At 47.8% G+C, this 288,358-nt stretch overlaps 1 protein-coding gene across 3 annotated transcripts; it reads left to right on the plus strand.

The window, feature by feature from the left end:
* Nucleotides 1-27,236: 27,236 nt before the first annotated feature.
* Nucleotides 27,237-201,274, plus strand: LOC138283023 (E3 ubiquitin-protein ligase TRIM11-like). 3 transcript variants are annotated; one of them, XM_069221139.1, is made up of 6 exons: nucleotides 27,237-27,685; nucleotides 36,804-36,899; nucleotides 77,467-77,697; nucleotides 83,360-83,382; nucleotides 86,515-86,621; nucleotides 200,215-201,274. In XM_069221139.1, exons 1-6 carry the CDS (start codon nucleotides 27,275-27,277, stop codon nucleotides 200,349-200,351), a joined length of 1,005 nt encoding a protein of 334 aa, XP_069077240.1. In that variant the 5' UTR covers nucleotides 27,237-27,274; the 3' UTR covers nucleotides 200,352-201,274. The 3 variants fall into 3 exon arrangements, with proteins under 3 accessions (XP_069077240.1, XP_069077239.1, XP_069077242.1); XM_069221138.1 differs by lacking the exon at nucleotides 200,215-201,274 and adding an exon at nucleotides 130,770-134,260; XM_069221141.1 differs by lacking the exon at nucleotides 200,215-201,274 and adding an exon at nucleotides 163,101-163,611 and having other exon boundaries at nucleotides 27,238-27,685.
* The last annotated feature ends 87,084 nt before the right edge of the window (nucleotides 201,275-288,358 follow it).

Here is a 288,358-nt window from a genome sequence, read left to right on the forward strand (position 1 = left end):
GCCATTTTCTCTCTCTCATCTTGCTGACCTCGTCACGTTGCCATCTTCCATGATGCCAATTGATGTTCGACGCCATTTTTACTGAGACTTTGATGCTTTCTCTAATCGGGAGAAAGAGACCTTAATTGATTCTCACCTTAGAGACTTTAATTTGAATCGTCCTTAGCTTAATGTAAAGTTGTCCTTTGTCTTGCCGCCGTGAGGCAATTGCCCCGTCCCATTACCCTATGCCCCGTCCCATGCTGATTGAATTCGGAACCTGTGAGACGAAGTCTTCCTTGAATGCTGTTTGGATTTGGTAATTATGAAAGATAAATTGTATAATTGCATTGTGTTTCCTTTTTAGGTACCAACTGCTGATTTTTGGATGAGTGCCCTAGTTAGAAGTTTTTCTAAATTTATGTTACTAAATTGTTTGCATGAAGACCCACATGCAGATGCTAATTCGTGGTTAGTCGAGGATTCATTTGTTGCACGATGCAATTTGGGACCTTGTTATGCTGACTAAAGTATTCGTTCTTAGCTTCTTGCAAATTATTGCATTAGTTATATGTATCGCTATTGTAGAATGTATCATTATTCGAATGTTGCCTAGATTGAATTTGTTCCACCGCTATTTGCAGCTATTGATGTTCTATCACATATATATCCAATGGTGTTGAGATTTTACATTATGCTAGCTTTGTTAATATAGGGAAATAAATTGATTAACTTTGCATAAATCTGGTGTGATTATTCATCGCCGAAATGTATTCTGGGATAATTGCCAAGTGTTATGTCAGAGATGGGGTTGTTTATGTTCATTATTGATTATTGATTAGGTTAAATCGATTACTCTCGGATGAAGAGGTTCCACTTGGTCAAAAGATTCATCGGCCCTTAGAGCGTCCAGGTATATGTAAATTATTAGGGCGGGGCGCTCTATCACCTATCACAAACTGATGCACATGTACGCATGCCTCTCACTAACTGATGCACATGTAGAGAACTAGAGGGGGTAAACGCCGGAGAAGGCGTGGTGTACGCATGCCTCTCACTAACTGATGCACATGTAGAGAACTAGAGGGGGTAAACGCCGGAGAAGGCGTGGTGTACGCATGCCTCTCACTAACTGATGCACATGTACAGAACTAGAGGGGGTAAACGCCGGAGAAGGCGTGGTGTACGCATGCCTCTCACTAACTGATGCACATGTACAGAACTAGAGGGGGTAAACGCCGGAGAAGGCGTGGTGTACGCATGCCTCTCACTAACTGATGCACATGTACAGAACTAGAGGGGGTAAACGCCGGAGAAGGCGTGGTGTACGCATGCCTCTCACTAACTGATGCACATGTACAGAACTAGAGGGGGTAAACGCCGGAGAAGGCGTGGTGTACGCATGCCTCTCACTAACTGATGCACATGTACAGAACTAGAGGGGGTAAACGCCGGAGAAGGCGTGGTGTACGCATGCCTCTCACTAACTGATGCACATGTACAGAACTAGAGGGGGTAAACGCCGGAGAAGGCGTGGTGTACGCATGCCTCTCACTAACTGATGCCCATGTACAGAACTAGAGGGGGTAAACGCCGGAGAAGGCGTGGTGTACGCATGCCTCTCACTAACTGATGCACATGTACAGAACTAGAGGGGGTAAACGCCGGAGAAGGCGTGGTGTACGCATGCCTCTCACTAACTGATGCACATGTACAGAACTAGAGGGGGTAAACGCCGGAGAAGGCGTGGTGTACGCATGCCTCTCACTAACTGATGCACATGTACAGAACTAGAGGGGGTAAACGCCGGAGAAGGCGTGGTGTACGCATGCCTCTCACTAACTGATGCACATGTACAGAACTAGAGGGGGTAAACGCCGGAGAAGGCGTGGTGTACGCATGCCTCTCACTAACTGATGCACATGTACAGAACTAGAGGGGGTAAACGCCGGAGAAGGCGTGGTGTACGCATGCCTTTCACTAACTGATGCAAATGCATGCGTCAGGAGGCAGTCCAGACGAGTTGTGAATGGGTTTCCTTTAATAGTAAATACGTCCCAGGACTGGCAGCTAGGCACTAGAAAGTAGCAGCGTTTTACGACTCCTCACTCTGCCATTGCCAGATGATTACTTTCAACCTGGACATCCCGTGATGTGACATAAGTTCGTTTGCCAAGATATAGACTTGTTCCTTTGTAAATCACGCTAATAAATTTGTGCTTTCAGCCGTCCACACGGGCAGGGCAGGAACCAACCGAGGCCTCGCCTCTTTCAAAGAAACTCCCTCCCCTGACGTGAAAGAGCCGTGGTCATACAGGGGTGACCCATGAGTGGCTTACGGACACAGTTTATGTTCTTTCTGCTGCAGCATTGCACAAAGGGCAATCACATTTTCATTATTTTAATTCGTCTCTGAGCACATGCACCTCCCGTACCATGCTAAACACGCTTGTGGAGGTAAACCAAGGTCAGCATTACACATACCTAGTGAGAGAGGAGAATGATAAGGTCTTGCAGGGCCATTAGCTCGTCCCTTTTAGTAAGTAACATCAATAAAAATAACCTGTGTTTGTTGTTCTGCAGAGTAGGAAGAGTATGTCAGCCTGAAAATGGCCTGCTGCAAAACAAAGAAGCAGAGATTTCAATCAACTGGTGCTTAAACTGTATGGATTCCAAGGTCACTGGTGCCCTCTTGTGGCTGAGAAGAAAATACTTCTGCGATGTCGAATTACATGCTTTCTGTGCATTTTCAGTACAAGGTGGAATGTTTTCCATGAAACCCATTTGAGTAGAAGAAAGGAAAACTTTTCTAGCTTTCGAAAGGCACTTCAGAGCATGCAAAAGAACGTTGTAAACTCCTAACTGGATTTTTCATGCCACATAAATAGAAAAGAAACAAGCATTTGGAATGCAATAGTCGGGTGTTTGCTCGAGTTAGAGCTCAGAGCACCACTGATCGGCTAAGGGTCGGAATGTGCTGCTCCCCCCGTCCAGCCCTTCTCCCTGTGATTCTGCTGGGCCTCGTAAATGGTGACATGCTGCGAATGGGCAGCGGGAGAGACCAGCTGTTTCATGTTTCTCGGGTTAATTTGTGAGACGCATATCCAGCCGAAGGTTTGTTTTTGAAATCCGGGACATGTTTTAGCTCATAAAAGCAGGAAGACACGTCCTGGATGCCAAACAAAACCAAACATTGATCTACAATGGGTTCCACGTTCACTGTAGTTAGAGCTATTAGTGTTTTCCTGCCACACAAACTGAAAATAAAAAATAAAACAGTTGACATAAGTGGCCCGTTCAAAGCAACGCCGTGTGAGCGCAGAGACAGACAAAAGGAACAAGCATTTGAAATACAAGAACAGAAAATGTGTGAGAGAGAGTAAGGAATGGAGTAAACAAAGTCACACATGACTGCAAATGAAAATAAGTAATTGATTAGAACCCTGTAAACAGAAACAGCCTGGAGCCACCGAAACATCCAGCGCTCTGGTCAAATGCTATTAGCCTTTGAAAAAAGTAATCCCTAAACACATGCTACATAGGCACAAGTGGAAGGGTACAAGTACTAGGGCCATGCTCCAGGGGAGTGTGCAACTGTGGAAAAGGTGGGACAAAGAGCAAGGATTGACCACTAGCAAGCAAGGAGTTTTTAAGGGCACTGAAACAAACCAGTGAAAAAGCAGAGACCCCACAAAGAAGTATAGAAGTATAAACTAAAGTATATACAAGAGGTCTCGAATGCTCGACCTAATGAAACAAACCAGTGAAAAAGCAGAGACCCCACAAAGAAGTATAGAAGTATATACAAGAGGCCTCGAATGCTCGACCTAAAAAGGAGTCTGGAGAGAGGTTCATGACCCCTGTATTTAACTGCTTATAAAGCTATGGTGCCCACACAATGTTTACCTGGGGCCGAATTTCTGTGCCTCAGCTCCGATTTGAAATAAGACAAGTGTGAAGGTAAACGCGTTGTGACCGACTAGAGGACTTGAAGGGGATCTTCAGGCTTGGAATTTCCTAGCCTGCAAATCTGCTTTGCACTTCTGGGATAAACTTTGGGCTGCGGCGGAACAAGTTCCAGTGCTCTGTGCCAGAGAAGTAGTATCCAGCGAGTTGAGATGGGCGGCGAGGGTTAGAAATAGCTGTAAAACTGTAAATTGGGAAATGTAAAGATCCGGGGCCGCCTCATCTTTCGAGGGGGATCAGACAGAAGCCTGGAAAGGGGGGATCAAGGTTTACTGGTTGGTGCTGTTTTCTATGAAACCTGCAGCTAGTTGTAGGATGGAGTCCTGGGATAATCTCTGGTGTATTCCTATATATCTGCGTTGCCTGATCCCCACTTGCAGCTACTGACACTTTGTGTCACCTCAAACCTTCGGTTCTTAAAGTATGAGAAATGTTGTACCTTCTAGACGTGGATAACACCTGCACTTGTGGTTTATGGTCCAACAATCTCAATGTTCGTACATTAGAGACTGTGTGCATCTTCGTAGTATTAGATGACAGATTTTTAACCCACTTAAAAAAAAAAAGAAAATACAAAAATTACCATTGTAATGAGGCACTCTCCCTTATTTTAGACAGAGCTCTTAGACGCAAAGTGTTCTGGTGATATCTTTAAGAACAGTCTTGGTGTAGAAGGTTCGTGGTATTGGTGCCTGTGTGTAGGTCCAGTAATCTCCATGCTGGATTGTATCTGCTTCTGTGCAATGTTAGAAGTGGTTCTAACCTTTTAGCCTAGGTTGGAAGATACATGGGAAGAAGGGTTCCCACACTTTCTTCGTGGTGTTCTTGAGCTGTGGTGTATAAAGGATTGAGTTTTAAAACAATGATTTGTACACGTTGGGTTTTCTGGATTTAAACATTGTATATGTTGTGTTTATTGTGTTATGAACAAGTGTGTGAATAATAAACTTGTTTGGCTGCCCACGTGGTGCCTTGGCGCACTCGAGTTGATGGAGGGTCCTCTGCAGTCCGTGGCACCAGTTCTAGGATCCCAAGCTCACCAGTCGCCAGGTTGGCAGCATGTCTGTGTGCCAGTCAGTGGTTTAGTTGCAGATACATGGCCTACACAGGGCATCCACTGGTCAGCGGAGCCTTGTGATCGCCTACTGAACCGGGCACATGCAGGCTGGCGCTGAGTGCGGATGGGGAGGTGGTGCGAGAGGTGTTAGAAAGCGTGTGACGAGAATGGAGGAAGAGCCTCCTGAAACCGAGGATGCGTTCACACAAGACATTATACTGCTACTCTTCACCTCCTACTTGAAAACTAAGTTGCTGGACAAAATAATCCCTGCGGAATCTGTGGTCTAGTCTGGGAAGATGCAGCTATAGCGCTCAAGGGAAAGAGTTCTGATTGTGCAGGACAGAACTGGACAAAGTGCAGGAGAAGATGCAGGTTTTGAAAAACTAGAATAAATGTCTTCCTCAAAAATTAATGTTCCTGAAGCAAGGTGGAAGCTTGAATCAAAGTTGGAAGTGTTGGAAAGTGTGAGGAGGGAATACAACCTCATAGTTTGGAGTGCCCAACAAGATACTGAATGAAGCTTTCCGGGGTATAAACGGGTTGTTTTGAGGACCCCATTTGGCAGAATGAATGTTGATGCTTCATTGATGGCCAGGAGAGTATACAGACATCCTGTGAAACACAAGCAGTGCTCCCAGTGGAACAGTGATGGTGGTGCGCATGTGGGATCAGATGATATGCTTGGCTTTTCCCACCATGACCACTCCTTTTGGATGGCCAGAGTGGTATTCTTTAAAGATACGGGAGCAAGCATCTCGCTATATGAACTGTTGATGGCCAAAAAGACAATGATGCGGAGAGGTCTTACAACAGCTGCAGGCTTTCCTAACATGTCTGAGTGGAACACCAGGGAAACACTCAGCTAGGGCTTTCTTGGAGGGGCTGCACTTTGATCATATGAAATGTACTAGGCATTGAGTTATTGGTCCCTTTGAAGAGACTGAGTTCCTAAGGCAAGGGTGGGGATTGCATTCAGGGAGGTATTGGGAGGGGGAAGTGTTATTGGGTGTGGGAAGGAGTTTAAAGGACTTGGGCAGGCTCGTCCCAGGGTGCGTGATTTCTGCTACTGCGTTTCCCTTTATTACCCCCAGGCCATCAGTGAAGCAATGGATTTGTGAGATGTGATGACAGTGATATGTTTATTCTGATTGCTGTAAAAAAACAAAATATATATATATATCAAAGAGTGGCGCTGGCCACTTTCGCCCCATAGTTAGGGTGACCAGAGATGCAGATTTTTAGGATTTTTGTTCCTTAACACCTTTGCGCCCATTTGCTGAACGGTTACAAAGCTGCGCAGACCTGCTGCCCCGGTTTCATTTTGGAAGGACTGAAAGTTTTGTGACATTTGGTCAAGGGGGTGCAAAGAAAAAAGGGGGGGGAGGGGCAAAATGGGTTCCAAATCATTTTCCATAGACGTTTGAATTTCGATCGCCCAACAACTGTCAGCTGCATTTTTCTAACATTTGGCAGTATAGCTTAGTAGGTGGTGTAGATTATGTGTTTGGGCAGCGCAAGCAAAGAAATTAAGTAAATCTTCAGTAATACGTTTTTTTTAGCTATATCTGTGGCTGCGGTGCTACTGCGGTACACCACAATGACATGGGGTGATCTGATTGGCTAATGTTGACTTCTCAAAATCCTCCCGGCAGACATGTTGTACTGAGGTTGATGTAGTTGGCATATGTGCAGTAAAAGTGTTTTGAAATGTATTATTGTGTCTTAAAATGTACAGAGTACTGCGGTACGGCATCGTGGGGCTCTAGGGAATACCGCTTTACCGCAAATTATTGTAAAAAAAAAAACCATTTAATATATATTAATGCTCCCGTTATAATAAAATGCACTTTTAAGAGCCAACCTAAGTAACTATTCGGTGTTTAGAGATGTAGTAGAAACTGGCACATGTTAATGCAGATGGTATCACCAGTTGTAGTAAAATAGAGACCATCGGCACAACACAGGAAACTATCTGAAAACCTAACATTGAGGTGATACATGGAGGACATGTGGTGACCATTTTGTTGATGTATCTGTGGGTTTTTTCATACTTTGCAACACTGCTTATAGAGTACATCCATTGTGTCCTTTGGCAAATATTTGAATAGGCAAAATTGGTGTCAGGAAATAATTCCCTTAAAACGTAAAAGCTGCTTTCATGTCAATTTCAGTTTTTGCACCCATCAGGTGGCCTATCGTTGCCTCCCCAATGAATAATCATAAGATGGGGATGCTCAGTGACGCAGTAATGAAATTAGAGGTAGGATGTTATTCCGTGGTGAACCTCTTTTCCCCACCCAGGTGATTTCAAGGTTTGGTGCACCTAAATTATGCTCTATTCCTCTTCCTTTGGTGTACTCTCTTGTCCAAAATAATTAACTGTGTCCAACTAACCACACACCCAGTATTTTCTTTTAGCACAACCAAATGCCTTCAAGAGGTAGGTACTCACTGTAGTAAAGGGAATGCTCTAGAGCAGTGCTTCCCAACCTTTTTATCGCCGCGGACCGGTAAATGTTTGATAATTTTTCCGTGGCCCGCTTAATAATTTAACCCGCCATCCCAGCCACAGCAGTCTGCTGACCTAGGTTACTCATCTGACGCCGGGCGGCCCGGTGCCGATTGATCCGCGGACCGGCACCGGTCCGCGGCCCGGGGGTTGGGGAACACTGCTCTAGAGAATACACTACAACACTGCTCAATGATCTTGTTGTTAACATTTTAGTTATAAAAGAAGAATGCTGAATGGTTCAATATGACATTGGGCTGGTAACATAGCCCAAACAGTAGAAGTGAAGCCCATTAATTTATAAAAAGACTATACTGCTAGCTTAACATACAAAGTGCATTCAGCTATTACAGTACAAATAACGGTCATATAACCATATTACCCAACAGAGTATAGTGTTACAAATGAACAACTTAAGGATCTTATTTGTAATACATTATACTTTTGAAAGAAGTATCCTGATTGGGTTATATTACCAGCTCAATATCATACTGAACCAAACCTTACAAGCCCACCCACCCCTAAAAAGGGATGCAGTGGGTGGTTTCTTGAACATTACCCTACAACTTAAACTGTATTCACACAACAAAAGTATCCAAAAATATGTTTTGTTACAAATAACATTTGGCTGTAACAAAAATAGTGATTGCATAATATTGTCTTGTATTATTACTCGTTTTATTGGAAAGGAAGAAATGAGGCAGTTTAGCTAACTTTGTAGAGACAGAGAAAAGTAGGAAAGTGTACGAGGTACTGCTGTACTTTTGCAAAACTATATAGAAAGTACTGTTGTACCAACTGAAATGTGAACAAAAAATAGAGATGACAAAAGACACTATACCACTCACCACTCCACAATATGCTATCCATGGCACACAACTCCACTATGACATGCCACTTCACTCTGACACTTTACTCCAGTGTATAAAATCCACGATACACCACTTCACTGAACTCCACTGTACAACATTCTACTCCACTTATAGGCACCTTCACTATGCCACTCTACTCCAGTCTACAACATGCCACTCCATGCCACTCTATGACACTCCACTCTGACACTTTACTCCATTAACCTCTATGACATGCCACTCCATGCCACTCTATGACACTCCACCCTGACACTTTACTCCAGTGTATGAAACTCCACGACACACCACTCCACTGAACTCCACTGTACAACATTATATTCCACTTATAGGCACCTTCACTATGCCACTCTACTCCAGTCTAAAGCATGCCACTCCATGCCACTCCACTCTGACACTTTACTCCATTAAACTCTACAACATGCCACTCCTCTCTAGGACATGTCATTCCACTATATGACTCTCCACCCCTCACAACTCTGCAAAATGCTAGTCCACTGTATGGCACACCAATCCACTCTACAAGACACCACTCCAGTCTACGACATGCCACTCCCCTCTTCATCCCTCCACTCCACTGTAAAACACTACGACATGCCACCATCACAAGCTACTACTCTACTATACAACACTGCACTAAATTACCCTATAACTGAATTAACTATAGTTAGGTGACAAAAGAACCCAAAAATATGTTTTGTTACAAATACTATTTGGCTGTTACACTAATACCTATTACATAATATTTACCTGTATTATTATGGATACTGTTTTAACGTAGAGGAAGAAATTAAGCAGTTTAGCAAACTCTCGAGAGGTATGGAAAAGTAGTTTTATTGTTGTATATATTTTTTTCAAGTTTGTGGAGTTCTGCCACTGTACGCACACCACTCCATGACACACTAGTCCACTCTGACACTTTACTCCAGTCTACAACACTTCACTACACCACTCCACTATATGGCATGCCACTCCACAATACACCACTCCACTGTACACATTCTACTACACTATATGCTCCTTCACTGTGCGCCACTCTACTCCAGTCTACAACATGCAACTCCATTCCACTTTGCAACACGCCACTCCATAAGACTTTACTCCACTCTACTGCACGCCATTCCACTAAACGACATTCCACTCCGTGACACCACCACTCTAACATTCCACTTCACTGTACGATCCTCACCGCCACTCCATGATCTGCTACTCCAGTCTTCGAGATGGCACACCATTCAAGGCTGGTCCAATGTAAGACACTGTACACACGCCGCTCTTACACACCACTTCTCTTTACTCTAACACTGCATTCTACGCCACTCTACTGTACAACATTCTACTGTACTCTAACACTGCACTCTACTGTACAACATTCTACTGTGCCCCTCCACTTCACTGTACAGCACTCAATAATACACCACTCCACTGTAGACATTCTACTACACTATATGCTCCTTCACTGTGCACCACTCTCCTCCAGTCTACAACATGCAACTCTATTCCACTTTGCAACACGCCACTCCATGAGACTTTACTCCACTCCACTGCATGCCATTCCACTAAACGACATGCCACTCCGTGACACCACCAATCTAACACTCCGCTTCACTGTACGACCCTCACCGCCACTCCATGAGACACGCCATTCCACCGAACGACATGACACTCCATGACACCACCACTCTAATACTCCCCTTCACTGTACGACCCTCGCCGCTACTCCATGATCTGCCACTCCAGTCTACGAGATGCCACGCCACTCAATGCTGGTCCAATGTAAGACACTGTACACATGCCGCTCTTACACACCACCTCTCTCTACTCTAACACTGCACTCTACACCACTCCACTGTACAACATTCTACTGTGCCCCTCCACTCCACTGTACAGCACTCAATAATACACCACTCCACTGTACAGCACTTAATAATACACCACTCCACTGTACAACATTCTGCTGTGCCCCTCCACTCCACTGTGCAGCACTCAATAGTACACCACTCCACTGTACAACATTCTACTGTGCCCCTACACTCCACTGTACAGCATTCTACTGTGCCCCTCCACTCCACTGTACAGCACTCAATAATACACCACTCCACTGTACAGCACTTAATAATACACCACTCCACTGCACAACATTCTGCTGTGCCCCTCCACTCCACTGTGCAGCACTCAATAGTACACCACTCCACTGTACAACATTCTACTGTGCCCCTCCACTCCACTGTACAGCACTCAATAATACACCACTCCACTGTACAACATTCTGCTGTGCCCCTCCACTCCCCTGTACAGCACTTAATAATACACCACTCCACTGTACAACATTCTACTGTGCCCCTCCACTCCACTGTACAGCACTCAATAATACACCACTCCACTGTACAACATTCTGCTGTGCCCCTCCACTCCACTGTACAGCACTTAATAATACACCACTCCACTGTACAACATTCTACTGTGCCCCTCCACTCCACTGTACAGCACTCAATAATACACCACTCCACTGTACAACATTCTACTGTGCCCCATTCCACTGTATGGCATTTCACCCGATAGCACATAGCTCTCTGGCTTTTTTTGGGGGGGAAGAAACTACAGGTCAACGTGAAGAACAAAAAACGGACACAGAAAAGCACCCAACAGGGTGTTAACAGATTATTATTTTTTCTGCACAAGTGTTTTGAGGAGCACAATGGTGAGCAAGAACCATCTCACAAACGTTTACATCCCTCTACCTGGCCACAATGACTGTACGATTTTTTTTTTTTTTCTGGCAGTACAGACAGTACTTTGCTGTGCCCGCATATCGCTCAACGATATTCCATTTGTGGCAAAGAAGGTTCACAGGAACCCAGAGTCAGCTGGTGGAATGGTGGGTGGAGCAGAGGTGGGAGCTGCAATGGTGGTTGCCTCTGAACTCCTGAAGTTCAGGCAGCAGGTGCTGGGCTGGCAGAAGCATCTGATGTTTGTTGGCCAATTTCTTGTAAATCCAGGATGTGCCTTCTCCCGGCATGCGCCTAAGGGGTGGCATGCATGGCACAAAGGTGCTTACGCACTCCTGTAGTCCCAAAAGAATAATGTTGGCCAGTCCCATGAGGCAACAAGTAACCTGGTGGGCATTTGCTTTCTTCTCCACAGGTGGAAGAGAGAAGAAATGTGAGGCTCCTTTAATTTGCGCCAACACTAACTCCTGCTCCTCCAGAGCGATTTCGTCTTCCCCCTCCACAGGATCTGCTGCAGCTGGAGTAGGTTTAGGTCTTTCTGACATCTCTGCAGCAACTCCAGTGGAAGACCAGTGCAAGATCCAGCAGGGCTGGACCAGTTCCCAGTAGCTCTGCACCAGAAGATAACCCAGAGAACAAAACAGGCTTCTTATTGCCTTGCAAGACCTTCTTCCAGCCTATTAGAATCAATGTTACACTCGCGGAGTACCTTGGTCCTTCTGAGTGAGTACCGCAGTACCGGCAAAATGTAATTAAAAAAAAAATACACACTAAGTATATATACTGTAGCTATGTGACCTAAACCCTTGTCAGAACTAATATTTTTGAAAGTTAAAAAAACCTACCTTATAATAATTAACACTATTATTGCAAGCACTTCATATCACATGCTGGGCTACATTACTGTAGCCCAAATGAAGCACAAACCCCAAAATAGGCAAAAATGTTTTGAACAAATTAGACTACTGTAAAAAAAACTTTACCATAAAAACCCAACAATTCCCCCCCCCAAAAAAAATAAAAATAAACAAAGGTTAAATTATAGTTCTAGTTCAGGATTACTACATTTGGACAACAATACTTTAAACTACACAAACATTAGAACTATCAGTAATAGTTAATAACTTCAGCTACTATCATAACACTTTATCACACATCGTATTGTACCCTTCACATGAACATAGCGCTTAGTAACATCAAGGAGCATTCCAATAGCTGACCTGCCATAAATAGGTGTATTATTAGAGCATTAGAAAGCCATTTAGAGAGCATAAATAAAACAGTAACCACAACCGTGACATGAAACCATTCCTACTCTTCCTACATGCAGACATGCTGAGTTACAGCTATTTCACTGTTTCTGTGATGGTAATAGGTGCTGAGTATTTATAAAGAGTGCAAAACATTCAGCAGTAAATTCTTATGGGGTTGAAGATTCCAGAGTTGTGTTTTTTGTTTTCTAAAATATTGTATGACCCGAAATTGCTAGCACAAGCCGAGAATATTCTTTCGGCATTGCTTTAAAAATAAACAAAAAATGTGATCCTCAATATACAGAGTAAATAGACAGTACAACAAATCACACAAATCACACAAATATCGCAATAATGTCCACATGCACCAAGATGCTCTCAGTCTGCGTCAATGATGCGAATTCCAGCTCAAGCAGTAAATGGTCCCACCGTACTAGTGCAGGAAGGTAAGTCTGATTACATTCAACCTTTCAGACCAGATCAGCATTTTGTCCGCAGACACTTATGGAAGAGGTTTTGCAGTTTGTGTTGCTGAGAATGTATTTTGTTTTATATGTTCACCTTCAACTGTGGGGAAAACCTAAGGTGAAACGCTGAGTCATTACAGACATAACATTTTTAGTTGACTCAGCAACTTAAGGGCACTTGGGCCCTCATTGCAACCCTGGTGGTCGGTGTTAAAGCGGCAGTAATACCGCCAACAGGCCGGTGGTAAAAAAAAATAGAATCACAACCTCGACGGAAACTGCCAACACAGACAGTCACTTTAACACTCCGACCGCCACGGCAGTAGCAACAAACACCGTGGCGGTAACTGCCAACAGACAGGCACAAGTCAATGTACCGCCTACCCCATTACAACCCGCCCATCCGCCAGCTTTTATGGGGCGGTACCAACACCATCAAAAGCACAGCGAAAACAATACACAGAAGGGAAACCACTCACCTCTCGACACTCAACGAAGAACCAGGTCGCCATGGAGCCCGAGCTGCACGTCCTGCCCATGCTGGTGTATCTTCTCATCTACCAGGAGTATGAACGGCGGCGGCGACGACCACGGTGAGTACTGTATCTAGCACACAGGGAAGTGGGGGGAAAAAGAGAGTGACACACACACGCAACACCCCCATCCCCAACCTCACCCACAAAACCATACATACAAACACATGCATCAACATTACATTTACACCCCGTAACCCTCTGGAAGAATGCAATGACAAAAGGAATTGAGTCAAATTAGTGATATATTAGAAATAGTCAGATATACGTAATAACTTAGAAAACAGTATTTACAAAAATAAACAATATGTCCATAAGGCGATACATTGTCCACTCAAGATGTCCGTGGGCCACTGGGCCAAAACTCATAGGCCAAGCCCACTCTTGACTTCTGCCCCAATACGGAGAGAACACTGCAGTGCCATCAGGTCGAAAACACACAGGCACCCCAGGGGGAAGGGAAGTGGGGGGGGGGTACCTCAGCCAGAAGATGGGACAACGCCACTGCTCCTCGAGGGGGCTCCATGCCAACATCGATGTCCTGGGGAGTGCAAGGCCACAGTCTCTCAAGTCTCTCAATTGGGTGGGTTGCCCACTGCTTGGTCCTGGGGAGTGCAAAGCCACAGTCTCTCAAGTGGATGCCTTTTTCCACTGGTTCTGGAGGGGGCTTTGTACCCAGTGTGCTTCATCCTGGCAAGGATAGGGTGACTGGATGCATATCTCCACTGGTTCTGGAGGGGGCTTTGTGCCCAGTGTGCTTCATCCTGGCAAGGAGGGCTGAGTGGATGCATTTCTCCACTGGTTCTGGAGGGGGCTTTGTGCCCAGTGTGCTTCATCCTGGCAAGGAGGGGCTGAGTGGATGCATTTCTTCACTGGTTCTGGAGGGGGCTTTGTGCCCAGTGTTCTTCATCCTGCCAAGGATAGGGAGAATGGGTGCCTTTTTCCACTGGCTCTGGGGGTGCTTTGTACCCAGTGTGCTTCATCCTGGCAAGGATAGGGTGACTGGATGCATATCTCCACTGGTTCTGGAGGGGGCTTTGTGCCCAGTGTGCTTCATCCTGGCAAGGAGGGCTGAGTGGATGCATTTCTCCACTGGTTCTGGAGGGGGATTTGTGCCCAGTGTGCTTCGTCCTGGCAAGGAGGGGCTGAGTGGATGCATTTCTCCACTGGTTCTGAAGGGGGCTTTGTGCCCACTGTGCTTCATCCTGCCAAGGATAGGGTGAGTGGATGCCTTTTTCCACTGCTTCTGGAGGGGGATTTGTGCCCAGTATGCTTCATCCTGCCAAGGATAGGGTGAGTGGATGCATATCTCCACTGGTTCTGGAGGGAGCTTTGTGCCCAGTGATGCAACACTTGGGGTGTGTCAGTTCACAGTCCCTCACCTGGGTGTCTGAGGCACGAGATTTGCATGGAACAGGATGCATGATAGTGCATGGAGGCAGGGCTAGAGTCCATCCGGTGGCTACGGCTGCAAACTGGTGGTAGTGCCGGTGGGGATGCTGCCAGTGGTGGAGGGAGGTGCCAGCCCCTCTCCTGCAGCCTCGGATGGCTGCCCGCTGGGGCTGCTGCTGCTGGTAGTGGTGCTACTGTCAGCAGTGCAGGTGGCAGTGCTTGCGGCGGTGCCTGCGGCGGTGTTAGCAGCGGTGCAGGTGCCGGTGCTGTCATTGGTGGGGGAGGCTCCAGCCCTTCTCCTGCAGCCTCGGATGGCTGCCCAGTGGGGATGCTGCTGCTAACAGTAGTGGTGCTAGCGGCGGTGCAGGTGGTTGTGCTAGCGGCGGTGCTAGCGGCGGTGCTTGCGGCGGTGCTTGCGGCAGTGCTTGCGGTGGGGCTGCTGCCGGTGCTGCCCGCGATGCTGGCCACGGTGCAGGTGGCGGTGCTGACGGTTGTGCTGGTAACCACCAGGCCTTCACCTGCAGCCCGGGATGGCTGAAGTGCCTTGCCTGGTGTTTTGTGCCCCTCCCTCACCTTGGCAGATGGTGGTGTCACCTTGGGTCTGGCACCTGGAGTCTTTGAGGTGGCCTTGCTGGGTGGTTGTGGCTCCTTCCCCTTGCTGGATGCTGTCCCCGTCTTCACCTTGCCAGGTGGCGGAATGCTTTGGCCTTGGCAGGGGTTGGTGGCACACTGGCTGAGCTGACGGGTGCCCCCTTTGAGCCTCTGACAGCTGCAGGAACCACAGCGGACGTGGACTTGGTGGCTGAGGTGCTGGGCTGGGTTTTGGCCACCCTGGCCCGAGGGAAGGACGGGGGGAGGGGTAGGGAAGAGGTCAATGTTTGCGAGTAAAAGCAGGGACACTGGGGCGGGAAGAGGGAGAAGGTTTGGGATTGGCGGAAGAGGGAGTGGTTGTAGGAGGTGTCTGTCTGCTGAGTTTGGGTGCAGGTGCATGGGCTCGATGCTGTTGTGAGGTGGATGGCTGGTGAGTGCCTGCCTTTGTGTAATTTGGGAGGGGGGTGACAGACACAGTGGGAGAGGACACAGGGGATGTGTGCATGGATGTGGGGGTGGTGACTGCTAGTGAGGGCTTCTGCTCCTCCGCCAGATGATGCTAGTGCACACAAGGACAAGGTGACAAAACAAAAAGGGGGGGTGACAGAGGATTCACTTGGTCAATGCCAGCAACAACACTACAGTTGGCGTACACAACTCACAGGGAACAGCCCTATGGATTATTCCATGCACTACCAGTTAGAATGCTAGTCACCAGCACATGGGGTACAGTGCATAACGCCATCAGCTGCACACCTGAAACAAACAGGGCCCTGACCAGTAGTAGATGCCCACTAACACTATTGGGGTTGGAGTGCTTCAGAGTCTGCCCAACAAGGGACCTACCCTGCCATGTTGGCCCTAGCTTAGGGGCATCCACAGTCCACATCCCCACCCAGGTCAACCCTTAATGTGCGCAAAATAATGAATCTGAATTTGTACTCACCCCCTTGGGGCTGCTGTGATGCCCTCATGCGCCCTTCCAATTCCGGATAGGCCACCGCCAGGATGCGGAACATCAGGGTGGTCAGGGTACGACGGGCACCCCTTCCTCATTGGGAGGCCAGCCCCAGCTGGCCCTTTGCCCTCTTTCTTGCCCAGCGGCACAGGTCCTCCCACCGTTTGTGGCAGTGGGTGCTCCGCCTGTCAAAGACTCCCAGGGTCCGCACATCTTTGGCGATGGCACGCCAAATACCCTTTTTCTGATGGGCGCTGACCTACAGGAAAAAAGACAGCAGAAAAGGGAATTAGTTAACCGTCCGGACCGTCACACTGATGGCCCAACAGATCCCTCCCATCCGCAGCACATACATTGACCACCATACATGCAGCACTCTGCCCAGGACGCCTCAGCCCCCCCCCTACATGTGGCTTACACACACAGCACTCCATACATTTATGGCCCACTCATCATGCACACAGTGTACTCACCTGTTTGTCTGGAGGATCGTAGAGTAACGTATACTGGGGTAGGACCCCATTCACCAGTCTCTCCAACTCCTCCGCAGTGAAGGCTGGGGCCCTTTCCCCAGACACATGAGCCATTGTCGCTTCCAGACACAGCTCACAGCAGCACTTGCAGTGTAGGTCCTCTCCTGTTGAAGGTCAGGTAGCAAGTAAGTGAATAGATAGAAGATGGCAGTCTTGTCCATGGCGGTGCGTACCGTCACCGCCGGCGTACATCGCTATTGGCTCCTGGAACCCATAGGGCCCAATGATAACCAATGCGAAGTTGCAAGGCGGTCGTCGACCGCCTACTGCAACGGCGCACAACGCCAGCGGAATTACCTCATTTCCACTTGTCCCTCCTCACAGGTCAGACAGCCGCCATTTCAGGTGGGCACAGGCCATGGCACCTAACTGCGTCACAGCAGACAGTGGCACAGCAACTGACTCTCGGATTCACATACTGGTTCTGTAAAGGAAAAGATACATCATTATTTCAATTGATGTATGAATATGATCCTCTGCTTACCGTTTTCCTCCATAGGCTTCAACTACTGAGGATGAATACGAGATGGAGACATCCTCCTGTGTACAGACCGCTGATGGACCTTGCGACAATGGAGGAGAGACACATTATCCTAACATACAGACTTGATCGTGCCACAATCCAAGAACTGTGTGTCCAATTGGAGCCAGACCTGATGTCAGCTATTTGCCAGCCCACAGGTATCCCCCTTCTAGTGCAGGTCCTGTCTGTGCTCCATTTCCTGGCAAGTGGTTCCTTCCAAACAACAGTGGCCATGGCATCAGGGATGCCTCAGCCAATGTTCTCCAACGTGTTGACCAGAGTGTTGTCAGCCCTGCTGAAACACATGCACAGCTACATTGTATTCCCACAGGGGAGGATTTGGCCAAAGTGAAAGCTGACTTTTATGCCCTGGGACATATCCCCAACATCATTGGTGCCATTGATGGTACACATGTAGCATTTGTCGTCCCCCCCCCCGGAGAAATGAACAAGTGTTCAGGAATAGAAAAAGCTATCACTCTATGAATGTGCAGATGGTGTGTTTGGCGGACCAGTACATCTCCCACGTGAATGGCAAGTATCCTGGCTCTGTGCATGATGCATTTATCTTGATGAATAGCAGCATCCCATATGTGATGGGCCAACTCCAGATGCAGCAGGTGTGGCTAATAGGTGAGCCCAAGGTCCCCACCCAGTATAAGTTGGTGTCTGGGTATGGGGTTATCCCTAAGGGTGTCTAACAGTTGTCCCTCGATGTTTTGAGGTGACTCTGGTTACCCCAACCTCTCATGGCTACTGACCCCAGTGAGGAATGCCAGGACAAGGGCAGAGGAATGTTACAATGAGGCACATGGGTGAACAAGGAGAATAATTGAAAGAAGCTTTGGCCTCCTGAAGGCCAGGTTCGGGTGCCTCCATCTGACAGGTGGATCCATGTACTACTCACCCAAGAAGGTGTGCCAGATCATCGTTGCATGTTGCATGTTGCACAACCTGGCCTTGAGACGCCAGGTGCCTTTTCTGCAGGAGGGTGAGCCTGGAGATGGTCTTGTGGCAGCGGTGGAGCCTGTGGACAGTGAGGAAGAGGAGGCAGAGGAAGAAGATGTGGACCAAAGAAGTAATGTTATACAGCAGTACTTCCAGTGACACACAGGTAAGACACTGTAACTTCACTCAACTTTTCAGTTTTCTGTTGGACATTGTACATGGCAACCTGATTTTCCAATGTCTATGGTCACTTACTGTACCCTTTGGCATCTCTATTTTCAGATCTCTGTGGCCCACTCTGGCTCCTGGTATGTTTACTGCTGCCCACTAAAGGTCATTCCAATGTAAATATAACTGTACGTATGACTTGTAATGTTTACATAATGTTGTACTAATACAAATTTGAATCGTTTGACAGACTCCAGATTTGTATTTGTTCCAAGGGTGTTTATTTAAGTGCTCATAAGTAGAGGGGGATGTGCAATGGGCTGGATTGATGGTGGAGGAATGTCCAGTTAGAGTCCAGTCTCTTGATATCTCAGGTGCATTGTCCAATGGGGCATAGGAAGGGGAGTAATGGCAGTTCAAGGTGGACAGGGTGACAGAGTGGGACACAAGGGTGACAATCGGGAGAGTCTTATTTCCTGGCGGGGGTCTTGCCAATGTTCTCTGGCTTCTGCCTGGATCGCAGGGATCGTTTGCGGGGTGGTTCCCCATCTGCAGGGGGTGGGGTGCTGGTGGCCTGTTGTTCCTGTGGCAGGACCTCCTGTCCACTAGCGCAGGAGGAGGTGGAGGTGGAGGGTTGTTCTTCGGTGTGGCTAGTGTCAGGGGCCTGTTGGTGTACCACTGCCTCCCTCATGGTGTTGGCCATGTCAGCCAGCATCCCTGCAATGGTGACCAGGATGGTGTAGGTGTGTTTGAGGTCCTCCTTGGGTCCCCAGGTACTGTCCCTCCTGCAGCCGCTGGGTCTCCTGCAACTTGGCCAGTATCTGGGCCATCGTCTTTGGGAATGGTGGTATGCTCCCAGGATGTTGGTGAGTGCCTCCTGGAGAGTCGGTTCCCGGGGCCTGTCCTCCCCCTGTCACACAGCAGTCCTACCAGCTTCCCTGTTGTCCTGTGCCTCTGTCCCCTGAGCCGGGTGCCCACTGCCACTGACCCCAGGTCCCTGATTGTCCTGGATTTGTAGTGGTGGACACACTGCTGATTGACGTGTCCTGGGGACAGTGGTATGGGCCTGCTGGGTGGGTGCTGTGGTGGTGTTTCCTGAGGGGGGAGGCTCTGTAGTGGGCTGGGACTGTGGCAGGGTAACCGACTGTCCAGAGGTCCCTGATGGGCCAGGTTGGTCATCGTGATCCAGGCGTGCAGAGCTGCTGTCATCACTGTGGGCCTCTTCGGGGGGGACTGGATGTTGCTGGCAACTCCTCTCCAGTGATGTTGAGTAAGGGTCCTGTGGGGATGCAAGTGCAGTGTTATTGTATCTGCGTGTGCCATGTTTTGCATGGGTGTGTTTCCCTGTATGGTTGTGATTGTCCTGTCAGCTTTGCCTTGTGTGCGTGGTGTTTTGTGGGCTAGGTGATTCTCTCTAATGGGCATGCTGTGGTGATGGGTGTCCATGCAGGTCTGTGATGGGGATTCATGGATTGTTGTGGCATGCAGGGCTTGGTATTGGGATGGGTAGGTTGTGATAGTGGGGTATGTGTGAGGTGGTGGGATGATGGGGGTCACCGCAAAATTCTTCAGTTTCTCATAGTCAAATTATTCTTTAGTGTAGATCTATTATTGTGTGAGGAATGAGTTTTCTGAACATAACAAAAGGTGATTGACCAGTACTGGGGTGAGGCGTAAACCTGTAGTCTTCAACCTTACATTTGATCATCTCCTCTCAATCACAACGCATCTGATTTGCCAACTGCATAGTTTCTTTCAATGTTCTGTTGAAACGTTCCACCATCCCATTCGTTTCTGGATGGTATAAAGCACATTTTTTGTGTACAATCCCCTTTTCTCTCAAAAACTCACAGATTAACTTGGATGTGAATTGAACTCCATTATCAGACAATATGTATCTTGGATTGTCCTCTCTACCAAACATTTCCGTCAAAGATTTTACTACTCTCAAAGAAGACACCTCAGAAGTGATCATAACTTCTGGCCACCTAGATAACTCATCCATGAGGACTACCACATATTTTGAGTGTGTGCCACGATTTATCGGGCCCAAAATGTCAATCGAAACCGCTTCCCACACTTCTTCTGGAACTTCTTTTACCATGATGTGTTGCGTTCTAACTTTTAACGTCTTGTCCGCCACTTTGCATTCCACGCAATCCTGCACTTTCCTTTCAACTGCTATATCCATACTGGGCCACCAATACACCCCTCTCAACCTTTCCTTAGTTTTGCAAATGCCATGATGCCCACTATGAGCAAGATCTATTATGCGCTCACGCAATTTGCTTGGAGGAATCAACCTACTCCCCCTTATAACCTCTTCATTTTTAATAGAAAGTTCATGCCAGATTTTTTTATATTGCTCACCAAAATTCTCAGCATGACCTGGAGACACCCCAGCAGACAGCAAGTCCTTGATTCGTGACAAATCTACATCATTATTCAATTCTTGTTTCCACTCTTCCTCAGTAATACAACCACTCGTGATAACACAAACTTTCACTTCCTCATCCGCCCACCAAGAATCATCATCTTCACACTCATCCAATCCTTCTTTCTTCAACCTGGATAAGCAATCTGCAGTCCTGTTCTCACATCCTGGTACATACTTCATGTAAAAAGTCTTGTAGGCCTACTATCCACTTACATATGTGACCTGAGACATTGTCTAAACCTTTCTCTGCACCAGGAGCTCTGAAGAAATCTCCCGTGGGTCAACAGAATCTTCCCCCTGCAACCGCAGGCACCAAAAGACTGCATCACTGGTCCTCTGGGTCCCCTCTCAGCACGACGAGCGTGGTCCCTGGAACTCAGAAACTCTGTCCAAGTAACTCCCACAGTCCAGTGACTCTTCAGTCCAAGTTTGGTGGAGGTAAGTCCTTGCCTCCCCACGCTAGACTGCATTGCTGGGTACAGCGTGATTTGCAGCTGCTCCGGCTCCTGTGCACTTTTCCACGATTTCCTTCGTGCACAGCCAAGCCTGGGTCCCTGACACTCCTTCCTGCAGTGCACAACCTTCTGAGTTGTCCTCTGGCGTTATGGGACTCCCTTTTGTGACTTCGGGTGGACTTCGGTTCACTTTTCTTCTAAGTGCCTGTTCAGGTACGTCTGCGGGTGCTGCCTGCTTCTGTGAGGGCTCCCTACGTTGCTGGGCGCCCCCTCTGTCTCCTCCTTCAGGTGGGACATCCTGGTCCCTCCTGGGCCACAGCAGCACGCAAAACCCTCTACTGCGACCCTTGCAGTTAGCAAGGATTGTTTGTGGTCTTTCTGCGTGGGAACACCTCTGCAAGGTTCATCGCGACGTGGGACATCTGTCTTCCAAAGGAGAAGTCCCTAGCTCTCTTCTTTCTTGCAGACCTCCAAGCTTCTTCCATCTGGTGGCAGCTTCCTTGCACCCTCAGCTGGCATTTCCCAGGCTCCTGCCCACTCTCGACACTGTCGCGATTATTGGACTTGGTCCCCTTGTCTTACAGGTACTCAGGTCCGGTAATCCACTGTTGTTGCATTGCTGGTGTTTGTTCTTCCTGCAGAATCCCCCAATCAAGACTTCTGTGCTCTCTGGGGGTAGTAGGTGCACTTTACACCTACCTTTCAGGGTCTTGGGGTGGGCTATTTTTCTAACCCTCACTGTTTTCATACAGTCCCAGCGACCCTCTACAAGCTCAAATAGGTTTGGGGTCCATTCGTGGTTCGCATTCCACTTTTGGAGTATATGGTTTGTGTTGCCCCTATACCTATGTGCTCCTATTGCAATCTACTGTAACTTTACACTGCTTGCATTACTTTTCTTGCTATTACTTACCTAATTTTGGTTTGTGTGTATAACTGATGCTCATACTGAGGGTACTCACTGACATACTTTTGGCATATTGTCATAAAAATAAAGTACCTTTATTTTTAGTACTTCTGTGTATTGTGTTTTCTTATGATATTGTGCATATGACACCAGTGGTATAGTAGGAGCTTTACATGTCTCCTAGTTCAGCCTAAGCTGCTTTGCCATAGCTACCTTCTATCAGCCTAAGCTGCTAGAAACATCTCTTCTACACTAATAAGGGATAACTGGACCTGGCACAAGGTACAAGTACCTCTGGTACCCACCACAAGCCAGGCCAGCCTCCTATACCACCCATCCATGGGAGGAGAGGATGCTTTGAAGAACGTGGAAAGAGGAGGAAGATGAGTATAGGGAAAAGGGAGGACACCCTAATATGAAACTGAACTGGCTGCAAAAGAGTATATTCTTTGTACATAAATGAAAACATGCAACCAGGAATACACTAATGAGAGGAAGTGAGTGTGAAATAGTTTGAATACGTTTGAGATTTTAGGTGGCCCTGCTCAAACTCTTACAGGAGAAGATCTGGTGATTCCTGGAGTTTAGTTTGTATATGGACGGAACCCTCATTTTAAGTTGCCAGCAAATTAGGCAGGGACTTGTTATCGTGTAGATAAAATGGATACACTGATAGGGGATCATCTAGTAGATCTAGACCGGGGTGTTGCGATCCCTGGCTTCATCAGCGGGGTGGGGTTGTTACTGGGCTGATGATACATCAGGGCATCGGGTCACACACCCAGTAGGAATCCATGCTGACAGAGAACACCAGCATTGTGTGTCTGTAACTGTTACTACGGTGAGTTGTGAAAGGATGCGACGGGTAATAGTAAACAAAAACACTTTTATCACTGAAAGAAGTGGCAGGAACCTGTATCAAACTGCAAACCAATGTCACTTAACCAGCTTCCTAGGAAATTGTACAGGGAAATATTGTTCCCTCATTGTTCCTGGTTTAAAACCTCCCAAAATCCATGCTGAAGATCAGTAAACTGGACCTTGTTTTTGGATTATTTGCTGATGGCCCTTTAAGAAATGCTGGGAATAATGAGCTGCTGTCCACATTTGTTGAAGATTGTCCTGTAAAATGCAGCAACTGGCCCAGCTTTTAAAAGACACATATTAGTGGGAGATCCTCCAACCCCTCCACCCCCAAACTTCCCTAGACAGACTCGAGCGCGCTCACTTCTCTCTACCACATTGGTTTTGGATGAGATTTAAGGGGGGTGTTCAATTTTCTGTCCGCTCCTACCCCCCGATGTGTGGCGCTCGGCAGGGCTGCTCCCTCTGTGGCCCAGACACTGCCTGTCTCTCAGCCGTCCCTCTTTGCTGCTGCTTGTCGACTGCTGCTGTCCCGCCAGGTCTGAATGTGCCTCAAAAAGAAGCCTAAAACTAGTGCAAGGCTTTTACAAGAAGCCCACAATGAGCCCGCCGTCAAAAATCATCAACAGGAAGCACATGAACATTAAAAAACATGTATTTTCACGAGTAAATACAACCTTTACGTAACCTGCTCTAACACAATACTCATTATTCTTTGAGGACAGCCAAATACTCCGAGACTGCAGCACAGAGGCCCGTATTTATACTTTTTTTAGCGCCGCATTTGCGCCGCTTTTTGACGGCTAACGGCGCAAACCTACAAAATACAATGGTATTTTGCAAGTTTGCGCCGTTTTTGCGTCAAAAAACGACGCAAATGCGGCGCTAAAAAAAGTATAAATACGGGCCTAATGTCTGTGCGCCATATCCCGAAGCTGCTGAAACCGAAGTCTTGATTCCTACTTTGCTTATTTTAATATTAAAATAGAATAAATATTTTTAATCCAAACTGATCGTACTGTTTTTGATCTGTAAACAACCATAGTTCATGCACTTACCTTTTGACATACTTTTGCACATGTGTGTATACACTTACTTTCTAATCCTTCACTCACTTTCCTGCACTTCCATTACAAGATGGCCCCCACCCTACCCTCGCCTGGAGTCCCTTATACCACCATGTCCAGCTAAATAAAGAGCTCCTTCACACTATTTATCCAACAGCTGGTCAATAGTACATCATCACTACTATTTAGTCTGCAGCTGGATAAACAGTGAAACTTCAGATATTTAGGGGGCCACTGGGTAAATAGCAGAGATTATGCACTATTTTGCTGGCAGCTGTGTAAATAGAAGAGATTATGTACTATTTTTCTGGCCGCTGTGTAAATAGCAGAGATTATGTACTATTTTGCTGACTGCTGTGTAAACAGCAGAGATTATGTACTATTTTGCTGACTACTTTGAAAATAACAGAGATTATGTACTATTTTGCTGGGTAAATAGCAGAGATTATGTACTAATTTGCTGACTGCTGTGTAAATAACAGAGATTATGTACTGTTTTGCTGACTGCTGTATACATAGCAGATATGATGTACTATTTTGCTGACTGCTGTGTAAATAGTAGCGATTCTGTACTATTTTGCTGGTTGCTGTGAAAATACCAGAGATTATGTACTATTTTGCTGGCCGCTGTGTAAATAGCAGAGATTATGTACTATTTTGCTGACTGCTGAGTAAATAGTAGAGATTATGTACTATTTTGCTGGTCGCTGTGAAAATAGCAGAGATTATGTACTATTTTGCTGGCCACTGTGTAAATAGCAGAGATTATGTACTAGTTTGCTGACTGCTTTGTAAATAGCAGAGATTATGTACTATTTTGCTGACTGCTGTGTAAATAGTAGAGATTATGTAGTATTTTGCTGGTCGCTGTGTAAATAGCACAGATAATGTACTATTTTGCTGACTGCTGTGTAAATAGTAGAGATTATGTACTATTTTGCTGGTCGCTGTGTAGATAGCAGAGATTATGTACTATTTTGCTGGCTGCAGTGTAAATAGCAGAGATTATGTACTATTTTGCTGGCTGCAGTGTAAACAGCAGAGAGTATGAACTATTTTGCTGGCTGCTGCGTAAACAGCAGAGATTATATATTATTTGGCTGATGCTGGATAAATAGACACTTAAAGCTGAAGACACAACCTTTTAAAAGAACACTACACTACATTATGATGTAATAAAGACCACTGAAGCTCTCAGAGCCCAGTGGCCCCTCCACTGATGGTAACTTTGTCTTTGACCTGTACAGCTCAATGGTACAGTCCGGCCAGGTGTGTGCTGTACAAAGACCACACACATACATATAGATCTAGGCTGAGCTTTGATTTAGTAATTTTATTTCTTTCCCTTCAAGTTGGTATGTGACGTGCCTGGGCACCCTAGGCGGCTGCCTTCTTTGCTTTATGGCTGCACCTGTGACCCATGACAGTAATTGTTCTGCGCATGAGCGGTGGTTGTGCTGTTGCTGTCTGTGCTGTGCCCACCCCGTGTGAGTGAGGGAAGCTTGCACGGCTGTTGTCCATACTCCCCCGCACCTGCCAGGGGTCCATGCCATGGGTGACACCTCCAAGCAGACAAAAGGTGATGGCACGAATGCTTGTAATGTGTCTAACCACCAGCAATCGCTCGGGTCGCACCCAACCCACCCTTCTTTTGTGCACTGTGCCACTGGAACCAAGCTGTACCCGACTGAAGACCCCGTCGGTGCGGGACCGGCCCTGGTCACTTGTGTTCTGGTTCAGGGAGGACCTGGCCTGGCAGCTCGGGCTGGACTCTTCCTACCTGAACAGGCTCATGGCTGATGTGCACACGGCTGCAGCCAAACTGAGGAGGCATCAGAGCAAAGGAGCATGGATTGGGTTAGACAAAGTGCACTCACTCCTCCCATCACCCTCTGCGTGTCTGACACCTCCAAGCAGTCCTGGCCTGTTAGCTAAGAGCTCTTACTGGCCATGAGGTTTGAGAGAATACTCAATCTATAAAGACAAACTACAAGTCCCAGAATGCACTGTGCGCTAAAATAGAGCCGCAGAGCAGCCATAGGCGCGCCTGTCTGTGCATTAAAGGCACCTTCAGTGCTGCTGGACCTGTTTAGGGTCAGTTAATGGAACTTTGTGAAACTTTCAATTCTGAAAAAGATGAAGCGTTTTCTATTCCTCGTCCTTTTCGTTTCTCCACCTCTGTTGCCTTTTCTCCTCTGACATTCTTTCCTCCTCTCTCTGCCTTTATGTCCGTGTTTCCCTCTCTTCCCTGTGATTCGTTCACACCCGGGTATTCCTCCCTCCCCCGCCCCTTTCTCTTGTGGTATCAGACTGAAAGTCTTGGGGTCGCTTGTAATTCCCTGTATTTCTCTCACCCTCCGCCTCACTCTTCTCCCCAGAAATAAACCCCCGGGACGCAGTCGGGGGTTATTTACCGCCTCTGGGGCCGGGGCTGCTACAGTCAGAGCTGAACTTGCACATTAGCGCTGCGATGTCTCGTCCGGGGTAGTAAGCGCTAAATGCACGCATTTAAAATACAATTAGAAAGACCTTCTTCAGTGGCCCAGATTGGAACGCGACGGGGGTTTGAACCAGGAAGTCCCAGTACACACGAGAGGAGGGGGGACACTCCCACTTTATACACACAAACACTTCCACTTTATACCCACAGACACCCCCACTTTATATACACAGACACCCCCACTTTACACATACACTCCCACTTTACACATACAGACACCCACTTTACACATACAGACACCCCCACTTTATATACACAGACACTCCCACTTTATACACACAGACACTCCCACTTTATACACACAGACACCCCCACTTCATACACACTGACACCCCAACTTCATACAGACAGACACTCCCTCTTTATACAGACTGACACCCCCACTTTACACAAACAGAGAGCTACGAAGTCCCAGCACACACAGGAAGAGACACACAGACACTCCCACTTTACACACAGACACCCCAACTTCATACAGACAGATACTCCCACTTTACACACACAGACCCGCCCACTTTACAAACAGAGAAACGAAACTTACCTCCCCTCCCTGCATTTCCGCGATCATGGCCGCAGCTCAGCTCACGGGTCTCAGAGATGAGGCCACTTGTTCCATCTGTTTGGAATATTTCACGGACCCGGTGTCCACGGACTGTGGACACGTCTTCTGCCGCTCCTGCATCACTCAGAGCTGGGAGGGGAGAGATGGAAACTCCCCCTGTCCGCAGTGCAGAGAGATATCTCCTGGGAGAAGCCTCCGACCCAACAGGCAACTGGGAAACATGGTGGAAATGGTAAAACAGCTTCACCTGCCCCCCGTGAAGCCCCCGGAGGGGAATCTGTGCGAGAAACACGAGGAGAAACTCCGGCTGTTCTGTGAAGAGGATCAGACGCTCATCTGTGTTGTGTGTGACAGATCCAAGGAGCACAGGTCTCACTCAGTGAGTCCCATCGAGGAGGCTGCCCAGGAGTACAAGGTATGTGTGTAGGTGTGATGGGATCACAAGTAAAGTCACTCCTTGAGAATTATAGGGAAGGCTACCCAGGAGTACAAGGTATGTGTGTAGGTGTGATGGGATCACAAGTGAACTCACTCCTTGAGAATTATAGGGAAGGCTGCCCAAGAGTACAAGGTATGTGTGTGGGTGTGATGGGATCACAAGTGAAGTCAGTCCTTGAGAATTATAGGGAAGGCTGCCCAAGAGTACAAGGTATGTGTGTGGGTGTGATGGGATCACAAGTGAAGTCAGTCCTTGAGAATTATAGGGAAGGCTGCCCAGGAGTACAAGGTATGTGTGTAGGTGTGATGGGATCACAAGTGAACTCACTCCTTGAGAATTATAGGGAAGGCTGCAGAGGAGTACAAGGTATGTCTGAGGGAGTGATGGGATCGCAAGTGAAGTCACTCCTTGAGAAATATAGAGAAACGGGTCCAGTTCTAGAGGTTAAGCCAGGTGGGCCTGTCCCACCCAACGAAGTGCCCCGTCCCACCCAACGAAGTGCCGTGTCCACCCAAGGCCACTTAGATCTGGAAATCCAGCGCTTGTTGTTTTATCCTTAATGGTCACCGAGCACTGATTGCGTACTTAGGACTACATTGAGAAAGCTGCCCAAGGGTAGGGGTGGGCGGTAAACTCCGCTCGGCTCGCGGAGTTTGCAGAGTTTTTCCCACTCCGCTTAGAGCGCGGAGTTCCAAAAAACTCCATGTAGTGGTGTGGAGTGGAGTTTTTTTCCTCGTTTGCACTCGCTAACGTTAAGTTGGTAAGCGAGGAAAATCTTACTCCAGACCACCTCCCAGTGAGATTTCTCAACTTGGGCGGTCGCGGATGGTCGCTACCTCACGCATTGAGAAACCTTCCGTTCACGTTGAAGAAGCTGCTTCTCAAGTTAAAAATCTACTTGAGCGGCAGAAAAGAAGCAGCACCCTCATGCGCTGCACGTGGTGCCGTTCGTGCTGATTTTTCAGCGCAGGACAAACACCCAGCGCTATAAATCAGCACCAATGGCAGGGCCTAATGCACTCCGCTGCTTGCGCAACTCCACGGAGCACGGCTGAGTTTTTTTTATCACTTTGCGGAGTTCCACCCAGGCCTATCCAAGGGCAGAAAGGTATGTCACAGCCCTGGGATCACAACCCCACATTGAGCCAACAAGAAGGGGCTGCAGATGTACGAGGTGTGTCTGTATCAATCCAGGCAGAAGTTAGTGCTTAGTAAAGGCTTCATGGAGAATTCTGCCCAGGAGCACAGAGGTGGTCTGGAGGAATTCAGAGATCACTCATTGCACTGCAAGGTCTCCATAGAGAATTCTGCACAAGAGCACAAGGTGTGAAGCCTATAGAAAGGCGGTATGTCTGTCACAGCCCTGTGGTCACATGTCCCAGACCTTGAGCCCCACAGAAGATGCTGCATAAGTGTACATAGTATGTCTGTGCGTGTTCAGGGATCTCCAGCACCGTGGGCTTTGCAGTGAAAGAGATCCAGTGTACACATAATATGTTCTGGGATCTTGGACAGTTCTGTGGGCTTTATACGGAGAGAGGGCCAGGAGTACAACTTGTGTCTGTGTCTGTCCCGGGATCACAGATCTCATACCGTGAGCCCCATGTGCAGCAGAGCACAAGGTATGGCAGGTGCCGTCCAGGGATCACTGGTCACAAACTGAGAGTGCCAGTGCTACAGAAGTGGCTGCCGAGGAGCACAGGGTGTGTGGGTCGCAGCCTTCGAATCCCACTTTGTACTCCAGAGAGGAGGCCGCCATGGTGCATCTGTCACAGCCCTGGGATTACAGGTCGCACACTTGAGACCCTAGTCTAGGGAGTAGGGAAGCAGGGATTATTCATGACATTCTTGAGGAGCCACAGAGAATGCTGCCAGGAATGACTGAGTATGGGCCTCACCAGAGTTTGGCAGGTGAAGGGATCCACCAGAAAGCAGCGGTTGTCTTGTCGGCCTAACCCGCAGCTCACCCGCTCGGTTTAGGGTCAGGAGAAGTGCCTTGTTTCCAACAGCAGAGCCTCCCTGGGCTCCGTCAGCAGAAACCCTTTCTACGGCCCATCTGCCGCTGGGCCCTCGGTCACTATACCAGAGATAGAAGTGGCTCTTAGAGTCCAGTTTACCTAACTGGGTTCACCAGGAAGCGTCTGGCGGTCTCACACAGCAAACCAAAGAAATTAACCCCCCGAAATGGTAGAAAACTCTGTTACTTTTCCTTTTTGTTTTTCTATAACAAAATTTGTAGTTTGTTTTTGGAAAAAAAACTTTACTGAGCTGACTCATTAAACACAGCGCCTGCTCAGCAAAGCTGGCAGTCTTCAGCGGCGCCGCAGTGGCTCAGATGTAACCACAGAGATCTGCCTGCGGAGATCTGCCAGTCTTCAGCGGCGCCGCAGCGGCTCAGATGTAACCACAGTGATCTACCTGCAGAGATCTGGCAGTCTTCATCGGCGCCGCAGCGGCTCAGATGTAACCACAGTGATCTGCCTGCGGAGATCTGGCAGTCTTCATCGGCACCGCAGCGGCTCAGATGTAACCACAGTGATCTGCCTGCAGAGATCTGGCAGTCTTCAGCGGCACCGCAGCGGTTCAGATGTAACCGCAGCGGCTCAGATGTAACCGCAGTGATCTGCCTGGAAGAGATCTGCCAGTCTTCAGCAGCGCCGCAGCGGCTCAGATGTAACCACATTGATCTGCCTGCGGAGATCTGCCAGTCTTCATCGGCAACGCAGCGGCTCAGATGTAACCACAGTGATCTGCCTGCGGAGATCTGCCAGTCTTCAGCGGTGCTGCAGCAGCTCAGATGTAACCAAAGTGATCTGCCTGCCTGCGGAGATCTGGCAGTCTTCATCGGCGCCGCAGCGGCTCAGATGTAACCACAGTGATCTGCCTGCAGGGATCTGGCAGTCTTCAGCTGCACCGCAGCGGCTCAGATGTAACCGCAGCGGCTCAGATGTAACCGCAGTGATCTGCCTGGAAGAGATCTGCCAGTCTTCAGCAGCGCCGCAGCGGCTCAGATGTAACCACAGTGATCTGCCAGTCTTCAGCGGCGCCGCAGCGGCTCAGATGTAACCACAGTGATCTGCATGCAGAGATCTGCCAGTCTTCAGCGGCGCCGCAGCGGCTCAGATGTGACCACAGTGATCTGCCTGCCTGCGGAGATCTGGCAGTCTTCATCGGCGCCGCAGTGGCTCAGATGTAACCACAGTGATCTGCCTGCAGAGATCTGCCAGTCTTGAGCAGCGCCACAGCGGCTCAGATGTGACCACAGTGATCTGCCTGCGGAGATCTGGCAGTCTTCATCGGTGCCGCAGCGGCTCAGATGTAACCACAGTGATCTGCCTGCGGAGATCTGCCAGTCTTCAGCGGCACCGCAGCGGCTCAGATGTAACGACAGTGATCTGCCTGCGGAGATCTGGCAGTCTTCATCGGCGACGCAGCGGCTCAGATGTAACCACAGTGATCTGCCTGCGGAGATCTGTCAGTCAGTCTTCGATCAAGTGAAGGGAGGATATCTGGTCTCCGACCTGGTGCGCTGAGCTCTGTCTCCACGCTCAACTGCCCACATACTACATATGAGGTATGTTTCGCTGCTGTCTCTACAGCACTGCACGTGTTATCTAATGCAGCGGTTCCCACCCTTTTGACTTCTGTGAACCCCCACTTCATCATTACTGGAACCCAGGGACCCCCACTGAATCATTATTGGAATCCGGGGACCTCCCACTAAGTCATTACTGAAATCTGGGGACCTAATCTGTTAAAACTATTACATTTTCTAAGCAGTCGCGGACCCCCTGAGGGGGCTTTGCGGACCCCAGGTTGGGAACCACTGATCTAATGTCAACAGTAGATGCAGGTGAATAAAACGCAGGGTGCTGATTTAGATCTTGGCAGAGAACTTTACTTTACTCCTGCCATGCCGAGGGACCAGCGCCTGTCAAATTTAGGGTTATCTGCAGCCTTGCGGACAACTCTAAGTATTGGCAGGATCCGCTGTTACGCTCGTTCTTGTTGGCTCCTGCCAATATTGTAAATGTTTGACGGACGGCTCCATCAAACATGACAGCCACCTGTCAAACGTCTGCAACATTTTACTTTATCCAATAACAAACTCCCACAGCGGGCTATCATTTTTGGAAAGTAAAACTAATAATCCTTCTGCCCCCTGTGAGTTGCCTCCCATGTTGTGGGGGTAATTATTTTCCCTGTCCCTCTGGTGGTGATAAACAGAAAAACAAAAAAAGAACATTACACCATCAACTCTGAGTCAGGCAGAGGGTGTTATACGTGAACCTCCGATGGCCCGTGCTCCACGACGCCAGCAACTGAGCCGGAGCCGTGCTGCCACTGAAATACTTGAGGCCTGGCTGACTATAGATCTGGCAGGTCCATTACCATTACTATGGAGTACCCTCTCTGCTGAACTCTAAATAGGCCCCTGTGTGGTCAGTGTGGTTTACGGAGGGGTAGCTGAGATAAAACAAGAAATAGAATGTAAGGAACACATCTGGAGACGCACTTAAGACTCCAGTACAAAGTTGTGCTCTTCAAATACGAATCCCCCATTAGAGAGGCGTGGCGTCAATATTTTTTTAAATGATCAATGGTTAACTTCTGTTTCTGTCTGGTATAATTTTATCTTCTAAATATTTTGTGTAGCCAGCATTTATTTCACAAAAAGCTGAACCGTCAGAGAAAAGATTGCTGTGGAATTTGGTCTTATTACCCCTTCTCCTGCACTCCCACCAGCACCTGCCACTTATGGACTGGCTTTAATGTGATTAACTTTGATAATTTGTGTTATTGGATCCTGACCGCTGGTAATCTGTTGGGCCTGATTCCAGTGAGCTTCCTCCCACTTATGAAAAATATCTTGATTAATCCTCCAGCAGACATCCTGAACTCTGCTGTGTCTGCTGTCAGCACATCAGTTCTCTTTAAGGTTGGTGCAGACCTTCTTGTCCTGCAGAAACCACCTGAGGATCCCTCCATTACTCAAGTACAGACCCAACTCCCTCGTCTTCCTTCTCCTGAAAGATACTCCTGTGGATCCCTCCAATTCTCTCAGGTACAGCCCCAACTCCCTTGTCCTCCTTCTCCTGAAGAAGACTCCTATATGTCCTTCCAATACTCAAAGTACTGTCTCACCTCCCTCAATATCCCTCTCTAGTGGATCCCTCCAATACTCTCTAGTGTGTCCCACCTCCTTCACCCCCCCTCCTAAGGAAACGTCCTCTGGATCCCTCCAATAATTCCAGGTACCGCTCGTCTCCCTTGTTCCGTCTGCAGCTAAGTGTGAGAGAATGCCCTTTTTACAGGATCACCCCCACGTTTTGCTGGAGTAAGTGCTGGTTTTATGACTCTGAAGTGCTCTGAGCTCTGCTGACCAGGCCCCAGTGCCTGTTATCTGACCCCTAAAGTATATGTTTAATTGTCTAACACTTGATTGGTACACTTATATATAAGTTCCTGGTTCTCTGTGTATCCAGGGCCGGAAAGTTAAATGTCACTATTGGACATCAGCACTGATTGTGCAACCACTAAAGTGACAAAGTGAAAACATGACTCTAGTCCTGCCACTGCAGCCTAGGATGCCAGCTTTTAAACTGCTAAGTTGTCTTGGCAAAATATCCCTTCTGCAAAGCCTAAACCTTCCTTTTTATGGGACACTAAAGAATTTCAATTCAAGTGTGTTATTATGCACTGCATTTACCACAATGCATCTGGATGAATTGTGTGATAGCATAAGAGGCAGTGTGCTCCCTCCCAGTTTTTGTGATTGGGTCCTCTCAGTACATGTCTACTCATAACCCGTTCTTCTTCTTCTACTCACCGCTCATCACCACCTCTGAGTAGATGCCTACTCATCACCCTGCTCTGCTCCCTCTACTCGCCTCTCATTGTTGCCCTCAGTAGACGCCTACTTGAAGAAATTGGTTTGTTAACTGACTGGGGTGTGAGCCCTGGAGAAGGAGCTTCCACAATCTTTGTCAGGTGGAGGCATAAGCCAACCCTAAATTAGCCTGTGTTCAACCCTCGGGTAGCTGTGCATCCAGCAGTCATGCATAATGTAGTGGCAAGTTGTAAAGTATTTGTGCAACACTTCAAACAGTAGTAAAGTGAAAAAAACACCTACAACCAAAATGTTCCCACACCACGTTAGAGAAATAGAACTTTCCTAAATACATAAAACAAGAAAAAAATGGCAAACATCCAATAAGTAGAACAGGAGATATTCAAGTTTAAAGATTTAAGTGAAAATAGCTCCAAAAAGCACAAAGCTCCACTTGTGGAGATCTGGTTGCGCCGGACCAGGACAAAGTCACAGGTTCACCCCGTCAGCGAACAGAGGTGGGTACAGGGACCCACTCAGACCCATTGAACAGAGTACCTTAAAACCTTCTTTCCGGAGCATTGCGAGGATCTGCGTGGAAGATGCTTCACACAGCCAAAGTGATACGTTGGTTCCAAGATGCGGCAAGGCTGCGATGCGAGGGCCTGCCTCGTGGTCGAGGATCTCATCAAACGGGCTTGAGATGCAAAGTCCAGAGTACAGGATGAAGTGCATAGTCGGGTATGTATGTGATGTATCGGTTCCGAAGAGCTGTGAGGCTGCGATGCCAAATCTGGCGTCAAGGCTGCTGTTGATGAGGGATGAGAGGGCCTGTGCCGAGGATGTGTTGCACAGTGGTGGTTCTTATGAGGCTGAGGTGGCGCTGCAGGTCTTTACAATGGGTCCAATCCATGCAGCAGCGGTGATGCGTCGTTTCTGCTCGCGTTTGCACCTCGCTGCCGAGGATATGCTTTGGTTCTGCTGCGTCCACTGAGGCAGGCAGAGCACCTTAAACCCACTTCCAAGGGTACCAGACTGCACTTGGCAGGGTAGACTCACAGATGGCAGGGTCTAGGTTCAGGTGCAAGGTTGTTGGAAGCCTGTTGTGTGCCTGAAGCTTCACACCAGGAGGTCAGGCAACTAGCTCTTGAAGTCACTCTGGGGTTCCGGATTTAAGAGATGCAGGTCCAATCATTCACACCCAGACAAGAGGGCAGTAGGCAGCCAATCAGCAGAGCAGGGTGGCAGTCCGTCAGAGCAGCAGCCCAGCAGAATAGCAGTCCTTTCAACAGCAAAGCAGTCCTTCTTCCTGGCAGAGTATCCACAGACCAGAAGGGAAATGAAGTGGTGGTGTCTAAAGTCCAGTGTTCATACCCAGTTGTGCCTCTGAAGTGGGCGAAGCTTCTAGAGATAGGCATTTGACGTGCACAGATTCCCTGACCTTCTCTGCCCTAGCTCCAGACTAACGTCAGGGGAAATCCAACCCTTTATGTGGAGACAGGAAACATCCTTTTCAAGTGGGGCTGAGTCCAGCTCCTCTCTCCCATCCTGCCGATGATGACCCATCCAGACACACACCTAAGCTCCCTACAGTGTGTGGCTGTCTAGGAGAAATATACAAGGCCCAGCTGTCACTCACACCCAGTCATGCGACCAAGAGATACGCTGTAGGCACAAAATGACTAAGGCAGAAAGATGGCAACTTTCTGAAAGTGGCATTTTCAAAATTGTAATTTTAAATACAACTTTACCCAAAGTTAGGATTTTTCAATATGATTTGAAAGACACCAAACATGATTTGAATACCTGTTCCCATTTGGAAATTATACTTATAAAATGTAATAAGGGGACTCCAAAGTTATCCTATTGGAGAGAAAGGCCTTGCAGTAGTGAAAAACGACTTTAGGAGTTTTTACCACCAGTACATGCAAAACTTAAAAGTAAGGGTTGGGCCTAGAAAAAGATTTATTTTCCCATGTCGAAATAGCAGTTTATAACTCCATATAAAGACAGACCTGAGGCATGTTTAAAGTACAACTTAAGTGGGTGGCACAATCATTGCTGCAGGCCCACTAGTAGCATTTAGTTTACAGGCCCTGGGAATAGGTAGTTCCACTCTACTAGGACCTTACAAGCACAGGAAGTGTGGTAATTGGGTATTTTGTTATGTTTTAAGGAGAGAGAGCACAAGCACTTTAGCACAGGTTAGCAGTGGTAAAGTGTGCAGGGTCTTAAAACCAGCAATGCAAAGTTAGCAGACTGGAGCGTTGAAGGCAAAAAGTTAGGGGGAAAACCACACCAAGGATGCCAGGTCTAAAACCTACTTTTCACTATACTCCTCTTCCTCTGCGCACCTCTCATTTGCTCCTCTTTGCATATGCCTGCTGAAGGCCCTAATCCTCTTCTTCTACTCACCTCTCATCGGCCCCTCTCATAAAGTTTGCAAAAATGTGGACAGCTAAAGGCACCTCCCAGCACCCACTGGCTGATTCCTGTAAACCTTCTATTTAAATAGGCAACAGTGTTGTCTACCTCCTTGGATCAGCCGCCCCCAAATCCAAACTTCTAAATTCATACTCAAACAGAGAGGCAACAACAACCAAAATATAACAGTCTTTGGGCCTGATTCTAACTTTGGAGGACGGTGTTAAACCGTCCCAAAAGTGGCGGATATACCACCTACCGTATTACAAGTTCCATAGGATATAATGGACTCGTAATACGGTAGGTGGTATATCCGCCACTTTTGGGACGGTTTAACACCGTCCTCCAAAGTTAGAATCAGGCCCTTTATGTCCAAATAACCAAGGAAGTCCAGCCCTCTCTTATAAATGAATTCTTTGTTCTTTTTCCAGTAAAAAGCATAAGACTCAGCAAGGTAGTCAACACGTTTCGCTGTTAAATAACGATCTTCACCAGGGCTGCAATTATCAATTTTTTTTTTTACATACTATTAAAAACATAGGATGTATACAATATACACTAAAAGCAGGTGCAAACCCATTGAGGCAAAATGTATAAAAACAAATCACATCAAATACACAAAAGGAACAGACTGTACAAAAGCTAAACTATAAAGAGCAAATCTATTATATTGGGTGAAAAATTGTTTCATAATAAAAACAGACTTAAAATCTGTATATGTGGGGCGTGGTGCTTACATCTCGGGTAGGTGTGGCTGATCACTATGTAGTGTTTATTATCAAGTGATTAACTTCACTTTAGAGATCTACATTTGTCACTTGTGCGTTTTCCTCTCTGCAGGTGAAGCTCCAGGACTGGCTGTGTCCTCTGAGGAAAGAGATGGGATACATTCTGGAGTCTAAACTCAGGGAAGAGGAACAGTGCACCACCATGAGGGTGAGTGGCAGCCGTGAGTCCTGTGCAGTTACAGATCTATCATTGTGTATGTGCAGATCTGTGTATGTGACTGTCTAGGTTAGAGATGCAGAGACGCCAATGGTCCACCCTTGAGCCTGGGTGGTGCCTCCACCAGGTAAATGTACTGGTTGGAGAGCCAGGGTGTGGGGAGTTTGGGGCCCAGAGCACTCCAAGGGTCTTCCTGAAAGAAGCAAAACAAGAATTACTCTCCCAACCTTTACGCAGTAATCACATAGTTATGTGGCCTGTGTCAGAGTAGATATGCATTGACCATAGGCATCTGGTTGTGTGCCCGTGCAGACATTTGTCTACTTATTTGTGTGCATGTGTCTTTTGGTGTGTTTTTGTGTGCAGTGGCGGCTGCCACTCAACGGGGTGGCTGGGGTGGGGGGGGAAGCACGGGGAAGAAAAAAAACGCTTACCTGTAGGGGAGATGCGTTCGTCTCACCTCCGTCCTTGTCCTCTTCCTTGGTGCACCCAGGATCCCAGCCAATCACGACATTGCTGTCACCAGCATGACAGCAATGTCGTGATTGGTCTGAGTGGCCTGCTTCACCCCTCAGACTGGGAATGGGAGCCTGGGCATGTTCTCCACTCGGCTGTACAATACAGCCGGGTAGAGACCATGCAAAGTGTGCATGTTAGTTTGGTCGGCCCAACACGGCCGGCCAAACAGACATATGCACTTTATACAGCACATACCCCTGCTCCGGCCCCCTCCCTCCAACCCCGCCCCACCCCTTCTCCCAGGAAAAATAAAATGATAATAACTTAGTGTTATTATAATTTTATTTTTCCTTTCCCGAAAATCTAGTGGGGTGATGCTCCTTCACCTTAGCGGAGGAGCCGCCCCTGTTTGTGTGCATGGTAACAATAATTTGTGGGAGTGCCTGCATCTGTGTATGTGTTTTTTTGCGTGTGTGTGTATCTCTTTGAGCGAGTGCACTTACCTGTGTCTTTTTGTACATGTCTGCCTATAGATTTGGGTGTGGAAGATATTGTGAGTATGTGTGTCACAGGCTCAATTTGTGCATCTGTGTGAGTGTGTGTGCCACTGGGTTTGTGTATGAATATGTCTGGTATTATCTCTCAGTAAGTTTGGACATTCATATATGCAATTGAGTATGAATGTATGTATGCATTTGTCTGTGTGTCGTTGCACTGTTGTTTTGCTGTCATAATCTGAATTCCAAAATGTTTACTAGAGCATTTTTTGATTCTTGAATCTTGAATACATTATCGACGATGTGTGCTTACTATCTGCTTGCCATTAGCCACAGAATATTGTCTTTTTTTACATGCCAGTGGAGGAGTGGTGTACTGAGCATGATAAGGGGAATGTCTTATTGTAGTCAGTATTGTGGTGTTGGCCTTTTGTAGTTGAGATTTGTGCTTGTTGCCCTTTGTAGGGTTTGCGATTATGTCCTAAAGCGTTGTGAAGGTGCTAGGTCAGTTTTAGGAGTTTCTAATTGATGTCAATTTTATCTCCTTGGGTAAGAGATGTACTTCTTAAATCATTTCTGATCTGGATTCTGGAGAAAGGTTGGACCAGCTGAGGTCCTGCATCAGTGATTAGTTCATGTTCTTGATGGGTTTAGAAGAACTGAGGTGCAACATCAGTGATTGTTTCTTCCCTTTGATGGGTCTTTTTCAAAGCAGCTGAGATCCAGTGTCAGTGACTTCCTGTTCTTGATGTGTCTCTATTAATGCTTGGATCAGCTGAGATCCTCAGTCAGTGACTTCCTGTTCTTGATGTGTCTCTAATAACGCTTGGATCAGCTGAGATGCACAATCAGTGACTTCCTGTTCTTGATGTGTCCCTATTAATGCTCGGATGAGCTGAGAACCAGCGTCAGTGATTATTTCATGAGTTGGGCTATAGCACATCATGGAAAGCCCTTGAAACGGTAATTAGGGAGAAAGTGAAATGCTATCTGGCCCATAAAAATTGATTAAAAGACACAGACGTTAGCAATCTTAAATCAAACAAATTCAAAATCTACTATGGAGAACTCACTGCTACGCGCGTTAGAGATCTCTAGAGAATGTCTCCTACAATTGACATTAGACTCAGCTAGATTAACATGGATAGCATCTCTACTGAGAGTATACTAGATGGGGGCCAAATTGGGTAAAGTGTTGTACTGGTTGACACATAGAGAGATCATCTCTAGACTAGTCTCCTGTATCCAAGGCATTTCCAGAATATTGAGAACAGACACCCTTGAGATATTCACAGACTACTGTCTCGCCTTGTATCACTCCAGGTCCATTCCCAAAATAGAGAATCTGTCCTGCCTTATAGGTGACCTTCCCCTTCAAAGTCTAGTCAATGATTTTTGGAACAAACTTGAATCTTCACTCAATGAAGATGAGTTTGCCGGTGCCTTGGCTGGAATACAAACCGGTAAGACGTATGTTGAAACAGATTCCGGGTGGAGTTCTTTCTGCAGATTGCATCAAATACGTCAACACACCTGCTGTACGTTGAAAGAGGCCGGGTTGAACATTTCTTTGCCTAGAGATCTCCAATCTGCTACAGTAACAGTTCTAGTTAAACTGGGCAAAGCGCCCGACATCTGCCTATTGTATTGGCCAATCTCATTAATTAAGTTAGAAGCCAAGGTTCTTGCCAAAGCATTAGCCAACAGTTTGATGGGGGTAGTTGGCTCTTTGATATGAAGAGACCAAAATGGCTTCATGCCAAACAGGGGCACTAGTCATTGCATGTGAAGAGTTCAAACTGCACTCACACGAATGCAGGACTTGTCTGGCCCCTGTGCACTAATGCTCATTGATTTTGCAAAGACCTTTGATTCTCTGCCCTGACCCCTATGCAGCATGTTCTTACTCGATTGAACTTTGGGCCGTACTTTCTCTCTAACATGAAGTTATTACATGATCATTCAGAGTCAAGAGTTAGAATCAAAGGCGTTTTGTCTTCTGCATGTGATATCCACAGGGGAACAAGACAGGGATGACCCCTCTTTTCCTTTTTTATTCTTCTTTGCCTTCAAAACTTTAGCAACCTGGAATGGGGTGATCTGCTAGTAGAATAAATGGCAGGGGAATTATGAAGACTACATTTCTCTGTATGCGGATCGCCTACTCCTTTTTTGGGATATCCGGGGTGGATGAGTCAGAGACTCGTACAAATGCTGCATTTATACAGGCAGGGATCGTGACTGCCTGAACTGGGATAAATCCACCATGGTCCCACTGCAGGGGAACCTAGCTACGTACCAGTGGGTGTGACGTGTGCATCGCTACTGCATCAGAATTTAAATATCTTGGGATACATTTGGCTCCTGATCCTGCGTGCTGCTAGAATTAAACCTCATCCCCCTGAGGGCTCAAATCAGAAGTGACAACCATTATGTGAGCAAACTGCTCCTCAATACAGTATACTTGGGAGGATTGCACTTTATAAAATGATCCTGCTTCCTAAAGGCCTGAGTACATATTTTAGAACTATCCCTGTGAAATGCCCAAACACATTCATAGCAATTTTCGATCCAGTGACATCGGCTTCATTTGGGCAAACGTTTGGGTTAAGGGACTGCCCACATTTTTACATTGAATCCACCCTTCTGAAGTATTAGGGAATGCAAAGTTTGCTGTAGAGCCCCAAGGGCCCTTTGCTTCTCCTCCTCCACATTATAGTGGTTCTTAAATGATGGCGAGAAAGCTCGTCGATGGGCTAAATGGGAGGGTAAACTTGCATTGCAGACACCCTTCTGGCAGAGAACATCTGAGGCATGATAAATTGTTAGAAGACCTTAGAGAATGGGACAATATCGGCGTCTCTCAATCAGGCAACCTATGGAAAGATACTTACATGATATCGTTCCCCACCTACAATCTGAATTTACACTAGCTAACGCGCATTTATTAAAGTACCTTCAATGCCGTCACACTCTTGATGTCAGCTTCCCTAGGGGTTGATAATACCAAAGCAGAGCCCATTGGCGGCACAGCTGCTCATGGGGACGATCGATAGGGTGGTAGTTCAAAGGTGTATTGTTCCCTCATCTTTGGGAGACAGATATAGGGAGATAGGACAAGGCAGATTGGATGAACACTCTAAGGGTGATAGCCATTTTCCTGAAACTTCAACTTATACAAATATGTTAATTATATAGAATGTCCTCCAATGCTGAACATCTATGGAAGGTGGGTGTAGTCTCCTTGGCCTGTACAAGATGCCATAATGAACTAGCTGACTTAATGCACATGACATGCTCCTAAGCAAAAATGAAACCCTTCGGGTAAGAGTCAATAGAACATTATCTGAGGTACTTCAAAGGCCGGTCGACTCTTCTTTCAAGGTGCGTTTAGCAGGAAGTTTGGAGAAGGAGGGTGGTTCGAGAGGAGACAGTACATTAGTGGAGCTTTGCCTACTTTTAGCTAATAGGTCCCACTGAACATCGGAGAACGCAGATGGCACCACCATTAGATGCGCAGCTGAGGTCGGTAGATTGAGGAAGATCCCTTTTATATGGCTTGAGAATGCCCCACCAGCCAAATGTGGGAGTCACATTTGGAACTACTTTTCCACCTGGTTACCATGGAAACTAGAGCGTGGGTATCTCCCAACACCAAGTGGCCACAAAGTATCTACACATTATATTTGTTTCGATTGGAAGATATTCACACATTGTGTAATTGCCTGAATGACATACTTTATGGTTAATGTTTTTCTTTTAGTTATTCCTCAGTTAATGTCTTTAATTTGTTTATAATTATCACAAATCCTCAAAAGGCTTCATAAAAAGAACATGGTGAGACAAGAATACATGTGAAAGGAAGTTGTGAGAGAGGATGGTAAGATGTTGGTCCTGAAGAGAGTCGGGTGTGTGGATGTGAGGTGAGTACAAGAAAGTGACTGGAGAAGGGAGAGAGCAGGGTGTAAATATGGAGGGAGATGGGGCATGTATATAAAAGTGTGAGAGAGGAGGGTATGAGAGACAGAAAAGTGAAGGATGAGGAAGAGGAAGGTGGGAGAAGTGTGTGATTAATGAGAAGAAGTAGATGATCTACAGGCTGTCTGAATAAAGATGATAAGGTTTGGACAGATTAGTGAGATTATAGAAGAAATGTTGTGGGGGCGATGGGGTTGGTGGGAATCTGGGGATGCGGGATATTCCAGTTTGAGGAAACTGTTATGTAACCCACGTTCTGACCATGTGGTGAGCTGTTCACTCATGTTTAAACTTTGTAACTAATCATGTTCTCTGTGAAAGGTGGGATGTCAATGTAGGGGAATGTTTGGCATGTCTGAGATATTTCAATAAAATGATTTTATAAAAAAGAAGAGAATGGAGAAAGGATGTGGAGAGGAGGGGATTGAGCAGGTTTTGCAGAAGGTATACTAAATGAATGCCACCCTGGGAGGATTTCACATCACCAGGGTCAGCAAAGAATGTGTCTTCATTGCTTGGGGGACGCAGGAGTGGTGGAGAAAATGGTACTTTTTAGAGGGCGGTAAAAATCCTTGCACTGGTCCTTGGAGGTGGAGAGGAAGATGGAAGTAGGAGATAGGAGGGTGCAATGGGTGGGACAGCGAGGAAAAAGGAAATGTGACACAGAAAAGGTGTAAGAGATAGGATGGGAGAGGAGAGAGTGGGACAGAGGCAAGTATGAGTAAAGAACGTGTGAGTGACAGTTAAGAGAAGAGTGTGACAACAAAAAAGAATAATAAACATGAGAAAAGACTGAGAAAAGAGAGAAATGGAAGCAGAAGAGCTAAACACAAGAGAAAAAAAGAGGAAACAAAAATTCTCCTCTTGATTTTTCTGCTCTGAATTGCTCTGGAGCTGCATGTGACAAGTCGCACCTGCAACACATGTACTTGCTCGAAAGCCCCCTTCACTCGTTCGCTAATGGCCCCTCCCATGACCCTCCCTGACTGTCTAGGAACGACCAATCCAGCCCGTCCACAGGAGGCCCTGCCCTAGACACCCGTGCTGCCACAGCTCTCTTGGGTTCCACGTGTCTTTTTCACTAACACCAATCACTTTAAGATTACTCACAGGTGATTAATCCAGATTGATTAATCTTGGGGTGATATTTTTTATTTGTTTTTGCATCGAATTCTGACCATTTATCCCCATTTGTTTCAAACCATTCTGGTAGGGATCCCCTCTTTACCCCCTTGCTGTGGTCCAGCTCACTCATTACACTTACTTATACCACATGCAATGGGAGCTGATATGGCAACATCTGCTAGGGCTGATTTTAGTTCCCAGTAGAGGCTTCTCGACTGTACCTTTTATGTAAGGGAGGGAAGCTTGTAATGCTGCTGTACCGGTTATGTAAAGGAGGGAAGCTTGTAATGCTGCTGTACCTGTTATGTAAGGATGGGAAGCTTGTAATGCTGCTGAAATAAACTTGTAATGCTGCTGTACCTTTTGTGTAAGGGAGGGAAGCTCCTTATGCGTGAGGAAAGGAAGCTTGTAATGCTGCTGTACCTGCTATGTAGGGGAGGGAAGCTTGTAATGCTGCTGTACCGGTTATGTAAAGGAGGGAAGCTTGTAATGCTGCTGTACCTGTTATGTAAGGATGGGAAGCTTGTAATGCTGCTGAAATAAACTTGTAATGCTGCTGTACCTTTTGTGTAAGGGAGGGAAGCTCCTTATGCGTGAGGAAAGGAAGCTTGTAATGCTGCTGTACCTGCTATGTAGGGGAGGGAAGCTTGTAATGCTGCTGAACCTTATGTGTGAGGAAAGGAAGCTTGTAATGCTGCTGTACCTGTTATGTAAGGGAGGGAAGCTTGTATTGCTGCTGTACCTATTGTGTAAGGGAGGGAAGCTTGTAATACTGCTGTGCCTTACGTGTGAGGAAAGGAAGCTTGTAATGCTGCTTTACCTGTTATGTAAGGGAGGGAAGCTTGTAATGCTGCTGTACCTGTTGTGTGAAGGAGGCAGGCTTCTCATACTGTTGTGCCTGTTTCTGCGAGGGAGGTAATCTTGTAATGCTGCTTTCCAAGCAGTATCCACTGTTGAGGGAGGAAAGACTCTAATGCTGCTTTGGGTGAACTGACACAATATTGTGGTAAACAAATATTGTTAACAAAAATACTGTGTCAAAAACTTTATTTAACACAATATCATGTCCTTATACATGAAATAGAAATGACAAGACAATATAATTCAAAAACAGGTAGGAATGTTTTTTTTTTTAAATATACATAGAAACTTCAAAGTAATATACTTTAAATATTAAAATATATACATTTAATATAATGTAAAATAAATGTAAACAATGTTTTTGCTAATTATTTCATACTACCTATATGTATAAACACACACACACTCGTTTTTATTTATTTTTCAAATAAAATTATTTTAAAATGTTTAGTTCAAATTTAATTTAAAAACAAAAAAGTTGCCTAAAGTAAATATTTACACAAACATATACAACATAATGTTATTTAAAAGTTAAAATCAAATAAAAAATTAAATAACATTTTTAAAGATATATATGTTTTATATATATATATATATATATATATATATATATATACTCACACATAAATGTGTACATACACACACACACACACACAGATCATTAGGAGAGACGAGAATCTGTGCCTCTTCGAAGGACTCCTTTCCCTATCAACAAAAACTGCAGGCCTCACCCTGCACCCCCTGCCATCTCCTACCAGAAGCTGCAGTCAGTCATTTTCCTCCCAATGTATCAAGAAGGGCCCTGAAACTTCTAAAGAAGGCCGGTTTCCTCATTATAGTGCCTGGTGCTTCACCTGCCGTCTAGGAGATGGCGACAATACACATATGAGGTCTACAGAAAGCAACCTCCATCTTGTACTGTGGTCCAGGCCGTGGCCTTCCATAATGGATCCCTCAGGCCTGTATCACTTGTGCAAGGCACACTATCCATCCTAGCACACAAGCACATCACATGCACAACACCGGGGATGTCATCGTTGAGGATTCGTAGTTCATCGTGTGCAGCAGAAATGTAGATGAATGGTCATGTAAGCGCCTATTCATGTCTCACAGGTAAAAAGCCCAGTCACTATAATTCATCATCCGTGGTACGCGGGTACTACATGCTCCATGCATGAAACCAGCAGCACCAACAGTACTCCGTCACTATGAAGATGTGCAATGTAGAACAAGTCCCAGAATCGATCTTTGTCACAGACCAGGCCTAGGTCACCACATGCACACGGGATCAGTGTGGGGCTTTGACCAAAAATAAAAAACAGGATCGCGGGTATATGTAGGTCTGGCACGCAGGGCAGGGGCACGACTGTACATCACGCGGGTGGCATTCCCATCCCAACGATGAATCACCTAAACTGTCTATAACGAGATCAAAATTTAAAGAGGTGCACACTTGAAATGTGGATTTCCAACAGATATTACATTTATTGTGCTACGCACCGAGTGGCAATGGGCGAGGACACACACAGTTCAGTCACTGTACACAGGTGTGAACCTCATCAACCCCAACCACCAAAGTACAGACACAGATCACACCATGACCTTCAAACCAGACCTCTTGAAAAAAGAACTAAAGGTTTTAAACATGACACTGTTGCAAACGTACTTAAGAGAACAACCCACATGAAAAGGAGCATCAGGAAAGGACAACACTGAAGGAGCACAGAGAGAAACGCACAGAGATACAGGCGCACAAAGGATATTCTACTATTACTCCTACTGGTCACACAAACATGACACAAAAGAAAAATATATCTTAACAAGAAGTGATGAGCAATAGCAGCATCTTTGTCCTCGAGGGACCAACCACAACAGTGATGATGCCCCAAGAGCATCAGTAACCGGCCATACTTGTCTGTGTGGCCCTGGAAGCACCTGAACAGTAATAGCAGCCAGTGCTGCCTGTGGGGGTAGCAGCAGTGCTGCCGTGGAGGTAGCAGCCAGTGCTGTCTGTGGAGGTAGCAGCCAGTGCTGTCTGTGGAGGTAGCAGCCAGTGCTGTCTGTGGGGGTAGCATCCAGTGCTGCCTCTGGGGGTAGCATCCAGTATTACCTGTATGGGGGTAGCAGCCAGTGCTACCTGATTGGGGGTAGCAGCCAGTGCTACCTGATTGGGGGTAGCAGCCAGTGCTACCTGATTGGGGGTAGCAGCCAGTGCTACCTGATTGGGGGTAGCAGCCAGTGCTACCTGATTGGGGGTAGCAGCCAGTGCTGCCTGTGGGGGTAGCAGCCAGTGCTGGCTGTGGGGGTAGCATCCAGGGCTGCCTGTGGGGGGGTAGCAGCCAGTGCTGCCTGTAGGGGGGTAGCATCCAGTGCTGCCTGTGGGGGTAGCATCCAGTGCAGCCAGTAGGATTGTCATGATCTGCTCCCCTAGAGGCAGCCGTAACCAGGAATTACAGTGAGTGCTTCTCTGGGATGAGCGGGTTGTAGTCCTAAATATCAATTACAAAAATATCTATGTACCGGACATTGATGTCAAAATATTTACTACTAAATTACTGAATTTCTAAACTTAATATAAAAATGACCAAAACATTATATGTAATGTAAAAAAGAAAGTGTAATAATATCTGCTACCAAAATATCTTCCACTGAAGTTTCAAAGAATTGTAAAGTAACATTAAAATTGACAAATAAAATCTACTGAAAAAGTATAGTGTTTCAAAGTAATGCTAATGTAATAAATTAATATAACATATATTTTGTTATTTGATAATTATTAAAGGCCATTGAAATGTTAAATATTTCAAAAATATAGATTATAAAATGCTTTTTCTCCACACATCTGTTTTTTAAACCTATTTTATTAATTTTCGATGGTATAACATGTTGCATCGGGTTAAATCTTACAAAGCTTTAATGTCGCATATCCGCAGCCTGTTACAATGTTTGTATATATTGTGTTACCTTACAAGGGATCGAGACTTTACATTATACATAAAATATCATGTTGTCAGAAAACAAAGTGTGTTAATTTAAAACATTTGCCTATTTAACTCAAAAAATGTAAAAAAACAAAAACCACTGGAGATGCCGTACAGTCATACGTATACCATAGTATTTTAGAAGGGTGCATACATCTTCGGCTGGGCCCTACATCCATCTGCACTGATGAGTTACATTCCAGTGACGGCCTATAAAAAATCCTTATTCTAAAACAGTGGCTCTTTGGTATACTATATGTACATTATTGCCCATCATCGTCGGCGGAGAGAAGAATCCGACCTTTACTGTCCATAGAAGGACAATCTTGCAATATTGCTTCCCAAGCCTGAGCACAGTCGTGTTTCCTCAATCCCCGCTTTATTTCCCCTTTCAGTGCCGGACACTTACAATCCACCTATTGAATCAACTCTTTTCTCCAACCACATAGACCAGGTCCATCTGAAGCTTTCCAGCTCATAGATAGCTGGCGACAAGTTAATATTAATGCCAGATCTGTGAATCTAGATCTAACAGCATTTGATTTAGCCGTAGGTATAAGCCCTAGAAGACAGATCTCCAGGGTTTTAGTAATGTTCCTCTGTGGATATGTTAACAGACTGCACAATTGTTTCCCAATAGGTTAGCATCAGGCACCTCACACCATATGGTAAAAAGTTGCTCCCATTTGGGAACATAGGAATAATCTTTTGCTAGTGGGATACAACCTTTGCATGCAGTAATGCTGAAGTAATTTAAATCTGGAGTTCCTGGTAACTCAGGGGAGGGGTGGATTTTAAGATATTGCCCCAATTCCCATCACTAGGTGGTGTCCCCTTGTCCATGGCCACAGTTACCACAGATCAATCAGCTCACCCTTGGATTGTGCGAGATGCACCTAATATAAAACTCAATTGCTCTCTGCTTCCCATTGGTTGTGCATATATAATTCAAACGTCAATGCTCTGGGGCAATTAATATGCCTTTCTACCACCAGGTCTGCATTGTAGCCACTAGTGCCCCATATAAAAGAAAAGGCTGCAGTGAGATCTCATATTCACTTACTATGTCCCAAAACTCAGCTATTCACCCGTTCTCAAACAACTGCACCAGTGTCCAATCCTTTCTCCTTTCAAATATATAGTCCCCTCCAGCTGCAAGATTAATGAAGATGTTAACGGCGGCTCTCACTCATACAGTATTTACATATGCGTTGTCTAGCGGGCTCTATCCCATACTTACTGCTGCTTTCTGACCAGAAGCCCCTCCCGGTGAAACTACACCCCTCAAGGTGGAATAAGAAATAGACCCAGCAGAGTGCCCCAAGGGGGTACATACAGCTCTCCAGTTTCAGAAGCACCCCAACAAATACCCCCCCATCGTGCCACCCATCGCAGTTGTGCCGCAAAATAGTACAATTCTAGATCAGGTGATGCCATCCTCTCCTTCATCTGCCAGAAGTGTAAGTTTGGCCAGTGCAGTTCTCTGCCTCTATGATTACATTTAGGAGTAATACATCCATTTACCCAATCACAGCTCCGGGTATCTGTTGTGGTAAAGCGCAGAGAAGTACGGCAACGTAGAGGTAGCACCATCTTTCAGGGGCTATTCTACCCATTACAGAGAGGGGACGTGTACGCCAGAATCGTATAGATTGTCACAGGGAGGACAGGGCTGCTTTAACATTTCCGTTCAACAGTTCGATATATCGCAATGCAATAAAAATACATCAATCTTGTGCCAGTTCACCCTTATAGCAGACAATTTGTCGAAGTGCTCCGAGGCCTCAAAGGTGTTCACATGTGATCAAAGGTGTTCACATGTGATCACTTGCCACATAGTATTGCAACATTTCGTCCGCGTAAACTGAGATATACAATGGTGAATTATTAACCAAGCGGTCTTGGTAACTGTTTCCCTATCGTATCACTAGGGCTAGTTGTTTGTCTGAAATGACCCTCTCAGCCTTTATACGGGCTGTGTGTCCATTTCAGGAAGCTGCTTCCCAACCCCATGGCCGCCTTAACTGTGAAGAGAAATTCCCATTGCAGAGAATTAAAGATTTTTCTCTATCTATGGAGAGTGATAATGCCTTAGGTTAGTCTATCCAAGGAGAATGTAATACCTGCACTGGCCGCCTTATATATGGTACCTTGCTTCATGTGCGGACAAACCCCGAGTGATCAGGGTGGATCAGTTCCCTTAGCTTACAGAGTGATCTGGTTACTTAAGGTTTTCTGAGTACCTTCTAATCCACATGAAGTATTGAGAGTGGTCTATAGCAGGTCACCTGTTCCTCTTAAGCAGCGTCACACAATGCCGGCCGGAGTTAGCCGGTATTTTAGACTCATTATACAGCTCTGTCAGTATGGAAGCCAATTCATCGAGACACGCTGCGTAAACTTCAATGGAGAGGCCATCGGACCCCGGCAGCTTTCATCTGGCCCGGGATTTAATAGCACCCGCACTTCCTGAACCAATGCGCCCCAAGCAAGAAGGCTGCTTCCTCGCTGGTCAGTCTGTGTCACAGCCAGAAGGACAAAGGGACTGATTTAGACTTTCCGCTGAAATCTAAATCCCACTATTTCCTATGGGGTTTATATGTTGGCGGATGGGGTGTCCGTCACTGTTGTGATGGAGTAACCTGTCCGCCGAAAACTAAATGAGACCAATAGCCGTGCAATGTTTGACCATCAGGAGCATCCACGCAGCACATAGCTGTGTACAACAGGCCCTGAGAGGTGCAGGTATTTCTCTCGGTGACCAGCTGCCCTCACACTGTTGTGTCCTTGACACTGAGGAGCCTTCTCATGGGATTAGCTGTCCTTCCAGGCAATCTCCCAGCTTTATCTCTTTCTCAATTCTCCTTGGTGATGTAGCTATGGTAGTCCTATCCTTTTACCGGGCCTATCATTTCTAATAACTTTCCTCTCTCTTCACCCAACTTGTGTCTGGCATCCTGGTAACTCACAACCATTCTCTCTAACTTATAAAAGATGTTGTCTTGGTTAAAAGTCTTACGCCAGGTGTGTGAAAGTTTTTTGCAGTTACAAAGGTTTGATAAAAAGATCGCAAAAAGGCCCTTTGCTACATATGAAACCCAGATTGCCATTCGGGAACACACTGCTGAATCACAATTGGTATTTGCCACTACATATCGAATCGGTATTTGCATAGGGGGCGTGTTTTGGTGTTCCCTTCTGTCAGCATACAACCCCGCGTGGATCCTCCGAAGCGTCTCACCTCCAGGGACTGCGCACAGAATATTCTGGATCTGAAGCGGTGTAGTCCCTTGCCAGGGCTTTGGTGCTCCCCATTGGATCTGTTTCACAACTGGGGTGTCAAACAGATGCAATCACTTAAATAAAGTAATCCCGTCACAGATGTCAGACACTGATGTACATTTTAAAGCTCTGCTCAGAATTAGTCCAAGTACTGAAGTTAGCTCTAAGCAAGTACATGAAGTGCAACAAGATTCAATACAAAAAAGAGCATAGATTCGCTTTCATAGGATGGGGAAAGAATCTCATCTTAAGCAGGAGAAATCATTCTCTTTTATAGCAAATCAAAGACTTCATACACTTACTACATGAGTGGGTGATCTCATGGGCTCATCCAATAGGGATTAAGACACAAGAGATGCATCTCTTACTATCAAGGTCACACTCACAGATACTGTGCGAAGCCTCATTGTTCAGAGAAAGACACATTTTACCGCAGTCCCTGTCTGGGACAGATGTGTCCTTGGAAAAGTGCGTTCTCCTCTCATCTCTATCACAGCTTACGGTCGAAGCGTATGATTGTTTATCATGCACACAACAAACACCACATCTGATCACATGATCTCTAAACACGTCGGCGGCAGGATGGCGTCTATTTGCTAAATTAGCCCTAAGCAGTGAAATAAAGGATTTCCCAGTTTTGTGATGACTCTTGTAATCCTCAGTCCACGGCATCGTCACAGATCAGTAGTCATCAGTCACGGAGTTTTAGCTGTTACCGCCTCCAACTCTGCGTCCCTTTATAGAACCCGTCTTGTAGATTCTCCAAGTCCGCATTGGTTTGTTTTCTCTTCCTTGATCCATGTCTCCTGCAGTTTACTTTATCATTTGATGAAATTCAGCCTCAAAGTTCGGGACATACAGACGTGACACTCTTGTTGGTGTAAAAGGTCATTTATTAGAACAGGTTTTAAACATCATTACTCGAAACTTAAATATATTTCCTTTAACAGACTTTACCTTAAACAATTCCTTTCCTTTTATTTCTTCCTTAAAATATCTCCCTTCAATTTCCCTACCGGTATCTACTCCCCTATTCTTCCCATGCCTTCCCTGCCTGTAGCCTACCCCTCCCCGTTCTGATCCTTCAAATCCTTGTTTTTCCCCCTGGAAGGGTGGACAAGCCCGCACCTGGCTCTCCACCCTCCCCCATCTCCTGCCATCCTTTCGAATTCACCTGTCCTAAATGACTATTAAACCGCCCCTACCTACCCTTTCCTGCCTACCTCCGATCTCCTCCTTCTGTCTTCCTAAGCTGGGTGGGTGGGTGGTCCTGACTAAACCTTCCTACCTAGCGTCGGCGCGGTAAAGAGGCCGACCCCTACCTTCCCTCCCCCTTAAATAGCCTACCTAACAAACCCACCCCCACCTAGCTCTCTGCCAATGAGGCGCCTTGCGCGCCACTTCCCGTCCCGAAACTGCCCGCGGAGAGAGACTAGACTGCGTCTCCTCCTCTCCGCGGGCCCCTCCATCGGGACATACAGACGTGACACTCTTGTTGGTGTAAAAGGTCATTTATTAGAACAGGTTTTAAACATCATTACTCGAAACTTAAATATATTTCCTTTAACAGACTTTAACTTAAACAATTCCTTTCCTTTTATTTCTTCCTTAAAATATCTCCCTTCAATTTCCCTACCGGTATCTACTCCCCTATTCTTCCCATGCCTTCCCTGCCTGTAGCCTACCCCTCCCCGTTCTGATCCTTCAAATCCTTGTTTTTCCCCCTGGAAGGGTGGACAAGCCCGCACCTGGCTCTCCACCCTCCCCCATCTCCTGCCAACCAGGGAAACCCGTGAGGCGTTTCGCTGCCCCACCCTCTCTTATTCCTTGGTACACAAATTTATACCCCATGCGCTTTCTAGCATCAATCTCAATTCTGTAATATAATACACATTGCCCAGTTGCGATAGATGTACCCCATCATCCCGAAACAATTCTCTTTCTTGTTCTCTTATGTCCCCGTGTCTCAGCACTTTGACCCCTTGGGCCCAACAAAAAACCCTCATAGCTCTGTTCAATTTCTTCCGAGCCCGCTCTATGGCTCCGTGATTGATAGCCCCTCTCCAAACCCTTCTTGGCACAAATATCGTCCAGATCAAACATGTTCCACACAGTTTGTGTTTTAAAAGTTCCAGATCCCTCTGCATCATTTGAATCAACGTGAGTCCCGATAACTTCACCAGATCATTCTCCCCCAAATGTATCAATAATAAATCTGGACACCCCCAATGCGGCAAGTTACTCGGGATAAATGGGAGCAGGCTCCCCCACCTCATATCACTCTTGCCCCACCAGCGCACTTCATGGTTCCTGCTGGGCAGTCCCAATGATCTGCCGTACACTTGCTTCTCTGCGAATTTTGCCGCCCAATGTACAAACGAATGGCCGACCAACCATGTCGTCATCTTTCCCTTCTCTGGCCCAGCCACGCAACCTATAAAGAAAAAACATTGTAACAAAACTGCCTAGATATGCAAGAAAACCCCCCCTTCGCTCCCCTATTTGTCTTCTTCTGTCCATACCGTATTCATTCACGGCCTAACATATCTTTCACAGCACCTCGACTTCCATCTCCCTATGGCCCTGATCTTAGCCCAGTCCCAACCCAAATGTGCCGCCTCTGTTGCCGCGCCAATCCTAAAAGAGTGTGTGCCGTAATCACCTGCGCGCCGCCCTAACCTGCCAAGTGTCATTCTCATCACTTGTAACAGTTGGTAACTCGTTAGTTTCTTTCCTGACGCATGTATAAAAACACCTGTTTCACCTGCCCTTGGCCATCTGTCTTTGAAACTGACCCATTCCTCAAACGGGCAAGCTAAACCCACACCCCCTTTTTTCAACCATATCCATTTGCCTTTTCCCAATTGGTCAGTTTTTGACCGTCTTAACCATATCCCCAACCTATCTCTATGCACATGTACCTCTTTTCTCCTTACTCCGATTTCTTTTCCCACTCCCAACAACTCTGATACTCTAAAGGCGCCAAAAAACATCCACAACATACATAACCTAAACAAACTCACCTCATATTCATCCCTACAACAAACTGGTAACACTTGTAACATCTCTACCAGCATTTCGAAAGTAATGGGCTCCCTTGCTGGCTTGTCCCCCCTCGCTCTAACTTTGCTCCATCCCCTCAGCATTTTGCCCAATAAGTCATTACGCGCTGGATCATAGCCGAAAAACAGTTTGCCATAAAACGACACGCCAGCCAACTTCCCCCCAATGGTAGCTGGAGATAAACCCTCCCCGATCAAAAACCGCACAAAACGTCTAGTTCTGGCTTCCAGCATTGGCAAACTTTGTGCCCAGAAGTTGCCCCAAAAATGTTCAAAAGATAGAAATTCCAACCATGCCATCCTGTAATAACGCCGCGTAGATACCGCTAATGACATCTCCACCAGCCCCGTGATCATCATGCCCCCCATTCCCAGATGTCTGCCGGGACCACAGTCTTGTTCCGATCCGCTCCAGGAGCCAATTCGCGGAAACGCCGCCACTGTGAACGAGATAGTGAGTCTGCAATCTCGTTGTAAATCCCCGGTATGTGCGCAGCTTTAAAAATAACATTCAATGACAGGCATAAAAGCATGAACTGGCGCAACAAGCGCAACACTCTGAGGTCTCTTGCTCTCTGTCTATTGAACAATTCCACCACGGCCATATTGTCTATCTGAAAAATCACTGTCCTGTTTGCCAATTCTTGACCCCACACTGCCAGTGCAACTAGAAGGGGAAAAAACTCCAAGAACGCAATGCTTCTCCCTTGTTGCATCCAAATTGCAGGCCATTTCTCCGCGCACCACCTCCCATCCCAATACAAACCAAAACCTGACGCTCCTGCTGCGTCTGAAAAAATTTGTATTTGCCATACCGTGTCTGACTCTCCAAAGGACATAGGCACTCCATTAAAATGCCTCAGAAAGATCTCCCACACTCTAATGTCCTCACGTAGCGACAATGATACCCGTATCCTGTGGTGCGGAAGCACTGCACCTGACATGGAGAGTCCCAGACGCCTACAAAAAGTTCTGCCTCCCCTAACAACCCTACACGCAAAGTTAAGATAACCTAACAGCCTCTGAGCCGTCCTCAAATCCATCTTATGCAAACTGCGCACTTCCTCAAGGCAATCTAGCATTTCCCTCACTTTTGCCGCTGGCAACCTAGCGACCAAATTTTGTGTATCCAATTCGATGCCCAAAAAGGTTAGCATCTGCACTGGGCCTTCTGTTTTTTCTGGGGCCAAAGGCACACCTGCCTGCTGTGTCAAGTTTTGGAAAGCGCCCAGGGCCCGTCCACATACCCCAGATGCCACCGGCCCTACGAATAAAAAGTCGTCTAGATAATGTGTCACCCACCTATGGCCGCTCGCTCTTATGAATACCCATTGTAAAAAGGTGCTGAACATCTCAAACAGGGCACATGATATCGAGCAGCCCATGGGCAGCACCCTGTCCACGTATATTTTGCCATCCAGCTGCATGCCCAACAGGTCGAAATCTGCCGGGTGAATAGGGAGCAGTCTAAAAGCTGATTGAATGTCACATTTTGCTAATTCCGCCCTCCTGCCACATTTTAAAACCAACTTTATCGCATCGTCAACTGATGCATAGATTACTTTGGAGTCCTCCTGCGCAATAAAGTCGTTGATCGACGTCCCTTCCGGCCAAGACAAATGATGAATCAACCGGAATTCTCCTTGTGCTTTCTTGGGTACCACTCCCAAAGGAGAAATCATAAGAGTGTCACTTGGCCACTCAGAGAATGGGCCTGCTATTCTGCCTAACGCTACCTCTTTTGCCAATTTATCATGCACTATCTGCGGGCGATCTTTGGCTGACCGCAAATTGTCAGCCCATCTACGTTGTCGCGGGCCTTGGTAACCTACTCTAAAACCTTCTCTAAAACCCCACTCGAGTAAACGCGCCTTATCCCTGTCTGGGTATCTATGCAACCATGGTAACAAGAAATCCAGTCTAACTGGTGTAGGTCCCTTTTGGCGCAGGAGTGCCATGCCCCCCTCTCCCTCTAGCAGCCCTCCACTGTTCAGCTGGGCTGGACAATGAAAAACATTGGGTGACTGTATGACGGCCCCCGCACTTGGAGCAGTCATGCTTGAATCTGCATTGTGCCCTGGAACAGAAACCTTTGTTAAAGTTCCAACAGGCCCCTGCCGTTGCTCCTGTAGTCTTATTAGTATTGCCCGCCCCTCCCTGGGCGGGGCGAGCTTGAAAGGGTTTATACGTCACTGGCAGGCCACTCGCCGTGTGAGTAGACGCCGCTGTCTGTGCGGATGCCATCCATTGCATCCACAATTCGGGGTCCACGTCACCCCACGGTTTTTCCGGATTAATACTCACCCGGGCCCTGAATTCCTCATCATAACTGAGCCATGCGAAACCCCCAAAATGCATCTGTGCTTTTCTAATTATATCCATGTATTTAAATAGTGCAATGGCCCTGTCCGGGGATTTCTCGCAGTATATACTGGCGAATATCAAAAAGGCCGATGTCCAGTTATCCATTGTTATCGGCACCCGGGGTCTACGCGCTAACTCCCATTCCTCTTCCTTAGACCCTTCCTTTGCCTGTATGTCCCTGTGCAACAATTTAAAAACGTCCACGTATTCGTGTTTCCATATCTTGTTTTTTGTTTTTTCTGCTACGTGCGAACCTAGGGGCATGGCTAAACCCATGTAAGGTAGTCTCTTTCTGAGGCCTCTCCCTTCTTTTTCTTCTCCTGTCTTTTCTCCCGTATCCTCCTTCCCCGTTGTAGCCGTAGCACCCGTGGCTGTGCCTTCTCTGTCCTTGTTCTCGCCCGACTTCTGAGTGTCGCTATCAACTGCCTTCTCTAAAACTGACCCTTCACCTACCCCAATGGACCTTTTAGTGTTAGCCTCATTCAGTAAACCACTCCCTTCGCCCCACACTGACCACCAGTTCTTACCTCCAGTGGCGTCTGCCAGATTCCTTGGGATCCTTTTTAGGCCTCTGCCTCGCGGTGCAGCTTGTCTGCCGCCCACGGAGCTTTCCAGCGGAGCTGCCACCTGTAAAACAGACAACGAAGAGGTTGCGCCGCACTTGCGCCCTCGCCCGCCCCCTCTGGTAACCTTGTTCACCTCCCAATCACGTATTTCGCCATCCTCCCATTCCTCCCCCCCCTCCTCATAATCCAGTTCAAGTTCATCCTCTCCTTCCCACCGGCCTTTGTGCTGGCCGAAATCTCTAGTGTTGGCCGATGTACTCGTACTTGCTTCCCCCCCCGCATGGCGCGTGCCATCAGGACGGTGTCCGAGGTCCCTCGGTGTGGAGAAGGCCGCTACAGACCCCTCCAGAGCTTCGTGCCAACGCGTTTGGGCCGTATTGCCCCCAGTTGGCGTAAACCGTCTCCTGCCAACCTCTGTCGCTGGCATTGATGCGCTTCTACCCCCATGACCGTCTGCGTCACCGGGTTTCACCGCGCCCGCTGACCCTTCGGCCGCTCGAGCCTCTTGACTCTGCTCTCCCCTTGCCTGAGGCACCCATACCCATGTACCCCCGCCTTGCCCCGATTGTTGTGGCCCAACCTGTCCCTTGGCCTCCCTGGGTTTAAGCGCTGTTTCGTTGCGGGCCTGTGCCTCGTCCCTGTCCTTGCAGATCTGTGCCCACCTGGCCTCCATTTCCGCCACTGCCTTCCGCTGTTCCCTTATTCTGGCCTCTAAATCCAATGTCTCTGCCGGGTCTCGGGACACCTGCGTGTGCGGGCTCCTGTCCCACTCGGTCCCAGCTCCCTGCGCTGCCTTGACTTTCCCCCCTTTTGCCTGGCGGGGCGCTGCCTTGGACCTACCCGGCCCGCCCCTATGCCTTCCGGCATACTTTCCTCTTTTCTTGACAGGCGCCCCGAAAAATCCAGAGCCAAAAGCGCCCCCCCCGTGGTATGACAGATCTAAAGGGGCAACATCACCACTGGGCCCCGCCATGGGTTGCTCTGTCTCCTTGCCATGACTGCCGTCTGCTGTCTCCTCCGCCTCGGGGGCCCCCATGCCTACCGGGTCCGCGCCTGCCTGCGCGCTGGCTGTCGCTGCGTCCTGTGTAACCTGGGTGTCCCCCACAAACATCAACGGGCTCTGCGTCCTGGGGGGACCTTGCTGCGTGCTCGTGGCCTGTCCGGGGGCTATCGCTTCGTCATCACCATCCCCTTCAGAGTCCTGTGACTCGCACGCCGCAATTGCGGCCGCTACCCGCCCCGACGCTGCCCTGCTGGGGCGTGTCATCCCCACCCAGGCCTGCTCCAGAACCCCAGGTCTCAACAAATCTGCCCTGCCCGCCTCGCCTAGCACGCGTAGTGCTGCCCTTACCGCCTCCGCGTCGTGGCCGCTGGCCATGCTATAGCCTGTCCTCTTAAGTCTGTGGCTGTAAGTATATATATATATATATATTATAATTTATTTTTATATATATATATATATATATATATATATTTTTTTTTTTGTGTGCCCAAAAATGTCTGGCCCCTACTGGGTGTGCCCTGGGCCGCCCTCTGCCTTCGGGGGGTTGTGCCTCTAAAAATGCCCAAAAGTGCCCGCCGAAACAAACAAGCTGGGCAAATTATTATTATTTTTTTTTTAATATTTTATCTGGGGCCTCCTAAATGGCCCCCCGGGGCCCCGCGCGTCACCGCTGTATACCTGCCCCGCCTATATGCTCCTGTGTCCTATTGCCGCCCCAATAAAACCCCCTGGGGGCCGCCTCCGACAGCGCGCGGCTCCGCGCTATGTAATTATGCCCAAAAGGGGTGGGGCCGCCTTCCCCGATCCCCCGCTGCTTTATTCTTGTGAACGGGGCCGCTCCCCCGCCAAAAACCGCCTGCACCTGCCCCCGTGCTCTGCCTCTGCTACGAGGCAACAAAAGAAAATCAATGGCCCCGCGGAGCGGGGCTCGTGCCTGTGCACGAGGGAAAAACCTCCCTAAAACTGACCTGGTGGCCGGAAAGGCCCGACCAGCAAAAAACCCCTTACCTCCTGACTAAACCTTCCTACCTAGCGTCGGCGCGGTAAAGAGGCCGACACCTACCTTCCCTCCCCCTTAAATAGCCTACCTAACAAACCCACCCCCACCTAGCTCTCTGCCAATGAGGCGCATTGCGCGCCACTTCCCGTCCCGAAACTGCCCGCGGAGAGAGACTAGACTGCGTCTCCTCCTCTCCGCGGGCCCCTCCATTGAGTGAAAGACAAACGCATGCGGCGCAGATTAGAATCAGAAGCAGAGGTGTTAATAGCATCTTAAGCACTCCCCCTCCTACACTACGTAGCCATGCACCTATCTTAGCAAAACCCTTTCCAGTGGAATGAATCAGTGACCCTATTCCTTCCAGGCACCCGTCTCTTCTCGATCATGTAATTCAGAGGTCACATTTGTGATATTAGTAATATAGCGATCAAGCTTGTCGTCTACTTTAGAAATGGATGCACAACATTCACGAGTATGGGTTACGCGGCAGACTCTGCCTTCTTTTCTTAAAGCTTGTCTACAGCAAGCCGATGCTGCAGGATCATGGCTTTCACAGCAAGCAGCTCCTTGTTAGTCACTGTTAAAGCACCGGAAGAGTTGGCATCTAGGGGATCTACTAGCGGAAGGATTCCTAATCCTGACGTCATTCAGAGCTACTCCCATCGAGGGGATCAGCGCTCCAAATATATCACCTAATATCTGTCCAATGCCTCTTTTATTTGCTGTCAGGTGTCTTTCTGGGTCATTTGTATGGTAAGTCTTAGGAAACACTCAGGCCACGTAACAACTACCTCCCTAACTGTGCGGCAGCTGACGTCAGCTGGTTTGTATTTAATACGAACACCGAGTTCAGCAAAGGTTCGATCTACAACTAACGTATTATGATCCCACTCACTCCATCCAGCATCTTCAACAGTCTCATTTCCTTCTTGTCTGTGAACTAAGCAAACATTCCTCTCTTTTCCAAGTCTAAACTCAGTCTCGGATGATCATTCTGCGTTCCTTCTGGCTCCTCCTTCACACTCCCTCTCACCTCCTTCCCCTTCCTTGCCTTTTCTTCTTCACTCCGTATCCTGACATTTAATTCATCGACAGAATGTGCTCTTCCTCGCTATTTCTGCATCGCAGGTTTTCACTAGGAAGGTTAGTGGGGGCAGCATTCGTTAGAGGGGCGAAGAATTTCATCATATACTCACGCTTCTTTAGTATATTATACGGTTTCAGAAACCGACGGGATGTCTAGTTTTCTATTGTCAGCATCAGTATCTTACGGTACATTTTGAAAAGTACATGGGTGACCAGAACAATACAGCTTCATGGAAGTTTGGTTAAAAAACACATTCACAACACAGAGCACGAAAATGCATAAGTTAAAGGTAAGTGATACTATGCCGAGCTGTGGGCAGTTGATACTGGAAGCTAGGAACACACAAAACAATTAGTAACATTCATGATCTTAATATATTCCGACAACATTTCATAGTACACATTATAGCTGAACCTGTTTTTGGAATGTGGACACGGGAAAGCTTGCTCTCATGAGCACTGGGTTAGCATCAGTACTGGTGTAATTATCGCGCATGTGCAATGCATCTCCCTCCAGCTACCACCATTATTATGAAAATGTTGCAGGGATCCTGCACCATCATTCCCTGCATCAGGTAAAGCAGGTACTGCCAAGAAAATAAACCTCCTATCCTCTGCTCTAGCATCACTGCCCTCTCTCCAGCCGCTGCAGTGAAATGTGCAGTGTCGCTGCTTGGTCTTATCCTCTGCTTTCCCATCACTCCCCTCTCTCCAGTCACTACAGTGAAATGTGCTGTGTCACTGCTTGGTCTTATCCTCTGCTCTAGCATCACTACCCTCTCTCCAGTCACTACAGGGAAATCTGCTGTGTCACTGCTTGGTTCCCATCCTCTGCTCTGGCATTACTACCCTCTCTCCAGCTGCTACAGTGAAATGTCCTTTGTCACTGCTTGTTCCCGTCCCCTGATCTAGCATCACTACCCTCTCCCCAGCCGCTACAGTGAAATGTGCTTTGTCACTGCTCGGTCCTATCCTCTGCTCCAGCATCACTGCCCTCTCTCCAGCTGCTACAGTGAAATGTGCTGTGTCACTCCTCAGTCCTATCCTCTGCTCAGCATCTGCACCAGTGACACTCACCTTCAGGAAGCCATACTTGTCCGGACACGCAATGGTACTTGAAATACACGTCAAGCTGGTCCTGCTCAGCAAGGTCTGTGTGGGTGTAAGCTGTGCACAGCTCAGTAGGGGGCTGTGTGAATGGACAATTCACAGCTCAGTGGGTCTATGTGGGTGGGAAGTGCACAGCTCAGTAGAGACTCTGGGTGTGAGCAGTGCACAGCTCAGCAAAGTCTGTGTGGGTTAGCAGTGCACATCTAAGCGAGGTCTATGTCAGTGTGAGCAGTACACGTCAGTGGAGGCTGTGTGAGTGGGCAATGCACAGCTCAGTGGGTCTAAATGGCTCGGCAATGCACATTAAGAGGGTTCTGTGGGTAGACAGTGCGCAGATCAGTAGAGAGTTGTGTTAATGGTCAGCGACAGCTCAGTGGGTCTATGTGGGTGGGCAGTACACAGCTCAGCAGAAGGCTTTGAGTGGGCAGTGCACAGTTCAGAAGAGAGTTATGTGGGTGGGCAGTGCACAGCTTAGTGGGTCTGTCTGGGTGGACAGTGCCCAGCTCAGCAATGTCTGTGTGGTTGTGAGCAGTGTGTAGCTCAGAGGAGGGTTGTGTTGGTCTGAGCAGTGCACATCTCAGTGGGATCTGTGCAGGTTGGCAGTGCACAGCTGAGAAAGTTCTGTGTTGGTGTGAGCAATGCACAGCTCAGTAGAGGGCTGTGTGTGTGTGTGTGTGTGTGTGTGTGTGTGTGTGTGTGTGTGTGTGTGTGTGTGTGTGTGTGTGTGTGTGTGTGTGTGTGTGTGTGTGTGTGTGTGTGTGTGTGTGTGTGTGTGTGTGTGTGTGTGTGTGTGCAGTGCATATATAATTGGGGTTTGCGAGGGTGGGCAGAGCACAGTTCAGCAAGGTCTGTGTGAATAGTCAGAAAGGTTCTGTGTGAAAGGGCAGTGCACTTGACCCTAGTGAACATTACAGCCATACCAATTCCCAATGGGTTTGTTTGGGCCAAAGTATTATTATTCGATATATATGAGCCTACTGAGGTTATTCAAATACCATATGTCTTTAATCTTTTAATGACAGATGTGATCACACCCAGAGTAGTTTCTGATGATTGGGATGTGAAAACTGTTGATGCCATGATATCTGATCTAAAGTATTATACAGTACTTGAAAATGAAGATGTGTACCAGTTTGAAGGAAATTATGGTGATATGTTCTGTTATAATTATTATGGGCATTATTACATTCACAGAGAAAGTACTCCAAAGACTATTTTTAAATATACACAATGGGAACACTGCCCGACTCCACCAGTAGGCAGTTCTAAAACGTATACTGAGAAATTTGCATATTTTTCTGGGCACAATGTCCAGAATGCTGAGTCATAATATTTTAAATTGCCAGAAATAGAAAGTCAACATGTTTTATTGATACAAAATTGATTTACTCTGATTCCTTTGTTTCCCGATTGACTATAGAAGGCTATGAGTACTGGTTGAAGTCAATTGACTTAAAAAGTGTGTGGGGAACCAAAAATTGGCAAATAAGAGGAAGAGAAGCTTTATTTAGAGCATGTATGATTACTGTTCAAATGATATTTTTAAACAAAACAGTACAACAAACAAGCTGTTTACGATTATCAAACATTAAGGAATTGAATGCGCCCAGTACTCGCACCCCTGCTAAATTTTACAAATGGCAAAAGTATATAAATGCAATGGCCTGCAGTCACCAATGGGTGCCATAAGCGTTTTGTTAACTCCTCGGTGGTTGTAGAATGAATAGGCCGGACCCTTGCTATGTGTCCTCAGAGCACTCAGGGTAGAGTGACAACATATAGTGTAGGGAAAATATGCCAGCTATGGATGAAGGTCTCCTCACTGGATGCTGTCAAAGAACATCTAAGGGCCATATGTACCAACACATTTTCCCATAGACACAGAATGGGTAAATCACCCTTGGTACATCTGGCCCTTAGTCTCCTGTCCAATAAAAACAGATTTACAGGATTTCCTATTAGGCACCAGATGACAATGCAGAAAACGCTTCTTATATGCTGCATATAATTAACTATGGAAGCTTTTCCAACAAGAGACAGCTGCCCGGTTAAGGCAAATAGATCAGCAAAATTTACAGAACGCATTAGCCATTGTAGATAATGGGATTAACACATTGTCCGAATGAATATACACCTTAAATAACATTGTATCCTCTGCAATAGATATAGTACAGAGTGATGTATCATTTTGCAACATGGACAAAGTCAGCTAAGATCCATTATGCAGTTAGGTTGGACACTACAAACATTGAAAGAGGGTCGCGTATCCTGGCAACACGTGAGCGCAGGGGAGATTTTTTCCACATTTAATTTAACACGATAACAACAAATCAGGCTAAGAAAGAAGTGTAGGAGGCTGGACTGGCTTGTAGTGAGTACCAAGGGGTACTTGCACCTTGCACCAGGCCCAGTTATCCCTTATTAGTGTATAGGGTGTCTAGCAGCTTAGGCTGATAGATAATGGTAGCTTAGCAGAGCAGCTTAGGCTGAACTAGGAGACGTGTGAAGCTACTACAGTACCACTTAGTGTCATATGCACAATATCATAAGAAAACACAATACACAGTTATACTAAAAATAAAGGTACTTTATTTTTATGACAATATGCCAAAGTATCTTAGAGTGTACCCTCAGTGAGAGGATAGGAAATATACACAAGATATATATACACAATAGCAAAAATATGCAGTATAGTCTTAGAAAACAGTGCAAACAATGTATAGTTACAATAGGATGCAATGGGGAAACATAGGGATAGGGGCAACACAAACCATATACTCCAAAAGTGGAATGTGAACCACGAATGGACCCCAAACCTATGTGACCTTGTAGAGGGTCGCTGGGACTATTAGAAAATAGTGAGAGTTAGAAAAATAACCCTCCCCAAGACCCTGAAAAGTGAGTGCAAAGTGCACCAAAGTTCCCCTAAGGACAAAATAGTCGTGTTAGAGGGAGAATGCAAGGAAAACACAAATCAGCAATGCAACAACGATGGATTCCTGTCTGAAGGTACCTGTGGAACAAGGGGACCAAGTCCAAAAGTCACAAGCAGCTCGGAGATGGGCAGATGCCCAAGAAATGCCAGCGGTTGGTGCAAAGAAGCTCTTTCTAGGCTGAAGAACTGTGAATACTGCAGGAACGACAAGGGCTAGAGACTTCCCCTTTGGAGGATGGATCCCCCACGCCTTGGAGAGTCGTGCAGAAGTGTTTTCCCGCCGGATGGACGCCAACAAGCCTTGCTACACGCAAATCGTGCGTTTGGCGTTTTTGGACGCTGCTGGGGCCCAGGAGGGACCAGAAGGTCGCAAATTGGACCTGCAGAGAGAGGGGACGTCGAGCAAGACAAAGAGCCCTCACTGAAGCAGGTAGCACCCGGAGAAGTGCCAGAAACAGGCACTACGAGGATGCGTGAAACGGTGCTCGCCGAAGTTGCACAAAGGAGTCCCACGTCGCCGGAGACCAACTTAGAAAGTCGTGCAATGCAGGTTAGAGTGCCGTGGACCCAGGCTTGGCTGTGCACACAGGATTTCCGCCGGAAGTGCACAGGGGCCGGAGAAGCTTGCAAAGTCGCGGTTCCCAGCAATGCAGCTCAGCGAGGTGAGGCAAGGACTTACCTCCACCAAACTTGGGCTGAAGAGTCACTGGACTGTGGGGGTCACTTGGACGGTGTCGCTGGATTCGAGGGACCTCGCTCGTCGTGCTGAGAGGAGACCCAAGGGACCGGAGATGCAGCTTTTTGGTGCCTGCGGTTGCAGGGGGAAGATTCCGTCGACCCACGGGAGATTTCTTCGGAGCTTCTGGTGCAGAGAGGAGGCAGGCTACCCCCACAGCATGCACAAGCAGGAAAACAGTCGAGAAGGCGGCAGGATCAGCGTTACAGAGTTGCAGTAGTCGTCTTTGCTACTATGTTGCAGGTTTGCAGGCTTCCAGCGCGGTCAGCGGTCGATTCCTTATCAGAAGGTGAAGAGGGAGATGCAGAGGAACTCGGCTGAGCTCATGCATTCGTTATCTAAAGTTTCCCCAGAGACAGAGACCCTAAATAGCCAGAAAAGAGGGTTTGGCTACCTAGGAGAGAGGAAAGGCTACTAACACCTGAAGGAGCCTATCAGCAGGAGTCTCTGACGTCACCTGGTGGCACTGGCCACTCAGAGCAGTCCAGTGTGCCAGCAGCACCTCTGTTTCCAAGATGGCAGAGGTCTGGAGCACACTGGAGGAGCTCTGGACACCTCCCAGGGGAGGTGCAGGTCAGGGGAGTGGTCACTCCCCTTTCCTTTGTCCAGTTTCGTGCCAGAGCAGGGGCTAAGGGGTCCCTGAACCGGTGTAGACTGGCTTATGCAGAATTGGGCACATCTGTGCCCAACAAAGCATTTCCAGAGGCTGGGGGAGGCTACTCCTCCCCTGCCTTCACACCATTTTCCAAAGGGAGCGGGTGTCACACCCTCTCTCAGAGGAAGTTCTTTGTTCTGCCATCCTGGGCCAGGCCTGGCTGGACCCCAGGAGGGCAGCTGCCTGTCTGAGGGGTTGGCAGCAGCAGCAGCTGCAGTGAAACCCCAGGAAGGGCAGTCTGGCAGTACCAGGGTCTGTGCTACAGACCACTGGGATCATGGAATTGTACCAACAATGCCAGGATGGCATAGAGGGGGCAATTCCATGATCATAGACATGTTACATGGCCATATTCGGAGTTACCATGGTGAAGCTACATATAGGTAGTGACCTATATGTAGTGCACACGTGTAATGGTGTCCCCGCACTCACAAAGTTCAGTGAATTGGCTCTGAACAATGTGGGGGCACCTTGGCTAGTGCCAGGGTGCCCTCACACTAAGTAACTTTGCACCTAACCTTTACCAAGTAAAGGTTAGACATATAGGTGACTTATAAGTTACTTAAGTGCAGTGTAAAATGGCTGTGAAATAACGTGGACGTTATTTCACTCAGGCTGCAGTGGCAGGCCTGTGTAAGAATTGTCAGAGCTCCCTATGGGTGGCAAAAGAATTGCTGCAGCCCATAGGGATCTCCTGGAACCCCAATACCCTGGGTACCTCAGTACCATATACTAGGGAATTATAAGGGTGTTCCAGTAAGCCAATGTAAATTGGTAAAATTGGTCACTAGCCTGTTAGTGACAATTTGAAAGTAACGAGAGAGCATAACCACTGAGGTTCTGGTTAGCAGAGCCTCAGTGAGACAGTTAGGCACCACACAGGGAACATATACATGCACACCTATGAGCACTGGGGCCCTGTGTGACAGGGTCCCAGTGACACATACATATAGGCCACAAACCTATGAGCACTGGGGTCCTGACCAGCAGGATCCCAGTGACACATAACAAACATACTGAAAACATAGTGTTTTCACTATGAGCACTGAGGCCTGGCTATCAGGATCCCAGTGAGACAGTGAAAACAGTGACAAACACCCTGACATACACTCACAAACAGGCCAAAAGTGGGGGTAACAAGGCTAGAAAGAGGCTACCTTCTCACACAACCCCCCCCCAAACGAAGGACAATAAGGCTAACCTTGGCCAGTTGAGACTTTATTGTCTAAGTGGTGATAAGTAGAGAGTAGCTCTGCAATAGACTGGTTACTCCCTTTATCATCCACTATATGGTTACTTCCCTGTGGGGATGTAAACCACCCTGTTTGAAGTTTTTTAGCTAAGCAACAATGTGAAGATGTATTTTCAGAGTTTCTATCAGTAAGTTTTAGTTTAGAGCAGTGGGAATTGTCCACTGAACCTATTTGTAGTGATGGAAATGCCAGACAGGGATGCTGTCTCAGAAAAGCCATAGCTGGGCAAAAACTTTGTCCATCTGGCTGGAAGAGAGAACAGGGATGCTGTTTCTCTTGAGTTGGAGCAGGGCAGGGATGCTGTCCTATGAGCTCCACACTAGGGCAGGGATGCTGTCCTAAGTGTTGTGAGGTAGTGCAGGGTTTCTGCACTAAAGTTTCTCTGGGAGGGCTGGAGGGATACTCCATGTTAACTAAAATGGTGCTGTTTTTCTCACCAATGTTAGTTATCCCACAGAGAGGTACTTCCACCTCAGGGAGTCCAGCTTTGCCAGCTGATGATTCCCTTGGAACAGGTGCCACCCCAGGAGAGGTTTCTCCCACCACAGGAATGGTATCCTGAATGGTAGGGTGGTTAGGGGATACTGTGATACCCTTTTTACCTGTTGATGGAGAGGGATCCTGAGTTTTCAGGCCTTCTCTCCTTTGCTTTTTCATTTCACTTGAAATGAGAGGGAACAATTCCTCAGGGATGCCCAGCATGGCTGCATGGGCATAAAACTCTACATCAGCCCAACCTGAGGCCTCTAGGTCATTACCTAAGAGACAGTCTACAGGTAAGCTAGGTGATACCACCACCTGCTTAGGGCCAGTAACTCCACCCCAACTAAACTGAATTATAGCTAAGGGAAGAAACTTAGTGGAGTTATGGACATCAATAATCTTATACTGTTGTCCAATGATGTGTTGTTCAGGAGGCACTAGGTTTTCAGTCACCAAAGTGAAACTGGCACCTGTGTCCCTGTAGGCCAAGGCCTCAACACCATTTATTGAAACTGTCTGCCTGTACTTATCCATTGTAAGGGGACAAGCAGCCAGTGTGGCAAGGCCAATGCCACTAGGTGTGACAGGAACTGTCTTGGGACTGATTACATCAGTTTTCACTATGGACCCATAAGTGAACCCAACTACACCCTTTGCTTGACTGTTGCCAGCAGTCCCACCACTAGTACCACTACTGCTAGGGGCACTAGAGCTTGATGTATTAGTGGTGGTAGGCTCAGGGGGTTTACCTGGACAGGACTTATCCCCTGGCCTATGGCCTCTGTTTTTACACACAAAGCACCAAGGCTTTTTAATGTGTGCAGGTTGGGAAGAAGAGGAAGAATTTGTTTTATCCCCACCCTCTGAAGAGTGTTTAAGATTTGAAGTGGGATCTTTGGTTTTACCCTTATCCCCATGCTTATCTTGAGATTTTTCACCATCTTTCTTCTTATTGCCATCTTTGTCACCCCCTGTATGAACTTTTCTGTTCACCCTTGTTCTGACCCATTTGTCTGCCTTCTTTCCCAATTCTTGGGGAGAGGTCAGATCAGAGTCTACCAGGTACTGGTGCAACAAATCAGACACACAATTATTAAGTATATGCTCTCTCAGGATTGTGTTATACAGGCTTTCATAATCAGTAACTTTACTGCCATGTAACCACCCCTCCAAGGCCTTCACTGAATGGTCAATGAAATCAACCCAGTCTTGTGAAGACTCCTTTTTGGTCTCTCTGAACTTTATCCTGTACTGTTCAGTGGTTAAGCCATAACCATCCAGGAGTGCATTCTTAAGAACTGTAAAATTATTGGCATCATTTTCTTTCACAGTAAGGAGCCTATCCCTACCTTTTCCACTAAATGATAGCCATAGGATAGCAGCCCACTGCCTTTGAGGGACATCCTGTACAACACAGGCCCTCTCAAGTGCAGCAAACCACTTGTTAATGTCATCCCCCTCCTTATAAGGGGGAACTATCTTGTGCAGATTCCTGGAATCATGCTCTTTTGCAGGATGACTATGGGGAATACTGCTGCTGCCACCATGGGTATCTAAACCCAACTTCTGTCTTTCACTCTCTATTTCTAAAGACTGTCTATCCAAATCCAGCTGTTGCTTCTTGAGCTTCAGTCTGGTTTGTTCCACTCTCAATCTATTGAGCTCCCTTTCTAACAATCTGTCATCAGGGTGGGTGGGAGGGACATTTCTAGATACAGAGGTATGATGGGAATGAACAGAAGGAGACCTGTCCCTTACAAAGGGCACCCTAACAGCTTGGCTACCAGCATAATGTGAGAGCACATCATCAGTATGATGTGATTCAACCTCTGTACCAACTATGCTAGACTGTCTAGTAATGGGCAGGCTGAGAAGTTTCTTTCCTGAACCTTTTCCTGGGGGAGTCCCTGGATCAGATTGAGAACCATTAGCTACTTTTTCTACAGATTGGGCACTTATGGCCTTATCCTGTACTCTAAGCATATTAATTAATAGTTCTAAGGAAGGATTCTTCCCTACACTCAAACCTCTCTCTATGCAGAGACTCCTTGCTCCTTTCCAGCTAAGGTGATCATATGCAAGTTTGGACAGTTCAACTTTTTGGCCTGTGCCAGACATTTTTTAGAGAGAGTTAAAGTGATAGCAAAAGAGAAAAAAGTTTTCAGAACTTTTTGGAAAGACAGAAAAAAACTTTTTTAACTTTTAAGAACTTTTTGAAAGTTTAGAAGTACTTTTCAGCACTTAGAAAAGAGTGAAAAGAGGAAATGCAAAACTTTTTGGCTATGTGTATATACACTGACCTTGTTTTGTATATTTTTCTCTTATGAAAAGTACAATGACAAGAGTGGTAAGTAGTCTCAAAGCACTTATCCCACCGCTGCACAACCAATGTAGGAGGCTGGACTGGCTTGTAGTGAGTACCAAGGGGTACTTGCACCTTGCACCAGGCCCAGTTATCCCTTATTAGTGTATAGGGTGTCTAGCAGCTTAGGCTGATAGATAATGGTAGCTTAGCAGAGCAGCTTAGGCTGAACTAGGAGACGTGTGAAGCTACTACAGTACCACTTAGTGTCATATGCACAATATCATAAGAAAACACAATACACAGTTATACTAAAAATAAAGGTACTTTATTTTTATGACAATATGCCAAAGTATCTTAGAGTGTACCCTCAGTGAGAGGATAGGAAATATACACAAGATATATATACACAATAGCAAAAATATGCAGTATAGTCTTAGAAAACAGTGCAAACAATGTATAGTTACAATAGGATGCAATGGGGAAACATAGGGATAGGGGCAACACAAACCATATACTCCAAAAGTGGAATGTGAACCACGAATGGACCCCAAACCTATGTGACCTTGTAGAGGGTCGCTGGGACTATTAGAAAATAGTGAGAGTTAGAAAAATAACCCTCCCCAAGACCCTGAAAAGTGAGTGCAAAGTGCACCAAAGTTCCCCTAAGGACAAAATAGTCGTGTTAGAGGGAGAATGCAAGGAAAACACAAATCAGCAATGCAACAACGATGGATTCCTGTCTGAAGGTACCTGTGGAACAAGGGGACCAAGTCCAAAAGTCACAAGCAGCTCGGAGATGGGCAGATGCCCAAGAAATGCCAGCGGTTGGTGCAAAGAAGCTCTTTCTAGGCTGAAGAACTGTGAATACTGCAGGAACGACAAGGGCTAGAGACTTCCCCTTTGGAGGATGGATCCCCCACGCCTTGGAGAGTCGTGCAGAAGTGTTTTCCCGCCGGATGGACGCCAACAAGCCTTGCTACACGCAAATCGTGCGTTTGGCGTTTTTGGACGCTGCTGGGGCCCAGGAGGGACCAGAAGGTCGCAAATTGGACCTGCAGAGAGAGGGGACGTCGAGCAAGACAAAGAGCCCTCACTGAAGCAGGTAGCACCCGGAGAAGTGCCAGAAACAGGCACTACGAGGATGCGTGAAACGGTGCTCGCCGAAGTTGCACAAAGGAGTCCCACGTCGCCGGAGACCAACTTAGAAAGTCGTGCAATGCAGGTTAGAGTGCCGTGGACCCAGGCTTGGCTGTGCACACAGGATTTCCGCCGGAAGTGCACAGGGGCCGGAGAAGCTTGCAAAGTCGCGGTTCCCAGCAATGCAGCCCAGCGAGGTGAGGCAAGGACTTACCTCCACCAAACTTGGGCTGAAGAGTCACTGGACTGTGGGGGTCACTTGGACGGTGTCGCTGGATTCGAGGGACCTCGCTCGTCGTGCTGAGAGGAGACCCAAGGGACCGGAGATGCAGCTTTTTGGTGCCTGCGGTTGCAGGGGGAAGATTCCGTCGACCCACGGGAGATTTCTTCGGAGCTTCTGGTGCAGAGAGGAGGCAGGCTACCCCCACAGCATGCACAAGCAGGAAAACAGTCGAGAAGGCGGCAGGATCAGCGTTACAGAGTTGCAGTAGTCGTCTTTGCTACTATGTTGCAGGTTTGCAGGCTTCCAGCGCGGTCAGCGGTCGATTCCTTATCAGAAGGTGAAGAGGGAGATGCAGAGGAACTCGGCTGAGCTCATGCATTCGTTATCTAAAGTTTCCCCAGAGACAGAGACCCTAAATAGCCAGAAAAGAGGGTTTGGCTACCTAGGAGAGAGGAAAGGCTACTAACACCTGAAGGAGCCTATCAGCAGGAGTCTCTGACGTCACCTGGTGGCACTGGCCACTCAGAGCAGTCCAGTGTGCCAGCAGCACCTCTGTTTCCAAGATGGCAGAGGTCTGGAGCACACTGGAGGAGCTCTGGACACCTCCCAGGGGAGGTGCAGGTCAGGGGAGTGGTCACTCCCCTTTCCTTTGTCCAGTTTCGTGCCAGAGCAGGGGCTAAGGGGTCCCTGAACCGGTGTAGACTGGCTTATGCAGAATTGGGCACATCTGTGCCCAACAAAGCATTTCCAGAGGCTGGGGGAGGCTACTCCTCCCCTGCCTTCACACCATTTTCCAAAGGGAGCGGGTGTCACACCCTCTCTCAGAGGAAGTTCTTTGTTCTGCCATCCTGGGCCAGGCCTGGCTGGACCCCAGGAGGGCAGCTGCCTGTCTGAGGGGTTGGCAGCAGCAGCAGCTGCAGTGAAACCCCAGGAAGGGCAGTCTGGCAGTACCAGGGTCTGTGCTACAGACCACTGGGATCATGGAATTGTACCAACAATGCCAGGATGGCATAGAGGGGGCAATTCCATGATCATAGACATGTTACATGGCCATATTCGGAGTTACCATGGTGAAGCTACATATAGGTAGTGACCTATATGTAGTGCACACGTGTAATGGTGTCCCCGCACTCACAAAGTTCAGTGAATTGGCTCTGAACAATGTGGGGGCACCTTGGCTAGTGCCAGGGTGCCCTCACACTAAGTAACTTTGCACCTAACCTTTACCAAGTAAAGGTTAGACATATAGGTGACTTATAAGTTACTTAAGTGCAGTGTAAAATGGCTGTGAAATAACGTGGACGTTATTTCACTCAGGCTGCAGTGGCAGGCCTGTGTAAGAATTGTCAGAGCTCCCTATGGGTGGCAAAAGAATTGCTGCAGCCCATAGGGATCTCCTGGAACCCCAATACCCTGGGTACCTCAGTACCATATACTAGGGAATTATAAGGGTGTTCCAGTAAGCCAATGTAAATTGGTAAAATTGGTCACTAGCCTGTTAGTGACAATTTGAAAGTAACGAGAGAGCATAACCACTGAGGTTCTGGTTAGCAGAGCCTCAGTGAGACAGTTAGGCACCACACAGGGAACATATACATGCACACCTATGAGCACTGGGGCCCTGTGTGACAGGGTCCCAGTGACACATACATATAGGCCACAAACCTATGAGCACTGGGGTCCTGACCAGCAGGATCCCAGTGACACATAACAAACATACTGAAAACATAGTGTTTTCACTATGAGCACTGAGGCCTGGCTATCAGGATCCCAGTGAGACAGTGAAAACAGTGACAAACACCCTGACATACACTCACAAACAGGCCAAAAGTGGGGGTAACAAGGCTAGAAAGAGGCTACCTTCTCACAAGAAGCAACATATGTCATGTTGAATATAGAAAAGTTAAAAAAGTTGCCTTTTGCTGTGGCTGAAATACCATCTGCTGAATGGCTAGTACATGGGGTTATACATCTGCCCATTTCAACACTTCAGTTTACATCCTGTTTGAAACACATTCCAGTGGGCAGGAATGAAATGCTGGGAGATAGTTACATACACGAAGTGTGGGAGCTTTTTTTCTCGTACAAATGTTTCAATGGCATGAAAGAGGTCTTTCTTAGCGGTAGTGAATGCAAGACTTCTGTGAGCCATTCAATGGTTTGTAAACAGCTGTCCTTGCACGGAGCGTGTAATGGCTCTGCAACAAATTTGGCTTGTTATCTGAAGGGAATCCCAGTCCCCTTGATTAGATCTGCGTTCCAGCTGCTCTCCAAAGGCACCTATGTGCTCCTTAACAGTGAGGGCTGTTGTGGAATGCAAGCCGGAATAGCTTACATTGTTTCGGTCTCCTAAATTGTTATATGTTGCGGGAATGTCCTTTTTCCCCCTACACAGTTTCAAGGAGTAGCAGACGTTTGGCCTCATATTGCTACTTCTGATGTGAATTTTGACAAGCTGAGCTGACTAAAGGCTTTATTGTTTCAAAACATGTGGCGCTTACATCTGGACGCAGGACCTATGCGCATCAGGTTGTGAGGTCATCGGCGGAGATTCAGTCCCTTTTAACTACAAAATTTCCGAGACCCTTTGGTGAATTCGTGGGACAAATATTTAATGCGTGTAGTACTACTGGAATCGCCCACTTTTTTAAGGCTGTTGGTTCTGGGGAATTCCGGTTACTTTGGCTATAATAGTTGGCATTTTCCTGTTGCGACTATCTCTGCGCAATGGCTGTCCTGTCACAGCGAGGAGTACTGAAAGCGCTACCGCCAGCACAACTGTGTCGTGAACGCATGATGCAGTATTTCGGAGCACCACTCCTGGAACAACTGGAGTGTGACTGGTCTTTGTCATTCCGACCAGTTTTGGATTGTGTGCAGCCCGTGTTTCGATGCCTCTGGTGCCTCTTTGAATGTGCACTGAAAGTCTTTCTTTCTACGCAGCGCTTACTTTCATTGGATGCTGATCTGTTGATGTTCTCGATGAGGGCCCATTATCAGACATACGCAGTGAGGGTGTGTTTGCTACCGGAAGCCGTTTACAAGTTGCCTTTTATGGATGCCGCAACTCTTAACTCTATGGAGGGCATGACACGGAATGCTGCTGCCTAAGCTGAGGCTTTGGAACACAAGTGCTCTGTGGCTTTCCTTGGATATGATCTGGATATTTTAACACCTGCCGAAGTAGAACGTCTCCTGGCTTCAATTGTCCCAGATGTAATTGGCGATTTCCAAAGTGACACTGACTATTGACTTTGGCTTGTTCAGTTGGCCATTTTCCTGCCTCTGTGTCTCTTAACTTGGCACTATTGACATATAAGTTTTTTTTTTTTTGCGTAAGAGTTATTAGATTTTTTTTTTCTCTTCATAAGCTTTTATACCACCTTTGATCGGCAAGGGGAGGGTGTTGGTTAGCTATTTTAGCCATGTTTTAGACACGTTGTTTTAAGCTAACTAGGCCTGCTGCTGTGCACTTTATCCCTGTTACATTTCATTCAGCATTGCTTTATTTTTCTAGAAATAGAAACATTTGTGGTGCTGTTTTATTTTCTTTATCTTATTGTACTTTTCCCTAGGAAAGCATTACGTTCTTAGGAGGACATTCTCCAAGGCTACAGTCAGATAGGGTTGCCGACAAACATAGTATGCTGTGTTTCCGACATTCACAGAAAACACACACATACATGGGGACTATTTCTTAGAATGTCGGCTGTTTTATTATAAAAACACCCCTTTGTCCCAGACTTGTTAGAGGGAGATTACAGCCAGATGACCACGACTGCATGATGATTGCTGACTGCTTTGCTGCAGCTGCTTGCTTAGACGGCCGGACCCTTGATCCACATGGGGACGGTGTCTCAGTAGACTACAGGCTACTTCCTCCAGGTATGAAGGATGGTGTACCCCCAGGGGGAAAACCCAAAGGACAGATTAGGCTTATTACACTGTGCTCATACATAGTGTAAGTAGGAGAAATATATACATATATCATTCTTAGTGATAGTATGGTAGGACTATTCTTGTGTTTTACTCTGTTAGTCACCTGCTTGCTTCTATTGTGTTTTATCATCTTAGTTTTTGCAATACATGCCTTTTTATCTAAGATTCAGTTAGTTCAATAAATCCTTATTGAACTATATTCTGCCTCTGTTGTCTTTGCCTGTACAAGACCTTTTGGTAACTGAGAGAAAGGGATGGGATCTGATCGACCACGATTCCCCTGAGGAGTCTTTTTGTCATGGGCCCGATTATCACAGTCATCTCGGCCAGAGATGAGGCGCTGCTAGTTAGCCGGAAAACCTGGATTAGGCCTACAGGCGTCAGGTGGTGTGGAATCATACTTAGTATCCACAATCCATGTGATCCTGTCTCCCAAATCCAGTAGCCTCCCAGGTCAATGTCGTATAAAATAGATGTTACATAGGCTGAGAACAGTCCTGTGCTGTTCTTGTACCCCTGTGGGAGTCGGCAGAATTGTCTCTGAGAACCAAAGACGCTAAAACTTGTTAGGTCCCTACTTTCAGGCGCTATGTTTTGGCAGAAAAACCTGTTGGATATATCCAGGGTCGTTTAGTATTTTCTGCGCACTATATTGTTCATAAGTGCTGTGCTGTGTGCATTTTGTATAGCAAATGTTTTTGTGTGACCATTTAAATGTCTATAGTCTAAGACTATTCTATATGAATGGTTGGGTTTAGCAACTGTAAATAATGGATTATTTATGGATTAGTCTGAGGGTTCAGTGACACCCTGGTACTCCAAATGTTTGTGGATTCCCCTCACAGGTGCTTTAGCATCATATTTGATAGGATATTGAGATTGTGGTTGGGATTTTTGTTATTACGTGGTAGGGGGGTTCTTTGTCCCATCCTACATGGTTGCAATATAACGCAGGTATGTGCGCCAATGCCCACTCAATGGCATGCATTTCATCGAGCTTTGTGGGAACAAGGGGCGAGAAAGATTTTTCAATCACATCCTCTCCATAAGGGAGATTGCGGATGAATTCTGGCAGCCAGGAGTTCAGCAAAGCAGCAGTCCAACAGAAAGGCAGTCCATCACAACAGTCCTCCTTCCTGGCAGAGTATCCATAGGTCCAGACGTGTACTGAAGTGGTGGTGTCTGAGGTTCTGTACTTATACACAGTGGTACCTTTGAAGTGGAGGGTTACTCCAAAGACATCCCTTTTAAGGGCACAGAGGTCCTGCCCTTTTTGCCCTGGCTCCAGACTCCCTACAAGGGGGTATGCAGCCTTTTGTAAGTAGACAGGACACATCGTACTCAGATGTAAATGTTACTGTGCCCAGCTCCTTTCTCCCATCTTGCAGAGGTGGCTCACTAAGACACACCCAAGCTCCCATTGTGTGTGGCTGTCTAGGAGGAATACACAAAGCCCAGCTGTCAGCCAGACATGTGATCAGAGATAGGCATCAGGCATCAAATGGCTTAAGTAAGAAAATGCCAGCTTCCTAAAAGTGGCATTTTCAGAGTTGCAATTTAACATCCTACTTTACCATAGGTTGTGATGTTAAATTGTGATTCTAGAGACACCAAACTTGAAAGGTTTATCTTTTCCCAATTGTAAATTGTAATAAGGTTATTCCAGTGTTATCCCATGGGAGAGGTAGGCCTTGCTGTAGTGAAAAATGACTTTGGGAGTTTTTCACTACAAGGACAAGTATAACTTAAGTGTACATATCCTGCCTTTTAAATACATTGCACCGTGCCCTCTGGGTTGTCCAGAGCCTACATCTGGGGTGACTTACATGTTTAAAAAGGGTAGCTTTGGGCCTGGCAAAATGGCTATTTTAGCAGGTCCACGCAGCAGTGTAAAACTGACCACACCGGCTCTGCAGTGGCAGGCCCGAGACATGGTTAAAAAGCTACTTAAGTGTGCTCGCCCTCCCTGCCCTGGGTGTCAAGTGCAAAGGCACTGTACTTGACCCACTTAGCAAAGCCATATTAGGGCTGGCCATGTGCCATCACTGGCAAATGACTTAAAAACCCCATGGTTGAGGCCCTCTAGCCTCTGCCTTCCCCACGGCGCCTGACAGGGTCTGAGAAACAGTAAATCACATTGACCCCTGGCTCTGCCATGTGGAATATCAGAGGTACTGTGGGGCCATTGTTGTTGTACAGCTCACTTTAAGTATTCTGATTCAGTCCCCACGACTTTTGTGCTCTCTGGGGGTAGTAGGTGCACTTTACACCTACCTTTCAGTGTCTTGGGGAGGGCTATTTTTCTAACCCTCACTGTTTTCTTACAGTCCCAGCGACCCTCTACAAGCTCACATAGGTTTGGGGTCCATTCGTGGTTCGCATTCCACTTTTGGAGTATATGGTTTGTGTTGCCACTATACCTATGTGCTCCTATTGCAATCTACTGTAACTTTACATTGCTTACATTACTTCCTTTTGCTATTATCTGCATAATTTTGGTTTGTGTACATATATCTTGTGTATATAACTTATCCTCATACTGAGGGTACTCACTGAGATACTTTTGGCATATTGTCATAAAAATAAAGTACCTTTATTTATAGTATATCTGTGTATTGTGTTTTCTTATGATATTGTGCATATGACACCAGTGGTATAGTAGGAGCTTTACATGTCTCCTAGTTCAGCCTTAGCTGCTTTTCTAGAAACACCTCTTCTACACTAATAAGGGATAACTGGACCTGGCACAGAGTGTAAGTACCCTTGGTACTCACTATAAGCCAGGCCAGCCTCCTACACTGCGGCAGTGTCATTACATATTTCACAAAACCTCTTCCTGACGTTCCTTGGTAAGAGTGAGTAGAGGCTGTTGTTGAACTTACATATCTTCTTGGACAGTCAGTGATTCAGTTAAGTCTTTAACAGCCTTAAGAATAAACTGAGAATGAGTGAGACACATGTCTACAAATGTTGTACAGCATCAGTTATTTGATTGGGTTGAATGATTGCATGAACAAAGGTGATTGGATATCTTTGTGACAGCGCATCAGAAAGTGTGTTCTTGGACCAAGGGATATAAGTAATGAAGAAGATGTACCGAGCAAATCAGTTGTGACTGTTCTCACATTGTCAATTACAGAGGCTCTCTAAGTTTCTATGATGAGTTTGAATCTCAAATGGTCTTGTATTCGGATTTAAGGATGTCTCCATTGTGTGTAGATGAGTTTCATTGCAAGAAGCTTTATAAGTCTGTGTAGTTCCGCTCACACTCTTAATAGGTAAGAAAGGTAGAAGATCGAGTATTTGTAATCCTGAGATTGCAAATCAATTGTCATTAGACTGTCCAATTCTATAAACTTCCTGAAACATATAATTACCACTATATTCAAGCAATTCAAAATCAGATTTCTTGTTTCAATCATCATCTTTCTTGAATATCTTGAGAGGGAAGGAAGGGGTGGGCTCTCTGACACTGGAAGCTTCCCAGAATCTAACCATCATTTATTTGATGCTGACAGAACAAGGTGAGAGCCGAGAAGCAGAAAATTGAGTCTGAGATTGAACAGCTGCGCCGGCTCCTGAGAGATAAAGAGCAAACGCTGTACAGGGAAATGGAGGAGTTGGAGAAGAAAATTACCATGGTAGAAAATGCAAATATCTCCAAACTGTCCAATCAAATCACCTCTCTCAACGCCCTGATAGTAGATCTAGAGAAAAAATGCAAGGAACCAGCCTTGGACCTCCTGACGGTGAGAGACTGCTTCGTAAATACAAGACAATACAGAAGTGCTCCATTCATATTGTGTGTGATGCGTTGAATGTACGTGAGAACATGCATGATCAACATAGAGGGTCAATTTACAGTGACCTGTATTCTGACAACCCAATATAACATACAGACAAGTTAAACTAACTGCAACTTCCTCTTTTCTGACAGCCCAGCGCAATGTACAGGCAATCCAGTACAGAGCAAACTCCTTACATAGTGACACTCTGACACGATATAAAGAATATGATAGGCTGGGTCATGTGGCTTCATTCAGAATATCAGACTCTTCTCTATCATGTGACCTTTTTAAGAATATCACAGACCGGTCTGTGTCATGTGACTCCATTCAGAATATCAGACTCTTCTCTATCATGTGACCTCTTTAAGAATATCACAGACTGGTCTGGGTCATGTGATTCCCAATCAGAATATCAGACTATGCTGTCCTGTCACCTGGTACAGAATATCAGACTTTGCAGTCTCGGGTGACCCTATTCAGAATTTTAAACTCTCTGCTGTGCTATTTCACCCCTTTCAGAATAAAACTGTGCTATAATGTGACCTTGTTCAAAATATCAGACTCTGCACCTTGTTGTGTGGCCAGATTCAAAGTGTCACAGATGGTGTTGTGCTATGAGCCAGTATTCAGAATATCACAGATTGTGCAGTGTCACACGGCCCTTTTTGAATTATTGCAGGCTGGGCTGCATTATTTAACCTATTGTCCTGCATCATGTGATCCCACTCAGCATATCACAGACTGTCATGTGATCCCATTCAGAAATTCACAAGCTGTACTTCATCACATGACCCCGTTCAGAATATCACGGTGCTCTGTCGCGTGACCTCATTCAGGATGTGTTTATAGATAAATTTTTATTGTTACAAATTTCCTACAGATTTAAAAAATAACCATTCTTAAAACAATGTAAAATATAAATATATTTCAGTTCTATTCCTAAACTAAATTATCATAATAATGACACATTTGTACATTCCTAATTATCGATGGAACTTTAACAAATAGAGTGAGCACTGGTTACATTCATTTACTGGATGATACTGAATATAACTACTACAGTGTGTGCAGTTTTGGTCAGTCCCGCTAGCACGTCCCACCTTCTCTTATTTACATTTAACGACAAACCATGAGTGTGCAGATTAAGAAGGAAGTTTCGCGTAGAACGGTCACATTGTGAATTATGGTTGCTTACGTTGGTGCAGCAGTTTCAACAACAGTGTCAGGCTTTTTCACCAGCTTCAGTGCTGTTTATTAAAACTGCTGCAATTAAGCTCCATTGCTTGTGGTCTTAAAGATTTCCTAACCTGAATGAAAAATTTCCTATCTGTCGAAATTGAAAGATTTGTTTCCATTAAGGACACGGAGGCGAGGAGTATGCTTTTCTTCCTTCGCTGTAATCAATAGCAGCCATATTCAAACTTTATGATAAACTACAAATCACAATAACCTTTGGGAATGGAACAGACAAAACATCCAATCAAACATAGGCATTACTCCATGACCAATCAGGCCCCAGCAGAGACCAATAAAGTCCATTGTCCATGTTGTGCCAGCCTCTTTCTTCACTCGAGATCAGCCACCGCACATCTATCATGATTCCTGTTACCCAGTCCAAGTCCCTAGGAAGAAAGAGAAGCATCAATATTCCATCACCAGTTCTGAAGCAGGGGGAAACTGGTTGGAAAATCCCAGGAAAGTTTCAGAAGAGCTAGAAAACAGACTGGAGATCTCCAAAAAGGTGTGATCAACACTACTTCTGAATGTTGCCTCCTGATTTGACCCGGGTGGTCATTGCAAATAGAGGGAATGCCTAACCCTTCGCCTTACTCCAATCCTGTAGGAAGGCGTCTGTCGCTGCCACCAACTGGTCCGGTCTGTAACTGAAGAAGCGGGGTAGTTGGTGGTCCAGCCAGCACACCAAAGGTCTCCAGAGAAAGGTCCCCGGCATACCTGAAGCTTGGCAAAGTTTCCACAGGCTAGAATCCCAAAGATGAAGAGTGTGCCTGATCACTTTGCTTGCCCAGGGAGATATTCTGCCATGACAGAGATTTGATGGTCCAGGCAGTGCTGCCAATAATTTGAGGCTTGGAGCGAGTGCCCCCAGATGGTTGATATGTTGGACCGCTGACACATTTTTCATCTTGAGGAGAACACACAACTGAATCTTGTTCTTCGTCCAACATCGTACCATGAAAGAGCTGGTTAGAAGCTTCATTCAATTTCTGTTCTTGAAGAGTCCCCTGTAGAAAACTCTCTGCATCTGGTGCCCCAACCTGACCGGCTGGCATCCAATTTTATAATGAGGTCTGGGGCCGAACCGAAAATCACTCTCCCATCCCATGCTTCTTTGTGGGACAGCCACCAGCCGATTTCTGCCAGCGCCCTTTCTGGGAGACACACCAGTTGGGAGTAAGTTAGTCCTTTCTTCAAATGAGAAGTCTTTAACCTCTGTAAGGTTCAGTTATGTAGGGGCTCAGGAAGGGTGGCCTAGATGGACGTCGACAGGCAGCCCACCAGGCGAGTGATCTCCCTCAGCGAGGTGTGAGGTTTGGCTAGGGTCTTCCTCAACTTGTGTCGAATCTTCGCTACCTTCTGGGATAGAAGGCTGTGGACAGTCATAGTAGAGTCTATGATGAAGCCCAGGAAAGTTGCTCTCTGGGAAGGAACTAGGAGTGACTTTTTCTCGTTTATCACAAAGCCTACCCCCTCCAGAAGGTTAATGACTGTTTGAAGTTGGAGGGAGAGATGACGTGGACATTGACCCATTATCAGCATGTCATCGAGGTGGATGATAAGGCGTATCCCCTGAGCCCTTAGATGTCTCACGACCGGTTTGAGAACCTTCGTGAAGCACTAGGGGCATAGGAGACAAAGTGAAAAATTTGAACGTTTGTTGGCACCAAACATACTGGGGGAACCTTCAATACAGGGAAAAAATTGGAATCAATGGGTACACGTTTTTGAGGTCCAAGCGGACCAACCAGTCTGAGGGACGTAACATGTCTTTGAGGAAGTGGATCCCCACCATCTTGAAATCGTAGTAGACAAGCCAGTCATTGAATTCTCATTCGTTGATGACTGGGTGTTGTCCTTCATTGCTTTTGTCCACCAGAAAGATGTTGCTGATGAACCTATGGAGATGTGGGACCATCCGGCTAATAGCCCCTTTATCCAGTAGGAAGAGACGTCCTCGTCCATGAGGGCTGCCTCTCGGGAGAAAAACTGAAGGGGACAAGGCCATGGTTCCTGATGAGGGACACCATAGATTTCTATTTGGAAATCTTGGGTCATTTGTAAAACCCAAGCAACTGCTGTAAAGGATCTCTAGGCCTGGAGGAAAAACCCCCGCCTGACCCCACTTTTATAAGAGAGGAAGGATGAGCACTCAGCAGAACTGGAGGAAGCGGAGCTCCCTTTGAATCCTCTGCCCTGGATATGTTGCCCTCTGGTGGGGTAGAAGTTGGTGAATCTGGTCTGGTCCTGAAAGGAGCTTCGTCTGGAGTCTTGCCCGCTGGGAGGGTATTGGGAAAGTGTGTGGCTGACCAAGCGGCCTCCGCCATGACCAGCCCCCTAGAAAACCTGAGGGTTAAAGACTTTCTTTATGGAGGACCTGGCCTAGTCTGGGGAGAGTCTGATAAAGGGTACCCTTGGGTGATAAGCCCCACCTCCATGGTCGCATTGTCCCGGTACTTTGGGTCCATCTTAATCAAAAGGGAGTGGCAGCACTGTGTGAACGACGTGCAATTAGCATTACCTAAGAAGATGATAGCGTGACGTGCCCACCCTGAAAGGGCCTCCGGTGAAATAAGGGCACTTGTGGCCTTGGCGTCTTCATTTGTATCAACGATCTTGGTAAGGGGCAATAGTATTCAAAAGCTTATCCTGACAAGCCCTCCAGGAATAGAATATGGTCTTTTTCGGGTCTTTTATGAATTTTGACAGGGAAGTGGCCATTCTAGAGTCAATGTCGGGAGTCTGGCAACTTTACCCTACAAGCCAGGGCAGTGACATTCGGCCGGAAAGCAGCTGCAGGCTTCTTTCTCCAGGGGCTTCCTAAGGTGAACCACCACATAGCTGGCTACCTTTTCTGCCAGAGCCCACTCAGAGGAGCAAGGGTAGAGGATGTCATCGGGGTCAGGAAATGTCCAAGCCCTGGGCCTCTGGGTTTGCAGAGTAAGGGATGGATGGATGCCAAGGTCTGGAGGACCCTGCTTCATCATCTGAGTCCACAGGGGACTCATCATCTTGAGGGTCTGGGGAAATAGGGCATGGGGATTCCAGGGCTGGTTCAGTAGGACCCGGGATTGGCGGGGGGTAGCCAAGAAAGCTTGCTTAAGGAGAGCAGAAGCATCATAGTCAATGCCATCCTTGCGAGGAAGCTTGGCAGGCACATGGTCTGGATTTGGGGCAGAATGGAAGGTGCCTAAGATCCCAGAGGGTGCAGTGGGCTCCTTCATGGGATTAGAGATATGGGTGCAGGCACGCGCAACTTGATCCACCAGGTGCTGTTCCAAGGAGCCCATGGCCCCAGCAACTGCCTGGTAAATTAAGGCATCTACCGCCTCATAAAATTCATCGTCTCAGGGCAGGAACTCTAAGGGGTCCCCTTTCGACTGCTGATCCCTGGAAACCTCCATGTCTGCTAAAATTAGGTGCAAGTGAGGAAGGAGGCGGCACTGCACTAGTTTTCAAGTGAACACCAGAATATACAGCGAAAGCACTGCAAAGTGCCAATTGGTCCAAAGTCGACTGTATGGGTCTCTGCTGGGATCTGATTAGACTAAGGTCTATGTTTGATCGGATGTTTTGTCTTTTCCATTCCCAAAGGTTCTTGGGATTTGTAGTTTATCATAAAGTTTGAATATGGCTGCCATTGATTACAGCGAAGGAAGAAAAGCATAATCCTCCCCTCTGGTCATGACATAGAATTTCTTCCGTCCATTCATTTCATAATTTGTTCTTCAAATTGAAACAGTTCAGAGGGACGTCCAGTTTTATACATAGAACATAATCTGATGACTGAGACTGTTCCGGTTCAAGTGTGATCAGTTCTCAGAGAGCATTTGCAGCCTCCTGTTTTTCACTAAAACCCCACGGTATATAGACACAAGGGCTTTTTCCTGAGTACTGGTTATACCCAGTTCTAGTGCTGCAGCTTGTATAAGTGGACATTTTCTAACAGAAACAAGAGACCTAAGGATCTTATCCCGTGATTTATCCAAAGTCCTTGTTTATTTACATTTAATCCCATAGAAGTGCGTTAGAAGTATTTTTGGCGTGGTATACATTGGGTATAGACACTAGTTGTTTCTCAAGTGATGCAGGAGTTATAACGGGTCTGGCATCTGATCTCAGGAACTCTAGACTATAATACATGATGCATTCAGAATATATCAGATTGTACTGTCATCTGCCCTCATTCAGAATTCCAAAGTTCTGCTGTCTTGTGGGACCATTTGGGATATCACAAGCTGTGCTGTCATGTGACCCTATTCAGAACTTACTCCCCGGTGTGTAACTGAACTTGAATTTCACAACTTATATTGTACCTAAACGTCTGCCAGAATTTGAAATCTGTTGTGGAAACTGATGTCCTTCTGCCTGTTCTTCTGTTTTGCAGGATGTTAGAAGTGCCCTGGACAGGTAAGGTTGGTTTATTGTTCTCTTCTCAGTGTGTAAGGAGCAGATCTGGCTGCAGTGTGGAAATGTCAGTACTGAGCTCACACAAATCCACTCTGCTGCCCGAGCAGTACTACCTCATACAATTATTATATGTAGACCATCTCGTGGCTACTCTCCTGTCTTCCCAACAGTGTTGAGTCCCCTCTGCCTATCCTGGAACTCAAAGTTTTATGAAAATACCCCCTGAGCCCAGGAAAACACGCTCATGTCCACAAAAATCACTTTTGTCCACAGAAACTACCTCAAGTTTTCCACAATCACAGCATACTCAAGACCTCCTTCACCCTCCACATGATCAGAATGTCTATGAACCCAAGAAAGCCGCTCTACTGCCCACGTTTGGACTGACCCCTGAAAAATACCGTCAGAGGTTTAGGGACAGCACCAGACTTTCCACACAGACCGGGGTAGACTGTTTTGATTTCTCCAATAAGGCACTGAATGGTTGGGTGCGGGGCAACAAAATAAATGATTACAAAGGATTATATGATTTGATTCTGAGAGAGCATATGCTCAGTATTTGTTCTACAGAGCTGCACCAGTACCTGGTTGACAGTAAGCTGACTGATCCTAGAAAGCTTGCTGATGCTAACCGCTATTCTAGCTATACCGGGTCTGATTGAGCCAGACCAAAATGGATTTGTGAGACACCCCCAACGTGGGGACACACGAAACGCATTCTTGACTTAATAAATAAGGCAGATCGGGTTCGTAGGGACATTATGCTTTTAACCCTGGACGTGGAGAAGTCCTTCATCAGAGAGCATTGGCCTTAACTGACAACAACATTAACCCACTTTGGTTTCGGCCCTCTGTTTCTCACATGGATCCATAGCACCTATAGCAAACCGTGGGCGACGGTGTGGGTGAACTGACAATCCTCCCAATCATTTCCCATATGCAGAGGCACCAGACAGGGTTGCCCTTTGTCACCCTTACTATTGGAGCAGTTTACACAGAGTACGATCTAATCCAAATATAACGGGTGTGACATTTGAAGGCAACATGCACACCTTGGCTTTATACGTGGATGATGTTTTAGTCTCCTTAAATAATAATCCCAAGAGGGCCTTTCCGGCTCTTCTGCAGGAGATAGAGGAGTTCGGGAAGACCTCCGGCTTCCGCGTAAATTTTCAGAAATCCCAAGCCCTTCATATTTCGGTCCCTCTTGTTGACCATCAGTATCTGGAAAGGCAGTTTCCAATATGTTGGCATAGACAGAGCATCCCTTATCTAGGGCTCAAGTTTGCTCCGATCATCTCCGACACTACCCCTATTAACTACCGCTTATTGGTACAGCGAGTACAATGCAGCCTGGCCAAATGACAATCACCCCTGATTTCATGGCTGGGCCTCATTGCTGCCCTTAAAATGATGATCCTTCTGCAAATCTTATACCTTTTCCTAACCCTACCGGTCGAGCCTCTCCCGGGAACGCTTTAATCTTTACAGAAAGATTTTTACCATTTCATTTGAGCAGGGAGGCGGCCTCCCTATGCTATCAATCGGCAGCACAAGGAAGTCTGGGAGTGCCTAACCTACTGCACTATTTTCAAGCCACCCAACTCTACTATTTAGTAGAGTGGTCGAGAGACGAGTCCGAAAAGGTGGCTGTTTATTTATAGGGCCCTCGCAGGCACATCCCTGTGGAAGATCCCCTTCCTATCCCACCCGCAACATCCCTGAGATTTATATTCTTCTCCAATCACCCACTCACTTAGGAGAACGTGGGACCGGGTGGCAACAAGGAAAATCTTTACTATATTTCCCTCGCCCTTGACTCCAATTGCTAGCAATCCATCCTTTACCCCTGGTATGAACAGCCTGACCTACAGCAAGTGGTTGCAACCGGAGTGACAAAGGCACTCTCCCCATGTGGCCAGCAACATGTCTGGTGTGTGGCAGGCTGCTAAAACTAGTCAGCCTACACGGATAGTCGGTTAAGGTTTCAGGGGGCACCTCTAAGGTGCCCTCTGGGGTGTATGTTACAATAAAATGTACACTGGCATCAGTGGTCATTTATTGTGCTGAGAAGTTTGATACCAAACTTCACAGTTTTCAGTGTAGCCATAATGGTGCTGTGAAGTTCGTGCATGACAGACTCCAGGACCATATACTCTTATGGCTACCCTGCACTTACAATGCCTAAGGTTTTGCTTAGACACTGTAGGGGCACAGTGCTCATGCACTTGTGCCCTCACCTATGGTATAGTGCACCCTGCCTTAGGGCTGTAAGGCCTGCTAGAGGGGTGACTTATCTATACCTGTAGGCAGTGTGAGGTTCGCATGGCACCCTGAGGGGAGTGCCATGTCGACTTAGTCTTTTTATCCCCACTAGCACACACAAGCTGGCAAGCAGTGTGTCTGTGCTGAGTGAGGGGTCCCCAGGGTGGCATAAGATATGCTGCAGCCCTTAGAGACCTTCCCTGGAATCAGGGCCCTTTGTACCAGGGGTACCAGTTACAAGCGACTTACCTGGATGCCAGGGTGTGCCAATTGTGGAAACAAAAGTACAGGTTAGGGAAAGAACACTGGTGCTGGAGCCTGGTTAGCAGGCCTCAGCACACTTTCAAATCAAAACTTAGCATCAGCAAAGGCAAAAAGTCAGGGGGTAACCATGCCAAGGAGGCATTTCCTTACAGATACCTTTGCGATATCTGGAGCTTTCTGAAAGAGAGGACCAGAGAGAGCGAGGAACACTAAGTGATGTGAGAGAAGAAGAAAGAGTTATACAGATAATCAGATAAATAGACAGGAAGGGAGGTGGAGAGAGAGTGGTCATGTGTGTTAGTTGCTGAGTTTTTCACTGTTTCCCCTGAGATCCTGAAGCTTGTATTATCATGTGCTAATCCCTGCAAGGTTCTGAGCAGAGGGGTGTGCATAGTAGAAGGGATAATGTGTGACACTTGTGGATGCCCCCCAGAGTTGTTGGTGTGTGTGTGTGTGTAGTGAGACACACCAACTGCTGTCCTGCAGGTGCTCCTGTAAATTACAGTATTCTATTTCCAAACACAGGGTGTTTGTGCAGTTCCTTTTCAGATTCTGTAGTCTCCGAGTCGTCTGTAACACTAAAATGATTTGTGTGTCCTTCAGGTGTAAGAAGGTGAAGTTTCAGGGTCCGGAGAGTGAGATGAAGAAAACAAGGGAAGAAGAGGTTATGATAACTCTGAAACCTGAAGAGGACATAAAGAAATATAGAGGTAAATAGAGTTGTGCTGAATGTAATTATATGTTGGTGTCCACACTGAGACCTTCAGCCTCCACCAGCTACAGCTACAGCTTTTACTGTGGAAAGACCTGGTTGACAATTTGTCGAGTGCAGGGTTACACACTGACCCCCTCGGCTGTGCTAACTCCTGAGCCGTGCTGATGGTCCCTCAGCAGTACAGGGAGTTCCTCCTTAACATTGTCCATGATATCCCCTTGGCTGGGCATCTGGGGGTGACCGAGACCTGGGAGAGGCTGGTCAACCACTTCTACTGGTCCCAGATGTCAGAGGAGGTCAAGGAGGTTTGTCGCTCCTGTGTGACCTGCCAAGCCAGTGGCAAGGGAGGAGGCAAACCCAAGGCTCCCCTGATACCACTACCAGCGGTGGGGCAGCTTTAGAGAGGGTGGTGCATTGCTTGAGACCATTTGTAAAAGTGCAATCAGCGGCTTCAGAAGGAAGTGCACGCGCTCGTGAGGTAACCAACCGAGAGTCAGTATCCAGAATGAAGTAAGGGGGGGCCACAAAAGTGAAGGTTAACCAAGATTAAAGTTCTGCATTAGCAGAAAAGTCTTGAGCTGTGTTCAGAAGATAAGAGGATTTGGTTGGGAATAGAGATGATGCTGCAGTTGTATCATTTACTACAGTATACTGTCTAGTGCAGCACTGTGGACAGTGTAGTATAGTGTTCTGTGTAATGCAGTGTGCTCTCCTGTGCAACTGCTGTTTGGTGCAGCGTTTTGTGAAATAGTTCACTGTCTATTCTGTTGTGCTGTCTAGTGCTGTATCCTGCTTAGAACTATGTGCTGTCTTGTGTAGTGTTTTCTCTAGTTGTAGGAAGCTGGCCCCTTGTTTGCAGTACCCACCCCCACTCTTTTTGCCTGATATCTAATGCCAACTTGACTAAGTGTGTGTTGGGATCCTGCTAACCAGGCCCCAGCGCCTGCGTTCTTTCCCTAAAACTGTACCATTGTTCCACAATTGGCACACCCCTGGCCCACAGCTAAGTCCCTTGTAAAAGGTCTCAGTGGTACCAAGGGCTCTGTGAGCAGGGAGGGTCCCTAAGGGCTGCTGCATATATTGTGCCACCCTAAGGGACCCCTCACCAAACACATGTCACTGCCAATGCAACTTGTGTGTGCTGGTGGGAAGAAAAAGGTAAAGTTGACATGGCATCCCCCTCAGGATGCCATGCCCACAAACCACTGCCTGTGGCATAGGTAAGTCACCTCCCTAGCAGGCCTCACAGCCCTAAAGCAGGGTGCACTATCCCACAGTACAGTGTTCTCCCTCCAGGTAGGTGCTGTGTAGTGCAGTGTTGTCCATCCAGGTTGGTGCTCTGTGGTGCAGTGTATTGCACAGTACAGTGTGCTCCTTCCAGGTAGGTGCTGTTAGTGCAGTGTATTGTACAGTACAGTATGCTCCTATCAGGTAGGTGCTGTTAGTGTAGTGTATTGTACAGTACAATGTGCTCCTTCTAGGTAGGTGCTGTTAGTGCAGTGTATTGTACAGTATAGTGTGCTCCTTCCATGTAGGTGCTCTGTACTGCAATGTATCGCTCAGTGTGGTCTTTACAGGTAGGTGCAGTATAGTGCAGTTTATTGTACTTTGTGTTCCTTCAGGTCTGGGGCTGTGTAGTGCAGTCTATTATACAGTACAGTGGGGTCCTCCCAGGTGGGTGCTGTGTAGTGCAACATATTGTACAGTGTTCTCCTTCAAGGTAGGTGCTGTGTAGTGCAGTGTATTGTATAGTATGTTGTGCTCCTACCGGGTAGGTACTGTGTAGTGCAGTGTATTGCTCAGTCTGCTCTTTACAGGTAAGTGCAATATAGTGCAATTATTGTACTATGTGTTCTTTCCAGATAGGTGTTTTATCGTGAAATGTATTGTACAGTACAGTGTGCACCTTCTAGGTAGGTGCTGGTTAGTGCGGTTTATTCTACAGTGTGGTCCTTCCAGGTAGTGCTGTGCAGTGTAGTGTATTGTACAGTACAGTGTGCTCCTTCCAGGTAGGTGTTGGTTAGTGCAGTTTATTCTACAGTGTTGTTCTTCCAGGTAGGTGCTGTGCAGTGTGGTGTATTGTACAGTACAGTGTGCTCCTTCCAAATTGCTGCTGTGTAGTGCAGTGTATTGTACAGTACTGTCTGCTCCTTCCAGGTAGGTGCTGTGTGGTGCAGTGTATTCCACAGTACAGTGTACTCCTTCTATAGTGCAGTGTATTGTACAGTGTGCTCCTTCCAGATTTCTGCTGTGTAGTGCAGTGCGTTGTACAGTACAGTGTTCTTCTTCCTGGTAGGTGCTGTGTCGTACAGTCTATTGTACAGTAGAGTGTGCCCCTTCCAGTTAGGTGCTGTGTAGTGCAGTGTACTGTACTGTGTGCTCTTTACAGATAGGTGAGGTATAGTGCAGTTTATTGAACTATGTGTTCTTTCCAGGTAGGTGCTGTTAGTGCAGTGCATTGTACAGTACGCTGTGCTCCTTCCAGGTAGGTGCTGTATAGTGCACTGTATTCTACAGGACAGTGTGTTCCTACCCAGTAGGTGCTGTGTAGTGCAGTGTATTCTACAGGACAGTGTGTTCCTACCTGGTAGGTGCTGTGTAGTGCAGTGTATTCTACAGTGTGGTCCTTCCATGTAGGTGCTGTATTCTACAGTGTGATGTACAGTACAGTCTGCTCCTTCCAGGTAGGTGCTGTGCAGTATATTGCACAGTACAGTGTGCTGCCTCCAGGTAGGTGCTGTATAGTGTTTTTTAATGTACATGTAGGAAAGTACCATCTTGCCTGGCATGTTACCCCCATTTTTCACTGTATATATGTTGTTTTAGTTGCATGTGTCACTGGGACCCTGCCAGCCAGGGCCCCAGTGCTCATAAGTGTGACCTGTATGTGTTACCTGTGTTATGACTAACTGTCTCACTGAGGCTCTGTTAATCAGAACCTCAGTGGTTATGCTCTCTCATTTCTTTCCAAATTGTCACTAACAGGCTAGTGACCATTTTCACCAATTTACATTGGCATACTGGAACACCCTTATAATTCCCTAGTATATGGTACTGAGGTACCCAGGGTATTGGGGTTCCAGGAGATCCCTATGGGCTGCAGCATTTCTTTTGCCACCCATAGGGAGCTCTGACAATTCTTACACAGGCCTGCCACTGCAGCCTGAGTGAAATAATGCACACATCATTTCACAGCCATTTTCACTGCACTTAAGTAACTTATAAGTCACCTATATGTCTAACCTTTACCTAGTAAAGGCTGGGTGCTAAGTTACTTAGTGTGTGGGCACCCTGGCACTAGCCAAGGTGCCCCCACATTGTTCAGGGCCAATTCCCCGGACTTTGTGAGTGCGGGGACACCATCACACGCGTGCACTACATATAGGTCACTACCTATGTGTAGCTTCACAATGGTAACTCCGAATATGGCCATGTAACATGTCTAAGATCATGGAATTGCCCCCTCTATGCCATCCTGGCATTGTTGGCACAATTCCATGATCCCACGGGTCTCTAGCACAGACCCTGGTACTGCCAAACTGCCTTTTCAGGGGTTTCACTGCAGCTGCTGCTGCTGCCAACCCCTCAGACAGGTTTCTGCCCTCCTGGGGTCCAGCCAGGCTTGGCCCAGGATGTCAGAACAAAGGACTTCCTCTGAGAGAGGGTGTTACACCCTCTCCCTTTGGAAAAAGGTGTTAAGGCAAGGGAGGAGTAGCCTCCCCCAGCCTCTGGAAATGCTTTAATGGGCACAGATGGTGCCCATTTTTGCATAAGCCAGTCTACACCGGTTCAGGGACCCCTCAGCCCTGCTCTGGCGCGAAACTGGACAAAGGAAAGGGGAGTGACCACTCCCCTGACCTGCACCTCCCCTGGGAGGTGCCCAGAGCTCCTCCAGTGTGCTCCAGACCTCTGCCATTTTGGAAACAGAGGTGCTGCTGGCACACTGGACTGCTCTGAGTGGCCAGGGCCAGCAGGTGACGTCAGAGACTCCTTCTGATAGGCTCCTTCAGGTGTTGCTAGCCTATCCTCTCTCCTAAGTAGCCAAACCCTCTTTTCTGGCTATTTAGGGTCTCTGCTCTGGGGAATTCCTTAGATAATGAATGCAAGAGCTCATCAGAGCTCCTCTGCATCTCTCTCTTCACCTTATGCCAAGGAATCGACTGCTGACCGCGCTGGAAGCCTGCAAAACTGCAACAAAGTAGCAAAGACGACTACTGCAACTCTGTAACGCTGATCCTGCCGCCTTCTCGACTGTTTTCCTGGTGGTGCATGCTGTGGGGGTAGTCTGCCTACTCTTTGCACTAGAAGCTCCGAAGAAATCTCCCGTGGGTCGACGGAATCGTCCCCCTGCAACCGCAGGCACCAAAAAGCTGCATCACCGGTCCCTTGGGTCTCCTATCAGCACGACGAGCGAGGTCCCTCGAATCCAGCAACACTGTCCAAGTGACCCTCACAGTCCAGTGACTCTTCAGTCCAAGTTTGGTGGAGGTAAGTCCTTGCCTCCCCACGCCAGACTGCATTGCTGGGAACCGCGACTTTTGCAGCTACTCCGGCCTCTGTGCACTTCCGGCGGAAATCCTTTGTGCACAGCCAAGCCTGGGTCCACGGCACTCTAACCTGCATTGCACGACTTTCTAAGTTGGTCTCCGGCGACGTGGGACTCCTTTGTGCAACTTCGGGTGAGCACCGTTTCACTCTTCTTCGTAGTGCCTGTTCTGGCACTTCTGCGGGTGCTGCCTGCTTCTGAGAGGGCTCCTTGTCTTGCTCGACGCCCCCTCTGTCCCCAGACGCAATTGGCGACATCCTGGTCTATCCTGGGCCACAGCAGCATCCAAAAACGCTAACCGGACGACTTGCAGCTAGCAAGGCTTGTTGGCGTCCTTTCGGCGGGAAAACACTTCTGCACGACTCTCCACGGCGTGGGGGATCCATCCTCCAAAGGGGAAGTCTCTAGCCCTTGTCGTTCCTGCAGAATCCTCAGATTCTTCTGTCCAGTAGAAGCTTCTTTGCACCCACAGCTGGCATTTCCTAGGCATCTGCCCATCTCCGACTTGCTTGTGACTTTTGGACTTGGTCTCCTTGTTTCACGGGTACCCTCGACTTGAAATCCATCGTTGTTGCATTGCTGGTTTGTGTCTTTCCTGCAGAATTCCCTTATCACGACTTCTATGTCCTTGGGGGAACTTTAGTGCACTTTGCACTCACTTTTCAGGGTCTTGGGGTGGGGTATTTTTCTAACCCTTACTATTTTCTAATAGTCCCAGCGACCCTCTACAAGGTCACATAGGTTTGGGGTCCATTCGGGGTTCGCATTCCGCTTTTGGAGTATATGGTTTGTGTTGCCCCTATCCCTATGTTCTTCCATTGCATCCTATTGTAACTATACATTGTTTGCACTGTTTTCTAAGACTATACTGCATATTTTTGGTATTGTGTACAGATATCTTGTGTATATTTGCTATCCTCATACTGAGGGTACTCACTGAGATACTTTTGGCATATTGTCATAAAAATAAAGTACCTTTATTTTTTGAATAACTGTGTATTGTGTTTTCTTATGATACTGTGCATATGGCACTAGTGGTACTGTAGTAGCTTCACACGTCTCCTAGTTCAGCCTAAGCTGCTCTGCTAAGCTACCATTATCTATCAGCCTAAGCTGCTAGACACCCTATACACTAATAAGGGATACCTGGGCCTGGTGCAAGGTGTAAGTACCCCTTGGTACTCACTACAAGCCAGTCCAGCCTCCTACATTGGTTGTGCAGCGGTGGGATAAGTGCTTTGAGACTACTTACCACTCTTGACATTGTACTTTTCATAAGAGAAAAATATACAAAACAAGTTCAGTGTGTGTACACATAGCTAAAAAGTTTTGCATTTCCTCTTTTCACTCTTTTCTAAGTGCTGAAAAGTACATCTAAACTTTCTAAAGTTCTTAAAAAGTTTTAAAAGTTTTTTCTGTCTTTCCAAAAGTTCTGAAAAACCTTTTCTTCACTTTTTCTATCACTTAACTCTTTCTAAAAATGTCTGGTACAGGTCAAACAGTTGATCTGTCCAAAATTGCATATGATCACCTTAGCTGGAAAGGAGCAAGGAGTCTCTGCATAGAAAGAGGTTTGAGTGTAGGGAAGAATCCTTCTTTGGAATTGTTGCTTAACATGCTTAGAGAACAAGATAAGGCCAGAAGGGCCCCATCTGTTGAAAAAGTAGCTAATGGTTCCCAATCTGATCCAGGGACTCCCCTAGAGATAGATTCAGGAAGGAAACTTCCTAGCCTGCCCATTACTAGACAGTCTAGCATAGTTGGTACAGAGGATGGGTCACATCATACAGATGGTGTGCTCTCTCATTACACTGTTAGCCAAGCTGTTAGGGTGGCTTCTGTAAGGGATAGGTCTCCTTCTGTCCATTCTCAGCATACTTCTGTTTCAAGACATGTCCCTCCCAACCACCCTGATGACAGAGTGTTAGAAAGGGAGCTCAATAGATTGAGAGTGGAGGAATCCAGGCTGAAGCTCAAAAAGCAACAGCTGGATTTAGATAGGCAGTCTCTAGAGATAGAAAGAGAAAGACAGAAACTGGGTTTAGAAACCCATGGTGGCAGCAGCAGTATTCCCCATAGTCATCCTGTAAAAGAGCATGATTCCAGGAATCTGCATAAGATAGTTCCCCCTTATAAGGAGGGGGATGACATTAACAAGTGGTTTGCTGCACTTGAGAGGGCTTGTGTTGTTCAAGATGTCCCTCAAAGGCAGTGGGCTGCTATCCTATGGCTATCATTTAGTGGTAAGGGTAGGGATAGACTCCTTACTGTGAAAAAAGTGATGCCAACAATTTCACTATTCTTAAGAATGCACTCCTTGATGGTTATGGCTTAACCACTGAACAATACAGGATAAAGTTCAGAGAGACCAAAAAGGAGTCTTCACAAGACTGGGTTGATTTCATTGACCATTCAGTGAAGGCCTTGGAGGGGTGGTTACATGGCAGTAAAGTGACTGACTATGAAAGCCTGTACAACTTAATCCTGAGAGAGCATATTCTTAATAATTGTGTGTCTGATTTGTTGCACCAGTACCTGGTAGACTCTGATCTGACCTCTCCCCAAGAATTGGGAAAGAAGGCAGACAAATGGGTCAGAACAAGGGTGAACAGAAAAGTTCATACAGGGGGTGACAAAGATGGCAAGAAGAAGGATGGTAAGCCTTCAGACAAAGGTGGGGACAAATCTAAAAATGAGTCTTCATCAGGTCCACAAAAACACTCTGGTGGGGGTGGTGGGCCTAAATCCTCTTCTTATCAAAATAAGGAAAATAAACCATGGTGCTATTTATGTAAGATAAAAGGCCATTGGACAACAGATCCCAGTTGTTCAAAGAAAAGCACCAAGCCTCCTACCACTACAACCCCTACTGCTACACCTAGTGTCCCTACTAATAGCAGTGGTGGTGGGAGCAAACCTACTAATAGCCAATCCAAGGGAGTAGCTGGGCTCACTTTTGGTAACTTAGTTGGGGTTGGTCTGATTAGGGAGACCACAGAGGCTGTGTTATCTCTGAGGGGGCTATTGATTTAGCCACCTTGGTTGCTTGTCCCCTTAACATGGATAAGTACAAGCAACTACCCCTAATAAATGGTGTTGAGGTCCAGGCCTACAGGGACACAGGTGCCAGTGTCACAATGGTGATTGAGAAACTGGTACACCCTGAACAACACCTACTTTGTCACCAGTACCAAGTAACCGATGCTCACAACAACATACTTAGCCACCCCATGGCTGTTGTAAATCTCAACTGGGGGGGGTTTACTGGTCCAAAGAAAGTTGTGGTAGCCTCAGATTTGCCTGTAGACTGTCTACTAGGGAATGATTTGGAGACATCAGCTTGGTCAGATGTGGATTTGGAGGCCCATGCAGCAATGCTGGGCATCCCAGGGCATATTTTTGCTTTAACCAGGGCTCAGGCCAAAAAGCAAAAAGGAAAGGGAAGCTTGGATCCTGGAACAATGGACCAAGTGCTCCCTAAAGCTAGGGCTAGTAGAAGTAAAGCACTTCCTACTATCCCTCCCTCTACAGTGGATTCTTCTTCTGAGGAAGAAGAGTTTCCACCCTGTGCAGAACCTACACCAGAGGAGCTGGAAGCAGACACTGCTGAGCTTTTGGGTGAAGGGGGGCCTGCCAGGGAGGAGCTGAGTGTGGCACAGCAAACCTGTCCCACCTTAGAGGGTGTAAGACAGCAAGCTGTCAAACAAGCAAATGGGGATGTCAGTGACTCTCACAGAGTTTACTGGGAGGACAACCTCTTGTACACTGAAGCAAGGGATCCTAAAACTTGGAGCTGCCAGGAGATTAGTGATTCCTCAGGAGTACAGAAAGTTCCTCCTAACTCTTGCTCATGACATTCCCCTTGCTGGACATTTAGGGCAAATGAAAACTTGGGACAGGCTTGTTCCCTTGATTCATTGGCCTAGGATGTCTGAGGACACAAAAGATTTTTGTAAGTCCTGTGAAACCTGTCAAGCCAGTGGCAAGACAGGTGGCACACCAAAGGCACCCCTTATTCCACTGCCTGTGGTTGGGGTTCCCTTTGAAAGGGTAGGGGTTGACATAGTTGGCCCCCTTGACCCTCCTACTGCTTCAGGCAATAGGTTTATCTTGGTGGTAGTGGACCATGCCACAAGATATCCTGAGGCAATTCCTCTAAGGACCACTACAGCTCCTGCAGTGGCAAAGGCCCTCCTGGGAATCTTTTCCAGGGTGGGCTTCCCAAAAGAGGTAGTTTCAGACAGAGGAAGCAATTTCATGTCTGCTTACTTGAAGGCCATGTGGAAAGAGTGTGGGGTGACATACAAGTTCACCACACCCTATCATCCACAAACAAATGGACTGGTGGAGAGATTTAATAAAACTCTCAAAGGCATGATTATGGGACTCCCAGACAAACTCCGCAGGAGATGGGATATCCTTTTACCATGCCTCCTTTTTGCCTACAGGGAGGTACCCCAGAAAGGAGTGGGCTTTAGCCCCTTTGAACTCCTCTTTGGACACCCTGTTAGGGGTCCACTCACACTTGTCAAGGAGGGTTGGGAACAACCTTTAAAAGCTCCAAATCAAGATATTGTGGATTATGTACTAGGCCTCAGATCAAGGATGGCTGAGTATATGAAAAAGGCCAGTAAAAACCTTCAGGCCAGCCAAGAGCTCCAGAAGCAATGACATGACCAGAAGGCTGTTTTGGTTCATTACCAACCAGGGCAGAAAGTGTGGGTCTTGGAGCCTGTGGCCCCAAGAGCACTCCAAGATAAATGGAGTGGACCCCACACAATTGTTGAGAAGAAGGGTCAAGTCACCTACTTGGTTGACTTAGGCACTGCCAGGAGTCCCCTTAGGGTGCTCCATGTCAACCGCCTGAAACCCTACTATGACAGGGCTGATCTCACCCTGCTCATGGCAACTGATGAGGGACAGGAAGAAGACAGTGATCCTCTACCTGATCTCTTCTCTTCCACAGAACAAGATGCTCTAGTGGAAGGTGTTGTATTGGCAGATTGTCTTACTGCTGAGCAGAAAGACCACTGCATAAATCTCCTGGGTCAGTTTTCTGAACTCTTCTCTACTGTGCCAGGTACCACTTCTTGGTGTGAGCACACTATAGATACTGGAGACAGCTTGCCTGTCAAAAGTAAGATCTATAGGCAGCCTGACCATGTCAGAGACTGCATAAAGCAAGAGGTCCAGAAAATGTTAGAACTAGGAGTGGTTGAGCACTCTGAAAGTCCATGGGCCTCTCCTGTGGTACTTGTGCCAAAACCTCATTCCAAAGATGGAAAGAAAGAAATGAGGTTTTGTGCTGATTACAGAGGTCTCAACCAGGTAACCAAAACTGATGCTCACCCTATACCCAGGGCAGATGAGCTCATAGATACACTGGCATCTGCCAAGTATCTAAGCACTTTTGACTTGACTGCAGGGTATTGGCAGATTAAATTATCAGAAGATGCTAAACCTAAAACTGCATTTTCAACCATTGGAGGACATTACCAATTCACAGTAAGGCCTTTTGGATTGAAAAATGCACCTGCCACTTTTCAGAGGTTGGTGAATACAGTCCTGCAAGGGCTGGAGGCTTTCAGTGCAGCATATCTGGACGATATAGCTGTCTTTAGCTCCAGCTGGGATGATCACCTGGTCCACCTATGGAAAGTTTTGGAGGCCCTGCAAAAGGCAGGCCTCACTATCAAGGCTTCAAAGTGCCAGATAGGGCAGGAGAAGGTGGTTTATCTGGGACACCTGGTTGGTGGAGACCAGATTGCACCACTTCAGGGGAAAATCCAAACAATTATGGATTGGGTTCCCCCTACTACTCAGACTCAGGTGAGAGCCTTTTTAGGCCTCACTGGGTACTATAGGAGGTTCATAAAGAACTATGGCTCCATTGCAGCCCCTCTTAATGACCTCACTTCAAAGAAAATGCCTAAAAAGGTATTGTGGACAGCAAACTGTCAGAAAGCTTTTGAGGAGCTGAAGCAGGCCATGTGCTCTGCACCTGTCCTGAAAAGCCTTTGTTACTCTAAAAAATTCTATGTCCAAACTGATGCATCTGAATTAGGAGTAGGGGCAGTCCTATCACAACTTAATTCTGAGGGCCAGGATCAACCTGTTGCTTTTATTAGTAGGAGGTTGACCCCTAGAGAAAAGCGTTGGTCTGCCATTGAGAGGGAGGCCTTTGCTGTGGTCTGGGCACTGAAGAAGTTGAGGCCATACCTGTTTGGCACTTACTTCATTGTTCAGACAGACCACAAACCTCTACTTTGGCTAAAACAAATGAAAGGTGAAAACCCTAAATTGTTGAGGTGGTCCATATATCTACAGGGAATGGACTATACAGTGGAACATAGACCTGGGAGTACCCACTCCAATGCAGATGGACTCTCCAGATATTTCCACTTAGACAATGAAGACTCATCAGGTCATGGCTAGTCTTATTGTCCTTCGTTTGGGGGGGGGGTTGTGTAGGAAAGTAGCATCTTGCCTGGCATGTTACCCCCATTTTTCACTGTATATATGTTGTTTTAGTTGTATGTGTCACTGGGACCCTGCCAGCCAGGGCCCCAGTGCTCATAAGTGTGCCTGACTGTGTTACCTGTGTTATGACTAACTGTCTCACTGAGGCTCTGCTATCCAGAACCTCAGTGGTTATGCTCTCTCATTTCTTTCAAATTGTCACTAACAGGCTAGTGACCAATTTTACCAATTCACATTGGCTTACTGGAACACCCTTATAATTCCCTAGTATATAGTACTGAGGTACCCAGGGTATTGGGGTTCCAGGAGATCCCTATGGGCTGCAGCATTTCTTTTGCCACCCATAGGGAGCTCTGACAAATACTACACAGGTCTGCCACTGCAGCCTGAGTGAAATAATGCACACATTATTTCACAGCCATTTTCACTGCACTTAAGTAACTTATAAGTCACCTATATGTCTAACCTTTACCTGGTAAAGGTTAGGTGCAAAGTTACTTAGTGTGTGGGCACCCTGGCACTAGCCAAGGTGCCCCCACATTGTTCAGGGCAAATTCCCCTGACTTTGTGAGTGCGGGGACACCATTACATGCGTGTACTACACATAGGTCACTACCTATGTGTAGCTTCACAATGGTAACTCCGAATATGGCCATGTAACATGTCTATGATCATGGAATTGCCCCCTCTATGCCATCCTGGCATATGTGGCACAATCCCATGCTCCCAGTGGTCTGTAGCACAAACCCTGGTACTGCCAAACTGCCTTTTCAGGGGTTTCACTGCAGCTGCTGCTGCTGCCAACCCCACGGACAGGCTTCTGCCCTCCTGGGGTCCAGCCAGGCCTGGCCCAGGATGGCAGAACAAAGGACTTGCTCAGAGAGGGGGTGTTACACCCTCTCCCTTTGGAAAATGGTGTGAAGGCAGGGGAGGAGTAGCCTCCCCCAGCCTCTGGAAATGCTTTCTTGGGCACAGATGTGCCCAATTCTGCATAAGCCAGTCTACACCGGTTCAGGGACCCCTCAGCCCTGCTTAGGCGCGAAACTGGACAAAGGAAAGGGGAGTGACCACTCCCCTGACCTGCACCTCCCCTGGGAGGTGCCCAGAGCTCCTCCAGTGTGCTCCAGACCTCTGCCATCTTGGAAAGAGAGGTGCTGCTGGCACACTGGACTGCTCTGAGTGGCCAGTGCCAGCAGGTGACGTCAGAGACTCCTTCTGATAGGCTCCTTCAGGTGTTGCTAGCCTATCCTCTCTCCTAAGTAGCCAAACCCTCTTTTCTGGCTATTTAGGGTCTCTGCTTTGGGGAATTCCTTAGGTAACGAATGCAAGAGCTCATCAGAGTTCCTCTGCATCTCCCTCCTCACCTTCTGCCAAGTAATCGACTGCTGACCGTGCTGGAAGCCTGCAAAACTGCAACAAAGTAGCTAAGACGACTACTGCAACTCTGTAACGCTGATCCTGCCGCCTTCTCGACTGTTTTCCTGGTGGTGCATGCTGTGGGGGTAGTCTGCCTCCTCTCTGCACTGGAAGCTCTGAAGAAATCTCCCGTGGGTCGACGGAATCTTCCCCCTGCAACCGCAGGCACCAAAAAGCTCCATCACCGGTCCCTTGGGTCTCCTCTCAGCACGACGAGCGAGGTCCCTCGAATCCAGCAACACTGTCCAAGTGACCCTCACAGTCCCGTGACTCTTCAGTCCAAGTTTGGTGGAGGTAAGTCCTTGCCTTCCCACGCCAGACTGCATTGCTGGGATCTGCGACTTTTGCAGCTACTCCGGCCTCTGTGCACTTCCGGCGGAAATCCTTTGTGCACAGCCAAGCCTGGGTCCACGGCACTCTAACCTGCATTGCACGACTTTCTAAGTTGGTCTCCGGCGACGTGGGACTCCTTTGTGCAACTTCGGGTGAGCACCGTTTCACTCTTCTTCGTAGTGCCTGTTCTGGCAGTTCTGCGGGTGCTGCCTGCTTCTGAGAGGGCTCCTTGTCTTGCTCGACGCCCCCTCTGTCCCCAGACGCAATTGGCGACATTCTGGTCCATCCTGGGCCACAGCAGCATCCAAAAATGCTAACCGCATGACTTGCAGCTAGCAAGGCTTGTTGTCGTCCTTTTGGCGGGAAAACACTTCTGCACGACTCTCCATGGCGTGGGGGATCCATCCTCCAAAGGGGAAGTCTCTAGCCCTTGTCGTTCCTGCAGAATCCTCAGCTTCTTCTGTCCAGTAGAAGCTTCTTTGCACCCACAGCTGGCATTTCCTGGGCATCTGCCCATCTCCGACTTGCTTGTGACTTTTAGACTTGGTCCCCTTGTTCCACAGGTACCCTCGACTGGAAATCCATTGTTGTTGCATTGCTGGTTTGTGTCTTTCCTGCAGAATTCCCTTATCACGACTTCTATGTCCTTGGGGGAACTTTAGTGCACTTTGCACTCACTTTTCAGGGTCTTGGGGTGGGGTATTTTTCTAACCCTTACTATTTTCTAATAGTCCCAGCGACCCTCTACAAGGTCACATAGGTTTGGGGTCCATTCGTGGTTCGCATTCCACTTTTGGAGTATATGGTTTGTGTTGCCCCTATCCCTATGTGCTTCCATTGCATCCTATTGTAACTATACATTGTTTGCACTGTTTTCTAAGACTATACTGCATATTTTTGGTATTGTGTACATATATCTTGTGTATATTTGCTATCCTCATACTGAGGGTACTCACTGAGATACTTTTGGCATATTGTCATAAAAATAAAGTACCTTTATTTTTAGTATAACTGTGTATTGTGTTTTCTTATGATACTGTGCATATGGCACTAGTGGTACTGTAGTAGCTTCACACGTCTCCTAGTTCAGCCTAAGCTGCTCTGCTAAGCTACCATTATCTATCAGCCTAAGCTGCTAGACACCCTATACACTAATAAGGGATACCTGGGCCTGGTGCAAGGTGTAAGTACCCCTTGGTACTCACTACAAGCCAGTCCAGCCTCCTACAGCACACTATAGTTACTGGAGACAGCTTGCCTGTCAAAAGTAAGATCTATAGGCAGCCTGACCATGTCAGAGACTGCATAAAGCAAGAGGTGCAGAAAATGCTAGAACTGGGAGTGGTTGAGCACTCTGAAAGTCCATGGGCCTCTCCTGTGGTACTGGTACCAAAACCTCATTCCAAAGATGGAAAGAAGGAAATGCTGTTTTGTGTTGACTACAGAGGTCTCAACCAGGTAACCAAAACTGATGCTCACCCTATACCCAGGGCAGATGAGCTCATAGATACACTGGCATCTGCCAAGTATCTAAGCACTTTTGACTTGACTGCAGGGTATTGGCAGATCAAATTATCAGAAGATGCAAAAGCAAAAACTGCATTTTCAACCATTGGAGGACATTACCAATTCACAGTAATGCCTTTTGGATTGAAAAATGCACCTGCCACTTTTCAGAGGTTGGTGAATACAGTCCTGCAAGGGCTAGATGCTTTTAGTGCAGCATATCTTGATGATATAGCTGTCTTTAGCTCCAGCTGGGATGATCACCTGGTCCACCTATGGAAAGTTTTGGAGGCCCTGCAGAAGGCAGGCCTCACTATCAAGGCTTCAAAGTGCCAGATAGGGCAGGGGAAGGTGGTTTATCTGGGACACCTGGTAGGTGGAGAACAGATTGCACCACTTCAGGGGAAAATCCAAACTATTATAGATTGGGTTCCCCCTACTACTCAGACTCAGGTGAGAGCCTTTTTAGGCCTCACTGGGTATTACATGAGGTTCATAAATAACTATGGCTCCATTGCAGCCCCTCTTAATGACCTCACATCCACGAAAATGCCTAAAAAGGTATTATGGACAGCAAGCTGTCAGAAAGCTTTTGAGGAGCTGAAGCAGGCCCTGTGCTCTGCACCTGTCCTGAAAAGCCCCTGTTACTCCAAGAAATTAATTGTCCAAACTGATGCATCTGAATTAGGGGTAGGGGTAGGGGCAGTCTTATCACAACTTAATTCTGAGGGCCAGGATCAACCTGTTGCTATTATCAGCAGGAGGTTGACCCCTAGAGAAAAGCGTTGGTCTGCCATAGAGAGGGAGGCCTTTGCTGTGGTCTGGGCACTGAAGAAGTTGAGGCCATACCTGTTTGGCACTCACTTCATTGTTCAGACAGACCACAAACGTCTACTTTGGCTAAAACAAATGAAAGGTGAAAACCCTAAATTATTGAGGTGGTCCATATATCTACAGGGGATGGACTATACAGTGGAACATAGACCTGGGAGTACCCACTCCAATGCAGATGGACTCTCCAGATATTTCCACTTAGACAATGAAGACTCATCAGGTCATGGCTAGTCTTATTGTCCTTCGTTTGGGGGGGCGGGGTTGTGTAGGAAAGTACCATCTTGCCTGGCATGTTACCCCCATTTTTCGCTGTATATATGTTGTTTTAGTTGTATGTGTCACTGGGACCCTGCCAACCAGGGCCCCAGTGCTCATAAGTATGCCCTGTATGTGTTACCTGTGTTATGACTAACTGTCTCACTGAGGCTCTGCTAATCAGAACCTCAGTGGTTATGCTCTCTCATTTCTTTCCAAATTGTCACTAACAGGCTAGTGACCATTTTCACCAATTTACATTGGCATACTGGAACACCCTTATAATCCCCTAGTATATGGTACTGAGGTACCCAGGGTATTGGGGTTCCAGGAGATCCCTATGGGCTGCAGCAATTCTTTTGCCACCCATAGGGAGCTCTGACAATTCTTACACAAGCCTGCCACTGCAGCCTGAGTGAAATAATGCACACATTATTTCACAGCCATTTTCACTGCACTTAAGTAACTTATAAGTCACCTATATGTCTATCCTTTACCTGGTAAAGGTTAGGTGCAAAGTTACTTAGTGTGTGGGCACCCTGGCACTAGCCAAGGTGCCCCCACATTGTTCAGGACAAATTCCCCGCACTTTGTGAGTGCGGGACACCATTACATGTGTGCACTACACATAGGTCACTACCTTTGTGTAGCTTCACAATGGTAACTCCGAATATGGCCATGTAACATGTCTATGATCATGGAATTGCCCCCTCTATGCCATCCTGGCATAGTTGGCGCAATCCCATGATCCCACTGGTCTGTAGCACAGACCCTGGTACTGCCAAACTGCCTTTTCAGGGGTTTCACTGCAGCTGCTGCTACTGCCAACCCCTCAGACAGGTTTCTGCCCTCCTGGGGTCCAGCCAGGCCTGGCCCAGGATGGCAGAACAAAGGACTTCCTCAGAGAGAGGGTATTACACCCTCTCCCTTTGGAAAAAGGTGTTAAGGCAGGGGAGGAGTAGCCTCCCCCAGCCTCTGGAAATGCTTTCATGGGCACAGATGGTGCCCATTTTTGCATAAGCCAGTCTACAACGGTTCAGGGACCCCTCAGCCCTGCTCAGGCGCGAAACTGGACAAAGGAAAGGGGAGTGACCACTCCCCTGACCTGCACCTCCCCTGGGAGGTGCCCCGAGCTCCTCCAGTGTGCTCCAGACCTCTGCCATCTTGGAAACAGAGGTGCTGCTGGCACACTGGACTGCTCTGAGTGGCCAAGGCCAGCAGGTGACGTCAGAGACTCCTTCTGATAGGCTCCTTCAGGTGTTTCCAGCCTATCCTCTCTCCTAAATAGCCAAACCCTCTTTTCTGGCTATTTAGGGTCTCTGCTTTGGGGAATTCCTCAGATAACGAATGCAAGAGCTCATCAGAGTTCCTCTGCATCTCTCTCTTCACCTTCTGCCAAGGAATCGACTGCTGACCGCGCTGGAAGCCTGCAAAACTGCAAAACAGTAGCCAAGACGACTACTGCAACTCTGTAACGCTGATCCTGCCGCCTTCTCGACTGTTTTCCTGGTGGTGCATGCTGTGGGGGTAGTCTGCCTCCTCTCTGCACTAGAAGCTCTGAAGAAATCTCCCATGGGTCGACGGAATCTTCCCCCTGCAACCGCAGGCACCAAAGAACTGCATCCCCGGTCCCTTGGGTCTCCTCTCAGCACGACGAGCGAGGTCCCTTGAATCCAGCAACTCTGTCCAAGTGACTCCCACAGTCCAGTGACTCTTCAGTCCAAGATTGGTGGAGGTAAGTCCTTGCCTCCCCACGCCAGACTGCATTGCTGGGAACCACGGCTTTTGCAGCTACTCCGGCCTCTGTGCACGTCCGGCGGAAATCCTTTGTGCACAGCCAAGCCTGGGTCCACGGCACTCTAACCTGCATTGCACGACTTCCTAAGTTGTCCTCCGGCGGCGTGGGACTCCTTTGTGCAACTTCGGGTGAGGACTGTTTCACTCCTCTTCGTAGTACCTGTTCTGGCACTTCTGCGGGTGCTGCCTGCTTCTGAGAGGGCTCCTTGCCTTGCTCGACGCCCCCTCTGTCCCCAGACGCAATTGGCGACATCCTGGTCCCTCCTGGGCCACAGCAGCATCCAAAAACCCTAACAGCACGATTTGCAGCTAGCAAAGCTTGTTGGCGGTCTTTCGGCGGGAAAACACTTCTGCACGACTCTCCACCGTGTGGGGGATCCATCCTCCAAAAGGGAAGTCTCTAGCCCTTGTCGTTCCTGCAGAATCCTCAGCTTCTACTGTCCAGTAGCAGCTTCTTTGCACCCACAGCTGGCATTTCCTGGGCATCTGCCCATCTCCGACTTGCTTGTGACTTTTGGACTTGGTCCCCTTGTTCCACAGGTACCCTCGACTGGAAATCCATTGTTGTTGCATTGCTGGTTTGTGTCTTTCCTGCAGAATTCCCCTATCACGACTTCTATGTCCTTTGGGGAACTTTAGTGCACTTTGCACTCACTTTTCAGGGTCTTGGGGTGGGCTATTTTTCTAACCCTACTATTTTCTAATAGTCCCAGCGACCCTCTACAAGGTCACATAGGTTTGGGGTCCATTCGTGGTTCGCATTCCACTTTTGGAGTATATGGTTTGTGTTGCCCCTATCCCTATGTGTCCCCATTGCATCCTATTGTAACTATACATTGTTTGCACTGTTTTCTAAGAGTATACTGCATATTTTTGGTATTGTGTATATATATCTTGTGTATATTTGCTATCCTCATACTGAGGGCACTTGTAGGAAAGTACCATCTTGCCTAGCATGTTACCCCCATTTTTCACTGTATATATGTTGTTTTAGTTGTATGTGTCACTGGGACCCTGGTAACCCAGGGCCCCAGTGCTCATAAGTGTGCCTGTATGTGTTACCTGTGTAGTGACTAACTGTCTCACTGAGGCTCTGCTAATCAGAACCTCAGTGGTTATGCTCTCTCATTTCTTTCCAAATTGTCACTGACAGGCTAGTGACCATTTTTACCAATTTACATTGGCTTACTGGAACACCCTTATAATCCCCTAGTATATGGTACTGAGGTACCCAGGGTATTGGGGTTCCAGGAGATCCCTATGGGCTGCAGCATTTCTTTTGCCACCCATAGGGAGCTCTGACAATTCTTACACAGGCCTGCCACTGCAGCCTGAGTGAAATAACGTCCACGTTATTTCACAGCCATTTTACACTGCACTTAAGTAACTTATAAGTCACCTATATGTCTAACCTTTACCTGGTAAAGGTTAGGTGCAAAGTTACTTAGTGTGAGGGCACCCTGGCACTAGCCAAGGTGCCCCCACATTGTTCAGAGCCAATTCACTGAACTTTGTGAGTGCGGGGACACCATTACACGCGTGCACTACATATGGGTCACTACCTATATGTAGCTTCACCATGGTAACTCCGAATATGGCCATGTAACATGTCTATGATCATGGAATTGCCCCCTCTATGCCATCCTGGCATTGTTGGTACAATTCCATGATCCCAGTGGTCTGTAGCACAGACCCTGGTACTGCCATACTGCCCTTCCTGGGGTTTCTCTGCAGCTGCTGCTGCTGCCAACCCCTCAGACAGGCAGCTGCCCTCCTGGGGTCCAGCCAGGCCTGGCCCAGGATGGCAGAACAAAGAACTTCCTCTGAGAGAGGGTGTGACACCCTCTCCCTTTGGAAAATGGTGTGAAGGCAGGGGAGGAGTAGCCTCCCCCAGCCTCTGGAAATGCTTTGTTGGGCACAGATGTGCCCAATTCTGCATAAGCCAGTCTACACCGGTTCAGGGACCCCTTAGCCCCTGCTCTGGCGCGAAACTGGACAAAGGAAAGGGGAGTGACCACTCCCCTGACCTGCACCTCCCCTGGGAGGTGTCCAGAGCTCCTCCAGTGTGCTCCAGACCTCTGCCATCTTGGAAACAGAGGTGCTGCTGGCACACTAGACTGCTCTGAGTGGCCAGTGCCACCAGGTGACGTCAGAGACTCCTTGTGATAGGCTCCTTCAGGTGTTAGTAGCCTTTCCTCTCTCCTAGGTAGCCAAACCCTCTTTTCTGGCTATTTAGGGTCTCTGTCTCTGGGGAAACTTTAGATAACGAATGCATGAGCTCAGCCGAGTTCCTCTGCATCTCCCTCTTCACCTTCTGATAAGGAATCGACCGCTGACCGCGCTGGAAGCCTGCAAACCTGCAACATAGTAGCAAAGACGACTACTGCAACTCTGTAACGCTGATCCTGCCGCCTTCTCGACTGTTTTCCTGCTTGTGCATGCTGTGGGGGTAGTCTGCCTCCTCTCTGCACCAGAAGCTCCGAAGAAATCTCCCGTGGGTCGACGGAATCTTCCCCCTGCAACCGCAGGCACCAAAAAGCTGCATCTCCGGTCCCTTGGGTCTCCTCTCAGCACGACGAGCGAGGTCCCTCGAATCCAGCGACACCGTCCAAGTGACCCCCACAGTCCAGTGACTCTTCAGCCCAAGTTTGGTGGAGGTAAGTCCTTGCCTCACCTCGCTGGGCTGCATTGCTGGGAACCGCGACTTTGCAAGCTTCTCCGGCCCCTGTGCACTTCCGGCGGAAATCCTCCGTGCACAGCCAAGCCTGGGTCCACGGCACTCTAACCTGCATTGCACGACTTTCTAAGTTGGTCTCCGGCGACGTGGGACTCCTTTGTGCAACTTCGGCGAGCACCGTTTCACGCATCCTCGTAGTGCCTGTTTCTGGCACTTCTCCGGGTGCTACCTGCTCCAGTGAGGGCTCCTTGTCTTGCTCGACGTCCCCTCTCTCTGCAGGTCCAATTTGCGACCTCCTGGTCCCTCCTGGGCCCCAGCAGCGTCCAAAAACGCCAAACGCACGATTTGCGTGTAGCAAGGCTTGTTGGCGTCCATCCGGCGGGAAAACACTTCTGCACGACTCTCCAAGGCGTGGGGGATCCATCCTCCAAAGGGGAAGTCTCTAGCCCTGGTCGTTCCTGCAGTATTCACAGTTCTTCAGCCTAGTAAGAGCTTCTTTGCACCAACCGCTGCCATTTCTTGGGCATCTGCCCATCTCCGAGCTGCTTGTGACTTTTGGACTTGGTCCCCTTGTTCCACAGGTACCTTCAGACAGGAATCCATCGTTGTTGCATTGCTGATTTGTGTTTTCCTTGCATTCTCCCTCTAACACGACTATTTTGTCCTTAGGGGAACTTTGGTGCACTTTGCACTCACTTTTCAGGGTCTTGGGGAGGGTTATTTTTCTAACTCTCACTATTTTCTAATAGTCCCAGCGACCCTCTACAAGGTCACATAGGTTTGGGGTCCATTCGTGATTCACATTCCACTTTTGGAGTATATGGTTTGTGTTGCCCCTATCCCTATGTTTCCCCATTGCATCCTATTGTAATTATACATTGTTTGCACTGTTTTCTAAGACTATACTGCATATTTTTGCTATTGTGTATATATATCTTGTGTATAGTTCCTATCCTCTTACTGAGGGTACACTCTAAGATACTTTGGCATATTGTCATAAAAATAAAGTACCTTTATTTTTAGTATAACTGTGTATTGTGTTTTCTTATGATATTGTGCATATGACACTAAGTGGTACTGTAGTAGCTTCACACGTCTCCTAGTTCAGCCTGAGCTGCTTTGCTAAGCTACCATTATCTATCAGCCTAAGCTGCTAGACACCCTATACACTAATAAGGGATAACTGGGCCTGGTGCAAGGTGCAAGTACCACTTGGTACTCACTACAAGCCAGTCCAGCCTTCTACATTGGTTGTGCAGTGGTGGGATAAGTGCTTTGAGACTACTTACCACTCTTGTCATTGTACTTTTCATAAGAGAAAAATATACAAAACAAGGTCAGTGTATATACACATAGCCAAAAAGTTTTGCATTTCCTCTTTTCACTCTTTTCTAAGTGCTGAAAAGTACTTCTAAACTTTCAAAAAGTTCTTAAAAGTTTAAAAAGTTTTTTTTCTGTCTTTCCAAAAAGTTCTGAAAACTTTTTTCTCTTTGTCTATCACTTTAACTCTCTCTAAAAAATGTCTGGCACAGGCCAAAAAGTTGAACTGTCCAAACTTGCATATGATCACCTTAGCTGGAAAGGAGCAAGGAGTCTCTGCATAGAGAGAGGTTTGAGTGTAGGGAAGAATCCTTCTTTAGAACTGTTAATTAATATGCTTAGAGTACAGGATAAGGCCATAAGTGCCCAATCTGTAGAAAAAGTAGCTAATGGTTCTCAATCTGATCCAGGGACTCCCCCAGGAAAAGGTTCAGGAAAGAAACTTCTCAGCCTGCCCATTACTAGACAGTCTAGCATAGTTGGTACAGAGGTTGAATCACATCATACTGATGATGTGCTCTCACATTATACTGGTAGCCAAGCTGTTAGGGTGCCCTCTGTAAGGGACAGGTCTCCTTCTGTTCATTCCCATCATACCTCTGTATCTAGAAATGTCCCTCCCACCCACCCTGATGACAGATTGTTGGAAAGGGAGCTCAATAGATTGAGAGTGGAGCAAACCAGACTGAAGCTCAAGAAGCAACAGCTGGATTTGGATAGACAGTCTTTAGAAATAGAGAGGGAAAGACAGAAAATGGGTTTAGATACCCATGGTGGCAGCAGCAGTATTCCCCATAGTCATCCTGCAAAAGAGCATGATTCCAGGAATCTGCATAAGATAGTTCCCCCTTACAAGGAGGGGGATGACATTAACAAGTGGTTTGCTGCACTTGAGAGGGCCTGTGCTGTACAGGATGTCCCTCAAAGGCAGTGGGCTGCTATCCTATGGCTATCATTTACTGGAAAAGGTAGGGATAGGCTCCTTACTGTAAAAGAAAATGATGCTAACAATTTCCAAGTTCTTAAGAATGCACTCCTGGATGGTTATGGCTTAACCACTGAACAGTACAGGATCAAGTTCAGAGATACCAAAAAGGAGTCTTCACAAGACTGGGTTGATTTCATTGACCAGGCAGTGAAGGCCTTGGAGGGGTGGTTACATGGCAGTAAAGTTACTGATTATGACAGCCTGTATAACTTAATCCTGAGAGAGCATATTCTGAATAATTGTGTGTCTGATTTGTTGCACCAGTACTTGGTGGACTCTGATCTGACCTCTCCCCAAGAATTGGGAAAGAAGGCAGACAAATGGGTCAGAACAAGAGTGAACAGAAAAGTTCATACAGGGGGTGACAAAGATGGCAACAAAAAGAAGGATGGTAAGTCTTCAGACAAGGGTGGGGACAAATCTAAAAATGAGTCTTCATCAGGCCCACAAAAACACTCTGGTGGGGGTGGTGGGCCCAAACCCTCCTTTAATCAGAACAAGGAAAAGAAACCATGGTGCTATTTATGTAAGATAAAAGGCCATTGGACAACAGATCCCAGTTGTCCAAAGAAAGGCACCACAGCTCCTACCACTACAACCCCTACTGCTACACCTAGTGTCCCTACTAATAGCAGTGGTGGTGGGAGCAAACCTACTAATAGCCAATCCAAGGGAGTAGCTGGGCTCACTTTTGGTAATTTAGTTGGGGTTGGTCTGATTAGGGAGACCACAGAGGCTACTTTAGTCTCTGAAGGGGCTATTGACTTAGCCACTTTGGTTGCTTGCCCCCATAACTTGGAGAAGTACAAGCAACTAACCCTAATAAATGGTGTTGAGGTCCAGGCCTACAGGGACACAGGTGCCAGTGTCACAATGGTGATTGAGAAACTGGTGCACCCTGAACAACACATACTTGGACACCAGTACCAAGTAACCGATGCTCACAACATAACACAAAGCCACCCCATGGCTGTTGTAAATCTCAACTGGGGGGGGGTATCTGGTCCAAAGAAAGTTGTGGTAGCTTCAGATTTACCTGTAGACTGTCTATTAGGGAACGATTTGGAGACATCAGCTTGGTCAGATGTGGAGTTGGAGGCCCATGCAGCAATGCTGGGCATCCCAGGGCATATTTTTGCTTTGACAAGGGCTCAGGCCAAAAAGCAAAAAGGACAGGGAAGCTTGGATCCTGGAACAATGGACCAAGTGCTCCCTAAAGCTAGGGCTAGTAGAAGCAAACCACTTCCTACTATCCCTCCCTCTACAGTGGATTCTAATTCTGAGGAAGAAGAATTCCCTCCCTGTGCAGAACCTACACCAGAGGAGCTGGAAGCAGACACTGCTGAGCTTTTGGGTGAAGGGGGGCCTGCCAGAGAGGAGCTGAGTGTGGCACAGCAATCCTGTCCCACATTAGAGGGTCTCAGACAGCAAGCTGTCAAACAGGCTAATGGGGATGTCAGTGACTCACACAGAGTTTACTGGGAGGACAACCTCTTGTACACTGAGCATAGGGATCCTAAACCTGGAGCTGCCAGGAGATTAGTGATTCCTCAGGAGTACAGAAAGTTCCTCCTAACACTGGCACATGACATTCCCTTAGCTGGGCACCTGGGTCAAATGAAAACTTGGGACAGATTGGTACCACTGTTTCATTGGCCTAGGATGTCTGAGGACACAAAAGAATTTTGTAAGTCCTGTGAAACCTGTCAAGCCAGTGGCAAGACAGGTGGCACTCCAAAGGCACCCCTTATCCCACTGCCTGTGGTTGGGGTTCCCTTTGAAAGGGTAGGGGTTGACATAGTTGGCCCCCTTGACCCTCCTACTGCTTCAGGCAATAGGTTTATCTTAGTGGTAGTGGACCATGCCACAAGGTATCCTGAAGCAATTCCTTTAAGGACCACTACAGCTCCTGCAGTGGCAAAGGCCCTCCTGGGAATATTTTCCAGGGTGGGCTTCCCAAAGGAAGTAGTATCAGACAGAGGAAGCAATTTCATGTCTGCATACTTAAAGGCCATGTGGAAGGAGTGTGGTGTAACTTACAAGTTCACAACACCCTATCATCCACAAACAAATGGACTGGTGGAGAGATTTAATAAAACTCTCAAAGGCATGATTATGGGACTCCCTGAAAAACTCCGCAGGAGATGGGATATCCTTCTACCATGCCTCCTTTTTGCCTACAGGGAGGTACCCCAGAAAGGAGTGGGCTTCAGCCCCTTTGAACTTCTTTTTGGACACCCTGTTAGGGGTCCACTCACACTTGTAAAGGAGGGTTGGGAACAACCTTTAAAAGCTCCTAAGCAGGATATTGTGGACTATGTACTTGGCCTCAGATCAAGGATGGCTGAGTACATGAAAAAGGCCAGTAAAAACCTTCAGGCCAGCCAAGAGCTCCAGAAGCAATGGCATGATCAGAAGGCTGTTTTGGTTCAGTACCAACCAGGGCAGAAAGTGTGGGTCTTGGAGCCTGTGGCCCCAAGAGCACTCCAAGATAAATGGAGTGGTCCACACACAATTGTTGAAAAGAAGGGTGAAGTCACCTACTTGGTTGACTTAGGCACTGCCAGGAGTCCCCTTAGGGTGCTCCATGTCAACCGCCTGAAACCCTACTATGACAGGGCTGATCTCACCCTGCTCATGGCAACAGATGAGGGACAGGAAGAAGACAGTGATCCTCTACCTGATCTCTTCTCTTCCACAGAACAAGATGCTCTTGTGGAAGGGGTAGTTTTGGCTGATTGTCTTACTGCTGAGCAGAAAGATAATTGCATAAATCTCCTAGGACAATTTTCAGAACTCTTCTCCATTGTGCCAGGCACCACTTCTTGGTGTGAGCACACTATAGATACTGGAGACAGTTTACCTGTCAAAAGTAAGATCTATAGGCAGCCTGACCATGTCAGGGACTGCATAAAGCAAGAAGTTCAGAAGATGTTGGAACTAGGAGTGGTTGAGCACTCTGACAGTCCATGGGCTTCTCCTGTGGTACTGGTACCAAAACCCAATTCTAAAGATGGAAAGAAGGAAATGAGGTTTTGTGTAGACTATAGAGGTCTCAACTTGGTAACCAAAACAGATGCTCACCCTATACCCAGGGCAGATGAGCTAATAGATACACTGGCATCTGCCAAGTATCTAAGCACTTTTGATTTGACTGCAGGGTATTGGCAGATCAAAATGTCAGAAGATGCTAAACCTAAGACTGCATTTTCTACCATTGGAGGACATTACCAGTTTACTGTAATGCCTTTTGGTTTGAAAAATGCACCTGCCACTTTTCAGAGGTTGGTGAACACAGTCCTGCAAGGGCTGGAAGCTTTCAGTGCAGCATATTTGGATGATATAGCTGTCTTTAGCTCCAGCTGGGATGATCACCTGGTCCACCTTTGGAAAGTTTTGGAGGCCCTGCAAAAGGCAGGCCTCACTATCAAGGCTTCAAAGTGCCAGATAGGGCAGGGTAAGGTGGTTTATCTGGGACACCTTGTTGGTGGGGAACAGATTGCACCACTTCAGGGGAAAATCCAAACTATTATTGATTGGATTCCCCCTACCACTCAGACTCAGGTGAGAGCCTTCCTAGGCCTCACTGGGTATTACAGGAGGTTCATTAAGAACTATGGCTCCATTGCAGCCCCTCTTAATGACCTCACATCCAAGAAAATGCCTAAAAAGGTATTATGGACAGCAAACTGTCAGAAAGCTTTTGAGGAGCTGAAGCAGGCCATGTGCTCTGCACCTGTCCTGAAAAGCCCTTGTTACTCTAAAAAATTCTATGTCCAAACTGATGCATCTGAATTAGGAGTAGGGGCAGTCCTATCACAACTTAATTCTGAGGGCCAGGATCAACCTGTTGCTTTTATTAGTAGAAGGTTGACCCCTAGAGAAAAGCGTTGGTCTGCCATTGAGAGGGAGGCCTTTGCTGTGGTCTGGGCTCTGAAGAAGTTGAGGCCATACCTGTTTGGCACTCACTTCATTGTTCAGACAGACCACAAACCTCTACTTTGGCTAAAACAAATGAAAGGTGAAAATCCTAAATTGTTGAGGTGGTCCATATCCCTACAGGGAATGGACTATACAGTGGAACATAGACCTGGGAGTAGCCACTCCAATGCAGATGGACTCTCCAGATATTTCCACTTAGACAATGAAGACTCATCAGGTAATGGCTAGTCTTATTGTCCTTCGTTTGGGGGGGGGTTGTGTAGGAAAGTACCATCTTGCCTAGCATGTTACCCCCATTTTTCACTGTATATATGTTGTTTTAGTTGTATGTGTCACTGGGACCCTGGTAACCCAGGGCCCCAGTGCTCATAAGTGTGCCTGTATGTGTTACCTGTGTAGTGACTAACTGTCTCACTGAGGCTCTGCTAATCAGAACCTCAGTGGTTATGCTCTCTCATTTCTTTCCAAATTGTCACTGACAGGCTAGTGACCATTTTTACCAATTTACATTGGCTTACTGGAACACCCTTATAATCCCCTAGTATATGGTACTGAGGTACCCAGGGTATTGGGGTTCCAGGAGATCCCTATGGGCTGCAGCATTTCTTTTGCCACCCATAGGGAGCTCTGACAATTCTTACACAGGCCTGCCACTGCAGCCTGAGTGAAATAACGTCCACGTTATTTCACAGCCATTTTACACTGCACTTAAGTAACTTATAAGTCACCTATATGTCTAACCTTTACCTGGTAAAGGTTAGGTGCAAAGTTACTTAGTGTGAGGGCACCCTGGCACTAGCCAAGGTGCCCCCACATTGTTCAGAGCCAATTCACTGAACTTTGTGAGTGCGGGGACACCATTACACGCGTGCACTACATATGGGTCACTACCTATATGTAGCTTCACCATGGTAACTCCGAATATGGCCATGTAACATGTCTATGATCATGGAATTGCCCCCTCTATGCCATCCTGGCATTGTTGGTACAATTCCATGATCCCAGTGGTCTGTAGCACAGACCCTGGTACTGCCATACTGCCCTTCCTGGGGTTTCTCTGCAGCTGCTGCTGCTGCCAACCCCTCAGACAGGCAGCTGCCCTCCTGGGGTCCAGCCAGGCCTGGCCCAGGATGGCAGAACAAAGAACTTCCTCTGAGAGAGGGTGTGACACCCTCTCCCTTTGGAAAATGGTGTGAAGGCAGGGGAGGAGTAGCCTCCCCCAGCCTCTGGAAATGCTTTGTTGGGCACAGATGTGCCCAATTCTGCATAAGCCAGTCTACACCGGTTCAGGGACCCCTTAGCCCCTGCTCTGGCGCGAAACTGGACAAAGGAAAGGGGAGTGACCACTCCCCTGACCTGCACCTCCCCTGGGAGGTGTCCAGAGCTCCTCCAGTGTGCTCCAGACCTCTGCCATCTTGGAAACAGAGGTGCTGCTGGCACACTAGACTGCTCTGAGTGGCCAGTGCCACCAGGTGACGTCAGAGACTCCTTGTGATAGGCTCCTTCAGGTGTTAGTAGCCTTTCCTCTCTCCTAGGTAGCCAAACCCTCTTTTCTGGCTATTTAGGGTCTCTGTCTCTGGGGAAACTTTAGATAACGAATGCATGAGCTCAGCCGAGTTCCTCTGCATCTCCCTCTTCACCTTCTGATAAGGAATCGACCGCTGACCGCGCTGGAAGCCTGCAAACCTGCAACATAGTAGCAAAGACGACTACTGCAACTCTGTAACGCTGATCCTGCCGCCTTCTCGACTGTTTTCCTGCTTGTGCATGCTGTGGGGGTAGTCTGCCTCCTCTCTGCACCAGAAGCTCCGAAGAAATCTCCCGTGGGTCGACGGAATCTTCCCCCTGCAACCGCAGGCACCAAAAAGCTGCATCTCCGGTCCCTTGGGTCTCCTCTCAGCACGACGAGCGAGGTCCCTCGAATCCAGCGACACCGTCCAAGTGACCCCCACAGTCCAGTGACTCTTCAGCCCAAGTTTGGTGGAGGTAAGTCCTTGCCTCACCTCGCTGGGCTGCATTGCTGGGAACCGCGACTTTGCAAGCTTCTCCGGCCCCTGTGCACTTCCGGCGGAAATCCTCCGTGCACAGCCAAGCCTGGGTCCACGGCACTCTAACCTGCATTGCACGACTTTCTAAGTTGGTCTCCGGCGACGTGGGACTCCTTTGTGCAACTTCGGCGAGCACCGTTTCACGCATCCTCGTAGTGCCTGTTTCTGGCACTTCTCCGGGTGCTACCTGCTCCAGTGAGGGCTCCTTGTCTTGCTCGACGTCCCCTCTCTCTGCAGGTCCAATTTGCGACCTCCTGGTCCCTCCTGGGCCCCAGCAGCGTCCAAAAACGCCAAACGCACGATTTGCGTGTAGCAAGGCTTGTTGGCGTCCATCCGGCGGGAAAACACTTCTGCACGACTCTCCAAGGCGTGGGGGATCCATCCTCCAAAGGGGAAGTCTCTAGCCCTGGTCGTTCCTGCAGTATTCACAGTTCTTCAGCCTAGTAAGAGCTTCTTTGCACCAACCGCTGGCATTTCTTGGGCATCTGCCCATCTCCGAGCTGCTTGTGACTTTTGGACTTGGTCCCCTTGTTCCACAGGTACCTTCAGACAGGAATCCATCGTTGTTGCATTGCTGATTTGTGTTTTCCTTGCATTCTCCCTCTAACACGACTATTTTGTCCTTAGGGGAACTTTGGTGCACTTTGCACTCACTTTTCAGGGTCTTGGGGAGGGTTATTTTTCTAACTCTCACTATTTTCTAATAGTCCCAGCGACCCTCTACAAGGTCACATAGGTTTGGGGTCCATTCGTGATTCACATTCCACTTTTGGAGTATATGGTTTGTGTTGCCCCTATCCCTATGTTTCCCCATTGCATCCTATTGTAATTATACATTGTTTGCACTGTTTTCTAAGACTATACTGCATATTTTTGCTATTGTGTATATATATCTTGTGTATAGTTCCTATCCTCTTACTGAGGGTACACTCTAAGATACTTTGGCATATTGTCATAAAAATAAAGTACCTTTATTTTTAGTATAACTGTGTATTGTGTTTTCTTATGATATTGTGCATATGACACTAAGTGGTACTGTAGTAGCTTCACACGTCTCCTAGTTCAGCCTGAGCTGCTTTGCTAAGCTACCATTATCTATCAGCCTAAGCTGCTAGACACCCTATACACTAATAAGGGATAACTGGGCCTGGTGCAAGGTGCAAGTACCCCTTGGTACTCACTACAAGCCAGTCCAGCCTCCTACAGCACTCACTGAGATACTTTGGCATATTGTCATAAAAATAAAGTACCTTTATTTTTAGTATATCTGTGTATTGTGTTTTCTTATGATATTGTGCAAGTGACACTAGTGGTACTGTAGGAGCTTCACTCGTCTCCTAGTTCAGCCTAAGCTGCTCTGCTAAGCTACCATTATCTATCAGCCTAAGCTGCTAGACACCCTATACACTAATAAGGGATAACTGGGCCTGGTGCAAGGTGTAAGTACCCTTTGGTACTCACTACAAGCCAGTCCAGCCTCCTACAGTACATATATCTTGTGTATATTTGCTATCCTCATACTGAGGGTACTCACTGAGATACTTTGGCATATTGTCATAAAAATAAAGTACCTTTATTTTTAGTATATCTGTGTATTGTGTTTTCTTATGATATTGTGCAAGTGACACTAGTGGTACTGTAGGAGCTTTGCATGTCTCCTAGTTCAGCCTATGCTGCTCTGCTAAGCTACCATTTTCTATCAGCCTAAGCTGCTAGACACCCCTATACACTAATAAGGGATAACTGGGCCTGGTGCAAGATGTAAGTACCCCTTGGTACTCACTACAAGCCATTCCAGCCTCCTACAGTACAGTACAGTGTACTCCTTCCAGGTAGGTGATGTATAATGCTGTGTAATGCTCAGTAGAGTGTGCTCATTATATTGTGCAGTGTACTGTACAATGTGCTCCTTCTAGATTTCTGCTGTGTAGTGCACTGCATTGTACAGTACAGTGTTCTTCTTCCAGGTAGGTGTGGTGCAGTGCAGTATATTATACAGTACAGTGTGCTCCTTCCAGGTAGGTGCTGTGTAGTACAGTATATTGTACAGTACAGTGTGATTCTCGCAGTTAGGTGCTGTGTAGTGCAGTGTATTGTACTGTGGCTCTTTACAGGTAGGTGCAGTATAGTGCAGTTTATTGTACTATGTGTTCCTTCCAGGCAGGTGCTGTGTAGTGTAGTGTACTGTACAGTATAGTATGTTCCTTCCAGGTAGGTGCTGTGTAGTGCAGTGTATTTTATAGTCTGCTCCTTCCAGGTAGAAGCTGTGTAGTGCAGTATATTGTACTGTGTGCTCCTTCCCGGTAGGTGAGGTGTAGTGCAGTGTATTGTATAGTACAGTGTGCGCCTTCCAGGTAGGTACTCTGTAGTGCAGTGTATATTACAGTGTGCTCCTAACCAGGAGGTGTTGTTAGGCCAGTGTATTGTACAGTACAGTGTGCTCCTTCCTGGTAGGTGCTGTGTAGTGCAGTGTATTCTACAGTGTGGTCCTTCCAGGTAGGTGCTCTGTAGTGCAGTGTATTCTACAGTGTGGTCCTTCCAGGTAGGTGCTGTGCAGTGTAGTGTCTCGTATAGTACAGTGTGCTCCTTCCAGGTAGGTGCTGTATGGTGCAGTGTATTGTACAGTACAGTGTGCTCCTTCCAGGTAGGCGCTGTGTAGTGCAGTGTATTCAACAGTGTGGACCTTCCAGGTAGGTGCTGTATAGTGGTGTGTAATGCACAGTACTGCGTGCTCCTTCCAGGTAGGTCTGGTGTAGTACAGTGTATTGTACAATACAGTGTAATCCTTCCAGGTAGTTGCTGCACAGTGCAGTGTATTCTGCAGTGTGTTCCTTCCAGGTAGGTGCTGTGTAGTGCAGTGTATTGTACAGTACAGTATGCTTCTATCAGGTAGGTGCTATTAGTGCAGTGTATTCTACAGTGCGTCCTTCTATGTAGGTGCTGTGCACTGTAGTGTATTGTATAGTACGGTGTGCTCCTTCCAGGTAGGTGCTGTATACTGCCGAGTAATGTACAGTACAGTCTGCTCCTTCCAGGTAGATGCTGTGTAGTGCAGTGTATTGTATAGTCTGCTCCTTCCAGGTAGACGCTATGTAGTGCAGTGTATTGTACTATCTTGTCCCTGCAGGTAGGTGCGGTGCTGTGCAGTGTATTCTACAGTGTACTCCTTCCAGGTTGGTGCTGTGTAGTGCAGTGTTTTCTGCAGTGTGGTCCATCCAGGTAGGTGCTGTGTGGTGCAGTGTATTGTACAGTACAGTGTGCTCCTTCCAGGTAGGTGCTGCGTAGTTCAGTGTATTCTATAGTGTAGTCCTTCCAGTTAGGTGCTGTGTATGTATTGAAGTGTATTGTACAGTACAGTGTGCTTCTACCAGGTAGGTGCTGTCTAGTGTAGTGTATTGTACAGTACAGTGTGCTCTTTCAAGGTAGGTTCTCTATAGTACTGTGTAATGCACAGTACAGTGTGCTCCTTCCAGGTAGGTAGTGTTTAGTGCAGTTTATTGTATAGTCTGCTCCTTCCAGGCAGAAGCCGTATGCCTCGTCCTTGGCCTCCCCCGGCACGAACGAATCTCACCACACCTCAAATCCCTTCACTGGCTCCCCATAGACAAGAGAATCACATTCAAGATCCTCATCCATGCACACAAATCGCTTCACAACACCGGCCCAACCTACCTCAACAAAAGAGTGAACTTCCACACTCCCACACGCAACCTCCGATCAGCCGATCTTGCCCTAGCCGAAGCCCCCCCCATCCAACGCACCACCACAGGAGGCAGGTCCTTCTCCTACCTCACCCCCAAAACCTGGAACTCCCTCCCCACCTTCCTTCAAGGTTGGTTCTGTATAGTACTGTGTAATACACAGTACAGTGTGCTCCTTCCAGGTAGCTGCTGCGTAGTGCAGTGCATTCTACGGTGTGGTCCTTCTAGGTAGTTGCAGTGCAGTGTATTCTACACTGTGCTCCTTCCAGGTAGGTGCTGTGTAGTGCAGTGTATTGTACAGGACAGTATGCTCCTTCCAGGTAGCTCCTGTTAGGCCAGTGTATTGTGCAGTATAGCGTGCTCCTTCCAGGTAGGTCTGGTGTAGTGCAGTGTATTGTACAATTCAGTGCACTCCTTCCAGGTAGTTCCTGTGCAGTGTATTCTACAGTGTGCTCCTTCCAGATAGGTGCTGTGTAGTGCAGTGTATTGTACAGTACAGTGTGCTCCTTCCAGGTAGGTGCTGTTAGGCCAGTGTATTGTGCAGTACAGCGTGCTCCTTCCAGTTAGGTCTGGTGTAGTGCAGTGTATTGTACAATACAGTGCACTCCTTCCAGGTAGTTGCTGTGCAGTGCAGTGCATTCTACAGTGTGCTCCTTCCAGGTAGGTGCTGTGTAGTGCAGTGTGTTGTACAGTACAGTGTGCTCCTTCCAGGTAGGTGCTGATAGTGCAGTGTATCACTCAGTGTGGTCTTTACAGGTAGGTGCAGTATAGTGCAGTTTATTGTAATTTGTGTTCCTTCCAGGTAGGTGCTGGGTAGTGCAGTCTACTATACAGTACAGTGGGGTCCTTCCAGGTAGGTGCAGTTTATTCCTCAGTGTGGTCCTTGCAGGTCGGTGCTGTGTAATGCAGCGTATTGTACAGTGTTCTCCTTCAAGGTAGGTGCTGTGTAGTGCAGTGTATTGTACAGTACAGTGTGCTCCTACCAGGTAGGTGCTGTTTAGTGGAGTGTATTGCTCAGTGTGCTCTTTACAGGCAGGTGCAATATAGTGCAGTTTATTGTACTATGTGTTGCTTCCAGCTAGGTGTTTTATTGTGCAGTGTATTGTACAGTGTGCACCTTCTAGGTAGGTGCTATGTATTGCAGTGTATTGTACAGTACAGTGTGTTCCTTCTATAGTGCAGTGTATTGTACAGAGTGCTTCTTCCAGATTTCTGCTGTGTAATGCAGTGCATTGTACAGTACAGTGTTCTTCTTCCAGGTAGGTATGGTGCAGTGCAGTGTATTATACAGGACAGTGTGCTCCTTCCACTTAGGTGCTGTGTAGTGCAGTGTGTATTGTACTGTGTGCTCTTTACAGGTAGGTGTGGTATAGTGCAGTTTATTGTACTGTGTTCCTTTCAGGTAGGTGCTGTGTAGTGTATTGTACAGTATAGTATGTTCCTTCCAGGTAGGTGCTGTGTAGTACAGTGTATTCTACAGTGTGCGCCTTCCAGGTAGGTACTGTATACTGCAGTGTAATGTACAGTACAGTCTGCTCCTTCAAGGTACGTGCTGTGTAGTGAAGTGTGTTGTATAGTCTGCTCCTTCCAGGTAGAAGCTGTGTAGTGCAATGTATTGTACTATGTGCTCCGTCCAGGTAGGTGCGGTGCAGTGCAGTGTATTCTACAGTGTGCTCCTTCCAGGTAGGTGCTGTGTAGTGCAGTGTATTCTACAGTACAGTATGCTCCTTCCAGGTAGGCGCTGTGCAGTGTATTGCACAGTACAGTGTGCTCCTTCCAGGTAGGTACTGTGTAGTGCTGTGTATTCTACAGTGTGCCCCTTCCAGGTAGGTGCTGTATAGTGCAGGGTAATGCACAGTACAGTATGTTCCTTCCAGGTAGGTGCTGTGTAGTGCAGTGTATTGTATAGTCTGCCCCTTCCAGGTAGAAGATGTGTAGTGCAGTGTATTGTACTGTGTGCTCCCTCCAGGTAGGTGAGGTGTAATGCAGTGTATTCTACAGTGTGCTCCTTCCAGGTAGGTGCTCTGTAGTGCAGTGTATTTTACGGTACAGTGTGCTCCTTCCAGGTAGGTGCTCTGTAGGGCAGTGTATTTTACTATACAGTGTGCTCCTAACCACATAGGTGCTGTTAGGCCAGTGTATTGTACACTACAGTCTGCTCCTTCCAGGTAGGTGGGGTGTAGTGCAGTGTGTTGTACAGTACAGTGTGCTCCTTCCAGGTAGGTGAGGTGTAGTGCAGTGTATTGTACAGTACAGTGTGGTTCTTCCAGGTAGGTGAGGTGTAGTGCAGTGTATTGTATAGTGTGCTCCCTCCAGGTAGGTGAGGTGTAGTGCAGTGTATTGTATAGTCTGCTCCTTCCAGGTAGAAGCTGTGTAGTGCAGTGTACTCTACTGTGTGTATTGTACTGTGTGCTCCCTGAAGGTAGGTGAGATGTAGTGCAGTGCATTGTACAGTACAGTGTGCACCTGCCAGGTAGGTGCTCTGTAGTGCAGTGTATTTTACAGTACAGTGTGCTCCTAACCATGTAGGTGCTGTCAGGCCAGTGTATTGTACAGTACACAATCCAAAAAGGGAGCACCCTGTCTTACATTTCAGCTCGAATAGCCCCAAAGCACCATTATAAATGCAGTCATTAAAATGAATTCGAGTAACATTTTAAAAGGTCTTTCACCATAAATGGGTGCAGCAAGTGCTGTAACGTTGTAGAAAGTTTTTCACCATAAGTTGGTGCGGCGAATGCCGTATCTCCGGACACGTGTTTCTGGCGTTCAGCCGTCATCAGCGGAGAGAAAAGTGTGGAATACACAGTACATGTAGTGCAGTGTATTGTACAGTGTGCTCCTAACCAGGTAGGTGCTGTTAGCCAAGTGTATTATGCAGTACAGTGTGCTCCTTCCAGATAGGTGTGGTCTAGTGCATTGTATTATACAGTGCAGTGTGCTCCTTTGAGATAGGTGCTTTGTAGTGCAGTGCATTGTACAGTACAGTGTGCTCCTTCGAGGTAGGTACTGTGTAGTGCAGTGCATTGTACAGTGTGCTCCTTCCATGTAGGTGCAGTATATTTTACAGTGTGGTACTTGCAGGTAGGTGCTGTGTAGTGCAGTGTATTGGCAGGACAGTGTTCTCCTTCCAGGTAGGTGCTGTGTAATGCAGTGTATTGTATGGTACAGTGTGCTTCTTCCAGGTAGGTGCTGTGTAGTGCAGTGTATTGCTCAATGTGCTCTTTACAGGTAGGTGCAGTATAGTGCAGTTTATTGTACTATTTGTTCCTTCAAGGTAGGTGTTGTATTGTGCATTTTATTGTACAGTACAGTGTGCACCTTCTAGGTAGGTGCTGTGTAGTGCAGTGTATTGTAAAGTACAGTGTGCTCATATCTAGGTAGGTGAGGTTAGGCCAGTTTGTTGTGCAGTACAGTGTGCTCCTTCCAGATAGAAGCTGTGTAGTGCAGTGTATTGTACTGTGTGCTCCCTCCAGGTAGGTGAGGTGTAATGCAGTGTATTGTACAGTGTGCTCCTTCCAGGTAGGAGCTCTGTAGTGCAGTGTATTTTACGGTGCAATGTGCTCCTTCCAGGTAGGTGCTCTGTAGTGTAGCGTATTTTACTGTACAGTGTGCTCCTAACCACATGGGTGCTGTTAGGCTAGTGTATTGTAGACTACAGTCTGCTCCTTCCAGGTAGGTGGGGTGTAGTGCAGTGTGTTGTACAGTACAGTGTGCTCCCTCCAGGTAGGTGAGGTGTAGTGCAGTGTATTGTACAGTACAGTGTGGTTCTTCCAGGTAGGTACGGTGTACTGCAGTGTATTGTACAGTGTGCTCTTTCCAGGTAGGTGCGGTGTAGTGCAGTGTATAGTATAGTGTGCACCTTCCAGGTAGGTGCAGTGTAGTGTATTGTACAGTACAGTGTGCTCCTTCCAGGTAGGTGAGGTGTAGTGCTGTGTATTGTATAGTCTGCTCCTTCCAGCTAGAAGCTGTGTAGTGCAGTGTACTGTACTGTGTGTATTGTACTGTGTGCTCCCTGAAGGTAGGTGAGGTGTAGTGCAGTGCATTGTACAGTACAGTGTGCTCCGTCCAGGTAGGTGCTCTGTAGTGCAGTGTATTTTACAGTACAGTGTGCTCCTAACCATGTAGGTGCTGTCAGGCCAGTGTATTGTACAGTACACAGTCCAAAAAGGGAGCACCCTGTCTTACATTTCAGCTCGAATAGCCCCAAAGCACCATTATAAATGCAGTCATTAAAATTAATTTGAATAATTTTTTTAAAAGTCTTTCACCATAAATGGGTGCAGCAAGTGCTGTAACGTTGTAGAAAGTTTTTCACCATAAGTTGGTGCGGCGAATGCCGTATCTCCGGACACGTGTTTCTGGCGTTCGGCCGTCATCATTGGAGAGCAAAGTGTGGAATACACAGTACATGTAGTACATTGTAGCGCCTTGAGACCCGCACGGGTGAGTAGCGCGCTTTATAAATGTTAATGATTTGATTTGATTTAACCAGGTAGGTGCTGTTAGCCAAGTGTTTTATGCAGTACAGTGTCCTCCTTCCAGATAGGTGTGGTGTAGGACATTGTATTATACAGTGCAGTGTGCTCCTTCCAGATAGGTGCTGTGTAGTGCAGTGTATTGTACAGTGCAGTCTGCTCCTTTGAGGTAGGTGCTGTTGTACAGTGTGTTCCTTCCATGTAGGTGCGGTATATTTTACAGTGTGGTACTTCCAGGTAGGTGCTGTGTAGTGCAGTGTATTGACAGGACAGTGTTCTCCTTCCAGGTAGGTGCGGTGTAGTGCAGTGTATTGTATGGCACAGTTTGCTCCTTCCAGGTAGGTGCTGTGTAGTGCAGTGTATTGCTCAATGACCTCTTTACAGGTAGGTGCAGTATAGTGTAGTTTATTGTACTATTTGTTCCTTCAAGGTAGGTGTTGTATTGTGTATTTTATTGTACAGTACAGTGTGCACCTTCTAGGTAGGTGCTGTGTAGTGCAGTATATTGTAAAGTACAGTGTGCTCATATCTAGATAGGTGAAGTTAGGCCAGTTTGTTCTGCAGTACAGTGTTCGCCTTCCAGGTAGGTGTGGTGTAGTGCATTGTATTGTACAGTGCAGTGTGCTCCTTCCGGATAGGTGCTGTGTAGTGCAGGGTATTGTATAGTCTGCTCCTTCCAGGTAGAAGCTGTGTAGTGCAATGTATTGTACTGTGTGCTCCCTCCAGGTACGTGCAGTGTTTTCTACATTGTGGCCTTTCCAAGTAGGTGCTGTGTAGTGCAGTTTATTGTACAGTACAGTGTGCTCCTTCCAGGTATATGCTGCATAGTGCAGTGTATTTTATAGTGTTGTCCTCCCAGGTAGGTGCTGTATAGTGCTGTGTAATGCACAGTACAGTGTGCTCCTTCTAGTTTGGTGTTGTATACTGCAGTGTAATGTACAGTACAGTCTGCTCCTTCCCGGTAGAAGCTGTGTAGTCCAATGTATTGTACTTTGTACTCCCTCCAGGTAGGTGCGGTGCAGTGTATTCTACAGTGTGCTCCTTCCAGGTAGGTGCTGTGTAGTGCAGTGTATTCTACAGTATAGTGTGCTCCTTCCAGGTAGAAGCTGTGTAGTGCAGTGTATTGTACAGTACAGTGTGCTCCTTACAGGTAGGTGCTGTGTACTTCAATGTATTCTATAGTGTTTTCCTTCCAGGTAGGTGCTGTATAGTGCAGGGTAATGCACAGTACCGTGTGCTCCTTCCAGACAGGTGCTGTATAGTGTTGTGTAAGGCACAGTACAGTGTGCTCCTTCCAGGTAGGTGCTGTATAGTGCAGTGTATTGTATAGGCTGCTCCTTCGAGGTAGAAGCTGTGAAGTGCAGTGTATTGTACTCTGTGCTCCCTCCAGGTAGGTGAGGTGTAATGCAGTGTATTGTACAGTGTGCTCCTTCCAGGTAGGTGCTCTGTAGTGCAGTGTATTTTACTATACAGTGTGCTCCTAACCACATAGGTGCTGTTAGGCCAGTGTATTGTACACTACAGTCTGCTCCTTCCAGGTAGGTGGGGTGTAGTGCAGTGTGTTGTACAGTACGTGTGCTCCCTCCAGGTAGGTGAGGTGTAGTGCAGTGTATTGTACAGTACAGTGTGGTTCTTCCAGGTAGGTACGGTGTTCTGCAGTGTATTGTACAGTGTGCTCTTTCCAGTTAGGTGCAGTGTAGTGCAGTGTATAGTGTGCACCTTCCAGGTAGGTGCGGTGCAGTGCAGTGTATTGTACAGTACAGTGTGCTCCTTCCAGGTAGGTGAGGTGTAGTGCAGTGTATTGTATAGTCTGCTCCTTCCAGCTAGAAGCTGTGTAGTGCAGTGTACTGTACTGTGTGTATTGTACTGTGTGGTCCTTCCAGGTGGGTGCTATATAGTGCTGTGTAATGCACTGTACACTGTGCTCCTTCCAGGTAGGTGCTGTATAGTGCTGTTTAATGCACAGTAGTGTGCTCCTTCCAGGTAGGTGCGGTATAGTGCTGTGTAATGCACAGTACTGTGTGCTCCAACCAGGTAGGTGCTGTGTAGTGCAGTGTATTGTACAGTACAGTGTGCTCCTAACAGGTAGGTGCTGTGTAGTGCAGTGTAATGTATAGTCTCCTCCTTCGAGGTAGAAGTTGTGTAGTGCAGTGTATTGTACTGTGTGCTCCAACCAGGTAGGTGCTGTGTAGTGCAGTGTATTGTACAGTGTGATCCTTCCAGGTAGGTGCTGTATAGTGCAGTGTATTGTACAGTACAGTGTGATCCTTTCAGGTAGGTGCTGTATAGTGCAGTGCATTCTACAGTATTGTTCTTCCATGTTGGTGCTGTGCAGTGTAGTGTCTCGTACAGTACAGTGTGCTCCTTCCATGTGCTGTATAGTGGAGGGTAATGCACAGTACATTGTGCACCTTCCACGTAGGTGCTGTGTAGTGCAGTGTATTGTGTAGTCTGCTACTTCCAGGCAGAAGCAGTGCAGTGCATTGTACTGTGTGCTCCCTCCAGATGGGTGAGGTCTAGTGCAGTGTATGGTATAGAACAGTGTGCTTCTTCCTGGTAGGTGCTGTGTAGTGCAGTGTATTGTGCAGTACAACGTGCTCCATCCAGGTATGTCTGGTGTAGTTTAGTGTATTGTACAATACCGTGTACTGCTTCCAGGTAGTTGCTGCGCAGTGCAGTGTATTCTACAGTATGCTCCTTCCAGGTAGGTGCTGTGTAGTGCAGTGCATTGTACAAGATAGTATGCTCCTTCCAGATAGGTGCTGTTAGGCAGTGTATTGTACAATACAGTGTGCTCCTTCCAGGTAGGTGCTGTGTAGTGCAGTGTATCGTCAGTATGGTCTTTACAGGTAGGTGCAGTATAGTGCAGTTTATTGTACTCTGTGTTCCTTCCAGGTAGGGGCTGTGTAGTGCTGTGTGTAATACAGTACTGTGGGGTCCTTCCCGGTAGGTGCAGTTTATTCTACAGTGGGGTCCTTGTAGGTCAGTGCTGTGTAGTGCAGCGTATTGTACAGTACAGTGTTCTCCTGCAAGGTGGGTGCTGTGTAGTGTATTGTATAGTACAGTGTGCTCATTCCAGGTAGGTGGTGTAGTGCAGTGTGTTGTACAGTGCAGTGTTCTCCTTCTAGAGAGGTGTTGCGTAGTGCAGTGTATTCTACAGTACAGCGTGCTCCTTCCAGGTAGGTGATGTGAAGTGTAGTATATTGTACAATACAGTGTGTTCCTTCCAGATAGGTGTGGTGTAGTGCAGTGTATTGTACAGTACATTCTGCTCCTTCGAGGTAGGTGCTGTGTAGTGCAGTGCATTGTACAGTGTGCTCCTTCCATGTAGGTGTGGTATATTTTACAGTGTGGTACTTGCAGGTAGGTGTTGTGTAGTGCAGTGTATTGACAGGACAGTGTTCTCCTTCCAGGTAGGAGCTGTGTAGTGCAGTGTATTGCTCAATGTGCTCTTTACAGGTAGGTGCAGTATAGTGCAGTTTATTGTACTATTTGTTCCTTCAAGGTAGGCGTTGTATTGTGCATTTTATTGTACAGTACAGTGTGCACTTTCTAGGTAGGTGCTGTGTAGTGCAGTGTATTGTAAAGTACAGTACAGTGTGCTCATATCTAGGTAGGTGAGGTTAGGCCAGTTTGTTGTGCAGTACAGTGTGCTCCTTCCAGGTAGGTGCTGTGTAGTGCAGTGTATTGTACAGTGTGCTCCTAACCAGGTAGGTGCTGTTAGCCCAGTGAATTGTGCAGAAAATACAGTGTTCTCCTTCCAGGTAGGTGTGGTGTAGTGCATTGTATTGTACAGTGCAGTGTGCTCCTTCCGGATAGGTGCTGTGTAGTGCAGTGTACTGTACAGTACAGTCTGCTCCTTCGAGGTAGGTGCTTTGTAGTGCAGTGCATTGTACAGTACAGTGTGCTCCTTCTATAGTGCATTGTATTGTACAATGTACTCCTTCCAGGTAGGTATTGTGTAGTACAGTGTGCTCCTAACCAGGTAGGTGCTGTTAGCAAAGTGTATTGTGCAGTACAGTGTTCTCCTTCCAGGTAGGTGTGGTGTAGTGCATTGTATTGTACAGTGCAGTGTGCTCCTTCCAGATTGGTGTTGTGTAGCGCAGTGTATTGTACAGTACAATGTGCTGCTTCCGGGTAGGTGCAGTATAGTTCAGTTTATTATACCACGTGTTCCTTCCAGGTAGGTGCTTTGTAGTTCAGTTTATTGTACAGTACAGTGTTTTCCTTCTAGGTAGGTGTTGTTAGTGCAATGTATTGTACAGTAAAATGTGCTCCTTCTAGTTAGGTGCTGTGTAGTGCAGTGTATTGTACTCTACAGTGTGCTCATTCCAGTATAGTAAAGTGTTCTCCTTCCAGGTAGGTGGGGTGTAATGCAGTGTGTTGTACAGTGCAGTGTGCTCCTTCCAGGTAGCTGCGGTGTAGTGTATTATACAGTGTGCTCCTTTCAGGTAGGTGCGGTGCATTCCAGTGTATTTTACAGTGCAGCGTGTTCCTTCCAGGTAGGTGGTGTGTAGTGCAGTGTATTTTACAGTACAGTCTGCTCCTTCCAGGTAGGTGCTGTGTAGTGCAGTGTATTGTGCTGGGTGCTCCTTGCAGGTAGGTGCTGTGTAGTGCAGTGTATTGTATATTCTGTTCCTTCCAGGTAGGTGCTGTGTAGTGCAGTGTATTTTACAGTACAGTCTGCTCCTTCCAGGTAGGTGCTGTGTAGTGCAGTGTATTGTGCTGTGTGCTCCTTCCAGGTAGGTGCTGTGTAGTGCAGTGTATTGTACAGTAGTGTGTGGTCCTTCCAGGTAGGTGCTGTATAGTTTAGTGTATTGTACAGTACAGTGTGCTCCTTCCAGGTAGGTGCGGTGTAGTGCAGTGTATTGTACAGTGTGCTCCTAACCAGGTAGGTGCTGTTAGCCCAGTGAATTGTGCAGAAAATACAGTGTTCTCCTTCCAGGTAGGTGTGGTGTAGTGCATTGTATTGTACAGTGCAGTGTGCTCCTTCCGGATAGGTGCTGTGTAGTGCAGTGTACTGTACAGTACAGTCTGCTCCTTCGAGGTAGGTGCTGTGTAGTGCAGTGCATTGTACAGTACAGTGTGCTCCTTCTATAGTGCATTGTATTGTACAATGTACTCCTTCCAGGTAGGTATTGTGTAGTACAGTGTGCTCCTAACCAGGTAGGTGCTGTTAGCAAAGTGTATTGTGCAGTACAGTGTTCTCCTTCCAGGTAGGTGTGGTGTAGTGCATTGTATTGTACAGTGCAGTGTGCTCCTTCCAGATTGGTGTTGTGTAGCGCAGTGTATTGTACAGTACAATGTGCTGCTTCCGGGTAGGTGCAGTATAGTTCAGTTTATTATACCACGTGTTCCTTCCAGGTAGGTGCTTTGTAGTTCAGTTTATTGTACAGTACAGTGTTTTCCTTCTAGGTAGGTGTTGTTAGTGCAATGTATTGTACAGTAAAATGTGCTCCTTCTAGTTAGGTGCTGTGTAGTGCAGTGTATTGTACTCTACAGTGTGCTCATTCCAGTATAGTAAAGTGTTCTCCTTCCAGGTAGGTGGGGTGTAATGCAGTGTGTTGTACAGTGCAGTGTGCTCCTTCCAGGTAGCTGCGGTGTAGTGTATTATACAGTGTGCTCCTTTCAGGTAGGTGCGGTGCATTCCAGTGTATTGTACAGTGCAGCGTGTTCCTTCCAGGTAGGTGGTGTGTAGTGCAGTGTATTTTACAGTACAGTCTGCTCCTTCCAGGTAGGTGCTGTGTAGTGCAGTGTATTGTGCTGGGTGCTCCTTGCAGGTAGGTGCTGTGTAGTGCAGTGTATTGTATATTCTGTTCCTTCCAGGTAGGTGCTGTGTAGTGCAGTGTATTTTACAGTACAGTCTGCTCCTTCCAGGTAGGTGCTGTGTAGTGCAGTGTATTGTGCTGTGTGCTCCTCCCAGGTAGGGTGCTGTGTAGTGCAGTGTATTGTACAGTAGTGTGTGGTCCTTCCAGGTAGGTGCTGTATAGTTCAGTGTATTGTACAGTACAGTGTGCTCCTTCCAGGTAGGTGCGGTGTAGTGCAGTGTATTGTACAGTGTGCTCCTTCTAGGTAGGTGCGGTGTAAGGTGCTGTGTAGTGCAGTGTATTGTATAGTGTGCTCCTTCCAGGTAGGTGCTGTTAGTGCAGTGTATTGTACAGTGCAGTGTCTTCTTCCAGGTAGGTGCCGTGTAGTGCAGTGTATTGTACTCTCCAGTGTGCTCATTCCGGTATAGTAAACTGTTCTCCTTCCAGGTAGGTGGGGTGTAGTGCAGTGTATTGTACAGTACAGAGTGCTCCTTCCAGGTAGCTGCGGTTTTGTGTAGTGTATTATACAGTGTGTTCTTTCCAGGTAGGTGCAGTGCAGTCCAGTGTATTGTACAGTGCAGCGTGTTCCTTCCAGGTAGGTGGTGTGTAGTGCATTGAATTGTGCTGTGTGCTTCTTGCAGGTAAGTGCTGTGTAGTGCAGTGTATTGTATATTCTGCTCCTTCCAGGTAGGTGCTGTGTAGTGCAGTGTATTTTACAGTACAGTCTGCTCCTTCCAGGTAGGTGCTGTGTAGTGCAGTGTATTGTGCTGTGTGCTCCTTCCAGGTAGGTGCGGTGTAAGGTGCGGTGTAGTGCAGTGTATTGCACAGTACAGTGTGCTCCTTCCAGGTAGGTGCTGTTAGTGCAGTGTATTGTACAGTACTGTGGTCCTTCCAGGTAGGTGCTGTATACTTCAGTGTATTGTACAGTACAGTGTGCTCCTTCCAGGTAGGTGCTGTGTAGTGTAGTGTACTGTACAGTACAGTGTGCTCCTTCCAGGTAGGTGCTGTGTAGTGTAGTGTACTGTACAGTACAGTGTGCTCCTTCCCGGTAGGTGCTGTGTAGTGCAGTGTATTGTACAGTGTGCTCCTTTCAGGTAGGTGCTGTGTAGTGCAGTGTTTTTTCCTTCCAGGTAGGTGCAGGGGTAGTGCAGTGTATTGTACAGTACAGTGTGCTCCTTCCAGGTAGGTGTGGTGTAGTGCAGTGTATTGTACAGTGTGCTACTTTCAGGTTAGTGCTGTGTAGTGCAGTGTATTGTAGTGTTTTTTCCTTCCATGTAGGTGTGGTGTAGTGCAGTGTGTTTTACAATGGGCTCCTTCCATAGTGGAGTGTGTTGTACAGTACAGTGTGCTCCTTCCAGGTAGGTGCTGTGTAGTGTACTGTACAGTACAGTGTGCTCCTTCCCGGTAGGTGCTGTGTAGTGCAGTGTATTTTACAGTGCAGTGTCTTCCTTCCAGGTAGGTGCTGTGTAGTGCAGTGTATGGTGCAGTACAGTGTGCTGCTTCTATGTAGGTTGTGTTAGTGCAGTGTATTGTACAGTGTGCTCCTTTCAGGTAGGTGCTGTGTAGTGCAGTGTTTTTCCTTCCAGGTAGGTGCAGGGGTAGTGCAGTGTATTGTACAGTACAGTGTGCTCCTTCCAGGTAGGTGTGGTGTAGTGCAGTGTATTGTACAGTGTGCTACTTTCAGGTTAGTGCTGTGTAGTGCAGTGTATTGTAGTGTTTTTTCCTTCCAGGTAGGTGTGGTGTAGTGCAGTGTGTTTTACAATGGGCTCCTTCCATAGTGGAGTGTGTTGTACAGTACAGTGTGTTCCCTCCAGGTAGGCGCTGTGTAGTGCAGAGTATTGTGCAGTAAGCGCTCCTTCCAGGTAGGTGCTGTGTAGTGCAGTGTATTGTAGAGTGCAGTGTGCTCCTTCTAGAGAGGTGCTGTATAGTTTTGCCTCGTGTCAATAACCTGAATATGAAATATAAATAACATGTATTTAGCTTTAAATCTCTAACTCTGAGTCTCTTCCCTGCAGTGATGGTGACTCTGGATCCAGACACAGCACATCCTCAGCTCCTCCTGTCTGAGGGGGGGAGACGTGTGAGACGGACACGCACAGCACAGCGCCTGCCGGACACCCCCAAGAGATTCACCTCCTATAATCCCTGTGTGCTGGGGATCGAGGGGTTCACCTCAGGCAGACATTACTGGGAGCTGCAGCTGCTGCGGGAGGGGGGGGGGATGGACTGTGGGGGTCGCAGCAGAGTCTGTGGAGAGGAAGGGGGGGGTCACATGGTCACCTGAGGGGGGGGTCTGGGCTGTGGAGAGGGAGGGGTGGGGGGGTCAGTACTGGGCTCTCACCTCCCCTCGGACCCCCCTGTCCCCTCCTGAGGATCCCCTGAAGCTGGGGGTGTATCTGGACTACGAGGGGGGGCGGCTGTCCCTGTACAATGCGGACTCCATGGAGCTTCTCTACACTTTCCCCCGGACCCGCTTCACCCGCAGGCTCTTCCCCATCTTCAGTCTCGGGGACCCTGTCTATGAGCTCTTCTTCCCGGCAGAGCTGAGGCTGGTGTAGGAGCTGCAGGGGGAGGGGCTCCAGCTCACCTGGGGGAGGGGATGTGACCTTCCATCTCAGATTTAACCCCTTCTGCTCCTGATTCTTCATTTAATTAACATTTAGCACTGACTCTGAGCACACCTGACTCCAGATACAGGCACTACCAATTCTAGTCACAGGCAATCCTGTCTCAGTAATGATGGCTCCAGGCACTCAAGGCACAGGCACTGCTGGCTCATTTACAGATAACCCTAACTTCAAATTCAGGTACTGTTCACTAAAGATGGGCACTACTGATGGGAAACACTGTCACTGCATATTCTAAAAACAGGCACTGCTCACTCACATACAGATAACTATGCACAGGTATAACAGACTCATGTCCCAGGCACTCCAGACTCAAACCACATGCACTGCTAACTCAGAGCGCTTCTGAATCCAAGCACAGATACACCTGACTCCATGCACAGGCACTGCTGATTCAAAACTCAACTACTGTTTATTCAAACTGGGCACCTTTGATTCCAGTTACTGCCACTGCTTATTCAAAATACTGCTTGTCCAATACACAGGCACTGCTGACCCAAACACAATAAATCCTGACACTACAGATAATGTTGACTCCAACCCGATAGGCATGATCATTATTGAGGCAAAACACAATACATGTTTACATCATGAACAGGCACTGCTCAGTCAGTTACAGCTAACCTTGGCTCCAGGCATAGGTACTCCAGACTCCTATCATAGGCACTCTTGACTCTAAAGACAGACACTGCTAACTCCAATCATGTTTTAGTCAAAGTAAAACCACTGCTGACGTGTGGCAGGCACTGCTGACTCCGAGCATTGGTACTGCTGATTCAGACACAGAAACTGCTGCCTCAAGTAATGGGCACTGCTCATTCAAAAGAGGCAAAGCTGACTCAAAGCACACACACTGCTACCTCATTTCTAAATAATCCTTACTCCAAGCACAGGCATTGCTCGCTCCAGGTAGAGGCACTGCTGTCTTAATTAAATATAACCCAGACTCCAAGCATAGGCCGCGCTGACTCTTTGCACTGGCACTGCTGATTCAGTTAAGGAGTTCCTGGACTCCAAGCCTAGGCAATGTTGAATTAAAACATAGGCACTGGAGACTTCACTAATACTGACTTCAAACACAGGTTTTTCTGCCTTAATTATTGATAACCTAGCACTTGAAGTCAGCAGTGCCTGTGATTTGTGTCAGAGATAACGCCCACGGCTGACTCCAAATCACAGGAACTATAGACTCCAGGCATAGACACTTCAGACACAGGCACTGCTGATTTAAAAAAGACAACAGGTATTGATGGCTTCAATCACGGAAACACCTCATTCAAAACACAGGCACTGCTGACACCTGACTTCAAGCACAGGGGCTTCTGGTTTAAGACACAGGCACTGCTCACTCCAAGCACAGTCACTTGTCACCCATTACAGATAATGCTGTCTGCAAATACAGGCACTGTTAAACACAAGCACTACTGATGTGAATTAGTGTCACTGCTTACTCCATGAATAGACACTGTTCACTTAATTCCAGGTATCCCAGACTCCAGGCACAGGCACTGCTGACTCATTACAGATAGTGCTGACTCCAATCCCAGAGGTCCCGACTACAGGCACAGGATCTGCTGACTACAGTACTCATAATGCTGACTCCAAGCACAGGCACTGCTGATGCAAAAAACAAATACTGCCAATTTAAAACAGGAAGACAAGACTGAAGCTACTGACTTCAGTCACAGGCACTGCTGATTCAATATAGGCACCTCTGATACAGGCACTACTCACCTCATCCAAAAGCACAGCTGAATCAAATTACAAGTACTATTGGCTCCAAACACAGGCACTGGTGACTCAGTTATGGATATTTTTTATAATGTTTACACCAAGCACAGAATTTCCTGTCTCCAGTGCATCTAAGACTTTCTCCCAAGCACATGCACTGCTGCCTCAGTTATAGATGATCCTGATTCCAAATACAGGCACTGCTAACCCGCAACAAAGACACTACTGACTCCGCTCAGTGGCACTTAACTTCAAGCCCAGCCACTTTTCTTTCAAAAGACATGCACTGCTCACTCCATGCACAGTCACTCATGGCTCATTACAGATAATGCTGACTACTACAAATACAGGCATTTCTAAATATGGGCACTACTGAGATGAAATGCTGTCAGTGCTTAATCCACAAGCAGGCACTACTCATTCACATACACATAACCTTTCTCCAAATGCAGGTACTGGTAACTCCAGTCATAGGCACTTCTGTCTCCTAGCATGAGCATTACAGGCATTCCTGACATCAATCACAGGCACTTCCGGTTCAAAACACATGTACTGCTGACTCCAGTATAGCTTACTTTGACTCCAAACAGGCACTGCTGGCATTAAACAGTCAATGTGGACTTCAATAACAGGCACTACTCACTAAATTATAAATCCATATACAGACATTCATGACTCCGGTGCAGTTAATGCTCACTCCTGGTCCATGCACTGCTAACTGAATTACATGTAATTCTAATTCACAGGCACTGCTGACTGCCAGCCGAGGCAATTATAATTCAAACCGCAGGCACTGTTGACAGCTGTGCTGCTAATGCTAGCTCCAAGCAAAGGCACTGCTGATGCAAAAGACAAATATTGCTGATTCAAAACGCAGGAACTATTGTCTCCAGTAACAGGTACACTTGATTTTAGGCACTTGTCTTCAAGCAAGGCACTGCTGACTCAACCCACAGGAATTGCTGACTCAAGCACATTCACTGTTCTCTCAATTGTATATAATTCTTACTCCAAGCACAGGCACTGCTGACTGCTCCCCTGATTGTGCGTGAGAATGTTTAGAGGTGCACACTGTGGAAAAAGCCAAGGTGGGGCCTTTTGTTAATTTTAGAGGCGTCAATAAAAGACATGAAACTAAAAGGTATAAAGGTGTCTATGAGCATTATTTGGCAGAGCGGCGTCTTCGTTCCAGAGAGGGCTAAGAGATCACGCAGGAGGCCAAGGGCTGGCACATCGAGTGACCCTCGGGATGGGCTTCTCAGCCTCCCAAGGACACAGAACTGTTGAACAAAGGAATAAAGACAACATCTGGCTTCATACAGAACAGTAATTCCTTTAAGGTCAGCAGATGTGGTGGGCAAGGCCTCCCAGGAAACATTCAAGCTATCTCTGGTGCTAGGGTTAGCCGAGACAGAGGAGAGGAAGGAGACTTTGGAGGAGAATTAGGAAGAAGTATTGAGACACCGTTATCATGCTTCAATATGTCCTATCATGTTTCTTACTACTAAATATTGGAGCCACTATCTTGTTTAGTTTATAATAATGTACGTATTATGGGCACGCCGATAGGTTTTTGACTATAATAAAATCATAAAAGCATATTTGTAGCGTGGGTTCTTGCGCACGTCTGTTCATGGTGATTAGAAATTAGGAGTCCACGGTCTATGAGTTTCACAGGTCTGATGGTTGCCCAGTACACACCTTCCACACGTAAAAGTGCCACGGGTTGTGTGTGTTTCCAGCAGCAACGTTCTCTGTCTCGTGTTGTTATGTTGACTTAGTCTGTGCTGGCAGAGGGTCTAGGAAGACTGTAGCCCAGGCCGTCTTCTGAATAAAATCCAGAAAACATATCACTGTAACTCAGTATTTCACCTCTTGTCACCACCAGCCTTGAGCTGCTGGTAATCAGTGATGGTATCACCGTCAGATACCAGTAATGATGTCACTTATCGTAACAGTGGGTAGTTTAAAAATCCAGTAACCCTATTGACCGTTATTACCACCATTCCACTTCATTCCCTGGAACTTATAAATGATGTCCAGCTTCTCTCCACCTTGATGCTGAGTTGAAGACGCCCCAATCCTCCTCAGCATCCCCAGTTTTCCAGCAGGCGCTTAACACAAAGATACCTGATCTCTGCTGCCATCTCTCTGAGTCCTCACCACAGACTGACCAAACAAAAGCCTGAACAATGTGTCTGAGCGTAATCAAGAAATAAAGTGAATTCCAGCTTTGGGCCTCTCACCGGGTCTGATTAGAGGTGGGCAGTAGGCAAAACAACTCTCCTCTCTGAAGAAGCCGAAAGAGTGTCAGGATAAATATGAATCCCATTATATCAATGTGCCACAGAGTTGATGGTGAAATTATTGTTGTCAGAAAAGTGGATGGGAATCATTACCGACCCCTTGGTCCCTGCACACGGCACATGAGGACTGACACAACTCCACTAGTTATTACTACACCCTCTGGGGGAACTCTTAACCCTGCATCTGCTGAGGAGTACTGTGTGCATGTGCACATCATGCTTCTATGTTCCGTAAACCGAGCACCATTGAGTATGATAAGGGCTCTCCAGGTCATCGCTAAGTTAGCACGCTTGAGAGAAAACCTATTATTGGCCATAGTTGTGTCAAACTATAACATTAGCAGGACTCCTATCAGAGACGCAATAGTAAAAGCACTGAGTGGGCACAGAGCCCAACTGGAAATACTCCTGATTGGACCCCAGTGTCCATGATTCCTAGTGTGGCATTATCTAGCCCTAAATGTGTGTAGAGGCACAAAAGCTTTACAAAAACACCCACATAGTCCAAGATGGACCTGAACTACCACACAGGGAGTGAGCAGATGCCTGCGGCAGCTCTTCCTATGTGGATCACTAGACCTACATATCAGTTACAGCATTTCCATTTACCCTCAATGTGTGATCCTGGGTAAATCAAAGGTAGCAGTGGCTAGAAATAGCCAGGACCCCAATTTAAGTGGTTTACAAATAAAAGGAATTCTGTTCTGTGGTATGTTATGTGTTACGATATGTGTATTTGTTCTCTCCTCTTCAGTGGGTGCCCACATTCCTGTGAACAGAACAATTTATTTTAGAGTTTTCTTCAGGACTCACCGCTGCACATTGGCCTGTGGTTGTCACAAGTGTGGCCATAACTGTCTCCAATACTCTAGTGTCCTGCAAAGACTAAACATCAATTGTCCCGCATCGGCATTTGGGAAATGACAGGAAGTGCACAGAGAAGGTAGCGCTGCACATTTTACGCTGCGTGATGACATTGCCCCCACTGCATAGGATGGGGCGGGGACTATAGCATATATTCAGGGGAAGAGGAGGGCAAAAGTGTGGGGAAGGGAAGATGGACTGTAAAAGAGTTCATGCTTGGGGACTACAACACAAGTCATCTTAATTCAAAGTTTATTTTTTATTATTGGCAAAGCTTGTAGGTCTGGCTCACAAATGAAAAAAGCAATCTAGAGTTGTTGTCTGTAGGAAGCTGGCTAGCTAAGTAGTGTAGCACTGTAAGGGGACACTGCGCAGATAGTCCGTGGTGACCCTTAGTGGCTGACAAGGGTTCAAATAATAACTCTAAAAGCTCTCGTTTGAGGTACTGTGCGTGCAGAAGGTCACCTTTGGGGGCTCTGGAATGTCCAGGTGCAGTGGTGAGTTACAGAGTTGGGTGTTTCATTCACTTCAGTGGAGATTGGCCCAGTTTGAAAGAGGCTGCAAGCATGGACGGGGGAGGGGTCAGTCTGGGGGAACCCACAGGGGGGCTCGACCCTTGAGCTCTTGGGCACGTAGGAACACCGTAGGTCCACTTCTTCTCAGTGGGGGGCTGGGGTGCAGTAGTGTCTTTTGGTGTCGAGTTTGTGTGCTGGAGTCACTCACTGTTGGAGGGGGCCTGAAGAAAGAGGCTGCAGGCGGTGACTGGAAGTCCAGCTTGGCCAACCCCAAGGATGGGCTCAGCTCTTGTGGGTCTCAGGCCCTGTGGGCACTGTCACCTCCCTCAGACTCAGGCTGTGGGGCACGGGTGCAGAGGCACTTTAGGTGTCAGGTGGCAGCGGTCGGGGAACTCACTCTTTCTCTTCGGTTATGCAGAAGGGAGGCCGGCAGGTCAGCTGGGCCAGTCTTGATGTGGCTCTCACTGCCCTTGAAGGTCCTTGGCTTGCAGGTTGGTTTTCCTCGGTGTTGGTGTCAGGACTGAACACAACAAGCCTTGGCTGCTGCAGGGGGTCGGGTGTTGGTGTCTGCAGCTGCAGGGGAGTCGCTCCTCAACTCCAAGGGAGATTCTCTGGTGACTGCTGAAGCACTGACAGCCCTCCAGGTTTCTTGGAGTCTGCACAGTAGCAGGATGAGTCTCTTTCTTCCACGATTGTTGGGGGCTGCAGGCAGGGTTGGCATCAAGTCAGTCGTTGCTCCTCTGTTCTCGGGACAGCACTCTTCTTCGTCCAGTCCTTTCCTTTCTCTGTCGAACTCTGAAGTCCTGGTATCAGGGGCCCCCATAAATACTCAATTCAGGGGCATTAAGGGGAGTGAAGGGTAGTAGCCAATGGGCTCCTTACCCCTGGGCTCAATACATCCCCTAAATGACCACTTCTTTTGGGGTGTGGGCATCACCCTGTCCCAGAATTCCTAATTCCACTACACACAAGATGGTGGGATTCTTAATTTCATGTTCTTTTCAGGCTGGTCACCCAGGGGTGTGTCCAGCCTGGCAGAGCAACACGCCTCCTGCATAGCAAATTTCCCCCCTGTCCTGGTGACAAATGGGCCTCAGAGGTTGCCTCTCCCAGGTCTGGGGGGAGGTGGAGGTCGCATACCAAAGGCGGCACAGACAGAAGTCCCTGGCCTTGGTTTGCAGATTTACTAGCCACCCTGCTGGCTGAGGTGATAACACCTCCTGCCAGAGCAGGCATTCTTTCTGACCTCGGAGAGCAGAGGCTCTCACCCCCAGGGAGTCAGAAAGTATTCTGTGGTGGGAGGCTGGGTGAAATCAGTCAGCCAGCACACTAGAGGACTAGGAGGTTTGAGGGGGCACATCTAAGACACCCTCTGGCAGTACATGCTTTAAGATGGCGGCCCATTCACTTGCAATGTCTAAGAATAGAACTAGACATCACGGGCATACCTGCTCAGGCAGTTATGTCCTCACATGTATTATAATGCACCCTGCCTTAGGGCTCTCAAGGCCTGCTATAGGGGTGTTTTCCATCTAATGCATGCAGTGACCTTGGTGTGGCACACAGTGAGTGTGCCATGTTGTGTACCCTGTCACACAGTCTGCGATGGCAGGCCGAGTACAATTTGTATGTGGGTCCTTCAGGTGGTATAAGATATGCTGCAGCCCTTAGGGACCCTCTTTAGTACCCATGCCCTATGTGCCCAGGGTACCATCTACTAGGGACATACATGGGTTCTAAAGTCCTTTGCAAGTACTGAAACAATCAGACATACTTTGTTTTAAGGAAAGAGCACTTCTAAAAGGGGCACTACGTGGGGGAAGGTGGCATCCAGTTTCCTACATAAATAACCAGGTGTTCTTTGCCGCCTAGTACCCTTGGTGAAGAGAGATTGAATATAGCTGTGTGGTTGGGTTCAGAGTCCGTGAGGCGCCAGAAGGTGCCCATTAGTACATAAATGACCAGGTGTTCTGTGCCGCCCGCGCCCTTGGTGAAGAGAGATTGCATATAGCTCTGTGGTTGGGTTCAGAGTCTGTGATGCGCCAGAAGGTGCGCATTAGTACATAAATGACCAGGTGCTCTGTGCCGCCCGTGCCCTTGGTGAAGAGAGATTGAATATAGCTGCGTGGTTGGGCTCAGAGTCTGTGGTGCGCCAGAAGGTGCGCATTAGTACATAAATGACCAGGTGTTCTGTGCCGCCCGTGACCGTGATGAAGAGAGATTGCATATAGCTGTATGGTTGGGTTCAGAGTCTGTGATGCGCCAGAAGGTGCGCATTGGGACCAATATTGGCCTGTGAGAATGATCCTGTAGAAGGTCCCATATTGGCTATCAAAGCATCAAAAGGGATCAACCCCTCGTTCTCGAATAGGGCCCCCACGGGATTATTCCTGCTTGTGCTACTGCGCTGCCATTACAGAGGTGCACCTGGTGCTCGCGCCAGCTACGAGGGAGGTTGGGTGTATAGGAAACGGTTGTTTCGCAGCAATTGGATTGTATCGATGAGATGTGATGCAAAGTAACAAAGTGAAGATGTACTTCTCTGTTCACGTTAGTAGCAACAAACCTATGAAATGAAAACAAAGCCTTCTCCCGCATGTCTGTGCTCCTGATATTCCGCAGGGGAGAGGGTAAATGAGGGAGCACCCAGGAAGTTTTGGCACTCGAAGTGGAGGGCAGGAGATTAAGGAGGGGGCTACCGAAGAGTCAGATACCTGCGTCAATGGGGCAGTGGGAGTGGTCCTTCTGTGTGGATAGTGGAGTCTGAGGCCACCTCACTGTGGGCATCAGACGTTCAGAGGGATGGCCATGTGTAGGTGCACAGACAGGCATCACTGGGGACCACTCTTCTGAGGTCACACCACTCACGGCACAGATACGAAGGATGGGCTTCTAGGCACTTAGCAGTGTGTGCCACGGTGTTGGGGGAGCATCAGGAGTGAGTAGAGTAGCCAGAGTGAGACCATGGGGATGGGGGTGACTACTGATGCTAAAAGGACAGGATCTTCTCTTCCTCTATTAGACATTCGTAACTTATTAACTTGGGGTGTTACCATCACTAAATGTTAAGCCAGCATCTTCTCATGAGAACCAAGACACACAGAGGTTACCCGACTCTTTTAATGCAAATCTCTCCAGGTAGGAGCTCAATCAATCAATCATTCAATCAGGTATTTGTAAAGCGCAGCTTATCACCCGTGGGGTCTCAAGGCGCTAGGCTTAGACCTGGCATTTTCCAGGTGTAGGAGGCTAGCCTGGCTTGTAGTGGGTACCAGAGGTACTCACACCTTGTGCCAGGTCCAGTTATCCCTTATTAGTGTAGAAGAGGTGTTTCTAGCAGCTTAGGCTGATAGAAGATAGCTATGGCAAAGCAGCTTAGGCTGAACTAGGAGACATGTAAAGCTCCTACTATACCACTGGTGTCATATGCACAATATCATAAGAAAACACAATACACAGATATACTAAAAATAAAGGTACTTTATTTTTATGACAATATGCCAAAAGTATCTCAGTGAGTACCCTCAGTATGAGGATGAGAAATATACACAAGATATATGTACACTAACCAAAATGATGCAGGTTATAGCAAGAAAAGTAATGCAAGCAGTGTAAAGTTACAATAGATTGCAATAGAAGCACATAGGTATAGGGGCAACACAAACCATATACTCAAAAAGTGGAATGCGAACCACAAATGGACCCCAAACCTATTTGAGCTTGTAGAGGGTCGCTGGGACTGTAAGAAAACAGTGAGGGTTAGAAAAATAGCCCACCCCAAGACCCTGAAAGGTAGGTGTAAAGTGCACCAACTACCCCCAGAGAGCACAGAAGTCGTGGTAGGGGGATTCTGCAGGAAGAACAAACACCAGCAATGCCACAACAGTGGATTTCCGGACCTGAGTACCTGTAAGACAAGGGGACCAAGTCCAAGAGTGGCAACAGTGTCGAGAGTGGGCAGGAGCCCGGGAAATGCCAGCTGAGGGTGCAAGGAAGCTGCCATCTGTTGGAAGAAGCTTGGTGTTCTGCAAGAACAAAGAGGACTAGGAACTTCCCCTTTGGAAGATGGATGTACCACGTTGTGAAGAAGCTTGCAGAGGTGTTCCCACGCAGAAAGACCACAAACAAGCCTTGCTAGCTGCAAGGGTCGCGGTTAGGGTATTTGGATGCTGCTGTGGCCCAGGATGGACCAGGATGTCGCCACTTGGATGAGGTGACAGAGGGGGTGCCCAGCAAGTCAGGGAGCCCTAACAGAAGCAGGCAGCACCCGCAGAAGTACCTGAACAGGCACCTGGAAGAAGAGTGAACTGGAGTCCACGCAAAGTCACAAAAGGGAGTCCCACGACGCCGGAGGACACCTCAGAAGGTTGTGCACAGCAGGCTAGAGTGTCGGGGACCCAGGCTTGGCTGTGCACGAAGGAAATGCTGGAAGAGTGCACAGGAGCCGGAGCAGCTGCAAATCACACGGTACCCAGCAATGCAGTCTAGCGTGGGGAGGCAAGGACTTACCTCCACCAAACTTAGACTGAAGAGTCACTGGACTGTGGGAGTCACTTGGACAGAGTTGCTGAGTTCCAGGGACCACGCTCGTCGTGCTGCGAGAGGACCAGTGATGCAGTCTTTTGTTGCCTGCGGTTGCAGAGGGAAGATTACGTCGACCCACTGGAGATTTCTACAGAGCTCCTGGTGCAAGAAGGAGGCAGGCTACCCCCAGAGCATGTACCACCTGGAAACAGTCGAGAAAGCCGGCAGGATGAAGCGATACAAGGTTGCTAGTAGTCGTCTGGCTACTTTGTTGCGGTTTTGCAAGCAACCTGAGCAGTCAGAGGTCGATCCTTTGGCAGAAGGTGAAGAGGGAGATGCAGAGGAACTCTGGTGAGCTCTTGCATTCGGTATCTGGTGAGATCCCCAAAGCAGAGACCCTAAATATCCAGAAAAGGAGGTTTGGCTACCTAGGAAGGAGGATTGGCTACCAAGAGAGGTAAGAGCCTATCAGAAGGAGCCTCTGACATCACCTGCTGGCACTGGCCACTCAGAGCAGTCCAGTGTGCCACAAACACCTCTGTTTCCAAGATGGCAGAGGTCTGGGACACACTGGAGGAGCTCTGGGCACCTCCCCAGGGAGGTGCAGGTCAGGGGAGTGGTCAATCCCCTTTCCTTTGTCCAGTTTCGGGCCAGAGCAGGGCTGGGGGATCCCTGAACCGGTGTAGACTGGCTTATGCAGAGATGGGCACCATCTGTGCCCATCAAAGCATTTTCAGAGGCTGGGGGAGGCTACCCCTCCCCAGCCCATCACACCTATTTCCAAAGGGAGAGGGTGTAACACCCTCTCTGAGGAAATCCTTTGTTCTGCCTTCCTGGGCCAGGGCTGCCTGGACCCCAGGGGGGCAGAAACCTGTCTGAGGGGTTGGCAGCAGCTGCAGTGCAAACCCTGAAAAGGCAGTTTGGCAGTACCCAGGTTCTGTGCTAGAGACCCAGGGTATCATGGAATTGTCCCCCCAATGCCAGAATGGCATTGGGGTGACAATTCCATGATCTTAGATATGTTACATGGCCATGTTCGGAGTTACCATTGTGAGGCTGTACATAGCTAGTGACCTATGTACAGTGCACGCATGTAATGGTGTCCCTGCTCTCACAAAATCCGGGGAATTTGCCCTGAACGATGTGGGGGCACCTTGGCTTGTGCCAGGGTGCCCACACACTAAGTACCTTTGCACCCAACCTTCACCAGGTGAAGGTTAGACATTTAGGTGACTTATAAGTTACTTAAGTGCAGTGGTAAATGGCTGTGAAATAACGTGGACGTTATTTCACTCAGGCTGCAGTGGCAGGCCTGTGTAAGAATTGTCAGAGCTCCCTATGGGTGGCAAAAGAAATGCTGCAGCCCATAGGGATCTCCTGGAACCCCAATACCCTGGGTACCTCAGTACCATATACTAGGGAATTTTATGGGTGTACCAGTGTGTAAATGTGGATTTTTAAATTTAGTCACTAGCCTGTTAGTGACAAATTTGAAAAGCAGCGAGAGCATAACCACTGAGGTTCTGGTTAGCAGAGCCTCAGTGAGACAGTTAGGCATCATACAGGGAACACATACATATAGGCCACAACTTATGAGCACTGGGGTCCTGGCTAGCAGGGTCCCATTGACACATAACAAACATACTGACAACATAGGGTCTTCACCATGAGCACTGGGCCCTGGCTAGCAGGATCCCAGTGAGACAGTGAAAACACCTGACATATATTCACAAACAGGCCAAAAGTGGGGGTAACAAGGCTAGAAAGAGGCTACTTTCTCACACAACCCCCCCCCCCCCCAAACGAAGGACAATAAGGCTAACCTTGGCCAGTTGAGTCTTTATTGTCTAAGTGGCGATAAATGGAGAGTAGCTCTGCAATAGACTGGTTACTCCCTTTATCATCCACTAGATGGTAAACCACCCTGTTTGAAGTTTTTTAGCTAACCAACAATGTGAAGATATATTTTCAGAGTTCCTATCAGTAAGTTTTAGTTTAGAACAGTGGGAATTGTCCACTGCACCTATTTCTAGTGATGAGAATGCCAGACAGGGATGCTGTCTCAGTAAAGCCATAGCTGGGCAAAAACATTGTCCATATGGCAATAAGAGAGAACAGGGATGCTGTTTCTCTTGTTTTGGAGCAGGGCAGGGATGCTGTCCTATGAGCTCCACACTAGGGCAGGCCTGCTGTCCTAAGTGTTTTGAGGCAGTGCACGGTTGCTGCACTAAAGTTTCTCTGGGAGGGTTGGAGGGATGCTCCATGTTAACTACAATGGTGGACTTTTTCTCACCAATGTTCGTTATCCCACAGAGAGGTACTTCCACCTCAGGGAGTACAGCTGTGCCAGCTGACGTTTCCCTTGGTACAGGTGCCACCCCATGAGAGCTTTCTCCCACCACAGGATTGCTATCCTGAATGGCAGGGTGGGTAGGGGATACTTTGATACCCTTTTTACCTGTTGTTGGAGAGGGATCCTGAGTTTTCTGGCCTATTTCTCTCCTTTGCTTTTTCATTTCAGTTGAAGTGGGAGGAAGCAATTCCTCAGGGATACCCAGCATGGCTGCATGGGTATAAAACTCTACCTCTGCCCAACCTGAGGTCTCTAGGTCATTACCTAAGAGACAGTCTACAGGTAAGCTAGGTGACACTACCACCTGCTTAGGGCCAGTAACTCCACCCCAACTAAGCTGAACTATAGCTAAGGGAAGAAACCCAGTGGAGTTATGGACATCAATAATCTTGTATGTTGTTCAGGAGACACTAGGTTTTCAGTCACCAAAGTGATACTGGCACCTGTGTCCCTGTAGGCCTGGGCCTCAACACCATTTATTGAAACTGTCTGCCTGTACTTATGCATTGTAAGGGGACAAGCAGCCAGTGTGGCAAGGCCAATGCCACTAGGTGTGACAGAAACTGTGTTTGGACTGACTACCCCAGTTTCTATGATGGACCCATAAGTGAACCCAACTACACCCTTACTTTGACTGTTGCCAGCAGTCCCACCACTATTACCACTACTGCTAGGGGCACTAGAGTTTGATGTATTAGTGGTGGTTGGCTCAGGGGGTTTACCTGGACAGGACTTTTCCCCTTGCCAATGGCCTTTATTTTTACACACATAGCACCAAGGCTTTTTAATGTGTGCAGGTTGTGAAGAAGAGGAAGAATTTGATTTATCCCCACGCTTGAAGAGTGTTTAGGATTTGAAGAAGGATCTTTGGTTTTACTCTTATCCCCATGGTTATCCTGAGATTTCTCACCATCTTTCTTCTTGCCATCCTTGTCAGCCCCTGTATGAACTTTTCTGTTCTCTCTTGTTCTGACCCATTTGTCTGCCTTCTTGCGTTATTTCACGCAGGCTGCAGTGGCAGGCCTGTGTAAGAATTGTCAGAGCTCCCTATGGGTGGCAAAAGAAATGCTGCAGCCCATAGGGATCTCCTGGAACCCCAATACCCTGGGTACCTCAGTACCATATACTAGGGAATTTTATGTGTGTACCAGTGTGCAAATGTGAATTTTTAAATGTAGTCACTAGCCTGTTAGTGACAAATTTGAAAAGCAGAGCGAGCATAACCACTGAGGTTCTGGTTAGCAGAGCCTCAGTGAGACAGTTAGGCATCACACAGGGAACACATACATATAGGCCACAAACTTATGAGCACTGGGGTCCTGGCTAGCAGGGTCCCAGTGACACATAACAAACATACTGATAACATAGGGACTTCACTATGAGCACTGGGCCCTGGCTAGCAGGATCCCAGTGAGACAGTGAAAACACCCTGACATATATTCACAAACAGGCCAAAAGTGGGGGTAACAAGGCTAGAAAGAGGCTACTTTCTCACACCAGGTCACGGAAAGCAACTCCTGAAGTCAGCCATAACGGAGGGAAGCAGTAAAGTACGACTCATCCTGGCCTGGAAGAAGAGGGTTTGAGTAATCAAGTGGGGTATGTCACGCTCAATCTTGGAATCGAACTGTTAGTTATCCTGTGAGATATGCCGCCCTCCACCTTTGGGTAGGAGGGTTTGGGTTTTCTCTTTAATATGTCTAATTCCACTATGTAAGGAGAAGGTTTGAGTTATCAGGGAGGTATGTCTCACTCTAATCCTGGAATAGGAGGGTTTGAGTTATCAGTGAGGTATGTCTCACCCGATCCAGGAACAAGAGGGGTTTGAGCTGTCAGTGAAGTATGTCTCACCCCAGCCAGGATTAGGAGCGTTTGGATTATCAGTGAGGGATTCTCACTCCAGCTATTAAGAGGATGGTGTGAGTTATCAGTGAGGTATGTCTCACCCCAGCCAGGTAGAGGAGGGTTTTGAGTTGTCAGTGAGGTATGTCTCACCCAAGCCAGGAATAGGAGGGCTTTGAATTATTAGTGAAGTAGGTGTCACCCCAGGGGGGAATAGGAGAGTTTTTAGTTATCAGTTAGGTATGTCTCACCCCAGCCAGGATTAGGAGGGTTTTGAGTTATCAGTGAGCTATGTCTCACCTCAGCCAGAACAAGGGGGGTTGTGAGTTATTAGTGAGGTACGTCTCACCTGAGCCAGGAATATGAGGGTTTGAATTATCAGTGAGGTATGTCTCACCCCAGCCAGGAAGAGGAGGGTTTTGAGTTGTCAGTGAGGTATGTCTCACCCTAATCCTGGAACAGGAGGGCTTTGAGTTATTGGTGAGGTAGGTGTCGCCCCAGCGAGGGATAGGAAGGTTTTTAGTTACCAGTGAGGTATGTCTCATCCTAGCCAGTATTAGGAGGGTTTTGAGTTGTCAGTGAAGTATGTCTCACCCCAGCCAGGAATAGGAGGGTTTTGTGTTATCAGTGAGGTATGTCTCACCCTAATCCTGGAACAGGAGAGTTTTATTTATGAAGCTACCGTGAGGTTGTAGTGTTTGAGGTAACAATTAAAGTATGACTTTCCATAACCAGGAATAGGAGGGTTTGAGTTCTCAGTGAGGTATGTCTCACCTCATCATGGCAGAGGGGGATAGACCCTGCTCTTATAAATGTAGTTAGAAGTCTGCACCCCAATATCCAGATGAAAGTTCAGTACACCCAACAGGGGGATTGCACCACGTTTATCTCTGTGGACAAAGGTGTAAAGCAGGGTTGTATCTTAGCTCCCTTTTTATTTTTATTATATATTAATTCATTGGAGTCTTTTTTTATATCTCTTAATTGTAATGTCTCTATGATTGCCTCTCGATCTGTCCCAGTTTTATATGCAGACGATGCTGTGCTGATTGCTCGCACGGCGAATGGGTTACAGCTCCTCCTAGAAGGGGTTAATAGTTTTATGGGAAGCCGTAAACTCAAAGTAAATGGCATGAAGTCCTTTGTCTTGACCTTTGGCCCTAGAAATACTCTAACCAGAAGATTTTTTATAGGAGGCACAGAGATTCCGAAGACGCAAAATTTTAACTATCTGGGTTTTATGTTTAGCGACAATTTACAAAGGGAAAGATTCATCCTTCAGAGAAGACTGGGGATGGAAGCCTCTGGTGAGGCCATCTTCAGTGTTGCCAGGAAATTCAGACATAAACCGTTGGCTGAACTCATCACCTTATATAGGGTAAAGTTCTCAGTGTCGGCACTCATGGTGCAGGAATACGGGGCTATACTACACTTGAGTTACTTCAGCGAACTCTTGGGAAATCCAAGGAATTTAACAAGTTTTATTACCCACAGTGAGTTGGGGGTGGACTACCTGGAAGACAAGGAAGGGTTAGTACCACTCCGGATGTGGATCAAGATTTGGACCTCCAAGAACTTACACTTTCCTTGTAATATTGTTTAAGATTGTCTTGCAGAGTCTACTGTGCAAGCTCTCCCCTGGATTAAGTATATTCAAGAGTCACTGTATGCTCGGGTCTGAATAGCTATTTTGTAATCCTGATGAGATCCCTTGTAACAGCAAACATCAGGGAAGGTAGAAATATCTGTTTTTTTAAAGAGGAGGCGGGATATAGGCGTAAGCTTGATTTTGTATCCGTTCAGTCATACGTGCCTATATCTGCTGCTATGGGCAAGGAGCCGTACCTAACGTGGTTTAAAGATTCAGCGGTCAGATTGTATCCCCTTGTGACGGCCACAGACGGAAGGTCACTGGAAGGTCACTTCAGTCTTCCAAGCACTTTATTCTTTCTCGCACTCGATGCTCTGATCCTAGGCTGCGGCTCTTACCCTAGTGCTCAGGGGTAGGCACTTTCCCCAGCACCTTGAGTCCCCAGGACTCTGCTGTGCAGTTTTGAATTTTAATATAGAATCATTGAAAGCGAGAAAAAAATATGCTTTGTAGGGGTGTTTTTTTAACTGAGAATCATTCAGGTTTGTATGTTTTGTAAAAGGCTATTTTATGTTGTTTTATGAAGATATTTTGTTTTAAACTCTGCATGGTTTATGCTTTGATTAGTATTTTTATAACTTTCTATTTGTTATCATGATGAACTTTTAGCCGTAATTATGATGAATTTGTGTAGTATGTTTTTTAAAGGTTTTTCTTTTGTAGCTTTAATGGTTTCTACCAAATAAAGATGATGATGATATCTCCATAGCGCCTCTCACATGTATTTAATTTGTTTTGTAGCACCTCTTACCAGCGTAGAGTGTTGGAGCACTTACATCACACACACATACAGAGACAATGAATCATACGTGTGTAAATCAGTGCATAGACCATGTTATGTAAGACGAAGGGGACTACAAGGAGTAGGGTTCACTTCATCCACACTGGTAGCATTTTTTAAGAGCGCATGGTCTGCGCAATTACAAACTAAGAGGTGGGCCGTCTGCTGTGCTGCGTTGTCCATCCCAGAAGACGGTCATGCTTCTGTGCAGCATAGTCAGTCCCGGAAGGGGGTCATGCTCCTGTGCTGCGTTGTCACTCCCGGAAAAGAGTTGTGCTCCTGTGCTGCGTTGTCACTCCCGGAAGAGGGTCATGCTCCTGTGCTGCGTTGTCAGTCCCGGAAGAGGGTTGTGCTCCTGTGCTGCATTGTCAGTCCCGGAAGAGGGACTCCTTTAGGACAGCAGACAATTCAGTTTTTGGCAGCAAAGCACGTCACCAAAATCCATTAGAAACAGCATCAGGGGGGAATGCAGAACACGGGCTTCACACAGAAATCTAAAAAGCTCCAGAGGACAAGTCAACGGCAAAAAATTCAGAAAGGGACTTCTCGCAAACTTCCTCAGTCCATCCCTAATCAAAAATACTCCAAGGAGTTCAATTGGTCATTTCAATGACTCCACATTTTGCAAAAGGGGCAAGGCCCAATTAGAATTTTAGCACAGATCAAAATTGAAACATCTGAGTGTCTTCCCAGGGGGGCGTGGCCAAGGACCCGGAGATGGCGCACGCCTGATTGTTTCGCTCCGGAGGGGCCGGCGAGTGAACCCTTCGAACCGCGCCTTCTCTGGACCGATCGGGGTCCAGGCAGCGAGGCCGTGTTAGCGGAGGGGGCCGAGCGTGGGTGGGCCCCCACGGCGATCCGGGAGAGTGCCGGGGAGCGGAAACGGCCTATCGGCGGAGCCCGGGGCCGAGGGCCCGAGCGCAAGGCAGAAGCCGCGGCCTTGCCTGGGGCCGCGGCCTGAGGAGGCGAGAAGGCGGACGGCCCCGGGCGGCGGGCGACCCCCGGTGAGCCCTCCCTTGGTGGCGGAGGAGCCGGGGAGGGCCCGGGGGCCTGGGAGAAGCTGCGCCCAGTCGTGGTGCGTCGGGACTGCGCCCCTGGAGGCGAGTAGCCCCCGGAGGGTACGAGGTCGCGAACGCGATCGGGGTTGCGACCTCGCGCAGAGACGTGGGCCGAGGTGATCTGGGAGCCCGGGCATAGCGGGGGTCGCATGGGGGGAGTCTCCCTCCATCGGTGGAGACCCCGGTTGGGACCCGGGGCCCCAGAAGAAGTTGCACTCAGAAGAGAAGAGAGGCGACGCAACACTTGGACACAGGTGAGGCCCCAGAGGGGCCCAGTGGCGGCACGGGACCTTTGAGAGAGAGAGCGATGGAGTGTGGTGGCACCATAACGAAGGCGTGAACCGGGGGCAAGAAGCGAGGCTGTTTGAGTTGAGGAAGAGCTCTGGCCCAGGCACAGGGTAGAAGTGGAGCGAACAGTCCCTGGTGAACTCCGGTAGACATTGGAGAAACTGTAACCCGACAAGGCAAGAGGATCTGTTGGTGGAGCTGGTGAGTGGCGTATTGCGCTCTGGGGTAGAGCGGTGGGGGAAGGCCCAGCAGCCCGGATTGCGGACTCCCCCGGGCGCGCTGGAATGCCAGGGACCCCTAAATGAGCGGGTGCGAGCAAGGAATGGAGAGGAATATTCTCTGACTGGTGACTGAGAGAGCCCAGAAGAGTCTCTGCTACGACGGGCTAGAGGGCCTGGTGCTGCACTGGAAGGGATAGCGGATGGTCAGAGAGTCCCGGTTCGGAACCTCCGGCGCCATGGCCCGAGAACAGTGGGCCTAATAGGGGTGCGGGGACATCGCTGAGAACCGACTGCGAACAGCGGTGAGGCCAAGGATGGGCGTTGAGTGTCGATATAGAAGAAGACCATAGGCATCGCTGGGGCGGCGGTCGGTGCCCCTGGGGTGAGGCCCGCCACTGATCTAATGTCCCCCAAAAGCCGTCAAAAGAACAGAATCATGGATACCGCGGCCTCGGCTGAGAGAGGGGAAATAGACCTACAGGGTCACACGCAGGTTAAAGTCCAGGATACCCTAGATAAAATACTTGGGGCGATTGAGGACACAAAAACAACGTTGCAGCGGGAGATCAGCCAGGTCGCGGTCGAAGTGAGTCTACTGAGAGCAGACCACCATAAGCTGGTAGACAGAGTCAAGGAAACTGAAACCGCGCTGGCGGACATTACACCAAAACAGAAAAACCTGGCGGCTGAAGTGACCTCCCTGGTCGACAGGGTGACGCGCCTCGAAAAGAGGGCTGAAGATGCGGAGGGGAGGAACAGAAGGAACAATGTACGCGTGGTGGGCCTCCCGGAGGGGGCTGAGGGGACGAACATTGTGGAATTCCTGGAGAAGTGGTTCAGTGCGACAGTGGCGCCTGGGCGCCTCACTCCTTTCTTCACGCTGGAGCGGGCGCACCGGGTACCGGCGAGACCCCTTGCTCCGGGTAGACCTCCTCGGGCAGTAGCTCAACTCTTACACTACAGAGACAGGGACACTCTCTTGCAGAGGGCCAGGGAATCGGGTCCATTTAAAGTCGCAAACGGGGAAGTAACGCTATACCCGGACTTTACACTGGAGGTACAGAATAAGCGAACATCGTTTCTGTCAGTCAAGAGAGCCCTAAGAGACGAAGGTATCCAGTATTCGCTACTCTACCCAGCTAGACTAAGAGTGATGCTGGAGGGGAAGACAACGTTTCTCCAATCCCCCGAGGAGGCATGGGAGTGGCTGGAGTCACATAGCGCTCAGGCGGGAGGTTCCACAGGAGTGGGCCCGACTGGGGGCAGAGCTCGGCGGGCTCCGAAGGAGAGGAAGCCCAGAGACCGTAGACGACTGGTGCCCACACAAACGCAGAAAGAGAAAAGCAAGAAGGACGCACTGGAAGCAGCGGCACGCATGGGCGGTGAGGCATCCTCCCAGGATGGTTCTGGGGATGAGTCGGATGACACGCTGGTGTCCTCTGCGGGAGACCCAGAACATTCGACCCGGGCCCCGAGGGTGACCCCGCAAACGGCTGATGAACTTGGCTGACCGAGACCTGCGGAGGACCCCGGAGATAGGGCATGTCATGGAAATAGCGGCCCCTCCGGACTTGGCCACCCCCCGGACCAGAACCTCGCCTATCCAACAAAATGGCGAGTACTGCTGATATGAGGATGAATAAGTTGCACTGTTGCACAGTTTATTGGGCAACCTACTGTTTAAGAGGTGCCCTGGGGACAGGGAGTTGGGACAAACAGTTTCAAGTTAATATGGCAGAGTGGGTGGCGGACTTAGATGGTGGCATGGGCATGAGAATGTGTGGAGACAACTCCGGGATTTGGGAGAGCTGGGGTCAATGGTACCAGTCTGATATTGTGAAATGGCAGATTATAATCTCTTGACCTGGAACGTTAGGGGGATGGGCACACCAGCTAAAAGGCACAAAATACTCTCTTATTTAAAGAGAAGGGGCATACAGGTGGCATTGCTGCAGGAGACTCACCTGGCACCTGGCGAGGGAGAGAAGCTGAGACGCAGGTGGAGGGGGCAGGTGTTCGCGTCGGAATACTCTGCCTATGCTAGAGGGGCGTTAGTATGGATCAGAGCGGGGGTCCCCTTCACGGTGATCTCCTCCAACATAGACCGGGAGGGAAGATATGTGATATTAGAGGGGAGGCTGCAAGGTATGCCGATGGTTTTGAGCTGCATATATGCCCCTAACCAAGATCAGGTACCCTTCTTGACGAGCCTATCGAGACACCTAGCATGCCAATGTGCCGGTGACCTATTAGTAGGGGGGGATTTTAATGCGGTGTTAGACATAAATATGGACAGGTCCACTCCGCCGCTACAAGGGGCAGCGACAATTAAAACAGCCAAAAGATTGGGCGAGTGGTTAGACACATGGGGGTTGTCGGACGTCTGGCGAGTACATCACCCAACAACTAGAGAGTACTCGTATTACTCGGGCCTTCACCGGGTGCACACTAGAATCGATAGAGTAGTCTGCACGGCTGGCCTGGTAAATAATATGACACGCTCTGAATACTTAGCCCGCACCTTGTCTGACCACAATCCCTTGCTATTAACGTTGAGGGCTTCGGAGGATAGACCCCCCATACCGTCATGGAGACTGACTCCCTCGGCACTAGAGGACCGGGCGTACAGATTGGCCCTACATGATCACCTGGCAGAACATATAGGGATAAACAGTGGGTCCACCTCCTCTAGGGCCTTGGAGTGGGAGGTGCTTAAGGTGGTAACGAGGGGCTTCTGTTTGGGGCAGTCGGTGGGGGTGAGGCGCACGCTTGAGATGGAGCTGAACGACCTGGAGAAGGTTATGCATGAGGGGGAGCTGAGACAGGGGGAGATAGCCCAGGAAAATAAAGAATACAACCGTGCTCGAAGGGAACACTCCCGAGTTGAAGAGCAGCTCCGGTGTCATGATAGGCAAAAATACTTAGCATCCCTGCAGGCGGAGGAGGGCAGATCGGGGAGAATGCTGGCATGGCTGGTCCGTTGAGGGGGGCAAGGAGAGCCTATTACATGTGTGATAGATCAGGAGGGATCTCGCAGGCTCAGGCCGGGCCCCATAAATGACGCATTCAGGGAATACTACACGCGGCTGTACGGGAAGCCCCGCGAATTGCGAACGGAATCCTTTAATAGGTACTTGCAGCGAACCCCACTACCAACACTGAGTGCAGAGGAGAGAGACAGCCTGGGGGGACCAGTATCGGTGGAGGAAATAAATGAAGCAATAGAGCAGTTAGCATCTGGGAAGACCCCAGGAACAGACGGTCTTCCCATGGATTTTTATAAAAAATACAAGACGCTGGTGGCTCCCCAGCTGGCAGGGCTGTATGCGGGGGCATTACAAAATGGGGAATTACCCTGTACGATGCGGGAGGCCCTGGTGGTGCCGCTCCCCAAGACAAAAGATAGGGAAGCCTCGGTGAAGGACTTTAGGCCCTTATCAATGCTAAACAGTGACTTCAAAATTCTTAGCAAGATTATGGCTGCTCGACTACTCCCTATTATGACCAAGCTAGTGCACGCAGACCAGAACGGCTTTGTCCCCGGCCGTAGTACCTCTCTAAATCTGAGACGGGTTTTTACGATCTTGCATATGCCCAAGGACCTGAGGCCATCGGAGGGGGTCCTACTTTCGGTAGACTTCGAGAAGGCCTTTGACTCTGTCAGGTGGGACTATTTAAGGACAGTGATGCTAAAAATGGGGCTGGGGGAGGGATGGGTGAAATGGGTGGACCTGCTGTATTCATCCCCACTAGCAAGAGTTAAGACCGGAAAGACGATCTCCGGTGCATACCCAGTATACAGGGGAACTAGGCAGGGCTGCCCCTTATCCCCATTACTGTTTGCCCTGGCAATCGAGCCTCTGGCATCGCAGCTACGATGTGAAGGAGTGGGCAAGGGTATCCTTTGGGGTCCGGCGGAGCATATTGTTTCCCTATATGCAGATGACATCCTTCTCTACCTGAGGGACGGGACAAGTGGGCTCACATGGGCACTGGGGATACTGGAAGACTTTGGGGGCTTATCTGGACTCCGACTTAATCGAGGGAAAACGTATGTGTTTCCTGTGTTGTCAGATAGCGTGCGCCCCGATGCGTGCCCAGCCGATGTAAACTGGGCCCCGCGGACTTTCAAATACCTGGGCATACAAATATTTCACGAACTAAGCGACCTTAGGGACGGTAATCTTGGTGGGACACTCAGGTCCCTGCGGTCCTCGGTGGGGTTTTGGAGATCGCTGAAACTACCAATCATGGCCAGGGTGGCGCTCTCAAAAATGATCATGCTTCCACGCCTCCTCTACTATTTTGCTAACTTACCCATATGGATCCCCTCTGCGTGGTTCCGAGAGCTGAACGCCTTGCTTAGAGAGCTGATATGGGACGAGGGTCGCAGGAGAACGGCGCTCTCGACCATCTGCAGACCGGCGCAGCTGGGGGGACTGGGCGCCCCGGATTTCGAGGCCTACTATCTGGCAGCCCAGTTTCAATGGGTGGCCGGCTGGCTGGCGGGCAGGGGACGACTAGACCTGGTTACTGTAAACGGGGAAATGGACACAGCTCGGATAGCGGCAAGCATGGTGGGCAGAAAAATTGCCCTCATTAGAGACAACATAATGTGTAATGTGGCGCTGAAATGCTGGAAACGGTGCGAAAGGAGGACCGGGGTGGGCCCACCGTATTCCCCCGCTCTCCCATTGGCGGCTGTAGCTATGGACCCTGGGCCCGGGGAGGGTCGGGGGCTGGGATTGGGACATTGGAGGAGAGCGGGGATAGAGACAACGGGGGGGCTATTCAAGGAAGGGGTGCTGAGAAGCTTCGCTGAGTTGGTAGGGGAGGGAGTACCGCGGGGACAATTTTTGCTATTCAGGAGGATGGTGCACACCCTGAAGGCTCATTGGGACACGGTCAACGCGGAACCAGCTGTCCACGGGGTGTTGCACATAGTGTTGACTGCGGGCGAAGAACCTCACTTGCTTGCGAAAATATACCGGGCCCAAATAGAGGCATCTGTGGACCCCCTGCAGTCTCTAAGAGAAAAATGGGGGAAGACAGTTGGGCGGGAGCTATCCGAGCCAGAGTGGACCAGAGCATTAGCTTATCCTAGGATGATATCACGCAACACGAGGCTGAGATATATCCAATACAACTACCTACACAGAACATACCTCACTCCTCACCGACTACACCGACTATAGCACATACCTGTCCTAGGTGTGGAGATGACGTGCCCGACTTTGATCATATGATGTGGGGATGCTCGACGATTCAGAGGGGTTGGAGCACGATGATGGCAACCCTCACGGGGTTATTCGGGATGGAGCTCCGGCCAATCCCCGCCATGTGTCTACTGGGCCTTAGAATCGGCATCAAACTAAGTAAGGTTGCCGGCCGTTTCCTTGACATGTCCTTGGCCCTCTATAAAAGACTAATTACGAAGGGCTGGAAATCCTCGGCGCACCCCTCCCTGACAGAGTGGAGGGATGATGTTGCAAGATGGTCCAGAGCTGAGTTGCAGGTCCTTAAGGCAGAGGAGGCAAGGGGAGTTCGTCAGACCCCCATCGCCTTGGAGTGGGAAAACCTAGTGACAAATTGGGACGACCTAACGAAGAATCCGTTGGCGCCGGAGGGGGTGGGTTGATCCTGATGGAATGGTAAACTGATATGCTGGTGGGAATAGGTTTCCGAAGCCATGACGGATCGATCTCCGCGCACTCTTCAGGCCCGGATATGGAGTGGGGGAGTGCGGAGTAATAGGCGAAGTATAGGCCACTCTTACACAACGTGGTAGCCACGACAACCCTCCCCTTTTTTTTTTTTTTTAAACTAGGCATCCCCACCCACACATGCCAACATGTTCATTAGTAGTTAGTAGCGGAGTTAAGTCTGTTGTTGGGACACAAATATAAAAAGTAACAAGGGGGGCTGAAGGAACTGATGCCATAACATCGGATTGATTGTGGGCTGGGCACAGCGATGTATGAATACCATAGCATTACAGTAATGAACATGTAACTGTGAAATACATTGCAAGCAAAGTAAACCGGAGGGGAGGCACAGTCAACAGAAATGTACAACAAAGTTGAATTGTTACTGTAAACAGACGTACATATGTAAAACAGCAAACAGTTAATGTTAATAAAAAATATATTTAAAAAAAAAAAAAATCTGAGTGTCTTCCCAGGACTCGGTGAGAAGACATCTCTCTTTTCCCTGTGGCTCCAATAAGAGAACAATTTTTATACATCACTTGTTGCAAATTAAATTCCTTCCCATGGCACATGTTGTCTTCTTTCGTTGACGTTATAATTGTTCCCTTAAACAATGGCACTACTTTACATTCAGTCCAATGTTCTCAACATAACCATTCCAAGGTTGCTGCAAACAAAATGTACACATAATACACATAATACAATACGACTCTTAACTATTCGTGGGAGACATCCTAAGGGAAAAATTCATGTCAGAAAGAAGAAATGATTCACCATTCATGTGACTTCAAATACAAAATTTCCAGCCTGGTTATGCTTACACAAGAAAATAAAATGCATTCCTATCATCTTTAATAAAACACACATAATATGCAAGTTCATGATTTCAGAATTTCAACATTATTAACATCTCATCTAAATAAACAGAAAAATTTTATTAATTATTACAATCTTTGTAAAGGCATCACATAAAATATGACAGATGTGCATTTATAACTCTATACTAATAAATCATTAAACATTATAAATCAAATCATTTCTCTGATAACTGTTACTCTAAAATTGATTATACTCAAATACTGTGTGAAATCATGTTAGCACATTGTCAGTTCTGGTAGGCACAATGTCTGCCACTTTCTAAACTGGGACACTTTCAGAATACATGTCAGTGCAGTTTCTTCCAAGTTAGGCCTTAAAAACGTTAGCATATATGTTGCCAAATGCTGACGCCTGGTGCACTAAAAGCATTACTAATATTTATGCTCCAACAGTCCCTCCTCTGACGGCAAACTATGCCCTCACAAAAGGACACATTCACATTTCAATCAGACAATTCAAAATGTTGATGTCTTATATATTATACACCTTGGCCTACTTAAAATCTCAATTCCCAGGTTCTTAAATAAGCACTCCTCATTATCTCCATTTCAATCTTTTCCCTTCTTTGTTTATTCTTAGCCCTTTTCTCTTTCCATATCCGGTATAACTTGTAAAATCAAAATGCAACTAAGGCACACAAAGCCACTATCAACACAGGTCTCAAGATCATTCCCACTATTCCTTTTCCTTAGCTTGCAAACAATTTTCCAATGACTGAAAACCCATTTCCGATTTATTTCCACACAGTGGTGACTGACAACTCATTCAGGTAATTTTTTTGATCATTGGTGTTAGAGATAAATTTCCTTATCTCCTTACTATTGTCTGTTATGTACCTGCAACATTGTTGCACATGTAAAACTTTACAAACTTCGCATACCTTCACAAGCAAAATGTCTTATGCAAGACGATTTTGCAAAACCATTGATCTCATAGCAAGCATCTCTGTATCCACTAATAATAATGCACCTGCTGTATCTGTAGATACTTTATCTAGAACAGTTGACAACTTCCTAATCTTGATATCATTCAAGATCAATCCAACTGATGGAATAATGGCGCCAAAGATATCTCCTGTAATCTCTGCGGCACTTGCTTCTCCCTTGACTCTGGAATTTGGTTTCTCTTTCCAGACAGGATTGTCAAAATGTTCCATGTGCTAAATCTTAGGGAAAACTTCTCCCAGATAACATGTACCATCCCATCCTTTTAGCAGCTTGAAATAGGCATTTTTCCCACAAATGAAATAAACACCTGCTATGGCTGGATCTTGTCTGTTCAGCAAAAAAGTCCAAACACACTTAAACAAAAATACACATCTACATTCACTAGTTCCTACATAATGTGTATCTGTCTTTGACTTAGGCCCATATATACATAGTTTACCTACATGTTGCAAATCCAGAGCCAAATACCCTTGTGTAGTACTGCTTGCAGCATGTGCAGTGTCCTTCTGCCAGTCTGGTAAAACTGTTCCCTTTTCTATTCTTGTTTTAATTGCTCTCCTACTTGTCCAATGATTTCCTTTTCTGCTTGTGTCAAAATGCAGGTTAAATTGTTTTTCTATGCATATACTGTACCAAGAGTCAGGGTTGGCTCAAAGAAACTGCCCACAATATCAATATTTTTAGCATTAGTAAAACTTTTCAAGTGCTGATTTACAGCCACAAAAAAAAATACAAGGTCAAAATTTGAAGAAAAATATTGAAAATACTCCTGCTCATAGAATAGCGTTAGTAATAGACAGCAAGAAATTCCATAAATTAGTGGCAAACTGTGATAAGTAGTCCCTTCTTGAAATGATGAAGGGATCTGTGTGCAGATAAGAAATGCGTACATCCATAGTGCCAATGTACTCATACAACAACTTATAATACACATTCAATGTCGAATCTCCCTTTGAACTGTCAGTGTGTAACAATCTCTGATCCTCATGCTCAGGATCTTGTTCTGCTACTAATGTCGGTGTAACTGTGCTCTCAATCTCATAATTCTCAGGCAAACTCAATCCAACTATCAATAAAACACTCACAAACACACACTGTTGCTAATCCTACATACACATACTTGCACTTACTCCTTTTGCCTTGATCAGATATCATGACTTGTCTAGAATCCGACCACATTATAAAAATTCTAAAAATTCAAAGATTGCAAAAACAAAAAGTCAAAAATGTACAAGCGGCTTTCAATTAATTTAAAGCGTCTTTTCCTTTTTTTTCTTTTTTTTTTATGTGAGCAAAGCAAAAATAAAAATCTATCTTTTCAAATTGTTGCACTTATCTACACAGTCCATGAGCTTCTAGAAAGAGTTCAGCAAGAATTTCCTCTATTTGCAAATGTTCAAAATTCACTATTGAAAGCTCAAATGTCCCTAATAATAAACCATCTGAAAATCACTGACGAGTACTTCCAGCAAATAATGCCTCTGTTCATCATGAGGCAATGACATTTCAAAGTTCTATTCCAAAGCTCTTTCAATCTCCAAAATGCGCAGCTGAAGTCGAATTGTTAGCAGAAAAGGCAGCAAACTCCTTCTCCCACGACTTGGCACTCTTTTTCTCTTTGATCTCCTTGCTGCACAACCTTCGCTATCACTTTGATCTGATTCTTCAGTCGCTTTATTGTATAGCGATTTTATCCATGTTTTAGACACATACTTTTACCATGATACATTTCATTCAGCATTGCTTTATTTTTCTAGCAATAGCAACATTTGCAGTGCTGTTTTATTTTCTTTATCTCATTGTACTTTCGCCTAGGAAAGCATTACATTCTTAGTAGGACATTTATTTAACTTTGTGCTTTCTCCAAGGCTACACTCAGGTAGGGTTGCCGACAAATGTGATATGCTGTGTCTCCAACATTCACAGAAAACACACACTCATACGTGGGGACTATTTCTTAGAATATTAGCTGCTTCATTATAAAAACACCCCTTTGTCCTAGACCTGTTAGAGGGAGATTCCAGCCAGATGAGCACGATTGCATGCTGATTGCTGACTGCTTCGCAGCAGCTACCTGCCTAGACGGCTGGACCCCTGATCCACATGGGGACGGTGTCTCTCAAGATTACAGGCTACTTCTTCCAGGTATGAAGGATGGTGTACCCCCAGGGGGGAAACCCAAAGGGCAGATTAGGCTTTTTACGCTGTGCTCAGACATAGTTTAGGTGGGAGAAACAGATACATCACTCCTAGTGACAGTATGGTAGGACTATTCTTGTGTTTTACTCTGTTAGTCACCAGTTTACTTTTATTGTGTTTTATCATCCTAGTTATTGCAATACATGCCTTTTTATCTAAGATGCAGTTACTTCAGTAAATCCTTATTGAACTATATTCTGCCTCTGTTTTCTTTGCCTGTTTGAGCCTTTTGGTAACTGAGAGAAAGAGATGGGATCTGATCGACCATTGTTCCCCTGAGGAGTCTTTTCGCCATGCGCCTGGTTGCCACAATCATCTCCGCCAGAGATGAGGCGCTGCTAGTTAGCCGGAGATCCCGGATTAGGCTGACAGGCGTTATGTGGTGTGGAATTCTATTTAGTAGCCACAATCCATGTGAACCTCTCCCCCAAATCCAGTAGCCTTATTAGCATAATGAGAACCTACACGACATGGCGCCACCAACATTTGGTCAGGCACTAATATTCCGATCCTCCTAAGTATCTCTGTCTCATCTAAGGCTAAAGACACCTCAATGCTATATACGGAGACGTTCCTGGTATTGAGGATTTCCTCCTCAGCTAAATAAGGTACTACTAATATTGAGCTATAGGTTGTTCAAGCTTGAACCTTAAAAGGACTAATCCCCACTAGGTGTCCTTACCTCTGAACATACATCCACCATTAAAATGGTGAACCCACAACGTGTAGCAATTGCAGTAAGTTTGCAACCACCCCTTACTGCACATTTATTGGCAAATGGCCTAACAGCCTAGGGGGGTCCAGTCACATTTGTTGTTGAGGCTCATCCAGCCTATAGAACATATTTTTTTTTATTCTTGGGTCACCTTTCCAGCAGTAGATGGGAACACAAATACATTTCACCAGTATACACCTGCAAACATACCAGCACAATACAGAGCTTATGCATATTTGGAAATACCTTTATCTTATCAAGACCATAACAACTGGCTTGATGGCACCCTACCACATACAATATTACATGTTAGGTTAGGTCCTCTGAGCAGTGGTGGCCCGACCTGGCCATTATTGGCCACATATAAACCACACCCTGATGCAGCAACCTTAGCCGTGTCTGAGGTTCGCCGCCTACATATAGAGCTCACAACAATATACACATTATTAGTACAGTTTGTCATGCAAACATTAAATACTAACCCAGCACGTGCTGCCTCAGTGCAACAACATGCAGTCATGCCAGGCATTAACCCATGCTACTGTACATTCGATGATAGGTACGGTAACCACCAAGCGGGAGGAAATTCCGTTTTGGTTAGCTCAAAAAATAAATGCACTGGAAGCAGTTTTGCCTCTTACAGGGCCGCAGGATCAACATAGAATTCTCACTATGTGCTTGCCTTTTGGGATGGTTCCCACAGTTGATAGCTGCAATACATGGGACACGGTACGCCAATCTTCCGGAGGTGTTAAAGCTAATTCAAGATTAATAAGGGGCTGCCCCAGCCCTGGATTTGGGGATGCAATTAATGGGCAACTTCGCCACAGTATCCTCAATAATATTAAGTAATCTTAAAGGGGAAGCAGTTGCACTAGCAGTGCTCATGCAGCTCTGTGATGTTCCTCCACAGGATCAAGAACGGGAGCTACCAAAGATTATCGCAGAGACCTATTCTAATATTGGTCGAGATAGTCTGGGGACCAGATCGATTAAACCACAATTTCAAGCCAGATCCAATAAAGATACTACCAAGCAAGCGCCTGTAGGTTTAAAAAAACTCTTGGATAAAAAAACAACCAACACCTAAAAAAGAAAGGGGAGAATCTCCGCATCCGGAGACCCCACAAAATAGATATAACCTTAGAAATATAGATAATATAAAAACACCTGACAGATATCAATATACTGAAACACGCTAATGTTGTTCCTTTCAGGACTCACCGGAAACATGCAGTGAGAGAGGTGGGCGGTCAGAGCAGCAAAATGAGTATGTGAAACCAAGAAAGGACTTACAACTCTCGTCTGAAGTTTCAGTTAAAAAAGAAGAGAAACGTCCCCAACAAAAACCCCAGTTTAAAAAGAAAAAGGTGGCAACAGTTAGAATTTGACATGCCACTCAAGAAGAGGGCTTTACTGAAGAACAAGAAGTGGGCACTGGCACTGCTCGGTAGTGCTGCAGAGATCGCAATAGTTCGCTAGGATCTTCAAGAGCATCTGGAGGTGAAGGCAACTGATGACTTCTTACAAGTTGAGACCGTGGGCATGAGTGTCTCCACACCAGATAGGGTGTACAGAGTAACTATTCAGTTAGAAGGGGACATTGAACGCATAATTGACGCTTTCTCTTGGGACCGCGTAGTCTCTATTTATGATATTTTGCTGGATGAAAAAGGTTGCCCACCAGAATTCATCCGCAATCTCCTTTATGGAGAGGATGTGATTGAAAAATCTTTCTCGCCCCTTGTTCCCAGAAAGCTTGTTGAAATGCATGCCATTGATTGGGCATTGGCACAGGCACCTGCGTTATATCACAACCAAGTAGGATGGGACAAAGAATCCCCCTACCACGTAATAACAATAAAATCCCAACCCCAACTGCAACCTCAATATCCTATAAAATATGATGCAAAAGCACCTGTGAGGGTAATCCTCAATCAGTTGGAGTACCAGGGTGTCATTGAACCCTCAGACTCATCCATGAATAATCCATTATTTCCAGTCGCTAAACCCGACAATTCATATTGAATAGTCTTAGACTAGAGACATTTAAATAGTCACACAAAAAAAATTGCTATACAAAATGCACAAAGCACAGCACTTATGAACCATACAGTGCGTAGAAAATACAAGACGACCCTAGATATATCCAATGGGTTTCTCTGCCAAAACATAGGGGGTCATTACAACCCTGGCGGTCCAAGACCGCCAGGGCTGTTTCGACGGAAGCACCGCCAACAGGCTGGCTGTGCTTCCAAGGTCAGCGGTCGCACTGCCGGGGCCGGCGGTTCTCCGCCACATTTGCCCCGGCGGTAATAATCTGCCAGGGCAGCGCTGCTTGCAGCCAGCAACACCGCCGGCCCCATTTGGAGCCGGCTCCTGTGTTGCGGCCGAGATCCCCGCTGGGCGGAAACCAGGTTTCTGCCCATGCTGGTTTGGCAGCTACAATATCAATATTGCAATCACTATATTGGTGGCCAGGTCTATACAAACAGACCAAGCGGTATGTCCTTTGTTGTGACATCTGCCAGCAAATGAGAGTCCAGCGTGAAAAGCCCACCGCAGACACCCCTCTTAATTTCCAACAAACCATTAAAATGTGTGTACTTGGACCATTGTGGTCCCCTGACACTGGATAGTGCATACAAATACATTGCAGTTGCTGTTGACTCATGCTTCAGATTTCTGTGGGTTTGGCCACAACGCTCGGCTGATGCTTGAGCTGTTATTAAAGATGTGCAAGTCTTTACTGGCACATATGCAGTTGTGGCTTTCCACTCGGACAGGGGCCCTGCTTTTGCCTCAATAGCTTACAGGTACACCATGGCTTTATTAGGGGTCCAACTGCATTACTTGTCTCTATTTGATCCCGAGGAAATAGTGTCGTGGATCGACGAAACCGAGATTTAAAGCAATCCTTAACAGCTAGAGTATTAGGCACGGGTTGTAGCTGGCTTACACACCTATATGGAGTCCAGATAGCACTTAATAATTTGCACAGAAGGTCCGGGGGGGGGAGGCATTCATCCTACAAATGTATTTTTGTAACTCAAGTGTATGTTCCAGATCTTGATGTTCCTGACGTGGAAGCGGAAGATTCACCCTTTCACATAAATGATTGTGTCACTATCTTGCAGGACTTACAACAATTCCGTGATGACAACGCCTCTGCCAATGCTGCCTCCTTTGGAATCAGGGATGTACCAGTAACCAGTATCTACCGGCTGGATTCCTAATCTTAGTGATCTGGTGCGTGAAAAGGTTGCTGTGAAAAAGAAGGAATTCAGTCCTTCTTATCGTGCACAGGTTCCAGTCCTGGGAATACACGGTTCCAGAACTGTGATTTTACCACCGCTGCCTGGCTCTAAAGTAAATTGCTTCGTCTCCATCGTCAAGGTCAAGCTACACCATGTGGCCGATCCTGCACAGCAGACCTATAGGACTCCTGAGTAGTGCCTGAATCCCTCCCACTGCAGACCAGGATGTTGCCTTACAAGTCTTCAACAGCAACGTTGATACCTAACCGAGCTTGGGGAGGGTGGAAAATGAGCTTTCATTGGTTTCACTGACAACTACTTCTACATTGATTTCTGCTAATACGGTGCTGTGTTCTACAAATTCTACATAAACGGATGTCTTAACCTACTATACTCAACGAGAGAAGCTTTTTTTAGAGCATGTATGATTCCTGTTTAAATGATATTTTTTTTAGAGCATGTATGATTCCTGTTTAAATGATATTTATAAACGAAACAGTGCAACAAACAAGCTGTTTAGGCTTAGCAAACATTAAGGAATTGAATGCGCCCAATATTCCTACCCCTGTTAAATTGTATAAATGGCAAAAATATATAAATGTGTCCAGAGATCAGCTCAATTAATGAGTTCAGAATGGCACATTTAACGCATCATTTTCATGTCCTTGTGGGTGGTTATTCTAGCCTGTAGACATCAATGGGTGCCATACGCGTTTTGTTAACTCCACTGGGGTTTTAGAATGAATAGGCCAGACCCTCGCTATGTGTCCTCAGAACACTTGAGTATAGTGAAAACATGTAGGCCCTCATTTTGATACTGGTGGTAAAAACTGCCTACCACTTCAGCGGCGGCCGCCAAAAGACCGTCGCCACGGCTACCAGCCGTCCACCGTATTATGACCATAGCGGATTTCCGCCAGAACGATGGTGGAAATCCGGTTGTGCCCATGCCGGTGGATGGCGGTAAGGTGGCACTGCTGCCACCAGCAGGGTCATGACAGTAGACCACCGCCAGCCGTATTATGACCCATAATACGGCCTGGCGGTGTTCTGCTGGTGGACGCTGCTGCTGGCAGTAGCGGCCTGTCCCTTCTCCTGCCGGAGGACCCCCTGAACACAGGTAAGTTGGGTCTCCGACAGGAGAGGGGGTGGGGGGTGTTGTGTGCGTGTGTGGGTGTGTGTGTGTATGTTTGTTTGCACGTGGATGTGGGTGTGTTTTGCGTGTTGGATGCTAGTGTGCATGTATGGAGGTGTGAGTGGGTGCATGTTGTATTTTGTGAATATATGTGTGCGTGCATGTTTGAAAGTGTGTGCAGGTGTGTGTGAGTGGATGTATGCATGTGTTGATGTTTGTGTGAAAAGGGTGTGTGTTTGTGTGAGTGTGTCAAGAGGGGGCAAGAATGAATGGGGGTGGGGGGCTTTGGAGAGGCAGGGGGGCTGGATCGTAACTAGAGAGGGAAGGGGGGAGACCCCTATCAGTGACAGGGAAGGAATGCCCTGTCACTGATAGTGCCTACTGCCATGGTTTTCGTGGCGGTAAGGAAGCCATGAAAACTATGGTGGTAGGTGGGGTCATTATCCCGCAGGTGGTACAGTGACGGCCGCCGGGCTGGAGATGTATATCTCCAGCCCGGCGGCTGTGAGCGCCGTGGCTGTCGGAGTGGTACATTGGCGGGTTGGCTGAACTTACTGCCATGTTACCGCCAACCCCCGGGGTCATAATGACCCCCATAGTGTAAGGAAACTATGCCAGCAATGGATGAAGGTCTCCTCACTAGATGCTGTCAAAGAACATCTAAGTCTCCTATCCAATAACACAGGTTTACAGGATTTCCTGTTAGGCCCCAGAAAACAACGCAGAAAACACTTCTTATATGCTGCATTAAATGAAATATGGAAACTTTCCCAACAAGAGGCGGCTGCCTGGTTAAGGCAAATAGATCAGAAAAACTTACAGAAAGCATTAGCCGTTGTAGATAATGGGATTAATACCTTGTCCGACCGAATATACACCTTAAATAACATTATATCCTCTGCAACAGATATAGCCCCTCATTCTGATCTTGACGGGCGGCGGGAGCCGCCAGAATACCGTCCCGCAGTCAAAAGACCGCGGCGGTCATTCTGGGTTTCCCGCTGGGCTGGCGGGCGACTGCCTTAAGGCCGCCCGCCAGCCCAGCGGGAAACACCCTTCCACAGGTGCTGTTGCACCCGTCGCGCTTTTCAGTGTCTGCAAGGCAGACACTGAAAAGCCTAGTGGGGCCCTGTTAGGGGGCCCCTGCAGTGTCCATGCCATGGGCATGGACACTGCAGGGGCCCCCAGGGGCCCCACGACGCCCGTTCCCGCCGGCCAGCCGCCAGAGCCAGGCCGGCTTGAAGGGGGTCGGAATCCCCATGGCGGCGCAGCATGCTGCGCCGCCATGGAGGATTCCACAGGGCAGCGGAAAACCGGCGGGACACCGCCGGTTTTCCCTTTCTGACCGCGGCTGTACCGCCGCGGTCAGAATGCCCAAGGGAGCACCACTGGCCTGTCGGCGGTGCTCCCACCCCCGTGGGTCATAATGAGGCCCATAGTATAGAGTGATGTATCATTTTTGCAACATGGACAAAGTCAGCTAAGATCCATTATGCGTAAAGTTTGACACTACAAACATTGAAAGCAGGTCGCGTTCACTGGCAACACATGAGAGCAAGGGAGATTTTTTCTACATTTAATTTAACGTGACAACAACAAATAATGGCTAAGAAAGAAGCAACATATGTCATGTTGAATATTGAAAAGTTGGAAAAGTTGCCTTTTGCTGTGGCTGAAATACCATCTGCTGAATGGCTATTACATGGGGTTCTAAATCTGCCCATTTCAACACTTCAATCAACATACTGTTTGAAACAAATCCCAGCGGGCAGATATGAAAGACTGGGAGATAGTTACATACACGAGGTGTGGAAGCTTCCTTTCTCGTACAAATGCTTCAATGGCATGAAAGAGGTCTTTCTGAGCAGTAGTGAATGTGAGACTTCTGTGACCCGTTCAATGGTTTGTAAACAGCTGTCCCTGCACAGGGCATGCAATGCCTCCGCAGAAAATTTGGCTTGTTATCTGAAGGGAGTCCCAATACCCTTGATTAGACCTGCGTTCCAGGTGCTCTCCAATGGCAGCTATGTGCTCCTTAACAGTGAGAGCTGTTGCGGGATGCGAGGCGGAACAGCTTACGTCGTTTCGGTCTCCCAAATTGTTATATGTTGCGGGAATGTCCTTTTTCCCCCTACACAGTTTCAAGGAGTAGCAGACGTTTGGCCTCATATTGCTACTTCTGATGTGAATTTTGACAAGTTGAGCAGACTAAAGGCTTTAATATTTCAAAAACATGTGGCGCTTACATCTGCACGCGAGACCTATGAGCTTCAGGTCGCGCGGTCATCGTCAGAGATTCCTTCCCTTTTAACTACAAACTTTCTGAGACACTTTGGTGAACACGTGGGACGAATATTTAATGCATCCAGTACTAATGGAATCACCCACTTTTTTAAGACTGTTCATTCTGGTTTTGTTCACACCTTCACCTCTATATTCGGTTTAATACCATCAGCTATACATTCTATATTTTTGAGTGTTTTTGGGGGATTTCCGATTACACAGGCAATAAGGGAAGCACACACCCAATGACTAACTCCAGACCAATGACTTTCTGTAGCAAAAATATATTTTGTTAATTTATTTCTAGAACCACAAGATTCAAGTTGCAGGTAAGTAGATGAATAAATATGTATTTCACATATGTATCAATCCACTTTGGTTAGAATTGCAAAGTTATACAGTTTTTGAATACATGCCAATAATCTGTTTTAAAAGTTGACATTGCAATTTTCAGAAACAGCTCCTGGGGGGAAGAAAATTTAGTATGTTTTGCAGGTAAGTACAAGACTTACAGTTCTAGTCTCTGGAGTTTGAAAAGTCCACAGGTTAGGGTTCAGGTTAACCCCAAACACCCACCACCAGCAACACGAGGCCGCCGGGTACAGAGGTCAAAGATGAGGCAAATTTAACATGGGCTCCTATGGAGACTGGGGGCACTTGGGATCAGGTCTGCTTCCGGGTATGTACCCACGCCTTCGGAGGGCAGACCTGGGGTTTAGAGGAGCACCAGGGGGGCCACAGGTCAGCACCAAACATACACCCTCAGTGGTGCAATGTCGGACGGGTGCAAGGTGCAAACACAACGTTGGGCTCCCAATGCTTTCCTATAGTGGGACCACGTGGGTCTCTTAGATGCTGCAGGCTGGGTTCAGGGGGTCGGTTCAGGAAAACCACAGGCTGGATAAGTAGGAGGGCCGCCTTCTGAATGTTGCTGCACTGGAGGTCTGATTCCCCAAGCCAAGGGGGCTGTGATTGCCAAGTATCTTTTAGAGATGGGTATCTTCATCCGGTGCTGTTGCGGTCAGGGAGGTCCTCTGGATTCAGGCTGCAGGCATTGTTGTGGAGGACAGGAGAGGTCAACCCAGGGTGAGCAGTTGCTTGGAATTGCCTGGGGACCCTCTCTAGTCAGTTGGGCCACCTGGACATGGACTTCGGGTGCAGAATGGTCAGGACTCGCAGATCCGGGAAGCCTCTGGAGTCCTTAGATGTAGTTTCTTCTTGCACATGGCTGCTGTCCATGGGAGTTCTTGGTCGTCTGTGAAGCATGCAGTCCTCTGGAGGCTTGACAGAGGTGGCTAGACCTGCAGGATGCATCGCTTTCTTTTGCAGGGCTTTTGAAGCTAGAGACAGGCCGGTAGGGCTGGGGCCAAGTCAGTTTTCATCTTCTGTCTTCTCTGCTGGGGTTTCAGTTAAGCAGTCTTTCTTCTTTCTTCTTATGAGGTCACCAGGAATCTCACAAACTGGGTTCAGGGGAGCACTTAACTCCCGGATTTAGGGGCGTTACATGGGTCATAGGCCAGTAACCAGTGACTACTGTCCTCTCCCTTTGGGGATGGAGACACAAACCTAACCCTATTGGTCCCTGTCCTCCAAACTAAGATGAAGGATTTTGCAAGGAGGGCGTCACTTCAGCTCTGGACACCTTAGGGGTTCGCTGTTACTCTTCCTTGTCTTTCCTAAGTTCTACGCAAACTTGCTGCCAAAAGTGGGGCTTTGTCAGGGGGGCAGGCATACCCACTCGCTGGAGTACCCTGGGGCACTGTGACAAGAGGCCTGAGCCTTTGAGGCTCACCGCCAGGTGTTACCGTTCCTGCAGAGGGGAGGTGAGAAGCACCTCCACCCAGAGTAGACTTTGTTTCTGGCCACAAAGAGCACAAAGGCTCTCACCCCATGTGGTCAGAAGCTCATCTGTTTTATTTTTATTTGTATTTATAAGAGTTTTCTATAGCGCTAGCAAGACCGAGAGGGTAACAGAGCGCTTTACAACAGAGCAGGAAATAAACATAAGAATAAACATAAGAGACACACAAGTCAAGAGTCATTTTGTGTAATGGGGGTACAAGTGGGTTCTCAAGAATAGAAGGGTGGCAGTTCGGGGAAGGGGGGGTGGAGAGGGAGAGACCCTTATTAATGAGAGGGGTGGTTTAGGAGGAATTCTTTCAGTAGTTTCTTAAAGGTCAGGTGGGAGGTGTTAGATCTGATGTGGATGGGTAAGGAGTTCCATATTCTCGGAGCGTTGTTAGAGAAGGAGCATGATCGAGTTTTTTGCTTGTTGGGTTTCGGAAGGAGGAGGAGGAGAGAGCTTGTGCTTCTCAGAGATCTAGTTTGACCAACTTTCACTAGCTTGTTAGCGAGGTATTCAGGTTTCCCAGTGTGAAGGGCTTTGTGTGTCAGGCAGGCAGTGCGGAACAGGCAGCGGGCCTCTATCGAGAGCCATTTCAGGTTCTTCAGGGCTGGGGAGATGTGGTCAAATTTATTAGTTCCTGTCACTAGTCTAGCTGCTGCATGAAGAGTGGACCTCATAGGGGCGAGTCGGGATTTGGCCGTGCCAGTGAGGATAGAGATCCCATAGTCTAGTCTTGAGAGTGCCAGTGCTTGAGTGGCCTGTTTAAGGTCATCGTGGGGTATAAAGGATTTGATTTTGTGAAGAAGTTTAAGGCTGCGGAAGGCATTCTTAGCGTTTGACTTAATATGGTCCAGCAAGGTCAGGTTGGAGTCCAGAGAGATTCCCAGGGATTTGATCGTGGTAGATGGGGAGAGAATACATTTGAGGGCGTCAATAGATTTTAGCCATTCTTGCAGTTGAGGAAGCTGGTTAGATTTCGAGAGGAGGAGTATTTCCGTCTTGTCATGATTGAGTGGCAGGCAGGCTGGCACAGATCAGTCAGTCCTGCACTAAATGATTGAGTAAAATATAGGGGACATCTCTAAGATGTCCTCTGAGTGCATTGTTCAGTAAATCCAACACTGGCATCAGTGTGGGTTTATTGTGCTGAGAAGTTTGATACCAAACTTCCCAGTATTCGGTGAATCCATTATGGAGCTGTGGAGTTTGTAATGACAAACTCCCATACCATATACTCAGTACGGCCACACTGCACTTAAATGTCTAAGAATGGACTTAGACACTGTAGGGGCATATTGCTCACGCAGCTGTGCCCTCACCTGTGGGATAATGCACCCTGCCGTAGGGCTGTAAGGCCTGCTACAGGGGTGACCTATGTCACAGGAAGTGGTTTCTGGGCATGGTACCTGAGAGGGGTGCCATGTCAACTTTGTCTTTTTTCTCCCTACCAGCACAGACAAGCTGCAGTGACAGAGTGCATGCACTTAGTGAGGGGATCCCCCAGGGTGGCTTAATACATGCTGCAGCCCTTAGGAACCTTCCCTGGCCATTTAGTACAGTGGGCTCTCGAGCACAGTATAGTGTCTGTGGTGCGCTGTGTAGTGTAGTGTTCTGACCAATGTAGTCTACCATATAGCACAGTGTTTTTTCTACTGCAGTGGGCTCTCTATCAGAGGGTACTGCCTAATGCTGCTGGCTCTTTAGCACAGCCGACTACCTGCTATGTGCTGTGTAGTGCAGTGAGCTGCCTTGTGCCATTTACCATCAAGAACTGTTTACGTCTGTATACCTGAGAAGTAGTGTATCGGGCTCTCTAGCACAGTATTCTGACTGGTACAGTAGGGGTACTCTAGCACAGTGCACTGTCTGTGTTGTGCTCTGTAGTACAGTGTGCTGCCTAGTGCAGTCTGCCCTCTAGTCCAGTGGGTGCTCTAGCACAGTGTATTATCTATTGCAATGGGCTCTCTAGCACAGTTTTCTGTTTAGTAGAGTGGGCTTTCTAGTGCTGTATAGTACAGTGTACTGTATAGTATAGGGAGTTCTACAGCACATTGTACTCTCTAGTACAGTGGGCTCTGCAGTGTACTGTCTGTGTTGTGTTCTGTGATAAGGTAAGCTGGCTAGTGACGCCTCCCTCCTAGTACAGTGTGAGCTGTCTAGCACAGTGTTCTGTCTAGTGCAGTGTTCTGTCTAGAAGTGTTTTAACTAGTACTGTGTTCTGTCTAGCACAGTGTTCTATCTAGTACAGTGTTCTATCTAGCACAATGTTATATATAGTACTGTGTTCTCTCTAGCACAGTGGACTACATAGTACAGTGTTCTGTCTAGCACCGTGTACTATTGTGAGAAAGTAGCCTCTTTCTAGCCTTGTTACCCCCACTTTTGGCCTGTTTGTGAGTATATGTCAGGTGTTTTCACTGTCTCACTGGGATCCTGCTAGCCAGGGCCCAGTGCTCATAATGAAAACCCTATGTTTTCAGTATGTTTGTTATGTGTCACTGGGACCCTGCTAGCCAGGACCCCAGTGCTCATAAGTTTGTGACCTATATGTATGTGTTCCCTGTGTGATGCCTAACTGTCTCACTGAGGCTCTGCTAACCAGAACCTCAGTGGTTATGCTCTCTCTTTACAAATTGTCACTAACAGGCTAGTGACCAATTTCACCAATTCACATTGGCATACTGGAACACCGTTATAATACCCTAGTGTATGGTACTGAGGTACCCAGGGTATTGGGGTTCCAGGAGATCCCTATGGGCTGCAGCATTTCTTTTGCCACCCATAGGGAGCTCTGACAATTCTTACCCAGGCCTGCCACTGCAGCCTGAGTGAAATAACGTCCACGTTATTTCACAGCCATTTACCACTGCACTTAAGTAACTTATAAGTCACCTATATGTCTAACCGTTACCTGGTAAAGGTTGGGTGCTAAGTTACTTAGTGTGTGGGCACCCTGGCACTAGCCAAGGTGCCCCCACATTGTTTAGGGCAAATTCCCCGGACTTTGTGAGTGCAGGGACACCATTACACGCGTGCACTATACATAGATCACTACCTATGTATAGCGTCACAATGGTAACTCCGAACATGGCCATGTAACATGTCTAAGATCATGGAATTGTCACCCCAATGCCATTCTGGCATTGGGGAGACAATTCCATGATCCCCGAGTCTCTAGCTCAGACCCGGGTACTGCCAAACTACCTTTCCCGGGGTTTCACTGCAGCTGCTGCTGCTGCCAACCCCTCAGACAGGTTTCTGCCCTCCTGGGGTCCAGCCAGGCTTGGCCCAGGAAGGCAGAACAAAGGACTTCCTCAGAGAGAGGGTGTTACACTCTCTCCCTTTGGAAAAAGGTGTCAGGGCTGGGGAGGAGTAGTCTCCCCCAGCCTCTGGAAATGCTTTGATGGGCACAGATGGTGCCCATCTCTGCATAAGCCAGTCTACACCGGTTCAGGGATCCCCCAGCCCTGCTCTGGCGCGAAACTGGACAAAGGAAAGGGGAGTGACCACTCCCCTGACCTGCACCTCCCCTGGGAGGTGCCCAGAGCTCCTCCAGTGTGCTCCAGACCTCTGCCATCTTGGAAACAGATGTGCTGCTGGTACACTGGACTGCTCTGAGTGGCCAGTGCCAGCAGGTGACGCCAGAGACTCCTTCTGATAGGCTCTTACCTGTGTTGCTAGCCTAGCCTCCTTCCTAAGTAGCCAAACCTCCTTTTCTGGCTATTTAGGGTCTCTGCTTTGGGGAATTCTTTAGATAACGAATGCAAGAGCTCATCAGAGTTCCTCTGCATCTCTCTCTTCACCTCCTGCCAAGGAATCGACCGCTGACTGCTCTGGACGCCTGCAAAACCGCAACAAAGTAGCAAAGACGACTACTGCAACCTTGTATCGCTGATCCAGCCGCCTTCTCGACTGCTTTCCTGGTGGTGCATGCTGTGGGGGTAGTCTGCCTCCTCTGTGCACTAGAAGCTCCGACGAAATCTCCTGTGGGACGACGGAATCCTCCCCCTGCAACCGCAGGCACCAAAAGACTGCATCACCGGTCCTCTGGGTCCCCTCTCAGCACGACGAGCGTGGTCCCTGGAACTCAGAAACTCTGTCTAAGTGACTCCCACAGTCCAGTGACTCTTCAGTCCAAGTTTGGTGGAGGTAAGTCCTTGCCTCCCCACGCTAGACTGCATTGCTGGTACCGCATGATTTGCAGCCGCTCCAGCTCCTGTGCACTCTTCCAGGATTTCCTTTGTGCACAGCCAAGCCCGGGTCCCCGACACTCTAACCTGCAGTGCACGGCCTCCTGAGTTGTCCTCCGGCGTTGTGGGACCTTCTTTTGTGACTTCGGGTGAGCTCCGGTTCACTCCTCTTTGTAGTGCCTGTTCCGGCACTTCTGCGGGTGCTGCTTGCTTCTGAGTGGGCTCTTTGTCTTGCTGGACGCCCCCTCTGTCTCCTCACACAATTGGCGACATCCTGGTCCCTCCTGGGACACAGCAGCATCCAAAAACCATAACCGTGACCCTTGCAGCTAGCAAGGCTTGTTTGCGGTCTTTCTGCACAGAAACACCTCTGCAAGCTTCTTCACAATGTGGGCCATCCATCCTCCAAAGGGGAAGTTCCTAGTCCTCTTCGTTCTTGCAGAATCCCCAGCTTCTACCATCCAGTGGCAGCTTCTTTGCACCCACAGCTGGCATTTCCTGGGCATCTGCCCACTCCCGACTTGAGTGTGACTCTTGGACTTGGTCCCCTTGTTCCACAGGTACTCTCGTCTGGCAATCCATCGTTGTTGCATTGCTGGTGTTGGTCTTCCTTGCAGAATTCCCCTAGCACAACTTCTGTGCTCTCTGGGGAACTTAGGTGCACTTTGCACCCACTTTTCAGGGTCTTGGGGTGGGATATTCTTCTAACCCTCACTGTTTTCTTAAAGTCCCAGCGACCCTCTACAAGCTCACATAGGTTTGGGGTCCATTCGTGGTTCGCATTCCACTTCTAGAGTATATGGTTTGTGTTGCCCCTGTACCTATGTGCTCTCATTGCAATCTACTGTGACTGTACATTACTTGCATTGCTTTCTATTGCTATTAGTGCATATTTTTGGTATTGTGTACATATATCTTGTGTATATTTGCTATCCTCATACTGAGGGTACTCACTGAGATACTTTTGGCATATTGTTATAAAAATAAAGTACCTTTATTTTTAGTATATCTGTGTATTGTGTTTTCTTATGATATTGTGCATATGACACCAGTGGTATAGTAGGAGCTTTACACGTCTCCTAGTTCAGCCTAAGCTGCTCTGCTAAGTTACCCTTTTCTATCAGCCTAAGCTGCTAGACACCTCTTCTACACTAATAAGGGATAACTGGACCTGGTGCAGAGTGTAAGTACCCCTTGGTACCACTACAAACCAGGCCAGCCTCCTACATTGGTTGTGCAGCGGTTGGATAAGTAATTGTAACTACTTACCACTTTGTCATTTTGTACTTTTCATAAGAGAAAAATATACAAAACAAGTTCTGTGTATGTACACCTAACCAAAAAGTTTTGCTTTTCTTCTCTTACTCTATTGCTAAGTGCTGAAAAGTACCTCTAAACTTTCAAAAAGTTTCTTAAAAGTTGAAAAAGATTTTTTTCTGTTCCTGAAAAAGTTCTGAAACGTTTTCTTTCTTTTTCTGTCCCTTAACCTTTTTTCTATCATGTCTGTTACAGGTCAAACTCTGGATCTGACCAGCACTGCTTATGACCACCTTAGCTGGAAAGGTGCAAGGAGTCTCTGCATTGATAGAGGTTTAGAGGTAGGGAAGAATCCCTCTAGAGAATTGTTAGTTAATAAGCTCCTAGAAAATGATAAGGCCATAGCTGGCACATCAGGTGACAGATTAGCTGATGGTTCACACTCTGACTCTGGGGTAGCCCCAGTAAAAGTGTTAGATGGGAACCTTCCCAACCTGCCCCTTAGCAGGCCACCTAGCATGGCTGGTACTTATGTGAGTTCTCATCACAGTGGGGAGATTACTCCTTTAGGCCAGGTTGTTAGAGTGCCATCTGTTAGGGACAGGTCTCCCTCTGTCCATTCACACCATTCTTCTGTGTCTAAGCATGCCCAACCCACCCACCCTGATGACAGAGTGTTAGAAAGGGAACTCAATAGATTGAGAGTGGAAGAGTCCAGGCTTAAGCTGAAAAAGCAACAGCTGGATCTAGACAGGGAAGCATTTGACTTAGAAAGAGAAAGACAGAGGTTGGGGTTTGGACCCCATGGTGGCAGCAGCAGTATTACAGATAGTAATCCTGTAAAAGAGCATGATTCTAGGAATCTGCACAAGATAGTTCCCCCTTACAAGGAGGGGGATGACATTAACAAGTGGTTTGCTGCACTTGGGAGGGCCTGTGTTGTACGGGGGGTCCCTCAAAGGCAGTGGGCTGCTATCCTATGGCTATCTTTCAGTGGAAAGGGTAGGGACAGACTCCTTACTGTGAAGGAAAGTGATGCCAATAATTTTACAGTTCTTAAGAATGCACTCCTAGATGGTTATGGCTTAACCACTGAACAGTACAGGATCAAGTTCAGAGAAACCAAAAAAGAGTCTTCACAAGACTGGGTAGACTTTGTTGACCATTCAGTGAAGGCCTTGGAGGGGTGGTTACAGGGCAGTAAAGTTTCTGACTATGAAAGCCTGTATAACTTAATCCTGAGAGAGCATATTCTTAACAATTGTGTGTCTGATTTGTTGCACCAATATCTAGTGGACTCAAATCTGACCTCTCCCCAAGAATTGGGAAAGAAGGCAGACAAATGGGTCAGAACAAGAGTGAACAGAAAAGTTCATACAGGGGGTGACAAGGATGGCAAGAAGAAAGATGGTGAGAAATCTCAGGATAAGCATGGGGATAAGGGTAAAACCAAAGATCCTTCTTCAAATCCTAAACACTCTTCAGGGGGTGGGGATAAAACAAATTCTTCCTCTTCTTCACAACCTGCACACATTAAAAAGCCTTGGTGCTTTATGTGTAAAAACAGAGGCCATAGGCCAGGGGATAAGTCCTGTCCAGGTAAACCCCCTGAGCCTACCACCACTAACACATCAAGCTCTAGTGCCCCTAGCAGTAGTGGTACTAGTGGTGGGACTGCTGGCAACAGTCAAATAAAGGGTGTAGTTGGGTTCACTTATGGGTCCATCATAGAAACTGGGGTAGACAGTCCCAAGACAGTTTCTGTCACACCTAGTGGCATTGGCCTTGCCACACTGGCTGCTTGTCCCCTTACAATGGATAAGTACAGGCAGACAGTTTCAATAAATGGTGTTGAGGCCCAGGCCTACAGGGACACAGGTGCCAGTATCACTTTGGTGACTGAAAACCTAGTGGCTCCTGAACAACACATCATTGGACAACAGTATAAGATTATTGATGTCCATAACTCCACTAAGTTTCTTCCCTTAGCTATAGTTCAGCTTAGTTGGGGTGGAGTTACTGGCCCTAAGCAGGTGATAGTATTACCTAGCTTACCTGTAGATTGTCTCTTAGGTAATGACCTAGAGGCCTCAGGTTGGGCTGATGTAGAGTTTTATACCCATGCAGCCATGCTGGGTATCCCTGAGGAATTGTTCCCTCTCACTTCTACTGAAATGAAAAAGCAAAGGAGAGAAGGCCTGAAAACTCAGGATCCCTCTCCAACAACAGGTAAAAAGGGTATCACAGTATCCCCTAACCACCCTACCATTCCTGTGGTGGGAGAAACCTCTCCTGGGGTGGCACCTGTTCCAAGGGAATCATCAGCTGTCATAGCTGTACTCCCTGAGGTGGAAGTACCTCTCTGTGGGATAACTAACATTGGTGAGAAAAAGAGCACCATTTTAGTTAACATGGAGCATCCCTCCAACCCTCCCAGAGAAACTTTAGTGCAGAAACCCTGCACTGCCTCACAACACTTAGGACAGCATCCCTGCCCTAGTGTGGAGCTCATAGGACAGCATACCTGCCCTGCTCCAACTCAAGAGAAACAGCATCCCTGTTCTCTCTTCCAGCCATATGGACACAGTTTTTGCCCAGCTATGGCTTTACTGAGACAGCATCCCTGTCTGCCATTCTCATCACTAGAAATAGGTTCAGTGGACAATTCCCAATGCTCTAAACTAAAACTTAGTGATAGAAACTCTAAAAATATATCTTCACATTGTTGCTTAGCTAAAAAACTTCAAACAGGGTGGTTTGCATCCCCACAGGGAAGTAACCATATAGTGGATGATAAAGGGAGTAACCAGTCTATTGCAGAGCTACTCTCTACTTATCACCACTTAGACAATAAAGTCTCAACTGGCCAAAGTTAGCCTTATTGTCCTTCGTTTGGGGGCGGGGGGTTGTGTGAGAAAGTAGCCTCTTTCTAGCCTTGTTACCCCCACTTTTGGCCTGTTTGTGAGTATATGTCAGGTGTTTTCACTGTCTCACTGGGATCCTGCTAGCCAGGGCCCAGTGCTCATAGTGAAAACCCTATGTTTTCAGTATGTTTGTTATGTGTCACTGGGACCCTGCTAGCCAGGACCCCAGTGCTCATAAGTTTGTGACCTATATGTATGTGTTCCCTGTGTGATGCCTAACTGTCTCACTGATGCTCTGCTAACCAGAACCTCAGTGGTTATGCTCTCTCTTTACAAATTGTCACTAACAGGCTAGTGACCAATTTCACCAATTCACATCGGCATAGTGGAACACCCTTATAATTCCCTAGTATATGGTACTGAGGTACCCAGGGTATTGGGGTTCCAGGAGATCCCTATGGGCTGCAGCATTTCTTTTGCCACCCATAGGGAGCTCTGACAATTCTTACACAGGCCTGCCACTGCAGCCTGAGTGAAATAACATCCACGTTATTTCACAGTCATTTACCACTGCACTTAAGTAAATTATAAGTCACCTATATGGCTTACCTTTACCTGGTAAAGGTTGGTGCTAAGTTACTTAGTGTGTGGGCACCCTGGCACTAGCCAAGGTGCCCCCACATTGTTCAGGGCAAATTCCCCGGACTTTGTGAGTGCGGGGACACCATTACACGCGTGCACTATACATAGATCACTACCTATGTATAGTGTCACAATGGTAACTCCGAACATGGCCATGTAACATTTCCATGATCCCCCGAGTCTCTAGCACAGACCTGGGTACTGCCAAACTACCTTTCCCGGGGTTTCACTGCAACTGCTGCTGCTGCCAACCCCTCAGACAGGTTTCTGCCCTCCTGGGGTCCAGCCAGGCTTGGCCCAGGAAGGCAGAACAAAGGACTTCCTCAGAGAGAGGGTGTTACACCCTCTCCCTTTGGAAAAAGGTGTCAGGGCTGGGGAGGAGTAGCCTCCCCCAGCCTCTGGAAATGCTTTGATGGGCACAGATGGTGCCCATCTCTGCATAAGCCAGTCTACACCGGTTCAGGGATCCCCCAACCCTGCTCTGGCGCGAAACTGGACAAAGGAAAGGGGAGTGACCACTCCCCTGACCTGCACCTCCCCTGGGAGGTGCCCAGAGCTCCTCCAGTGTGCTCCTGACCTCTGCCATCTTGGAAACAGAGGTGCTGCTGGCACACTGGACTGCTCTGAGTGGCCAGGGCCAGCAGGTGACGTCAGAGACTCCTTCTGATAGGCTCTTACCTGTGTTGCTAGCCTATCCTCCTTCCTAAGTAGCCAAACCTCCTTTTCTGGCTATTTAGGGTCTCTGCTTTGGGGAATTCTTTAGATAATGAATGCAAGAGCTCATCAGAGTTCCTCTGCATCTCTCTCTTCACCTTCTGCCAAGGAATCGACCGCTGACTGCTCTGGACGCCTGCAAAACCGTAACAAAGTAGCAAAGACGACTACTGCAACCTTGTATTGCTGATCCAGCCGCCTTCTCAACTGCTTTCCTGGTGGTGCATGCTGTGGGGGTAGTCTGCCTCCTCTCTGCACTAGAAGCTCCGAATAAATCTCCCGTGGGACGACGGAATCCTCCCCCTGCAACCGCAGGCACCAAAAGACTGCATCACTGTAGGAAAGTACCATCTTGCCTGGCATGTTACCCCCATATTTCACTGTATATATGTTGTTTTAGTTGTATGTGTCACTGGGACCCTGCCAGCCAGGGCCCCAGTGCTCATAAGTGTGCCCTGTATGTGTTACCTGTGTTATGACTAACTGTCTCACTGAGGCTCTGCTATCCAGAACCTCAGTGGTTATGCTCTCTCATTTCTTTCCAAATTGTCACTAACAGGCTAGTGACCAATTTCACCAATTTACATTGGCATACTGGAACACCCTTATCATTCCCTAGTATATGGTACTGAGGTACCCAGGGTATTGGGGTTCCAGGAGATCCCTATGGGCTGCAGCATTTCTTGTGCCACCCATAGGGAGATCTGACAATTCTTACACAGGCCTGCCAGTGCAGCCTGAGTGAAATAATGTCCACGTTATTTCACAGCCATTTACCACTGCACTTAAGTAACTTATAAGTCACCTATATGTCTAACCTTTAACTGGTAAAGGTTGGGTGCTAAGTTACTTAGTGTGTGGGCACCCTGGCACTAGCCAAGGTGCTCCCACATTGTTCAGGGCAAATTCCCCGGACTTTGTGAGTGCGGGGACACCATTACACGCGTGCACTATACATATGTCACGACATATGTATAGCGTCACAATGGTAACTCCGAACATGGCCATGTAACATGTCTAAGATCATGGAATTGCCTCCCCAATGCCATCCTGGCATTGGGGAGACAATTCCATGATCCCCCGAGTCTCTAGCTCAGACCCGGGTACTGCCAAACTGCCTTTCCTGGGGTTTCACTGCTGCTGCCAACCCCTCAGACAGGTTTTTGCCCTCCTGGGGTCCAGCCAGGCCTGGCCCAGGAAGGCAGAACAAAGGACTTCCTCAGAGAGAGGGTGTTACACCCTCTCCCTTTGGAAAAAGGTGTCAGGGCTGGGGAGGAGTAGCCTCCCCCAGCCTCTGGAAATGCTTTGATGGGCACAGATGGTGCCCATCTCTGCATAAGCCAGTCTGCACCGGTTCAGGAATCCCTCAGCCCTGCTCTGGTGCGAAACTGGACAAAGGAAAGGGGAGTGACCACTCCCCTGACCTGCAGCTCCCCTGGGAGGCCCCCAGAGCTCCTCCAGTGTGCTCCAGACCTCTGCCATCGTGGAAACAGAGGTGCTGCTGGCACACTGGACTGCTCTGAGTGGCCAGTGCCAGCAGGTGACGTCAGAGACTCCTTCTGATAGGCTCCTTCAGGTGTTGCTGGCCTATCCTCTCTCCTAAGTAGCCAAACCTCCTTTTCTGGCTATTTAGGGTCTCTGCTTTGGGGAATTCCTTAGATAACGAATGCAAGAGCTCATCAGAGTTCCTCTGCATCTCTCTCTTCACCTTCTGCCAAGGAATCGACTGCTGACCGCGCTGGAAGCCTGCAAAACTGCAACAAAGTAGCAAAGACAACTACTGCGACCTTGTAACGCTGATCCTGCCGCCTTCTCGACTGTTTTCCTGGTGGTGCATGCTGTGGGGGTAGTCTGCCTCCTCTCTGCACTAGAAGCTCCGAAGAAATCTCCCGTGGGTCGACGGAATCTTCCCCCTGCAACCGCAGGCACCAAAGAACTGCATCACCGGTACTCTGGGTCTCCTCTCAGCACGACGAGCGAGGTCCCTTGAACTCAGCAACTCTGTCCAAGTGACTCCCACAGTCCAGTGACTCTTCAGTCCAAGTTTGGTGGAGGTAAGTCCTTGCCTCCCTACGCTAGACTGCATTGCTGGGAACTGCGTGTTTTGCAGCTACTCCGGCTCCTGTGCACAGCCAAGCCTGCGTTCCCGGCACTCTAACCTGCATTGCACGACCTCCTGAGTTGTCGTCCGGCTTCGTGGGACCCTCTTGTGCAACTTCGGGTGAGCTCCGGTTCACTCCACTTCGTAGTGCCAGTGCCGGCACTTCTGCGGGTGCTGCTTGCTTCTGAGTGGGTGTAGGAGGCTGGACTGGCTTGTAGTGAGTACCAAGGGGTACTTGCACCTTGCACCAGGCCCAGTTATCCCTTATTAGTGTATAGGGTGTCTAGCAGCTTAGGCTGATAGATAATGGTAGCTTAGCAAAGCAGCTCAGGCTGAACTAGGAGACGTGTGAAGCTACTACAGTACCACTTAGTGTCATATGCACAATATCATAAGAAAACACAATACACAGTTATACTAAAAATAAAGGTACTTTATTTTTATGACAATATGCCAAAGTATCTTAGAGTGTACCCTCAGTGAGAGGATAGGAAATATACACAAGATATATATACACAATAGCAAAAATATGCATCAGTGAGACAGTTAGGCATCACACAGGGAACACATACATATAGGTCACAAACTTATGAGCACTGGGGTCCTGGCTAGCAGGGTCCCAGTGACACATAACAAACATACTGAAAACATAGGGTTTTCACTATGAGCACTGGGCCCTGGCTAGCAGGATCCCAGTGAGACAGTGAAAACACCTGACATATACTCACAAACAGGCCAAAAGTGGGGGTAACAAGGCTAGAAAGAGGCTACTTTCTCACACAACCCCCCGCCCCCAAACGAAGGACAATAAGGCTAACCTTGGCCAGTTGAGACTTTATTGTCTAAGTGGTGATAAGTAGAGAGTAGCTCTGCAATAGACTGGTAACTCCCTTTATCATCCACTATATGGTTACTTCCCTGTGGGGATGTAAACCACCCTGTTTGAAGTTTTTTAGCTAAGCAACAATGTGAAGATGTATTTTCAGAGTTTCTATCAGTAAGTTTTAGTTTAGAGCAGTGGGAATTGTCCACTGCACCTATTTGTAGTGATGGAAATGCCAGACAGGGATGCTGTCTCAGAAAAGCCATAGCTGGGCAAAAACTTTGTCCATCTGGCTGGAAGAGAGAACAGGGATGCTGTTTCTCTTGAGTTGGAGCAGGGCAGGGATGCTGTCCTATGAGCTCCACACTAGGGCAGGGATGCTGTCCTAAGTGTTGTGAGGTAGTGCAGGGTTTCTGCACTAAAGTTTCTCTGGAAGGGTTGGAGGGATGCTCCATGTTAACTAAAATGGTGCTGTTTTTCTCACCAATGTTAGTTATCCCACAGAGAGGTACTTCCACCTCAGGGAGTCCAGCTTTGCCAGCTGATGATTCCCTTAGAACAGGTGCCACCCCAGGAGAGGTTTCTCCCACCACAGGAATAGTATCCTGAATGGTAGGGTGGTTAGGGGATACTGTGATACCCTTTTTACCTGTTGATGGAGAGGGATCCTGAGTTTTCAGGCCTTCTCTCCTTTGCTTTTTCATTTCACTTGAAATGAGAGGGAACAATTCCTCAGGGATGCCCAGCATGGCTGCATGGGCATAAAACTCTACATCAGCCCAACCTGAGGCCTCTAGGTCATTACCTAAGAGACAGTCTACAGGTAAGCTAGGTGATACCACCACCTGCTTAGGGCCAGTAACTCCACCCCAACTAAACTGAATTATAGCTAAGGGAAGAAACTTAGTGGAGTTATGGACATCAATAATCTTATACTGTTGTCCAATGATGTGTTGTTCAGGAGGCACTAGGTTTTCAGTCACCAAAGTGAAACTGGCACCTGTGTCCCTGTAGGCCAAGGCCTCAACACCATTTATTGAAACTGTCTGCCTGTACTTATCCATTGTAAGGGGACAAGCAGCCAGTGTGGCAAGGCCAATGCCACTAGGTGTGACAGAAACTGTCTTGGGACTGATTACATCAGTTTCCACTATGGACCCATAAGTGAACCCAACTACACCCTTTGCTTGACTGTTGCCAGCAGTCCCACCACTAGTACCACTACTGCTAGGGGCACTAGAGCTTGATGTATTAGTGGTGGTAGGCTCAGGGGGTTTACCTGGACAGGACTTATCCCCTGGCCTATGGCCTCTGTTTTTACACACAAAGCACCAAGGCTTTTTAATGTGTGCAGGTTGGGAAGAAGAGGAAGAATTTGTTTTATCCCCACCCTCTGAAGAGTGTTTAAGATTTGAAGTGGGATCTTTGGTTTTACCCTTATCCCCATGCTTATCTTGAGATTTTTCACCATCTTTCTTCTTAATGCCATCTTTGTCACCCCCTGTATGAACTTTTCTGTTCACCCTTGTTCTGACCCATTTGTCTGCCTTCTTTCCCAATTCTTGGGGAGAGGTCAGATCAGAGTCTACCAGGTACTGGTGCAACAAATCAGACACACAATTATTAAGTATATGCTCTCTCAGGATTGTGTTATACAGGCTTTCATAATCAGTAACTTTACTGCCATGTAACCACCCCTCCAAGGCCTTCACTGAATGGTCAATGAAATCAACCCAGTCTTGTGAAGACTCCTTTTTGGTCTCTCTGAACTTTATCCTGTACTGTTCAGTGGTTAAGCCATAACCATCCAGGAGTGCATTCTTAAGAACTTGGAAATTATTGGCATCATTTTCTTTCACTGTAAGGAGCCTATCCCTACCTTTTCCACTAAATGATAGCCATAGGATAGCAGCCCACTGTTTTTGAGGGACATCCTGTACAGCACAGGCCCTCTCAAGTGCAGCAAACCACTTGTTAATGTCATCCCCCTCCTTATAAGGGGGAACTATCTTGTGCAGATTCCTGGAATCATGCTCTTTTGCAGGATGACTATGGGGAATACTGCTGCTGCCACCATGGGTATCTAAACCCAACTTCTGTCTTTCCCTCTCTATTTCTAAAGACTGTCTATCCAAATCCAGCTGTTGCTTCTTGAGCTTCAGTCTGGTTTGTTCCACTCTCAATCTATTGAGCTCCCTTTCTAACAATCTGTCATCAGGGTGGGTGGGAGGAACATTTCTAGATACAGAGGTATGATGGGAATGAACAGAAGGAGACCTGTCCCTTACAGAGGGCACCCTAACAGCTTGGCTACCAGCATAATGTGAGAGCACATCATCAGTATGATGTGATTCAACCTCTGTACCAACTATGCTAGACTGTCTAGTAATGGGCAGGCTGAGAAGTTTCTTTCCTGAACCTTTTCCTGGGGGAGTCCCTGGATCAGATTGAGAACCATTAGCTACTTTTTCTACAGATTGGGCACTTATGGCCTTATCCTGTACTCTAAGCATATTAATTAACAGTTCTAAGGAAGGATTCTTCCCTACACTCAAACCTCTCTCTATGCAGAGACTCCTTGCTCCTTTCCAGCTAAGGTGATCATATGCAAGTTTGGACAGTTCAACTTTTTGGCCTGTGCCAGACATTTTTAGAGAGAGTTAAAGTGATAGACAAAGAGAAAAAAGTTTTCAGAACTTTTTGGAAAGACAGAAAAAACTTTTTAAACTTTTAAGAACTTTTTGTAAGTTTAGAAGTACTTTTCAGCACTTAGAAAAGAGTGAAAAGAGGAAATGCAAAACTTTTTGGCTATGTGTATATACACTGACCTTGTTTTGTATATTTTTCTCTTATGAAAAGTACAATGACAAGAGTGGTAAGTAGTCTCAAAGCACTTATCCCACCACTGCACAACCAATGTAGGAGGCTGGACTGGCTTGTAGTGAGTACCAAGGGGTACTTGCACCTTGCACCAGGCCCAGTTATCCCTTATTAGTGTATAGGGTGTCTAGCAGCTTAGGCTGATAGATAATGGTAGCTTAGCAAAGCAGCTCAGGCTGAACTAGGAGACGTGTGAAGCTACTACAGTACCACTTAGTGTCATATGCACAATATCATAAGAAAACACAATACACAGTTATACTAAAAATAAAGGTACTTTATTTTTATGACAATATGCCAAAGTATCTTAGAGTGTACCCTCAGTGAGAGGATAGGAAATATACACAAGATATATATACACAATAGCAAAAATATGCAGTATAGTCTTAGAAAACAGTGCAAACAATGTATAGTTACAATAGGATGCAATGGGGAAACATAGGGATAGGGGCAACACAAACCATATACTCCAAAAGTGGAATGCGAACCACGAATGGACCCCAAACCTATGTGACCTTGTAGAGGGTCGCTGGGACTATTAGAAAATAGTGAGAGTTAGCAAAATAACCCTCCCCAAGACCCTGAAAAGTGAGTGCAAAGTGCACTAAAGTTCCCCTAAGGACAAAATAGTCGTGTTAGAGGGAAAATGCAAGGAAAACACAAATCAGCAATGCAACAACGATGGATTCCTGACTGAGGGTACCTGTGGAACAAGGGGACCAAGTCCAAAAGTCACAAGCAGCTCGGAGATGGGCAGATGCCCAAGAAATGCCAGCGGTTGGTGCAAAGAAGCTCTTACTAGGCTGAAGAACTGTGAATACTGCAGGAACGACAAGGGCTAGAGACTTCCCCTTTGGAGGATGGATCCCCCACGCCTTGGAGAGTCGTGCAGAAGTGTTTTCCCGCCGGATGGACGCCAACAAGCCTTGCTACACGCAAATCGTGCGTTTGGCGTTTTTGGACGCTGCTGGGGCCCAGGAGGGACCAGGAGGTCGCAAATTGGACCTGCAGAGAGAGGGGACGTCGAGCAAGACAAAGAGCCCTCACTGAAGCAGGTAGCACCCGGAGAAGTGCCAGAAACAGGCACTACGAGGATGCGTGAAACGGTGCTCGCCGAAGTTGCACAAAGGAGTCCCACGTCGCCGGAGACCAACTTAGAAAGTCGTGCAATGCAGGTTAGAGTGCCGTGGACCCAGGCTTGGCTGTGCACAAAGGATTTCCGCCGGAAGTGCACAGGGGCCGGAGTAGCTTGCAAAGTCGCGGTTCCCAGCAATGCAGCCCAGCGAGGTGAGGCAAGGACTTACCTCCACCAAACTTGGGCTGAAGAGTCACTGGACTGTGGGGGTCACTTGGACGGTGTCGCTGGATTCGAGGGACCTCGCTCGTCGTGCTGAGAGGAGACCCAAGGGACCGGAGATGCAGCTTTTTGGTGCCTGCGGTTGCAGGGGGAAGATTCCGTCGACCCACGGGAGATTTCTTCGGAGCTTCTGGTGCAGAGAGGAGGCAGGCTACCCCCACAGCATGCACAAGCAGGAAAACAGTCGAGAAGGCGGCAGGATCAGCGTTACAGAGTTGCAGTAGTCGTCTTTGCTACTATGTTGCAGGTTTGCAGGCTTCCAGCGCGGTCAGCGGTCGATTCCTTATCAGAAGGTGAAGAGGGAGATGCAGAGGAACTCGGCTGAGCTCATGCATTCGTTATCTAAAGTTTCCCCAGAGACAGAGACCCTAAATAGCCAGAAAAGAGGGTTTGGCTACCTAGGAGAGAGGAAAGGCTACTAACACCTGAAGGAGCCTATCACAAGGAGTCTCTGACGTCACCTGGTGGCACTGGCCACTCAGAGCAGTCCAGTGTGCCAGCAGCACCTCTGTTTCCAAGATGGCAGAGGTCTGGAGCACACTGGAGGAGCTCTGGACACCTCCCAGGGGAGGTGCAGGTCAGGGGAGTGGTCACTCCCCTTTCCTTTGTCCAGTTTCGCGCCAGAGCAGGGGCTAAGGGGTCCCTGAACCGGTGTAGACTGGCTTATGCAGAATTGGGCACATCTGTGCCCAACAAAGCATTTCCAGAGGCTGGGGGAGGCTACTCCTCCCCTGCCTTCACACCATTTTCCAAAGGGAGAGGGTGTCACACCCTCTCTCAGAGGAAGTTCTTTGTTCTGCCATCCTGGGCCAGGCCTGGCTGGACCCCAGGAGGGCAGCTGCCTGTCTGAGGGGTTGGCAGCAGCAGCAGCTGTAGTGAAACCCCAGGAAGGGCAGTCTGGCAGTACCAGGGTCTGTGCTACAGACCACTGGGATCATGGAATTGTACCAACAATGCCAGGATGGCATAGAGGGGGCAATTCCATGATCATAGACATGTTACATGGCCATATTCGGAGTTACCATGGTGAAGCTACATATAGGTAGTGACCTATATGTAGTGCACGCGTGTAATGGTGTCCCCGCACTCACAAAGTTCAGTGAATTGGCTCTGAACAATGTGGGGGCACCTTGGCTAGTGCCAGGGTGCCCTCACACTAAGTAACTTTGCACCTAACCTTTACCAGGTAAAGGTTAGACATATAGGTGACTTATAAGTTACTTAAGTGCAGTGTAAAATGGCTGTGAAATAACGTGGACGTTATTTCACTCAGGCTGCAGTGGCAGACCTGTGTAAGAATTGTCAGAGCTCCCTATGGGTGGCAAAAGAAATGCTGCAGCCCATAGGGATCTCCTGGAACCCCAATACCCTGGGACCTCAGTACCATATACTAGGGAATTATAAGGGTGTTCCAGTAAGCCAATGTAAATTGGTAAAATTGGTCACTAGCCTGTTAGTGACAATTTGAAAGTAATGAGAGAGCATAACCACTGAGGTTCTGGTTAGCAGAGCCTCAGTGAGACAGTTAGGCACCACACAGGGAACATATACATGCACACCTATGAGCACTGGGGCCCTGTGTGACAGGGTCCCAGTGACACATACATATAGGCCACAAACCTATGAGCACTGGGGTCCTGACCAGCAGGATCCCAGTGACACATAACAAACATACTGAAACCATAGTGTTTTCACTATGAGCACTGAGGCCTGGCTATCAGGATCCCAGTGAGACAGTGAAAACAGTGACAAACACCCTGACATACACTCACAAACAGGCCAAAAGTGGGGGTAACAAGGCTAGAAAGAGGCTACCTTCTCACAGTGGGCTCTTTGTCTTGCTGGACGCCCACTCTGTCTCCTCACGCAATTGGCGACATCCTGGTCCCTCCTGGGCCACAGCAGCATCCAAAAACCCTAACCGCGACCCTTGCAGGTAGCAAGGCTTGTTCGCGGTCTTTCTGCACGAAAACACTTCTGCACGACTCTTCACGACGTGGGACATTCTCCTCCAAAGGGGAAGTTTCTAGCCCTTTTCCTTCTTGCAGAATCCATAGCTTCTACCATCCGGTGGCAGCTTCTTTGCACCCACAGCTGGCATTTCCTGGGCATCTGCCCACTCCCGACTTGATCGTGACTTTTGGACTTGGTCCCCTTGTTCCACAGGTACTCTCGTCTGGAAATCCATCGTTGTTGCATTGCTGGTGTTGGTCTTTCCTGCAGAATTCCTCTATCACGACTTCTGTGCTCTTTGGGGAATTTAGGTGCACTTTGCACCCACTTTTCAGGGTCTTGGGGTGGGCTATTTTTCTAACCCTCACTGTTTCCTTACAGTCCCAGCGACCCTCTACGAGGTCACATAGGTTTGGGGTCCATTCGTGGTTCGCATTCCACTTCTAGAGTATATGGTGTGTGTTGCCCCTATCCCTATGTGCCCCCATTGCATCCTATTGTGACTATACATTGTTTGCACTGTTTTCTATTGCTATTACTGCATATTTTGGTATTGTGTACATATATCTTGTGTATATTTGCTATCCTCATACTGAGGGTACTCACTGAGATACTTTGGCATATTGTCATAAAAATAAAGTACCTTTATTTTTAGTATATCTGTGTATTGTGTTTTCTTATGATATTGTGCAAGTGACACTAGTGGTACTGTAGGAGCTTCACTCGTCTCCTAGTTCAGCCTAAGCTGCTCTGCTAAGCTACATTTTCTATCAGCCTAAGCTGCTAGACACCTCTTCTACACTAATAAGGGATAACTGGACCTGGTGTAGAGTGTAAGTACCCCTTGGTACCACTACAAACCAGGCCAGCCTCCTACAACTATCTAGTACCATGTTCCGTCTAGAACAGTGTTCTATGTAGTAAAGTTTTCTGTCTAGCACAGTGTTCTATTCAGTAAGTGTTCTGTCTAGCACAGTGTTCTGTCTAGTACCTTGATCTGTCTAGCACAGTGTTCTATTTAGTACCATGTTCTGTCTAGCACAGTGTTCTATCAAGTAGATTGTTCTGTCAAGGTCAGTGTTCTGTCTAGTACAGCGTTCTGTCTAGCACGGTGTTTCTTTCTAGTGCCGTGTTCTGTCTAGCACAGTGTGCTAACTAGTACTAGTAATCTACTTGATAGTGTTCTATCAAGTAGATTGTTCTGTCAAGTACAGTGTTCTGTCTAGTACAGTGTTCTGTCTAGCATGGTGTTTCTTTCTAGTGTCGTGTTCTGTCTAGCACAGTGTGCTAACTAGTACAGTGTTCTGTCTACAACAGTGTGCTATCTAGTACCATGTTATGTCTAGCACAATGTTCTATCTAGTACTGTGTTCTGCCTAGCAGTGTTCCATCTACTAGAGTGTTCTGTCTAGCACAGTGTTCTATCTAGTAATGTGTTCTGCCTAGCACAGTGTTCCATCTACTACAGTGTTCTATCTAGCACAGTGTTCTATCTAGTACTGTGTTCTGTCTAGCACCGTGGTTTATCTTGTACAGTGTGTGCTGTCTAACACAGTGCTCTGATTAATACAGTGGACACAGTGTTCCATCTGCTATATGTTATATAGTACAGTGAACTGTCCACTGCGGTCCACTGCAGTTTGTACCATAGGTGCCTTGCTCACTAAGCTGTGGTCTCCCTGCACAGTGTATAGTGCAGCGGGTGCTATAATACAGTGTTCTGTTTTCAGTGTGCTCTGTAGTACAGTAAGCTGTCTAGTGCAGTCTACCTTTTAGTGCAGGCACTGTGGAGTTCAGTGAATGCTCTGTCTGTACTGTGGACAGTGGCGGCCCGTCTTTTAGGGCGGAGGGGCCATGCCCTCCCACCTTTTGCCCCTCATGAAGAGTGTCTGTCAGGCTGAACAAAGGCCAGCCTGACAGACACTCTTTTCAGCTCAGACAGCCAGGAGTGAGCCATGCACGATTTGTGCAGACTCCTGGCTGCCTGAGCTGAACTTTGCTGGGCTGAGGAGGTCACAGCTCCTATGAGGGTGACCTCCTCGGCTCAGCAAAGGTGCCTCCAGGCCCTCCCCTGGGTGACAAGGAAAGCTTCACCCATTGACATTCACCATGGGCGCTTCAGGTTTAAGCCCTGAAACGCCCAGGGCGAGTGTCAATCAGTGACACTTCGTCACAGAGTGGGGTGGGGTCAGCAGTCTCACTGAGCCCATCCCACTCTGTGACGAGGCTGGGACTGCTGCCGTCCCCCATTGGCTGACCTCATGTCAGCCAATGAGGGAAGGCAGCAGTCCCAACCCTCCTGGACCTGGAGGCTGAAGGTAAGTTTATGTGTGTGTGTGTGATGTTTTAAACTGAATGTTTGGTGCGCGCGCGCATGGTTGAGTGTTATGAGTGTTGTTAATGGATGTGCGTGCGTACATGCATGTGTGTGTGAAAGAATGAGTGTGTGTGATCTTTTAAAATGAATGTTTGGTGCATGCGTGCATGTTTGAATGGTATGAATGTTGTTAATGGATGTGCGTGCATGCGTGTTTGAAAGATTGTGTGTGTGTGATGTTTTAAAATGAATGTTTGTTGCATGCGTGCATGTTTGAATGGTATGAGTGTTGTTAATTAATGTGCGTGTGTGAGTGTCTGTGTGTGAAAGAATGAATGTGTGTGTGTGTGTGCCCCGCCTGCCCCCCTCCCTCCTAAAGATGCCGGCCGCCACTGACTGTGGATGTACTGTCTTGTAACAAAGGCTCTGTCTGACAGTGTTCTGTGTAACACAGTGCACCGCTCTAGCACAGTGATCTATTGAGGAATGTGGGATCTTTAATGCCAGACACCTGTAGATTTCTGTGAAGCACAAGCCATCTTTGGTCCTGATTATGAGAGGGACAGAGTTTTCCGACCTCTGTACAAACTCTTGCTTGTACAGGCTCCCAAATTCTGGTTGTGTGTTTTTTACCGCACCCAGTAGTTCCTGGATGTGATAAAGACCTCACCCTTCATTACATCTGGGCTGGTCAAAGCTGCCAGAATGTAAAAATGGATAAGGTGACAGTATTTACCATAACATGCAGATTTTGGTGCAGTAGACACCAGAATCTGAAATCATTTCCCAAAAACTTGGAATCTGTGATAATTGTCTCATCTGATAGATTACAAATAGGTTGGTGTTGAATTGTTATCCGATGCAATAATTACTGCATTGTCCAATGAACAACCAGATATAAAATTATGGTAAGTAGAAGCAGGCTGTGGCACCTTAGTGATGACAACCAATCAGGGTCATAGAAACAGATTCCATGTCTGTGAAAATGTATAAAGGTCTATGATTGGTTTCAAGCCCATGAACTAAATGTATGCTACAACTGCCTCTAGAAACACTGAGCCCATCCACAGGTGAAGGAAAATGTTACTTACCCAGTAGACATCTGTTTGTGGCAAGTAGTGCTGTAGATTCACATGTTCTCCATAAGTCTGCCATCTAGTGTTGGGTTTGGAGTGTTGCAAGTTGTTTTTGTTCTAACAATCTTTTCGAGTCACAAGATCGAGTGACTCCTCTTCTCAGTGATACTGCGCATGGGCATCAAGTCCTTTGTTACATTGTTTTCCCGCAGACGGGTGAAGTAAGGAGTATATATATTTATATATATTTATATATATATATGTATCCCAAAACAGTCCACGTTATTTCACAGCCATTTACCACTGCACATAAGTAACTTATAAGTCACCTACATGTCTAACCTTCACCTGGTGAAGGTTGGGTGCAAAGTTACTTAGTGTGTGGGCACCCTGGCACTAGCCAAGGTGCCCCCAGATCGTTCAGGGCAAATTCCCCGGACTTTGTGAGTGCGGGGACACCATTACACGGGTACACTACACATATGTCACTACCTATGTGTAGCGTCACAATGGTAACTCTGAACATGGCCATGTAACATGTCTAAGATCATGGAATTGTCACCCCAATACCATTCTGGTATTGGGGGGACAATTCCATAATCCCCCGGGTCTCTAGCACAGAGCCCGGGTACTGCCAAACTGCCTTTCCGGGGTTTCATTGCAGCTGCTGCTGCTGCCAACCCCTCAGACAGGTTTCTACCCCCCCTGGGGTCCAGGCAGCCCTGGCCCAGGAAGGCAGAACAAAGGACTTCCTCAGAGAGAGGGTGTTACACCCTCTCCCTTTGGAAAAAGGTGAGAAGAGCTGGGGAGGAGTAGCCTCCCCCAGCCTCTGGAACTGCTTTTATGGGCACAGATGCTGCCCATCTCTGCATAAGCCAGTCTACACCGGTTCAGGGATCCCCCAGCCCTGCTCTGGCGCGAAACTGGACAAAGGGAAGGGGAGTGACCACTCCCCTGACCTGCACCTCCCTGGGGAGGTGCCCAGAGCTCCTCCAGTGTGCCCCAGACCTCTGCCATCTTGGATTCAGAGGTGTTGCTGGCACACTGGACTGCTCTTAGTGGCCAGTGCCAGCAGGTGACATCAGAGACTCCTTAGGATAGGCTCTTACCTGTCTTGGTAGCCAATCCTCCTTTGTTGGTAGCCAAACCTCCTTTCCTGGCTATTTAGGGTCTCTGCTTTGGGAATCTCACCAGATAAAGAATGCAAGAGCTCATCAGAGTTCCTCTGCATCTCCCCCTTCACCTTCTACCAAAGGATCGACCACTGACTGCTCAGGACGCCTGCAAAACCGCAACAAAGTAGTAAAGACGACTACTAGCAACCTTGTATCGCTCATCCTGCCGGCTTCTCAACTGTTTCCAGGTGGTGCATGCACCAGGAGCTCTGAAGAAATCTCCCGTGGGTCGACGGAATCTTCCCCCTGCAACCGCAGGCACCAAAAGACTGCATCACCGGTCCTCTGGGTCCCCTCTCAGCACAACGAGCGTGGTCCCAGGAACTCAGCAACTCTGTCCCAATGACTCGCACAGTCCAGTGACTCTTCAGTCCAAGTCTGATGGAGGTAAGTCCTTGCCTCCCCACGCTAGACTGCATTGCTGGGTACCGTGTGATCTGCAGCTGCTCCGGCTCCTGTTCACTCTTCCAGGATTTCCTTGGTGCACAGCCAAGCCTGGGTCCCCGACACTCTAACCTGCAGTTGTCCTCCTGAGTTGTCCTCTGGCGTCGTGGGACTCCCTTCTGTGACTTCAGGTAGACTCCGGTTCACTCCTCTTCTAAGTGTCTGTCCTGGTACTTCTGCGGGTGCTGCCTGCTTTTGCGAGGGCTCCCTGACTTGCTGGGCGCCCCCTCTGTCTCCTCATCCAAGTGGCGACATCCTGGTCCCTTCTGGGCCACAGCAGCATCCAAAAACCCTAACTGCGACCCTTGCAGCTAGCAAGGCTTGTTTGCGGTCTTTCTGTGTGGAAACACCTCTGCAAGCTTCTTCACGATGTGGGACATCCATCCTCCAAAGGGGAAGTTCCTAGTCCTCTTCGTTCTTGCAGAACAGCAAGCTTCTTCCAACAGGTGGCAGCTTCCTTGCACCCAGAGCTGGCATTTCTTGGGCTCCTGCCCACTCTCGACACTGTCGCGACTCTTGGACTTGGTCCCCTTCTCTTGCAGGTACCCAGGTCCGGAAATCCACTGTTGCTGCATTGCTGGTGTTTGTTTTCCTTGCAGAATCCCCCTATCACAACTTCTGTGCTCTCTGGAGGTTGTAGGTGCACTTTACACCTACCTTACAGGGTCTTGGGGTGGGCTATTGTTCTAACCCTCACTGTTTTCTTACAGTCCCAGCGACCCTCCACAAGCCCACATAGGTTTGGGGTGCATTCGTGGTTCGCATTCGACTTTTGGAGTATATGGTTTGTGTTACCTCTATACCTATGTGCTCCAATTGCAATCTATTGTAACTTTACACTGCTTGCATTACTTCCTTTTGCTATTTCTGCATAATTTTGGTATTGTGTACATATATCTTGTGTATATAACTTATCCTCATACTGAGGATACTCACTGAGATACTTTTGGCATATTGCCATAAAAATAAAGTACCTTAGAGAATTGGTGTTTTACTCATTTTAAACTGTTTTTAAATTCTGCTGCACTGCTCTGGTTTTTTTTTGAATTTTAAGCCTTTTATTAATCTTCTGGGGGCTATTTTTGACACACGGCGCAGCACGCTTTCTATTCGGTTTCTGGAATAGCTGTGTGCCAAGTGCTCACCTGGTCACACGGGGTGTTGCTGCCGCCCGTGAGGTCTGGGTCTGTAAGAGCCCACCTCCTTAGCGGCTTCAGCAGCAGACATTCCGTGTTGGAACTAGATTCGGAGGTCAGCACTCTAGTTGTTTGCTGACGTGTACTGTTACCAGGGTCTCTGGGGGACATTCGGCATAAATGCTGCGAGGAAAGCGGACGCGCAGCGGATCGAATGTGTGAGAATTGGTGTTTTACTCATTTTAAACTGTTTTTAAATTCTACTGCATTGCTCTAGGGTTTTTTAGAATTTTAAGCCTTTTATTAATCTTCTGGGGGCTATTTTTGACGCACGGCGCGGCACGCTTTCTATTCGGTTTTTGGAATAGCTGTGTGCCAAGTGCTCACCTGGTCACACGGGGTGTTGCTGCCGGCCATGAGGTTTGGGTCTGTAAGAGCCCACCTCCTTAGCGGCTTCAGCAGCAGACATTCCGTGTTGGAACTAGATTCGGAGGTCAGCACTCTAGTTGTCTGCTGACGTGTACTGTTACCGGGGTCTCTGGGGGACTTTCGGCATAAATGCTGCGAGGAAAGCGGACGCGCGCAGCGGGCGCGCCGCTGGTGCGCCGAAGGCAAGCCTGTCTGCGCCCGTCCACGCCTGGACGGGGCCGGGGGCCGGTCACTATGGACCAAAACAGCTGATTAAATATTCTAACTGTGACTTGTGCAACTTTAATAAAACTCCCAGGGATTTTAATTGTAGACGCTCTGACCCAGCAGAGGTCTTAAGTCAGAATTGCAAACACTGTCTCTGGAAAGCCGCTACTCATTTAGAAGAGGTAGTTAGATGTGACGCACAGAGGAATGTTAAGTCCCCTAAGCACAGCAAGGTATGGGGGCTGATTAATGCCCGTTCCCTGGTGAAACATGCACTGGAAATCAGTGAATTAATTAAGACTGACAATTTGGATTGCTTGTTTGTTACTGAGACATGGGCCTGTGAAGACTCTAATCCAGATTTCCTCACTGCCACCCCTCCTGGTTTTTCCTATGTAAGACAAGATAGAGTAGGAAAAAGAGGGGGAGGGCTCGCTATTATTTTTAAAGAGGAACTGTGCTGCTCATTAGAGGAACAGAAGGGCCATAACCAGACCCATGAAAGCTCTTATTTTAAAACCCAGAACAGCCAGGACTTTGAAGGCTTACTGTTGTATAGACCTCCAGGCCCCAAAAATAGCTTTCTGGCAGCATGGCCATCTATGGTGGAACCACTGCTGCTAATTAAGAATGCCCTGGTTCTGGGTGATTTTAATCTCCATTTTGATGACTTTGAGGACCCAAGCATGGTAGATTTTATGAACTTCATGCAGAGCCTGGACTGGCTATCTGGAGATAATATACCGTCCCATCGAGCAGGCCATAGGCTTGATGCCATTTTTTCTAGGTCAGGCATGATGTCTAGGACGGATTGTAGGGAAGTAGATTGGTCGGACCATTTTTTGCTATCTGTTACGCTAGATCGGCCTCTCCCTCCAGCTGGACCCCTTGTCAACATGTCCCCAAAAAGACCATGGTTTAAGATTAATAAAAACAATTTTCCTCAGGCCTTGAAAACAGGTTGGGACATGGCTGAGCTATTAGGTGGGTCTAAACTGGAGAGTTTTGAACACGGCCTGGAAAGGGCCATTGATGAGCTTGCCCCCAAGACTACATCTAATTTTAAGGGCCATCGGACTTATTCTGCCCCCTGGTTCTCTGATGAACTGAAAATCTTACAAAGAAATTACCGTCAGCAAGAGAGAAAATGGCTTTTGAATAAAGCCCCTCTTGAAAAAGGTTTTCTGAGGGAATCCCTGAAGAACTATAAATCAGCCATAAAGCTAGCTAAAATGACTTTTTTTTCAAAAAGATTAGAGGGGCCTTGAATGCCCCGAGGGAACTCTTTAAGACAGTGCGTATGTTAACCACTCCTTCGGTAGCTGCTACCCCCTTGGAGAATTCACAGCAATTCTGTCAGTCAGTGGCAAACTTTTTCCATCACAAAATCATGAATTTGCTAAATATATTTTAGTCCCTCTCTCCCTGTTGGGACAGAGGATGCAATTATAGGTTCCGTAGGCATGGTTAAACCTCGGAACACGTTGGATATTTTTCAACCACTCTCCGTCAATACTATCAGAGATTCTCTTCTGTTTCTGAAATCACGGGCACCCACAGATCGCTGTCCTCCCCGGGTTCTTAAGCTAGCACCCAAGACGATGGCCGAGGCTTTGGAACCGGTGTATGCCGATATTCTCCAAGAAGGAATTGTTCCGGATACCTGGAAGCAGGCAACCGTTATTCTCCTCATAAAAAAAGCAGGGAAAGATGTGGCAGATTTGTCTAATCTCCGCCCCATTTCGTTACTTCCAGGGATTTCTAAAATCTTTGAAAACCATCTTAATCGGGAGCTGTCTGCTTTCCTACAGGAGAATGGTGGATTAGACCCCTCACAGCATGGATTTCGGGGTGATCATAGCACGGAAACAGCACTGATTTCCACCTCAGAGGGTTTCATTTTGGTTCTATTAGATCTTTCAGCAGCTTTTGATACCATCTCTCACTCTATTTTATGTAATAGGCTGGCCCAAGCTGGAATAAGAGGGAAGGCCTTGCAGATCCTTAGTTCCTTTTTGTCTGATCGAACCACTACGTAGTATGCTGGGATTATAAGGCCTCTCCTTTCCAACTACCCTGTGTTGTCCCGCAGGGCTCTTCCCTCAGTCTGACACTTTTTAATCTTTATATGTCTCCATTAGCTAACCTGGTGCGCTCACTTGGGGCTCAGATCGTCTCGTACGCAGATGATACTCAGCTGATTGTGCCCATCTCGCATAATGTGAAGGATACAAAGGAAAACTTTCACTGCTGTATGACAGCTATTAATAAATGGATGACCTGCAATTGGTTGAAACTTAATGGGGACAAAACTGTGATTATGTACTTGGGGGGCAAAGGGTCCCCTTGGGATAGTAATTGGTGGCCTCCCGTGTGTGGGGGCTGCCCCTCACCAGTTTCAGTTGCCAAAAATTTGGGTATTATGTTTGACGATTTATTATCTTTTAAATCACAGATCAATCAGTTGGTTAAGGTTTGCTTCTGGACCCTAAAAAACCTCAAGAAAATTCTCCATCTACTAGAGGAAGACACGCAGTGGTACTGGCGTTGGTCACCTCTAGCCTTGACTACTGTAATTTTCTACTGCTTAACACAAATAAGTCCTCGCTGGATCAATTACAGTCTATCCAGAATGCGGCGGCCCGCTTAACTTTAAATATGCCCAATTCTGCCTCTGCTTCTAGGTGCGTGGCATCGCTTCATTGGCTCCCAATCCAGAAGAGAATAATGTTTAAGACACTTTGCCTCGCGCATAAAGCACTTCAGTCTTCAGGTTGTATCTATTTAAAATCGATTTTCTCGTTTTATCAACCCTCGAGACTTCTGAGATCAGCTTCCAGATTTTTGATCAAAGTCCCACGCTTCAAAAAAGCGAGATGGGGAGAACGCGCTTTTTCGGTGCAAGCATCCAGACTCTGGAATGACTTGCCGCTTCCATTGCGACAAATACGGAATCATTTGTCCTTCAGGAAGGGCCTGAAAACCTGGCTCTTCGCAAACTAATTAGTAGTATCTTTCTGTATTCACTTTTTTGCATTTAGGTGCGCATAGCGCTTCGATGCTTCCGCCGGAATGCGCCCTATAAATAAATAATTCAAATTCATTCAAATTAATTCAGTATATCTGTGTATTGTGTTTTCTTATGATATTGTGCATATGACACCAGTGGTATAGTAGGAGCTTTACATGTCTCCTAGTTCAGCCTAAGCTGCTCTTCCATAGCTACCTTCTATCAGCCTAAGCTGCTAGAAACACCTCTTCTACACTAATAAGGGATAACTGGACCTGGCACAGAGTGTAAGTACCTCTGGTACCCACTACAAGCCAGGCCAGCCTCCTACAGGATTACATTGTTGAACTCCTTGACTCTAATGGGGCGCGTCACGCAGGCACAGCGGCGGTGCAGGGGATGATGACAGACTTCTACACCTCTTTGTATTCTCCGACAGAGGAGTCGGACCCGTCGAAATACACTGAATACTTTGACACTATCAGCCTCCTGTGGCTGGAGACCTCCCATAGACAATATCTTGATGCCCCCTTCACAGTTGATGACATCGGGAATAGACGGTTTAACAGCGGCCTTTTATAAAGAATATGCAAGTATCCTGGCGCCGCACTTGCTGGAAATGTATGCGGGGTCGTTGGAGGAGGGGATACTTCCACCTTCTCTCCACAAAGCACTCATTGTCACTATATTGAAGCCCGGCAAAGACCCAAGTGTTTGCGATTCCTACAGGCCACTGTCGCTCGTAAATATTGACAATAAGATTCTAGCGAAATTAATAGCTTCCAGATTGCAACCCCTGCTGACCACTATTGTGCTCCCGGACCAGTTGTGATTCGTACCTGGTCGTTCTACAGCATACAACCTTCGTACATTCTTCGCAGTGACCCGGATGGTGGATCTGGGAGCCCGGGCAGCAGCGATTTTTCTAGACACCACAAAAGCTTTTGATTCCCTGGCATGGCCTTATTTATTCAGCCTACTAGCCAGGCTGGGGCTGAGCCCCAAATTTATCCAACTGGTCCGGCTGCTTTATACCAACCCTACGGCCAGGTTGAGAATCAATGGTAGTATCACCTGTCCCATACCAGTTGCAAGGGGAGGCCGGCAAGGCTGCCCCCTCTCACCGCTGCTGTTTGTGGTGGCAATGAAGCCGCTTGTGGCTCATTCGAGACAACATCACAATAACTGCAAGCTCATCTTTTGACAGTGCCCAATTCTGGTGTTGATGTATGCGAATGATGTTGCCCTGAATGTACGGGATCCACAGGTCCACTTGGACCCAATTATAGAATACTTTGTGAGTTTCGGTCACCTTTCTGTCACTACCATCAATTGGGCCAAATCGGTGGTGCTCCCCCTGACAGACGTCACAACTCCACACCGCTCTGAGTACCCTCTGCGCTGGGCGTCAGAACCGGTGCGCTATCTGGGACTTTGGCTTAGTAGAGATGTCGTAGAGTTCTGGGCTGAGATTTGTGGCAGAGCTATAGCATGGCTGGAGGACAAAGTTGTGGCCTGGCGTTCTCTGTTGCTCTCGCTGATAGACCGGATAGCACTAGCTAAGATGGTCATACTACCTACATTTTTATACTTATTTATTAACATTCCTGTCTCCCTCACAACCAGCTTTCTAAAACGACTACGATTGGTGTTAATTTCGATTCATCCCATTAGATACTTACCTCATCTGGCTCCTGAAACTGATGCTGTATGGCCGAATAAATTAATCAGCCTAATAGATCAACCCTGTAAGCGGATCAGGGCGGATATTGACTCGGTGGCATGCACGGCTCGTGCATGGCGCGCGCTGCTCCGCCGAACTGGGGCTCGCGCTATGTATGCCCCTTCCATGCCAATTTCAGATATTCCTAAGATTCCTAAGATGCAGATGTCAGAAGGAGGAGGGGCCCGCACGAGACTCAACAATATGAACCTGACCACGCAGGGGTCTCTGTTCCCTGGGGGCCAGTTCATATCTTTGGAAGTTGCACTCCACGATCCCTGCAATCCAGGGCTGTACAAGTTGACATATTTACAAATGAAAGCGGAGATGAATATGCGATATCCAGAATTCCCCTTGCACCATATACATTTCATGCGCTAAAATTGCTATATAGGGCTCCATCACTTCGTAGACTAGTCACTGGGCTATATGCTAGTGTGCAGTCCACCGCCCCTCAGCAGACCCAAAGGCTCGATTGCAATGGGAATTAGACCTGGAGAGACCCTGGAAGATGACGTCTGGCGCTACTGCTGTGCCCATATGTGTGATCTTTCCCCAAACTATAGATTGCGTTTAATTCACTTCAAGTTCTTAAACCTCTTATAGTAAACACCGCAGCAACTTCAATGCATGGGTCTCAAAGCGGATGATAGATGTAATAGAAGTTTCTTACCAAATGCTGACTTTCTACACACTGCACGGAGCTGCAGTGGAATACAAGGCTATTGGGGAGAGGCACTAGAAGAGATTGACGACATAATGGGACTGAGAGTCCCGCGTACCCCTAGGTTTGCACTTTTAGGATATGTCAAAGACATCCCGACTACGCAAAGGAGTTTGGTGGGACTGCTGCTGGTCTTGGGGAAGCGCAGATTAGCGATGAACTGGGAGAGAGGGCAAGCACCACACAAGGCAGACTGGCTGAGGGACGCAGCGTATAGTCAGGAGCAGTTAACTGCTTATTGGGAGATGATGCCGCTACGCTCCCGTCCGACGGATATATGGCTGCCTCTCTAGAGGCATCTTATGTCTCAGACCTAGAAAAGGTGGTTTTGCTGAGCAGTACCAGGCTGCATGGGCCGGCTCAGGAGGATTCCCTAACAGGTCATATACTTAATGTACACTTATGAACATGTAAGTGATATAAGAGTGCGCATACATTCCTTTAACCCCCTCCCTTTTTCCTTTCCTTCCCTCCCTGTTACACATGTGGCCGGCAGTGGGACAAGAGCTCCTGCCAACTCTGCATATATGTGTGATTAGTACAGACTGATTAGCATTGATACTAGGAGTGATCGCGATAGAAATGAAGTTTGTATGGTGTTGCACAGAATAACTCGGACATAATGATGGAGATACTAGGTGTTTGTCCTTGCTTGTTGGTTGTATGATGGTGTATATCAAAAATTAATTTTAATTTTTTTTTTTAAAGATTCAAGAGGAACCTCTGCCTGGAGAAGTGCTGCCCTGGCCTGTGACTGTGCTATGTTGGGCTGTCCTGCAGTTGCTGCTTCTGCCTTTGGAAGGGGACAGAGACTGGACTTTGTTGCATTCCTGCTTGAGAAGTGACTCCAAGGGCTTGGAGTAGAGCTTGCCTCCTGTTTTGTAGCCTCAGGGACAGCAAAGGCTTCACCAACTAGACCTGAGTCTACTTGCTGTGGACTCTAGCTCACCAGAGGATGCCATTCCAGTTCCTGCAACCTTGGAAGTGAATTCCTGTAGAAAAAACATTCTACCGATGTCGGACGATGCCGTGCGACTTCGTAAAGGATGCTGCTGCCAGGAACTGCGGCGCCACTTGCCCCGAGGCCGTGGACCTCGCAGAGTGTGAATCCGACGAGCCTGTGAGCTGACGCCACTACCCTGGAACCGTGACACCGCCTGCCCCAATGCCGTGGACCTCTGTAGGCTTTGCGTCGCTGCGATCGCTGATCCTGCCTGACTTCGCTGACACCGTAGTGTCGTAAGTCCAACGTCCATGATGATCCGATGCCATTGCAGCACCTGCAGCCCTGTGACGTCATCGCGACCCGGTGAGGTCGCCCCAAAGCATCGTAACTCTGCCGGACTTCACATCTGCTGGAACCAAGTGACCGACTCCGCATCTGACACTGCTTCACCTCCACCGCCCTGTAGAGAGGACCCGACGTTACCACGCAACGTCACAGTCTTCCTGCCCCATGGCACCGGAACCAACGCCTCATTGGGTCCAGCTAAGCCGCTCTCCGCGACTCCGTGCTCCAGCCTGTTTTCTACTTGTTCTGAAGGTACTGTACTTGGGGGTCGACTGACTCCGTGAACAGCACCATTGGCATCACATTGTAGGAAACTTCGCATTTAAGACGCCATGTTTTACCAACTTGCAGTGTTTTTACCTCAAATCACTGTTTTCTTGCTTTTAAGTGCTAGATTGGTATTTTTAATTGTATCTTATGGATTTTTATTGTATTTGGTCTTGTTTATTCAGATAAAATATGTAATATTTTTCTAAACCTGTGTTGTGTCATTTTGTAGTGGTTCACTGTATTACTGTGTGTGTTGGTACAAATACTTAACACATTGTCTCTGAAGTTAAGCCTGCCTGCTCGTGCCAAGCTACCAAGGGGGTGAGCGGGGGTTAACTGAGTGTGATTCTCCTTTACCCTGACTAGAGTGAGGGTCCTTGCTTGGACAGGGGGTAACCTGACTGCCAACCAAAGACCCCATTTCTAACATTGGTGATCAGCGGTGAGGATTTGAATTTGTATTTGTACTTGGCATACAATGATTGAGTGCACACTACTGTGTTCAGTGCAGACCATTACGTGACCACGTACAGTTTTTCTTTTTGCTTTATTTTTGGACTTTTTCCTACTTCCATATTTTAGTGATCCTTGATTGACTTTTCTTTGAACTTCATTGGGAACTTGTTTTTGCCTTTGAAACTTTGCAATTTCTGTCTCAATCTCGAGATGCATCAATTGGAGCTGGTTTTGACCTAGGGAAACTGGAGAGCTATACAGTGGTTCAGTTGAAGCAGTTCTGTAAAAATGTTGCCTGCCCCATTAAGGGCTCCACCAGAAAGGAGGAGCTGCAAAAGGCGCTGAGGGCCTGGGTGACAGCCAAGGAAGCTGAAGGGCGCACAGAGGAGGAGGAGGATGAGGAGGAAGTAGAGCAATCCATACACAATGGCATTGTGGGTGGATCTGTTCTGTCCAGGAAGAGGATCTCCAGGGCATGTAGCAGTGTGTCATCCAAGGGTCTGATTCCTGAAGAGTTGCAGGACAGACAGGCACAGAGGGCTCACCAGTTGGAGTTGGAAAGGTTTAGGATGTATGAAAGAGAGTAGGATGGCCATAGAGGAGAAGACGTTAGTGATGGCTCATGAGCTTGGCTTGAGGGAGCTGGATCAGAGGAGCCAGTCTAGTAGAGATGGTGGCAGCCACTCGCAGTGCAGCCTGAGAGAAGGGCGCACATTCCAAAAGACCTAGTGAAAGACTATAAAAGAGAGGATAACATATTCTTGTGGTTCAAGTGGTATGAGTCTGCTCTCTTTATGAATCTGGTCCCTGAAGCTCATTGAGGGGTGGGTCTGTGGAAGCACTTTGAGGTAGAGGGGAGGAGGGACACCTTGACAGCCTTAGGGGATCCTCAGGGACTTACCTACACCATAATGGAAGACGCCCTACTCACAAGATATGGTCTGACCCCTGAACAGTTTAAGGACAAGTTTAGGTCCTACAAAAAGAAAGAGTCTCAAACCTGGTTGAAGTGTGTGGATTCCTTTTGCAGGTCACTAGATGGTTGGGTGAAGGGCAGTAAGTTAACTACGTATGAGGGGCTTTACAGTTTAACTGCTTGGGAGCACTTGTACAGTTTATGTTTTCCAGAGCTGCGCCAGCACCTGATTGACAGCAAGCTGACTGACCCCAGGAAGCTTGTGCAGGAAGAGGAAAGCTGGGAGAGCACCAGAGTCCTCAGGAGGTATGGGGGAGACTGTAGGAAAGTACCATCTTGCCTGGCATGTTACCCCCATTTTTACTTGTATGTATGTTTGTTTTTTGCCTGTGTCACAGTGCTCATAAAGTGTGCTCTGTATGTGTTCCGTGTGTGCTGCCTAACTGTATCACTGAGGCTCTGCTAACCTGAACCTTAGTGTTTATGCTCTCTCTGCTTTCTAAAATTGTCACTAACAGGCTAGTGACTAATCTTATCAATTCTCATTGGCACACTGGAACACACTTATAATTCCCTTGTATATGGTACCCAGGTACCCAGGGTATTGGGGTTCCAGGAGATCCCTATGGGCTGCAGCATTTCTTTTGCCACCCATAGGGAGCTCAAACAATTCTTACACAGGACTGCCACTGCAGCCTGAGTGAAATAACGTCCACGTTATTTCACAGCCATTTTACACTGCACTTAAGTAACTTATAAGTCACCTATATGTCTAACCCTCACTTAGTGAAGGTTAGGTGCAAAGTTACTAAGTGTGAGGGCACCCTGGCACTAGCCAAGGTGCCCCCACATTGTTCAGCGCAATTTCCCCGGACTTTGTGAGTGCGGGGACACCATTACACGCGTGAACTACATATAGCTCAATACCTATATGTAGCGTCACAATGGTAACTCTGAACATGGCCATGTCACATGTCTAGGATCATGGAATTGTCACCCCAATACCATTCTGCTATTGGGGGGACAATTCCATGCATCCCCGGGGCTCCAGCATAGAGCCCGGGTACTGCCAAACTAACTCTCTGGGGTTTTCTCTGCAGCTACCGCTGCTGCCAACCCTCAGACAGGTTTCTGCTCCCCTGGGGCCTGGGCAGCCCAGTCCCAGGAAGGCACAACAAAGGATTTCCTCTGAGAGAGGGTGTTACACCCCCTCCCTTTGGAAATAGGTGTTAAGGGTCTGAAAGGAGTAGCCTCTCCTGGCCTCTGGAAATGCTTTGACAGGCACAGATGGTGCCCTCCTTGCATAAGCCAGTCTACACCGGTTCAGGGACCCCCCAGCCCTACTCTGGTGCGAAACTGGACATAGGAACGGGGAGTGACCACTCCCCTGACCAGCACCTCCTCAGAGGAGGTGCCCAGAGCTCCTCCAGTGTATCCCAGACCTCTGCCATCTTGAATGCAAAGTTGTGAGTGCACAATGGAGACCTCTGAATGGCCAGTGCCAGCAGGTGATGTCAGAGACCCCTCCTGATAGGTGCTTACCTCTCTCTGTAGCCAATCCTCCTCTGAGGGATATTTAGGGTCTCTCCTGTGGGTTTCTCTTAAGATAACGAGTGCAAGAGCTCACCAGAGTTCCTCTGCAGTTCCCTCTTCGACTTCTGCCAAGGATCGACCGCTTGACTGCTCCAGGACGCCTGCAAAACCGCAACAAAGTAGCAAGAAGACTACCAGCAACATAGTAGCGCCTAATCCTGCCGGCTTTCTCGACTGTTTTCTGGTGGTGCATGCTCTGAGGGCTGTCTGCTTTCACCCTGCACTAGAAGCCAAGAAGAAATCTCCCATGGGTCGACGGAATCTTCCCCCTGCTACCGCAGGCACCAAACTTCTGCATCACCGGTCCTCTGGGTCCCCTCTCATCGTGACGAGCGTGGTCCCTGGAACACAGGAGCTGGATCAAAGTGTCCCGACAGTCCAGTGGCCTTCTGTCCAAATTTGGCGGAGGTAAGTCCTTGCTTCCCATGGCAGACATTAATCCTGTGTACTGCGTGATCTGCAGCTGCTAGGGCTTCTGTGCACTCTTACAAGGATTCCTTCGTGCACAGCACAGCCCAGGTCCCCAGCACTCCGTCCTGCATTGCTCAACTCGCTGAGTTGACCACTGGCTTCGTGGGACCCTCTGTTGTAGTGTTGAGATGACCTCCGTGCTCAGATTTCATGAACACCTGTTCAGGTGCTTCTGCGGATGCTGCCTGCTTCTGCGTGGGCTCTCTCTGTTGCTGAGCGCCCCCCCCGTCTCCTCCTCCAAGGGGCGAACTCCTGGGCTCTGGCAGCACCCAAAACCTTCAACCGCAACTCTTGCACCTAGCAAAGCTTGTTTGCTGTCTTTCTGCGTGTAAACAACTATGCATCCTCCAGCACGCCGTGGGGCGTCTTCTGACCAAAGAAGAAGTTCCTGGCACCTTCCGTTGTTGCAGAATCTTCGGCTTCTTCCACCCAGAGGCAGCCCTTTTGCACCTTCATCTGCGGTTTAGTGGGCTCCTGCCCCCCTGGACACTTGCGTGACTTTTGACTTGGTCCCCTTCCTTTGCAGGTCCTCAGGTCCAGGAATCCGTCTTCAGTGCTTTGCAGTCAGTTGTTGTCTTTGCAGAATCCACAATCTCAACTTTACTGTCTTTCTGGGGTAGTAGGGTAGCTTTACTCCTACTTTTCAGGGTCTTGGGGTGGGGTATCTTGGACACCCTTAGTGTTTTCTTACACTCCCAGCGACCCTCTACACACTACACTAGGACTGGGGTCCATTTGTGGTTCGCATTCCACTTTTGGAGTATATGGTTTGTGTTGCCCCCAGGCCTATTGTCTTCTATTGCATTCTATTGTGTTCTACAGTGTTTGCACTACTTTTCTAAGTGTTTTATCTACCTGATTTTGGCCTGTGTGTGTATATTTTGTGTATGTTACTTACCTCCTAAGGGAGTATATCCTCTGAGATACTTTTGGCATATTGTCACTAAAATAAAGTACCTAAATACTCAAAGTAGTAACTCTGAGTATTGTGTTTCTTATGATATAGTGCTATATGATATAAGTGGTATAGTAGGAGCTTTGCATGTCTCCTAGTTCAGCCTAAGCTGCTCTGCTATAGCTACCTCTATCAGCCTACGCTGCAAGAACACTACTAATCTACTAACAAGGGATATTTGACCCTGGCACAGGGTGTAAGTACCACAAGGTACCCACTATAAGCCAGGCCAGTCTCCTACAGAGACCACACCAAGGGTGGGCAGGGTCCCTCTCAGAAGAAAGTGGAGGGGTAAGGGTAAACAGGGGGAGTTCTCCAAAGGGCCCCAATCTGATTCCTAGGGTAAAGATTCCCAGCCCCCCAGTGAAAAGAAGCCATGGTTCTCCAAAGAGAGGCCTGTGGAAGGGGGTACCCCAAGTAAGTGTTATGCATGTGACCAGCTGGGTCATGTGAGGAGGGGACCCCATATGTTCCAATAGTACACCGGCACCCACTGGTGCGCAGTCCCGGAGTTTGGCTAGTGTAGCGCATGGGGAGGAGTTGGTTCCAGGTGGGTGGGAGCCAGCTGAGATAACCCTTGTCTTGCTAAGGGACAGTGAGATGGTCCAGAGAACCCTCATGCCTGAGAACACTAAAACGTACAGGCAGTGGGTGACCATTAATGAACAGAGGGTGTAGGCTCTGAGAGACACAGGAGCCAGTGTGACTACAGTGAGGAGTCACCTGGTGTCTGAAGTGCAAATAGATCCCTATGTACTTCACCAAGTAGTTGCAGTGGACAACTCAGAGTGCCTGTGCAGAGTGGCGCAGGTTCCCTTTGAATGGGGGGGAGTCTCGGGTTCCTGGAAGGTAGCTGTGAGTCCAACCATGCCTGTCGATTGTTTTCTTGGCAATGACCTGGAGGATTCCCCTTGGAAGGAGGTGGAACGCAGGTCACACTTGGAGATGTTGGGTCTGCCTGGGTCGGTATGCGTATCCACCAGGTCAATGGCAGCCCGTCAAGGTGGTCAAGAGCCCCTGGAGCCTGAAACAGTGGCCCAGGGGACAGCCAAAAAGAGGAAGGGCAGGGGGCATGGGAAACTGGCCCCAGAGGTTCCCGCGGTCCAGGAGGAGGCGGAGCCTGAGGGTACCTCCCCAGAGCCTACAGGGCAACAGGTGGCTGGACTGGGGGAGGTCCCTGAGCTGTCACAGTGGCAGCAGGAAGGGGGACCCACCAGGGAGGCACTCTGTGAGGCACAGAAGACATGTCCTACTCTAGTAGGTTTGCGGCAGCAGGCTGCAGACCAGGCGGCTGGCAAGGAGCCAGGATCTTACCTGATTTATTGGGAGGACTGCCTCCTGTATAATGAGCCTAAGGTTGCTGAACCTAGGTTAGCCCGTGTGCTGGTGGTACCCCAGTGCTTCAGAGTCTTCCTACTGGGTCTGGCTAATGATGTGCCTTTAGCTGGACATTTGGGGCAGGACAAGACTTTTGAAAGGCTTGTCACCCACCTTTACTGGCCCCTAATGCGCAGGCACTCGGATGCTCATTGCAGGTCTTCCCAGATATATCAGGCAAGTGTGGGGGGAAGCAGAAGGCTCCCCTCCAACCTTTTCCTGTAGTTAGTACCCCCTTTGAAAGGGTCGGTATTGACAATGTGGGGTCTCTGGATCCCAAGATAGCCATGGGGAACAGGTTCACCCTGGTCTTGGTGGACCATGTCACTTCACTGAGATCAATCACTTCCCCGTGGTGGGTCGTGCATTGATGGAGGTTTTTACCCGCATGGGGTTCCCCAAGGAAGTGGTATCTGATAGGGGTACCAATTTCATATCCACGTATATGAAATCTCTGTGGCAGGAGTGTGGGGTAACTTATAAGTTCATCACTCCTTACCACCCCCAAAGCAATGGTCTGGTTGAGAGATTCAACCACACCTTGAAAGCCATGATCATGGGCCTGTCAGAGCCTCTAAGGCGGAAGTGGGACGTCCTCTTGCCATGCCTTCTGTTTGCCTACAGGGAGGTGTCTCAAAAAGGCTTGGCTTTAGCCCTTTTGAGTTACTGTATGGCCACCCTGTTAGGGGACCCTTAAGTCTGGTGAAGGAGGGCTTAAAGAAAGCCCCCAGTAAACCTCCCCAGGATGTATTTAGCTATGCTAGCTTTCCGAATCCAGACTGCCAGCTTCAGAGCTCTTGCCCAAGAGAACCTAGAAGCAAGCCAGGCAGATATGAAACGGTGGTATGACGAGAATGCCACTCTGGTTGAGTTTCAGCCTGGGCAAAAAGTATGGGTAATGGCGCCCGCGGAGCCTAGGGCGCTCCAGGACAAGTGGACTGGGCCATTCGAGGTGGTCGAGCGCAAGAGTGAAGTCACCTACCTGGTGGACTTGCAGACTCTCAGGACCCCCTTGAGGTTCCTGCATGCGAACCGTCTGAAGCCACACTTTGAGCGGACTGAATTGTTCATGCTGCTAGCGACAGATGACGTGGTGAAGGAAGAGAGTGAGCCTCTTCCTGACCTCCTGTTTGCAGGAGAGAAAATGGGTCTGTGGAGGGAGTGAACGTCTCCCCCTCCCTGACCGCAGAGCCGCAGAGGGACTGTTGCCAGGTGTTAGGACATTTCGCCTCCCTGTTCTCCTTGATCCCAGGGGTCACACACTTGTGTACACATGATGTGGACACTGGGGACAGTCCACCCATTAAACAGACGGTTTACAGGGTGATTGATAAGGTCAGGGCCAGCATCAAAGATAAGGTGTATAAGATGTTAGCCCTAGGGATGATTGAGTTTTCTAGCAGTCCTTGGGCCGGGCCTGTGGTCTTGATCCCAAAGGCTGCTGCTCCTGGTGCTACCCCAGAACTCCAGTTCTGTGTGGACTACTGGGGTCTCAATGCAGTCACTAAAACTGATGCGCACCCCATTCCAGAGCTGATGAGCTAATAGATCGGTTGGGAGCTGCCACATACCTCAGCACATTTAATTTGATGTCTGGGTATTGGCAGATTGCCTTGACTGAGGGGGCCAAGGAGAGGTCAGCATTTTCTACCTCAGATGGACACTTCCAGTTTAAGGTGATGCCATTTGGGATGAAAAATGCCCCGGACACATTCCAGAGATTGGTCAACCAGGTGTTGACTGGGCTGGATGACTTCAGCGCAGCATACCTGGATGACATTGCAGTGTTCAGTACCACTTGGGAGGATCACTTGCAGCACCTCTGCAGAGTGTTGGAGGCCCTGCAAAAGGCAAGCCTCAATATTAAGGCAAGCAAGTGCCAAAGAGGGCAGGGTTCTGTGGTGTATTTGGGATACCAGGTGGGGAGTGGCCAGGTGGCACCCCTTCAGCCAAAGATAGACACCATTCTGACTTGGGAGCCTCCCAAGACCCAGACTGACGTGAGGGCCTTTTTAGGCCTCACTGGGTATTATTGAACATTCATCAAGGGATATGGCACCATTGTTGCTCCCTTGAATGAGTTGACTTCAAAGAAGCAACCCAAAAAGGTGATCTGGACGGGGGCTTGCCAGACCGCTTTTGATGCCCTGAAAGCTGCCATGTGCACAGCACCTGTGCTGAAAGCACATTACTCCTCCAAGGAGTTTGTTGTGCAAACAGAGGCCTCAGAGCATGGTATAGGAGCAGTCCCCTCACAGCTTAATGTAGAGGTCCTAGAGCAACCTGTAGCCTTCATTAGCAGGAGGTTACTTCCCAGGGGGCGTAGATTGAGTGCCATAGAGCGTGAAGCTTTTGCTGTGGTCTGGGCACTGAAGAAGCTAAGACTCTACTTGTTTGGGACTCACTTCCTGGTTCAGACCGACCACAGGCCCCTCAGATGGTTAATGCAGATGAGGGGTGAGAATCCAAAACTGATGAGGTGGTCCATATCCCTACAGGGGATGGACTGTACGGTTGAACACCGCCCTGGCACAGAACACGCCAATGCTGATGGTCTGTCCAGATTCTTCCGCCTTAGTGATGAGAACTCCCATGAGGTTGGGTGGTTGCTCCCCACTTTCAGCTGGGGGGGGACACGTGTTAGACTTGGCATCCTTGGCGTGGTCTCCCCTAACTTTTTGCCTCTGTTCCCCAGGTTGTTGATGTGTCCTGTCCTGTTTTTGCTGTTTTTGTTACTCTGGGCACTTTACCACTGTGCTAAAGTGCAAGTGCTCCTATATAAAATGTGTATGTAATTGGCTTTCCATGATTGGCATATTTGATTTACTAGTAAGTCCCTAGTATAGTGCACTAGAGGTGCCCAGGCCTGGCCTGTGAATCAAATGCTACTAGTGGGCCTGCAGCACTGGCTGTGCCGCCACATTAGTAGCCCTATAAACATGGATCAGACCTGCCACTGCAGTGCCTGTGAGTGCAGATTTAAACTGCCAATTCGACTTGGCAAGTGTACCCATTTGCGAGGCCTAAACCTTCCATTTTTATACATATAAGGCACCCCTAAGGTAGGCCGTAGGTAGTCCCATGGGCAGGGTGCAGTGTATGTGAAAGGTGGGACATGTACTTATGTCTTTTACATGTCCTGACAGTGAAATACTGCCAAATTGGGTTTTCACTGTTGCAAGGCCTATATCTCTCATAGGTTACCATGGAGGCTGCCTTTAAATATGATTAAAGCATAGATTCCCTTTGAGAGCAGATAGACATGTGGAGTTTAGGGTCTCTGAGCTCACAATTTAAAAACATGTATTTTAGTAAAGTTTGTTTTTAGATTGTGTGTTTGAAAATGCCACCTTTAGAAAGTAGGCATTTTCTTGCTTAAACCATTCTGTGACTCTGTGTGATTTGTAGATTTCCTGTCTGGGTCAGTTTGACAGTTGGGCTGTTTGCACCTCTCTCTAGACAGTGATACAAAGGGGGCTGGGGTGTAGTCCGCATATCCTGATGAGCCATCTGTGCTAGAGGGGAAGGGAGGAGTGGTCACTCACACCTGAAAGGGCTGTGCCTGCCCTCACACAATGCAGTCTCCAACCCCCTGGTGTGTGGCTGGGGCCATGTAAAGAAATGGCTCCCTGTTGCAGTTACCCCCCACTTTTTGCCTGATACTGATGCTGACTTGACTTGAGAAGTGTGCTGGGACCCTGCTACCCAGGCCCCAGCACCAGTGTTCTTTCACCTAAAATGTACCATTGTATCCACAATTGGCACACCCTGGCATCCAGGTATGTCCCTTGTAAATGGTACCTCTGGTACCAAGGGCCCTGATGCCAGGGAAGGTCTCTAAGGGCTGCAGCATGTCTTATGCCACCCTGGAGACCCCTCACTCAGCACAGACACACTGCTTGCCAGCTTGTGTGTGCTAGTGAGAACAAAATGAGTAAGTCGACATGGCACTCCCCTCAGGGTGCCATGCCAGCCTCTCACTGCCTATGCAAGTATAGATCAGTCACCCCTCTAGCAGGCCTTACAGCCCTAAGGCAGGGTGCACTATACCATAGGTGAGGGTACCAGTGCATGAGCATGGTACCCCTACAGTGTCTAAACAAAACCTTAGACATTGTAAGTGCAGGGTAGCCATAAGAATATATGGTCTGGGAGTCTGTCAAAAACGAACTCCACAGCTCCATAATGGCTACACTGAATACTGGGAAGTTTGGTACCAAACTTCTCAGAATAATAAACCCACACTGATGCCAGTGTTGGATTTATTAAAAAATGCACACAGAGGGCATCTTAGAGATGCCCCCTGTATTTTACCCAATTGTTCAGTGCAGGACTGACTGGTCTCTGCCAGCCTGCTGCTGAGAGACGAGTTTCTGACCCCATGCGGTGAGAGCCTTTGTGCTCTCTGAGGACAGAAACAAAGCCTGCTCTGGGTGGAGGTGCTTCACACCTCCCCCCTGCAGGAACTGTAACACCTAGCAGTGAGCCTCAAAGGCTCAAGCTTCGTGTTACAATGCCCCAGGGCACTCCAGCTAGTGGAGATGCCCGCCCCCTGGACCCAGCCCCCACTTTTGGCGGCAAGTCCAGGAGAGATAATGAGAAAAACAAGGAGGAGTCACTGGCCAGTCAGGACAGCCCCTAAGGTGTCCTGAGCTGAGGTGACTCCGACTTTTAGAAATCCTCCATCTTGTAGAAGGAGGATTCCCCCAATAGGGATAGGATTGTGACCCCCTCCCCTTGGGAGGAGGCACAAAGGCACACCCTCAGGGCTAGTAGCCATTGGCTACTAACCCCCCAGACCTAAACACGCCCTTAAATTTAGTATTTAAGGGCTACCCTGAACCCTAGAAAATTAGATTCCTGCAACTACAAGAAGAAGGACTGCCTAGCTGAAAAACCCCTGCAGAGGAAGACCAGAAGACAACAACTGCCTTGGCTCCAGAAACTCACCGGCCTGTCTCCTGCCTTCCAAAGATCCTGCTCCAGCGACGCCTTCCAAAGGGACCAGCGACCTCGACATCCTCTGAGGACTGCCCCTGCTTCAAAAAGACAAGAAACTCCCGAGGACAGCGGACCTGCTCCAAGAAAAGCTGCAACTTTGTTTCCAGCAGCTTTGAAAGAACCCTGCAAGCTCCCCGCAAGAAGCGTGAGACTTGCAACACTGCACCCGGCGACCCCGACTCGGCTGGTGGAGATCCAACACCTCAGGAGGGACCCCAGGACTACTCTAAGACTGTGAGTACAAAAACCTGTCCCCCCTGAGCCCCCACAGCGCCGCCTGCAGAGGGAATCCCGAGGCTTCCCCTGACCGCGACTCTTTGAATCCCAAGTCCCGACGCCTGGGAGAGACCCTGCACCCGCAGCCCCCAGGACCTGAAGGACCGGACTTTCACTGGAGAAGTGACCCCCAGGAGTCCCTCTCCCTTGCCCAAGTGGAGGTTTCCCCGAGGAACCCCCCCCTTGCCTGCCTGCAGCGCTGAAGAGATCCCTAGATCTCCCATTGACTTCTATTACAAACCCGACGCTTGTATCTACACTGCACCCGGCTGCCCCCGCGCCGCTGAGGGTGAAATTTCTGTGTGGGCTTGTGTCCCCCCCGGTGCCCTACAAAACCCCCCTGGTCTGCCCTCCGAAGACGCGGGTACTTACTTGCTGGCAGACTGGAACCGGGGCACCCCCTTCTCCATTGAAGCCTATGTGTTTTGGGCACCACTTTGAACTCTGCACCTGACCGGCCCTGAACTGCTGGTGTGGTAACTTTGGGGTTGCTCTGAACCCCCAACGGTGGGCTACTTTGGACCAAGAACTGAGCCCTGTAAGTGTCTTACTTACCTGGTTAACCTAACAAATACTTACCTCCCCTAGGAACTGTAAAAATTGCACTAAGTGTCCACTTTTAAAACAGCTATTTGTGAATAACTTGAAAAGTATACATGCAATTGTAATGATTTAAAGTTCCTAAAGTACTTACCTGCAATACCTTTCGAATGAGATATTACATGTAGAATTTGAACCTGTGGTTCTTAAAATAAACTAAGAAAAGATATTTTTCTATACAAAAACCTATTGGCTGGATTTGTCTCTGAGTGGGTGTACCTCATTTATTGTCTATGTGTATGTACAACAAATGCTTAACACTACTCCTTTGATAAGCCTATTGCTCGACCACACTACCACAAAATAGAGCATTAGTATTATCTCTTTTTGCCACTATCTTACCTCTAAGGGGAACCCTTGGACTCTGTGCATGCTATCCTTACTTTGAGATAGCACATACAGAGCCAACTTCCTACATTGGTGGATCAGCGGTGGGGTACAAGACTTTGCATTTGCTGGACTACTCAGCCAATACCTGATCACACGACAAATTCCTAAATTGTCATTAGAAATTCATTTTTGCAATTTGAAATTTTTCTAAATTCTTAAAAGTCCTGCTAGGGCCTTGTGTGTTAAGTCCCTGTTTAGCATTGTCTTTTAGAGTTTAAAAGTTTGTTAAAAGTTTGAAATTAGATTCTAGAAACAGTTTTAGATTCTTTAAAAAGTATTCCAACTCTTAGCAGAATAATGTCTGATACAGAGATGAATGTGGTGGAACTCGACACCACACCTTACCTCCATCTTAAGATGAGGGAGCTAAGGTCTCTCTGTAATATCAAAAAAATAACCATTGGCTCCAGACCTACCAAAATTCAGCTCCAGGAGCTGTTGGCAGAGTTTGAAAAAGCCAACCCCTCTGATGATGATATCACAGAGGAGGAAATTAGTGACTTGGAGGGCAATTCCCCCCTTCCAGTCCTAAATAGGGAGACCAGGGCCTCTCAAGCCCTGTCTCCAAAAATGATAGTCAGAAATATTGCTTCCCTCACAGGAGGGTCCAGCATTTCTGAAATCACTGAGGATGCTCTCAGTGAAGATGACCCCCTGTTAGCCAGGATGGTCAAAAGATTGGCTTTGGAAAAGCAGCTCCTAGCCATAGAAAGGGAAAGAAAAGAGATGGGCCTAGGTCCCATCGATGGTGGCAGCAACACAAATAGGGTCAGAGAGAATACTGACACCCTAAAAATCCCCAAAGGGATTGTAACAAAATATGAAGATGGTGATGACATCACCAAATGGTTCACAGCTTTTGAGAGGGCTTGTGCAACCAGAAAAGTAAACAGATCTCACTGGGGTGCTCTCCTTTGGGAAATGTTCACTGGAAAGTGTAGGGATAGACTCCTCACACTCTCTGGAAAAGATGCAGAATCTTATGACCTCATGAAGGGAACCCTGATTGAGGGCTTTGGATTCTCCACTGAGGAGTATAGAATTAGATTCAGGGGGGCTCAAAAATCCTCGAGCCAGACCTGGGTTGATTTTGTAGACTACTCAGTGAAAACACTGGATGGTTGGGTAACTGGAAATGAAGTGCATGACTATGTTGGGCTTTATAATTTGTTTATGAAAGAACACATTTTAAGTAACTGCTTCAATGAAAAGTTGCATCAGTATCTGGTAGACCTAGGTCCAATTTCTCCCCAAGAATTGGGAAAGAAGGCAGACCACTGGGTCAAGACTAGGGTAACCAAAACTTCCACTGGGGGTGACCAAAAGAAAGGGGTTACAAAACCTCCCCAGGAGAAAGTGGGTGACACTAGAAGCAAAGAAAAAGAGTCCTCTGTAGGCCCCCAAAAACCAGAACAGGTGGGTGGGCCCCGAGACACAACCCAAAACAAAGGTGGGTACCAGGGTAAGAACTGGGATGCCACTAAGGCATGGTGCCATAACTGTAAACAGTCAGGGCACCACACCAAGGACACTTCTTGTCCCAAAAACAAACCCCATAACCAAAACCCAGGGGTGACCAGTGTAGCCATTGGGGATGACTCCTCAGATGAGGAGGTCTTCATAGCCTTCCACTGGAAAATGGGCCCAACAGGTGAATTAGAGATTCCAGAGGGAAGTAGACACTTCCACCACCTACTGGTGAATGGAATCCCAGCCACTGCCCTGAGAGACACTTGTGCCAGTCACACTATTGTGCATGACAGGCTGGTGCTCCCAAACCAGTACATCCCAGGTGAGACTGCCAGAGTAAGAGTTAGCCTAGACAGGGTCACTAATAGGCCTGTGGCTTTTGTGCCCATAGAAGTGGGTGGCACTTTTAGCTGGAGAAGGGTGGTAGTCAGTACAGACCTCCCCCTTGATTGTCTCCTTGGAAATGACTACCCAGAGGTTAGTCAGAGCCCAAGAGAGGAACTGGTCCAGTGCCAGTCCTCTCCCAAGGATTCTGGAGGTCCTGCCTCTGCAGTAAATGCAAGCAGGCCCCAGAAGAAAAAGAAAAGAAAACAGAGTAGGAAGGGTGGACAACCTTTAGCCAAGGTTACAGCAAGCCAAGGAGATTCTGCTCCAGTAGGGGAGAACTCCAAAAATGGCCCTGATAAAGTCCAACCTGACCCACAAGAAGTCCTGGCTAGTCAGGCAACTGTTAAACCTGAGTGGGTGGCTCCTCAGCTAACAGAAGAAAGAGTGGAAGAAGGGTGTTTACTACAAGATGTGGTAACCCCCCACTCTAATACAACAGACAGGCAACCTGAACCCAAAGAAGCCTGTAACTTAGCCCCTTCCCTTTTAGGTGAAGAGCTAAAGGTGTGGTTCTGGGCACTGACAGCTGTCAGTAGCCTCTGCTGGGTGTTAGCCTTTATGGCTGCACTATCCTTGGCATGGTGGTCTGACCCCATGCCAAATAGCAAGTTAGGCCCCCTGACCCTATTGGTCATGGTGGGGTTACTCCAGCTCTGGGTAACCTCTTTGGGTAAGCTAGGGGTGACCCTGGCTAAGATAAGGTTAGCAGAGGTGGATACCTCTAAAACCAAAATAGAAAGAATGGGTGGAGACATTAAAGATGCAGACAAGAGGCAATTCAGACTAGGTCCTATCACTGTGGAAGTGGGTCAGTTCCCCAGAGGGAATGACCTGAACAGAAGGATGTAAGGCAGAGTAGGCCCTGCAACTAACCAGCCTATTTCTCCTACTCTTCCTCGCCTGACAGACTAGGAAGACTCTCCCAGCTTGGGCTGAGTCTCCTGGCCTGTGGGCTGGGGGGGGCTTGTGTAAAGAAATGGCTCCCTGTTGCAGTTACCCCCCACTTTTTGCCTGATACTGATGCTGACTTGACTGAGAAGTGTGCTGGGACCCTGCTAACCAGACCCCAGCACGAGTGTTCTTTCACCTAAAATGTACCATTGTATCCACAATTGGCACACCCTGGCATCCAGGTAAGTCCCTTGTAAATGGTACCTCTGGTACCAAGGGCCCTGATGCCAGGGAAGGTCTCTAAGGGCTGCAGCATGTCTTATGCCACCCTGGAGACCCCTCACTCAGCACAGACACACTGCTTGCCAGCTTGTGTGTGCTAGTGAGAACAAAATGAGTAAGTCGACATGGCACTCCCCTCAGGGTGCCATGCCAGCCTCTCACTGCCTATGCAAGTATAGATCAGTCACCCCTCTAGCAGGCCTTACAGCCCTAAGGCAGGGTGCACTATACCATAGGTGAGGGTACCAGTGCATGAGCATGGTACCCCTACAGTGTCTAAACAAAACCTTAGACATTGTAAGTGCAGGGTAGCCATAAGAATATATGGTCTGGGAGTCTGTCAAAAACGAACTCCACAGCTCCATAATGGCTACACTGAATACTGGGAAGTTTGGTACCAAACTTCTCAGAATAATAAACCCACACTGATGCCAGTGTTGGATTTATTAAAAAATGCACACAGAGGGCATCTTAGAGATGCCCCCTGTATTTTACCCAATTGTTCAGTGCAGGACTGACTGGTCTCTGCCAGCCTGCTGCTGAGAGACGAGTTTCTGACCCCATGCGGTGAGAGCCTTTGTGCTCTCTGAGGACAGAAACAAAGCCTGCTCTGGGTGGAGGTGCTTCACACCTCCCCCCTGCAGGAACTGTAACACCTAGCAGTGAGCCTCAAAGGCTCAAGCTTCGTGTTACAATGCCCCAGGGCACTCCAGCTAGTGGAGATGCCCGCCCCCTGGACCCAGCCCCCACTTTTGGCGGCAAGTCCAGGAGAGATAATGAGAAGAACAAGGAGGAGTCACTGGCCAGTCAGGACAGCCCCTAAGGTGTCCTGAGCTGAGGTGACTCCGACTTTTAGAAATCCTCCATCTTGTAGAAGGAGGATTCCCCCAATAGGGATAGGATTGTGACCCCCTCCCCTTGGGAGGAGGCACAAAGGCACACCCTCAGGGCTAGTAGCCATTGGCTACTAACCCCCCAGACCTAAACACGCCCTTAAATTTAGTATTTAAGGGCTACCCTGAACCCTAGAAAATTAGATTCCTGCAACTACAAGAAGAAGGACTGCCTAGCTGAAAAACCCCTGCAGAGGAAGACCAGAAGACAACAACTGCCTTGGCTCCAGAAACTCACCGGCCTGTCTCCTGCCTTCCAAAGATCCTGCTCCAGCGACGCCTTCCAAAGGGACCAGCGACCTCGACATCCTCTGAGGACTGCCCCTGCTTCAAAAAGACAAGAAACTCCCGAGGACAGCGGACCTGCTCCAAGAAAAGCTGCAACTTTGTTTCCAGCAGCTTTGAAAGAACACTGCAAGCTCCCCGCAAGAAGCGTGAGACTTGCAACACTGCACCCGGCGACCCCGACTCGGCTGGTGGAGATCCAACACCTCAGGAGGGACCCCAGGACTACTCTAAGACTGTGAGTACAAAAACCTGTCCCCCCTGAGCCCCCACAGCGCCGCCTGCAGAGGGAATCCCGAGGCTTCCCCTGACCGCAACTCTTTGAATCCCAAGTCCCGACGCCTGGGAGAGACCCTGCACCCGCAGCCCCCAGGACCTGAAGGACCGGACTTTCACTGGAGAAGTGACCCCCAGGAGTCCCTCTCCCTTGCCCAAGTGGAGGTTTCCCCGAGGAACCCCCCCCTTGCCTGCCTGCAGCGCTGAAGAGATCCCTAGATCTCCCATTGACTTCTATTACAAACCCGACGCTTGTATCTACACTGCACCCGGCTGCCCCCGCGCCGCTGAGGGTGAAATTTCTGTGTGGGCTTGTGTCCCCCCCGGTGCCCTACAAAACCCCCCTGGTCTGCCCTCCGAAGACGCGGGTACTTACTTGCTGGCAGACTGGAACCGGGGCACCCCCTTCTCCATTGAAGCCTATGTGTTTTGGGCACCACTTTGAACTCTGCACCTGACCGGCCCTGAACTGCTGGTGTGGTAACTTTGGGGTTGCTCTGAACCCCCAACGGTGGGCTACTTTGGACCAAGAACTGAGCCCTGTAAGTGTCTTACTTACCTGGTTAACCTAACAAATACTTACCTCCCCTAGGAACTGTAAAAATTGCACTGTGTCCACTTTTAAAACAGCTATTTGTGAATAACTTGAAAAGTATACATGCAATTGTAATGATTTAAAGTTCCTAAAGTACTTACCTGCAATACCTTTCGAATGAGATATTACATGTAGAATTTGAACCTGTGGTTCTTAAAATAAACTAAGAAAATATATTTTTCTATACAAAAACCTATTGGCTGGATTTGTCTCTGAGTGTGTGTACCTCATTTATTGTCTATGTGTATGTACAACAAATGCTTAACACTACTCCTTTGATAAGCCTATTGCTCGACCACACTACCACAAAATAGAGCATTAGTATTATCTCTTTTTGCCACTATCTTACCTCTAAGGGGAACCCTTGGACTCTGTGCATGCTATCCTTACTTTGAGATAGCACATACAGAGCCAACTTCCTACAGGCCTGGCCTGGGCAAGGAAGGATCTCACAGACACTTGAGACTTTGCTTTGAAGTAGGCCTACTTCAAAGGAAGAAAGGGGTATAAGAAGAACACCTGAAAACCCTGAAGACTAGGTTACTTCAAGGATTCAAGAGGAAACTCTGCCTAGAGAAGAGCTGAGGAGAAGTGCTGCCCTGCCTGTGACTGTGCTTTTTGGAGCACCCTGCAGTTGCTGCTTCTGCCTGTGCAAGGGGACAGAGACTGGACTTTGTTGCATTCCTGCTTGAGAAGTGACTCCAAGGGCTTGGAGTAGAGCCTGCCTCCTGTTTTGAAGCCTCAGGGACAGGAACGGCTTCACCAACAAGACCTGAGTCTACTTGCTGTGGACTTTAGCTTGCCAGAGTGTGCCATTCCAGTTCCTGGACCCCTGGAAGTGAATTCCTGGAGAAAAAACAGTCTACCGATGTCGTACGACGCAGTGCGACTTTGTAAAGGACGCCGCTGCCCAGAACCGCGACGCCGCTTGCCCCAAGGCCATGGAACTCGCTGAGTTAGAATCCGATGACCCTGTTAGCTGGTGCCACTACCCCGGAACCGCGACGCCGCCCTGTAGGCATCGCTTCGCTGCAATCGCTGATCCTACCCAACTTCGCTGACACCAGAGTGTCGTAAGTCCAACGTCCGTGACGATCCGACGCCATCGCAGCGCCTGCGGCCCTGTGATGTCACTGCGACCCTGTGAGGTCGCCCCAAAGCATCGTAAGTCCGTCGGACTTTGTATCTGCTGGAACCAAGGGACCGACTTCGCATCCGACGCCGCCTCACCTCCACCGCCCTGCAGAGAGGACCTGACGCCGCCACGCAATGCCGCAGTCTTCCTGCCCCGTGGCACCGGAACTGATGCCGCATCGGATCAAGTGAAGCCGCTCTCCCCCAACTCACTGCACCGGCCTGGTTCCTCCTTGTTCTGAAGGTACTGTACCTGGGGGTCGACCGACTCCGTGAACAGTGCCATGGGCGTTGCATTGTAGGAAACGATGCCGTTACGACGCCGTGTTTTACCAACTAGAAGTGTTTTCACCTCAAATCACAGTTTTTTTACTTTTATTCGTATTTTTAACTCTATATTGTGGATTTTTATCGTATTTGGTCTTGTTTATTTAGATAAAATATTTAATATTTTTCTAAACCTGTGTTGTGTCATTTTGTAGTGGTTCACTGTATTACTGTGTGTGTTGGTACAAATACTTAACACATTGTCTCTGAAGTTAAGCCTGCCTGCTCGTGCCAAGCTACCAAGGGGGTAAGCGGGAGTTAACTGAGTGTGATTCTCCTTTACCCCGACTAGAGTGAGGGTCCTAGCTTGGACAGGGGTTAACCTGACTGCCAACTAAAGACCCCATTTGTACCACTAGTTATAGAGGGCTTGCTCTAAATAAATACTGTTGAATACATCGTGATCTGGTGTTGTTTCTACAAATCTGGCGGCGAGGATGGGATCCTATGACACCACATCATAACGTCTGTGATTAGAACAAGCGGCAGCACTTACATCACAGGCGTCAACTGTGGACAAACTGTCAATGGAGGAACAGCGCTGTGATATAAGTTGGTATTACACTAAACTGACTTTCTGGTTAGTGAGTGACTTTTTGTTCTAATTGGACACACCTTGCGTCCAGATCAGTACGCAGTGGCAGTTGGAGCAGTACTGATGAGCGGCTCGAGAACAGCGCTCGTGCAGCTGGAGCGGCATTGTTTAAGTGGCTTGTGTAGAATGTTCGTGCAAAGAAAGCGTATTATGCGCTGGGAGAAAGTGTCCACGTACAACGCGTCACAGTAAAGAAGCAGTGAAACATAGAGCATTGCTCGTCTTTTGCCCATATTGAAAGTGTGCACTTTGGTGATGTGCACACTATTTGCTCAAAAGTAAGAGTACTCAGTGATGTGCACACCTTTGGAGAACGAATTAAGAGCGGAGACCTATTTTACTATGTACACTTCATCTTTATGAACATAAAAAATAACAAAATAAACAAACTTTACGGTGATGCAAACACAATTTGGCAATAAGAAAGGCCATCTGTCAAATGTGTATTCTAGTCTAAGAAATGTAATTGCCATCAACAAAGTTGTTTTACACATACCACTGTATGTTGAATAAATATTGGCATAATGTACAGCTAGAACTTTTACATTACAGTACTTAATATAAACAAAGGAAAAAACAGTAATAGCATTGAATTCGTTATGTCGTCTCAAAATCGTGGCCTTGCTCCAACAGCTCCTTTTCTTCCTTGACCAGGTGAACCTTTATTGAAATGGGTGAACTAGAAAGATTTTTTTATTAATTTCATTTCAGCTTTAGAAAAAGAAAATTATGAACTGTTTACTGCTTCCAGTAAAAAGAAAATTCTTCCCCACAGTTTGGGACCAGAAGGTTTAGGCATCTACAATCAGATGGAAAAGAAGATTAGATAGCCCGATATGAGGATGAATTAAAGATGCACTGGATGATTTGGACTCGTATTTTCAACCTGCAGTGTATGTAGCTATAGACAGATGTTCCTTCTTCCAAAGGAAACAATGGAAGTCAGAATCCATTGAAGATTATGTACCAGCTGCACTTAAGAAATTAGTCATCTATTGCAAATTTGGGGTGTTACACGACGATCCCATAAAAGATCAATTAGTCATGCACTCTATTAATACTAGCATTCAAGAAACGTTGTGGTTATGTGGTGTATATCCAATTAATGAAGTAGTAGATATAATTAAAAAGGCAGAAATGTCAAAACATTTGCTAAAGTTGCATTAAAAATGATAATCAAGGAGAAACAGGCTATAGGTTTTCCGATGGCAAGGAGATGGAGAAGTCTGGAAAAAAAACGGGATGAAAAAAACATGGAAAATCTACACATGAAATGAATGACAAATGACTGGCATGCTTCAGGTGTGGTAACAAAGGTCATATGGCCAAGGATAAGAACTTCCCCACTATCAAAGCTAGATGTGTTCATTGTGGAATCGTTAGTGACTTTGCAAAGGTTTGTTGGAAAAAGAATTATGGCAATAAAATAATTAAGGCCCTCATTACAATTTGTGTTTTGCTTTGCTCATTACAACCTCGGCGGTCTCCTGAGAAGACCGCTGAGGCTGCGGGCGCCAGAATACCGCCAGTGCTGGTGGTTTTTCTGGCTCCCTATTTTGACTTTTCCCCTGGCCAGAGGACGCTGGCCCAGCGGAAAAGTCACATCAACATTGTAATAGAGCCGGCGGCAATGCTGATGTGCAGCGGGTGCAGTAGCACCCGTCGCGCATATCATCGCGATGGGGCTATGCCTGGGGGCCTCTGCACTGCCCATGCCAAGTGCATGGGCAGTGCAGGGGCCCCCAGGGGCACCCCAAGTCCCCCTGACCGCCAGCCTTTCCATGGCGGTGTTTACCACCGTGGCCAGGCTGGTGGTCGGGGACTCATAATCCCCAGGGCACCGCTGCCCTGGGGATTATGACCGCCAGGCGGAAGCCTGGCGGTAAAGTGGAGGTGCCAGTGGTATGGCCATGGCTATTGCGCCAAGGTCATAATAGCTGGCTGACCAGCCTGTTGGTGGTGTTACCGCCAGCTTACCGCCGGCCGTCAGGGTCGTAATGAGGCGCTAAATGTTTAACGGATAATGGCGAAGATGTCACGGAGGATGAGAATGTATCCACTAGTGACAAAGGGATGATGCAATGATTATGCAGTTTTAGGGGTGAACATTAACTAGAAAAAAAAACTACGTGTGATATAAAGATCAATGGTGTTCACATACAAATTGTAGCTGACTCAGGGTCACCTTACACCATTATACAACATTCTGTATGGGAAGGAAAATTTGCTGTGGAATTGGTAGATCAGCTGACTCCCAATGATATACACCCAGTTACTTATACAGGCGAGGAAATACAATGGTGGGGTGTGGGACGCTGGCATGGCTTGTAGTGGGTACCAGAGGTACTTACACCTTGTGCCAGGTCCAGTTATCCCTTATTAGTGTAGAAGAGGTGTTTCTAGCAGCTTAGGCTGATAGAAGGTAGCTATGGAAGAGCAGCTTTGGCTGAACTAGGAGACATGTAAAGCTCCTACTATACCACTGGTGTCATATGCACAATATCATAAGAAAACACAGTACACAGATATACTAAAAATAAAGGTACTTATTTTTATGACAATATGCCAAAAGTATCTCAGTGAGTACCCTCAGTATGAGGATAAGTTATATACACAAGATATATGTACACAAACCAAAATTATGCAGATAATAGCAAAGGGAAGTAATGCAAGCAATGTAAGGTTACAGTAGATTGCAATAGGAGCACATAGGTATAGGGGCAACACAAACCATATACTCCAAAAGTGGAATGCGAACCACGAATGGACCCCGAACCTATGTGAGCTTGTAGAGGGTCGCTGGGACTGTAAGAAGACAGTGAGGGTTAGAAAAATAGCCCACCCCAAGACCCTGAAAGGTAGGTGTAAAGTGCACCTACTACCCCCAGAGAGCACAGAAGTCGTGATAGGGGGATTCTGCAAGGAGAACAAACACCAGCAATGCAACAACAGTGGATTTCCGGACCTGAGTACCTGTAAGACAAGGGGACCAAGTCCAAGAGTTGCGACAGTGTCGAGAGTGGGCAGGAGCCCAAGAAATGCCAGCTGAGGGTGCAAGGAAGCTGCCACCTGTTGAAAGAAGCTTAGTGTTCTGCAAGAACAAAGAGGATTAGGAACTTCCTCTTTGAAGGATGGATGTCCCAAGTCGTGAAGAAGCATGCAGAGGTGTTCCCACGCAGAAAGACCGCAAACAAGCCTTGCTAGCTGCAAGGGTTGCAGTTAGGGATTTTGGATGCTGCTGTGGCCCAGGAGAGACCAGGATGTCGCCACTTGGATGAGGAGACAGAGGGGGCGCCCAGTAAGTCAGGGAGCCCTCCCAGTGCAGGCAGCACCCGCAGAAGTACCTGAACAGACACTTGGAAAAAGAGTGAACCAGAGTCCACGCAAAGACACAAAAGGGAGTCCCACGACGCCGGAGAACAACTCAGAAGGTTGTGCACTGCAGGTTAGAGTGTCGGGGACCAGGCTTGGATGTGCACAAAGGAAATCCTGGAAGAGTGCACAGGAGCCGGAGCAGCTGCAAATCACGTGGTACCCAGCAATGCAGTCTAGCGTGGGAGGGCAAGGACTTACCTCCACCAAACTTGGACTGAAGAGTCACTGGACTGTGGGAGTCACTTGGACAGAGTTGCTGAGTTCCAGGGACCATGCTCGTTGTGCTGAGAGGGGACCCAGAGGACCGGTGATGCAGTCTTTTGTTGCCTGCGGTTGCAAGGGGAAGATTCCGTTGACCCACGGGAGATTTCTTCAGAGCTTCTGGTGCAGAAAGGAGGCAGGCTACCCCCAGAGCATGCACCACCTGGAAACAGTCGGAGAAAGCCGGCAGGATGAAGCGATACAAGGTTGCTAGTAGTCGTCTTGCTACTTTGTTGCGGTTTTGCAGGCGTCCTGAGCAGTCAGCGTCGATCCTTTGGCAGAAGGTGAAGAGGGAGATGCAGAGGAACTCTGGTGAGCTCTTGCATTCGTTATCTGGTGAGATCCCCAAAGCAGAGACCCTAAATAGCCAGAAAAGGAGGTTTGGCTACCTCGGAAGGAGGATTTGCTGCCAAGAGAGGTAAGAGCTTATCAGAAGGAGCCTCTGACGTCACCTGCTGGCACTGGCCACTCAGAGCAGTCCAGTGTGCCACAAACACCTCTGTTTCAAAGATGGCAGAGGTCTGGGACACACTGGAGGAGCTCTGGGCACATCCCCTGGGAGGTGCAGGGGAGTGGTCACTCCCCCTTCCTTTGTCCAGTTTTGCGCCAGAGCAGGGCTGGTGGATCCCGGAACCGGTGTGGACTGGCTTATGCAGAGATGGGCACCATCTGTGCCCATCAAAGCATTTCCAGAGGCTGGGGGAGGCTACTCCTCCCCAGCCTTCACACCTATTTCCAAAGGGAGAGGGTGTTACACCCTCTCTCAGAGGAAGTCCTTTGTTCTGCCTTCCTGGGCCAGGGCTGTCTGGACCCCAGGAGTGCAGAAACCTGTCTGAGGGGTTGGCAGCAGCAGCAGCTGCAGTGGAGACCCCGTAAAGGCAGTTTGGCAGTGCCCGTGTTCTGTGCTAGAGACCCGGGGGATCATGGAATTGTCCCCCCAATGCCAGAATGGCATTGGGGTGACAATTCCATGATCTTAGACATGTTACATGGCCATGTTCGGAGTTACCATTGTGACGCTATACATAGGTAGTGACCTATGTATAGTGCACGCGTGTAATGGTGTCCCCGCACTCACAAAGTCCGGGGAATTTGCTCTGAACGATGTTGGCTAGTGCCTGTGTAAGAATTGTCTGAGCTCCCTATGGGTGGCAAAAGAAATGCTGCAGCCCATAGGGATCTCCTGGAACCCCAATAACCTGGGTACCTCAGTACTATATACAAGGGAATTATATGGGTGTACCAGTGTGCCAATGAGAATTGGTAAATTTAGTCACTAGCCTGCAGTGACAAATTTAGAAAGCAGAGAGAGCATAACCACTGAGGTTCTGGTTAGCAGAGCCTCAGTCAGACAGTTAGGCATCACACAGGGAACACATACAGGGCACATATTATGAGCACTGGGGCCCTGCCTGGCAGGATCCCAGTGACTCAAGGGCTAAAACAACATACATACAGTGAAATATGGGGGTAACATGCCAGGCAAGATGGTACTTTCCTACATGAGTCCAGCAAGTTAGATGGGGTACAGAGGCGGAAAGGCATTCGGGGTGAACAACAAAAAGAGATGTGCACACAGCAAGTAAGAAGGGGTACAGAGACAGAAAGAGAGAGGTGCGCATAGCAAGTAAGAAGGGGTACAGAGACAGAAAGAGAGAGGTGCGCACAGCAAGTAAGAAGGGGTATAGAGACAGAAAGAGAGAGATGCGCACAGCAAGTAAGAAGGGGTACAGAAACAGAGGTGGAAGGCATTCAGAGTGAATTCCTGCAGCTTTTCCAGATTGAAGTCAGGTCTCTACCCACAATACATCCGACATCGGGTACAGAGCTGTATGCAATCCCCAGACAGAGCTTGCAGAGGCTCCTGAGTGACAGCAGAAGAGGCAGACCCCGGCTCCTTGAGGGGGACTGAAGCCTCCGGACACCAAGGATGCGCTTGGTTCCCTGACTCGTGGCCTCATGTGATGCAGGACATTCAAAGATCTGTGGGATGGGGGAGCAATAGATGATTAACAAATTCAGGCCCCCGATGGAGAGAAATGTATCGGCCTGAAGATCAAGTGGCCAATAATGATGTGGCCAGCCTTGTGTCTTGTCTTGGCCAATGCTACTGACCCCACGAGTTACAAGAAAGCTTAATATATCAGACATTCTTCCCAGAATTACTCCTGATACCAAGCATCCTTCATGACAGGTGATTGTTCCCAATGAGGCCTCTTTTCCTGTCAGTGACCAGGCAGACCCTGCTCCTGACTGTAGGTGTCGATGTCGCATTAAAAACCGCAGCCGCGCCTCACTCACCGGGCCAGGGACACTGGTGAGAAGGTGCCTCAGCGCCTAGAAGGCAACGACGCAGTTCATGGGGATCAGAGTTTCTGTCTCTGAAGGAACAAGAGTGAACGGGCAGCGAAGAGAGCCCCGGAGAGACAGCGAGACAAGAGATGGGATCATTTATGGATGAGCTGAAAAATAGGGACAAGTGTGTGGAATGATATCAAGGTCTGATATCAGCAGCCAACAATATTCAATAACCACTGCATTCAAGGTGCTACTCCTAAACCCTGTGGTTGGGATCAGTAGCGTGTTAATCACCGCACAGCGATTCAGCGCCTCGTCAGGGAGAGTAGGCGCTATAGAAATCCAATTCCGATAACAATCAGAGGCGCTTGTATCAATGCACTGCCACTTCCCAGCTCCCTTTCCTTCACGTATACGTTCATGAGTGTCTCCAATAGGCAAACATGAAAGGTGCATCTCTCTTTAGAACTCGTAGCTGATGTATTCTAGGCGCTATAAAAATCCACCTCGGAGTCCGGCACAACTGAGGATGCAGCTTCCGTTCAGAGTGGGCACTCAGTCGATGGCTTTCGGGCGCTGTAACTGCTCAGGGAGATCTTATTCGTTCTTATAGCTCCAACTTTTCCGCTCCTGGGTGACAGCACAGCCGCGGATGCTGTTTTCCTGTTACTGCAAGATGTTGCCTTCTGTGCGCTATGGTGGCTGCCTAGGCCTGCGGAGCCGCCACAGTTGGGCTGGTGCAGACCTCAGCACTGCGGACACTAACGAGCAGTGCCAGGTTACAACCGCACAGGCCGGAGTTTGCAGCCCGGCCTGTCAAGCCCCCACCCGAGACCATCACTGCACTGTTCAAAGTGACCCTCGCTCTTGTATCCATCACACGTAGCGGTACGCAGACGTATTTCAGGCACTATATAGTAATGTGTAAACCTTCCTTCCAACAGCACGTCAGGTTTATTTCTGATTCTTTTAAATCTAAACATGCAAATATCTGACCAGCTTTACAATTCAGATTTTGTTTTAAAATACGACCACTTGTAAACGCAAATATGGAGTCTGTCACTCTGCTATTAGTGCAATGGAGTTTACATATAGTGCTTGCTGACAGAGTTTCAGCCTTTGTAGCACTTTATATCACAGGTTTTATTATTGACCAGCACTGTGGTGCTCGTTGTTCCTCTTCAAGAGCATAAAACATGAGTTAATTTCATCTGCAGAAGAGGACGCGTCTCTGCAGCAGGTGCGTTACCCTCCGGTGCCTCTCACCGGCAATGCCTTGATTTACGAGCCGTGCTGACGGAGCAGAGATGGCGGGAGCAGGGTTTGCGCCGGGGGTGCTTGGGCGCAGTGCTCACACCACGTGTCTTCATCCGCGGACCCTGCAGTGCTGAAAGAGCTGAGTGAGATGCTTCTGGCCTTGCCTGTGGAACCAACCTGACCTTGGCACCATCCTCTGTGGTACCGGACTCACCGGTCCGTCAGCCTCCCTGGCAACAGACTCAACTCCAGGTACCATCCTCCGTGGTACCAGCCTCACCCCCATCAGCCTCCGTGGCACTGGACTCAACTCTAGGTACCATCCTCTGTGGTACCGGCCTCACCCGTCCGTTAGCCTCCCTGGCACCGCAGTCAACTCTATGTGCCATCCTCCGTGGTACCAGTCTCACCGGTCCGTCAGCCTCCCTGGCACCGGACTTAACTCTAGGTACCATCCTCCATGGTTCAGGCCTCACCTGTCTGTCAGCCTCCTTGGCAACAGACTCATCTCTAGGTACCATCCTCTGTGGTACCAGCCTCACACCATTAGCCTCCTTGGCACCGGAATCAACTCTAGGTACCATCCTCCATGGTACCAGCCTCACCCGCCTGTGTACCATCCTCCGTGGTACCGGCCTCACCTGTCTGCCAGCCTCCTTGGCACCGGACTCAGCTCAAGATAACATCCTCCGTGGTACCGGCCTCACCCGTCTGTCAGCCTCCATGGCACCGGACTCAACTCTAGGTACCATCCTCTGTGGTACCGGCCTCACCCGTCCGTCAGCCTCCTTGGCACCGGACTCAACTCTAGGTACCATCCTCAGTGGTACTGGTCTCTCCCCCTCAGCCTCCTTGGCACCAGACTCAACTCTAGCTACCATCCTCTGTGGTACCAGCCTCACCCCATGTCAGCCTCCTTGGCACCGGACTCAACTCTAGGTACCAGCCTCTGTGGTACTGGTCTCACCCTCCTCAGCCTCCCTGGCACCAGACTCAAATCTAGGTACCATCCTCTGAGGTACCGACCTCACCTGTCCGTAAGTCTCCTTGGCACCGGCCTCAACGCTAGGTACCAGCCTCTGTGGTACTGGTCTCACCCCCCTCAGTCTGCCTGGCACCAGACTCAACTCTAGATACCATCCTCTGAGGTACCGGACTTACCCCTGTCAGCCTCCTTCGCTCCAGACTTAACTCTAGGTACCATCCTCCATGGTACCGGCCTCACCTGTCCTTCAGCCTCCCTCACACCGGACTCAACTCCAGGTACCAGCCTCTGTGGCACTAGTCTCACCCCGCCAGCCTCCCTGGCATCTGAGTCAACTCTACGTACCACATCCGCTGTGTTACCAGCCTCACCCATCCGCTAGCCTCCCTGGCACCTGACTCAACTCTAGGTACCATCCTCTGTGGTATTGGTCTCACCCCCAATTGCCTCCTTGGCATCGGACTGAACTCTAGGTACCATCCCCCATGGTACTGGCCTGACCTGTCCATCCCCCTCCCTGGCAAGAGACTCAACTCTAGGTACCATCCTCTGTGGTACCGGCCTCACCCTGTTAGCCTCATTGGCACCGGACTCAACTCTAGGTGCCATCATCTATGGTATCGGTCTCACCCCCATCAGCCTCCCTGAGACCGAACTCAGCTCTAGATACCATCCTCCGTGGTTCTGGTCTCACCCCCGTCAGCCTCCTTGGCATCAGCCTTAACTCTAGGTACCAGCCTCCGTGGTACTGGTCTCACCCATCTGTCAGCCATCTGTCAGCCTACCTGGCACCGGGCTCACCTTTAGAAACCATCGTCTGTGGAACCGACCTCACCCCTGTCAGCCTCCTTGGCACTTTACTCAACTCTAGGTACCATCCTCTGTGGTACTGGTCTAACCCCCATCAGCCTCCCTTGGACCGGACTCAACTCTAGGTACCATCCTCCGTGGTACCGGCCTCACCCGTCCGTCAGCCTCCTTGGCACCAGCCTCAACTCTAGGTACCATCCCCCATGGTACCGGTCTCACCAGTCCACCCCCCTCTCTGGCAACAGACTCAACTCTAGGTACCATCCCCCATGGTACTGGCCTGACCTGTCCATCCCCCTCCCTGGCAAGAGACTCAACTCTAGGTACCATCCTCTGTGGTACCGGCCTCACCCTGTTAGACTCCTTGGCACCGGACTCAACTCTAGGTGCCATCATCTGTGGTATCGGTCTCACCCCCATCAGCCTCCCTGAGACCGAACTCAGCTCTAGATACCATCCTCCGTGGTTCTGGTCTCACCCCCGTCAGCCTCCTTGGCATCAGCCTTAACTCTAGGTACCAGCCCCCCTGGTACTGGCCTGACCTGTCCATCCCCCTCCCTGGCAAAAGACTCAACTCTAGGTACCATCCTCTGTGGTACCGGCCTCACCCTGTTAGCCTCCTTGGCACCGGACTCAACTCTAGGTGCCATCATCTATGGTATCGGTCTCACCCCCATCAGCCTCCCTGAGACCGAACTCAGCTCTAGATACCATCCTCCGTGGTTCTGGTCTCACCCCCGTCAGCCTCCTTGGCATCAGCCTTAACTCTAGGTACCAGCCTCCGTGGTACTGGTCTCACCCATCTGTCAGCCATCTGTCAGCCTACCTGGCACCGGGCTCACCTTTAGAAACCATCGTCTGTGGAACCGACCTCACCCCTGTCAGCCTCCTTGGCACTTTACTCAACTCTAGGTACCATCCTCTGTGGTACTGGTCTAACCCCCATCAGCCTCCCTGGGACCGGACTCAACTCTAGGTACCATCCTCCGTGGTACCGGCCTCACCCGTCCGTCAGCCTCCTTGGCACCAGCCTCAACTCTAGGTACCATCCCCCATGGTACCGGTCTCACCCGTCCACCCCCCTCTCTGGCAACAGACTCAACTCTAGGTACCATCCTCTGAGGTACTGGCCTCACCCCTGTCAGCATCCCTGGCACCGGACTCAACTCTAGGTACCATCCTCAGCGGTATTGGTCTCACCCCTGTTAGCCTCCCTAGGACCGCACTCAACTCTAGATGCCATCCTCTGTGGCACTGGTCTCACCCCCATCAGCCTCCTTGGCATCATCCTCAATTGTGAGTACCAGCCTCTGTGGTACTGGTCACACCCATCCATCAGCCTCCCTGGGACCGGACACAACTCTAGGTACCAGCCTCCATAGTACTGGTATCACCCATCCGTCAGACATCTGTCCGCCTCCCTGGCACCGGGCTCACCTTTAGAAATCATCCTCTGTGGTACCAGCCTCACCCATCCGTCAGCCTCCTTGGCACCAGCCTCAACTCTAGGTACCATACTCTGTGGTACCGACCTCACTCGTCCATCAGCCTCCATGGCACCAGACTCATCTCCAGGTACCAGACTCTGTGGTACTGGTCTCACCAATGTTCCCTCTAATTTTTTTCCACTGTGTGCGGTAGTGTGCGGTCTCTGTGCGCTGCAGCCAAGGATGCGTGCACCAAGAAAGTGACCATTCACGCGCGCGCAGCGCATAACTAGCCAAGATCTTTGGCATTAGCCTCTCCATACCACTAAAGCAAAAAAGGGATATCATTGCTCCATGCAATAGGGCATCAAGGCAGTTTTGTGACCTGGTTGCACACCCCAAGGACATGACCTGTTAAGTGCCACCTACACCCCAGTTAGAGAAAACAGAAATCAGGAGGTTGAACCATTATGAAACTTTAATGAATACTCTCAGAGTGCTGCAGAGGACCCGCACATCAAATACAGCCAGTTGTACAATTGGTTAACATTTACAGTTTGATGAACACACTGCTGTTGAATGCCATGATGCCCCTGCCAAGATGCAGGCTGAGAAATGTTCCTACCCCACCCACACACGGACTGTAGGAGAAGCCGAATTAGAGTTTAGACAAGTCAGGTGCCAACGTTAGATGTGTGACATGTTTGTTTTTCTCGCTGGTCCTTGCCATTTTTCCAGTGCTGATAAACTTGGTCTAAATCAACTTTCCCATTTGAGAGGTAAGCCTTTGTCCTCATCAGCATATCTAGGTGACTCTCCTCTAGTCTGTTTCTTAATTTGGACTTGATTGAGTTCATGAGGCTGAATCCTCATTCGCAGTCTGCACTTGAAGCCTGGAAAGTTGCACAGATATCAACAAGCTGAGATACAACACTATACTGTGCAGCATTCCGCAGAGTGAAATTCACCATGTCTTGAAAGGTCCTAAACAATCCGTTTTTTATATGTGCTGCCACCACATATTTATAATCCCTGTACTGCCGAACAACATCACCAGGGGTGTCACAATCACCCAGGACCAAGACCTTCTTATACTTCTCAACAAGTCTTTGTACATTCTCAGTCCCAAAATCAAACTGTGATTGTGTTGTTACTGTATGGAAATCAAAGCTTGTCCATTCCTTCAATTCATCTTCTGGGAACCTTCTTTCCATGTGCTCACAAAGAAGTTTATTGAAAGATAACATCGGCTCACTATCATACTCTCGGTCCTCTCTGCACAAAGCCATCAGATCTCTTACTGTGTCGCTCCAAAAGACAGTGTCGCCCAAGTACTGTTCCTTTATTTGGGTAATTTTTGCTCTTGCGTACTGCACAGCTTCAACGGTGGTCAAAGAGCTTTTCTGAAACAACTTGCACAAAGATGCAAGTTCACCCAGAATGTCATTTAGTGCTGCAAAGGAAATATGGTAGTTTGAATCCGATAGTTTTTTGTAGCAATATTTAGCAATTGGGTCATTCTCCTCAACTCTTTCATGATCAAAGTATTTGAGAGCAACCTCATAATTACGCAAGAGTGCACCAACAGCAAAATGCCTTGAAAGCCACCGCACCTCATTGAGTGGCCGAAAGGAGACCGCTTCACATTCAGTGACCAAAGCAATTTCGTCCAGCTTGGACTTTCTTAAAGGTGAGCGGGAGAACACAGTGTAGACAGTCCTCAGTAATGTTTCCATTTCCCTGATCATCTGAACTTTTTTCCAGGCATCATCAACTCCCAAATCTTCTCTGTGCGCTACACAGTGCTGCTCAACTAGATGACGAATGGATTGTTTGAGGCGGGTAGCAACACCATTGTTCTTTCCCAGCATCACTGATGCACCATCTGATGTAAACATGACCATTTTCATAAGGTCCAGCTTATTGGCAGTGTAGAACTCTTTTACAGCTGTAGTGATAGCCTCCGCATTGCATGCACTCAGAGTTACAATTCCCCCAAACACTGTTTTGTGCTCTGTTGATGTTACAGATCGGAACATGAAGTAGAGGCCTCAAGTTATCTGCCCAGCCACTCGCTATGACTAATCGGATTTATAAGGGTGAGCCATTTTTAGGCCTACTGGCTCGTTTTGGCAAGCGGACAAAAAAAAGTGTTCTGTCCATTCAGACGGTAAATGAGCAATGAAGGTGCCTTTACGTCTTGTTGTTGTCTTGTCACATTTGCTGTGCATGATGCAGGGAGCGACGTTGCAAGAACGTTGCAACTTGCGCGCTTGCCAAAGGGGCCTGTGCGACGGGGGAAGGAAAGGTGCGCGCGCGCCTTACAGGGAACATTGCCCGCGGCCTTTAAACGCTGTTTTCATTGACTTCAATCCAGATTCAAATATGAGCATTTTCTGCAATAGGAGAGCACGACTATCGCTCTAAAAGGCTTATTTGAGCTGAGAAAGTGATAATGCATATAAACAACTATGAAGTACGACAATGATGGAAAAGTTGATAACAGCACACTTTCTACTGTTCTGAAGCATTTCCTAGCTCATTAACCATTAATTTTCAACATAAATATCACTTGCTCGCTTGTATGCTAAAGTACGCCAAATGATGTTTAAAACACTCCCCACGGCCTTTAAACGCTGTTTTCATTGACTTCAATCCAGATTCAAATAAGAGCATTTTCTGCAATAGGAGAGCACGACTATCGCTCTAAAAGGCTTATTTGAGCTGAGAAAGTGATAATGCATATAAACAACTATGAAGTACGACAATGATGGAAAAGTTGATAACAGCACATTTTCTACTGTTCTGAAGCATTTCCTAGCTCATTAACCATTAATTTTCAACATAAATATCACTTGCTCGCTTGTATGCTAAAGTACGGCAAATGATGTTTAAAACACTCCCCGCGGCCTTTAAACGCTGTTTTCATTGACTTCAATCCAGATTCAAATATGAGCATTTTCTGCAATAGGAGAGCACAACTATCGCTCTAAAAGGCTTATTTGAGCTGAGAAAGTGATAATGCATATAAACAACTATGAAGTACGACAATGATGGAAAAGTTGATAACAGCACATTTTCTAGTGTTCTGAAGCATTTCCTAGCTCATTAACCATTAGTTTTCAACATAATTATCACTTGCTCGCTTGTATGCTAAAGTACGCCAAATGATGTTTAAAACACTCCCCGCGGCCTTTAAACGCTGTTTTCATTGACTTCGATCCAGATTCAAATATGAGCATTATCTGCCTTAGGGGAGCACGTATATTGCTCTAAAAGGCTTATTTAGGCTTAGAAAGTGATAACGCATATAAACTACCACAAAGTACAGGAATGGTGGAACAACGCGCGTGCTTGCCAAAGGGGCCTGCGCGATGGGGGAAGGAAAGGTGCGCGCGCGCTCGCGCGCACGCCTTACAGGGAACATTGGGTCTCACCTCGTCAGCCTCCTTGCCACCAGATTAAACTCTAGGTACCATCCTCAGTGGTACTGGCCTCACCCATCCGTCAGCCTCCTTGGCATCCGATTCAACTATAGGTACCATCCTCTGTGGTACCGGCCTCACCCATCTGTTAGCCTCCCTGGCACCTGACTCAACTCTAGGTACCATCCTCTGTGGTATTGGTCTCCCCCCGTACGCCTCCTTGGCACCGGACTGAACTCTAGGTACCATCCCCCATGGTACCGACCTCACCCGTCCGTCCCCCTCTCTGGCAACAGACTCGACTAAAGGTACCATCCTCTGTGGTACCGGCCTCACCCCTGTCAGCCTCCTTGGCACCGGACTCAACTCTAGGTGCCATCCTCCATGGTACTGGTCTCACCCCAGTCAGCCTCCTTGGCATCAGCCTCAACTCTAGGTACCAGCCTTTGTGGTACTGGTCTCATCCATTCGTCAGTCTCCCTGGGACCGGACTTATCTCTAGGTAGCATATTCTGTGGTACTGGTCTCACCCATCCGTCAGCCTCCCTGGGACCGGACTCAACTCTATGTACCAGCCTCCGTGGTACCGGTCTCACCCATCTGTCAGCCATCTGTCAGCCTCCCTGGCACCGGACTCACCCTTAGAAACCATCCTCTGTGGAACTGACCTCACCCCGTCAGCCTCCTTGGCACTGGTCTCAACTCTAGGTACCATCCTCTGTGATACTGGTCTCACCCTGTCAGCCTCCCTGGTCCATGGAACCGGACAGGGATTAAGTCAAATTATCTTCACATCAACATATGTTCCACATGTTAGTTTGGTTTGTGTACCCCTACTGTGGCATTGAGGTTTTCAATGCAGATGGGAAATGCAAAAGCAAAGTCACCAGTTCCAACTACAGCTCTGTGTGGCATTGATGCCCCTTGGTGTCAGCCCCTTGATGTCAGCTGCTGGACGGGATCCTTGAGTGTGTTGCAGAAGATATGGTCCTTGATCCATCATCTTGTGAAAGAGGTGACACCATAGTTGATGTCCTGCATGACTGATATGTGAAAATGCACATTTGACACACACATCACTGATTATGTTTGGTACGTGCCAACTTCAGATGTAATGCTGAAGTGGCAATATCTGTTCATCCCCTTCCACAAGGATTTGGTTATTATACATGAGTAGGGTATCAATAGTCTACAACACTATATGGCACACTTACCTGACGGACGGGTGGCAGTGGTTTTGACTGCTGCAGCCAGGGCGTCTCCTGTACCCCTAGATGGTGTCATCCGTATCATTGAAGTAGTCCTAGCAGCAGCTGTGATGTAACTGTAACTAAGTGCAAAGGATGGTGGTGATGAATCTACATGTACATGTCAGAGGCATGGACCAGTGATCTACAAGTTACAGGCAGCCCTCATATCAACCAAATATCACACATACAGGCAAACATGTATTTGGAGGTTACTGGGAGCTACAGGACAGAAATAACTAGGGTGCCCTGCACTGGCTACCTTTGGACACACCTACATTTTTAGGGGCATCATGTATCCTAAATATGATGTGGTATCTGCTGATTTGTAAAGGAGTCTTCCACAACGTGCACAGCTGGTTCATGTTTGCACATCCGATTATGTCCGTGCTTTGCAGAGTACATGTTTGATATACACAATTATCAACCAAGGTATGCGTAAAAATCATTCTACTCCCCCCAAGACAGGCATTGCCCATTGTGGACTGCGCTCCTCATTCCACCACCCGTCCATTCTCTGAGACCATTCGTACAGACTTCAAGCTCCATGTCGATGCTCACACCCAACAACCAAGGTAAGAATGCTTTTGTTTGAGGGGTATTAAACCTCACCCACCCCCCCTCAAAAGCTACGCCCCTGGTCCCTTGATCTTGCACTAGCCTGTCCTTCACATCACAGCCCTGCAGCCAAGCTCCAGTGCGCCATCTCCATTAGGGTGTGAACACAGCAGAATTACCTTTAGGTGGATCTCTAAAGCGCTGAAAACCTATGCATCGTTCCTGTTTGAGATCATAATGCTTTCTGCTTATGGAATGCCCTTGTATGGTCACCACGTACACGCACAGTCAGTGGCACATCCATGAACTATGACCCAATGACATTGGTAGGCATTTTTAAACTTCTTTTAGGGATCCATACCAAAACTCCTGATTCAGGCGTGAGGATCATGATCTTTTAAAAAAAAAGTGAAATCATTTAATTTTTCACCCTGTCACTACTGTTTTAACGTCAGTGCGATTAATGGTGAAATTAAATTCCTCTATAATTTTCTCTAATTTTCCCTCAAAGCTGTGCCCAGTTGGTGTGACTTGTCTTGGAATGTCATTCATGTTTCTCATTTGTACCCCCACGGGAGGTGTGGGCCAAATTCAAACATCATTTCAGAGAAGAATGACAGATATTGGTCTACTCATAAACGTTTTCTAAAAATATATGGTTGGTCTAGTAATGATGGGCTACCTTTAGGATAATGTTTGTCCAACAAAAAGCAAATGTTCTCACCTGAGACAGAGCATGCGCTGTTGTTTGTGAGACATTTTAATTACTTACAGGGTACTTAGAGACCGCTCATTCCTTACCATTGGTTGGCTTCATTGTCATTCTCATTTACTTTCATTTCATTAGCTGGAGCTTGTTGACATTCACTTCCACTTCTTGTGTTTGCCCGGCCCCTGGAGCATTGCCCAATTGCTTGCATCCTTCCACAGATTCCTGATCAGACGCTACTTTTATTTTATTTTTGTCTAAGCCCTCGAATGGAGTGCATGTCTTGTACAACAGTTTTAATCGTGCACTAGTCGTCTGACACTATAGGTCATAGAGTGAAAGTGTGCAGTGTTTTAGGTACCCGACTCCTTCGAGGCCACATCTTGAAAGTAAAGCCTCTCACTGTCCAGAGATGCAAAACACCCCGAGCACGGCAAACCAGTCCAAGTCCCCCTTCTGGAAAAACACACAGAATGCGCTAACCTCGCCAACGAGGAGCGCTGCTTTTGTTTTAATCTGTTTTGCTAACAGTCAGGGCCACTGGAATTATGTGACTGTGCGGTTGCGGCGATTTTAAAAGAAAATTAGATTTGCAGCATGTGTGACATTATCCATCACCTGCTGCATGATCTGCAGATTTTTTTTTTTAAATTGTTTCTAGCCCAAATTGTTCAAAAATTAGTAAAAATGAAATGACAGGTGTTGCCGCACAGTGAAAGGCTCTTTGCAAAGCAGGAATTGTCACCTTTTTGTTGCTTATTGCTATACTTTGGGTACTTATGAAGCACAACCAATGTCCAGACAGTGTTACCAAGTTTAAAAATGATGAAATAATGAAGTAATACTATCACAAAATGTCCCACATTATGCCCCATAGTTTGCCTTTTGTTGCTGCAAAACTTACTCAACCTTGTCGCATAATGTGTCCCTCTGCTGCCACATAATTCCAGTGGCCCTGCCTATAGTTTTAAGTGCTTCTGCGTCAGACAGGCGAGGCCGAGGTTAGATCGGGGATTTGCACAAGATCACACACTGTGGTCCAGAGCTATGACTTTACGTTACGCCACAAGTTTGCGCCTCATGTGCACAGGCGGCTTCCGGTGTGGCTCCCTGCTCCACACCATAACACAGTGAAAGAGCTCAGGGCCCCCCAAGTGTTGCTGCAGGAGGAACGGAAACCACAAGTTGCCATTCTGGAATGTTCCACAGGTTACAAGCAGGGGCATGACTTCCATTGGTGCAGCAGATGCACTTGCACCGGGGCTCTGTGAACCCTGATGATTGCAGTATTTAGCAGTTCAAACAGCAGCTGGGGGCCCCCCTCCCTCCTGGCACGGGGGCCATGACACACTGGCATTAAGAAGGCCTCATGGATGCTGGTTTTGTAACACTTCCTCGACACGTGGCCCTGGAGATAACATTCTGTGTCAGGGCCGGAGGCTTCGGATTATGCTATCTCCTTCTTTACTGTCAGCACACAGCAGCCAATAAAAAACAGAACTACATTTCCCAATATCATTACAGCCTCGTTATAACCCCCCAATCAGGGCCCACCATCTAGTATATATATCTTCAATGCTATAGTCCTTCCTCTTTCTTTGCTGCTTCACGCAAAGCTAAGTACTTTCACTTTTAAATTACATCCGCATGGTTAACTTTCTGTGTATTACACTTGCGTGTGTTTTTTTTGCTTTCAGGCGCCTTGTTTATTGTTAAGTGCCGCTCGTACTCGTGGCGATTTGTGTTATTGTGATCGCGGCATAAATCTTGGCCGAATTCTAGGTGTGCCGGTGAGGAGTTCCAGGGGCGGCCGCGCTGTGTGGAGCGCAGTCCTCTCTCTGTTGCCGATTTCGCGCATGCGCATGAACCCGTTTTTGCGAGCTCGGTGCGAGCGTACTGCGGTAACAGTGAGACAGGTATCTAGTGCTCGTGCTCCCCCCGCTTATGCCCGGAGGGGCTGAAATAAGCGACAGAGCTTTGCTCGAGGGGATTTTGGTGGTGCCTCCTCTAATTTATTCCGTTTTGACTGACAAGTACCAGCAAGGAGAGTTAGCTTCCTTTTTTCAGCACCTGGGTGTTCCCCCCCACTTTATTTACAGTGAACTGCCTTGGGATGTCTAATATATATTACTGCCTTATTTGCACTGAAAAAACCTGGCACAACAATATCAAGATGATGACCAGCATGGGGCTTATGATGCTGGACAATATGATCAGCACATAGAAGAGCGTCTGGTGAAGGCTCTTGACTTCCACGTGCAAGATTCAGTGAATAAAGCTTTAGTGAAAGCCTTGCGTCCTTTTGCGTAACCTATCTTCACTTTTGGTGTTAGGCGCTTTGACGCAGGCTCGGGGAACTCCATACCTACAGAGGTCAACTCAAATGAGCCAGGCCAGTCATCATCGTCTGACCCTTTAGAACAATCCATTAATGCGATTTTGAATGATCATGAGTAAGAAGCTTTTAAGAGCCACAAAGCTACTCCGTTTTCACAGACTACCCTGAACACTTCTGATGACTCCAATTCTTCTGATTCGGATGATAAGTCGTCCCCAGACAAAACCCAGGGCAAACGCAAACGCAAGACGCAACATGCGGAAGATCCTTTGAGCTCTCACTCTAGTAAGAATTTACTTTTTGACCCTGATGCTCTACTACATCCCAGATCTACAGAATGGACCCCTTGTCAGGAAGTGGCATTGTGTGTCCAATCCAGACTCCGGAAAAGTTCTGAGAAAGACATTCGCAGCACATTGCGTTCAGAATGCCCTCGCCCTGCCCTATCCGGCAAGGTCGCGGAGACTCCTGAACTGGATCCTCATATGGTAACTTTTCTTAACAAAATACGCTAAGGACCCGAAAAAAGGTATTGATAGAGCCTGGAGGGGATGCCAGGACAAGTTGTTGGACATTTCTGGTCCCCTCAAAGATCTTAGATTTGGCGGTTCAGTCTAAGGAGACGCAGGACTCGATTGATCCCGACGTCCTGCTTGAATGGGCCCAAAGGGCCATTTGTTTACTAGGCAATGCTAATTGTTCTATTTCCACGGAGCGCAGGAAGTCTCTCCTACTGCGCATTGACCCCAAGTTGGTGAAGTTAGCCCCTTCTGATGCAGGCCCAGTGGCTAATGGGCTCTTGTTTGGTGACAGGACCTGGCCAAGTACGTGGCTTCTTTCTCGGCTTTGGATAAAGCCCAAAACTGAATCAAGAAGGTCTTTAATAGTGGCCTTTTTTGCAGGGCCGGACGCTTCGGGGGTCGAGCGCCAGGCCACTTCAATTCCCAGACCTCCTGTCCATATTATAGAGGCATTAGTAATCCCAACCACCAATCCAACTCCAACTTTTATACTTCAAGAGGCAGAGGTTACAGAAGTTGCAATCCAAGGGGACCTCACAGAGGAGGACAATACAACCAAGTCTCCTCTCAACCAGGTAACAATTCTTTCTCCCAAGGAGATTTTGTTGGGGGGCAGAGTGAGTTTATTTGGGCACAACTGGGCGTTGATCACACACGATACATGGGTGTTGGAGACGGTTGCAGGTTACCATCTGGAGTTTTACTCGATTCCCGAACAAACGTTCATTCCGCCCCCTCTCAGTTTTTCCCAACTAGAGAAGAATTTCATAGATCAAGAAGTAGAAGCTCTTCTTCAGAAAGGGGCCATTGTTCTTTCTCACCCTCATCCCAAAGGATCTATCAGTACTATATTTCTGGTCCAAAAGAAAGGAGGGGGCTTTCGCCTGGTGCTCAATCTGGATTGTGTATCACCATTTCAAAATGGAGGGCATTCATTTGCTCAGAGATCTGTTGCTAGAGGGCGACTGGATGGTCCGTTTAGATCTCAAAGATGCTTATATGACCATTCCTATTTTTGGGCCTCATTGTTGTTTCCTACAGTTCTTTTGGTGAAACAGGTGTTATGAATTCTCAGCTCTTCCTTTTGGTCTGTCTTCCACCCCTTGGTGTTTTACCAAACTCATGCGTCCAGTCATGCAGTGGCTCAGATAAAAGGGAGTGTGTCTCATAGTGTATCTCAACGACATTCTCATCATGGCGCAGGAGAAATGTCTGGTTCTTCTCCATCTTTCCTGGACAATTCAATTGCTTCAGGATTTGGGTTTCATTATAAACGCAGAGAAATCCCAGTTAGAACCCTCCCAAAAGATGGATTTTCTGGGATTCAGGATAGATTCCATCTCGACCAAATTGAAACTCCCTTTGACCAAGAGACTTGCTATCAAGAAGGAGTTGAAGAGAACATTGTCTGTTCCTTCGATTTCCTTGAGGGTTCTTGCCCGATTGGTAGGCCTCCTAGCTTTGTCTATTCAAGCCATTTTTCTGGGCCCTCTACATTATGGGGCCCTCCAGAGATTGAAGATTATGCATCTTCGAAAAGGTCTTTCATATTCGGAACTGATTGTTTTATCTCATTAAGCCCAAACGGAGCTTCAATGGTGGTTGGTTCACATGGATGCCTGGAACTGCAGGGCAATTTTTGCCTCTGTGCCGGAGGTGGTCATAGAATCGGATGAAAGCAGATGGGGCTGGGGAGCCAGATGTGGACAGATAAAGACAGGGGGTCGGTGGTCCCCAGAGGAACTACAGTTGTATATCAACTGCCTAGAACTTTTAGCAGGTTCTTTTGCGGTGTAAACCCTGTCCACGCTCAAGTTGAAATGTTGTATCTTGCTGAAAATGGACAACATATCCGCAGTGAGGTATATCAACAAACTTGGGGTGATGCAATCCAGGATGCTAGCGGAGATTGCGAAGGACTTTTGGAATTTTTGCCTAGCTCACCAGATTTCGATCACAGCGGAATACATCCCGGGCAAGGTGGATGCAGTAGCAGATTGGAATTCTCGATGTCTCTGAGATGTCAGCGATTGGAGATTACATCCCAGAGTATTTCAGTTCCTGAATCATCCTTGGAGTCCTTGCTTGCTGGTTTTGTTTGCATCCTGCCTGAATACTCATCTTCCCCGCTTTTACAGTTGGAGGCCAGATCCGATGGCTCTCAGGTCGGACGCCTTCCTTCAGTCCTGGACGGGGAACTGAGCTATGTGTTTCCCCCCTTTTCCATGATTCACCGAGTTCTCTCCCTGGTCCTTTGTCAGAAGATAGAGATGATCATGGTGACTCCATGCTGGAAGGCCCAATCATGGTTTCCAGTAGCATTGTCCCTGTGTTGTGCTGCCCCAGTGCAAATTCTGAGATCGCTGGATCTTTTATTGGATCCAATGGGGCAACCTCATCCTCTCATTCTGGAGGACAAGTTGTCGCTCATGGCCTGGAGAATTTTGGGATGTCAGAGCAGCTCTCTGAGGTTTCAGAGGACACTAGATTCTTCCTCTCTCAATCCCTGGTGCCTAGTACACATAAAATATATGCTTCCACCTGTAAGTGATGGCTGGATTGGTGCAGTCAGAGGAGTGTGGATCCCTTGGGGATGGCAATCCAGATGATTGCTAAGTTTTTGTCTCAGTTAGCTGCACAAGGTTTAGCCTATAAGACGATTAATAATTTTTGGTCGGCCATTTCGGCCAAACATCCTCGAGTAGATGGGAAGTCTATTGGAGAACAGCCTTTAATATGTAAACTTTTACGTGGTATACGTTTAGTACGTCCTCCTCAACCTAAGTGTAGGAAGTTGGCTCTGTATATACTATCTGAAAGTAAGAGATAGTGTGCACAGAGTCCAAGGGTTCCCCTTAGAGGTAAGATAGTGGCAAAATTAGATAATTCTAATGCTCTATTTTGTGGTAGTGTGGTTGAGCAGTAGGCGTATCAGAGGGTAGTGTTAAGCATTTGTTGTACACACACAGGCAATAAATGAGGAACACACACTCAAGGTCACTCTAGCGGAGCAGGCAGTGCACAGGGGGCTTCTCGGGCCAGCCACCAACTGGGCTAGCCAGAGGGTCGCCTGATGGTCACTCCTGCACTGGAGTTCGGTTCCTTCTGGTCCTGGGGGCTGCGGGTGCAGTGCTTGGTCCAGATGTCGGGTTCTTTGTTCCAGGCAGTCGCGATCAGGGGGAGCCTCTGGATCCTTTCTGCATGCTTCGCTGTGGGGGCAAAGGGGGGTCGTCTCGGGTTACTCACGAGGTCGCAGTGGCCTGGGAGTCCTCCCTATAGTGTTGGTTCTCTGGAGCTCGAGCCGGAGGCGTCGGGTGCAGAGTGTGAAGTCTCACGCTTCCGGCGGGAGGAGTGAAGTCTTTGAAAGTTGCAAGAAGGTTGCAAAGTTGTTGCTGTTTTTGAACAGTGCTGCTGTTCTTGGGAGTTTCTTGGTCCTTCGGTTCAGGGTAGTCCTCTGAGGCTTCATAGGTCGCTGGTCCCTGTCGGATGCTTCGCTGTGCAGGTTCTTTGAGTCTGGAGACAGGCCGGTAGGGCTGGGACCAAGTCAGTTGTCGTCTCCCTCCTCTCTGCAGGGCTTTCAGGTCAGCAGTCCTTCTTGTTGTAGGTTGCAGGAATCTGATTTCCTGGGTTCTGGGGTGCCCCTAAATACTAGATTTAGGGGTATGTTTAGGTCAGCAGGGCAGAAGCCAATGGCTACTGTCCTGGAGGGTGGCCACACCCTCTTTGTGCCTCCTCCGTGAGGGGAGGGGGGCACATACCTAATCCTATTGGGGGAATCCTCCAAAACTAAGATGGAGGATTTCTAAAGGCAGGGGTCACCTCAGCTTTGGACACCTTAGGGGCTGTCCTGACTGGTGGCTGACTCCTGCTTGTTTTCCTAATTATCTCCTCCAGCCTTGCCGCCAAAAGTGGGGGCAGTGGCCTGAGGGGCGGGCATCTCCACTAGCTGGGATGCCCTAGGGAGCTGTAACAAAAGGCATCAGCCTTTGAGGCTCACCGCCAGGTGTTACAGTTCCTGCAGGGGGAGGTGATAAGCACCTCCACCTAGTACAGGTTTGTTCCTGGCCACAGGGTGACAAAGGCACTCTCCCCATGTTGCCAGAAACTCGTCTGGCTGTGGCAGGCTGGCAGAAACTGGTCAGCCTAGCACTAGCAGGCGGACTGGTATTCAGGGGCATCTCTCAGATGACCTCTGGGTGCATTTTACAATAAATTCCACGTTAACATCAGTGTGCATTTATTGTGCTGAGAAGTGTGATACCAAACTTCCCAGATTTCAGTGTAGCCATTATGGATCTGTGGAGTTCGTGTTTGACATACTCCCAGACCATATACTCTTATGGCTACCCTGCACTTACAATGTCTAAGGTTTGGCTTAGACACTGTAGGGGCATAGTGCTCTTGCACATATGCCCTCACCTGTGGTATAGTGCACCCTGCCTTAGGGCTCTAAGGCCTGCTAGAGGGGTGACTTACCTATGCCACAGGCAGTGTGAGGTTGGCATGGCACTCTGAGGGGAGTGCCATGTCGACTTAGTCATTTTCTCCCCACCAGCACACACAAGCTGTGAAGCAGTGTGCATGTGCTGAGTGAGGGGTCCCCAGGGTGGCATAATACATGCTGCAGCCCTTAGAGACCTTCCCTGGCATCAGGGCCCTTGGTACCAGGGGTACCATTTACAAGGGACTTATCTAGGTGCCAGGGCTGTGCCAATTGTGGGAACAAAGGTACAGTTTAGGGAAAGAACACTAGTGCTGGGGCCTGGTTAGCAGGATCCCAGCACACTTTCAATCATAACTGGCATCAACAAAAGGCAAAACGTCAGGGGGTAACCATGCCAGGGAGGCATTTCCTTACACTAAGTATTCATCTTTATGGAATGTAAATATAATTTTGAAATTCCTGGTCGCATGGCCAACTAATGAGGGTCTGTCAAGAAAGCAATTATCAGCAAAATTAACTATGTTGCTTTGTCTGATTTCATGTCAGAGAGTTTCGGATGTTAAAGACCTGGATATTGCAGGTAGGGTGTTTACTCCTACTGGAGTTTTTTTTCTCGGATTTCTAAGCGAACGAGGTCACATTCTACATGCATTTCTTATCCAAGTTTTAGGGACAATTCGAAGTTATGTGTGGTGAATTGTTGAAAAGTCTATGAAGATGTTACTCGTGAACTTCGGAGGGATCATTCTGGTCAATTGTTAATTTTGTTGCAGAAACCATTTGGACCTGTGTCTTCAGCGACTTTAGCTAGATGGGTCAGATGGTTGTTGCAAGAAGCAGGAATCAATGTTTTTGGAGCTCATTCTGCTAGAGGAGCTATGGCTTCTAAAGCTTTTAACTCAGGATCTAGGTTGGCAGATATTATGACAGAGGCTGACTTGTCTTCAGGTTCTACCTTTAAACTGGTTTATCATAAACCTATTGTGGATGTAGCTTCTGGGGTTATAGCTCAGCGAGCATAATCCAAAGCCTCTAGTCCTGACATAGAATAAAATAAATTCTAGCTTTTGCGGCAAGAATTTTCAATTCTATTAAGGACAAGGAGGTGAGGATTATCTCACCCGTGATATGGGTAAAAAATTAACATAAAAGATTTATATTTAATGTTTATGGCATATTGTATCAGGATAAAATTGTGTCCCACCCTATGTAATATGTTGTATTTTACCAGTGTTGGGGTATTACGTCAGTTTTTTTTTTTTCTCAGATGAAAAAGCCACTTGAAGGAGTTCCACTGAGATCTTTCTGAGTTCCATCATGGAGAACTGTTCGACTTTGAGTTACACCTTTGTTCTGTTTCAACTCCCTCGTTGGGAAGATTCCGTGGGTTGGCGCCACGACTTCGCTGACTGGTGTTGGTTCATGTTTGGTTCTGGATATTTCTTGAGCAAAGAAAGAGGAAGGACTATAGCATTGAAGATATATACACTAAATGGTGGGCCCTGATTGGGGGGTCATAACGAGGCTGTAATGATATTGGGAAATGTAGTTCTGTTTTTTATTGGCTGCTGTGCGTTGACAGTAAAGAAAGAGATGGCATAATCCTCACCTCCGTGTCCTTAATAGAATTGAAAATTCTTGTCGCAAAAGCTAGAAATTGTTTGTTCCTCTGTCACACACCTTGTTATACATGAAGGAGCTCTGCTGTTTAATGCCCTCTCTATCGGTTTGTATCCGAAGCCCTTACATCACTTCCTGTCACCAGCACATGACGTGGCCCTAGGCACCGCCTTCCTATCTTCCAAGCAGCCTTTAAGGTTAAAATGACATATTCATGCTAAAAATCATACATTTCTATATTAGCAGGAATGAAGCATTCCAACAAGAACCCATGAAACATGAAGTGAGGATGGCTGAAGCTGGTTAACAGTGGCCTGGTGTTCCCACAGCTGCTAAAGCATGGGCACTCGCACATATTTAACCAGGGGCCAACCTTTTGGTGTGGTATGTCAAGGAGGGTCGCATTGATGCCAGCAGGGTGGCGGTCGGGCCGGAGCAGGGGGTTGGGTTGTGGGTTGTTGGTGGTATGGTGGGTATAGGGGAAGCTAAATATGTATGATCTAGTGGCTGAACTGCCACTGATACCAGAAAACCTGGGATAAATCCCGGCTTCCCCACTCTACCAAACAGTGTGATCCTAGGCAATTGTTTTTGTTCACTTTCCCTCCATTTTCTTCAATATTAGGTGTAAGAGGACCTCGAAAAATTCACTTGATTTAATTAGTGAAAGACATGCAGGTGTTTAGCCCTCGTCGAGCGCACCGGCCAACTACTGAAAACATACGAGGCTCCATGTTTTCCGCATGGTTTCTGGACCACTTTTTCTTTTTATTACCTATGGAGCGTGATCTCGCTGGGTTTTACATAGTGCGATCACGCTCATTTATTTATTTTTTAAATTTATGTGGCAAATAAAGTCCAGTTAGGAGTTTACAACGCTAATAGCTCTAACTCGTGATGGGGCAACTGTAAACGTGGGCCCCTTACCTGGCATACTGTACGTCACGTCCACTCGACTTAAGAGAGCAGAGAAACATAAATGTTGCCCCTGATCCCCATCACATCGCTGTACAGTGAGATGCGAGATGCCACATTTGGTAGCTGTTGCTATAGATCCTGGCATCTGCTCGCGGTCCGGTAGTTCTCTTCAGGGTACCATGCTACGGATGGTATGTACCATGTGTGTATCTGCCAGTCTGCCCCCATAGGCCGGTGGTATACCGTAATCTCTGGTCCTTTCCATCTTTTGTGCACTTCAGCCTCACCTGCTCCCTGGAAGTTCCTTTGGGAGGAAACTCCCACATGACCTCCACCGGTCAGGAATTCAGGAACAGGAAGTTCATACAGTCTGACATCCATCTGCAAACCTGGCATGCAGTATTTCTGAGCCTGCGGGGATCAGTGCGCGCTCTGTGCTTTTATGTAGACAGAAATTCACAGGATTTTCCTGAGTTTGCTAATATGCTCTCCAAAGGCATTGTTGTCTCTGGTTGTTACGCAGCCTGATCTTGCAGGTCGGCTAACTTCATCCCTGGAGTTGCGTGCTCGCCTTACCACGGGTGGCTGCCGATTCCTTGGCGGGACAGAGCTCTAGGGCCGAGCAGGCAGCCGTAATTCCTGGACGAGGCGCGCACTCAAAGAGTGGCTCTGCTCACCCACCCTTCTCTGTGATTTATATTAGCTTCTTGAACCTCAGTCCCTTTTTTCTCACATTGCCTACAAAACAGCCGCCTCTCAGGACACATTCTTGAGCTGAAAACAATCCTGGGATTTGGGGAGTAGTCATTAGCATCTGTGCAGTTTCAAGATGCTAAGTTTGTTCGATACAACTCCAAGTGACATTCTTTTATTCACATCGATTGTAAGATAACGCAGTGGCTGATTCTGTGTGTCTATCTTGCTCCTCTGACATTAGTATTTACTTTTGATTTTATGTCTGCACCAAACTGGAACTAAACCCCAGCTGGCTCCCTATCATGGAAATAACCCCGGATTTAGAACCCCCCTACACTGGGATTGTTTGGAGCTAGGAGGCTGCGTTTCTGGGGTACTGGTTATCTGATAATAGTAACATCTGTTATCTGCAGCGCTTAGAAATGGCAGAACTGAAGTATGAAGCGCTATATAAAAGCAAGTTCATTACATGTAAGACCGAGCGCTTCTGTCAACTGTTTTACTTTTAATTTAAAATTTATGTGACAAGAAAAGTTCAGTTAGGAATTTACAATGCTAATAGCTCTAACTCGAGCAAACGCGAGACCAATTGCATTGCAAATGCTTGTTTATGTTGGTGTTAAGTCGAGTAAACAGTAGCCCAGGTCGCTGCTGACCAGGGGGCTGCATGTAAAGGTCAGGAGGGCAGCTCCGGGCCTAAAGAGTCCTGGTGGTTCACCAAGGCCTGGGCCTCTTATGGCACAGGGCGAAGACTGAGATGGGCTCACAGCACTGATTTCTCTAGCACTGAGCTCACGCAGGGTGTGTATCAAAGTTAAGTTCTCAGGCTAAAGGGCATGAGGGGTCAGAGAACACTGGATTAAAGGTAGGTTACCGGTCACGCCTACCCATGCGTGCAAACCAATGAGCATGCATGTATGTAGTTCGCTGTAAAACATAACTTAAAACTTCCAATTGTTTTTTTTTTCGAATGACCCTCTGCATGCTCTCTCCCCTCTGCATGCCCCGTCCTCTGCATGTCACCTCCCTCTGCATGTCTCCATCCTCTGCATGTCACCTCTGCATGCCTCCATCCTCTGCCTCCTTCCTCTACATGCCTCCACTCTCAGCATGTCACCTTCCTTTGCATGCCTCCACTCTCTGCATGCTCTCTCCCTTCTGCATGCCTCCATCCCCTGCATTTGTACACCCTATCATGCCTCCTCCCTCTGCATGCCTCCACTCTCTGCATGCCTCCTCCCTCTGCATGCCTCCTCCCTCTGCATGCCTAAACTCTCTGCATGCCTCCTCCCTCTGCATGCCTCCACTCTCTGCATGTCACCTCCCTCTGCATGTCACCTCCCTCTCCATGCCTCCACTCTCTGCATGCCACCACTCTCTGCATGCTCTCTCCCCTCTGCATGCCTCCATCCCCTGCATTTGTACACCCTTTTCATGCCTCCTCCCTCTGCATGCCTCCTCCCTCTGCATGCCACCTCCCTCTGCATGCCTCCATCCTCTGCAATCCTTTACCCTCTGCATGTCACCTCCCTCTGCATGCCTCCATCATCTGCCTCCTCCCTCTGCATGCCTCCACCCTCTGCATGTCACCTCCCTCTGCATGCCTCCATCCTCTGCATGCCTCCCACGTCTGTATGCCTCCACCCTCTGCATGCCTCCACCCTCTGCATGCCTGCATACTCTGTATGCCTTCATTCTCTGCATGCCTCCATACTCTGTATGCCTTCATCTTCTGTATGCCTCCACCCTCTGCATGCCTCCATTCTCTGCATGCCTCCGTCCTCTGCATGCTCTCTCCCCTCTGCATTCGTCCATTCTCTGCATGCCTCCTCCCTCTGCATGCCACCTCCCTCTGCATGCCTGCTCCCTCTGCATGCCTCCGCCCTCTGCATGCTCTCTCCCCTCTGCATTCCTCCATCCTCTGCATGCCTCTGCCCTCTGCATGCTCTCTCCCCTATGAATTTGTCCATCCTCTGCACGCTCTCTCCGCTCTGCATGCCTCCTCCCTCTGCATGCCTCTACCCTCTGCATGCCTCCTCCCTCTGCATGTCTCCTCCCTCTGCATGCCTCTACCCTCTTCATGCCTCCTCCCTCTGCATTCCTCCATCCTCTGCATGCCTCCTCCCTCTGCATGCCTCCATCCTCTGCATTCCTCCATCCTCTGCATGCCTCCTCCCTCTGCATGCCTCTGCCCTCTGCATGCCTCTGCCCTCTGCATGCCTCCATCCTCTGCACACCTTCTCTCCGAGCCTGGCCTGCTCTAAATTTGATGCATGTTTAAAAAGATATCTGCATGCCTCCATTCTCTGCATGCCTGTAGGAGGCTGGCTCTCTATGTAGTGTGCAAAGCTAGGAACACTGTGCAGGGAGTCCAGGCAACCACACATTAGTTTACAGGGGTAAAAACTAGATCCCTTAATGCTGTAATTTGTATGCTTGGTTGAGCAGTTAGCCCAATTCTGGGGAAGTGCTAAACATTTGCTGTACTCACGGTATCAATCTTGCAACTCACACACTCAAAGGAATAACTCAAGACCAATTATATAAATACTTCAGATTTCTATATAAATTTTAAGACCAAGATCAGCAGAATTGATTAAGTACTTTTTGAGATATTACTTTTTGAAGTTTAATAAAAATAGCCTTTTTCATGCACAATTCCACACCATAGGAATCAATGGATGATTAACTTTAAACATACGTATAAAATAATACAGTTGGTTTACCAAGTTCTTCTTTTGCAGGTCGGTCGAGGTTGTCGTTGGGAACTCTGTGCCAGCTGGAAGCGTCCGGGCGGCTCCTGGTTTCCACATGAGCAGCGGCAGAAGGTCTCCGGGGCTAGTGCACGGCCATGCAAGGGACCACTTGGTAAAGCACTGCACAGGTAAGTTTAAAGATTAATCCTTGGGGTCCCTTTAGAGTGGCAAGGTCACAAGCGGTGGGGGACTCTTAGGGCACAGCAGAATGTTCGCTGCAGGGCACTGGGCGGTCAGGTGCAGCGTGAATCGATGACCCAGAAGCTGTGTGCAAAGATGCCCTTTGGAGCAAGAGGTAGGTTTGTGCAAGGGTCCCTTACAGGACAATAGGGGCACTCTGGCGGGAGGTCCAGGTTGCTTCTGAAGTCCCTCCACTGGGGCTTCCTCCTAGTCCTGTTGCAGCCCCACGCGGGCTGTTTTTCTTGATGACTGACATGGGCTGACCAATACCGAGGGTACTGGCACAGTTTGACCACTGGGGGCTGCAGTGCTACCAAACTTGGCACACTATCAGGGATTGTCCTTGCGATCATTGGGATGAAGTTTGGTATAGCTGTGGTATTCAGTTCAGGAGTCAGTGGCTGGTCAATGAAGTGGCCCTCACTGGCTTGCTGGTTCTGCTTTGGTTTTGGAGTAGTACATCCACTCTGTACGGAGTTCTCTGGTGATTGGCAAAGCTTGGAGGCCCTCTGGGGTTTTTGTAGAGGTGTCCAGCAGCTCGCAGCGCGATTGTCGGGTCCTGGGTGCAGCATGCAGAGTTTGCAGGTCCACAGCAGGTCCACAGTTCCTCGTAATTCGATTCTTCTTGTGCTGGTCTTCTTTTTGTCTGTTGAATCTGATTTGTTGGTCTAGGGATGCCCACTAAATACTGTATTTATTGGGCATTTTAGGGGGAACCTGGTAGTGGCCAATGGGTCAACTACCTGAGGGTGGCTACTTCCTGTGGGCAGAGGTCACTTCACTTGGCTATTTTTCTTCCATCCAAGATGGAGGGAAATGAAATGGAGAGTCCACCTCGCATGCAACACCTTAGGGTGGTGCATGCGAGGTAGGGCCACTCTTCCTGTCCTTTGTGTGTTTTACCACCATTGCTCTCACCAAAAGTGGGGGGTTTACAAAGTGGGAGTCCATCTGCTGCTAGCAGCAGGCTTGTGGTCCAGTTTCAAGGGCAGTAAATTCCTGAGGGAGGTGGGATAGCACCTCTTCCCAGGAAGGGCTTTGTTCTCTGTCCCCAGAGAGCAATGACTCTCTCCCCAGGCGTCCAGAATCCTATCTGTTGGTGGCAGGCTGTTTGGGACTAGCCAACAACCATGCCAGGGTAGTTATCTTTTGCTGAGGGCACCTCTAAGATGACCCATCCAACACTGGTACCAGTTTAGATTTATCATTCTGACTTGTTTGATACCAAACAACCCAGGGTTCAGAGTAGGCATCATGTAGCTGGGAAACTCGTACTGACCAGTGTCCAGCACGTGCATTTAAAATGACTGCTCTGTTCACTTACTATGTCCCAGGTTTTGCAATGACAGTGGGGGAATATTGCTCATGCAGCTATGCCCTCACATACAGTATAGTGCACCCTGCCTCAGGGCTAGAAGGCCTGCCAGAGGGGTGAATTACTTATATTGCATGCAGTGTATAGTGGACAGGGCACACAGGCTGAGTGCTATGTCGAGTTTGTGTTTTGGGACTGCACCAGGACACTCAGCCTGCAATGGCAGTGCTAGGTGCATCTGGATACATGGCTCTTGAGGGTGGCACAATCAGTGCTGCTGCCCTCAAGGGCCTACCCTTAGGACCCCATGCACTGGGTACCTAAGTACCATTTACTAGGGACTTATAGAGGCAGCTAAAGGTGTTGCCAACTACCTTTGCAATTTTTAGGTAAATAACACTGACACTGGGAACCTGGTTAGCAGGATCCCAGTGAACTCCAGTCCAAGTTGCATCCAGAAATCAGGCAAAAAGTGTGTAGAGGGTGGAGTACTGCAACAAAGTGCCAGTTTCCCACAATGCCTTCATCCTCTGCACGCCTCTTCTCTGAGCACAGCCTTCTCCAGAACTAATGCTCGTTTAAAAAGGCCTCTGCATGCCTCTTCTTTCTTCATGCCTCATTCCTCGCATGCCTCCATCCTATGCATGCCTCTTTCCTCTGCATGCCCCCATCCTCTGCATTCCTCCTCCCTCAGCATGCCTCCATCCTCTGCATGTCTCCATCCTCTGCATGTTTCCATCCTCTGCATGCCTTCTCCCTCTGCATGTCTCCATCATGTGCATGCCTCCATCCTCCGCAAGCCTCCTCTCTCTGCAGGCCTCCTCTCTATGTATGCCTCCTCCCTCTGCATGCCTCCTCCCTCTGCATACATCCACCCTCTGCATGCCTGCTCCTTCTGTATTCCTCCATCCTCTGCATGTCTCTATCCTCTGCATGCCTCCTCTCTCTGCATGTCTCCACCCTCTGCATGTCTCCATCCTCTGCATGTCTCCATCCTCTGCATGCCTCCACCCTCTGCATGCCTCCTCCGTCTGCATACCTCCATCCTCTGCATGCCTCCACCCTCTGCATGCCTCCACCCTCTGCATGCCTCCTCCATCTGCATACCTCCATTCTCTGCATACCTCCATTCTCTGCATGCCTCCTCTCTCTGCATGTCTCCATTCTCTGCATGCCTCCATTCTCTGCATGCCTCCTCTCTCTGCATGTCTCCATTCTCTGCATGCCTCAATCTTCTGCATGCCTCCTCTTCTCTGCATGCCTCCTCCCTCCGCATGTCTCCATCCTCTGCATACCTCCATCCTCTGCATGCCTTCTCCCTAAGCATAGCCTCTCCAAGTCCAATGCTTGTCTAAAATGACCCCTTTACACGTCCAACCTCTGCATGGCTTCTCCCTCAGTATGCCTTGCACTCTGCATGCCTCCTATCTCTGCATGCCTCCATCCTCTAAACGTTTTCTTTCTCTGCATGCCTCCTCTCTCTTCATGCCTCCTCACTGTGCGTGCCTCATCTCTCTGAGAATGCCTGCTCCAAATTCAATGCTTGTTTAAAATTACCTCTGCATGCCTCCTCCATCTGATGGCTTACCCCCAACTAATGACTGCATGAACTCGCATACCCCAACTAATGACTGCATGAACTCACATAGCCCCACCTAATGACTGCATGAACTCACATACCCCCAACTAATGACTGCATGAACTCATGTAACCCCAACTAATGACAGAACACTCGCATATCCCCAACTAATGACTGAACACTCACATACCCCAACTAATGACTCAAGGAGCTGACATACCCCAACTAATGACTGCATGAACTCGCATACCCCAACTAATGACAGCACACTTGCATATCCCCAACTAATGATTGCATGAACTCACATACCCCCCAACTAATGATTGCATGAACTCACACACCCCCCAACTAATGAATGCATGAACTCACATACCCCAACTAATGACTGAAGGAGCTCACATGCCCCAACTAGTGACTGCATGAACTCACCTACCCCCAACTAATGACTGAAGGAGCTCACATACCCCCAACTAATGACTGCATTAACTCACATACCCCCAACTAATGACTGAAGGAACTCACATACCCCAACTAATGACTGCATGAACTCACATACCCCAACTAATGATTGCATGAACTCACATACCCCCCAACTAATGATTGCATGAACTCACATACCCCAACTAATGACTGAAGGAGCTCACATACCCCCAACTAATGACTGCATGAACTCACCTAACCCCAACTAATGACTGAAGGAGCTCACATACCCCAACTAATGACTGAAGGAACTCACATACCCCAACTAATGACTGCATGAACTCACATACCCCCAACTAATGACTGAAGGAACTCATATACCCCAACTAAGGACTGAACACTCACATACCCCAACTAATGACTGAAGGAGCTCACATACCCCCAACTAATGACTGAAGGAGCTCACATACCCCCAACTAATGACTGCATGAACTCACATACCCCCAACTAATGACTGAAGGAACTCACATACCCCAACTAATGACTGAACACTCACATACCCCAACTAATGACTGAAGGAGCTCACATACCCCTAACTAATGACTGCATGAACTCACATACCCCCAACTTATGCCTGAAGGAACTCACATACCCCAACTAATGACTGCATAAACTCACATACCCCCAACTAATGACAGCACACTCGCATATCCCCAACTAATGACTGAACACTCACATACCCCAACTAATGACTGAAGGAGCTCACATACCCCAACTAATGACTGAAGGAGCTCACATACCCCAACTAATGACTGCATGAACTCACATACCCCAACTAATGACTGCATGAACTCGCATACCCCAACTAATGACAGCACACTCGCATATCCCCAACTAATGATTGCATGAACTCACATACCCCCCAACTAATGATTGCATGAACTCACACACCTCCCAACTAATGACTGCATGAACTCACATACCCCAACTAATGACTGAAGGAGCTCACATGCCCCAACTAGTGACTGCATGAACTCACCTACCCCCAACTAATGACTGAAGGAGCTCACATACCCCCAACTAATGACTGCATTAACTCACATACCCCCAACTAATGACTGAAGGAACTCACATACCCCAACTAATGACTGCATGAACTCACATACCCCAACTAATTATTGCATGAACTCACATACCCCAACTAATGACTGCATGAACTCACATACCCCAACTAATTATTGCATGAACTCACATACCCCAACTAATGACTGCATAAACTCACATACCCCCAACTTATGCCTGAAGGAACTCACATACCCCAACTAATGACTGCATAAACTCACATACCCCCAACTAATGACAGCACACTCGCATATCCCCAACTAATGACTGAACACTCACATACCCCAACTAATGACTGAAGGAGCTCACATACCCCAACTAATGACTGAAGGAGCTCACATACCCCAACTAATGACTGAAGGAGCTCACATACCCCAACTAATGACTGCACAAACTCACATACCCCCAGATAATGACTGAAGGAGCTCACATACCCCCAACTAATGACTGCATGGACTCACATACCCCCAACTAATGACTGAAGGAACTCACGTACCCCAACTAATGACTGCACAAACTCACATACCCCCAGCTAATGACTGAAGGAGCTCACATGCCCCCAACTAATGACTGAAGGAACTCACATACCCCAACTAATGATTGCACAAACTCACATACCCCAACTAATGACTGAAGTAGCTCACATACCCCCAACTAATGACTGCATGAAGTCACATAACCCCAGCTAATGACTGAAGCAGCTCACATACCCCCAGCTATTGACTGCAAGAACTCACATACCCGTCAACTAATGACTGCACAAATCACTTCCCGTCCCCCTAACTGATGATAACACCAAACTCCTATTGTTTTAATATACTACAATGAAACTGCAGTAAATGTGTGGCATGGTCTCATTCAGAGCACACTGTTGAGCCCAATAACCAACAGATACCAATAATCACTAACCTTAGGTTTTGGAGCAATGAGTAAAGCGCTTAAACGTCTTGTAGAGTAGTAAGCACATGCAAATGAAATTCTAATACAGATGCTTAGTTCCTTGCCATATATATAAAGTGTAATAGATTTATACCCATACATGATGTGTTGAAATGTTTTTCAATTTCATCTTTAGAAGGTGAGGCAGCTAACCAAACAGTGTACGTGTTGGAATCATATAACACATACTCAGGTGTGGACTCCAGTGCACACAGAGAGAACGTGCACAAACATCAAGAAATACACATATAAAGACACGTGGAGTTTACATTACTATATGATATACACTGAAATCACAACATGGCTTACAAGATTGATAAAGTCAATACCTCAATAAGTAAGACCTATGGGCTTTGCCAATGCTTGTCTTTTACTTCTAGCACCTCTTTTTCCATGAGCCCTGTCTGCTTCAGGCACAAGTGGAGTCTTGGTTGCCCTGCCTGCTTCCGAGTTACTTCATGCAAATTGCCCTTTCTCAGAACATAATCCTCATAGCTGGGCAGTGTTTTTCTTGCTAATGGAGGCTGTAAACTGTTATCATGCAGTCTGCTTTTACAGTTCCTTTTTATGGTGCCCAGCCATGGCTGCCAGGAGGCGTTGAATGCTGAACAAGCACTTTCCCAGGCCCTGATCCACAGCACGTGCTTCTGGAAGCTTCCGGCCGCCATCTTGAATGTTTAGGGCCCTGGGCAGGGCAGAGTTTGGGGTTTCTCTTCGGAACAAGCTTGCTTTTATCTCATCATTTTAACTAATTCAAGCCCTCAGGATGCCAAACAATGTTATATTACACCGTGTGTTACACAGAAACGTGTGAGAGCTCATGTTACTCCGTCCCAAAGAGGAAGAGCGGAAAGGCTGAACAAGCAGAACCCAAGGCCTTTATTTGCAGCACTTGTAATTAGTTTTCATGATTTACCATTTTGTGTGCCGAACCGGCCTGTAATTGTTAGAAAGACAAGATAAGGGCGTCTTGGGCGCGGTTCAGTGGCGCGCGCCCAGCCTTGCAGTAAAGTACGTGCACTGAGCGCTTGCAGCGGGTTTTACTGCAGCTGCGTGGAGCACCTCACAAGGAGGCGACGAGTAGAGCTCCTCGGTCCCCACGCAATATATCTGATGTGTCAACAAATGTTTATTTAGACCACAAGTCTTTAAACAACATAAAACCCCACTTTAAAACAACTTCCACATAAATAGGATACAATTCCCCCAATAAAACGTTTAAAATGAGCATTGAAATCTTTACAATCTTCCTCATAACTTCATGGTAAAAATCACTATTGGGACGCGCCTAAAAGACTTGTTACAGCAATCAAAAACCTGCCAGTGGCACATGCAACATCCAAGAATCGCATATCCGTCGAGAATGAAGCTGCTTGTGCATGATGTCTAATGCCATATTTTATCAAAATTGGCCGTAAAAATGTTCTCCGTAGTGGCAGGACAGTCCAACAATCCATTAGAATGTGCACAATATTGCATTCTGTTGCAGGCCACAAGTGCATTTGCCCACAGGGTCCATTAAATCAAATTTTATCTCCGATGAGCGATAACTGGGGTTAATTCCCACTCATGCCCTTAATAATTCATACCTTATCCTACGATTCGGTAAGAGGTCCAAATTGGGACCCAATCTTCCTTTCCCCATGAATTTAGCATAAACTGGATGGAATATTTGCCCCCTAAATATTTTCTATCATATTCTCTAGCCAATTCCTTGCTGTATATTTTAATACCCTTCTTAGAAACTTCCAGATCAAAATTCTCCAGGCCCAACTTTACCTTCATGCTCCTGCAAATATCCACCAACCTCTTCCTAATGCCCTTTGCCCCTTTCATCTCATTTTTCACAATCTCATGTTTGCACTATAATGCAACCTTATGCTTTTCACCGCCGCCAGCCGACCCCAAAATCTAATTAGAGCTACTTGAGCTAATACACTCCGAGATACCACTCCCGTTTCCAATCTCACAGCCTGAATAATTGCTGATGCTGGTAGGGACATGATATTTTTCAAACATTTCCCTCCTCCTTGCCCAATTACTTTTCCCACTCACACACAATAATTCAGCTCCATCCAAACTTTGTGGGGGTATCATTGCCGCTTAATAACGGGCTATGGGACATCTCTCCATGGTCCCTATGACATTTCTTCAGGCTGCTTATCGATGCAAGGGCGTTTACTTTTGTTGCTTTAATATGTACATCCCACTTAAAGGATGCCGTGACCCAAACCCGCAGACACTTATACTTGTTCACCTGATCCAACTTTTTGCCCCCTAAATACCAAATACATTCAGTTGCTTTCCTTCCAATACACAACGCTTTTTTTCTTCTCCCGATTCACCACTAACTTTTTCCCTTGACAATACTCAGAAAATGCCTCCAATTTCCTTTGCAAACCTAGCTTTGTCAGGTCAAATATCACTAAATCATCAGCATACAAAAAGGCATGCCACATGATGCCCATCCATTTTGGGACTTGCACCTCTTTCCACAATAAATGCTGCAGGTACATCAGTGATAAATTGGGAGAACAAAAGTGGGGCCAGCACACAACCCTGACGTAGCCCATTGGCAATTGGGATTTTCTGTGATAGGGTCCCCTCCTCGTCTATGATAACTTGAGCCCAATTATGCGTGTGCAATTCCTGGATTAACAACAACAGGCTCTTTGGTATATCCTGCTTAATCAAGGTTTCCCAAAAGCACTTATGATCCACCAGATCAAAGGCCTCACGGAAGTCCCCAAAGCAACACAACAACCTACCCCCTTGCTCTATCGACTTCCGAGGGATGGACCATAAGGCAAAACAATGATTAATAGTTCAGTGGCCCTCTTTGAACCCCCCTGATCGGGAGGAATAATTTGATTTATAGCAGCCCAGTCCTTAAGACTACCCAATACAATTTTCGAAAACAATTTTTCCCCAACATCCAACAGGTTAATCAACCTGTAATTCTTTGGGTCCTTTACATCCTCTCGTTTATGTATGGGCCTTATAGTTGCACCTCTCCAACTTACAGGTAGCTAGCCTAAATTTCATATGTTATTAAATGTTCTACATAAAATATTTGCCCACCAGTCAGATCGGATCTTCATTATAGCAGCCGGAATATTACCCGGGCCAGCTGCTCAAGTCAGTACCAATTCCAATGTAGTGCGTTTAATATTTCCTGCCAAAAATAGAGATCTGGTAACCTCATCTACCCCTATGCACGGGATAGTTGGCCCCGCCCCCTACTCCGACCCAGCACCATACATTTCTTTTATGTAATGGACCCAGGCATCTTCTTCCATTACACACTTCATACCCGCCAGTAATTTCCCAGAGCCATCCTGCATGAGTTTCCAAAACTTTTTTAAGTTTTTGCTATACATTGCCTCCAGTAAATTCTCCCAACAAATTCTCCTTATATGACCTCTTCTGATTACAGATCATCTTTTCATATACTTTCTTTAATTTCTGAAGAGTAATATAACTCTCATAATCATACCTCAGTCTAAGGCTTTTATCATATTTTCTTACTAGGGCCTTCAATTTCCTACATTCCTCATTAAACCAGCCACTTCTTTTCTCCCGCGAGCTCTTAACCCTATCCTCTTGCCCATTTTTACCTTTCAAGACCTTTAAACAGGCAGCTGCTTGGTTAAGAATGTTCTCAAGCCACCTATATTGTTAGCCGGGCCCATGGTTAGCATGATTTCTTGTTGGAAGGAGGCTAATGCTGCCAGTGACTCCTCCGAGATACGTGCAGTGAGGCGCTTTGGGTAATCATTTGTTATGGGGAGAACCCTTTCTCTAAATTCTCTTACTCCCCTACTTAGTTCCAATTTTAAGGGATAATGATCCCTGGCTTCTTTTTCCCAGACAAAAAACTGATTGATGTTATCAAAATTCCATGCATGCATAAACATATAATCAATTGGACAAGGCTGCGCCCCGTACTTAAACGTACGATTTGCCGGCTGATCTGACCCCATCCGGCCATCAATGCAGAATAGGGCCTTTGAGGCCCAAAATTTGTTTAGTTCTTCCTCACTTGCCTCACATTTTATTGCTGGAAACCTAGTAGAATTAATATAATATGCCGAAAGTATTTCTTCATACCATAGATCTACTCTGACGGGGTTTAATTTATGGTTAAAATCTCCTGCGATAATGAGTAAATCTTTACGGAACCTTCCACATAATAATCTACCTCATCCTTGAATCTTCCCAGTTTGGATCTATATTCTACCCCACCAGTATGCTGTACATATATGACTAGTACCATAGAGTCATATCCTGCGACCCTTATCCTACAGAATCACTCTACATGCCATCATCCATTTACAATTCAAATCTATTAGTACAACCTTTTTTGCAATTCTAGTGGAGTCCAAAATTATTAGTCCCCCAGAGGGTCGCCCGTGGAGGCTTCTCTTAGCAGTCCTATTTAACTGAACAAAACCATCAAACAATTGGGTTATGGCACAAGCTGCTGCCACCTCCCAGACAGGTTTCTGGCCTCCTGTTGCTTGAGAAGCTCAGGTCCAGGAAGGCAGAACAAAGGATTTCCTTTGGGAGAGGTGTGTTACACCCTCTCCCTTTGGAAATGGTGTTACAGGCTGGGGAGGGGTAGCCTCCCCAAGCCACTGGCAATGCTTAGAAGGGTGCCCTCCTTGTTTAACCAGTCTACACAGGTTCAGGGACCCCCAGTCCCTGCTTTGGCGCAAAACTGGACAAAGAAAAGGGGAGTGACCACTCCCCTGTCAATCACCACACCAGGGGTGGTGTTCAGAGCTCTTCCAAACGGTCAATGGATTTTGCCATCTTGGATTGAAGGTTGGCAAAGAACTCTTGGAGCATCTGAGTGGCCAGTGCCAGCAGGTAACGTCAGAGCCCTTCCCTGATAGGTGCTTACCTGGTTGGGTGACCAATCCCCCTTTCAGGCCTAATTAGGGTCTCTTCTTTGAGTGGTTCCTCAGGTTCGGATTGCAAGACTCCAGCAGGAATCCTCTGCACTCTCCACTTCAACTTCTCCTCGAAGAAACTGCATCTGGAATTTTCAGGACCCCACAAGCTGCAACAAAGAAGCAAGAAGCATTCCACAACATTGTATCTCCGGCTCCTGCCAGCAACTGCAACAGGTTTCCGGTTGTGCATCCTCTGGAGACAGCCCATCTTCAGCCTGCATCAGAAGGAAGAAAGAATCTCCCTTGGGGTGAAGGTGTCACTCCCCTGCTTCTGCAGGCACCAACTGTGATGATGACTGACTGAGTGGATCCCCTCTCCTGCTGAGCTGCATGGATTCTGCATCACGGGTGGTAGTCTTAATTGGTCCCGACGGTCCTCTCTTCCAACCGTCCAACTTTGGTGGAGGTAAGACCTTGCCTCCCCATGCAAAACAGTACCCCCGTGCACCGCATCATTTGAAGCTGCCAAGGCTTGGTGGCATCCTTCTTCCAAGTTCTTCATGCAACTTGACGCTCCGGCCCCCAGCACTCCATCCTGCGACGCACAGCTTCCTCAGTGTTTCCTCAGCGCGTGGGACCCTTGTTGTGGAACAGTGTCAGGTTCCTGGAGAATGCAGCTGATGTCCCACGCTGGATGAAGGATTGCAGTCAGGTTTGCGTTGTCAGAGTTTGCCAACAAGCATTGGCCTACGCAAAGCTTGCGGTTAGCAGAAAATGCCACTGCCGGGGACCAGGAAGGACCAGGTCAACTCAACCCGGAAGGAGGAGTCAGAGAGGGCCCGCAGTAGTACGGGGAGCCCATAGAAGACTAAGCAGTGCCACAGGAGTCCCACAGGACAGGGATAAAGAAGTTACAAAGGAGGCCCAGGCAGCACTACAACAAGGGTCCCACGCCGCTGGGGAAACACTGAGGAAGCTGTGCGTCGCAGGATGGAGTGCTATGGGCCGGAGCATCAAGTTGCATGAAGAACTTGGAAGAAGGATGCCACCAAGCCTTGGCAGCTTCAAATGATGCTGTGCACGGGGGTACTGTTTTGCATGGGGAGGCAAGATCTTACCTCCACCAAAGGCCCGCTTCCTACAAGGGGGAGTAACTTCCTTGTTCCTTTCCTTTGTTCACCTTTTGGGCAGGTTCAAAATACAACCATAGATCACTATCTATTCCATTCCCTATAGAAGCAGTTGCCAAACCATCCCTACTCCTACTTGCACTACCTTTCTTCTCCTTCCTTTCCATTCCCATCATTCTCCCCTCCGTTTCTCCCTGGTTTTGCGAAACCTTCTCGACCTTTACTTGCTTATCATACTCCATGTTCTCTCTACTCAGGGACTGGGGGTTCCTTTCTTCACAATCCTCTAGAATTCTCTTTTCTCCCCTTTTTTGACCACTCATCCTTCACTCTTCTCCAGTGGCCTTTTTGGAGGATTTAACTTCAAGATCTTAAATTCAGGAGTTGCCTCTGGCACTTTGGACAGGCACTGTAACATTCCTAGTTCCTATTCTCACCCCCTTCACTGTCCTTACTCTGCTAGGCCTTGGCATGCACCGCCTGTAATAAGCAGATTCCCCAAGTCTCTTCACCAACGTAGGATGCCTTGACACATACACACTTTGTGCTCCCGCCTCCTGTATGTGGGGTACTTCTGGTTCTTTCTTCTCCCCTTCCACGGCTCTAACCACAGATGGCAGAAGAGCCTTTATCTGCTTCAATTCCCCACCGTAGCCTGAAACTGCTCTTTCTGTAATTCCAAAACATCGTGATTCATTACAGATACCTCAAGTGGAGCTTGCAAAGTCTTCTGTAACATCAACACAATATCTAACATTGTTGCAGAGGACGATGCCGTAACATTTGCATTTAGATTAGAATTATGCCCTAAATCTTCCAAAACCTCTTTTAGACCTTTTTCACAGTAGCTGATCATTGCTCCTCTGCCTCCTCCTGCTCCCCCTGCAGCCACTGAGGTCCTCCCGACCAGACCCGGCCTCTGCATCCCCATTTCTTTCTTTGCATTGCCTTTTTCCACCCTCGAAGAGTGAAAAGAGTCTTGGTGACGAGGACAGTCTGGGTTCGATATACAGTTCATTCTGGCTTGTTAATTCTGTCATACATGCTACTGATAGACTTAGGTCTAAAGATCCCCACTCATGCCCTTAATAATTCATACCTTATCCTACGATTCGGTAAGAGGTCCAAATTGGGGACCCAATCTTCCTTTCCCCATGAATTTAGCATAAACTGGATGGAATATTTGCCCCCTAAATATTTTCTATCATATTCTCTAGCCAATTCCCTAGTTGGTTCTTCTCCTGTTAGTGCTGTCTCCACTCGAGGTTCAAATATCTTCCTTTTGAAGTGCTTACCCACAAAACCTTTTATTGATCTACTCAGAGCCGCCCCTATGAGTCATCCATTGGAGGGCTACCATCTTGATTTGTCTCCTTCTGATGATGCCTATAGGCTTGCCATTGCCTTCTTTATCAATACTTTCTTGTTCTTCCAGGTCTTCCACTGGCATATCTTCTGCTATCAATATATTCTATACTGTTGCTTCCAACAATAACTTCCTGGGTCCGAAATCACTCCAAAGTACTTACCTCTGCTAACTGGGCTGGTGGCCCGCCCATAAGCCTCCGGACTGCCTCTGCCTCCACCTAGCTTCTGTACACCAACTTCTTTTGCACAAGGTCCTGTGGATCCTCCAAATGATTCCAACAGTGACTCTCCCCGCTTCTTGTTGCCTGTGGATCAGAGGCTAAACCGCATCTCGTCCTCCACCACCTCAGCCTCCCAAATTTCCTCGGGCACAGCGATTGCACTGTGGTATGCTGAGCACCCCGTGGCTCCCCTCGGGGGCCAACACGGTTGCCTCACGCTGGCAGGGTGACTCTCTATGGTCTTTTTCCACACTCTGTGATCTTTTTCCTTGCGCTCACTTCTGCATGATTCCCTAGCGCTGAGCATCTCCGATCAGCATCTCCGGATGAGGCGGGTAGGCACGAACAAAGTGACGTCCACGGTCATGGTCACTTGTAGCATAGTGAAGTGTAACTCATCCCAGCCGCAGAGTAGAGAGATCTATTTGCTAACCTGCAGCTTTTTTCCCTCACAAGTAAAAGGTGCGGATGTTCCTCGTGTCCATTGTCAGACTATTGTGCTGAATTGCTGCCCACTCTAAAATGGCGGTGTAGCAAAGCAATTCCTTTTGCAGCCAATAGGGTTTTTCACAAATAATATGTTGTAGATCACCCACGCAATGTTCTTCAGGCCGACTAAAAAGTGTGTATTGTGTCACAGTGCACCTCTACACGTGTTTCACAACCATCACTGGTTTCAACATTCAAGGATCAAAGTGGGCAAGTCACACTCATGAACGTCATTTAAGGGTCTCCAGGGGTCGCAGAATCAGTGCCAGGAGCACAGGGGGCAGCTTGCCCGCTGCTTGGGGCTCCACTTCCTTGATTTCAATCAGTTTGTTTATTACATTAATATTATTCACTATTAATGTAACAACAAATGTTGCATAATTAGCTGGAATATGATCCTCTTTGGTAGCTGAGGTAAGTAAAAACAAATGTACGCTGTGTGCACGTTTGCCAGTGAGAGTGTGCTTTTGTAAAAGAGTGTGTGTATGACTGAACGTGTATTGGTGTAAGTGTGTGTGAGTGAAAGTAAAGATGAAATGGAGTCTGATGTCACTTCCGCTACCCCTGGCATTTTGGCGCATGGACGTCCACGGTCACACTTGTACTAGCAATTTGAATTTTGACCTTGCTTAAGTATATTTGCACAGCGCCTGTCGTCCTGCACGCGCTTTACTGTTAAGCATCCGCTCCGTTGCTTGAGCGTTCCGCACTCTCCGCTTCTGGGCGCTGCAGGAGCTGCGCGAGCTAGTGACGCTGCTGAAGAATGTGTTCCCCAACACAACAAGGAGGCCGCACAAGCATTTATCTTTTTATTGCACAAACTCAAGCTCAGTGTACAGAAACAGCAGTGGAAGCAACTTTTGAACATTAGAAGTAACTTAAGAAAAAGAGCAAGGATAAACGTAAACACAGAGACAGCACTCGATGAGCAGGGAGCATGAACATCATTCAAGACTCACTCAGGAGGTGTTAGCCAGTGTACTGTGCTGAGGGGGCCCCTAGAGCTCCCCCACCTTGGGGGCTTTGGGGGCCTTTGTTACACCACTGAAACAGGATTGCACGGTGCACGTGCTCAAACAAATAAAGATTGCTGTGTTTGCATCAACAGCGCTGTGCATCTCACTCAGTGAGTAGCGCTCATTGGACAAGGTGCAACGTGTGTGTAGGAAAGTACCATCTTGCCTGGCATGTTACCCCCATTTTTACTTGTGTGTATGTTTGTTTTTGCCAGTGTCACTGTTTAGGAAAGTACCATCTTGCCTGGCATGTTACCCCCATTTTTCACTGTATATATGTTGTTTTAGTTGTATGTGTCACTGGGACCCTGGTAACCCAGGGCCCCAGTGCTCATAAGTGTGCCTGAATGTGTTACCTGTGTAGTGACTAACTGTCTCACTGAGGCTCTGCTAATCAGAACCTCAGTGGTTATGCTCCCTCATTTCTTTCCAAATTGTCACTAACAGGCTAGTGACCATTTTTACCAATTTACATTGGCTTACTGGAACACCCTTATAATTCCCTAGTATATGGTACTGAGGTACCCAGGGTATTGGGGTTCCAGGAGATCCCTATGGGCTGCAGCATTTCTTTTGCCACCCATAGGGAGATCTGACAATTCTTACACAGGCCTGCCACTGCAGCCTGAGTGAAATAACGTCCACGTTATTTCACAGCCATTTTACACTGCACTTAAGTAACTTATAAGTCACCTATATGTCTAACCTTTACCTGGCAAAGGTTAGGTGCAAAGTTACTTAGTGTGAGGGCACCCTGGCACTAGCCAAGGTGCCCCCACATTGTTCAGAGCCAATTCCCTGAACTTTGTGAGTGCGGGGACACCATTACACGCGTGCACTACATATAGGTCAATACCTATATGTAGCTTCACAATGGTAACTCCGAATATGGCCATGTAACATGTCTAAGATCATGGAATTGCCCCCTCTATGCCATCCTGGCACTGTTGGCACAATTCGATGATCCCAGTGGTCTGTAGCACAGACCCGGGCACTGCCAAACTGCCTTTCCTGGGGTTTCACTGCAGCTGCTGCTGCTGCCAACCCCTCAGACAGGTTTCTGCCCTCCTGGGGTCAAGCCAGGCTTGTCCCAGGATGGCAGAACAAAGGACTTCCTCTGAGAGAGGGTGTTACACCCTCTCCCTTTGGAAAATGGTGTGAAGGCAGGGGAGGGGTAGCCTCCCCAGCCTCTGGAAATGCTTTCTTGGGCACAGATGTGCCCAATTCTGCATAAGCCAGTCTACACCGGTTCAGGGACCCCTTAGCCCCTGCTCTGGCACGAAACTGGACAAAGGAAAGGGGAGTGACCACTCCCCTGACCTGCACCTCCCCTGGGAGGTGTCCAGAGCTCCTCCAGTGTGCTCCAGACCTCTGCCATCTTGGAAACAGAGGTGCTGCTGGCACACTGGACTGCTCTGAGTGGCCAGTGCCACCAGGTGACGTCAGAGACTCCTTGTGATAGGCTCCTTCAGGTGTTGCTAGCCTATCCTCTCTCCTAGGTAGTCAAACCCTCTTTTCTGGCTATTTAGGGTCTCTGTCTCTGGGGAAACTTTAGATAACGAATGCAAGAGCTCAGCCGAGTTCCTCTGCATCTCTCTCTTCACCTTCTGATAAGGAATCGACTGCTGACCGCGCTGGAAGCCTGCAAACCTGCAACAAAGTAGCTAAGACGACTACTGCAACTCTGTAACGCTGATCCTGCCGCCTTCTCGACTGTTTTCCTGTCTGTGCATGCTGTGGGGGTAGTCTGCCTCCTCTCTGCACCAGAAGCTCCGAAGAAATCTCCCGTGGGTCGACGGAATCTTCCCCCTGCAACCGCAGGCACCAAAAAGCTGCATCACCGGTCCCTTGGGTCTCCTCTCAGCACGACGAGCGAGGTCCCTCGAATCCAGCAACTCTGTCCAAGTGGCCCCCACAGTCCAGTGACTCTTCAGTCCAAGTTTGGTGGAGGTAAGTCCTTGCCTCACCTCGCTGGGCTGCATTGCTGGGAACCGCGACTTTTGCAGCTACTCCGGCCCCTGTGCACTTCCGGCGGAAATCCTTTGTGCACAGCCAAGCCTGGGTCCACGGCACTCTAACCTGCATTGCACGACTTTCTAAGTTGGTCTCCGGCGACGTGGGACTCCTTTGTGTAACTTCGGGTGAGCACCGTTTCACGCATCCTCGTAGTGCCTGTTTCTGGCACTTCTCTGGGTGCTACCTGCTGCTGAGAGGGCTCCTTGTCTTGCTCGACGTCCCTTCTCTCTCCTGGTCCAATTTGCGACCTCCTGGTCCCTCCAGGGCCACAGCAGCATCCAAAAACACTAACCGCATGATTTGCAGCTAGCAAGGCTTGTTGGCGTTCTTTCGGCGGGAAAACACTTCTGCACGACTCTTCACGGCGAGAGGGATCCATCCACCAAAGGGAAAGTCTCTAGCCCTTTTCGTTCCTGCAGAAACCTCAGCTTCTTCTGTCCAGTAGAAGCTTCTTTGCACCCGCAGCTGGCATTTCCTGGGCATCTGCCCATCTCCGACTTGCTTGTGACTTTTGGACTTGGTCCCCTTGTTCCACAGGTACCCTAGATTGGAAATCCACAGTTGTTGCATTGTTGGTTTGTGTCTTTCCTGCATTATTCCTCTAACACGACTTCTTTGTCCTTAGGGGAACTTTAGTGCACTTTGCACTCACTTTTCAGGGTCTTGAGGAGGGTTATTTTTCTAACTCTCACTATTTTCTAATAGTCCCAGCGACCCTCTACAAGGTCACATAGGTTTGGGGTCCATTCGTGGTTCGCATTCCACTTTTGGAGTATATGGTTTGTGTTGCCCCTATCCCTATGTTTCCCCATTGCATCCTATTGTAACTATACATTGTTTGCACTGTTTTCTAAGACTATACTGCATATTTTTGCTATTGTGTATATATATCTTGTGTATATTTCCTATCCTCTCACTGAGGGTACACTCTAAGATACTTTGGCATATTGTCATAAAAATAAAGTACCTTTATTTTTAGTATAACTGTGTATTGTGTTTTCTTATGATATTGTGCAAGTGACACTTGTGGTACTGTAGTAGCTTCACACGTCTCCTAGTTCAGCCTAAGCTGCTCTGCTAAGCTACCATTATCTATCAGCCTAAGTTGCTAGACACCCTATACACTAATAAGGGATAACTGGGCCTGGTGCAAGGTGCAAGTACCCCTTGGTACTCACTACAAGCCAGTCCAGCCTCCTACATTGGTTGTGCAGTGGTGGGATAAGTGCTTTGAGACTACTTACCACTCTTGTCATTGTACTTTTCATAAGAGAAAAATATACAAAACAAGGTCAGTGTATATACACATAGTCAAAAAGTTTTGCATTTCCTCTTTTCACTCTATTCTAAAGTGCTGAAAAGTACTTCTAAACTTTCAAAAAGTTCTTAAAAGTTTAAAAAGTTTTTTTTCTGTCTTTCTAAAAAGTTCTGAAAACTTTTTTCTCTTTTTCTATCACTTTAACTCTCTCTAAAAATGTCTGGCACAGGCCAAAATGTTGATCTGTCCAAACTTGCATATGATCACCTTAGCTGGAAAGGAGCAAGGAGTCTCTGCATAGAGAGAGGTTTGAGTGTAGGGAAGAATCCTTACTTGGAACTGTTAATTAACATGCTTAGAGAACAAGATAAGGCCATAGGGGCCACATCTGTGGAAAAAGTAGCAAATGGTTCCCAATGTGATCCAGGGACTCCCCCAGGAAAAGATTCAGGAAAGAAAGTTCCTAGCCTGCCCATTACAAGACAGTCTAGCATAGTTGGTCATGATGATGGGCCACACCATACAAATAGTGTTGTCTCACATCATAGCAAAAGCATTTATTCTCACCATACTGCTAGTGATGTTTCTGTCAGCCAAGCTGTTAGGGTGCCCTCTGTAAGGGACAGGTCTCCTTCTGTTCATTCCCATCATACCTCTGTATCTAGGAATGTCCCTCCCACCAACCCTGATGACAGAATGTTAGAGAGGGAACTCAATAAGTTGAGGGTGGAACAAACCAGACTGAAGCTTAAAAAGCAACAGCTGGATTTGGAGAGACAGTCTTTTGAACTAGAGAAGGAAAGACAGAAGTTGGGTTTAGAAACCCATGGTGGCAGCAGCAGTATTCCCCATAGTCATCCTGCAAAAGAGCATGATTCCAGGAATCTGCACAAGATAGTTCCCCCTTATAAGGAGGGGGATGACATTAACAAGTGGTTTGCTGCACTTGAGAGGGCCTGTGTTGTACAGGATGTCCCTCAAAGGCAGTGGGCTGCTATCCTATGGCTATCATTTAGTGGAAAAGGTAGGGATAGGCTCCTTACTGTGAACGAAAATGATGCTAATAATTTCCAAGTTCTTAAGAATGCACTCCTGGATGGTTATGGCTTAACCACTGAACAATACAGGATAAAGTTCAGAGAGACCAAAAAGGAGTCTTCACAAGACTGGGTTGATTTCATTGACCATTCAGTGAAGGCCTTGGAGGGGTGGTTACATGGCAGTAAAGTTACTGATTATGACAGCCTGTATAACTTGATCCTGAGAGAGCATATTCTTAATAATTGTGTGTCTGATTTGTTGCACCAGTACTTGGTGGACTCTGATCTGACCTCTCCCCAAGAATTGGGAAAGAAGGCAGACAAATGGGTCAGAACAAGAGTGAACAGAAAAGTTCATACAGGGGGTGACAAAGATGGCAACAAAAAGAAGGATGGTAAGTCTTCTGACAAGGGTGGGGACAAATCTAAAAATGAGTCTTCATCAGGCCCACAAAAACACTCTGGTGGGGGTGGTGGGTCCAAATCCTCTTTTAAACAGAACAAGGAAAAGAAACCATGGTGCTATTTATGTATAATAAAAGGCCATTGGGCAACAGATTCCAGTTGTCCAAAGAAAAGCACCAAGCCTCCTACCACCACAACCCCTACTGCTACACCTAGTGTCCCTACTAATAGCAGTGGTGGTGGGAGCAAACCTACTAATAGCCAATCCAAGGGAGTAGCTGGGCTCACTATTGGTAACTTAGTTGGGGTTGGCCTTGTTAGGGAGGCCACAGAGGCTGTGTTAGTCTCTGAGGGGACTATTGATTTAGCCACCTTAGCTGCTTGTCCCCTTAATATGGATAAGTACAAGCAGCTACCCCTAATAAATGGTGTTGAGGTTCAGGCCTACAGGGACACTGGTGCCAGTGTGACTATGGTCATAGAGAAACTGGTCCACCCTGAACAACACCTACTTGGTCACCAGTACCAAGTAACCGATGCTCACAACAACACACTTAGCCACCCCATGGCTGTTGTTAATCTCAACTGGGGGGGGGGGGTTACTGGTCCAAAGAAAGTTGTGGTAGCTTCAGATTTACCTGTAGACTGTCTATTAGGGAACGATTTGGAGACATCAGCTTGGTCAGATGTGGAGTTGGAGGCCCATGCAGCAATGCTGGGCATCCCAGGGCATATTTTTGCTTTGACAAGGGCTCAGGCCAAAAAGCAAAAAGGACAGGGAAGCTTGGATCCTGGAACAATGGACCAGGTGCTCCCTAAAGCTAGGGCTAGTAGAAGCAAACCACTTCCTACTATCCCTCCCTCTACAGTGGATTCTACTTCTGAGGAAGAAGAATTCCCTCCCTGTGCAGAACCTACACCAGAGGAGCTTCAAGCAGACACTGCTGAGCTTTTGGGTGAAGGGGGGCCTGCCAGAGAGGAGCTGAGTGTGGCACAGCAAACCTGTCCCACATTAGAGGGTCTCAGACAGCAAGCTGTCAAACAGGCTAATGGGGATGTCAGTGACTCTCACAGAGTTTACTGGGAGGACAACCTCTTGTACACTGAGCATAGGGATCCTAAACCTGGAGCTGCCAGGAGATTAGTGATTCCTCAAGAGTACAGAAAGTTCCTCCTAACCCTGGCACATGACATTCCCCTAGCTGGGCATCTAGGACAAATGAAAACTTGGGACAGGCTTGTTCCCCTGTTTCATTGGCCTAGAATGTCTGAGGACACAAAGGAATTTTGTAAGTCCTGTGAAACCTGTCAAGCCAGTGGCAAGACAGGTGGCACCCCAAAGGCACCACTTTTCCCACTGCCTGTGGTTGGGGTTCCCTTTGAAAGGGTAGGGGTTGACATAGTTGGCCCCCTTGACCCTCCTACTGCTTCAGGCAATAGGTTTATCTTGGTGGTAGTGGACCATGCCACAAGATATCCTGAAGCAATTCCTTTAAGGACCACTACAGCACCTGCAGTGGCAAAGGCCCTCCTAGGAATATTTTCTAGGGTGGGCTTCCCAAAGGAAGTAGTATCAGACAGGGGAAGCAATTTCATGTCTGCATACTTAAAGGCCATGTGGAAGGAGTGTGGTGTAACTTACAAGTTCACTACACCCTATCATCCACAAACAAATGGACTGGTGGAGAGATTTAATAAAACTCTCAAAGGCATGATTATGGGTCTCCCTGAAAAACTCTGCAGGAGATGGAATATCCTTCTACCATGCCTCCTTTTTGCCTACAGGGAGGTACCCCAGAAAGGAGTGGGCTTCAGCCCCTTTGAACTTCTTTTTGGACACCCTGTTAGGGGTCCACTCACACTTGTAAAGGAGGGTTGGGAACAACCTTTAAAAGCTCCTAAGTAGGATATTGTGGATTATGTACTTGGCCTCAGATCAAGGATGGCTGAGTACATGAAAAAGGCCAGCAAAAACCTTCAGGCCAGCCAAGAGCTCCCGAAGCAATGGCATGATCAGAAGGCTGTTTTGGTTCAGTACCAACCAGGGCAGAAAGTGTGGGTCTTGGAGCCTGTGGCCCCAAGAGCACTCCAAGACAAATGGAGTGGACCCCACACAATTGTTGAAAAGAAGGGAGAAGTCACCTATTTAGTTGACTTAGGCACTGCCAGGAGTCCCCTTAGGGTGCTCCATGTCAACCGCCTGAAACCCTACTATGACAGGGCTGATCTCACCCTGCTCATGGCAACTGATGAGGGACAGGAATAAGACAGTGATCCTCTACCTGATCTCTTCTCTTCCACAGAACAAGATGCTCTTGTGGAAGGTGTAGTTTTGGCTGATTGTCTTACTGCTGAGCAGAAAGACAATTGCATAAACCTCCTAGATCAATTCTCTGAACTCTTCTCTACTGTGCCAGGTACCACTTCTTGGTGTGAGCACACTATAGATACTGGAGACAGTTTACCTGTCAAAAGTAAGATCTATAGGCAGCCTGACCATGTCAGGGACTGCATAAAGCAAGAGGTCCAGAAAATGTTAGAACTAGGAGTGGTTGAGCACTCTGACAGTCCATGGGCTTCTCCTGTGGTACTGGTACCAAAACCCCATTCCAAAGATGGAAAGAAGGAAATGCGGTTTTGTGTAGACTATAGAGGTCTCAACTTGGTAACCAAAACTGATGCTCACCCTATACCCAGGGCAGATGAGCTCATAGATACACTGGCATCTGCCAAGTATCTAAGCACTTTTGACTTGACTGCAGGGTATTGGCAGATCAAATTGTCAGAAGATGCTAAATCTAAAACTGCATTTTCAACCATTGGAGGACATTACCAGTTTACTGTAATGCCTTTTGGTTTGAAAAATGCACCTGCCACTTTTCAAAGGTTGGTGAACACAGTCCTGCAAGGGCTGGAAGCTTTCAGTGCAGCATATTTGGACGATATAGCTGTCTTTAGCTCCAGCTGGGATGATCACCTGGTCCACCTATGGAAAGTTTTGGAGGCCCTGCAGAAGGCAGGACTCACTATCAAGGCTTCAAAGTGCCAGATAGGGCAGGGGAAGGTGGTTTATCTGGGACACCTTGTTGGTGGGGAACAGATTGCACCACTTCAGGGGAAAATCCAAACAATTATTGATTGGGTTCCCCCTACCACTCAGACTCAGGTGAGAGCCTTCCTAGGCCTCACTGGGTATTACAGGAGGTTCATTAAGAACTATGGCTCCATTGCAGCCCCTCTTAATGACCTCACATCCAAGAAAATGCCTAAAAAGGTATTGTGGACAGCAAACTGTCAGAAAGCTTTTGAGGAGCTGAAGCAGGCCATGTGCTCTGCACCTGTCCTGAAAAGCCCTTGTTACTCTAAAAAATTCTATGTCCAAACTGATGCATCTGAATTAGGAGTAGGGGCAGTCCTATCACAACTTTATTCTGAGGGCCAGGATCAACCTGTTGCTTTTATTAGTAGGAGGTTGACCCCTAGAGAAAAGCGTTGGTCTGCCATAGAGAGGGAGGCCTTTGCTGTGGTCTGGGCTCTGAAGAAGTTGAGGCCATACCTGTTTGGCACTCACTTCATTGTTCAGACAGACCACAAACCTCTACTTTGGCTAAAACAAATGAAAGGTGAAAATCCTAAATTGTTGAGGTGGTCCATATCCCTACAGGGAATGGACTATACAGTGGAACATAGACCTGGGAGTAGCCACTCCAATGCAGATGGACTCTCCAGATATTTCCACTTAGACAATGAAGACTCATCAGGTCATGGCTAGTCTTATTGTCCTTCGTTTGGGGGGGGGTTGTGTAGGAAAGTACCATCTTGCCTGGCATGTTACCCCCATTTTTCACTGTATATATGTTGTTTTAGTTGTATGTGTCACTGGGACCCTGGTAACCCAGGGCCCCAGTGCTCATAAGTGTGCCTGAATGTGTTACCTGTGTAGTGACTAACTGTCTCACTGAGGCTCTGCTAATCAGAACCTCAGTGGTTATGCTCTCTCATTTCTTTCTAAATTGTCACTAACAGGCTAGTGACCAATTTTACCAATTTACATTGGCTTACTGGAACACCCTTATAATTCCCTAGTATATGGTACTGAGGTACCCAGGGTATTGGGGTTCCAGGAGATCCCTATGGGCTGCAGCATTTCTTTTGCCACCCATAGGGAGCTCTGACAATTCTTACACAGGCCTGCCACTGCAGCCTGAGTGAAATAACGTCCACGTTATTTCACAGCCATTTTACACTGCACTTAAGTAACTTATAAGTCACCTATATGTCTAACCTTTACCTGGTAAAGGTTAGGTGCAAAGTTACTTAGTGTGAGGGCACCCTGGCACTAGCCAAGGTGCCCCCACATTGTTCAGAGCCAATTCCCTGAACTTTGTGAGTGCGGGGACACCATTACACGCGTGCACTACATATAGGTCAATACCTATATGTAGCTTCACAATGGTAACTCCGAATATGGCTATGTAACATGTCTAAGATCATGGAATTGCCCCCTCTATGCCATCCTGGCATTGTTGGCACAATTCGATGATCCCAGTGGTCTGTAGCACAGACCCGGGCACTGCCAAACTGCCTTTCCTGGGGTTTCACTGCAGCTGCTGCTGCTGCCAACCCCTCAGACAGGTTTCTGCCCTCCTGGGGTCAAGCCAGGCTTGTCCCAGGATGGCAGAACAAAGGACTTCCTCTGAGAGAGGGTGTTACACCCTCTCCCTTTGGAAAATGGTGTGAAGGCAGGGGAGGGGTAGCCTCCCCCAGCCTCTGGAAATGCTTTCTTGGGCACAGATGTGCCCAATTCTGCATAAGCCAGTCTACACCGGTTCAGGGACCCCTTAGCCCCTGCTCTGGCGCGAAACTGGACAAAGGAAAGGGGAGTGACCACTCCCCTGACCTGCACCTCCCCTGGGAGGTGTCCAGAGCTCCTCCAGTGTGCTCCAGACCTCTGCCATCTTGGAAACAGAGGTGCTGCTGGCACACTGGACTGCTCTGAGTGGCCAGTGCCACCAGGTGACGTCAGAGACTCCTTGTGATAGGCTCCTTCAGGTGTTGCTAGCCTATCCTCTCTCCTAGGTAGTCAAACCCTCTTTTCTGGCTATTTAGGGTCTCTGTCTCTGGGGAAACTTTAGATAACGAATGCAAGAGCTCAGCCGAGTTCCTCTGCATCTCTCTCTTCACCTTCTGATAAGGAATCGACTGCTGACCGCGCTGGAAGCCTGCAAACCTGCAACAAACTAGCTAAGACGACTACTGCAACTCTGTAACGCTGATCCTGCTGCCTTCTCGACTGTTTTCCTGTCTGTGCATGCTGTGGGGGTAGTCTGCCTCCTCTCTGCACCAGAAGCTCCGAAGAAATCTCCCGTGGGTCGACTGAATCTTCCCCCTGCAACCGCAGGCACCAAAAAGCTGCATCTCCGGTCCCTTGGGTCTCCTCTCAGCACGACGAGCGAGGTCCCTCGAATCCAGCAACTCTGTTCAAGTGGCCCCCACAGTCCAGTGACTCTTCAGTCCAAGTTTGGTGGAGGTAAGTCCTTGCCTCACCTCGCTGGGCTGCATTGCTGGGAACCGCGACTTTTGCAGCTACTCCGGCCCCTGTGCACTTCCGGCGGAAATCCTTTGTGCACAGCCAAGCCTGGGTCCACGGCACTCTAACCTGCATTGCACGACTTTCTAAGTTGGTCTCCGGCGACGTGGAACTCCTTTGTGTAACTTCGGGTGAGCACCGTTTCACGCATCCTTGTAGTGCCTGTTTCTGGCACTTCTCCGGGTGCTACCTGCTGCTGAGAGGGCTCCTTGTCTTGCTCGACGTCCCCTCTCTCTCCTGGTCCAATTTGCGACCTCCTGGTCCCTCCAGGGCCACAGCAGCGTCCAAAAACGCTAACTGCACGATTTGCAGCTAGCAAGGCTTGTTGGCGTTCTTTCGGCGAGAAAACACTTCTGCACGAGTCTCCACGGCAAGCGGAATCCGTCCACCAAAGGGGAAGTCTCTAGCCCTTTTCGTTCCTGCAGAAACCTCAGCTTCTTCTGTCCAGTAGAAGCTTCTTTGCACCCGCAGCTGGCATTTCCTGGGCATCTGCCCATCTCCGACTTGCTTGTGACTTTTGGACTTGGTCCCCTTGTTCCACAGGTACCCTAGATTGGAAATCCACAGTTGTTGCATTGTTGGTTTTTGTCTTTCCTGCATTATTCCTCTAACACAACTTCTTTGTCCTTAGGGGAACTTTAGTGCACTTTGCACTCACTTTTCAGGGTCTTGGGGAGGGTTATTTTTCTAACTCTCACTATTTTCTAATAGTCCCAGCGACCCTCTACAAGGTCATATAGGTTTGGGGTCCATTCGTGGTTCGCATTCCACTTTTGGAGTATATGGTTTGTGTTGCCCCTATCCCTATGTTTCCCCATTGCATCCTATTGTAACTATACATTGTTTGCACTGTTTTCTAAGACTATACTGCATATTTTTGCTATTGTGTATATATATCTTGTGTATATTTCCTATCCTCTCACTGAGGGTACACTCTAAGATACTTTGGCATATTGTCATAAAAATAAAGTACCTTTATTTTTAGTATAACTGTGTATTGTGTTTTCTTATGATATTGTGCAAGTGACACTTGTGGTACTGTAGTAGCTTCACACGTCTCCTAGTTCAGCCTAAGGTGCTCTGCTAAGCTACCATTATCTATCAGCCTAAGCTGCTAGACACCCTATACACTAATAAGGGATAACTGGGCCTGGTGCAAGGTGCAAGTACCCCTTGGTACTCACTACAAGCCAGTCCAGCCTCCTACAGTGTCCCTCTCTTGCATGCACAGCAAACTACTCCTGTACAATTGCACTCACTTATTCATTTGATCTGACTCCATAAAGTGTTCCTCACATCCGCGGGGGTACATGCCATGTCAGGACTGCAAGGAGTACCTAAACTATCGTAATGAAAGAGGATGGACAGCTTACACATAAAAAAAAAAAAAAGTCTGTTGCATTCTTTGGGGCAGAAGGATTGAGAGTTTATGGATTGATGTAGGAAGCTGTATATGGTGCAGGGGACAGTCATGTGTTTGCGAGTTTATCAGTTGACCGTGATGTACATTCTTCACATAATGTATGCATCGCTGTGGACAGGCACAAGTTCTATCACAGCAAACAAGCGAAAAATGCATCTGTGGCTTTCTATGTCACGGCCCTTAACAAGGTGGCAGTTAACTGCAGTTTTGGAGCAACGAATGATGAGCAAATGAAAAACTTAATTATTATGCGCTCCAAAAATAGGAGCATTCAAGACAGATCGCGGGTAAATAGCCACACCCCTTTACCTGCTGTTCTGACTTGGGTTAGAAAGGAAGAGTCATCTTGGGGCTGTGCCAGAGCAGCGACTGAAAGTACAAGTGGTGGGACCAGCGCGGCCAAGTTTCCCAGTTCCATGTGTGATGTGCTGCCCCAGTTCAGGTTTTCTTCTTTGAATTCTGGGACTTGTAGTCTTGTTAATTCCAATATAATTCTGGACTATAGGAATACGAGTCCCAGAATGCAAGGAAAAAACCTGGACTGGGGCAGCAGGTCACACATGGAACTGGGAAACTTGGCAGCTATGTGGACATACCATTTCTTGACAAGACCAAAAATACGGTTAAAAACATAAGTCACAATCTATTAAGAATAAGGAAAAGATCACAAGCTGCTTTAGATGTGGGGGTATTCCACACCTGCCTCATAACGAGAAACGACCGTCTTGGAATCAGACATGTTTAGAATGCGACATAGTGCGCCGTTGTGCAAGGGCTGGTATAGACAAAGAGACAAGGGTGATACAGAATAATGTGGCTCAAGAATCCAACCCTGTAGGCAGTGATGAGGAAGATATAAAAGTGTATTAACATCAGGGAGGATATAAAAAATTGTGGAATCCAAAGAAACCCACATGTGCAATAGCTATAGGCTGTGTTACCTTCTCGTTGTGGCGGATTCAGGTTCCCCATACACAGCAGTTTCTTTCAAAAGAAGCGTGGTTAGAGACATTTGCAAGCATGTTATGGTCTAGCTTAGAGTCTACAGATATATTTTTCCTGCTGAGTTATAGTATTTACCCAATTTACATTCTAGGTTTTTACGGTGTTACATTTGAGGCTCAAAGGTAGACAAGAAAGCACAAAACTTTGCATAGCAAAAGAGCACTTCGGTACTCGGGTGTATTGATCAAGGATCCTTAGATATCTCGAACCATAGTAGTCTGGAACAAGTACTCGAGCCTGGTGAAATTTGGACACAGGTTAAAGATGTTGGAAAAGTATCCTGAATTATTTAGTAGAAAGGTGTGATTGCTGAAGACTGTTTCACTCAAAATAGTTAATAAAAAACACACTCTTCCCAATATCCACAGAGTAACGAGAAACCCAATTATAATTAGAAATGAGGTGGGGGAAGAGCTACAGAAACTTTAGGACTGAACATAAATGAATCAGTAGAATCATCTGCCTGGATCTACATATTTGTCATGGTACAACATGCATACAGGACTATGAGGTTGTGTGTAGACCTTATGCACCTCAATAATAACAATTAAGTACACCAATCTTATTACATAAAAATGATTAAATTGAGTAAATGTGTCAAATGGTTTTCCATATTACATTTATCTTCTGCATACCACAGAGTCTCTTTATCCCCTGAAAGTAAGAAATTGGTGGCATTTATAGTCTCCGTTATGTTTTTGGAGTTCACGTGCATGTCATTTGGGCTAGCATCTACAGAAGCATTACTACGCTCCCTGATGCTTGAAATGCTTGGGAAGACCAAAGGGGATACCTTGTTTCAGATGATATACTGATTATAGAGAAGGATAAAGAAGAACATGATGGGAGATTTGAGAAAGTATTGAGGATACTGGGAAAACATGGATTAACAGCTGCGTTTGCCAAGTGTATATTTGCTGAGCACAGTGTAGTCTATTTAGGTCATGAATTAAATCACCAGGGAATCAGACCGAAGGATTAATTGTGAAATCGATAGTCAGAAAGCTTTAACCTGAATTTCAAATCCAGCTCGGGAAACATACTTTTCTGAAGTTCTCAGTGTACATTGCCAATCATACAGAATAGGAACATGTTGTAGGAGGCTGGCCTGGCTTATAGTGGGTACCTTGTGATACTTACACCTCGTGCCAGGTCCAGTTATCCCTTATTAGTAGAATAGAGGTGTTCTAGCAGCTTAGGCTGATAGAGATAGCTATAGCAGAGCAGCTTAGGCTGAACTAGGAGACATGCAAAGCTCCTACTGTACCACTTATATCATATAGCACTATATCATAAGAAATCACAATACTCAGAGTTACTAAAAATAAAGGTACTTTATTTTAGTGACAATATGCCAAAAGTATCTCAGAGGATATACTCCCTTAGGAGGTAAGTAATATACACACATTATATGCACACAAACCAAAAACAGGTAAGTAACAGTTAGAAAAGTAGTGCAAACAATGTAGAACATATTAGAATGCAATAGGGAGAAATAGGCTTAGGGGCAACACAAACCATATACTCCAAAAGTGGAATGCGAACCACGAATTGATCCCAGGCCAAGTGTAGTGTGTAGAGGGTCGCTGGGAGTGTAAGAAAAAACTAAGTGTGTCCAAGATACCCCACCCCAAGACCCTGAAAAGTAGGAGTAAAGTTACCCTACTACCCCAGAAAGACAGTAAAGTCGAGATAGGGGATTCTGCAAGGACAACAACTGACTGCAAAACACTGAAGACGGATTCCTGGACCAGAGGACTTGTAAAGGAAGGGGACCAAGTCCAAGAGTCATGCAAATGTCCGGGGGGCAGGAGCATACTAAACCCCAGATGAAGGTGCAAAAGGGCTGCCTCGGGTGGAAGAAGCCAAAGATTCTGCAACAATGGAAGGTGCCAGGAACTTCTCCTTTGGTCAGAAGATGTCCCACGGTGTGTTGGAGGATGCAGAGTTTTTTCCATGCAGAAAGACCGCAAACAAGCCTTGCTAGCTACAAGAGTCACGGTTGAGGATTTTGGGTGCTGCCAGGGCCCAGGAAGGACCAGGAGGTCGCCCCTTGGAGGAGGAGACAGAGGGGCGCTCAGCAACACAGAGAGACCATGCAAAAGCAGGCAGCACTCGCAGAAGCACCTGAACAGGCACTTAGAAGATCTGAGGACAGCAGTTGACTCAGAGTCACAAAGGAGGGTCCCACGATGTCGGAGTCCAACTCAGCGAGTTGGGCAATGCAGGACGTAGTGCTGGGGACCTGGGCTAGGCTGTGCATGAAGGAAGTCCTGCGAAAGTGCACGGAAGCCCGAGCAGCTGCAGTTCACGCAGTACACAGGATTACTGTCTGGCGTGGGGAGGCAAGGACTTACCTCCATCAAATTTGGACAAAAGGGCCAATGGACTGTCGGAGACACTTGAATCCAGCTCCTGTGTTCCAGGGACCACGCTTGTCAGGAAGAGAGGGGACCCAGAGGACCGGTGATGCAGAAGTTTGGTGCCTGCGTTGGCAGGGGGAAGATTCCATCGACCCACAGGAAATTTCTTCTTGGCTTCCAGTGCAGGGTGAAGGCAAACAGCCCTCAGAGCATGCACCACCAGGAAACAGTTGAGAAGGCCGGCAGGATGAGGCGCATTAATGTTGCTGGTAGTCTTCTTGCTACTTTGTTGCGGTTATGCAGGCGTCCTGGAGCAGTCAGCGGTCGATCCTTGGCAGAAGTCGAAGAGGGAAGTGCAGAGGAATTCTGGGGAGGTCTTGCATTCGTTATCTGGTGAGATGCCCAGAGGAGATACCCTAAATAGCCCACAGAGGAGGATTGGCTACTGAGAAAGGTAAGCACCTATCAGGAGGGTTCTCTGATGTCACGTGCTGGCACTGGCCACTCATAGCTGTCCATTGTGCCCTCACACCTCTGCATCCAAGATGGCAGAGGTCTGGGACACACTGGAGGAGCATTGGGCACCTCCCCTGGGAGGTGCTGGTCAGGGGAGTGGTCACTCCCCTTTCCTTTGTCCATTTTTGCGCCAAAGAAGGGCTGGGGGATCCCTGAACTGGTGTAGACTGGCTTATGCAGAGAGGGCACCATCTGTGCCCTTCAAAGCATTTCCAGAGGCCAGGAGAGGCTACTCCTCCCAGGCCCTTCACACCTATTTCTAAAGGGAGAGGGTGTAGGGTGTAACACCCTCTCTCAGGGGAAATCCTTTGTTCTGCCTTCCTGGGATCAGGCTGCCCAGGCCCCGGGGGCAGAAACCTGTCTGAGGGGTTGGTAGCATCAGTAGCTGCAGTGGAGACCCCGGAAAGTTAGTTTGGCAGTACCTGGGCTCTATGCTGGAGACCCAGGGATGCATGGAATTGTCTCCCCAATACCAGAATGGTATTGGGGTGACTATTCCTTGATCCTAGACATGTTACATGGCCATGTGCGGAGTTACCATTGTGACGCTACATATAGGTTTTGACCTATATATAGTGCACGCTTGTAATGGTGTCCCCGCACTCACAAAGTCCGTAGAATTTGCCCTGAACAATGTGGGGGCACCTTGGCTAGTGCCAGGGTGCCCACACACTAAGTAACTTTGCACCTAACCTTCACCAAGTGAGGGTTAGACATATAGGTGACTTATAAGTTACTTAAGTGCAGTGTAAAATGGCTGTGAAATAACGTGGACGTTATTTCACTCAGGCTGCAGTGGCAGTCCTGTGTAAGAATTGTCTGAGCTCCCTATGGGTGGCAAAAGAAATGCTGCAGCCCATAGGGATCTCCTGGAACCCCAATACCCTGGGTACCTCAGTACAATATACTAGGCTAGGGAATTATAAGGGTGTACCAGTGTGCCAATGAGAATTGGTAAAATTAGTCACTAGCCTGCAGTGACAATTTTAAAAGCAGAGAGAGCATAACCACTGAGGTTCTGGTTAGCAGAGCCTCAGTGATACAGTTAGGCACCACACAGGGAACACATACAGGGCACATACTATGAGCCCTGGGGTCCTGACTAGCAGGATCCCAGTGACACAAGGGCAAAAACAAACATACATACAGGAAAATGGGGGTAACATGCCAGACAAGATGGTACTTTCGTACACATGTTGATTACCAGTAGTGGTATCACAGTTATTCGTGCACCCCACCCACAGATCAAAAACTAGCAGCTCGATATTTTAGTCCCTGCCTGTCAGAGAAGATGACATCTGTCCATAAGATAAGATGCTTTTATCAGGACAGGTTTCAACACACAAAGAAGTAAAAAGTGAACAAATGGTGTCTTTGGCTGTTAGTCCTGGTACACAGGGGACACAGGGTCAAAAGTCGGGCCTGCTGTCCTAATGGGTATGTGAACGCTCTCCACACTGAAAGGGTCACCCTGGATAAACAACCACTTACATGCAGAGTATACAGACTCAGTAGGAGGGAATGCTTACAGATGTGATGTGTGAACAGCGTCCACACTGGAAGGGTGACCATGGGTGAAGCAAGGGCTTACATGCAGAGTATATATATTCACTTGAAAAGAATGCTTACATATGTCATGTATGAACAGCATACACACTACAAGGATGACCCTGGGCGCAGCAAGCGCTTACATGGAGACTCACTTGAAGAGAATGCATGCAAGAAAGATATGTCTGTGGTTGCAGATGAAGAGAATACTGACATACACAGCACTTGAGCAGGATATATATTGGGTGTACAGGAAACCAGTGCACTCTGTTTTGAGATTTTACAGGTGCAAAATTCCCTCCCAGCATGCCCATTTATTTTAATTGTAGTTTCTGCCAAAGGTGTTGGTGTCATCTCCTGTCTGTTTGAAACCTGATGGAGGCCCACGAATGCTCACACTGCAAATTACACTCTCTGGGACTGATTCACAAAGGTAAACTTAGACCAAAAGTCTAAGTTTAGACCATAAGTCTAAGTTTAGACCTAAAGTCTTACTTTACTCGAAGTAAAGTTAGACTTTTGGTCTAATCTTACACTTTTGGTCTACACTTATACCAAAAAGTGTAAACTTAGTCAAAAACTCTAACTTTACTACGAGTAAAGTTAGACTTTAGGTCTAAACTTACACTTATGGTCTAAACTTAGACTTTTGGTCTAAGTTTACCTTTGTGAATCAGGCCCTTAGACTTTTGGCCTAAATTTAGCTTTGTGAATCAGGCCCTAAGTTTAGACCAAAAGTGTAAACTTAGGCCAAAAGTCTAACTTGCCTACTCATAGTATTGCTTACTCATAGTAAAGCTAGACTTTTAGTCTAAACTTAGACTTTTGGGCTAAACTTAAATCAAAAATCTAAACTTAGACCAAAAGTCTAACTTTACTATGAGTAAAGTTAGACTTTTGGTCTAAGTTTACACTTTTGGTTTAAACTTAAACCAGAAGTCTAAACTTAGATCTAAAATTTCACTTTACTACGAGTAAAGTTAGACTTTTGCCCTACTTTCACACTTTTGGTCTAAGTTTACATTTGTGAATCCACCCCAGTGTGATCTCTTTCAATCCGCACTTCTATTCCTCCACACTGGCAGCACAAGGACAAACTGTAATCTAGAAGAGAAATCGTGTCTATTCAGCAAAGTAGCATAAACAGTGCCACAAACGAGAAACACCCTTATCTCATCTCCAGCAGATGCTGCCATTTTGAAGAAAAAACACTCTGCTATCTGGAAGATGAGATGTAATCTGCTTAAACTAAGACTGATAAGAACAGGGGCAGGAGCAATAGAAATACATAAGATGCTTGGCCACCCAGATGAATGCCACTATAAACTCTTGATTCTGTTTGAAACATGTACCTTGACACACTGATAATTGTTCATGTTATGCTCTTTGATTTAAAAGAATAAATAGTTTAAACAGTTGCATTTTTTGTGTGCTGTTTACATTTGGATCACTTATTAAATGTCTACAATACTGAGGGAATGCAGGGAAATGGTTTCCCCAAGTAGGTCATTGAAAAAGGCATCTTTAAATATTTGTTTAATAGTTACGAAAGTCAGTTGAGGAGGACAGGGAAGTATTTCTGGAAAAACAGAGTGAAGTAGGGCAGGGAGAGCTGAGGAAGGGCAGACTGAGATCATAGTCAGACCTGGAAGAGACAGAGATAAGACATACTGTAGATATGTTATCGAGAGAAGACAGGGCAAGGGTACAACTTTCATTGGGTGTGGATGGGGCTCAGCACAGAGGAGGATACAAGAGAGAGGCCTGCTCAGAGCTTGAGCACACGTTTGGTGCACAGGGCCGTAGTGGATCAATCCCACTAGGTGCCCAGAGACCCTCACAGGATGGAAGGCAGGCACTGGGTTGCTTACACAACAGGTGCTCAAGATGTGGCTAGCAAATTTGAAAGCTGAGAGGCCCTTCCTTGGTGTCCTGGGCAGCTGTGGTTGTGGGCAGGATCCTCGGTAGGTCCTGTTGTTTATCACGGGTGTCACAGGGCCTCAGGTACTTACGCGCTACAACTAAATAACCTCAGGCCAGCGGCACAAACATTTCTTGTGGTCGCTGAGGGTGCGATTCGCAGAATTGGGCCACTTGCGGCTGCAAAAATGCTTTTTCTTATGTCCAAAATGAAACTGCAGTTTGGTGACATGCTACAAAATCACAATTTAGGTTTGTGATTAATTACCAGTTCTGTAGTTGGAATGGGCAAGTTTAGGGCGTCCCTTTCAAATAAGGAATCAGAAGGGTGTGTATTAATGCTATGCGACCGAGTTGTGGTTGCAAAACATTATTCTTTTACCATCTCCTCAAAGGAGGTGGTAAGCCATTTGCACGCAGAAAGTGGTCCCTCATGGACCACTTCCCCTTTGTGATTGTACAGAGTGTAAGTACCCCTGGGTACCCACTACAAGCCAGGCCAGCCTCCTACAGCAGATGCCTAGGAAATGCCAGCTGTGGGTGCAAAGAAGCTGCCACCGGATGGTAGAAGCTGAGGATTCTGCAAGAACGACAAGGGCTAGAAACTTCCCCTTTGGAGGATGGATGTCCCATGTCGTGAAGAGTCGTGCAGAAGTGTTTTCCCGCAGAAAGACCGCAAACAAGCCTTGCTAGCTGCAAGGGTCACGGTTAGGGTTTTTGGACGCTGCTGTGGCCCAGGAGGGACCAGGATGTCACCAATTGCGTGAGGAGACAGAGAGGGCGTCCAGCAAGACAAAGAGCCCACTCAGAAGCAAGCAGCACCCAGAGAAGTGCCGGAACAGGCACTACAAAGTGGAGTGAACCGGAGCTCACCCGAAGTTGCACAAGAGGGTCCCACGAAGCCGGAGGACAACTCAGGAGGTCGTGCAATGCAGGTTAGAGTGCTGGGGACCCAGACTTGGTTGTGCACAAAGGAAATCCTGGAATAGTGCACAGGAGCCAGAGTAGCTGCAAAACACGCGGTTCCCAGCAATGCAGTCTAGCGTGGGGAGGCAAGGACTTACCTCCACCAAACTTGGACTGAAGAGTCACTGGACTGTGGGAGTCACTTAGACAGAGTTGCTGAGTTCAAGGGACCTCGCTCGTCGTGCTGAAAGGAGACCCAGAGGACCGGTGATGCAGTTCTTTGGTGCCTGCGGTTGCAGGGGGAAGATTCCGTCGACCCACGGGAGATTTCTTTGGAGCTTCTAGTGCAGAGAGGAGGCAGACTACCCCCACAGCATGCACCACCAGGAAAACAGTGGAGAAGGCGGCAGGATCAGCGTTACAAGGTCGCAGAAGTCGTCTTTGCTACTTTGTTGCAGTTTTGCAGGCTTCCAGCGCAGTCAGCAGTCGATTCCTTGGCAGAAGGTGAAGAGAGAGATGCAGAGGAACTCTGATGAGCTCTCGCATTCGTTATCTAAAGAATTCCCCAAAGCAGAGACCCTAAATAGCCAGAAAAGGAGGTTTGGCTACCTAGGAGAGAGGATAGGCTACTAACACCTGAAGGAGCCTATCAGAAGGAGTCTCTGACGTCACCTTCTGGCACTGGCCACTCAGAGCAGTCCAGTGTGCCAGCAGCACCTCTGTTTCCAAGATGGCAGAGGTCTGGAGCACACTGGAGGAGCTCTGGGCACCTCCCAGGGGAGGTGCAGGTCAGGGGAGTGGTCACTCCCCTTTCCTTTGTCCAGTTTCGCGCCAGAGCAGGGCTGAGGGATCCCTGAACCGGTGCAGACTGGCTTATGCAGAGATCTGTGCCCATCAAAGCATTTCCAGAGGCTGGGGGAGGCTACTCCTCCCCAGCCCTGACACCTTTTTCCAAAGGGAGAGGGTGTAACACCCTCTCTCTGAGGAAGTCCTTTTTTCTGCCTTCCTAGGCCAGGCCTGGCTGGACCCCAGGTGGGCAGAAACCTGTCTGAGGGGTTGGCAGCAGCTGCAGTGAAACCCCGGGAAAGGTAGTTTGGCCGTACCCGGGTCTGAGCTAGAGACTCGGGGGATCATGGAATTGTCTCCCCAATGCCAAAATGGCATTGGGGTGACAATTCCATGATCTTAGACATGTTACATGGCCATGTTCGGAGCTACCATTGTGACGCCGTACATATGTCGTGACATATGTATAGTGCACACGTGTAATGGTGTCCCCGCACTCACAAAGTCCGGGGAATTTGCCCTGAACAATGTGGGAGCACCTTGGCTAGTGCCAGGGTGCCCACACACTAAGTAACTTAGCACCCAACCTTTACCACGTAAAGGTTAGACATATAGGTGACTTATAAGTTACTTAAGTGCAGTGGTAAATGGCTGTGAAATAACGTGGACGTTATTTCACTCAGGCTGCACTGGCAGGCCTGTGTAAGAATTGTCAGATCTCCCTATGGGTGGCACAAGAAATGCTACAGCCCATAGGGATCTCCTGGAACCCCAATACCCTGGGTACCTCAGTACCATATACTAGGGAATTATAAGGGTGTTCCAGTATGCCAATATGAATTGGTGAAATTGGTCACTAGCCTGTTAGTGACAATTTGTACAGAGAGAGCATAACCACTGAGGCTCTGGCTAGCAGAGCCTCAGTGAGACAGTTAGGCACCACACAGGGAACACATACATATAGGTCACAAACTTATGAGCACTGGGGTCCTAGCTAGCAGGGTCCCAGTGACACATAACAAACTTACTGAAAACATAGGGTTTTCACTATGGGCACTGGGCCCTGGCTGGCAGGATCCCAGTGAGACAGTGAAAACACCCTGACATACACTCAAAAACAGGCCAAAAGTGGGGGTAACAAGGCTAGAAAGAGGCTACTTTCTCACACAACCCCCCCCCCCCCAAACGAAGGACAATAAGGCTAACCTTGGCCAGTTGAGACTTTATTGTCTAAGTGGTGATAAGTAGAGAGTAGCTCTGTAATAGACTGGTTACTCTCTTTATCATCCACTATATGGTTACTTCCCTGTGGGGATGTAAACCACCCTGTTTGAATTTTTTAGCTAAGCAACAATGTGAAGATGTATTTTCAGAGTTTCTATCAGTAAGTTTTAGTTTAGAGCAGTGGGAATTGTCCACTGAACCTATAGTGATGAAAATGCCAGACAGGGATGCTGTCTCACTAAAGCCATAGCTGGGCAAAAACTTTGTCCATATGGCTGGAAGAGAGAACAGGGATGCTGTTTCTCTAGATTTGGAGCAGGGCAGGGATGCTGTCCTATGAGCTCCACACTAGGGCTGGGATGCTGTCCTAAGTGTTGTGAGGCAGTGCAGAGTTTCTGCACTAAGGTTTCTCTGGGAGGGTTGGAGGGATGCTCCATGTTAACAAAAATGGTGCTCTTTTTCTCACCAATATGAGTTATCCCACAGAGAGGTACTTCTACCTCAGGGAGAACAGCTATGCCAGCTGATGATTCCCTTGGAACAGGTGCCACCCTAGGAGAGGTTTCTCCCACCACAGGAACGGTATCCTGATTGGCAGGGTGGTTAGGGGATACTGTAATACCCCTTTTACCTGTTGTTGGAGAGGGATCCTGAGTTTTCAGGCCTTCTCTCCTTTGCTTTTTCATTTCAGTAGAAATGAGAGGGAACAATTCCTCAGGGATACCCAGCATGGCTGCATGGGTATAAAACTCTACCTCAGCCCAACCTGAGGCCTCTAGGTCATTACCTAAGAGACAGTCTACAGGTAAGTTAGGTGACACTACCACCTGCGTAGGGCCAGTAACTCCACCCCAACTAAACTGAATTATAGCTAAGGGAAGAAACTTAGTGGAGTTATGGACATCAATGATCTTATACTGTTGTCCAATGATGTGTTGTTCAGGATGCACTAGGTTTTCAGTCACCAAAGTGATACTGGCACCTGTGTCCCTGTAGGCCAAGGCCTCAACACCATTTATTGAAACTGTCTGCCTGTACTTATCCATTGTAATGGGACAAGCAGCCAGTGTGGCAAGGCCAGTGCCACTGGGTGTGACAGAAACTGTCTTGGGACTGACTACCCCAGTTTCTATGATGGACCCATTAGTGAACCCAACTACACCCTTAGTTTGACTGTTGCCAGCAGTCCCACCACTATTACCACTACTGCTAAGGGCACTAGAGCTTGATGTATTAGTGGTGGTAGGCTCAGGGGGTTTACCTGGACAGGACTTATCCCCTGGCTTATGGCCTCTATTTTTACACACAAAGCACCAAGGCTTTTTAAATTGTGTAGGTTGAGAAGAAGAGGAAGAATTTGTTTTATCCCCACCCCCTGAAGAGTGTTTAAGATTTGACGTGGGATCTTTGGTTTTACCCTTATCCCCATGCTTATCTTGAGATTTCTCACCATCTTTCTTCTTGCCATCCTTGTCACCACCTGTATGAACTTTTCTGTTCACTCTTGTTCTGACCCATTTGTCTGCCTTCTTTCCCAATTCTTGGGGAGAGGTCAGATCTGAGTCCACTAGATACTGGTGCAACAAATCAGACAAACAATTATTAAGAATATGCTCTCTCAGGATTAAGTTATACAGGCTTTCATAGTCAGAAACTTTACTGCCATGTAACCACCCCCCCAAGGCCTTCACTGAATGGTCAACAAAGTCTACCCAGTCTTGTGAAGACTCCTTTTTGGTTTCTCTGAACTTCATCCTGTACTGTTCAGTGGTTAAGCCATAACCATCTAGGAGTGCATT

This window comes from Pleurodeles waltl, chromosome 2_2 (genome assembly GCF_031143425.1).
Source record: "Pleurodeles waltl isolate 20211129_DDA chromosome 2_2, aPleWal1.hap1.20221129, whole genome shotgun sequence".
In the NCBI taxonomy this organism is placed as follows: Eukaryota; Metazoa; Chordata; class Amphibia; order Caudata; family Salamandridae; genus Pleurodeles; species Pleurodeles waltl.

What these genes read in the sequence shown, in the direction of transcription:
- LOC138283023 (XM_069221138.1), top strand. Translation starts at nt 27,275, where the DNA reads ATGGCCGCAGCTCAGCTCACGGGTCTCAGAGATGAGGCCACTTGTTCC. An exon ending in AACAGTGCACCACCATGAGG is followed by an intron (nt 36,900 to 77,466) that starts GTGAGTGGCAGC and finishes TGATGCTGACAG; the next exon opens with AACAAGGTGAGAGCCGAGAA. An exon ending in CAGCCTTGGACCTCCTGACG is followed by an intron (nt 77,698 to 83,359) that starts GTGAGAGACTGC and finishes TCTGTTTTGCAG; the next exon opens with GATGTTAGAAGTGCCCTGGA.